Source organism: Saccopteryx bilineata, chromosome 4 (genome assembly GCF_036850765.1).
Source record: "Saccopteryx bilineata isolate mSacBil1 chromosome 4, mSacBil1_pri_phased_curated, whole genome shotgun sequence".
Classification (NCBI taxonomy): domain Eukaryota; kingdom Metazoa; phylum Chordata; class Mammalia; order Chiroptera; family Emballonuridae; genus Saccopteryx; species Saccopteryx bilineata.
In genome coordinates, this window is record NC_089493.1 from 175,653,338 (window position 1) to 175,872,613 (window position 219,276).

The 219,276-nt window shown below is 49.6% G+C and overlaps 5 protein-coding genes across 11 annotated transcripts; 2 read left to right on the forward strand and 3 right to left on the reverse strand.

Annotated features, from left to right (window-relative positions):
• The first annotated feature begins 13,660 nt into the window (after nt 1-13,660).
• SMIM3 (small integral membrane protein 3) lies at nt 13,661-34,094 on the forward strand. 2 transcript variants are annotated; one of them, XM_066273026.1, is made up of 3 exons: nt 13,661-14,156; nt 22,483-22,611; nt 32,749-34,094. In XM_066273026.1, the coding sequence occupies exon 3, from the start codon at nt 32,760-32,762 to the stop codon at nt 32,940-32,942; it is 183 nt and encodes a 60-aa protein (XP_066129123.1). In that variant the 5' UTR covers nt 13,661-14,156; nt 22,483-22,611; nt 32,749-32,759; the 3' UTR covers nt 32,943-34,094. The 2 variants fall into 2 exon arrangements, with proteins under 2 accessions (XP_066129123.1, XP_066129122.1); XM_066273025.1 differs by lacking the exon at nt 22,483-22,611 and having other exon boundaries at nt 13,676-14,156.
• Nucleotides 34,095-44,205: 10,111 nt separating this feature from the next.
• On the reverse strand, nt 44,206-76,244 carry ZNF300 (zinc finger protein 300). Its single transcript, XM_066273027.1, is given in 9 exon segments — nt 44,206-45,233; nt 45,236-46,765; nt 47,908-48,003; nt 48,245-48,371; nt 57,380-57,423; nt 58,010-58,112; nt 58,830-59,142; nt 73,860-73,967; nt 76,204-76,244. Coding segments are annotated over 9 exon segments (2,382 nt in total). The 5' UTR covers nt 76,239-76,244; the 3' UTR covers nt 44,206-45,207.
• Nucleotides 76,245-81,341: 5,097 nt separating this feature from the next.
• Nucleotides 81,342-89,400, forward strand: GPX3 (glutathione peroxidase 3). The gene is made up of 5 exons (XM_066273034.1): nt 81,342-81,506; nt 85,988-86,141; nt 87,332-87,449; nt 87,877-87,976; nt 88,333-89,400. The coding sequence occupies exons 1-5, from the start codon at nt 81,420-81,422 to the stop codon at nt 88,552-88,554; spliced, it is 681 nt and encodes a 226-aa protein (XP_066129131.1). The 5' UTR covers nt 81,342-81,419; the 3' UTR covers nt 88,555-89,400.
• A 511-nt stretch (nt 89,401-89,911) lies between these two features.
• TNIP1 (TNFAIP3 interacting protein 1) lies at nt 89,912-143,388 on the reverse strand. Of its 5 annotated transcripts, none has more exons than XM_066273029.1 (18): nt 143,197-143,388; nt 121,660-121,831; nt 120,349-120,483; nt 119,137-119,222; nt 117,657-117,740; nt 115,039-115,230; nt 111,091-111,185; nt 109,391-109,511; nt 103,433-103,522; nt 101,300-101,365; nt 101,021-101,152; nt 99,064-99,192; nt 95,192-95,323; nt 94,086-94,211; nt 93,471-93,536; nt 92,964-93,155; nt 91,276-91,366; nt 89,912-90,673 (listed from the first exon to the last, which is right to left on the reverse strand). In XM_066273029.1, the coding sequence occupies exons 2-18, from the start codon at nt 121,793-121,795 to the stop codon at nt 90,639-90,641; spliced, it is 1,908 nt and encodes a 635-aa protein (XP_066129126.1). In that variant the 5' UTR covers nt 121,796-121,831; nt 143,197-143,388; the 3' UTR covers nt 89,912-90,638. The 5 variants fall into 5 exon arrangements, with proteins under 5 accessions (XP_066129126.1, XP_066129125.1, XP_066129127.1 ...); XM_066273028.1 differs by lacking the exon at nt 143,197-143,388 and adding an exon at nt 135,914-136,071; XM_066273030.1 differs by lacking the exon at nt 143,197-143,388 and adding an exon at nt 135,914-136,071 and having other exon boundaries at nt 89,912-90,731.
• Nucleotides 143,389-155,099: 11,711 nt separating this feature from the next.
• ANXA6 (annexin A6) lies at nt 155,100-211,342 on the reverse strand. Of its 2 annotated transcripts, XM_066273043.1 has the most exons (26): nt 211,190-211,342; nt 199,271-199,311; nt 194,147-194,237; nt 193,377-193,471; nt 192,690-192,803; nt 190,897-190,987; nt 189,918-189,997; nt 187,394-187,450; nt 186,579-186,672; nt 186,170-186,265; nt 185,001-185,059; nt 184,184-184,306; nt 180,863-180,921; nt 179,539-179,617; nt 177,572-177,653; nt 176,342-176,436; nt 175,621-175,734; nt 173,941-174,031; nt 171,909-171,988; nt 171,281-171,334; nt 165,257-165,274; nt 164,436-164,532; nt 163,152-163,247; nt 160,244-160,302; nt 157,279-157,401; nt 155,100-155,506 (listed from the first exon to the last, which is right to left on the reverse strand). In XM_066273043.1, the coding sequence occupies exons 2-26, from the start codon at nt 199,283-199,285 to the stop codon at nt 155,447-155,449; spliced, it is 2,022 nt and encodes a 673-aa protein (XP_066129140.1). In that variant the 5' UTR covers nt 199,286-199,311; nt 211,190-211,342; the 3' UTR covers nt 155,100-155,446. The 2 variants fall into 2 exon arrangements, with proteins under 2 accessions (XP_066129140.1, XP_066129141.1); XM_066273044.1 differs by lacking the exon at nt 165,257-165,274.
• Between the last annotated feature and the right edge of the window lie 7,934 nt (nt 211,343-219,276).

Below are 219,276 nucleotides of genomic sequence, written 5' to 3' on the forward strand. Positions count from 1 at the left end.
TCATTCATTTACAGGTTTTGAGTACTTAGCATTAGGATTAAGTCTGTATAGTAGACCCCTTAGTTGCAGTTTCACTTTCTGTGCTACAACCATGGTCAGAAAATATCAAATGGAGAATTCTAGAATTAAGCAATTCATAAGTTTTAAATTGTGCGCTCCTCTAAGTAGTGCGATGTAATCTCATTCCATCCCACTCTATCTGCCCAGAAAGTGAATCATCTCTTTGTCCAGCATATTCATGCCAGATGTGCTACCAGCCCATTAATTACTTAGTAGTCGCTTTGACTTGGTTATCATCACAATCATGTATTGCAGTGCTTCTGTTCAAGTCACCCTTATTTTACTTAATAATGGCCCCAAAGTGGAAGAGTTGTGATCTTAGCAGCTTTGATATGCCAAAGAGAAGCCATAAAGTGCTTCCTTTAAGTGAAAAGGTATGTGTGCATAGGAAAAAAAACAGCACTGTATATAGAGAGTTCAATACTATCCACAGTTTCAGGTATCCACTGGGGGCCTTAGAATATATCCCCTCAGGGTAAAGGGGTACTACTGTATAGTGGGTGTTCAATAAGTATTGATTAATGATGGAATGATATTAATGAATGAACAATGTTTAGTAGTTGTCATATTTTTATAATACATAAACTAAGGCTTAGATATTTAAAATGACCACTTAGCCTGACCAGTCGGTGGCGCAGTGGATAGAGAGTCGGACTGGGATGCAGAGGACCCAGGTTCGAGACCCCCGAGGTCGCCACCTTGAGCACAGGCTCATCTGGTTTGAGCAAAATTCCATCAGCTTGAGCCCAAGGTCGCTGGCTCCAGCAAGGGGTTACTCAGTCTGCTGAAGGCCCGTGGTCAAGGCACATATGAGAAAGCAATCAATGAACAACTAAGGTGTTGCAATGCACAATGAAAAACTAATGATTGATGCTTCTCATCTCTCTCCATTACTGTCTGTCTGTCCCTGTCTATCCCTCTCTCTGACTCACTCTCTGTCTCTGTAAAAATAAATAAATAATTAAAAAATAAAAATATCAATAAAATGACCACTTAGAACTGGCCTAGCAGAGATGAGGCCATGTTACTTGCTAGAAGTTCATTGCTTTTCTCACTGTACGAGTGTTGTATCATTACAGCACTGTCTGACATTACAGTTGGTGACTGAGAAAAAAATGGAACTGAATATTAGTTGACATTTACTGAGCACTTATTGACTGCAGGACACTGTGTCAAAACTTTACATATATTGTCTCATTTAATTTTCACAAACTCCCCAAAAGACAATATTATCTTTATCTCTATTTTACAGTGCAGGAAACTGAGGCTCAGAGAATTGCAATGACTTCTCCAAGGTCTCATAAACAATGCAGAATGCTATTCTGTCTGAGTCCACAGTTTGCATGCATTACCCCTATGCATCCTGCCTCCAGCATAATTTCTTACTTTCTTTTTTTCTAGCTTTATTAAGGAAATTAACTTTTTCAAATTGACAATTAAAATTTATTTAAGGTGTATACCTTGATGCTTTGATATACATTGTGAAATAATCTGTATTATCAAGCCAATTAACATTTCCATCACCTTACATAGTTACTTTTTTCTCTTCTGGTGAGAATACTAAAGATCTCTCCACTGAGCAAATTTCAAATATATAATACGTACTGTTCACTGTAGTCATACTGTTGTACATTAGGTCTCTAGAACTTATCTTGCATAACTGAAACTTTATACCCTTTGGCCAACATCTCTCCATTTCCTCTCTCCCCCAGGCCTTGACAACCATTGTATCTTCTGCTTCCATGAGTCTGGCTATTTTAAATTTCATACACAAGTGAACTTGTGCAGTATCTGTCTTTCTGGATCTGGTGTATTTCACTTAGAGTAATGTCCTTCAGGTTCATCCACGTTGTTGTAAATGGCAGGATTTCCTTCTTCTTTTTTTTTTTGATGTTGTAGCATATATCAGTAATTTATTTTTTTTCTAATGTCCATTGATTTGAAAGTGAGAGAGAAGAAGGGAGGGAGTAGGGGGAGAGAGGGAGGGGGGAGATAAGATAAAGAAGCATCAACTCCTTGTTTCACTTAGTTGTATACTCATTGATTGCTTCCTAAACATGCTCTGACTGGCATACTGGGTCGATGCTTTGTCTACTGTAGGGGTCGGGAACCTTTGGCTCGCAAGCCACATGTGACTCTTTGATGGCTGCATCTGGCTCACAGACAGATGTTTTTTTGTTTTTGTTTTTTTTAATGGGGTGACATCAATAAATCAGGGTACATACATTCAAAGAAAACATTTCCAGGTTATCTTGTCATTTAGTTCTGTTGCATACCCATCACCCGAAGAGAGATCGTCCTCCGCCACCCTCCATCCAGTTCTCTCTGTACCCCTTCCCCTCCCCCTCTCCCTCCTTCCCTCCCCCCACCCCAACCCCCGTAACCACCACACTCCCATCCATGCCTCTTAGTCTCGCTTCTCTGTCCCACCAATGTATGGAATCCTGCAGTTCCTGTTTTTTCTGATTCGCCATTTCACCCCACACAATGCTACCAAGACTCCACCATTCTGCTGCAAGTGATCCGATGTCATCATTTCTCCTAGCTGAATAGTATACCATGGGGTATATGTGCCCCATCTTCTTCATCCAGTCCTCTATTATTTTTTTTTACAGTGATTAAAAGCCTTTAAGCAAACTCTTGGCCAATACAGCCAGAATCCCTAAAAGAGTAGTGTCCTTAACATGTTCACCAAGTCCAAGTTGGCCCCATCACCATGCCAAATCCCTGAAAAATGCAACCCAACCACAGTTCAGTCTGTTAGGAGCTGTCACAGGGAGCAGGAGTCCAGGAAATTTCCCCACAGGAAAAGTCCGCATGGCACTGGAATTGTCACCATTCTATACTTTGCAGCTCATGTCCAAATCCCAATGACCGCTGCTTCTAGCTGGTAATGATTCATCTTTTTTTTTTTTTTAAGCTGAATGAGATTCTGTTGCTCCAGGACCAGCAGTCACCAATAGCAAAACCCTAACATGTAGGTAGCAACTGGCATGGGTCCTGGGCAGGAGCAACACACAGGCACTGGCATGAAAGACAGGCACTGGAGCAGAGGGAGGAAGAGGGAATGCAGGAGGACACCTGACTTGGTTTCCAAGGAGCACCGTGCCAGCCTGCATCAGGCCTTATAAAAACAGACAGCAGCCATGGGTTTGTTGATGCCTGCCATAGCATCTTGATGTTGTAAACTGGATGACTGAGAATCGCCATGTACTAGAAAGATCTTAGTTCAACCCCTGTATTTTTCAGATGGAGAAAATGAAAATGAGGTCCCAAGAGTCAGAGGAACATGCCCACAGGTTTTCTCATTCCTGATACCATATTCTGTTCTCTAATTTCTTTTTTTTTTTCCCATCATTATCTGTATGAGATAATGATTTTTTTTTTTTTTTTTTTTTTTTTTTACAGAGACAGAGAGAGAGTCAGAGTGAGGGATAGACAGGGACAGACAGACAGGAACGGAGAGATGAGAAGCATCAATCATTAGTTTTTCGTTGCGCATTGCGTCACCTTAGTTGTTCATTGATTGCTTTCTCATATGTGTCTTGACCGTGGGCCTTTAGCAGACCGAGTAACCCCTTGCTTGAGCCAGTGACCTTGGGTCCAAGCTCGTGAAATTTTTTGCTCAAACCAGATGAGCCCACGCTCAAGCTGGCGACTCGGGTCTCAAACCTGGGTCCTCCACATCCCAGTCCAATGCTCTATCCACTGCGCCACCGCCTGGTCAGGCTGTTCTCTAATTTCTTAAATGCAGTCCCTGCCCACCACATCAGTCAATTCATATCCACAGCCAAGTGAGAAACATGTTGCTCGCTTACCAATACTTAAAAAGAAAAGAGAGCAAATGCAAGGGAAAGTGAGACAATATTGGATAGTCTATTTAATTTACCCTGGAAGTTTTCTAGAATTGTGCAATCCACACCCTGGCTGGTTGGTTCAGTGGTAGAACGTCAGCCTGGTGTGTGGAAGTCCCGGGTTAAATTCCAGGTCAGGGCACACAGGAGAAATGACCATCTGCTTCTCCACCCCTCCCCCTTTCTCTTCCTGCAACCATGGCTCAAACAGTTCGATCAAGCTGGCCCCGGGCGCTGAGGATGGCTCCATGGCCTCACCTCCGGCACTAAAATAGCTTGGTTACCAAGCAACGGAGCAATGCCCCAGATGGACAAAGCAACACTTCATAGAGTGCTTGCCAGGTGGATCCTGGTTGGGGCGCAGGCAGGAGTCTGTCTCTCTGTCTCCCTACCTCCCACTTAATAAAAATAAATAAATAAATAAGAATTGGGCCATCCCCATTTTAGGCACATGAGTTTCACATCTCTGGAATGCTCTCCCTATGGCTTCAATTAGAATTTCTCACGCATACCTCAAGCCTAACCAAAGCTTTTCCTCTCCTTGCTCCCTCCTCTGTACTTAGTAGACTAACCAGAAGCTAATGTCAATTCTGCGGCCCATGAAACACTTCCTCTGTGCTCTTCTGAGTATGTAGAGACATGAGCTGGGCATCCCATTTTGGCTGGCAAATGCACAGGGTGACCTTGGATTAACCACTGCAGCTGTTACCCAATGGCTGCTAGTGCTTAAGGAAGACCTCTGGCCCCAGAAGTGCTAACTCATAAGAGACAGCTCATGGCCACACAATATTCCACTCATCTTGTCCTCCCACATGTTTGCCCATTCATCCCTGAGAATTCACAGCTGACTCAAGGACTATAGCTCTTAGTGAAATAAGGGTAAAATCATGAAACAGTAGAGCCAGAAATAACCTTAGAGATTAACCAGCCCACTCCCTTTATTTTAAAGATGGAGAACTGATGCCCAGGAAAGGGAAGGACCTTGTCCAAGGCCACAGAGGAAGTGAAAGGTGAAGCTAGGGTTTGAACCCAGATCTTTGTTTCAAGTTTATTGCCTTCGCTAACATGGCTGGATCTCCATCTCAATACAATTTACCACGCAACCCCAAGCCCTGCTTCTAGGAGACCACCCATGTGATGCTTGCTGAACTGAATACAAGAGAACTGAAGACTGAATTCCTGCCTAGCTCAGTGCCTGCCACAGAGCAGGCACTTGGTAAGTCTCTGTCAAACAGATGACTGACATCTTCAATGATCTGAAACTTGCTAGCAGATGGAAGATGGTAACTAATTGTTTTTTCTTTCTGATTTTGAAGCAGTGCCTTCTTTTAGAAGGTAAAAGAAGAAGCAAGGGAAAGGAAGCAGATCACAATTTTATAAAGGGTGATCAGGGTAGGCCTTGTGAGAAAGTAAGATCTGAAAGATCTGAAGGAGGTGGGGCGTGGGAATAGTAGATATCTGAGGGAACAGCCCTTCAGACAGAGACTGAGAAAGTCGCTAAGGCCTCACTGAGGAACAGTTGGAGGCAGTGGGGTGATGAAAGAGCAAGAAACAGGGAGAGGGACAGGAGATGAAATCCCAGAGATGAAGGGGTGGGGTGAGGGGTACAGCTCATGTAAGACCTTTGAGGGCATTGTAAGGATGTTGGAGTTGCTCTGAAGGAGTGAGAGCCATTGAAGGATTTCAGGCAGAGCAGTGGCATGATCTAACCTACAGTTAACAAGGTCACTCTGGACCCTTTTGAGAATAGACTGTAGAGACAGACAAGAACAGAAGCAGGGGCCCAGTTTGGAGATTATGGCAGGGATCCAGGCATAAGGCGACAGCGCCATGAACCAGGGCTTCGGACTGTATTTTGAGGGTAGAGCCTGATGCCCGACTCTGGGAAGTCATGTGTATAATAAGACTGACCAAACAAAGGGTGGTTTGGAGTCACGCACTAGGGAGGCCCTGGTTGGGCCAGGGGATATCCATTTCATGGTTTGGCCAAGTTTCAGCCACTGGGAATTTATTTCCTCAGATACTATCAAGACTGTTTGTTTCTTCTTCTGGAAGTCAAAATAAAAACATCATGGAAAGAAGGAGATGAAGCTAACTTGTTGAGTCTTCAGCTTACTTTGTTCCAAATCACAGAGCATTCTGATTACCACACAGGAAAGCGCATTTCACAAGAGGCTAAGAGAAGGAGCCGGTCCAGTTGCTAAACACATGAGAGGGGAAAATTGATGTGAGCTCAGCCCATTTGGAATGGTGCCAAGGGCTCTTACAAACAAGCTTTACCCCTTGCTGTGAAGGCAAAAACGAGTTAATAAAAGTTAATATGGTCATAAAACATCATAAGTTGCCATGTAAGTATTTGTTAAGCCACAGAGTTTAGTCCAATCTCCTCATTTACAAGTGGGAAAACAGGTTCAGAGAGGAAGTGCTTCGTCTGATGTTACACTGGGTCTCCAGCTTACTTAATGAATACTAAATTGGTTTCTTTTATGATGTTTGGATGATTGGGATTTCCTGTCTTGCCCACACTGCCATCTTGAGTGCCTCTTACAAATTCATTTCTGGGAAGCTCTTTTAGACTTTGAGCTGTCGGTGCCTCATCTGAGAATCTTTCTGCCCTCATGGGGAAGTTTGATGGCATGTTTTGTTACTTCTGAGCACCTGCAGAAGCCAGCCTCCAGTTTGGCCCTCAGTGGCATTCATGTCCTTGTGTATTCCCCTTCCACATTCTACCAGGGTTGCGAACAGTAGCATACAACAGAAGTGGCAGTATGGCACTTCTGAGATTATGAAAATCTGTGGTTTCCATGTTGAGTGCTTTCGAGATTGCTTGTGCGGGAAAAGCACGCTGCCGGTTTGCAAGCAGTGCTGTGGCCACGTGGCAGGGAACTAAAGCCAACAGCCAGTGAGGACTGAAGTCTGCCAACAATTAGTACACGAGCTTAGAAGTGGGTTGTCCAGCTCCAATCGAGTATTGAGAAGACTACAGACCCAGCCGACGGCCTGACTGCAATCTCAGGAGAGCCCCTGAGCCAGAACCACCTAGCTGAGCCGCTCCCGGGCCCCCAGAAACTGTGAGATGATCAATGTTTGTTTTAAGATGTTAAATTTAGAGAGACTTTGTTACACAGCAATAGATAACTGATAGACCCACCTTCACTTGCCAGTTAGCCTTTGTTGCAGTGAGCCCTTGTCTCTCTGTCTCTGCTCCCCCCACCTTTCTCGTCATCACCTAGTGTGTGCCCCCATATCCTCATCACCAACTATCTGAAGAAGCCAAATCCAAATGTTGGGCAGATAAAATATATTACGCTCACTTTGTTAAAGATGGCACTGCCCACGTGGAAGCCCGTCGCCCAAGTGATAATATTAGTTGCCCTTCTTGCTTGGGATGGGCATGATTATGTTAATATGTGTTGGGGGAGGGCTTTCGCACCAAAAGGTTTTAAAAAGGAGAGAGATCATGTTGTTCCAGGGAAGAGTGATTACGTTCTAGGAGGAGCCCATGTTGAGGAGAGCAGCAAAAGGCCATGTGGAGGAGGCCTGGAGAAGCAGCCAAGATGGTGGAGTGCTGAAAGAGAAACCAGTTTATGCAGAGTTTGTGCAGAGAGAAGGAGATGGGAACAGAGGTGAATGAGACTGGTGAGGTTAGAAACCTTTGATTCTAGGAAACTCAGATAAGTCAGTGGCTTTGGGAGCCCTGAATGGAAAGGGAAGTGTTTTCCCACTGTGTGTATTTCTTGCCCACTGGGTACAAGCTAGGATTAAAGCTAATGGCCCACCAGTTCTTGGTCCATTGTTTCATTACCATCTGTACAAATCCAATACGAACCTGCATGGGCCAGGCGGCTGTGATGGTGGCCATGGATACTGGCTTTACACCAGGACTCCTCAAACCTGCGGAATCACTGGTAATACCAACAGGAGCAGACAGAGGGTGGGCTTAAATCAGAAGCTGAGAAAGGGTTTTTTGTTTGTTTGTTTCGTTTTGTTTTGTTTAGGTGAGAGAAAGAGAAATAGTGAGGCAGACTCCAGCATGTGCCCTGACCTGGATTCACCCAGCAATGCCCTCTGAGGCCAATGCTTGAATCAAACCAAGCTAACCTCAGTGCCTGTGGTTGATGCACTCCAACACAGCTATCCTCAGCACCTGGGGCCGTGGGGCCACACTATCAAACCAACTGAGCCACTGGAAGCAGGAGGGGAAGAGGGAGAGAAGGCGTAGAAGGTGGAGGGAGATAGGGAGCGGGGTAGAAGCAGATGGTCGCTTCTCCTGTGTGCCCTGACTGGGAATTGAACCCAGGATGTCCATACACAGGGCCGACACTCTATCCTCTGAGCCACCAGCCAGGCTAATAAAGGTTTAGATAAAGGGATTACAGTATTTGCAAAATTGCAAGGGGGGTGGAAGGTAGTTGCAAGGACTACTGCAAGGCTAGTGAAGGTGGGGTACTGTTCATGGCCCAAAAGGGGAAAGGGAGGGAGCATTTCCTGGAGCCAGGAGACAGAGCTGTGTGAAGAGGGCTGCCTGACAGGAGCTGGACCTGTGGGCCCAGGACAGAGCCAGACATTGGGGCGGGGGGTAGAAAGTGACATACCTCAGCTCTTGCTGGTACTTCCCTCTTAGCTGAACCCAACAGGAAGCCAGACATCAAGAAACCTATTTTAGTTTGGGTTCCCTCAAAAGCAGACTATGGGATCAGGGTTTAAGTGAAAATTTATTTGAGAGGTTCAGGGCGCACAATAGAGGAGTGAGAATGTGATACAGGGAAGAGAAGGCAGCCAATAAGATTGTGTTATTAAGCCAGCTGTAATAGGGGTTTATTCCCACAGAGAAACTCTGGAAAACAATGTAAACATGCCCCAGAATTATTCCACCAAAGGGGGAGGGAGTGAGGGCATCGAAGCCCCTAAAGTCTGGTTGAGGGCTCTCCTGGGATCTGATTATTTGGGGGTAGTTTTGGGTTGCCAGGCTGGCAGACTGGCTTTCTTGTGGGTCTGGGGACAGCCCTCAGACACAAAGATGCAGATACTGGCATTTGGAAGTAGGTGAGGTCCAAGAAATTTGGGCAGGGCAATGCCAATGCCTGCTACAGGGCTTGATGTGGGCTGGATGTGGCATCACCCCGTGCACAAGGCTGGATGGAGAAGTGTGTGGGGGGTGAACCTGGAGGGACAAATCAAACTGACACGTGTATTTAAAATAAATAATATTTACCGACACTCTAAAATTCAATATCACTGTTTAGGTGTGAAAATGGTTTTTCCTTTTGATTCTCACAATGATTGTCCTCTACCGTCTATCATAGTCGTGCATCTCGTGGTCTGCTGTGCTTCTGTATTTTCACTGTGCACTAGGTAGGGCAGGAATCACCCCATCCCACAGAGTACAAGAGAGGCACAGAGGGGTCTTGTTCCAGTGAGTCAGTTGGGTGTAGAACATTTAGAATCAGTTCTGCCTCTTACTGGCTAGCTAATCTTGGACAAGTTAACTGATCTTCCTTGGGTCTCTGTTCTCCTGTGTAAAAAAGAACATTTTCACTGTAGAATTGTTGCAAGGACTAAACAGTATGCTGAATATAAAAACACTTGCTACATGGTAAGTGCTCAAGAAATGTTCTTAAAGTAGACAATCATTTTTGGAAAAAAAATAGTAATAATAAAGCCAAAGGCTTTGATTATACTATATTTTTTCTTGAGACCACAGTTTACTTCAAAAATTCAACTGAGGATATCTGCCAGTAATAAGCATTCTTTTCTCTCCCAGCTCCATGACTGTGTAGTAATTGAACACTTTGGAATTAAGCCATGAGAATGGACTCAAATAATTACAACCACACTAACAAGACCACATGACTACCGCTCCACTTCAAAGCTACAAAATGCAAACCTCCCATTTCCTTTTCTCTCTTCCTGTCTGCTCAGTTTGTTTCATCTCAAATTCCACATGTTTGGGAAATTCTGTCATTTTACCTCCTTGCCTAATCATGAGCTTAATGAGGTCTTTTAGCTATAATTTTAAAAGTTGTAATTAAAATTAAAATTCCTGCATTACTTTTCAGGCTAAAGGTGTATTTTTTTTTTTTTTTTTTTTTTTTTTTTTGTATTTTTCTGAAGTTGGAAACAGGGAGGCAATCAGACAGGCTCCCGCACGTGCCCAATTGGGATCCACCCGGCATGCCCACCAGGGGGCGATGCTCTGCCCATCTGGGGCACCGCTCTGTTGCAACCAGAGCCATTCTAGTGCCTGAGGCAGAGGCCACAGAGCCATCCTCAGTGCCCAGGCAAACTTTGCTCCAATGGAGTCTTGGCTGCAGGAGGGGAAGAGAAAGACAGAGAGGAAGGAGAGGGGGAAGGGTGAAGAAGCAGATGGGCGCTTCTCCTGTGTACCCTGGCCGGGAATCAAACCCGGGACTCCTGCACGCCAGGCCGACTCCCTACCACTGAGCCAACCGGCCAGGGCCTAAAGGTCTATTTCTTTTGAGAGTTAGCAAGCAAGTGGGGCTTCCCCAAAGACTAAGAAGGCATTTTGCCCAAGGATCTGTTAAGCAAAAAGAACCTTGCGAAGTTTTCCAGGGGGAAAGAAGAAGAAAGGGAGAGAGAAAAGGGGAATCGCAGGAGTCCTGGTGCCCAGTGCCTGACTTCCTGAGGAGAACTGAGCTGTTTAGAGGTCTGGGCGGACAGATGGAGGTGATATATCAGCCAGCACATGTCATTCAGTGGAACAAGATGGATCACCGCACACAGATACGCATTTAACTCAAAACTAATAATCTTAAGAGCCTTGCGCCTTAACTTTGAAAGCATTTTGGAAGCACAAGGGACTTCAGAAAACATGTAATTCAACTCCCTACTTTCACTTTTGGGGGTCAAAGAGAAGAGAAGGTCACAAGGCAAACTAGTGACAGGGCCAGGATGAGAAGCCTCCGTTTAAAGCTGGTTAGTGCCAGGTTAGGGCCCTTTGCATTGTCCCATGGTGCACTCACTTCCCTCTGTCTCCGCAGACCCCCCCCCTTTCCAATAGGATCCTCTGCTTGTATTCCTCCTGGGTTAGGGATCTCATGATATCCAAGAAAGCCTATTCTCTTCCATTTTGGGGCGGTTCTATTAAAAATTTTCTAGAGTCAGCTAAGATCTGCCTCTTCTCAACTGACATGCTCAGGTTCTAGGTCTGCTTTCAACTAGCCTCCCTCTGCCCCAGGCATACCTCAGAGGTCTGCTTAGAGTCCCCACAGCTACCATGAGTCCTCCCACCTCTAGAGCAAACAGCTTGGTTTCCTGCAATTCTGTTTTTTTCAGTCTGTTTTAGAAACTGAGGAGATTTTTATCATCTAGTTAAGGTTTCCTTCAGACTATGGTGGGCAGGAGGGAACACAAATGTGACGATTAAGTTTACGTGTCAACACAGCACACAGATACTTGGTCTAACACATCTTGGTGTTGCTGTGAAGGTGTTTTTTAGGTAAGATTGACATGTCAGTAAGTAGACTTTGAGCAAAGCAGATTGTTCTCCATGTCAGTGGGCCTCATCCAATCAGTTGAAGGCCTTAAAAGACTGACCAACTACCTCTGAGGAAGAGGGAATTCTGCCAGCAGATGGCCTTTGGACTCAAGTTGCAACATCAACTCTTTCCAGGTCTTCTGCCTGCTGGCCTATTTTGCAGGTTTTAGAGCTGTCAGCCTCCGCAATCATGCGAACCAATTCCTTAAAATTAATCACTCTTAACTCCTTCCTTCTTTTCCTTCCTTCCTTCCTTCCTTCCTTCCTTCCTTCCTTCCTTCCTTCAGGCAGAGAGACAGACTCCCACATGCACCCCAACTGGGATTCACCCGGCAAGTCCTCTACCAGGGACGATGCTCTGCTTATCCAAGGCTGCTCCATTGCTAGGCCGCTGAGCTATTTTAGTGTCTGAGGGGAGGCCATGGAGGCATCTTTAGTGCCCAGGGCCAGCTTACTCTAAACATTCAAGCCATGGCTGCAGGACGGGAAGAGAGAGAGAAAGAAGAGGAAGGGGAAAGGGTAGAGAAGCAGATGGTCACTTCTCCTGTGTGCCCTGACTGGGAACTGAACTTGGGACTTCCACACGCCAGGCCGACGCTCTACTGCTAAGCCAACTGGCCAGGGCCTCAATTTCTCTTTACACACACACACACACACACACACACACACACACACACACAGTTAGTTCTGTTTCTTTGGAGAACCATGACTAATACAATACATTTTCAAGCATACAACTGTCTTTAGGTATAACTCAAGAACTAGAAAGAAAAGCCTTGATTGACCTCTCCCTCTGAGCATTCAGTCATTCAACAAATGGAGTATTCATTCTGCACTGGGTGCTGGTAATAGAAAGGAAAATATTGCAACTAGAGTTCTGAACTTAAGGCCTGATAAGATCAGACCCTGCCCAAAATTATTAGTGAGGCGTGGCATGGAAGTTAGGCTATGTAATCAAACAGTCTTATTCTGGCTTTGACAAATACCAACCAGTGAAGTGACCTTGGGAAGTCACTGAACCTTCCTGAGCCTTAGTTTAGTTTTTCCACCTATAAAAGGAGATGTTTGGATTAGATGATCTTCAGTTTTCCCTTTTATTTTGGACATGCTCAAGGCCTGAGCTCCTGTTTTTCAGAAGAATAGGACTGAAGAACCCTGGGCTACTGAATTAAAATGTGTGGGTGTCAAGATAGGCCCTGCAGTCCTGGTCACTGGGTGGATCACAGAGATGGGCAGGAGATCACAGAGTTGGCTTTGTCCTATTTGGAAGCTGGGTGGGGACTGGTAGGGTAAACTAATGGGCCGTTGATCACCTTGGATTGGGCTATTTCACGTTATCAGAAAATAAACAGGATGCTCAGAGCCGTGTTATAGTAGATAACCAACCGGCTTCTCGCTGGTCCTCTAAGTCAGCGATTTTTAACCTGTGTGCTGCAACAATTTTTAAAACATGCAATACCTGACTGTAGTCATCAGGGGCAGTGACCTCTATTTCCTTAGATTGTCAAATTAAAAAAAAAAAAATGACAACAGCCAGCACAACAATAGCTGTGTGAATGAATCAAAGTTATGTTTTGGTCAGGTTGGAAAAAAAAAAAAATCTATATATTTTTGGTATGCTGCAGAACTTTGGTTATTAGTTTATATGTGCAGTGAGATGAAAAAGGTTGAAAAATCACTGCTCTAAGTCAATCCCCCAAAACAGGGCTGGGAGGCCCTGGCCGGTTGGCTCAGTGGTAGAGCGTCGGCCTGGCGTCCAGGAGTCCCAGGTTCGATTCCCGGCCAGGGCACACAGGAGAGGCGCCCATCTGCCTCTCCACCCCTTCCCCTCTCCTTCCTCTCTGTCTCTCTCTTCCCCTCCCGCAGCCGAGGCTCCATTGGAGCAAAGATGGCCCGGGCGCTGGGGATGGCTCCTTGGCCTCTGCCCCAGGCGCTAGAGTGGCTCTGGTCGCGACAGAGCGAAGCCCCGGATGGGCAGAGCATCGCCCCCTGGTGGGCGTGCCGGGTGGATCCCAGTTGGGCGCATGTGGGAGTCTGTCTGACTGCCTCCCCGTTTCCAACTTCAGAAAAATACAAAAAGAAGAAGAAGAAGAAAAAAAAACAGGGCTAGGAGACAGGTGTTAATATCCTCACTTTACAGAGAATGAAAGTGTTAAGGATCCTACACGCAGTACATTGCAAAGCAGGAGCTCAGAGTCCGGTTCACCCATCTAAACTCACTGGTTACACTTTCCCCTGTGTAGACTACAGCTGGAACGGCTCCGGGAGGACACATTTTAGGCCAGCCCTCTCGCTTACAATACAGAGAACAGAACCCCACGGTGGGCTGACTGTTTGGGGCCTTCCCGCGAGTACGTGACAAGGCTGCAAGAACCGAGACTCCGTGGATTTTCCTCTCCATTGCTGGGTCACTTCCCACCCCGCAGCCTGCGGGAAGCTGGGGGAGGAGCTGAGCGGGTGGCGGGGCCCGGGTTTTCCGGGGGCGGTCCCTGGCCACCGCGAATTCCTGAGCCACCGGATCAGAGCGCCCGGTGCCCACCCGCGCGTCCCAGCCGCTGCCGCACGCTCCCGCCTCCCGGGCTCGGTGGACCAAGCTCATTCTGGACGGAAGATTCCAGGGCTGGGGGCCACTTCCCGCCCCAGGAATCCAGAGAAGCGATCGAACCGTCCCTGTCCCAGGAACTTTCTGCAGATCCGTTTGTGGCAGGGCCGTGTGTTTTAAAAGCAGCTCTGCGGGAACCGGGGTGAGTGGGGCCACTGGTTGTCCTATGTGCGGTTCGGGTCTTCATACTGCCCCCTATCCTAGTGTCCTCCCAACTCTTCTTTTTGATTCCCATTTCTCCCTCATCCTCCCTCTCGCCCCCCCACCCCAACACTTTTGCATTCCCTTTTTTCCGTGCTCTCAGCCCTTAAGCGCCAGCTGCCTTCTACATGTGCTGTTGGGCGTCAGGGGAGGCGGGAACCCCAGGGTTGAGCCCCAACCCCACAGGAGACACTCTTCTGTCCTCTGGTCTTTCCTGATTGTCTCCAAACCCAATGTAGAAGACGCCAGCAGTTTGGAGTCAGGGGTCGTGGGCTGCAACCCCGTTCTGTCACTGACACACCTCCCTGTCTCTGAGCCTTGTTTCTCCGTCGGTGAAATGGAGAAAATAGCCTTTGCATACAGACATCAGACGGAAAGGGGATGTGCAAAGTGCTTCAGAGAGAAGCCTTCCTTTCAGGCTCTCTCATCTCCTCCCCTGCCTCTTCACTGAGGACTTTGTTCCAGTTGCCGATTCTCCTGCATGCGCGTCCCTTCCACAAATTCCTTGAGGGAAGGTACTGTCCCTGTAGGCTCATCTCCGAGGCATCCTCAGCACTGGGCACAGGGCCTGGCAAATAGGCGCCCCATACTGTTTACTGAGCAAAAGAATGAGAGACGGGAACCTCACAAACTGTACCACTGTCAGAGGTTTTTATCTTGATTGAGTGGCCAGGCTGGGCCCTTATTCCTGCAGCTCCGCTTGTTTCTTCCTGACAGCACTAGTGCTGCTGGCCCCTGGGCCTCGCACATCCTCCTTTGTCTATAGGTTCCTCAAAGCTCTAGGACGGAGCAGTGAAAGTTGTTGTCGTTCAAGTATTAAAGGTTCCTTGCACACCTGCTGTATGCAGTGTTACCACTACAGTGTGTAAGTGGTCAGGAAGGGTTGTGAATGACGGAATGGGGCTGGGGGAACGGGTGGAGGTGGAAAAAACAGTTCTCCGAAAGTCAGGAGACACTCTGAGTTACCTTCATGGGGCATTTCCACTGTCTGGACCTGGCCTTCCCATCTGTAAAATGAGGAAGTGAGGGCTACACAGGTAGGCGTCTGTGGCTGAGCACGGTGTGCTCTTTGGGTTAAGCAGGCCACTCAGCCATCCTCTGAGCACAGTCGAGACAGCTCAACTGAGCTCAGGACGTCATGTACATCTGTAGTAACAACTTAAAAACCCCCAGGAGAAGTGCCTGTCTGTTCCCGCAGGGACCTCCCGTTTCTGACTCTCCCAGGATGATGAATCATGCTGTGGAGGTTACAAGTCATGCTCCATCAAGTCTTCCAAACGCTGACCTCTCGGCATCAGGACTGGCTCCGTTGCATAAAAGGTCTGGGAACTCCTCCTTTTCTGACCCAGCCTGAGAGTCACTAAGCTGCGTCAAGATGTTTGAGACATAAAACAAATTAGAAACTCTGGTGGGGTCTCTGATGTGGTCGGGTTGCTGAGCCAAGGGGTGACAGACCCAGGGGTAAAGAGGTGGTCGCAGCCTCAGGTGTTTCCCCAGCCGTATTCTGATCCTTCTTTTTAAAATGTGCTTCTGTTTCTTCTTCGTGGACTAAACATACAAAGGAGATGTCTCCAAGGAAAGAGGATCTTTATCTGAGCTGATTTTATACTGTCACTATTGACTGTGGTATCAAAGATAGACACACGTACTCATACGCACAGTTTATAGGAGTAAATGTTGGTATTTGCCACACACTGCAGACCTCTGCCCTGATTGGCTAGGTAAAATGAACAACATAAGCCTAACCCTACTTGACAGATAGTGAGAGCTATGAGCCAGACATTATCCTAAGCATTTTATATGTATTGACTCATTTAGTCTACCTCAGTCTTATGAGGTAGGGACCATCAACATCCATTTTATAGATGAGGAAACTGAGGTCCAGAGAGAAAGTGACCCACTCATGGTGACTCGGGAAATAAGTGGCAGAGCTGTACTTTGAGCCCAAGCAGTGTGGCTGCAGGGCCTCTGTTCTGAATGGCACTGGGAGTGAGAGGCTCTGGGCTCATATCGTGCCTCTGTCACTTACTTGCAGGGTGACCTAGGGGGGGTTAAATGAGAATTTGACAGCCACTGGACTAGTGAATTACTAGGGACCCTATAACCCTTCCAACTCTCTGGGAAAATAGACACTGAACATCAAGTAAGAATGATGTGTTTCCTGGAATTAGGTAGCCAGGAAGGGGAACAGGTCAGAGTTATAAACGTCTGACACATTAGATAATAGCAAACCAGATTCAGTACAAAACCATGTACTTTCAATTGCTTAGATATGTATAGATATAACCTCCTTATTTTATTGATTTGGACTTTGATGGGCTGATTGGGCATGTGACTTGCTAGTGACCCACTACATAGGGTCAGGGGAAATGAAATGGGAGAGAAAGAAGAAAAGAGAGAGAAAACCGTGTTTTTCAATGAATGATGACACATTCATTGACACACGTGTCCCTACTCCCTGATCCTGTGCTCCAGGCAGATGTCAATAATCAGGATCTTGCACATGACCTCCACAAGGCTCTGCTCTGGAGGACCTCTGCCAGTTGACTGTGAAGCTTTTATCTTGCTCTCCCAGACTTCCCACTCCATTTCCTTGGGGTCTGGTCAAGAAAGTCCCAAATGACAAAACCAGGAGATTGTCCTCCTGAGTGCTCTGGTGGCATCTTAGGAAACACCTTGGGGCTTTTTAAAGATTAATCTTCTCTCCCCCCACCCCCTTATTCCTTTCTATTTTTTTCTTTAATCGTTTTCATTCGAAGACTGCTCTGGACCTGGGGCAGGATTCTAGGGTAGCTGGGATCTCAGGACAGCAGAGCAATCTTTGAGAGCTGGCCAGACCCTTAAAGATGACTTTGTCTGTCCTTTCCAATGGACCGGCCAGAAACGGAGGCCCAGTTTGAAAGAAGGAATTATTAAGGATCACACAGTGTATTGGTTCTCTAATGCTGCCTCAAATTACCACAAATTTAATGGCTAAAAAAATAAAATGTATTAATATACATATTACAGTCCTATAGGTCAGAAGTCTCCCTAGAACAAAATCAGTGTATCATTAGGCCATGTTTCTTTCTGGAGACTGAGGGAGAATTCGTTCCCTACTTATCTGAGTTGTTGGCAGAAGTCAGTCCCTGTGTTGTAGGACCAAGGTCACTGTTTTCTTGCTGGCTGTAATCTGAGGGCCGTTCTAGAGGCTACTTCATTCCTTGGCTCGTAGCTGCCTTCTAGCATCTTCCAAGCAAACAACGGAGAGTCATGTCCTTCTCATGGTGAATCTAATGGACTCGTGATTAGATTGGGCCCACCTAAATAACCCAGGATCACCTTTCCATTGCAAAGTCCTTAACTTGAATCACATCTGCAAAATCCCTTCCCTCTGTCCTCATGACCCCACCCTCTGAGTCACATTTCCTTTTTCATATTCAAGGTTCTGCAGACCAGGACAGGGACACCCTCGTGGGGCCATTATTCTGCCTTCCACACACGGCGAGGCAGAGGATTAGCCACTCTGGGGCCCTTGGCAGCTGTCACTGAGCCCCCCTGACAGCCCACCTCAGGGACAGTCTCCTTTTTCAGGTCAGCATGCAGCAGGCACTGAGTCACTGGCAAACACAGTGATAGATGGTCGAGGTTTAAACAGGATGCTGTGGATTTGGCTTGGGTTTCTACTCTGCTGGCTCCCTGTCGGTCTCTAGGACTCTGTGATTGGCTGGAGCTGATGGTACGTGCAGTCTTGAACAGCTCTGGCTGCTTTCTGATCCCTTTGAAATATCTTGGTGTTTTTCCATTTTCCAGCCACAGAAGAGCAGATAGAAACTCAGAGAACAAGTCTTTAGACTGTTAAGACCTTTTGAGGGAAAAATAAAAAAGAATTTTGGAGGAGACAGAAGTCAATTTGTATAAAATGAGAACAAAGCAATCCTCAGGGATGTCAGGTCATCGGAAAAATGCCGAAATGCCTCCAATTTGATTCATTTCACATTTTTGATAGATGTGTGTCCTGCTCATTCCTTCCTCTGGCCCCCTCCCTTTTTTTTGTATTTTTCTGAGGTGATAAGTGGGGAGACAGAGAGACAGACTCCCACATGTGCCCAACCAGAATCCACTCGGCATGCCCACCAGGAGGCGATGCTCTGCCCATCTGGGCCGTTGCTTCGTTTCAACAGGAGCCATTCTAGCACCTGAGGCAGAGGCCATGAAGTCGTCCTCAGCGCCCAGGCCAACTTTGCTCCAATGGAGCCTTGGCTGTGGGAGAGGAAGAGAGAGACAGAGAGGGGGAAGGGTGGAGAAGCAGATGGGCACCTCTCTTACATGCCCTGACTGGAAATCAAACCCAGGACTTCCATATGCTGGGCCAATGTTCTACCACTGAGCCAACCGGCCAGGACCCCTCTGGCCCCTTTTGATGGAACAAGTGTCCCTGGTGAAATGGACTCTGTGCTGGGTTGGTAAATGCTTGAGGCTAACTCTTACATAATGAGTGGGAGGGGAACTATTTCTAAGAGTAAATGTGAGTTGGGATGGCCTTTTCACACTGAACTTGGCATGGGAAATCCCCTTCCCTTTTATCAGCCTCCCTGTCCTTTTTTAAATACAGAGGAAAAAAGGGTCATATCTTGGGCGGCTAATCCCACACCTCTACACCCACCTCAGTGCCCAGCTCCTGAGCACAAGGGTTCAAAACTCAAACTGAGCTCACCAGCCCAAGCTAATCAGCAAGAGCGGGTCCTAGAGGCTGTTATTCTGAAAGCCCAGGCCTCTTCTGCCTGGTACATACAGGGTGGGCTGGGAGAGAAAGAGGCCCCCCTAATCCTTCCTGGATATACAGAGAGCTTCAGAAAATAATCAGGTCGGAGGATGGCATTTTATTTTCGAGATATGGTTCTGATTTTAGGGTCGTTGGACTTTTCTGCAGGGGTGAGGAGCCTTTCTGGACCTCCACCACTTAGTTCTAGGAGTTGAGCTCAAATCTGAAGTTCCCCAGTCTGTCCCTCTTCATTTCCTGACGGGCCTCACTATGTTTACTGTGTGGCAGGGCCTGGGTCGGGTGCTGAGGGTACAGCAGTGAGCAGGAGCCGAGGCTTCTGCTGCCCTCGGCCTTGCCTCGGAGCGGGCAAAGATGGTCAAGACCGACAAACAGGCAAACAAACGAGCTAATTTTAGATTGTGAGAAGTGTATGAAGAAAATAAAACAAGGTCTGAGATAGAGAATGGCTGGTGGATGAGGGTGGGTCTGGAAAGATCTTTTCAAAGAGGTGACATTTAAGTCGAGATCGTTGACATGGAGACACTGAATCTTGTAAAGGCAGATGTAGGAGGAAGAGCGTGCTAAGAAGAGGGAACAGCAAGAACAAAGTTGTCAAAGTGGGACCAACCTTTGGCACACAGGTCATTAGATTCCCCAGGCTACTGGTGGCCAGTGGGGCCCCTTTCTGGCACTTGAGTTGTGTTCTCTGTCTGGTCTAAACGCTCCATTCTTCTCTGACTGTCTCACCAGCTCCTGAGGGTAGAGCTTTACAGGGGTCCTATAAGCTGTGAGATGCTGGTACACTGCCACGTCTACTGCCCTGGGGAGCATCAGCCTCACTGTTCGCACTCTGCAAGCTGCTTGAAGAGGTGCCCCAGCATCACTGACCCAGCGCTGATTTTAGCTTCTGACTCGCTGGCCCCCATGTCTGTTGGGATGAAGCAGCAGCAGCACCGTCTGTGAGCTCTGGCGGGTGACACCTGCAGGAGGCCACCTGCCTCTATCTGCCCTCTCCCACTTTGGGATAATCAAGCTTGCCTGCCAGCAGGAAGTCATTTCTTTTATTGCCATCTTCCTCAGCAAACTCCTCAGTGATAAAACCAGTTGGGTAAACCACTGGCAAGCTCTCAAAAGGGACCTGTTAGCAACAGTTCAGATGTGGAGTGTGTACGTTTCTGGTGGAAGGTCAAAGCTGGGTCAGACTATCAAAAAGCCCATTTGCTTATGAAACTATCGATGTGGTTTCCTAGTTCAGCATCAGAGCAGTCACAGCACCCAGGAGCGGGGCCCCTCACTCTTTGAATTTAAGAGCTATGCTGTGTTCACTAGCTCAGTTGAACATATATTAGCCCTTACTGTGTTCCAGATAACATCATGAGTGTTTTATGTGCATTAGCTCTTTCAACTTCCCTGGCATCCCGATGAAGTAGTTACTATCATTAGTTATTATTATTCCCCTTTTATTTTACAAATGACACTGAAGCTTAACGAGGTAAGCCTCTTGCTAAAGCCACAGGGACTACATATGCTCCAACACACCATGTAGCTCATCACCTTGGGGCTTGGTTGATGTCATCTATTCTGCTTAGCCTGCCTTTCCCCTTATTTCTCCCTTTTGAACTCCTACTTACCTTCAAAGCCCATATCCAAAGGCCTCCTTCTTTGTAAGGCCTTCTATGATATTTTACTTAGACAAAAACAAAGGAATGAGGATTAACATTTTTTTGAGCATCTATTATGTTCCAGGACTGTATATAATTTCACCTCACTTTATTCTCACAATAGGATGGTACGATGTAGTACTTCTTTTTTTTTTTTTACAGAGACAGAGAGAGAGTCAGAGAGAGGGATAGACAGGGACAGACAGACAGGAACGGAGAGATGAGAAGCATCAATCATTAGTTTCTCGTTACGCATTGCGACACCTTAGTTGTTCATTGATTGCTTTCTCATATGTGCCCTGACCGCGGGCCTACAGCAGACCGAGTAACCCCTTGCTCACGCCAGCAACCTTGGGTCCAAGCTGGTGAGCTTTGCTCAAACCAAATGAGCCTGCGCTCAAGCTGGTGACCTCGGGGTCTCGAACCTGGGTCCTCAGCATCCCAGTCCGACGCTCTATCCTCTGTGCCACCGCCTGGTCAGGCACGATGTAGTACTTCTAATGCCCCTATTTTATAGATCAGAAGATTGAGGTTTGGAGATTTGAAATAACTCGTCCAAAGTCACACCTTCAATAAGGGTGGAAAGCAGGTTCAAAATAAGATCCTCTTAATTCCGGAGTCCACGCTCTTTCTACTTCATTTCTCTCCTCCATTAGCATGTGGTTTGTACCTTCGGGGTAGCGCCTCTTTGCCTTGTATTGCAATTAGCAAGTGTGATTAGTGTCTTTTTTTTCTCCATAAGAGAGTGAACTTCTTAAGTACAAACAGTTTTATTTATCTCAGTCTCTCCACCACTCCTTGATGCCCAGTGTTAATCACAGTGCCATAAATGTTGATTGAATTATACAGAATTGCTACTCTACCAGTTTCGTATGTAGCCTGGAGGGCAAGGTCACGTAAATCAAGCATGCTGCTGGTCGATTTTTAAAAAATCACTAATATAGATTAATCATCTATCACCCTTGTTGATAAAGACGTGGTCCAAGTTAGGGATACTAACAAACTAGCTAAAGGAGGGGAGAATATTTGTGTAGGTCAGTGAGTCCCCACATAAGGCCAGAAATTATTAATCACAGAATAAACATCCGTAGAGCGTTCACTACGTGTCAGAACACTACTAAGTCCTATGCGTGACTTTCCCAAGGAATTCATTCTCCAAACCCTAGGAGGCAGAAACTGTTATTTTCCCACTTTTGTTTTTGTTGATAGCTGAGGAAGTGAATGCAATAGGAAGTTTAAGTAAGTTGTTCAAGGTTGGTCAGCTAGAAAGTGGTGGAACCAGATTGAAATCCTAACCACCTGGCCTCTGAGCTTGGGCTTTTAACACTGCTCTGTAGGGTGAGTGTGAAGGAAAGACTTCCCTGCCATTTCCAGGGTTCCCTCTGCCCAGAAGGGCATTCATCCTTTTCCAGAATATAGAAGCTTGGGGATTTCTGGATTTAAGAATTGTTTGTTCAGTGTCTACAAGTAGAATTCCAGTGTTTCCCCTCCCTTCTCTGATGTTCTTACCCAGGGTGAGGAATAAATAAATGAGGCTTAGCCAATCCCTTCTTCACCAGATTTAATTGCATTTGGGCCTTAAGTCAAAGGGGTAGAATGCAAAGGGTGGGACCGATTCCGACAGGACATTTGTTCTTACATTTGTGTGTAAGTGTGTATATGAGTATGATTTCCTGGAAAACCATTGCACCTGCTTCACCTCTGGTGAAGTTGCTTAGGGCTCTGGGCCTCAAGTCTTGCGTAAACTTTTACAAGTAAAAAGGTATAATCAAGAGGCCTGGCTGGCTCTCATTGTTTACACAGTTTATTCCCTACCAGCGCTTTCTCCAACCTGATCCCGACTCTCTTCTTCCACCTCCCAGCTCACACAGGATAGTAATGGAATTGAAAAGAGCATTGCACATCTGGAGGCCTGAGTTCTCCCTCTGTCCTGCCATTAACTGGCTCTGTGACCTTGGGCAAGTCATTGCCTTCAATCCGTGAAACAGCAGGTAGGTTATGTGGTCTAAATTATGTGAATTTCTAGAATACCGTTAGTTTGTAGACGTTGCATTGGCACAGAACAAACCCAGTACTGGGATATTAGTGTTTTATTGTTGCCTTTACAAATGACCACAGGTTAGTGGCTTGAAACATATATTCATGATCTCATAGTTTCCATTGTTTCTATTAGTACATTTTCCAGTTCTAGAATTTCTATTTGGTTCTTTAAAAAGATCTGTTGTGTTCTTTCTTGTAGTTTCCAGTTCTCTTTCAAAATCCTCATTCTTGGGTTATTTTTCTCCTTGAACATAATTACTAGGCAAGGTTATTAAAGTTAGATGATTCCCATCTCTGGAGCTCTGTAGATCTTTTTCTAGTGTCTGTTGTTTCTGATGGTTCTGTTTTTGTCATCTTGCCTTTTTTCATTCCTGCTTATTTTTGGTTACGTATTAAACATTATACTTGAATAAAAAAATCGGAAGCCTGTTGTTATGTTTGTTATCTCCTTTAGATAGGATGGATAAAAAGGTTCACTTCTGACCTGTGGTGGCGCAGTGGATAAAGCGTCGACCTGGAAATGCTGAGGTCGCTGGTTCGAAACCCTGGGCTTGCCTGGTCAAGGCACATATGGGAGTTGATGCTTCCTGCTCCTCCCCCCATCTCTCTCTCTCTCTCTTTCTCTCTCCTTTCTAAAATGAATAAATAAAATAAAATAAAATAAAAAGGTTCACTTCTGCCAGACACCTAGAGATCACACCACCTTCATTCAATTTCAAGGACTGTGGTGATTCAAAGCTTCTTGTAGTCTTTGGGATTGGTATACTTCTAGTTCATTCTTAGTACTAAAAGTGCTCATTGTCATCAGCCCGACGTGTGGATGACCCAGGTTCAATTCCCAGTCAGGGCACACAGGAGAAGCACCCCATCTACTTCTCCACTCCTCCTCCTCTCGCTTCTCTCTCTCTCTCTCCTCTTCGTCCCTCCCTCCATCCCTCCCTCCTCCGCTCCTGCAGCCATGGCTCAACAGGAACAAGTTGGACCTGGGTACTGAAGATGGCTCCATGTCCTCCTCCTCAGGTGCTGACTTCGGTTGCTGAGCAACAGAGCAACACCCCAGATGGGCAGAGCATCACCCCCTAGTGGGCTTGCTGGGTGGATCCCGGCTGGGGCACATGCGGGAGTCTGTCTCTCTGCCTCCCCTCTTCTCACTGAAAAAAAAAAGTACTCATTGAAGTCCAACCTCAAAACGCAAGGGTTTTATTCTCCTGTCTCAGCAGGCTTGCATTTTGCGTCTGTCAGAAACACTGGTTCGTCTTCATCCTCCACTGGTGGCCACACTGCTTCAAATGCCAGGCTCATCGACCTGGATTTCTGTCTTCCCCCAGGTCTTAACCTGGTAATTCTTCATTACTTTGTTATTTCTTAATGCCTTCAAGCATTTTATTTATTTATTTTTGTCCAATTTTTCTAGTTGTCCCCAGTTCTTACTGGTGAAAATGGTCCAGTTTGGCATTACTGGGAATAAAAGTCCTAATCTTTGTAGACTGCATATCTCTTCTTAATTCTCTATTAACTATAATAGAATGGCTGTTGGCCAAAAGCAATAAGAGTCTTTCCTGTACTTAGAAGAGAGCTGGGGATCTGCCATGTTCCCTTCCCACACTCCTGGGTCTGTGTGGATGCTTTGGAGGGAGGTAGTGTTGGTAGTGGTGAAGACGGGGTCAGCAGATCTGAGTTTGAATCCCATTTACTTAACTTCGTGATCACTGGCTAGTTAACCTCTCGGCTTGAGTTTCCATTTCTGTAAAATAATATACCCCTGTATTAATAATAAATACAGAAATAATTATTCTGTAAAATAATATAATAATAACAGGATTATTGTGAAGGTTAAATAAGTTAATGTATGGACAAGGCCTAGCACAGTACTTAGCACTTGGTATTTGTTATAGAAATGCTGGCTTCAGTCCTTAGCCCCAAGCGCTGAGGATGGCTTGGTTGGTCTAAATGTTGGCCCCAGGCGCTGAGGATAGCTCGATTGATTCAAGCATCGGCCTTAGAGGGGGTTGCTGGGTGGATCCTAGTCGGGGTGCATGCGAGAGTCTGTCTCACTATCTCCCCTCCTCTCACTTAAAAGAAAAAAAAGAAAGAAAAAGGTGCTGGCTTGTGTGATTCTATGTTTGAGGTAATAAGGGCGAGGGGTACTTGTCCTCTCTGTGCTTCTTGGAAGTAAAAGCTGTCTCCTGAGTCAATGATGGTAACTCCTAAAAGAGTATCTGGTATATAGCAAGTACTTTGCAAAGGATTGAATGAATGAATGAACAAATATCCTGGACAGAGTTACTTGGTCTGATAGTGCCCAACCAAAAATGACATTGCTTTGTCAGAGAGGTAATAGTTCCTGCTGGGGAATTAGCCTCATAATTATAAGGTGGGTAGTAGATAGCACAGATTAATTATTTTGAATTCAGTTATTCTAAAATTCAGACTTGCAGGAAATTTTAACTTACAAAATTTATATCTCTTTTGTTAGAACTAGAAAATTTGCCATGTGATGGAATTGGCTGGAACTTTTTTTTTTTTTTTTTTGGCTAAAGGACTTGTATGTAGGTGCTTAGAAAAATGGTCTCAGAATAAAATCTGATGTTCCCCCAAGCAGGCAGCAGGGCACCCACCTCCCTTTCCTTTCTAGATTGGACCAAATATAGTACTTGACAGATGGGATGAATTTTCCACCTTTGGAGAAGGTGCAATGTTTTCTTTCTTTGGAGGAACTACAGTTTTCTATCTTGACACTTAGTCTTGTTAATGGACACAAAAAATAGTAATTTGAGGATTAGGAACTTTTCCATTGCATTGTCTATATTGCTTAAACTCAGGGCTGGTGGCGCAGGGCCTTGCTGGTGCCTGTGGTTGACAATGCTAGTGGCTTCCTTGCTTGTCAGCTCAGTGTGGTGTTACCACATTTTTTTTGACAAACTTATACTGAACATATGTCAAAGTTTATTATTCATTCATGAGATCCATAGATAAAGTATGCCACTTTAAAATGACAGGAGTTTAGGCATGACTGCTGTTTTACCTCCCACAGTCATAAAAACATCCTATTTTTATCAGTCACAAGGTTGAATTTGCAACATGAATGGTTTGGGCCAGATTCTGATAGGACCCATGAATCAGAAATAACAAGGAATGTATCTGCAAAGCAAACATAAGCAGATCGATTTTTTGGTCATTAATTAAATGTGCCAAGAAGCAGAGCTTTATGCATTCATAAGGAGCCAGTGCGCCGGATGCCAAACAGAGGTCAAACAGGAGTCAGCTAGCAGCCGCTTAGAGTCCTGCTTTTTCTCAAGTGCATTTTCCCAGCGTGCCATTCAAGATGCTGAACATATGGTTTGCGGAGCTCTTATTTTGGGGACAAAAATTTTTTTCCCCACAGTGTGGGGAGATGGGAGTGACTGGAATCCCTAGTACCTGGGAGGGAACAGCCCACTAGAGAACACACGCTCGGGGATTGAGCAGGTTGAAATAGAGACAGAGCATCCACGCAGATGGTCAGCCTTAGGGCGCTGAAACCTAGGGGTCAGAGCTGTGCTGTGCCAGGTGAGCAGGCTGTGCGAAGCAGACACAACTAAATAACTGGGAAAAGTTATCTTCTCTGAAGTTTTAACTTATAAGAAAAAATGACATTAATTTCATCGTAATGTACATTTTTGTGTTGTGGTTTTAGCATTATTTTTAGTTTGAATTATATATGTGAACGGGTTGAGCACCGAATCTCTAGTGCTTAGGGCTGGCCTCTAAGGATATTTACCCAGCCCTGTTGACTGAGTAGGACCCCAAGCCGCCCCCCCGGCCCCTCCCTGGCATTCTAGAATAGCTGCACTTTTATCTTGTGTGTGTGTGTGTGTGTGATTGCAGTTTTAAACAATTTTATGTGCAAGGTAGTAATATTAATATAGTCAAGAAAACATTTACAAAGTTTCACTTATTCATCTGCTTGTTCTGTTGTTTTCTTTTAGATTGGGGTAGTTACTTGATCAGATTTATGTCTTTGAATGATTATTCTTGGAAGGATGGGGTCGAAGGTGAGGGAAAACCTCTGGACCTCAGTTTTGCCATCTGTGAAATCAGGCTGGTTCTAGCTTCAGTGTTCTATGATCCTTGCTTGTGGACGAGCCCTGTCGCCCGAGTTCCTGTAAGTGACAGGGTTTGCTTATGAAAATCAGCCAGGGAGATTATGTGTTCCTGGCATTTGGAGTCACAGACACTCATGTTAATGGGCTTACCGGAAAGGGCTTTTGTAGGGTTCTGCTGGCCCAGAGTGAGCGAGCTATTGATGTAATCAGGAGACCACAAAGAACAAATTCTCCCTCCCCCATACCTCCTGAGTAGTGTGCGTGAGTGAGTCTCCTGTGACTCACGCTTCTGTGCCTTAGACCTGGAAGAAAGTGACCGCGTTTCAAGGCTGGGGCAGGGCCAGCCCCTGCCTCTCCCTCCTCGGCAGGCCCCAGCCTGATACTCGTGCGGCCTCAGGGAGCCTTGCCAGAGTCTTCTCCTTCATCCAAGACTTACCCAGATCTGACCAGACTGGCAACGGAGCACCCAAGACTAGAACGAATTGTAGAGGCTTAGAGATCGTTGAGTCCAGGGGTTCCCAAACCTGGTCACACATTCAGATCACCTGGAAATTAAACTCTCCTGAGTTTAATTCAGTAAGTTTGGAATAGAACCCAGGATCCTGTTTTTTATACTGTCCGAAGGTGGTTCTCAGCACGCTATAAGCACTTGGTGACCACTGATTTAGTCTCACACTTGAATTGTATTTGACTTAAAATTATATATGTATGTATTTACTCTTTGTTTTTTTGCAAGGGAGAGAGATGAGAAGCATCAAATCTTTGTTGCAGCACCTTAGTTGTTCATTGATTGCTTTCTCATATGTGCTTTGATGGGGAGGGGGGTTACAGCAGAGCAAGTGTCTCCTTGCTCAAGCCAGTGACCTTGGGCTCACGCCAGCGACCATGGGGTCATGTCTATGATCCCATGCTCAAGCCTGCAACTTTGTGTTCAAGCTGGTGAGCCTGCGCTCAAGCTGGATGAGCCTGCGCTCAAGCCAGTGACCTCAGTGTTTCAAACCTGGGTCCTCTACGTCCCAGGCTGATGCCCTATCCACTGTGCCACCGCCTGATCAGGCTGTATTTACTCTTTTTTTTTTCTATTTTTCAGAAATGAGAAGGGGGGGCAGGCAGACAGACTCCCGCATGCACCTCACCAGGATCCACCCAGCATGCCCACCAGGGGGCGATGGTCAGCCCCTCTGGGGCGTTGCTCCACTGCTCCTTTCTAGTGCCTGAGGCAGAGGCCATGGAGCTGTCCTCAATGCCAGGCCAACTTTGCTCCAGTGGAGCCTTGGCTGCGGGAGGGGAAGAGAGACAGAGAGAGGAAGGAGAGGAGGAAGGGTAGAGAAGGAGATGGGCACTTCTCCTATGTGCCCTGGTCGGCAATCGAACCCGGGACTTCCATACTCTAGGCCGACACTCTACTGCTGAGCCAACTGGCCAGGGCCTGTATTTACTCTTTTTAATACAGTGAATTATAAATAACCTCCCACAATTCCATTGCTCCCTCAATCCAGTTGACATTTTAAAAAGTAAAAAAGACATACAGATGGCCAGCAGGTACATGAAAAGGTGCTCCACATCACTAATCATCAGGGAGATGCAAGTCAAAACCAAATGAGAAATCACCTCACACCTGTCATCATGGCTGTTACCAAAAAGAAATGACAAGTGTTGGAGAGGATGTGGAGAAAAGGGAACTCTCGTGCACTGTTGGGAACGAAAACTGGTGCACCACAGTAGAAAACAGTATGGAGGTTCCTCAAATATTAAAAATGGAACTTCTGTGTATTACCCAGAAACTCCACATCTAGGTATTTATTCAAAGAAAATGAAAACACTGATTTGAAAAGATATCCACACTCCCGCGTTCACTGCAGCATTATTTACAATAGCCGAGATAGGGCAACAACCCAAGTGTCCATCAGTGGATGAATGGATAGAGAAAATATGGTATATAGATAGTGGAATATTATTCAACCATAAGAAAATAACAAAATCTTGCCATTTGTGACAACATGGATGGAATTTAGGGCATTATGCTAAGTGAAATTAGACAGAGAAAGAGAAATATTATATAATCTCACCTCTATGTGGAATATAAAGTAAAAGAAAACAAAAAACTAAACTCATAAATACAGAGAACAGATTGGTGGTTGTCAGAGGCAGGGGGGTTGATGAAATGGGTGAAGGGATCAGAAGGTATAAACTTCCAGTTAAAAACTAAATAGGCCCTGGCCAGTTGGCTCAGTGGTAGAGCGTCGGCCTGGCGTGCAGGAGTCCTGGGTTCAATTCCCAGCCAGGGCACACAGGAGAAGCACCCATCTGCTTCTCCACCCCTCCCCCTCTCCTTCCTCTCTGTCTCTCTCTTCCTCTCCCGCAGCCTGGGCTCCACTGGAGCAAAGTTTGCCCGGGCGCTGAGGATGGCTCTGTGGCCTCTGCCTTGGGTGCTAGAATGGCTCTGATTGCGGCAGAGAGACGCCCCAGATGGGCAGAGCATCGCCCCCTGGTGGGCATGCCGGGTGGATCCCGGTTGGGCGCATGCGGGAGTCTCTCTGTCTGCCTCCCGGTTTCCAGCTTCGGAAAAATACAAAAACAACAACAACAACAAACAAACAAAAAAAAAACCTAAATAAATCCTGGGGGCGTCATGTACAGCATGAGTTAATAATACTGTATCGTATCAATATATTCACAAGTTGCTAAGAGAGTAAGTAGATCTTAAAAAGTTCTCATCACAAAACAAAAAATGTTTAACTATGCATGGTGATATTAACTAGACTTACTGTAGTGATCAGTTAGCAATATACACAAATATCAAATCTACACTGCACACCTGAAACAGAATGTTAAATATGTCAAGTATACCTCAATTTAAAAAAATGGAGAAAAGCCTGACCTGTGGTGGCGCAGTGGATAAAGCATCAACCTGGAATGCTGAGGTTGCCGGTTCTAAACCCTGGGCTTGCCTGGTCAAGGCACATGTGGGAGTTGAAGCTTCCTGTTCCTCCCCCCTTCTTTCTCTCTCTCTCTCTCTCTCTCTCTCTCCTCTAAAATGAATAAATAAAAATAATTTTAAAAAATTAAAATTAAAAAATGGAGAAAAGAGAGAAAAAAAGAAAATGGGGTTGTTTCTTTGATAAGATCAAATTCTTAGGTCCCAGAGAGTCCTCATCTGTGCTGCTTCCAGTGACTAGAAAACCTATGCTCATCCCTGTGAATATTATAAGCATTTAGCAGGTGTTCTATAATTACCAATGAAAATAACAATAGCAGTACATTTTCATATGTGTACAGTAACTTAGAAAAAGTAATACGTGTTCATCTTTAGAAAATTCACACTCTAAAGACACAAAGAATGAAAAGCAAAAACTTCCACTCCTAGTCTAACACTCCAAAGGTAATGACTGTTAACACTGTCTTTGGACTCCGCTCATAAAAGACTTTTCATTTTTATACCCTCACCTATCTATCTGCTTAGTTCTACAGAATCTAAACCAAAGGAATTATCCTGCGCTTAATGATTTTTCCATTTAAAATACTTTGGAGGCCACTACAGATCATCATTCTTTTTATTGGCTATTAAATAAGTTAATATTTGTTGCCTGACCTGTGGTAGCACAGTGGATAAAGCGTCAACCTGGAACGCTGAGGTCACCAGTTCAAAACCCTGGGTTTGTCTGGTCAAGGTACATATAACAGCTGATGCTTCCTGATCCTTCCCCTGCCCTTCTCTCTCTCCCCCCACCTCTCTAAAATGAATAGCAGTGGCGCAGTGGATAGAGTGTTGAACTGGGATGCCGAGGACCCAGGTTCGAGACCCCGAGGTCACCAGCTTGAGCGCGGGCTCATCTGGTTTGAGCAAAGCTCACCAGCTTGGACCCAAGGTCGCTGGCTCGAGCAAGGGGTTACTCAGTCTGCTGAAGGCCTGCAGTCAAGGCACATGTGAGAAAGCAATCAATGAACAACTAAGGTGTCAAAACGAAAAACTGATGATTGATGCTTCTTTCTCATCTCTCTCCCTTCCTGTCTGTCTGTCCCTATCTATCCCTCTCTCTGACTCTCTCTCTGTCTCTGTAAAAAAAATATATATATATATATATACACATACATATATATTTGTAATACACTAGAACAATACTTGTATGTAACAAGTACTACATATTTGTTAATTGAATGAATGAAAATTGCTGTGTGGTATTCCATTATATGGATATACTCTATTTTACTATTTATGGACACTTCTGTTATGTCGGTTGCTAGTAACAAATGATGTAGAAGTGAACATCCTTGTGTATACATTTTGGGGACTCTACTTTTGTAATCAGTACCAAAGTATGGTAATCATTCCCTTACTTAGAGGGGCAACAGTGGGCATGGAGCCAGAGGGATTAGAAAGGAAAAGTTACTGGTTAGGTAAAAGCAGAAAATAGGACTTTTAGGAATTTTGCCTGGGACCTAGAATCACAGGACTAAAGATCTTATATCTAGAAGGAACTTTAGGAGGTAACATCTGTGCTCCCCAGTGTACACTGAGCCCTGGGGAGCCACAGTGAACTCACTGCAAAAATGTGTGTATGGGGGCTGCAAGGACTTTAACATTTTTGATAAGAATAGTGATATTTGACATCTCTTAGACACTGTGTAAACTAATGGCTCAAGATAGTTTACAGTTTACCATTAATCTTATGACATTCTTTTTGATAATATTATAATTTGTGGAGCTGAGTTTTTGGCGGTTGCCATGATATAGCAAGTACTATGCACCAATGAGCGTGGAATAGGAAGTGAGCGTGACGTTGTCCAATCTGACTCCAGAGTTTCGAAAGTTGTGCAATGCCCAACCACTGCACGCATCCCATTAGTCGGTAACAGGTTAAGAATGGAAAACATACTTTCTCTTACAATTTGTGTCTATTCTGTTTTCCAACAGCTACTAATTCGTTAGAATATAAACACTTATTAAAGTTCTTCGAACCTAACTACATCATAAATGGAACTGCTACGTATTTCTTTTGGCCTGGAGTGCTATCGTGAAATTAGTAAGACCCTAAAAGTGCTGTGACTTAAAGTTTGGGAACAACTGATAGATGTACTTTATCCATCAGAACTCTTTTAGCTGTGAGAGAAAGAAGCCAAACTGACTCTGCTTAAACAAAACCAGAACTTACTGGCTTCCAACTGGGCTGTCCTGGTGTGCAGATGGTGTCAGACTGGGCTGGGTTCAAGAAGTAACAAGGCTCCAACTCTCTTCCCACCTCTAGGACAGGCTCTCCACATATGAGGAGACAGCCCCATACCGGTCCTTTTAGACTCATGCATCCCAGCAGAGTCATCTTTCCCAATAGCTTGTGTATTGAAGCCCTGGGAGGACTCTGTAGACCTCACCTGGGTGGCTTGCCTGTCTCCGAATTGAGGCCACGGAGATTTGTTACGGCCAAATCTAAGTCACGTATCCTACCTGGGCTCAGGCAAGTGCCCTAACTGAGACATGGAGTGTGTAGGTTTTTCCCAGGAAAGAAATGCATTCCATTACCAGGAGAATGGGAGAAGGGGTCTAGGACCAAGAGCAATGACACTCCCATTTTATAGGAGAGAGAATAGGCTGATAACATGGTGGTTTAATAGTAAAACCTGGATGCTCTGGAGTTCCACCCATCGGGCTGCACTTCCTTGGGCACATTAACTACATCTACATCTTTTACGGCTTTAAAGTCCTCATCTCTAAAATGGGAATAATTGAGGATAAAGGCCAAGAAATTAAAAAGCCCCAATAGTAGTCCCCATCTCTTAGGGTTGGTGGTTGGAGTGAGGACTAAAAGGGTGAGTACATGTAAGTGCCTACCAACACACCTGGCACGTAGGAAGCCCTCTGTAAATGAGGCTGTTATTATTGATCAAGCAACTGTAAAGATCACACCGCTGGAAAGTGACCAAGCTTCTGACTCCTGCTCTGGGGAGGCAGGGAGAGGCCGGGGAGAGGGTACAAAACAGTGATCTCCTCTTTCCTGTCTGTTACAGACTGAAACACCATGGACGCAGTCAGCCAGGTTCCCATGGGGGTCGTGCTCCCCAAGCACATCCTGGATATCTGGGTCATTGTCCTCATCATCCTGGCCACCATTGTCATCATGACCTCCTTGTTGCTGTGTCCGGCCACTGCGGTCATCATCTATCGCATGCGAACTCATCCTGTCCTCAATGGGGCTGTCTGAGAACCTCGCAAGACGGGCAGGGGAGGGAGGAGGGCAGCGTCCCCTCCCCCAGACTCTTCCCCTTTCTCAGAAAAGCAGCGAGACAGACTTTGAAATGTAGACTCCGGAGCTTGACATGCGAGAGGAGGCCTGAGTTCTGCTTCTGCCAGGGGCCAACTCTGTGAGTCCATCAGGGGACCTACTCCTATGACTTCCAGCTTCCTCATCTTTCAGATGCGGATTGTGATCCCTGCCCTTCCTACCTCACAGGGTTGCGAGAACCAATGACCTGGTGGAGGTCAAAGCTGTTTGTGAGCAGTAAAGCCCCCACGGGCATGCAGGTGTTACTGCTGAATGCTGAGACGCTCTGAAGAACCAGAGGACCTTATTGCTGATGATGGCCTTCAGCGTGGCGAGGGAGACACTGGGGACAGAGCAGCCTGTGTCAGTGCCCCGCAGGTCAAGCCAAGCAAGGGCACCCTGTCCTCAATCCAAGGGACCAGCCGCACATGGGCTCAGTTGTTTTCCTTGGGGGCCACTCCTTCAAATTTTCCAGTTTAAGAGGGAATTGATCATGGAAGGGGGAGGGTGATGGATGGAACTCTCCAGAACCTTCTTTGTGCCAGACTCTGCCCCTAGGCAATCTGGAAGGGGGCTCTGCCATTTCTTGGCAGTGCCAAGGGAGCCGGGGCAACTCTTTCTTTCTGCCCCGGAATCTCATAGCTTAGACACTGGCGATGTTAGAAAGTGCAGGTGGCTGATTCCCCAGCCAGCCCTCACCCCCTGTGCTCCACACACCAGCGGAGCTCTGACCTCCGCCCAGCTCCTGCTATAATTAGCTCCGTGGTCTAACGTGCACTCCCTTCACTCCCTCCCACCAGCACGGCAACCAATCCAAGGTACGGACTCATATTTTAAGAGATGTTCCCAGGACTTTTGAAACCAACTCCAAACAGTGATGGTTATTTTAGATGCTGTGATTTCTATTTATGTGGAGAGATTTCTGGACCACTCAAGCTCTTTGACTCAAATCAAGAGCATACTGGGATTTATGAAATGATGTAAAAAGATAGCACAGATATCAGGATATTATTGTGTGAAAATGATGCTTTTACTTTTATCTGATCTCATTGATATACACAACCAATTTCCAATAAAGTGCTAGAGCCAGCATGTCCGAGTCTTTTTTCAAAGAGCATATGTTAAACTCAGGAACCCACGTCAAAGGACTCTACTGAATTTACGGGTCCGGATTAATTTATGGGAGACACAGTTTGAATGTAGGAACCGAAAGGGAAAGGAAAGAATCAAATCGGCTTTGGCAGGTGGGTGAATAGTTGTGCAATTCACACGAACAGAATGCCGGGGAAAAAAGCAGATTTGGGAAGTAAAATAGGAATTTAGCATTGGACACAGTGAGGTTGAGGCGCTTGAGATATTCAGGTGGACTCTTTCAGGATGCAGTTGGAAAGCTGTGTCTGTTTTATAGGGGAGATCTTACAGCTGGAGTGACATTTTTTGAGGGGTCCTCTGTATACAGTAGATACAGCACAAAAGTGGACAGGATCACCCAGGCAGAGTGTAAGACCAAGAGAAGTGAGGTGCTAAATGCAGAACCTGGAGAACGCTAAATAGAAGCGGGAGGGGAACAGAGAGAAAAAACAGAGCTGGAGATTGAGAGGGTCACGTGGTAAGAGGTGATATGAGAGGGATGCAATCATACTCTGAGAGTTCAGGAACAAGTGGGAGCTCAGGAAGTGGACACAATGGGAACAGACATCTCTTCCCAGGAATAGTTACGGTAGTATAGAGGTGGGAGTTAGAAGAGGGTAGCGGGAAAAGTGATCAGGGTGAACACGACATGTATGAGGCTGCTGCTGGCCTACAGCATACTAGCTTACAGCAAACCTTTTGCTACACATAGAGAGTACACTCTAAAGCAGGGGTCCCCAAACTACGGCCTGAGGGCCGCATGCGGCCCCCTGAGGCCATTTATCCGGCCCACCGCACTTCCGGAAGGGGTACCTCTTTCATTGGTGGTCAGTGAGAGGAGCATAGTTCCCATTGAAATACTGGTCAGTTTGTTGATTTAAATTTACTTGTTCTTCATTTTAAATATTGTATGTGTTTCCGTTTTGTTATTTTACTTTTTTTTTTTAAAGAGTTTTTTTTTTAATTTTTTTTTTAATTCATTTTAGAGAGGAGAGGGAGAGACAGAGAGGAGAGACAGAGAGAGAGAAGTGGGGGAGGAGCAGGAAGCATCAACTCCCATATGTGCCTTGATCAGGCAAGCCCAGGGTTTCGAACCAGCGACCTCAGCATTTCCAGGTCGACGCTTTATCCACTGCGCCACCACAGGTCAGGCTTTTTTTTTTTTTTAATTTTTTTTTTGTTGTTGTTATTTTACTTTAAAATAAGATATGTGCAGTGTGCATAGGGATTTGTTCATAGTTTTTTTTATAGTCCAGCCCTCCAACAGTCTGAGGGACAGTGAACTGGCCCCCTGTGTAAAAAGTTTGGGGACCCCTGCTCTAAAGGACCCAGCCTCTCATGCCCCCATGGACACACCAGTTAACAACACGCAGACCAATTCCATTTTGGAGAACCCCTAAGATCAATCTTGAGGCTCCTGTAGCCAGTGTGAGCACAAACCCCGTGGTGCTGGAGCTGGTCGGAACATCTGGGGCACCCTCTTCCCATAACCCCCCCCCCCAGGACAGCAGCACATGATCAAATGGAAACCCTCAGCTCCCAGGTTCTCTCTGGGGAGGACAGGAGAGGATCAGACTGTACACCCACCATTCTGACTTTTTCAGGGACCTCCCTGCGGGACTAGTTTCTCTCTTGCTTGAATCTAAATACTGACAAGAAAGGACCCCAGGTGGGAGCCACTGAGAACTAAAGCAACAGTTTGAACTAATACACACTCACTTTCTGGCTAACAATACATTTAGGTCTTACAGGTACTTTAATTTTGTTTCATTAAAGTAAGTTCTGAAGGCACTAAATCTTTGATGGTTTTTTAGAAGCCAGCGTGTTTGTACTAGGGAAATGGGCATTCACATAGCCCAGTGTCTGGCTAATGGGACAGTACAGCTAAAGAACTCCATTGTGTTACCATTCTTTGCACAGTTTAATCTTGATTTTTTTCATAGAATAACACAATAGAAAAGAAAACACTAGAACCAGTCATGGAGACCAGCCAGTTTAGACCTTGAGCCACATTGCTGGTGATACCCAGCAGAGGCACCTGTCCAGGACACACAGAAGACATGACAGTCTCTGGGAGATCAACTAATCTTACTATGTGGGTTTTGAAAAAATAGAATACTTGCATGTAGTTGCTACAATGTGCATTTTTTGAGGCAATTGTGAAACTGGTCTTTGGTTGTTGGTATCCTCTGTTGTTAAATGCAAAAGGAGATTAATGAATATTTTAAAATTACCTATTCAGAGCGTCTACTTTGAATTAAGATTTTTTTATGCCACTGCAAAAAAAGAAAAGAAAAAACAGTAAGTTCTGAGGGGAGAGCAGACATCCTCTATGTGGCACCAGAGAGCAGGGCTGACTAGGGTTACAGAGGGTACACGTCACTTAAAGAACCTTAAAGTACACCGTTCCCCAACATCTCCATGGGCAGCTTCGGTAGGAGGTGTCTTAATGTGCTGGGGCCAACCATAGTGCGTGATGCTCTAAAGGAGATCCCTGCAAGCTAGGCAGGGAAAGGACGTGAGGATCAGAGCTAGGTAAGTTCTGAGCCCCTTACAACTCTCAGTTGTTTTTTTTTTTAATTTTTAAAATATTTTATTTATTGATTTTTAGAGAGAGGAGAGACAGAGAGAGAGAGAAGGGGGAGGAGCAGGAAGCATCAACTCCCATATGTGCCTTGACCAGGCAAGCCCAGGGTTTCGAACCGGCAACCTCAGTGTTCCAGGTCAATGCTTTATCCCACTGCGCCACCACAGGTCAGGCCGCGACTCTCAGTTTTGATCCCAGGACTCTCATGATACACACCTTGATTTACTAAGTTGTAAACCTCTGGAGTGATAAACCTGGAACAAACGATAAAATGCTCCATTTGAAAAAATGAGCCACACTGCCATCTGGTGATCATAATTATTCTTTTCTTTTCTATCCATTGGTTTTTGACTGTTGGGAGAAAACTCATTAATATCCATCAATAATTAAGATATAAAAGTTTCCTGAATTTGTTGACATTTTTTCCCTCCAGTGAATTTTCTTTGTTGTTTCCCCTCCTGAAAAAGACCTACTTTGTTTCTACTTTTTATTTCTATAAGTAACAAAAATTTGCATCTACATCCCCTTACATTTGTCTGATAATTTCTTTGTAATCATTTCCTAAGAAAGGCTCAAAGATTAATGTTTCATTTTGAAGCTTTTGATACAATTGTCCATCCAGAGAATAGAAAACCATGGTGCACTCCCCACCTTGTTTTATAAGGGCAGCCAAACGGTGATGCCCAAACCTGATAAGGACATTGCAGGAAATGAAAAATTATAGGATACCATGTTAGCAAGCTGAATCAGTTTTTCTCTCCCTATCCATCTATCTATTTCATAGTACACTACAACTGTACTGAGTTTATTTTCATAATGCAAGACTGATTAACATGACAAATAAACTGCTGACAACCAGTACACTATAAGACACAAAGGGAGAAAAGCATATGACAGTCTCAATGGGCGCAAAAAGTGCATTTGAGAAGGGCTTGAACCCAATAAACGCAAGTAAGAAAACTGGGAAATGAGACAAAAGTGGAAGAAAAGGTAGGAAAAAAAGGTAGGTATCAATGAGTGGGTGAACATGGTGAGAAACTGGGACTCTCAACAATTGTGAGAAAAATGCCTTAGAATCATGCTAGCAGATGACAAAGGTGCTGGGCTTTTTTGTTTTTTGTTTGTTTGTTTGTTTGTTTGTTTTCCCCACTGATTGTCATTCCCTGCACTTCCTGGTGCTCCTCCTAGCAGCTGAGCAAGCTCCCCTGGCACTTGAGAAAGTTCTCGGGCTGACAAGAGAAAGCCAGGCTTTTGATGTGGACAGCTGCCAGGAAAAATAACTCTTGTGATGACTGCTGACCAGGCGGGCCGACCCATGGACAGCGCATGCTTACAGAATCCAAGAGGAGAATTTAAGAGATGAGAAACAGTCATGCACAAAATGTGTGGCAACATTTCAAGAGCTGATTTTTCTTTGTCAAAAATAAATGCAAGTATTCATCTAAACGACCAGAGAACACTGATGCAGAAGGCGGTGGGGGTGGCAGATGCAGCTTCTCCTTGTCAGTCAGGGTAGCTATGGAAACGTACTAGCTTTAGAAATTAGCTGTACTGTTTAATAATAGGTAAGACTAAGATGAAACATATTACACAAACATTGCTATTCAGTACTAGAAAAGAGATAAGTGTTTGTTTCCTGTGATTTTTAAAAATGAATTCTCATAGCAACTTATTAGATAATAAAAGGTGAAAGACTTATTCGATCTGAAGAGAAACTAAAGTAATGATATAAATAGTTATAATAATTGCTATCATCATCCCATTTTACAATGAAGAAAACGAAGCTTATAAACATGCCTAGGGTCACAGCGCATAGGTAGTAAACTAGGAAATGCTCCCGTGCAGCCTGACTCACTGCCAAAGCTTTTCCTCCAAGTCACCAAATTATTCCACCAGGTCCCAACATTGGACAAACTCAAATGATAGTCATCACATTGCCCCAAGCCACTTAATTTTAGATTTTCCTTACACCTGGATGAAGAAAACAACCACAGAAATTCAGCCCACAGTTCAAATAATACTCAAAATGATTCACATATTATTTCTATCAACTACGGAAAATATAGACATCAATTACAGTAAGTGCAATGTCTGTCATTACATACTAAATAGCTCAAAAGAGCCAGATAGCTAGTTCATGCTGACCTTAAAGCACCTTACCATTTTTCTGTCTTTTTTTCTGATATTTAAATTCTTCTCTATTGTAGTCCCTGTGTACATTAGAGGGCATGGGCTCATCCTAATCTGATCACTCCACACATGCCTATATGTGACTTTTTTTTTTTTAAGTGAGAGGAGAGGGGATAGAGAGACAGACTCCAGCATGAGCCTGACTGGGATCCACATGGCAACCCCCGTCTGGGGCAGATGCTCAAATCAGCCAAGCTATCCTCAGTGCCTGGGGCTGATGCTCAAACTAATTGAGCCACTGGCTGGGGGAGGGGGGGGTGATGAGAGAGAGAAGGAGGAGAGGGAAGCGGGGGTAGAAGCAGATGGTCACTTCTTATGTGTGCCCTGACCGGGGACTGAACCCGGGACGTCTGCATGCTGGGCCAATGATCTATCCACTGAGCAAACTGGCCACAGCCCACATGCCTACACATTTTTTAAATCAACCATTACATAAAAGAATTCAAACCATTTCAATGATCTTAATATAATTTATTTACTGTGTCACTGCATAATATTATAATAAAAGTAGCTCTCAAGTATTAAGGGAATACTGCAACTTTCCTGTGCTTCCAGTCAATATACTGTTAACAATTATTATATCTACCCTTTAAACATCAGACTCTGCTAAGAAAACTAAGCTTAAGAAGGAATATTGTGAATTTTGACTTTCATATCACATCTCACTCAGCAAAGATACGCTAGCAGCTCTAGTCCAAGTAGGAGCTTTAAAGAGTACAATTCAATTTGGTATTGAGGAGGACCTAAAAAGTATTGTGCAGGAACTCAAAATCATTTTCCTTGCTTTAAAAATTCAACAATATATAAGAAACACAGCTTTGAAAACATTTTCAAAGCAATGAGATGGAATAATATGGAAACTAACTTGCCCACAGAGATACTTCCTTCTTCTGGTGTTGGAAGTTGGGGACCAAACAGAGCACAGACTGACTATTTTAGTTCGCATACCAAGACTGACAATGCAACAGAGAACAGGCAGTTTCCATCTGCTTTGCTGATCTCAGAATGTGGCTTTCAATTCTGTCCTTAGGGATCTCTGCAGCTTGCTGCAGGCTCTGGGTACCACCCTGCAGCCTTCCACAGCAGATGGGCCACTCTGGCATCTCTGTTCCTGATGCAGATGTACAGGGAATTTCCTAATCCTGTGAACTGAGAAGGGAACAAGGAGCTCAATCAAGAAATCAACATGTGCTTTGGTTGGTCCGAGGGTGTCAGCCTTAGGTGCTAATAATAGCTCAATTTATTCCAGCACCAGCCCCAGACTGGAGTGGCCAGGTGGATCCTGGTTGAGGTGCATGCAGGACAATGTCTCACTATCTCTCCTCCTCTCACTTAAAGAAAAAAGGAAATCAACATGTAATAATTGCCTTGATACTAAGTTTTAGTGTATTTAACCAAATTGTATCACTGTCCATTTCTCATGTAACTTAGAGGGGGAAAAAATCATTCCCTGAACAATATTGTGAGAATAACTATCTTAAGAGAACAAAGGTAGTAGAGAAAGGTAAGAACAAGAAATCTTGAAGGAAGGGAATATTAACAATTAAGGAAAGAAGGTAATAATGAAGCCAAGTGTTAAGATTTGCAGTAATCTCAGAGGTTTGTTGAGGGCACAGTTCTGATGGAGTCATTACACTGCCACAAATGTGGGATCATTAAGGCAGATTTGTAGGAATCACACGCCATATCTAACACCAAACTTTACCATGATTAATGAAAGATATAAATAGCAAGCACAGAAACAGCAATATCCACCTCTGACATGGCCCCAAATCATCAGATGTGCTTCTCAGAAAAGTCAGTTTTCCACCCTGGAATGTATTTTGGTTTTAGATGAAGAAATGACCGGCGTACAGTGTGTATAACACGTGATTTAGGAGTTAGTCTTCCCAGTCTTGACCACCAGCCCAGCCTTTCCATAGAGCTTCGGAGTCACAGCCAAACACCTGCAATCGGCCATCTCCAGCTGGTGTCCAGCTCTGCCGCGAGCTGCCCTTTTACCGTCAGCTGTGACTCCCTTCAGATGCAAGAGAACGTCTTTTTTGTTTACTGTGAAGACCTTCTTTCCCTCCTGGGACAACCAGTGGAGTGTTAAAACAGTACTCAGGCCATTTCACGGAGGGGACAATGTACAATACCTGTCTTTGAGGTAAAAGGCAAGCAGAGCCCAGAGGTTAAGACTTAGCAGAAACTCTAGCAGATGGGACCAGGGTGCTTGGAGAGGAGCCAGACCCTGGTCCTGCAAAGTCTTTAGTGCTTTCTGAGACTCATCTGGAAAACACGTCATATTTGGAAGGGCCCAGAGCCATATGAGCCACATCTGAGAGGTTTTCTCGTCTGCATTTGAGATTTCTTAGATGCCAGCTTCTCTAATCTGATACCCAATGTTGAAATGCCCTCTACAGGATCTGGACTGCTAAATCTAGTCTTGAAAACAGTACTCCAACCCAGGCAGTCTGATCTGATGTTGGACACTTTTAACTATGAGAAAGGACTGTGTGTTTTGGGGTTTTTTTTTTGCATTTTTCTGAAGCTGGAAACAGAGAGAGACAGTCAGACAGACTCCCGCATGCGCCCGACCGGGATCCACCCGGCACGCCCACCAGGGGGCGACGCTCTGCCCATCCTGGGCGTCGCCATGTTGCGACCAGAGCCACTCTAGCACCTGAGGCAGAGGCCACAGAGCCATCCCCAGCGCCCGGGCCATCTTTGCTCCAATGGAGCCTTGGCTGAGGGAGGGGAAGAGAGAGACAGAGAGGAAGGCGCAGCGGAGGGGTGGAGAAGCAAATGGGCGCTTCTCCTGTGTGCCCTGGCCGGGAATCGAACCCTGGTCCTCCGCACACTAGGCCGACGCTCTACCGCTGAGCCAACTGGCCAGGGCAGGACTGTGTTTTTAACCATGACATCTCCCCATGATGGCCATGTGCTGAGTTTATACACATCAGAAGCAGTTCAACATGGTTGTGTACACATGAACCGTTAGTTAGTAGCTGCCAAAATACAAAATGTGCACACCTCTTGGCCAGGAGTGTCCCTTCTAGGAACGTTTTCTACAGCAATATGAACAAAAATGTACAAAATAAAGGCGTATGAGGTTGCCCACTACTACAATTCTTTTTTTCATTTGCTCATGAGGGTCACAAATGCTAAATCATGGATCGCACGCACAAGGTGGACTGGTAAGTACCAAGAAAAAGCAATTGTGGAATATTAAAATGATCTGGCTGTTATCCTCTCTGGATTAATCTCCCTAGGCACTAGGCCAGGTCCACCATATCACGAACTGACGTCTCCTGAGGGAAGAAATCTTCATCTTAGTGCTTACCTGCTCCTGCTGGGTGCTGCACTTGGCAGTTGACAGTCATATCTAATGCTCTTAACAATTTTATGATGAAAACATCGTCATCTCAGTTTTACAGATGAAGCCGATGGGAGGCTCAGAGGACTGAAGTGACCTATACACGTCCTCAGAGCTAGGATTTTGCAAGCTGTCTGATACATAACTTGTGTTCTTTGCCAGATATTGGAAATGACTTCTTTTAATTACTAATATGCAAAAGTGGGTATTCTTTTTCTTTTAAATAAAAAGAACATATTTAAGACTTATAGAAAAGTTGCAAATACAATTGTGTCCTGATAGCCCTCACCCAGCTGCCCCTCACATTAACATCTTATATAAACATAGTATACTCACGAAAACCAGGAAACTAACATTGGTATGATATTACTACTAATAAAAAACATGTGAGTTTCTTTAGTTTTCCGCCATTTTAAAAAAGTTTTTACAAGCCCTTTTTCTGTTCCAGGATCTTATCCAGGATCTCAGACTGCATTTGGTTATTTCTTCTACAAAGAGGTCCTGTACTTCATGGTTAGATTTTAGGTGTTTTATATTTTTTATGCTAATGTAAAGGGTATCTTTACATTTTCACGGTTGCTGGTTTGCTGAATTAGTTTAGTATTAAAATGGTATAAATCAACTAAACTTTTATTTCTAGTACGTAATCAATGTTTATTTTCCTTACACACAATTGTACCATCTGCAAATAATGTCTATTTTACTGTTTCCCTCCCAATCCTTGTGCCTATTATTTCTCTTTTTCCCCCCACTGCACTGGGTAGCTCCTCCAGCAAAACGCTGAAGAGCAGAGTGTTAAACTAGTAGATGCTTGGCCCTGGCCGGTTGGCTCAGTGGTAGAGCGTCGGCCTGGCGTGCAGAAGTCCCGGGTTCGATTCCCGACCAGGGCACACAGGAGAGGCACCCATCTGCTTCTCCGCCCCTCCCCCTCTCCTTCCTCTCTGTCTCTCTCTTCCCCTCCCGCAGCCGAGGCTCCACTGGAGCAAAGATGGCCCGGGCGCTGGCTCCTCGGCCTCTGCCCCAGGCGCTAGAGTGGCTCTGGTCGCAACAGAACGATGCCCCGGAGGGACAGAGCATTGCCCCCTGGTGGGCGTGCCAGGTGGATCCCAGTCGGGCGCATGCGGGAGTCTGTCCGTCTCTCTCCGTTTCCGGCTTCAGAAAAATACAGGAAAAAAACAACAACAACTAGTAGATGCTTGTTCTGAAGCAGGATTTCGATAGAAGCCTATCATCATATCAACAAGGTTGCCTGGGGGTTGACAGGGAAGAGATCAAATGGGAGGCCTGGCAGGTGGGAATGACGAATATTATTCTACGTAAGTTCCTCTTTGTTAACTTTGTGTGTTCCCAGTATGATCCCTCGTCCTTCTCACGCGTTTATAAGGGTCAGTTGGGACATCTCCCATGAGGAACCCTCTGAGTAGCTCACACCATGAAGTGTACCCCTATGCCTTCTTTCCCAGGTCTGAATGGTGAGTTGTACCTGGTGTTAGTGTTCTTGGCTCACTGCTCAAAATGAGACCAGGAATCCACCCACACAGGTTCCCACATCCCCGCCAGGTGCATACTCTCCCCTGCAGAGGTTCTCACCTAGAGGGGCCCCGTCTTTCCACAACACAGTTCAGCCATGCAAGAAGGGGACCAGGTGAGCAGGAACATGAAGGAATCAAGTGGGAACTAGTGAAGTATCCATGCAGACACCCTCATCCTTGCCAGGTATGCCCTCCTGCAGTCCCCTCCAGCACGGACAAACAGATAAAACCACAGGAAGGAGGGTGGGATGTATTTTAGAGACAGAAAATTCTCAGATCTATAGCAGGCATGATTTCCCACTGCAGTTCTCTGTAAGTGCCCTTGGTTCGCAGGGAAAACAGTAGAGGCTGCAGAGCAGGGGTCAGAAGGGAACTGAAGAGACGGTACATATGGTCTTTATCTGCAATCACCACTGTTTATATAAGTGTATGTAAACCATAATAAAAGTATAATAAAAAGTCATTCTAACATACCAATAATCTAAGCCACCAGGACCAAAGACAGTAAAATGAACCAGTCATAGGAACGAGATATCAAAAGTGAGAGTAACTGGTGTGCAAAGTAAGTTCAGATGTGTCTTTTAAACATCAGTCTTAGCATCCCACTGCAGCAGGATAAAGACAAGAAAGAACTAATATCAACTAAAAAGGTGCTCTGTGTTGCACTTTTATTTACCAATAAGAAAAAATATCCAGATGGAGGAAGCAGGCGTGCCTGAAGTCACACGATCTGTGAATAGTTGAGTCAGGATTTAAACCCAAGACCCATCTGGTTGTGTACCACTCTTTCCACCATTCCAAATTCCTAGCAAGGGAGAGTAAAGGGGAGACCTGGTCAAAGAGCATCGATTTCAAGGTCCAGGATACTTCCCAAGATACAGGTCAACTTACTATATGCTTGAAATGGAAAAACACATAAACATCACCTTTATTGAATTTGATTGACCTATCTTTCCATCTTTGTACAAGAATTTTACATGTATCTTTAGGGATCATGCTAAGCCCCTCCTTATAATGCAACTCCTAGTTGTTGTTGTTGTTGTTTAACTCAAGCTTTCTCCGTGTCTTTTATAGGGTATGGCTCTGTGGCCAATATTATGATAAGCTAGTATTAGCAAGTTCACAATGTCTGGCCGTTGTTATGTGGCAGGTACAATAAGGAATATATAACTTGACAAGGGTCTGTATATGTAACTTGTTTTACTGGCCATTCAGCTCATAAGTTTAAACACTTAACATGGCATGTTAATTTTCCATCATCTTTGCTGAAAAAAATTAGGTATCATCCCACTACAGACATGAATTCTCCTGTAAAATTGGATGTACAATGTCTTCGACAAACTTATCAAATTACTCAGGGTTCTAGTACTATTAAGGCTTGAGCTAATACCAAAGGCTTTTCTATGCTCAGTTCATTATGGTTTTACCACTGAATGAATTCTCTGGTGCACCGTGAGTTGTGACTTCTGGATGAAGGCTTTTCCACACGTAGCACACCGATAGGGTCTTTCTCCAGTATGAATTCTCTGATGTAAAACAAGGTCTGACTTCTGAGAAAAGGCCTTTCCACATTCCGCACATATGTAAGGTTTCTCTCCTGTGTGGATTCGCTGATGTCCCGGGAGGTGGGACTTCTGAGAGAAGGCTTTCCCACACTCAGTACATATATAAGGCTTTTCTCCTGTGTGAATTCTCTGATGTCCAATGAGATGTGATTTCTGACAGAAGGCCTTTCCACATTCACTGCATTTATAGGGTTTCTCCCCAGTATGTGTCCTCTGGTGTATGATGAGCTGTGACTTCCGGGAGAAGGTCTTCCCACATTCAGCACACTCATAAGGTTTCTCCCCAGTGTGAACTAACTGATGTGTGATCAATTCTGTCTTCCTGCTGAAGGCTTCCACACACTGAGCACATTTGTAGGGTTTCTCTCCAGTGTGAATTCTTTTATGTATAATGAGGTGGGACTTCTCACAAAATGCTTTCCCACATTCAGAACACTCATATGGCTTCTCTCCAGTATGTGTTCTATGATGTATAATCAGTTGTGACTTCTGGGAGAAGGCCTTCCCACACTCTCTACATTTATAAGGTTTCTCTCCAGTGTGAATTCTCTGATGTATAATGAGGGGGGATTTCTGGGAGAAGGCTTTCCCACAGTCCCTACATTCATAAGGTTTTTCCCCAGTGTGAACTCTCTGATGTATGATGAGTGATGATTTTTGAGAGAAGGCTTTCCCACACTCAGAACATTCATAAGGCTTCTCCCCAGTATGAGTTCTCTGATGTACAATGAGATGAAACTTCTCACTGAAGGTTTTCCCACACGCACCGCAATCATAAGGCTTCTTTCCGGTATGACTTCGTTGATGAACAATAAGCTGTAACTTCTTAGCAAAGCCTTTCCCACATGTAATACATACACAGGTTTTCTCTTTAGTTTCAACAGTCTTATAATGAAAACGGGCTTGTTTAGTGCTGAAAATGCATCCACATGGATTATCATCACAGGGTATTACTCCGTTGTGAATTTTCTCAAGGTTAGAACTGGACACATCATGGCTAGATGATTTTCCATATCCAAAACTCTCATCAGGGTTTTTTCTTGAACTAGTCTTATTACAACTAGGTAGGCCAATATTAGATTTCAAGTACTTTTTAAATGCATCATAGCTATGGGGTCTTTGTCTTGAAGTATCTGGCTCTATGAACTCTCGAAACACTCTCCCCAATGCACTGTATTTCTGGCCTGAATCCACAGTCACTGTTTCATTATGGATAACTGCTACTTGATTGAAAAGTCTATTTTGGTTTTCTGGGCATCTCTGCAGTTGGCCATCACCTTGACATACTTTTAAAATGGAATATAATGAACCATCCTTTGTGACTCCTTTCAGTGTCTTATTATGGAAGGAAAAAGACCCCAAAATACATGATTGAGGGTTGTCAAGGTTACTCTTCCTGTCTAAAGAAAAAAAAAGAAAGATAAAACAATCATAAAGAACAGTTAACAGAACACAAAGGGGGGAAACAAATGATGCAACATAGCTGATGAACTCAAAAACAGGGATGAAGCCAGGCCATTCTGTAACACAGTAGAGCATATAGTATGATCAGATGAACGGATAGACAAGGATGTCAAATAGAAATATTCATGGAAAAGCTAGACTTGAAGGAGACAGAAAAGAGTCTGGACTATTATTACTCTAATATTGGATTACTACAATATTATAGAATCTTCCCACTCCCCCTGCTTTCTGAATGGGAACACTTTTCACCTTTTCCATCTGTTTATTTTATAAGCCATTTGTTATATAGTATATACTTTACTACTATTATCCTGCCACCACTATCCAGAGAAACAAGGTCTCTCTGGCACTCAAAACACTTCCACTCTTCTCAGGCTATATGCCTAATTAACAACTAACACAAACAACAGAAAAACCCAAGATCCAGTTATAGATTCAGTGTCAGATTCACACCAAGAATTCACGCTTGCATTCCATTATTTTTCATAAAGCTTTCCCACATTCAGTACACTTATCTTCCATACGGATCAGATAAAACTGGCCCGGTTCACCCAGAAGAGCCATATTTCCCTACCTCATATACTCCCCTCCCACCACCACACTCCGACAGCTGGCCTTCATCCCCCTGCTTGGCACCATCATTACTTAACACCTTTCAAAAGCAGAGACTGCTGCACACTCTGAAAAGTGCCCTCTCAAATTTGGTTGCACTTCTTTAGATTCTAATTTCTATTAACTTTTAAAAACAGTAATTGTATTGGACATTTAATTTTGTACAGCCATGCACCTGGAAGTCAGACCTCCTAAAGTACAACCTCTGTGCCTTCCATTGCCTAGTAAGACTTTTCATAGAAGACATTTACATATACCTATATGAAAGAGTGAAGATCAGTAAGAAATAGCTCCCACTGTAAAGACTCAGTTATTTTAACTGATTACTAGTTGAATGCCTACTAACTTCTCAGCACAGGAGCAAATAAGAGATTTTAATAAGGATAGAAACGTAAGCCTCAAGTGCCAATCAATTCAACAAAGCAGATATTTCACTTCCCTTGTCTCCCATTTGCCAGATGTTTACCTGGATAAATCCAATTTGCTATGTCTCCCTCCATGATCCATGGATCCTCTCCTTGTTCCAACCTGGAGATGACATCTGGTTTGGAAACTGGATGCCCTATTGAATGGAAATCACAGAGGAGGTGGGATGCACTGCACTGAAGGAAAAAAGAAGGAGCAGTTTAAGTTTATAACGACGCAGTCCAGTTGGTCCTCGGCAGGGGAATGACGAGAACCATTTGGGAAGGTATGAAGATCGTAAAAGTCATGATATATTTCAGGAGCCACCTAACCACAGCAACTGACAAGGAAAGGCATTTGACCATACCAGTCTGAGTTATGCGGAAAGCCATCCTTACCCATTGAGACGAGGTGACTGTAGTTCTCCAGCATCACGTCCCTGTACAGGGTCCTCTGAGCAGGGTCCAGTTGCTGCCACTCTTCCTGAGTGAAATCCACAGCCACATCCTTGAATGATACTAACCCCTGGAACAGTATATTCCTGTTCAATCTGAGGTGGTCATTCTCATTTCTACTATAGCATGCAATACTATACCTACCCCTAGTTTTGTATCATATTTGGGAGAAACGATGTAAAATCCTGTCATTAGCAGAGGAGGCAGACAGATCAGGAAAACAGAGGAGGTAAATCATAAAATACCTACCTACTACAAATGGTGATTTAATGAATGATAAGGACAGTATTCAAATAACTGGGAGAAAAATGGATAATTCAATGAATACTACTGAAAAAACTAGAGAGGCAACAGGAAAAGAGGAGTGTTGAATCTGTATGTTATGGGCTAAATTGCATCCCCTGAAAACTCCTGTGTTGAAATCCTAACCCTCAGTGACTCAGAATATCACCATATTTGGAAACAGTTCATTGCAGATTTAACTAATTATATGAGGTCATTATGGTGGACTCTAATTCAATATGGCGGATGCCTCTATCAATAAGAAATTTGGATAGACAGATAGACATAGAGAGAAGATGACATGAAGAGACTTGGGAAGAAGATGGTCACCTATAATCTAAGGAGAGAGCCCTAGAACGGATCCTTCCCTCACCTCACAGCCCTTTGGAGGAACCAAACCTACCCACACCTTGAGTTTTGACTTCCGGCTTCCAGAGCTATGAGATAATAAACGTCTGTTGCTTAATCCACCCAGTTTGTGGGACTTTGTTATGGCAGCCTTGGCAAACAAATACACTGTATCTTATGTCTTAGAAAACAGAAGAAATACATTCTAGATGGAGCAAAATTTAAACTGTCAAAAATACCCAAGACCATAAAAGTAAGAAAACAAGACACGAGGGAATTTTTATTATAATTATAAAGGAGAGAGGCCTTTTTAAATATAATCTTAGCTTTTCTGAACTCGTAACAATTCTACTATATATACTTAATAGCTACTAATATAATGAAATAGATCAATTGGAATAGCAATACTGAGGCCCTGGCCGGTTGGCTCAGTGGTAGAGCGTCGACCTGGCATGCAGGAGTCTCAAGTTCGATTCCTGGACAGGGCACACAGGAGAAGCGCCCATCTACTTCTCCATCCCTCCCCCTCTCCTTCCTCTCTATCTCTCTCTTCCCCTCCTGCAGCCAAGGCTCCATGGGAGCAAAGTTGGCCCGGGCGCCGAGGATGGCTCTATGGCCTCTGTCTCAGGCGCTAGAATGGCTCTGGATACAACAGAGCAACGCCCCAGATGAGCAGAGCATCGCCCCCTGGTGGGCATGCCGGGTGGATCCCGGTCGGGGCATGTGGGAGTCTGTCTGACTGCCTCCCTGTTTCCAACTTCAGAAAAATACAAAAAAAAAAAAAAAAAGGGATAGCGATACTGAAGAACAAACTTAAGAAATGTGCAAGAAATATTCATGAAAAAACCCTACAACAAACTATTGACGTGGCATGAAAATAAAGAAGTTGGGTAAGTGTAGAGCCAAAAGATATTTCTGGAGGTAAAATTGACTATTTTAATTATAACATCATTTTGTGCACAATAGTTGCCATCTAATAGAAGCTGAACGATTGGTATAATTTTAAACTATTTTTCAGGTTTTTTCCTAAATATTCCATTGTTATTAAATATTGCTTTCAGAATAAAAATAAATTAAACATTGTTTCAAATATCAACAGTTCCAACAAAATATAAGGGGAAAAAACCCAATAACTAAACAACTAACCAAATATATAATCAAGTATCAACAGTCCCCTCCTTTAAAAGCCTCTTTTGGACTCTTCCTTGAGTATACAAATAGTCTTATCTCAACCTACGGTTTCTCTATCCCACACCAAGTCCCATAGTCAAACCATCAAGCTGCCAAGCATTTAGTTTATCTTCATAACAACCCTTAACTTTCCCATTTTACAGTTGAGAAAACTGAAGATTACAGTGCTTACCTACTTTAGAAGTTACATACTGAATATATAATATATATCAGGGGTCGGGAAACTTTTTGGCTGAGCAAGCCATGAATGCCACATATTTTAAAATGTAATTTGGTGAGAGCCATACAACGACTCGTGTACGTTATGCATTATCCAATAAAAAATTGGTGTTGTCACGAAGGACAGCTGTGATTGGCTCCAGCCACCGGCAACCATGAACACGAGTGGTAGGAAATGAATGGACTGTAATACATGAGCATGTTTTATATATTTAAGTTTTTTTTTACAGGGACAGAGAGAGTCAGATAGAGGGATAGATAGGGACAGACAGACAGGAACGGAGAGAGATGAGAAGCATCAATCATCAGTTTTTCGTTGCAACACCATAGTTGTTCATTGATTGCTTTCTCATATGTGCCATGAAGTGAGCTTTTTTTTTTTCTTTTTTTTTTTTGCTCAAGCCAGATGAGCCTGCGTTCAAGCTGGCAACCCCGGGTCTCGAACCTGGTCCTTCCGCATCCCAGTCTGATACTCTATCCACTGTGCCACTGCCTGGTCAGGCTATATTTTTAATGTTATTATTTTTTTATTAAAGATTTGTCTGCGAGCCAGGAGCAGCCATCAAAAGAGCCACATCTGGCTCGCGAGCCACAGGTTCCCGATCCCTGATATATATATTTGATTAAATGAGACTTAAGCCTGACCTGTGGTGGCGCAGTGGATAAAGTGTCGACCTGAAAATGCTGAGGTCGCTGGTTCGAAACCCTGGGCTTGCCTGGTCAAGGCACATATGGGAGTTGATGCTTCCAGCTCCTCCCCCCGTCTCTTTCTCCTTTCTCTCTCTCTCTTTCTGTCTCTCTCCTCTCTAAAATGAATAAATAAATAAAAAATTAGACTTAAAAGCAAATGTCCTGATTCAATAGCTCGGGTTCTTGACCACTGAGCCTCCTTAATATTGTAAACAAGATCCTTTATATTTTATGTTGTTAGCACCATCCTTAGACTTCCCATGCAACAGCTTCCAGTTTAGTTTTCCTCAACTTCTCGGCCTTCCTAAAATCACTCTGCTCTTCTTACTGTTGCAAATGCTGTTTTCCCTCCTCACCCTACTTCCCTCATGATCTGAAGGTCAATAACCTTTTTTTTAAATTTTAATGTTTATTTTGATTTTAGGAAGGGGAAGGGAGAAAGCAGGAAAGAGATAGGAATATCTGTTCCTGTATGTGCCCTGACCACGAACCAAACCGCAACCTCTGTGCTTTGGGACAATGCTCTAACTAACGGAGCTATCCAGCCAGGGCAAATATCATATTCCCCCATGTATAAGATGCACCCTTTCCCAAAAAATTTGGGGTCTAAAAACTGGGTGCGTCTTATACAGTGATTATGGCATTTCAAATGCCATAGACAGAACTAAGGACGAGGCAATATATGAAGACAGTGATTCGTCATCAGACACAGATGAGGACAAGCTAATGGATGGGAGTTTTGACAGTGATGAGTTGTACACATTTTTTTTTTCTTGTATTTTTCTGACGCTGGAAACGGGGAGAGACAGTCAGACAGACTCCCGCATGCGCCCGACCGGGATCCACCCGGCACGCCCACCAGGGGCTACGCTCTGCCCACCAGGGGGCGATGTTCTGCCCCTCCGGGGCGTCACTCTGCCGCCTGGGGCAGAGGCCAAGGAGCCATCCCCAGCGCCCGGGCCATCTTTGCTCCAATGGAGCCTTGGCTGCGGGAGGGGAAGAGAGAGACAGAGAGGAAGGGGGGGGGGTGGAGAAGCAAATGGGCGCTTCTCCTATGTGCCCTGGCCAGGAATCGAACCTGGGTCCCCCGCACGCCAGGCCGACGCTCTACCACTGAGCCAACCGGCCAGGGCCTGTACAAATTTTATGATGAATAAAACTTGAGTTCAATAACTTTATGTAATACATTTTTCCCCCCAAATTTCGGGCCCCAAAATTAAGGTGTGTCTTATGCATGGGAGCATCTTACACATGGGGAAATATGGTAATCTTTTAATCCTATTCCCAACTTCTTGTTTATAACTTCCTTATAAAGCTAGTTGCTTTCCCTTCTCTGCTGTAACAGTTCCTTGCTCGCATGGGTATATGTCAGTGTTGGTTTCCACATAATTTACCCCATTTTTCTCCCTCATTCCTCCCAGGAAAGAACCATGCTTAAATGTTCTTGAGACATTCCACATTAGCCAGTGCAAATTAAATACACTGGGTACTCAAGAAATGTTTGCTACAAAGGAATGAGTGAAGATTATAGGAAACAAAATAAAGTTCATGTCAAGTTAAAAATATTTTTGTGTGCATTAGTCGATTATATTCTTTTGATCTGAAGAATGGTAAGATGAAAAAGATGGTAAATATGGAATGCAGAGAAATCTATTCTGATAGAAAAATCAATACATAATCTTAACATTCTGATTTTGTTTTATTAATGATATCAGAATGTTTCAATTAACTAAAAATCTTGTCACTTTTGAGAAAATAATCATGCATAATCAGTGGGAAATTGTACTATGGTCATCCATAAATAATTTTTACAGCTTGGATATGAAATGGAAGAATGAAAGAATGGAAAAGATGGGGGAGATGGAAGCAAAATGTTAAAATAACCAAGTTCAAAAAATTATTTTCAATAATATACATTTATATTAACATATCCAAAACATGATTTTAACATGTAGTAAATCTTTATACTTACAGCACATTTCAATTCAGACTAGCCAATTTCAAGTGCTCAATGCCACATGTGGCTAATGGCTCTGTATTGGACACACAGCTCTAAAGTTACTGACATTCAAGAGAAAAAAAAACCCTATCTTTCCACAAGAGAACTCAGTTGTTAACTCTACTACAAAATATACATAAGGATGCCTAACACGAAAGCTGATTTCAAGATCTGACAATAATAATGATGATATAACAACCGCTGACACTTAAATATAGAACCATCCCCAGTTACAGTTCTTCTAAGCATAGTTTGTTTTTTTAACTCACTTAACTCTCACAACACTATGAAGATTATAATCTCCATTTTACAGGTGAGGAAACAATCCGTGTCAACCAGTCCAAAAGAAACATTATGCATCTGCTAAAATAATAAAGGAGAATTCTATGTACTGGCATGGGAAGTTATTCAAAATGCACACAAAACTTTTTATATTGGATAGTGAAATCAGAAATCAAGTTGCAGAACAGAATGTTTACTGTAACATTATTTTTCCAAAAGAAAAGCACAAGAAAATAAGGGACATTTACACACACTTGTACTTTCACAGTTACACACTTACAGTTATACTCATATTGTAAAAGGTGTGAAAGGCTAAAAAGAAATGATTAACACTGATAATCTCAGGAGGAGGGTAGCTTAAAGGTTAAAGGTCTCTCAGCTTTTAATTTTTACCTTTTTATATTAAAGCTAAAATACTTTATACCATGTTTATAGCAAATTTGACAAGGAGAAAAATATAATACAGACTGTTAAAAATGGATGAGCAGATAAGGAGCTGCCTTTGAATTGGACAGTGATCCTACAAACTCACAAAACCACAGGAAAGGATATAAAGCCATGAGGGGCCAAAGTTTTTTGTTTTGTTTTTTTTTTACAGAGACAGAGAGAGAGTCAGAGAGAGGAATAGATAGGGACAGACAGACAGGAACAGAGAGAGATGAAAAGCATCAATCATCAGTTTTTCTTTGCAACACCTTAGTTGTTCATTGATTGCTCTCTCATATGTGCCCTGACTGCAGGCCTTCAGCAGACAGAGTAACCCCTTGCTTGAGCCAGTGACCTTGGGCTCAAGCTGGTGAGCTTCTTGCGCAAGCCAGATGAGCGCGCTGCATCCCAGTCCGACGCTCTATCCACTGCGCCACCACCTGGTCAGGCTATTTTTGACAGATAATTATAATTGAAGAACTGCCTTTTGAGAGAAGTATATTTTTTGGAAGACCATTCAAAAATGTATCCATCCTGCATTATCTAAAATTTACCAATGGATGAAGCTAGACAACAGGAAGCCGCTGCAGTCAGCCTGATCCTCTAAAGCAGAGGTCAACCAACGTTTCAGTGAAGTACGTCTTTTCAGCACTGCAGGCCATTTGGTGTCTATAGTACTTACCCAACCCTGCCACTGTAGCAGGAAAACAGACCTAGACAATATGTAAACAAAACGCAAGACTCACGCCTGTGCTGCCAATAACACTTTGCTTATAAAAAGTTCCATGTGGGGCCCTGGCCTGTTGGCTCAGTGGTAGAGCGTCAGCCTGGCGTGCAGAAGTCCCGGGTTCGATTCCCGGCCAGGGCACACAGGAGAGGCACCCATCTGCTTCTCCACCCCTCCCCCTCTCCTTCCTCTCTGTCTCTCCCTTCCCCTCCCGCAGCCAAGGCTCCATTGAAGTAAAAGATGGCCCGGGCGCTGGGGATGGCTTCTTGGCCTGCCTCTGCCCCAGGCGCTAGAGTGGCTCTGGTCACGACAGAGCGACGCCCCAGATGGGCATGCCGGGTGGATCCTGGTCGGGTGCATGAGGGAGTCTGTCTGACTGCCTCCCCGTTTCCAGCTTCAGAAAAATACAAAAAAAAAAAAAAAAGTTCCAGGTGTCCCACAGGCAATAATTTGATGACTCTAGCTCAGAAAGATAAAGTTCAAGAGTTTGGCTCTGACACTGATACTTTCCCTCTAGGAGAGATCATTTTATGACACAGCTAAAGAAATCTACTACTGCATTTAGCACAGGAGTGTTGGTGAGAACACTGTATCCCATCATCTAGACAAAGACCTAAAAAGGAAGTTCTAGTCTTACATGGCAAGAAATCACTCTTCTGCCCGACCAGCGGTGGTGCAGTGGATAGAGTGTCGGATTGGAATTCGGGCTCATTTGGTTTGAGCAAAGCTCACCAGCTTGGACCCAAGGTCGCTGGCTCGAGCAAGGGGTTACTCGGTCTGCTGAAGGCCCACGGTCAAGGCATATATAAGAAAGCAATCAATGGACCCTGGCCGGTTGGCTCAGCAGTAGAGCGTCGGCCTGGCATGCAGGGGACCCGGGTTCGATTCCCGGCCAGGGCACATGGAGAAGCCACCCCCCCTCCTTCCTCTCTGTCTCTCTCTTCCCCTCCTGCAGCCGAGGTTCCATTGGAGCAAAGATGGCCCGGGAAGATGGCCCGGGCGCTGGGGATGGCTCCTTGGCCTCTGCCCCAGGCACTAGAGTGGCTCTGGTCGCGGCAGAGCGATGCCCCGGAGGGGCAGAGCATCGCCCCCTGGTGGGCGTGCCAGGTGGATCCCAGTTGGGCGCATGCGGGAGTCTGTCTGACTGTCTCTCCCCATTTCCAGCTTCAGAAAAATACAAAAAAAAAAAAAGAAAGAAAAGAAAGCAATCAATGAACAACTAAGGTGTCACAACAAAAAACTGATGATTGATGCTTCTCATCTCTCTCCGTTCCTGTCTGTCTGTCCCTATCTATCCCTCTTTCTGACTCTCTGTAAAAAAAAAAAAAAAAAATCACTCTTCCATGGAAAATTTATCTGCTCTCTTTAGAGGATTGCAAATATGAAACTCATGGTGTCTGTAAGAAAGATCTGAAAAAATGGTACATCTTTTTTCTGCGAGAGAGAGAGACCGGATGAGGGACAGACAGATAGGGAGAGAGATGAGAAGCAACAATTCTTCATTGCAGCACCTTAGTTGTTCATTGATTGCTTTCTCATATGTGCCTTGACAGGGTGGGGGGGCTACAATAAACCGAGTAACCCCTTGCACAAGCCAGTGACCTTGGGCTCAAGCCAGCAACCCTGGGCTTCAAGCCAGCAACCATGAGGTCATGTCTATAAGCTCATGCTCAAGCCAGCGACCCCACGCTTAAACTGGTGAGCCCACACTCAGGCCGTATGAGCCTGCACTCAAGCTGGCAACTTCAGGTTTCAAACCTGGGTCCTCTGCATCTCAAGCCAACTATCCACTCTGCCACAGCCTGGTCAGGTGATACATCAGTTTGTTTGTTTGTTTGTTTGTTTGTTTGTTTGTTTTTACAGAGACAGAGTCAGAGAGAGGGACAGACAGACAGGAACGGAGAGAGATGAGAAGCATCAATCATCAGTTTTTTGTTGCGACACCTTAGTTGTTCATCGACTGCCCTCCCACATGTGCCTTGACCGTGGGCCTTCAGCAGACTGAGTAACCCCTTGCTCGAGCCAGCGACCTTGGGTCCAAGCTGGTGAGCTCTGCTCAAACCAGATTTGCCCGCGCTCAAGCTGGCAACCTCAGGGCCTCGAACCTGGATCCTCCACATCCCAGTCCGATGCTCTATCCACTGCACCACCACCTGGCCGATACATCAGTTTTTTTGTTTTGTTTTGTTTTTTTACAGGGACAGAAAGAGAGTCAGAGAGAGGGATAGACAGGGACAGACAGACAGGAATAAAGAGATGAGAGGTATCAATCATCAGTTTTTTGTGGCAACACCTTAGTTGTTCATTCATTGCTTTCTCATATGTGCCTTGACCACGGGGCTTCAGTAGACTGAGTAACCCCTTGCTTGAGCCAGCGACCTTGGGTCCAAGCTGGTGAGCTTTTTGCTCAAGCCAGATGAGCCTGAGCTCAAGCTGGTGACCTAAGGGTCTCGAACCTCGGTCCTCCACATCCCAGTCCAACACTCTATCCACTGTGCCACCACCTGGTCAAGTCCAATACATCAGTTTTTAAAAATGGTTTCAGGCCAGGTCATCTAGATATGACCTAGCAACTCATTCTAGGTCTTGATCTGTATTTTGGCCACTCTTGCCCTACTCCATATTATAGCTCTTTTTACTTTTCCATTGGATTGTATGAAAAACCAAGGAGAAAATTTTATTTATTTATTTAAAGATTTTATTTATTGATTTTAAGAGAGGGGAGAGAGAGAAGGGGGGGTGGGAAGCATCAACTCATAAACTCATAGTTGCTTCCAATATGTGCTTTGACCAGGCAAGCCCAGGGTTTTGAACTGGTGATCTCAGCATTCCAGGTCGACACTCTATCCACTGCATCACCATAGGTCAGGCCCAAGGAGAAAATTTTTAAAAATTAAAAATAAAAGCAACTCACCTGGGACTTCATCATCTTTTGCTCTCTTCTAAAAGAATAGAAGTCTGAAAAAAGCAAAACTGGTGATCAGAAGGACATTGTCACAGACCAGACCCAGACTGAAGCTTCCGTGTTCACCAGTCTGGAAACACCAATCGCCAGATATCCGGTGGATAACAGGCCACCCTGTGAGAGAAGGTAATTGGTCCTTACAGGATGGTCAGCAAGCACCATATGAAGGAAGTCCTCTTGTGACTAAACTATGATCATGGAGAACTTAAGACAGGTTTTTTGATTGTATACATATGAAGATGTTACATGTTGATTTTCTAACAACTTACTTTTCCCTCTACGAACTGGCAATGACATTTGTAAAATGTTTTCATAAGGCAATAAAAATGGATAGATCTCTGTAAAGACTTAACTGTAAATAGAGGTCCCTGGCAGTAAGAACAACAATGACCGAATGGAAAGTTCAGGATTGTATTCCTCTATTCCTCAGAAGGGACCAGCAGCTGGATTCCAATACTCGATTCTATTTTCCCTCAACTCAGCAAAGTCTCCTGCCAATCAATATTCTTGGACCTAAATGTTAATTTTAAGATGTTTTCTGTTTAAATTTTTATTGCCTCGAGGCAGGAAGGTACATACCCAGTAAATTTTTCTTGGTCCCAGGAGGAGTCATACAGATAGGACAGAGTTGGTTCAGAAGAAGTAAGTGCTCCCATGACAGGGAAACTGTATCAAAACAGATCTGGAAGGAAACAATCAAGAGAAATAATCTTACCAACCTCTGGGCACCCAGCAGGTGCTCAATAAAAGTTTCTTGAATAGAATACAAAATGATTTCAATAAGCTTAGGAAGAAGTAGAGCTAAAGGCACACTTTTCATAGTAATCTTATCCTTGTTTGGTCTTATTTTAAAATGGTCATTTCTGTGGGGAGCGCCAGATTAAGGGTGCAATGATGAATTAAGATGGGGTCTGACCTTTAAGAACTCAACAGTTGCCTATGACCTGTGAAAGTTCTCACGCATGTAAAACCTTTCCCGCTAAATTGGGGCTGACCACCACGATATTTTTACACCATTACTACCCCGTCCAAACCGCTGAATCCTTGGGCCTAGAATCACACCCATCACATCACTGACCACCGACCACTTGGATGCTCTATCATTAAGTCCACTGCCCCCTCACCTATCACTGCTGCCCCAGAGTCCCCTAAATCACCGACCCAGACACCCCCACCAGTGTTCCCTTATAGATCATTTCTGATCCCACAGACAACCAACACGTCAGTCCCCAATTACCAACCGCACAGCTCACACCATCCCTGACTCCCCATTAACCCAACACCAATCCACATTCCCTCTCCACCGTGACTTCTTAAACCTCCAATCACTGACCCTCACGGACTGCTCCCTTCCCATGGCCAATCCAAGACATTCATCACACCGCACGCACGTACCTGCCTTCTGATCTCTGGCTCGGTGATCAGGTCCCAAAACTCCGGTCATGGCTTGACCCAGGACGGCTGTCACATCCATAGTGATGAGCTCTTTCGCTTCCTGTATGGATGAGCAGAGTGTGGGGCTTCCGAGCCTGTGCTCATCCGTACGGGGCAGTTTTGCCCACTTTGCATCCTCAGCGGCTTTGTTCGGGAGGCAATGTGGCCGCCCCCGCACTGTGTGTGAAGGAGAGCCGCCACGCTGAGGGTGGCCAGTGCCGTACACACGTGCACGCGCAGGAATGCCTTTCACACGGAGCCGGGTTGGGCTGCGCCACCTGCAGAGAGCGGGGGGGGGGAGGTCACGAAAAGGAGGATTATACAAACCAGTAAGGTGCAAGTTTGCACAGAGATTTTACAGGCGCATTGAGGAATAAGTTTGAGTGTTACGTCCTCTATTAGAAGATTACATTTGGTGAGAGAGGGAGGAAGAATTTGAAATAGTAAAATATTCTCATTGAAATTACACAGGTTTGTAAATGGTACAGCCCTAGACTGGGGAGATTCTACTTGCTGAGAGGGGTGAGAAGGTGAAATGGTTCAGTCTCCTCGGGGGAGATGCCACTGTGACAAAGAGGGGTCAAAGTGATGGAAGAGTTCACGGGGATGGGGTGGGGTGTGGGCATGAGGGGGAGAACGGAGAAAGGGGATACACGCTAATAACGAACTTGATGCTTTAAAACGATTATAAGGAATTCTGTAGGGAAATTTACGACTACAGTAGTAAGTTGCAGAGGCTGATGAAGGAAAAGAGAAAACAGAGACAAGTTAGAAGAGACAGGCACAGAAAAAGGGATGAAAAATGGCCAATCAGATTAGGAGAAAGCAGGGATAATGCGGGCAAATGAGAGGCAGAGAGATGGGAGACGGAAGGACAGAAATGGGAGACATAGGAACAGAAGTAGGAAGCTAAGGAGACCCAGACAGAGAGAGGGAGATCGAGACAGGGAAAGGGGAGAGTGAAAAATAGGAGAAAAAAAAGAGGAAGAGAATGATGACAAAGTTGGATTTAAGAAAAAGAATCACTTCATTTAAAAAATGAATCAATAAAACATCACTGATATCATGACCTTTAGATCTTACATCAAGCTTTTATACCTTTTAAGAAATGCATGTTAAACAAAAGTTTCATGTGCATCAATAGATACAATTTTGTATCACCAGTTTTCACAGGAGGCATACTTTGGGGCTTATGTAATTAAATGAACAGCAGTTTTATATTTAGCTGTTTTTATTTCTCACGTCAAACACAAATCTGGGCTTAGATAAGGAGAGATTGTATTCAGAAAGGGTATTATAATAGGGAGGACACTCCAATCTCAAAAATCTGTAAGCATCTCAAGATTAAACAGAAAAGAGCTTTTCTTTTATTTGGGGGCTAAAAAGGGTTAGCAGGAACTTTTAAAGAGGTGGGGGTATGCAAGTGGTAAAACCAGGACACTTCAACAAGAAATGTTTCTGAAGTCCTCAGATTCTGAGAATAAGCTGTTAGGGAGGCTGCTGCTTTAATGTGTTTTAGCCTGGGACAATCCAAACATTACGGGCTCGTGGGGAGGAGAGAGGCCTGACTAATGTTTGGTCAAGACAAAGAAGAGGGTAAGAAATGGGCAGATTAGGATCTTAGAAATCGCAGCACTATGGAAACAGAATCATAGAATTTTGGCTCTGGATGGCACCAGAAAGCTCACATAATATAACAGATTAATGATAAAAAAAAAATCCTGGCAACAAAGGGTCAGATGCAGAACAGAACTTCTGATTGGCCTGGCCAAGAACATTGGAGACAGCTCCCACTGGTCCACTTCTGAGATGCTCCCAGAACTCCAGCCTGGATCCTTTATCCTCCATGGCTTGCTATTCCCACTTTTCCCGCCCAGGACTCTGCAAGGAACAGTGCCAAGGAGCAGAAAAATACTATTGGGGTTGCCTCTCACTGAGGTCCTGTATCTTGGGTTGACTCTAACGTTAGTTTACTATGCATGTGCACACACAGTGCTGGAGCATAAGATATTTTAAAAATATATGATCAGAGTACTCCCTGATTCAGATTGGCCTGTCACAGCAGGTAACTAATGGGTTTCTTATTTTACTGATAGGTTCCCCACAGGAAGAGGAGCTAAAGTTTTCTAACAGCTCATTGTCAAAAACTGAGCTATACAGCCTGGCCTGTGGAGGCGCAGTGGATAAACCTTCGGCCTGGAATGCCAAGGTTGCCGGTTCAAAACCCTGGGCTGCCCTGGTCAAGGCACATACAACAAGCAAGCAATGAACTACTAACATGAAGCAACTATGAGTTCATACTTCCCATTCCATTCTCCTCTTTCTCTCCTGTCTCTGTAAAATCAATAATAAAAGTAAACTTAAAAAAAGAAAAAAATAGCCCTGGCTGGTTGGCTCAGCGGTAGAGCGTCGGCCTAGCGTGCGGAGGACCCGGGTTCGATTCCCGGCCAGGGCACACAGGAGAAGCGCCCATTTGCTTCTCCACCCCTCCGCCGCGCTTTCCTCTCTGTCTCTCTCTTCCCCTCCCGCAGCCAAGGCTCCATTGGAGCAAAGATGGCCCGGGCGCTGGGGATGGCTCTGTGGCCTCTGCCTCAGGCACTAGAGTGGCTCTGGTCGCCAACATGGCGACGCCCCGGAGGGGCAGAGCATCGCCCCCTGGTGGGCAGAGCGTCGCCCCATGGTGGGCGTGCCGGGTGGATCCCGGTCGGGCGCATGCGGGAGTCTGTCTGACTGTCTCTCCCTGTTTCCAGCTTCAGAAAAATGAAAAAGAAAAAAAAAAAAAAAAAAAAAAAGAAAGAAAAAAATACAAACTGAGCCATACAACTATAAAGAAGAAAGTTAAAAGGAACTGAACTTCACCTCCCAACAATAAACACTGCTAACATTAGCTATTGACAGAAACAGAGCATTGTTTATACTGCATGTTTATAACCAGGGTTTTGCTTAGCAGTACACCATAGACATCTATTTCATTATATTCAATGGCTTGATAATATTCCCTTGTGTGGGTGTACCATCATATATTTAGCTCAGTTCTTATCTGGAAACCTGGTTTGTTTTCAATTGTTCAGTAAGGAAAGCAATGCTGAGATAAACCTGTGGTTCTTATATCATTTATACCGATTGATTTTAATATGTAATTTGAATTTTATCCACAAGGGGGAAGCAGGCTACTGTGAGAAGACAAACTAAGATTTAAAAAAAGAAAAAGAAAAAAAAGAAAACCAGAAAGTTCTTGGGCATCCATAAGCTCACCCCAATCTTGTGAGGCGGGTATTATTATTTTCTCCTTTTTATAGATGAGGAAACTGGGTATGGGGAGACTAAGTGAGGTGTGCGGATTGTTACCAGACAGTGAGCACCAAGGTGGAATTCAATGCCACCATCTGACCCCACACAGCTGGCTCTCCCTTTCCGATGACACTTCCTGACTGACAGCAGGCAGACCTTCTCCCTACATTCAGTTTGGTTCCAGGAATTGTGCCAGGACACCGTTCAGAAATATGTAAAAGGATCCCTGCTCCTCGGAAGGTCATTATCAAGTGTGAGGGCAGACACATAACTGAATAACTAAATGCCCACCAGAATCCAGAGAGACTAGGAAGGCAGGAAAGTCACAGGAAACAGTGAGCCTGGGCACAGCTTTATAAAAGGGGCAGCTTTATAATAATCAGAGTTGAGGTTTATTCAGCATTTTCTCTGCGAGAGGCAGAATTTCATTTAGAGTTCCCCACAGACCCGGAAGGTATTATGTCCTTCTTACAGAGAAGGACACTGCCACCCACATCCTTAGTGTTTGTTTGGTAGGACCTAGCAGGGTTGGTAGACCTTCAATGGGCAGAGCTCGGAGAAAGACTCTCAGAAGAGGAAATGCATAAACAAAATCTGGGAGGCAAGAAATACGGGGAATACAAGAGGATCAGTGTGTTTGAAGTATGAGGGAGAAAGAAGTTGAAGGGATTAAAAACAAGAGGAAGAAAACTGAGCCAGATTAGAGAAGTCTGTGAACAGCAAGCCAAGGAGATCCTACTGTATTTTATATCCAGGCGGGGAACCAACCACGAAAATGACATCACCTGTACTTAACGAAGATTACTTTGGTGCCTTGCATAAGAGAACAAGGAGACTAGTTAGGGGGTTGTTAAAAATAATCCTGGCTAAAGATAAGAAGGAATGAGAACCCAAAACCATTACTGAGATAAAATCCTCAAGATTTGACATCTCATTATATATCTGCGGGGAGAGAGGACTATGGTTAAGGTTTCCATGTTTGGGCACCTGGGAGAATTTGAGTGGGTACGCCAAATGAGGGGTGTGGGAGGGGAGAGATAAGGTCACTTTTGTTATACAAGATTGTGGAACCCGAGGGACCTCTGGGTGGGGTTGTTCCGTGGGGAGTTAGAAGCAGGAAGCTGGTGATTTAGATGTGTTACCTAAGACAGAAGAAACGACCCTGGGAGCCAGCCAGGGAGCATCTACACTAGAGATACAGCGGGGGGTGGTCATACCCTGGTGGCTGTTGAGAAGAGACTGCTCCAATACCTGACTGCTGTCTGACCTGTGAGCTGGACCTGGGTCAGAATGGAGATCGGTTACTGCAAACCCCCCTTGGAGACTGATGGTAATCGATTCCCGTTCTGACACAGACCAGAGCTCCTCCCCTGCCTCCTGGTACATGCTGGTTCCTGGAACAGGTCATTGTCCTGACCTGGTCAAGCACATAAAGTAACTTCTCATACCTGGTAGCATTCACGTGCTAGCACCCGTGAACATCCCCCTTTTATTCCCTATGTGATTCTTTGGCACTTGCCAAGTGGCGCCGCCGCTGAGACTTGCTTCCTATGTAAGTTTCCCTTTAATAAATTGTTAATGACCAGGCCTGACCTGTGGTGGAGCAATGGATAAAATGTGAACCTGGAAATGCTGAGGTCGCCGGTTTGAAAGCATGGGCTTGCCTGGTCAAGGCACATGTGGGAGTTGATGCTTCCGGCTCCTCCCCCCTTCTCTCTCTCTCTCTCTGTCTCTCTCTCCTCTCTCTCGCTCCTCTCTAAAAATGAATAAAAAAAATTTTTTTTAACTAAAAAAAATTGTTAATGACCAGACTGAAGTGGCCAGCCTTTTGTCTTTCCCTGCCCTCTGCTTGCAGAGGTAGATTTCCAGACCCAGGACCTTTTTCTGGGTCTGGAAGCACTTAAAACAATCTATAATTCCACTGCCAGATTTCTGTCCTAGAGAAACGAAATCACACATGTCCAAGAAGGTGTATGAAGGCTACTCACGGCAGCACTGTCTGCAGCTGTGGAACGCTGGGCGAGGGGGGGAGTAAATAAACATGAAACACCCACATTGTATCACGGTTAAAAATTAAGTAGATTAAAAATACTAACCTGGACAGATCTCTAAAACATACAGTAGCGAGAAAGCAAGCTGCAGCACAATAATGTGTAATACCAGTTATGACAGAAGTAAAAAAAAATGCTGCCACTTGGACATTTTAATTGGCCTATGTGTGCATACAGAAAGTTCTGGAAGACTAAGCATACTGTTAATTACACTAGCGAGGAGTTGTGACAAAAATGGGGAGCTAAAGGGGTGAAATGAGGTTTTAGCCTCTGTTGTCAAGTTTTCATTTTGTAAGAAGAACATAATCATATATTACTCATGTGGATTAAAATCATGTGGATTAAAATTCACAAACTATTAAAAAATATATAGACTTTTTAATAGATTCAGTGGGAAGCAGAGAGAATGGAAGAGATAGGGACATATTCTGAGACGCTGGGTAGGGCACTATTATTGGGAAAACTTTTATTGGGAGAAGCTTCTGGAAGTGCAACTTGGCGGGGGTGGCCACCGCACACACCAGCCCTGCAGAGGCAGCCAGCTGGATAAGCCTTGTGAGCTCAGTTTGTTTTTAAAACCTTTCCATTATAGCCACAAATGCTTGTGTCCTTGAAAGGTTACCATGCTCAGTTACTTGCCTTGGAATAGGACTGTGTTTGCTCTGTCCTTAATCCAAGTTGTCAATATCCCGGGACTTTTCATCCAATCCTTGTGTCTGGCCATACCCTCTCTTTCCCAGCAATTCCAGTGGTGGTCCTTGGTGTTCTCATTCCAGTCCTTCAAGCTGCCTATGAAATCCACTTCCTCCCATTCCAGCCCCAGCAAATCACTGCATAGCTTGTTTCCCATTCAGAAATATTCCCAGTCCAGGTCACTTGTAAGAGGACTGCTGTTGGAGGACTTCTATGGACTTTCTCAAGGGACACCTAGAGCCTGACCTGTGGTGGCGCAGTGGATAAAGTATCGACCTAGAACGCTGAGGTCGCTTGTTCAAAACCCTGGGCTTGCTTGGTCAAGGCACATATGGGAGTTGATACTTCCTGCTCCTCCCTCCACCCTCTCTTTCTTTCTCTCTCTCCTCTCTAAAATGAATACAATCTTTAAAATAAATAAATAAATCAGGCCCTGGTCGGCTGGCTCAGTGGTAGAGCGTCGGCCTGGTGTGCAGGAGTCCCGGGTTCGATATCCGGCCAGGGCACACAGGAGAAGCGCCCATCAGCATCTCCACCCCTCCCCCTCTCCTTCCTCTCTGTCTCTCTCTTCCCTTCCCGCAGCCAAGGCTCCATTGGAGAAAGGTTGGCCCGGGCGCTGAGGATGGCTCTGTGGCCTCTGCCTCAGGCGCTAGAATGGCTCTGGTTGCAACAGAGCAACACCCCAGATGGGCAGAGCATCGCCCCCTGGTGGGCATGCCGGGTGGATCCCGGTCAGGCGCATGCAGGAGTCTGTCTGACTGCCTCCCCGTTTCCAACTTCAGAAAAAAAGAAAAGAAAAAAAAAAAAGAAATAGGACCAGAGAACAACTTCTAAAGTGCTCAGAGGGGTCGGTTTGCCCAGTGCCTTTATAGCCATGATTTCACTACAGTGTTCTAGTGGTGGGGGCATTAGGGAAAATAGTGAGATGAGTCAAGCTTTAATTCCCTTAAAGGGGCAATCATTGGGTCAGAGGCTTTTAGGGCCCACTGACCTACTATGTGGCCTTGTGCAAGTTGGTGAGGGGTGGACATCGATGGGAGTATGCTCTCTGTGGCCCCATTTGGCCCAGCTCTTAAAAGGATCATCAAGTTCCTGGCAGCCGCTCCTCCCACCTCCCAGTCTGGAAAGGCTTGGCCAGGCAGGCACCTCCTGCTCTCCCTGCCTGCCCATCCCGGGAGATAAAGCTAAGTCCCAGAGGAGCCAGTTTCCTGGGGTTAATAACCAGGCTGTTTATATCCATGAGTAGTCACGGGTTAGAAACAGACAGGCTGGAGGTCACTCTCCTTGTGAATGTTGAGGTTGCTTATAAACATGTGCGGAGTGAGCCTTCTGGGGTGCAAGGACCACTCTGGGCCCATCGCCCTTGTCAGGCACAGCACCAAGGCCCCCACACTTTACCTCCTTCTCCTCCTCCCCACCCCCCATGGCTCTCTTCCTCTTTCCTCTGCCACTCGCCTCCCATCTTCTCTAATGGAAAGGGGGTCCATTTTCACAGTGACTCACCCATAATTTTGGGCAGGTAAGTCATCCCTCTGAGTCTCAGTTTCCTCCCTTGTAAAAAAAAAAGGGGGTACCAATGGGACCATCCTCGCAGGATGTATGGGAAGGTGTCTAGCACTGGGTCTGGCACACGCACTGGGTATTTAGAACACGTCTGTCTTTCCCGTTCCCTGCTGCACTCCACCCCGCCTCCCTGATCCTTGCCCCTGCCCTTTTCCCTTCCTGTCTTCTTGTGCCAGCCCTGTCCCCACTGACTGTGCTTATGTGCCCTGGGTGGGTGAGAGAGGAAGCCAGACTAAGCTCCAAAGAGGGCTGAGCACGGTGGGGTCAGCCAGGCCAGACCAGCCTTGGCACTGACCCACAAGGCCACACCCTAGACCTCTCTGCTTTTAATAAACAGCCCGTAGGATTTGGGAGTGGAGGGAAGATATAGAATGAGAGAGACCAGGATATTTTAACCTTTGTCTTATTTTTGCCTTCAGTGTGACTCTTCCAGTGGCTTAATGGTCAGAGATCATTGGAGAAATTGCTGTGTGACTTTGGGCAAGTCCCTTCACTCTCTGGGCTTCAGTGAAGTGTGAAGGGAAGAGTGCAGGCCCTGGAGTCAGATTGTCTGGACTGGAATTTCACCTCCACCACTTACTAGCTTAGGTTAGAAACCTCCCTATGCCCCAGTTTTCTCAATTTTAAAATGGAATTTATATTATACATACTTTATAGAGTTGTTAATGGGATTAACCAGGCTGTTTAAAACATATTAGGGCCCTGGCCAGTTAGCTCAGTGGTAGAGTGTCAGCTCGATGTGTGGAAGTCCCAGGTTCAATTCCTGGTCAGGGCACACAGGAGAAATGCCCATCTGCTTCTCCACCCCTCCCCCTCTCCTTCCTCTCTGTCTCTCTCTTCCCCTCCCGCAGCCAAGGCTCCATTGGAGCAAAGTTGGCCCAGGCACTGAGGACGGCTCCATGGCCTCTGCCTCAGGTGCTAGAATGGCTCCAATTGCAATGGAGAAATGCCCCAGAAGGGCAGAGCATCGCCCCCTAGTGGGCATGCTGGGTGGATCCCAGTCAGGTGCATGCAAGAGTCTGTCTGCCTCCCTTCTTCTCACTTTAGAAAAATAAAACAACAACAACAAAAACATATTAGAACAGCCTAACTTGAGGTAGTGCAGTAGATACAGCGTCGACCTGGAATGCTGAGATCACTGTTTTGAAACCCTGGGCTTGCCCAGTCAAGGAACATACAGGAAGCAACTACTACAAGGTGATGTTTCCTGCTCCACCCCCTCTTCTCTCTCTCTCTCCTCTTTCTAAAAATTAATAAATAAAATCTAAGAAACCTACACACTTGGAACAGAGCCTACCCATAGTAGGCACTCTGCTCATCTTTGCTATTATATGTGACTGGTAGGTTGGATAGAGGTCTGTGCACGCGGGAGAGCAGGGTACTTGCTCACTCAGGGTATTCTGAAGTCCTGAAATCTCACATCCCTCCTCTTTGATGCCCTCTGGATAAGAACAGCTCAGAATTTTGTACACAAAGTACCTGACTAGGAAACCTAACCAAAGACTTCCAAAACCAGACGGAGCCCTCGCAGGTCCTGTGACCCATGGTTCAGAAAGGGCAGGGAGGACCAGAGCGACCACAAAGACAAAGCTGTGATGAGTTGTAGAATTGCAAGTGGTGACACGCTCAGCAAGGAGGGGCTAGCAGGGCAATGGGATGGTAGGATGCCCAGGCTCTGTCCTTCTAGGATGCTAAGTTTAGGCACCCACTCCTAGGCTAAGATACTTGATGCCATCATTGACATCTTTAATAATAATAACCATGTAGGGAGGAAGGAATATATCCCAAGTACTGCACCAACTGTTTTGTTTGTTTGTTTGTTTTAACAAGAGAGAGAGAGACAGAGAGAGGGACAGACAGACAGGAAGGGAGAGAGATGAGAAGCACCTTAGTCATTCATTGATTGCTTTCTCATATGTGCCTTGACCAGAGGGGCTACAGCCAAGCCAGTGACCCCTCACTCAAGCCAGCAATCTTGGGCTCAAGCCAGCAACCATGGGGTCATGTCTATGATCCCACACTCAAGCCGGTGACCCTGCGCTCAAGCCAGTGATTTCAGGGTTTCAACCTGGGTCCTTTGTGTCCCAGGCTGACACTCTATCCATTGTGCCACTGCCTGGTCAGGCTGCACCAAAGTGTTTTTATACGCACGATCTCAGTCCATACAAAATCCCCTTTTTACTGATGCGGAAAGATGACTTGCCCAATGTGAAACAAAAAGAGACGGAACTGAGATTCAAACCCAGGTTTTTCAATGCCAAAGCCAGAGTTCTCATGTGACATGCTTGGGAGGCCGGAGACCACAACCTAGAGAAATAAGGACCTTCCATTTTTGTCTGACTGAGCTGGCCAAGCAGGTAACACCAGTGGATGAGCCTGGGCTCCAGGTCATCCTTCCAGCCCTGTTCATCCTGACCCACGGGCTGTGATGAGAGACTAGCCCCTGTGTGGGGGAGGAAGTCCTCTCCACCAGGGGCCCTTCCTTGATGCTATCTGTCCCCACTGTCAGGAGGAGAAGCAGTGGCTATTTTTTGCCAGAGGCAAGAAAGGTGCTTAGAGTTTGGGGTGAAGCTTATGGGCCTGACTTGCCCAAGCTCCAGCCAGGGCATTGATTGACTTGGATGGGAGGTTTGGGAACAAATGAAAAGTGGGAGGAGATGCAAGAAAGAGGGCAGCCCCAAAAAGAACTTCTTCCTCTCAAAAAAGAAAAGCAAAGTTTATAGTGGAAGTGAATGTCATTTTAATGTAGTGTAGGAAACATCTGATTCATACCATCCAGTCTGCTTTCCCACACGTGCGGGAGCCCATCTGTTACGTTCACAGCAATATGCTCAGTGCCCACCCAGGACCTGACTATAGACAGTGCTCAATAAAACATATGGGAAAATGAATGAAAATATGGATGGAGAGAACGAAACCTGGGTCAGAAAACCTGCATTTTAGTGTTTAGCTCCATGGCCCACTATGCCCTTTGGGCAAGTCACTCTGACTCCATTAGCCTCAATGTCTGTAAAATAGATACCACGGTAGTTCTGACTTCAAGAGCTTTAAAATGGTAGTGTTCAGGGTGGGTGCCTGTGGCTTAAACACCGAATGTCAAGCTGACAGTGTATCCCTCCAGAGTACAACAGACTGCCGGTTTAGCAAGCTATTCAAAGAGCCTTGCCACACCGGGACCAGGGGAAGGCAGGCAGTGTGGCTCTAGACATGGCCATTAAACGTGAAGAAGCCCATAAAGCTGCTTGGAGAAACACACTGTCCAGGAGTTTGCAGTAAAGCAGGCATGAGAAAGAGACTCCTTTCCCCCTAGGGGTTCTCTGACCTTGACCATGCACGGGATCAGTCAGCATTACCTAGAGCAGAGATAAACTTAAGTGTGAAGAGGTTATAAGGTCACCCAGCCCACATACCTCCCCTACATTTACAGAGAAGAAGACAATAGCCCCGCGAGGAGTTTAGGGCTGAGTGACCAGGACCAGGTATCTGGTCTCAGCTCAGTGCTGCTCTCACTGCACTGAGAGGGACCAAGAGGGAAGGTATCCAAGGGCGGCTTGTGACGTTGAGCAAATCCTCTCTCTGCTCTTCAGTTATCATTTGGAGCATGAGGGTAATAGTGCCTACCCCTCAGAGCGGATGCTCAGGGACCCGCTGGGTAATGGATGTGGAGGGAGGTGGCATACTGCGTGAAGTGATCTACAAACAGGAAACCTAGCACGGTGGTCACAGGTGAGGACTCGGGAGTCGGACCTGGTTCAAGCCCTTTTCACTTATCCTGGGGTGTGTGATTCAGACCATTCATGTAAACTCTCTATGTCTCAGTTTCCTCACCTGTAAAACAGGTGTGGTGGGAATCAAAATAAGATCGTGCCAGTAAAGTGTTTAGCACAGTCCCTGGCACATACTAAGCATGCAACATAATGTTATTTATTACTAGTTGGACTGGATGGATTTTCTCATTTAATCCTCACAATAATCTTATAAGGTAGAATTATTGTTAGTCTCATCTTGCAGATGACACAACTAGAGAGAAGAATTGCTTGCCCGAGATCAATAGCTCATTAAAACTTAACAAAGAGCCTGACCAGGCAGTGGCACAGTGGATAGAGCATCGGGCTGGGATGCAGAGGACCCAGGTTCGAGAGCCCAAGGTCGCCAGCTTGAGCGAGGGGTTACTCGGTCTGCTGAAGGCCCCCAGTCAAGGCACATATGAGAGAGCAATCAATGAACAACTAAGGTGTCGCAACGAAAAACTGATGATTGATGCTTCTCATCTCTCTCCATTCCTGTCTGTCTGTCCCTATCTATCCCTCTCCCTGAAATAAATAAATAAATGGAATGAATGAATAAATAAATAAATAATAAAAATAAATAAAAAATAAAAAAAAATAAAACTTAACAAAGACAAAACTAGATCCCAAATGCACAGTGGTTTTCAAACTTTTTGAAGTCGGGGCACATTTAAAATTTTACAAATTTTTACAATATAGGCACACTATATACAAATTTCTGAGAAATATGTTATAATTAAGTTAAATTTTTGTGTTTTTTTGGCATTTTTCTGAAGCTGGAAACGGGGAGGCAGACAGACTCCCGCATGTGCCTGACCAGATCCACCTGGCATGCCCACCAGGGGGCGATGCTCTGCCCACCAGGGGGCGTCGCTCTGTTGCGACCAGAGCCATTCTAGCACCTGAGGCAGAGGCCATAGAGCCGTCCTCAGTGCCCGGGCCAACCTTGCTCCAATGGAGCCTTGGCTGTGGGAGGGGAAGAGAGAGACAGAGTGGAAGGAGAGGGGAAGGGGTGGAGAAGCAGATGGGTGCCTCTCCTGTGTGCCCTGGTCGGGAATTGAACCTGGGACTCCTGCACGCCAGGCCAATGCTCTACCACTGAGCCAACTGGCCAGGGCCTAAGTTAAATATTAAAGAAAAAAGTCTAAGTGTGCTTTTATGGTAATTAAATGAAATCAATATGACAAAATTAAATTTATTCTGATATTAAAAAACATTTTTGTGTTACAGTTTTTGAGTTATGCTTTTTAGAATTCGTAAAAAAAGGGGGTTAAAAAATTAAAAAAAACAGGCCTGACCTGTGGTGGTGCAGTGGGATAAAGCGTCGACCTGGAACACTGAGGTCACCGGTTCGAAACCCCGGGCTTGCCTGGTCAAGGCACATATGGGAGTTGATGCTTCCAGCTCCTCCCCCCTTCTCTCTCTCTGTCTCTCCTCTCTCTCTCTCTCTTGCCCTCTCTCTCTCCTCTCTAAAAATGAATAAATAAATAAAAATTAAAAAAATAAAATAAAATTAAAAAACAACAAAAATGTTATCTTTTTATATATAGATACATTTTTTTTTTTTTTTTTACAGAGACAGAGAGAGAATCAGCTAGGAACAGACAGACAGGAACGGAGAGAGATGAGGAGATGAGAAGCATCAATTATCAGTTTTTCATTGCGACACCTTAGTTGTTTATTGATTGCTTTCTCATATGTGCCTTGACTGTGGGCCTTCAGCAGACCAAGTAACCCCTTGCTTGAGCCAGCGACCTTGGGTCCAAGCTGGTGAGCTTTGCTCAAACCAGATGAGCCCGTGCTCAAGCTGGCGACCTCGGGGTCTCGAACTTGGGTCCTCTGCATCCCAGTCCGATGCTCTATCCACTGCGCCACCGCCTGGTCAAGATATGATACATTCTTAGTAAGATTTAGTAAATTCGGCAAGTCCCGGAGCGAATGTGTTAAGTTTTTTCATTCTTGTGTTTATGAGAAACGTGAGCCTGATGTGTCCTAGTGATTTCTTCAATGTTTGGGCATATATTTGAAAGGCAAACTCTCATTTCCTTGTCAATACATTGAAGAATTCCTCTCTTTTTACTCTTAATTGTGTTGAGTGCAGAAAACCCTCACCATACATATTATCTTAACTTTACACCAAACAAAGGATAGAAGAAACTTGCCTCCAGTCTTTCCAGGGAACATGGTGGGTAGTGTAAACAATCCAGCACCACAGCTTAACAGCTTTTTGCAACCTAATCAGGCAACTGAGGTGGGGTGTTGGGCAGACTGTCAGCTTACAGCCAATTCCCCATACCTCTGTCCCCCAAAAATCTAACCTCCAAAAACCCTGTTGGATTTTTGGTCCCCACGAGGCACATATTTCTCTGGAATATCATAGGGCACACCTGGAAATCTTCTAGGGCGCACCAGTGCACCCTGGGGCACACTTTGAGAATCACTGCGCTAGATGGTTAAAGACAGAGTCACAAGTAGGACAGGCAGCTTGGGGAATGTCTGCCAGGGGAGTCCAAGGACCACATTTTGCGCAGACAAGGAACTAGGTCATGTCTAAGGACCCTTGTGGCCTGATAGTCTCTATCAGGTTGAGAGATCAAAGCCTGAGATGTACAAGAACTGATTCTGACCCATGCGCTAAACGAGTTTGGAGTTCAGCATGAGGGCCGGATTATTTATTTCCCATAGACCACAAACCCTTTAAGAAAAAGGAACTTTACATCCAGAGTTCTGGCAGCCTTCAGTTTCAGGGTCAGCTTACCCAGACCCTCCTCCCTAGCTCATTTCTTAGCCTCACCTGCACCTCATTCCCTAAAGACATAAAAGTTCCTGAGCCATACACCTCCTCTAGGGAGGGTGGGAGGCAGAGGCTTGTCCCTGAATAAAGGCAAAGGATAAATGAGGAATAAAACACACTCTCAAATCTATCTATGTGCTCCTACTTCCTTCTTCTCATTTATTCATTCTTTTTTATTTTTATTTTTTCATTTATTCATTCTGAAACAACTATTTATTGACTACTCTACATGCCTGGTACTCTGCTAGGGGCTGGAGTTACAACGGAAAATAAAACAGACATGGTCTTGGACCTCATGTGGCTTACACTATAGTTGGGAGAAGAATGGAATAGACCATAAATATGTAGGTAAATAAATAAATAAGATTATTTAAAGTCGCAAAAAAGTAATAAAAGAATAACAAAACAAACAATAACCAAACAAAGTGATAGGGGTCTTCTTCCGTCTACTCTCCCCACGATGAAGTCCAAGGCCATCAGAGCCCATTTCCATCTGCCCTTGTTTACTGCTCCAACCTTACCTCTTGTCACTTTTTATGTTCAGCCACAAACAATATGGAAGATCGAAGCTGGTGAGGGGCCAACCAGCCTTTGATCGTGTGGTCCCTTCCATCCCTCAACACTTTCCCTTTTTCCCTACCACTTTCATGCCTCTCGCCCAGCTGACTCCCTGGCCTCCTTCCCAGTTTACTAGGTTCTTTCACCTGGAAGCTGGCCCTGCTACCATTGATCGGGGCCGTTGTCCCTCTGTGCTGTCCCTTTCCCCACGAGAGCACCCATCACCGTGTGCAGCCCGCTTACTGTCATCAACTCACCAGGCAGTGAGTTCCTCAATGTCAGGAATCACGCCTTGTTTATTCTGAATAGTGGAATCCTCAGCAGTTGGCACAATGCCTAGCACACAGTAGGCAGTTAATAAACACCTGTTGAATTAAATAACAGTAAATTTAAGAGCTCAGTAATGTGAGGAAAGGGTATTGACAAGATATGGTTTTGGGGACAAAGAATGAATTGGAAGGAAAAAACCAATTCTTCAGTCTTCGCGGGAGTTCACATTCCAGCGCCTTTAAGCCCCCCCCCACCAGAGCCTCCTAATGGCGTATTGAGTGGGCAGGGCAGAAATTAGTATTATTATTATTATTTTTTTTTTTTTTCTGAAGCTGGAAACGGGGAGAGACAGTCAGACAGATTCCCGCATGCGCCCGACCGGGATCCACCCGGTACGCCCACCAGGGGAAGACGCTCTGCCCACCCGGGGAGTCGCTCTGTTGCGACCAGAGCCACTCTAGCGCCTGAGGCAGAGGCCAAGGAGCCATCCCCAGCGCCCAGGCCATCTTTGCTCCAATGAAGCGTCAGCTGCGGGAGGGGAAGAGAGAGACAGAGAGGAAGGAGAGGGGAAGGGGTGGAGAAGCAGATGGGCGCTTCTCCTGTGTGCCCTGGCTAGGAATCAAACCCGGGACTTCTGCACACCAGGCCGATGCTCTACCACTGAGCCAACCGGCCAGGGCCAGAAATTATTTTTTTTTTATCTTTTTTTTTTCTTTTTTTCTTTATTCATTTTTAGAGAGGAGAGAGAGATGGAGAGAGAGAGAGAGAAACAGAGAGAGAGAAGGGGGGAGGAGCTGGAAGCATTAACTCCCATATGTGCCTTGACCAGGCAAGCCCAGAGTTTCGAACCGGCGACCTCAGCATTTCCAGGTCGACGCATTATCCACTGCGCCACCACAGGTCAGGCTAGGGCAGAAATTATTGACCCCATTTAACAGCTGGGAAGGCCATCCCCTGCACCCTCTGGCTGGGAGACGTTGTCTGGCCCAACCTCTTCATCTTTATTTATTTATTTATTTATTTATTTATTTATTTATTTATTTTATTCATTTCAGAGAAGAGAGAGAGAGAGAGAAGGTGGGAAGGAGCAGGAAGCATCAACTCCCGTATGTGCCTTGACCAGGCAAGCCAGGGTTTCAAACCGGCGACCTCAGCATTCTAGGTCCAGGCTTTATCCACTGCACCACCACAGGTCAGGCGCAATCTCTTCATCTTGAGGGGGATGTGCCTGGGGTGGTAATATGCAGACTCTGAACTAAATGTCCTTGCTCATTTAAAATCAAAATAACCATCTGAAGGTGATATAACCACAGAGGAGGAGACAACGTGATTTCCTGTGGTCCTCTCTCACCCTGTAACCCAACCCCCAACTGGGCCAACGCTCAAGGGCACCACCCCATTCATCCTTGGGAACAACCTCCTGGGCTAGTGCATGAGAAACTATATAATCATAGACTCATGAGCATGGGCAAAATCTCAGAATTCTAATTTCTTCATTTCAGAGTTGGGGGCGAGAGGAGGGGAGTCCAAGGCTCAGAGAGAAGGGACTACTCTAAGGCACATACTGAGATAGAATCAGGACTTCAAACTCTCAGTCCAAAACTCTCTCAAGTGTACCTCCCCAGTTCCCCTATCACAAACCTTCGGAGTTGGGAGGGGGTAAGAATGATGGGAACCTGACTGGGCCATCTGTTAGCAGTGGTCCTGCAGGGAGAAGAGAGGCAGGAGGGCTAGGTTCCCACCCCGTCTGGTTGGCCCACTCTAGAGTTTCTTGGTTCCCTCTAGATCTCATTGGTTTTGTGCATTGTTAGTTAACCCACAAGAAGTAGGAAGTGGGTTGTTCACTGTTTAGGGACTGTTTGTAAAGGTTGTTATAGATACAGTACTCCAGCACTGTTGTCCCCCAGCTAACAATAACCTAGAGAGGATGGAGGCTGGGTGGAGTAAGCCTAGCAGAGGCATAGGTAGACTTCCTACCGAGAAATGGGAAAAAGGGTACACGTTGTGAGTTCTACCAACATATAAGAACATCAAGACAAGGGAAGGGACATTTTGACTAAAAGTTTGGAACTGTACCCAGCCATATCTGACTCTTATAGACACCTGTATTTGCTGTGGGACCCTAGACAAATCACTCAGCCTCTCTGAGCTTCAGCCTCTCAGATAAGAGGGTTGAATGAGATAGTTTCTAGGGACTTCTCCCCTTTTTAGAACTCTCCCTCCAACAAAGCAGACTGTGGAGGCAGTGGAAGTCATTAACTCCATTTTAGGATGTGCCAAGGCCTGTTGAAATTAAACCAGGGTACTGAAGGAAAAAGTAACAAAGCAAACCGGAGACTGTTATCCTTAGAAAGATCTGCTTGCATGGTTGGTCCTTGACTGGCATTCGGGAACTTTAATTTCAGGAGAATTTCTGTTGTTCCCAGAACTGATAAAGGTGACTCACTGTGCTTCAACTGTTTGTACAGACAATGCGGTTTGTGCTGAACACCTGGTTTCCTCCTGGCAGCCTGGAATTGCATGCTAGGCAGAGGATGTCCATGCGGCCAGCCTCCCGCAGAAGCCCTGGGCCTTGATCACGTCTCTAATGAGCTTCCTGATAGACAGCAGTTTGCATATGTCATCATAGCTTGTTGCTAGAGGAATTCAGTTCTTCTCGTGGGACCCAACTGGGAGAGGACTCTTGGAAGCTTGTTCCTGGTTTCCTCCAGACTCTGTCCCATGCACCTTTTCCATTTGCTGATTCTGCTTTGTCTTCGTTCACTTATAAATCATCACATGTGTATAACCACATGCTGAGCTCTGTGAGGCCTCCTAGTGAATCATTGAACCTGGAGGACCTCAGACAGGAGACAAACCTAGATTTCACGGAGACCATAATCCTATATCAATCCAATCTCTTACGAATATATAGCTTAAACCAGCACCGTCCAACAGAAATATAACATCAGTTGTATATTTAGTTTCTAGCAGTCATATTTCAAAATTTTTTAAAAAGTGAAATTAGTTTTAAGAAAAATATTTTCTTTAACCCAATATGTAAAAACATTAACATTTCAATGTGTAATGATATAAAGATTTATTGAAATATTTTTGCATTCTTTGGTTTTATACAGTCTTCCAAAACCAGTGTGTGTTTTACATTGACAGAACATCTCTGTTTGGACTGGCCACATCTATCTGTGGCTGTTATGTTGACAGCATAGGCTTAGCAATTAATGGCAAGGGCTCTGGAGATAGGACATCCGGGCCAGAATTCTGGTTCTGCCACCTATCAACTGCATGGCCTTAAGCAAATTTACTTAACTTCTTTATGCATTCGTTGCCTTGCTTGCAAAATGGGGATACAAATGTTGGCTACTTTGTGAGGTCGCAGAGATTACTCAAAAAGTGTGCGGATCCACAGCAGGACCTGGTAGATACAGGATGTGGGGTGAATACTGGCTGTTACGCTTATTATCCAACCCCCCATTCCATAGATGAGGAAATGGAGGCTCAGAGTTCGGAAGGCACGCGTTGCAAATGCAAAGGCTCTACTAGCCACCTCTCCTCTGGATGGGCTTCCTGATTCCTGGCTCGGAGACTGGATCTGCCACTTACTCAGAAAGTCAGCACTGGCCCTACCTGGGTTCCGCAATCCCATTTTGATTGCAAAACAGGGCAACTATGTGAATTTGGCACCAAATGATGGGGCCGGGCCTCCCAGCTGCTGCCTCCATTTGGACCCACTAGCTGGCTGGCTGGCCCCGTCACTGAGTACAGCCCTTGCTCAGCAAGGGTAGGCCTGCCTTACATGGTCTTGGCTTTTACAGCCTTTATTGTTTATTAACTTGTGTTCTATCTTCCTCAAAGACACAGAGCACATCTTTTTTTTTTTTTTTAAACCTCAATCCAAGTCATCTGCACTTCCCATTCACCCACCAACAAATATTCTGGGTAGGTGGCGAGTTCCATGCACTGTCTCAGAAAAAGAGGGTCCAGAGGTACTGGGTGCCTTTCTCAGGTAGGAAGCAAAACAGGCTTATAATTTGTCTAAAGCATCTGTCTCCACCCTTTCTTTCCCAAACCCCAATGCAAATCATCTACCCTCCTCTGATAAGCTCACTCAGCATAACTTACATGGCTCAAGTCTGAGTAACAGTCAGAATCAGTTCAGTTCTGTGGGCTCACATTTAGCATGTGCTGGCCTAAAGCTCTGCTTATTCTTTATGCCAAATAGTGTTTTTATTTATTTAAGAGATTTTTATTGAGCATATACTATGTATGAAGTCCCATGCAAAATGTTGGGAATAGCCTGGCCTGGTCATGGCACAGTGGATAAAGCATCGACCTGGAATGCTGAGGTTGCTGATTCAAAACCCTGGGCTTGCCTAGTCAAGACACATATGGGAGTTGATGCTTCCTGCTCCTCCCCTCTTCTCTCTCTCTCTCTCTCTCTTTCCCCCTAAAAATGAATAAAAATAAAATCTTCAAAGTGCTAGGAATAAAGCTTTTGTGGACCTTATGAGTTAGTATAGAAAACAAACTACCCTGACCTGTGGTGGCGCAATGGATAAAGCATTGACCAGGTCGCTGGTTCAAACCCTGGGCTTGCCTAGTCAAGACACATATGGGAGTTGATGCTTTCTGCTCCTCCCCTGTTCTATCTCTCTCTCTCTTTCTCCTCTCTCTAAATATAAGTTTTTTTTTAAATCTAAAAAAAAAGAAGAAGAAGAAAACAGACAAAAAATGATGATAGAGTAGTACCACAAAGCATTGATACAGAAAGCGTCAGATGCTCTGGAAACTATAAGGAGGACTGAACTGTAACAAGGGACATTATAAGGGGGGCTGAACAAAACTCTTTTTCTTAAGAAGTGACCCTGGAGACCAAAAATAGGAGAGAACCAGTTAAAAAGGGACCACGGAGTGCTCCAGGCGCAGGAACGGCCCACAGGAAAACATGGAGGTCAGAGAGAAGAGTCTGTTGGGAGCACTGACTAAAGGCCAGCACGCCTGGGCTAGAGAGAATAAGAGAGTGGCAAAAGAAGAGGTGACTGGACTTTGAGAACATTGTCTGAAGCGCTAAGGAATCTGGACTTTAACCCAAGGGCAAGAGGAAACAGCTTGGTGGAGAATAAACTCTTTCAAAACATAGGGTTCCTGGAAACATCCAATGGACTGTTTTCCTTTGGACTGCATGCTGTTGGCGCTGAGGCTCAGCCCTCCTCTGAGCGCAGTCTGCAGCCTGAAGACCTCCTGGATGCCAGGCCAGGCCCCCCCTCCACCCCACTGTCTCTGAAGTTGGGACTCCTGAGTCTGGGGCAGCACAGCCCTGTCCTTAGACCCCTGGAACTGTAGGGCCACAGAGAACACCACTGAGAGATGATCAAAGACCCTTGTTTAACAGATGGACCAAGTGAGGCCCACAGAAGGAAAGTAACTCATCTGTGGCCCCACAGCAGGCCTCAGGCTTCTGAGGCCTCCTCCTTTGCCCCAAAGAAACCGAGCTGCAGGACTGGGACTAGGGTGAGGTAAAGTCAGGCACATCGAATGCAAAACTTAGGGAGGTGCTCACGCTCAGGTGCCAGCTCTGCCCTTGCATGGCCCTAGGTGCCCACTTACCCCATCCTAGTCCTCGCTCTATTGGACACATCTTGAGGGGAGAGATTATAGCTTCCAAAAACCTCTTTGACATCCCTCATGGTGTTCACATGATACTAGGCACACATTTGAGGGTCACTAGATGCCAACCAACGCTAATATATAATGGATTTCTGACAAACTGAGGCATACAGCTGTTTGTATCATTGGGTATATATGACCATCAAAAGACAACAGAACAGCCTGACCTGTGGTGGCACAGTGGAAAGAGTGTCGACCTGGAATGCTGAGGTTGCCAGTTTGAAACCCCAGGCTTGCCTGTTCAAGGCACATACGAGAAGCAACTGCTACAAGTTGATGCTTCCCAATCCTTACCCTCCTCTCTCCCTCCTCTCTCTAAAATCAATCAATCAATCAATAAAAAATATATTAAAAAAAAAAAAGACAACAAAGTAAAGAGAGCCCGAGACTGAAATCCAGAGACCCAGATTCTGGTCTCTTCTCTGCCTCCTATTTGCTGTGGGAACTTGGCTAAATTGTTTCCCGTCTCCAGGCTCCAGTGAAATGAGGTGGTTGAATAAATCACATTTATTGGGCACATACTCTGTGTCAACCGCTGTTCAAATGTTTCTTTTCTTTGAAGTTTAACTCATTTAAATTCTTCCTGGCAGGCAAGGTTCCCGTCACTCCACAGGCTGTGGTTTGAGGTAAGGAAGGTTTCATGGAGATTGTGGGATTTGAGATGCACCTACCAAATTCCTACGGAAACACAATACCTTAAGTCATAATAAAACCATGGTCTCTCGAGGCACTCACTTCCCCATCAGAAGACAGGGAACCAATCGCCTGCCTCAGAATCACCTTTGGAGCATGTCCGAGGGCAGGTTCTCAGCCTCTGCCCTGAGATCCTAATGCAGTGATTCTGAAGCGGGCCTGGGAATCTGTATTACAAGCTTCCCAGGTTGTAAGACAGATTTGGGGAGCACTGATCTCAATGCATTCCCCTGTTTGTAGACAGAATCATACCTAGACAGCCCAGGCCCAGAGCTGCCCGACCGGATCATCAGTATCTCCAAGCAGAGAAGTGAATTCACTGATTGAGCAAGACAGCAAATATTAAGCACCTGTTGTGTTTTCTAGGCCTGGTGCCAGGTGGTGATTATGGTCCTTACTCTCGAGGGACTCCTGACGTCTATCACTTAATTTAGAAGAAAGTCATTTAGCCAGAACCAGTAGGGCCTTAGAGATCATCAACCAATCCCATTACACAGTCTGGGAAACCGAGGCCCAAAGATGGGAAGCAACTTGTTCAAGGCTACACAAGGGGCAAATGTATTCCCTGCTCCCAAAGCAGCTGAGGTATCCCAATGTTCTACCCAGGAGGGGGCTGCATTCGAACTCCTAGGACAGGGCACCCACAGCTGGTTTCTTAAACATTAAACCTACACAAAGTAAATGTTCCTTGGAAGTCTAACTTCAGATTTTGCTGACATTTTAAATCCTCAACATCCCTGCGACAGGAATGGAGGCAGAAGGGACGCGGGAACAGCCTGGGGTGTTTTAAAGCCTAGGAGTGGAAAATGCTCCCGAGGATGGAACCTTCCATCAGTTCTCCCAAAGCCCTTTTCCTGGCTGAGCTGGAGGGCATTGTGCCTGCTTCCTCCTGCGCTTTAGAGTCCAAAGAGGAGGAGGCCGCCTCGCACGGGGACCTGGCTCCCACCTCTCTGCCCAGACTTGCTACGTCACTGTGGCCCGGGGCCTGGGGAGGGGGAGAAGCCGGGGCAAATTGTGCCCGCCCCTGAAATGCCAGCCGCCCTGCGATTGGCTACAAGGACTCCGGAACGGTCGCGGATTGGTCATTGTTGAGGGCTTGAAAGGTGGCTGAGAGCGCCGGACACCTCAGACGGACGGTGGCCCGGGATCAGACAGCGTCTCCGGCGAGCCCGAGACGCGCCGAGCCCGCCATGGCCCGGCTGCTCACGGCGTCCTGCCTTTTCTCCCTGCTCCTGGCCGGCTTCGTCCCGCCGAGCCAGGGGCAGGAGAATTTGAAGGTGAGTGAGCCTCTGGGGTGGGGGGCCGGGGGACACGCACAGCTCCCAGGTATCCATCTCTCGGGGGCGAGGCACCCCTCTTCCTGGGCTCCCCTCCAGAAGGACGACATCTGATTGAGAGGGACGCCCTTAACTCCCGTTGCCTCCCTGTACTGCTCTGGGACTCCCACACCCAGACAGCTGGGCTCTCAGTTCCATCAGTTGGAGGCTGAGGTGCCCCGGGTGGGCAAAGTGAATAGGGAAGGAAAGTCCCTCTTCTCCCCCATGGCCACGTAGGGTCGCCTTGCTACATCCGTGCCACCTGGGGCCGGAGCTACTCCCCTCCCGTCGAGCCTGAAGGGGGTGCGGTCACAGAACAAGGCCTAGAGACTTGGCATCTGGTGGGCTGCGAAGGTCCCCAGGGAGCCCGACAGGCCAGGAGGAAGGGAGGGAGAACTGCAGCTGGGTGGTCCCGTTCTAAAGAATTGCCTTGGGGACTCATCTAGCCCAAGAATAAATGCAAGTAGAAAGGCACTTGGATTTGGGGCATTGGTAGAAGAGGCAGAGATCTGTGACAGGGAGAGCTCTGGACTGGCAGAACACAACACCCAGGACCCTGACTAGATCCCTGCTCCTTTCTGGCCCTGCCTCTCCACCTACCGGGGGTGGGGGGTGGGGGTGGGAGGGTGTAGTAAATGAAGCTGATGATGTCAGAAGGGACGCTTGAAGAAGCTGCAAATCCACAGGTTGTTCTCTGAAGGGTCTCCTGCTCTAGGCCAGCCTCCCAACCCCCACCCACTGCCCATAGTAGCCTGAGCACACTCCAACTCAATAGGAGAGGTAGAATTCTCCTGAGCCTCAGTCTGTCCCCAGCAGGCTGTATGACCCTTGGCTAAAGTGGGGGTACTGAGGCCATGATGACTTCACATGCCTATCTCCTTGAACTGTATATGCCAAGGTGGGCCCTGTAGACTTCTCTTCCCCTGGGTAGGGAGGCGGAAGCCAGGCACAGGGATAGAGCCAAAGAGAAAGAGTTGTGTCTCCAACCTCACACACACACACACACACACACACACACACTTGTTTGTAAGCTCAAAAGAAGCTTTGAGCCTCTGTGTTTCTAAAATCTTCTGGGTCTTTCTTCTAAGAGCTTAAGAGTCTATGATTTCTGTTTACAAAATTCTATCCACTATTCAGGAAGCCCATTCAAGCACAGGGTTCCTTCTGTCCGTTTCTATCCCATCCTGTCCTCAGCCTAAATCCCATTCAGTGTGTCCCTCCTGGAGTCAGCCTAGAGACTCGATGGGTATCAAGCCACTTACCCCAAGCCTTCTCCTTTGTATCCAGACCTGATCATAGTCCCTAACTCAAAATGTATTATCCAGGATAGGGATGGGACTGACTTTGAAATTAGGGTGTTGAGTGGATGTGGGGGCAGACCATGTGCAGGCCAACACCCTGGAGTCGGCCCTATGCCCTCAGTTTGGGGAAAGCCAGAGAACGGATGATTGTGCCCTGATTCAGGAAGGCTGAAGGTGACAACATGGACCCTGTGAATAAAACATCACAGCTGAGTGTTCTCTGCAGCACTCCAGGGAAGAATAAATGGATTCAGAGAGAACGGGATGGGTATGCTCTAGAAAAATCTTAGGGTGAGGTATGATCATATCAGATGCTACCAGCTAGGACTTGCTGGCTAATGACAGTTTGGGCATGTTCATCTGTCCTCCCAGGTCCTTAGATAGTTGAGATGTCATAACCCTGGTTCTAGGACTCAACCACTTGCCTTGTCCCCATTCCAAGGTCAGGAGATGTGGCAGGGGTCATGCGGAGAATGGGATAGACCAAAGGTCACAGTCCCAGAAGGATGTTTGCTTCCTCCCAGTTCAAGGGGACTGGCTAGAGAGCAAAGGGAACCCTCCTGTCCTTGCTCTACAAAAGGACTGCACAGAAGCTGGACAGAGGAACAATTGCTGACGTACACAAGGTCCTAGTAACCACTGGTTTCTAGGTGACTACACCAGGCAGAGGGAATCATGGGACCACAGATTCCGGCAGAGCTGAAGGGCCCCTAAGACAGCACTGAATCTGACCTCATGTCACAGTGGAGGAGCAGAGAAAGGAGTGGTTACAGAGTCAGAGGCAAGGCCAGGCCCAGAGCTCAGGTCTCCTGCTCCCCGTCCAGTTCTCTCACAGCATCTCATGGATGGGAGTGGTAGGACAGGAGAGGAGGAAGACAGAAGACAGCAGCCCCAGGCAGCAGAGTCCTGGCTGAGTCCCTACCATCCTCCCACTCTCGAGCCTTCAGAACTCCCCTATCTTGCCCATCTGTGGTACTTTCTCTCCCTGTCACCTGTCTTCTCTGGCCTTCCCTGTTTAAGGTGCAGTACTCTGGAGTTCCATGGGCCTGGAGGAGGAGAGGGGGCTCATGTAAGAACTGGGCTGCAGTGCCCAGTGGTAAGTGCAAGCCACAGCCTCCTGACTCTGGGCCACCCTCTGACCCCCAGTGGTCGGAACCTGCAGCACTGGCCTCACTGGCCCTAGCAGAAAACACGGACGCTCTGTCACTGGTCCCCCCTGGAGATGCCCGCCTTCTTCACACTGGCAGGGGAACATCAGAGGCGTCTTCACAGTAATGTGGAAACAGGGCTCTTTTCCCTAGCTGCAGGCAGAATAATCACTGTCCCTGGATGTGGGGATTTCCTTCCCAGAGGCTTTCAGGACTGACCTGCCATCAGATTCTCACAGCCATTCTGGGAGGCTCAGAGTGAAAGCGACTTGCCCAGGGCTACACAGCCCGCAAAGACCAACACCCCACCCCCACTCTGACACCATGCCCAGAGGTTGATCCTCCGGCTGTTTACAAGCTGTCATTATTTGGACAACCTCTTGGCTTTTTCTCCTCTCCATTTCCCAGAGTTTGTTTTCAGATCAGGGCGGAGTGGAGGAGGTGGAGAAGCGTGCAGGGCGGCCTTGCCTGCTGCTGCTAGACCTCTGTACCAGCTGGGCTGTGTTTATTGTGCCCTTAGCTGTTTGCATTTTGAAGTGGAACTGATCCCAGCTGGGGCCAAGGAGACACAGGGACCAGAGGCTTGCTGAGCTTAGGTCTAAGGCCTGCCTTTAGCACCCACCAAGTCATGGGGCATGGGATATTAGACTCACGCAAAGCGGGGAATTTGCACCAAAGCCGAGAGCTTGCATCTGTCAGGGAGTGGAGGGACCCAGTCTCACCTGGCTTAGCAGGGCTGTGGGTGTCTTCCAGACAGACGTGGCTTTTCTCCGCCCTCCTGGAGCCATGCCCTGACAACCCAGATGGCTCCCTTCACCTAGTGGGGCCGAGCAGCAGCAAGTCGGGACTGATGGGAAGAGAGGGCGTGCATTTGCTTCTCCAGCCCCAGTCACCTGTCCCCGACTCTCCTGGTCTATAACGCTAGTTTGTCTATTCGCCTCTCCCAGGTAGTCAGGGCCAGAAAGCACCATAGAGATTACCCGATACAATAGTGGCAAGCTCTTTTCTTTCCCATCACATCATGGGCAGCCCACCTGCTGATTGTGTTGCTGATGCCCTCACATCCTTTCAAGAGTAGACACAGATTTTTGTAATTGGGGTCAGAGATGAGGGAGGGGCCAAGTAGAGTCCAGGGCGATCTCCTGCTTGCTAGCAGTATTCCCACTGATACAACAGTCAAGCCAGCAGGGCTGAGAACAGCTGATCCAGTTCAAGGTTCTCATTTAAATTATAAAAAGGAAACTGAGGCCCAGAGAAGAGAAAGGGCCAGTCCAGCACCACACGGGGAGTTAGCGGCAGCGCTGGATATGGAATCCAGGTCCCCCGACTTGTAGTCCATTATACCCTGTCCCGGTGGTTGAACTGTGGAGCAGAGGTTGGGCAGAGAGGGAGTCACACGGGCCATCATCACAACTGTTCACTTACAGGGAACAGCTAATACATGCGAGGCGCTGCTGCTTTACCCACATCTTCCTGGCAGGCCTTTCCCCATTCCTGGCTCTTACGCCTACGTTTCTACGTTATGACAACAGCCTCAGCCTTCCAGTCCTCCAGGTTTCGACCCTCTGAATCCCTACCCTCCATCCGCCGCTTCCTGCTTCTGCTCAGTCCTTCCTTTGCAATGGTCTAGCTCAGGCCCTCAGCACCCCTTGCCCAGACCATTGCAACAGCCACCCAACCAGTCTCCATCAGCCCATCCAGGGACGCAGCCAGCGGTGTCAGGGCAGTCTCCCCCACGGCCCGGTAAATATTTATAAACCAACATATGCTGTGAGGTAATGACTCCAGTAAGGAAGTATCCAGGTTTCCATAGCACTTACCAGCATATTAGGTGCTTTCATAATTGTTATCCTGCACAAGGAATTAGGAGGCCTCGGTTCTAGTCCAGTTCCAAAGCTTGGAGTGTTCATGGGACCGTCCGTGATCTTGAACATGGAGATGTCCAAGTTCCCTTCCAGCTCTAACCACTCCTGGTGCTGGTCTTCCGTTCCAGACGGAATGCCATGCTGACGTGAGCGGCAGCATCTTCGAGTACGGAGCCCTCACCATCAACGGGGAGGAGTACATCCCCTTCAAGCAGTTTGCTGGCAAATACGTCCTCTTTGTCAACGTGGCCAGCTTCTGAGGCCTGACGGGCCAGTATGTTGGTAAGAGCCCACCCACCCCTCCTCCCCTGCTTTATTTGGGGCTGTTTCTACCAGTTGGGAATATTTCAATCGCAGGTGATTTCCTGGTACGAGGGGGAAAGGGTGACAGTGATCAGAAGATTCCGAACCATGTATCCCAATTCTGTGTTCTGTGGTTTTGTGAAGATGATTATCTAAGCCTGATATCTGATGGCCTCAAACATGTTCTAGAAGACTGTGTTACCCTCCTTCATCCCCGGGCACCTCCACTGCCCTGAAACAGGAGTGGAGGAGATTGGGTTTGTGCCCAGTGTGTCCTCCCTGGAGTATGAAATGGTAGCTGTCCTGCTGAGAATTTCTCCTCTGCCCTCAGCCCCACTGCCCTCAGCACTGCTCTCGGCCCTGCCTGGAAAGCAGGCGAAGGGCTCAGGGCTCTGTCGCCCAGGTTCTGTGATCTCTAGTATCCCCCCTCCTTTCTTTTTGGTTAGGGCAGAGGAAAGAGGGACCATGCAGGCCAGACAGCCGACAGCACCCGCGGGAAAATGCACTGGGGCTCAGAACCGCTGGGAGGGGCTGGAAGGATGCAAGGGCAGTCTGAATGTTCTGCCTGGCCACTATAAGCAAAGTCCTGCAAGTGGGGTGACAGGGGGCTGGGTAGCTCAGGGGGCAGGGGTGCTCTGTCTAGAATGCTTCTGTCAGGCCCTTGGAATAGAGTAGTGTGTTCGTGTGTGAATTGGGTAGGGTACCGGCCTTGTATGGGAGGCCAGGGGCACTGAGGAGCCGGGCCACAGCCTCTCTTGGATCTCAGAATTCCCAGAGTATAAGTGGGTTGTGAGGGCCCCACCCCACCCCAAGGAAGTCTTCTGCCTTCTCCCAGGAATGGTCAATTCTTGCTCCAGGAAACTCAATCCTGAGTCCTAAAGGAGCCTGGCCCAGGTGGTGGACCTGGGCAGCGGGTGGGTGACTACTAATTTGAAGAAGGGTATTACTTTCTGCCCCCCACCCCAAACCTCCAGCCCATCCAGCTTAGAGTCAGGAGGATGGGACTTGAATCTTGGCACTGACACATCTGCTGAGTGATCTTGGGCAAGTCCCCACAGAAAGGCCTCAGTGACTTCAGCTGAACAATGGGCCAGCAGGTGGTGTCAGGGTGAGGCTGGGCTCCTCACCAGGGGACCCCGGTCTCTGCTCTCTCTCTCTCTGTGGCCCAGAACTGAATGCACTACAGGAAGAGCTTGAACCATTCGGCCTGGTCATTCTGGGCTTCCCCTGCAACCAATTCGGAAAACAGGAGCCAGGAGAGAACTCGGAGATCCTTCCTATCCTCAAGTGAGTGTCAGCGTCCAGAGACGGCTTCTCCAGTCCAGCCAGCCCTGTGTCCCAGCCCAGGCGTCTTCTGCATTGGCCGCTACTCACGATGGAATAAACTCCTCTCCCTTCCCAGGAGCCCCATTTAGTAGAATGCAGGGAAGTGGGGACAGGAGAGGGACACGGGCTGGGAGGACTGGCTGGGAATGATGGGGTGGGAGGGTGCACACGAAGGGGGCAGGGGTTACTGAGAAGGTACCGACCTGGAAAAGAAGGTTGCAGCCCCACATTATGCATATGCCCATTCAGTAGTTGTTGGCTCCCACTGCCCACTAGGGAATAAAATCCAGATTCCCAACAGCGCCTGCCCTGTTCTGCCCCTTCCTCTCATTTCTGAGTCCTGTGCCCACCCATCTCCTTGAGACTCACCTAAGAACATTCCTTGTAGGCATGTCCGACCAGGTGGGGGCTACATCCCCAATTTCCAACTCTTTGAGAAAGGAGACGTGAACGGGGAGAAAGAGCAGAAGGTCTACACGTTCCTGAAGGTGAGTGTGCAGCCGGCTCTGCAGGAGCTGCTCCACCAGCCGCCGCCGTTTGGGCAGCCCATGCAGACAGGGCCCTGCCCCCTGCCCACTCTCGGGGAATCTCTCGGCATCTATCATCCCAGTTAGGGGCTCTGCACATCCTAGGATCTCATTAGCCCATTTTACAAAGGCCCAGGCAGGGCCCCAGGAGGGACAAGTTAAGGTTCTCACATCTGCTAGAGCTAAAGATGGCTGTGGGATCCAGTCTTTGACCTCCCAAACTGGTGCTTTTTTTCTCGGCAGCAGGCTGTTCTCCTCCCTGGGGAGGAGGGTGGGAGGGCCCTGCTTGGGACTAACAGTACTCATCCCTGTTCCAGAACTCCTGTCCTCCCACCACGGAGCTCCTGGGCTCACCTCACCGCCTCTTCTGGGAACCTATGAAGGTCCACGACATCCGCTGGAACTTTGAGAAGTTCCTAGTGGGGCCAGACGGTAAACCCATCATGCGCTGGCACCACCGGACCACGGTCAGCAACGTCAAGATGGACATCCTGGCCTACATGAGGCGGCAGGCAGCCCTGGGGGTCAGCAGGAAGTAACTGAGGCCTGCCCCACCCTATGTCCACCACGCAGGGCTGGGGAGGGACTCTGTTCAGGAAGGAATCCATCTCTCCAGCCATACCACACTCCCACCATAGATCTTTTCCTATAGGACCAGGCCCTAGCCTGACACAAAAGTGTGCAAACAGTTATATGTCTGTACTGCTGTGCATGCGGGTGTCTGCCCACATGCCTACAGGTGTGTGACCACGTGTGTGAATGCGCCTGAGTGCATAGCCACGTGTCTACCCGCATGAATACCCAGGAAGGTGTGCCATGTCTGCCCACAGCTTTATGCTGAGGGCATTGCTAGAGAACACCCCTTTCTCTCCGGGTCTCTGATCCAGCGAAAACAATTCACTTTCAGCTAAGCCCAAAGGAAAAGCCAGCTCTAGATCCAATGTTTCTGCTCCACCTGGACCTCGGCTCGGGGGCCAGCATCTCCCACTGCCTCCAAATGCCACCACTGAAGTGTCCAGGGGGTTCTAGGTCTACCCCACTGCCCAGTCTCCCTCGTCTCCACTGGATACTCTCCTTCCTGAAGGGCCCTCCCCAGCCCCCTCCCTTCCCCACCCACAGTGCTCTCTGAGCAGCCAAGGCAGATATGAGAGCAAGGGCCACATTCCCGTGCCAGGAGTGACGTCTTCATGAAGGAGGGGTCCAAAGCCCTCATGGGCGGACCTCCCCTGAGCCTGTCTGAAGGGCCAGCCCTTAGTGCATTCAGGCTGAGACCCGCAGACAGGGATGCCACCTCTGCTACTTCGGAGGATGTGCCCTCACCCCTCACACTGACCCCCTGGCATCAGACTCACCCCTGTCCGCCCAGTAAAGGCCTTTCTGCAGCAGCTGAGTCTACTGTGGTGCTTCCTCGACGGGGCCGCCGCAGCCGGGATAAGGGTGGAGGTGGGAGGAAGAGACAAGGGCGTGCTCCAGACCCTTGCCATGTGGTTTCTACCTGGGCCCACTCTGCTGCTCTCACTCAGCATTTGGAATCTATAAAAGATCTCATTTCCTCCCACAACTCTCCCAAGGCGGCTAGGGTTAAGATAAAGTGTTCTATTTGTCAGGTGAGGAAACTGAGGCTCACAGAAGGCCCAGGCCTTGCCCAGGGTCTCCTGATGAATGAGGTAAAAAAATGGAACTTAGACCCGGGTCCCCCGACTCCCACCCAGCCCAGGCTCCTTCCACTGCCCTTGGATGCCCCTCTTCCACGGAGACTGAGCAGGACCCCAGAGGGTATCAACCAAGAGTCATGGTGATGCTCTCGGGAGACTGGAGAGAACTGGGCACAGAGGGCAGGGACCAGCACTCTGATTGACTGGGAGGGGAACATTAGCCAGTACACAAAAACACCAGTTACAGAATCTTCCACTTGGATTTATGTCCAAGATTCGTGCAAAGAGCTGCCCAGGGACAGACAGCCAACCCACTCCAGGCCTCCAGCACCGCGAGCCTCCAGTGGCAGGGCCCAAGGCCTGGCGGCTGCAGCCTGGGGCCCCTCTGGATGTTGCTGGTGTGGCCTTTGTCCCAGGCCGCAGCAGTACCAGCAAGGCTGCCATGGGCGGAGCGGAGGGCTCGCGGCAGAACATCCTGTCGTTCTCTGCTCCCAGAGGCAAACCTACTCTTCCCGCAGCTCCTCGGGGAGGAGAAGGGATGGGCGTGATCTAGGTCCTGATACTACATAGCTTGAAGCAAAAATTAAACACATATGAGTTGAACATGGGGCTGGAACCACTTCTGGGAAAGTTTTGAAAGAAAGGGTCTCAGCAGTACCCCACTCTTGAGATTGACGCCCCCTAGCGGAATCCACAAAGGATGGCAGGTCCTCTCTCCACTCCATGGCAGCGTAGTGAGCTTTCCCCGGCTGTGCCAAAGGAGGGGCCCAGGTGGAAGCCTTCTGGATAGACCCGCCCCAGTCTGTAAACAGTTCGGGTTGGGGCCGGGGCACAAGCTGGTGGCCCATCTCAGCTTCCTGTCCGGCTGAGACTCTGTCCACACAGAGCACATGGCCTCTCGTTTTTCGGTGATCTGAGGTCAGCTAGCTCTGCCAGACGAAGGTGGAGCCAAGTGACGTGCTGTGGTCTCACTGAGGCCCCTTGCGGTCAGTTTTTGTGGAGTCTAAATAAAAAAAATGTTGCGGACTTAAAGATGAGGTGGTACAGTAGGTTTCAAAGTCCTGTGGAAACCAACACGGTGACGGTGAAGAGAACAGCTAGTTACTGGGTGTTAAGAGCGCCAGGCCCTGGGCTAAGTACCTTAGGTACGTTCCTCCTCGGTCCCATCAGTTCAGCCCCATGAAGCAGGCAGATTACTACCCCTTTACAGAGGAGGGAGCTGGGGCACAGAGGTTTTCAAAATCCTGCCCACAGACCCAGATCCGGGAAGTTCTGGAGCCTCGTCCCGCTCCACATCCGAGCAGTGGGGCAGTGCGGAGGAGGGGGCAGCCCTGCCTATTTGGCCACCGTCTGCCACTCACCAGATCAGCCTCCGAGGACTCCACAGAACCTCCAGGACTCCGTGGGGAACATGAGAAAATGACTGGGCAGCCCAACCCCCCTCCCAACCACTAAGTCCTCCAGCTGTACTGCCCCCCAGGTTGCCTGCAGTGGCTGTTACACAAAACTCCTGCGAAGGGGCCTGCTACCACCTGCCAGAGCCCACTCCCTCTCTGCACAGCTGGGACCCTTGCAGGACTCCTCTGTGCTGGGGATCACGCTCACCTGGTTCGGCAGGCCTAGCCACAGGAGAGTCCGCCACTTGGAAGGTCTGACTGCGTACCCCTCCGCAGGGCGGCCGCCAGTTGTATTCCGGCTGAAACAAACTGGTGCTTAGTAATCAATAACCACACTTGAAAATTACAATAGCATCTGCCACACCAAAACAGTACTAAATACATATTAATCAAGCGTACAGTTATTCCCTGGTATCCTTGGAAAATTGCTACCCCCCCAACACACATACAAGGATACCAAAATCCAGACACTCAAGTCGCTTAGATGAAATGTTTCTGTAGTATTTACATATAACCTATGCACATCCTTTTGTATACTTTAAATCACCTCTGAATTACTTATAATACATAATACTATGTAAGTGCTGTGTAAATTGTTGTCATATTGTATTGTTTAGGGAATAATGACAAGAAAAACATTCTGAGCATGCTCAGTCAGACACATCACTGTAGGCCTAACTATGTAGTATGTGTTAGCAGTAATGTAACATTTTCCCCCCCAATATTTTCAATCCTTGGTTCATTAAATCCACAGATGTGGAGCCAGCAGATGTGGAGATATGACTGTAATTGCATCCTTACAATAGTCCCGGGTGCCATCCTCATTTTACAGGTAAGGAAACTGAGGTCCAGAGGAGTTAAGTAACCTTTTAAAGGTCATCCATCTAGGAAGCGGCCAATCTTCTATTAGAATCCAGGTCGCTAGAATCCCAGAGTCGATCTCTTAAGCCCCACACTGTACCCCGGTGTTTAAAGGTGTGTGTAAGGCAGGGGTCCCCAAACTTTTTACACAGGGGGCCAGTTCACTGTCCCTCAGACCGTTGGAGGGCCGGACTATAAAAAAAACTATGAACAAATCCCTATGCACACTGCACATATCTTATTTTAAAGTAAAAAAATAAAATGGGAACAAATACAATATTTAAAATAAAGAACAAGTAAATTTAAATCAACAAACTGACCAATATTTCAGTGGGAACTATGCTCCTCTCACTGACCACCAATGAAAGAGGTGCCCCTTCCAGAAGTACGGCGGGGGCCGGATAAATGGCTTCAGGGGGCCGCATGTGGCCCGCGGGCCGTAGTTTGGGGACCCCTGGTGTAAGGAATGGTCACCAGGAGAGGAGGCTGCTGTCACTGTCCAGGTGAGAGTGGGGAGGCCTGAGGGAGCTGTAATTGAGGGACTAGAGAGGATGAGACAGGTGACAGCCGCTCTTTGGTAAAACAATGATAAGCGAAGAAAAGAAAGGAAAGCAAAAAATTAAGAGAGAGAGAGAGAAGAGAAAAAAAAAGGAGACTGAAAAAAGACAAGAGAAGGAAGAGACAAAGGAGAGAGGATGCATGGTGTGGATCTGTGGGGCCCGACTGCAGGGAGCCACACAGAAAAGTCAGACCCAGACTCTGCTACCTGGTGTCATTGGTGGGAGGGAGGGAGCCCTCCCACTGCCCCGCCCCTTTTCTGTCCTGCACCAGTGACCCCAGCATCTCTGGAGAGCGCTGCCCTGGGGACAGCAGTCCAGAGCCAGGCCCTGGACGGCTGTCCGAACACCACAGCACTGTGACGAAGGAGCCATGGGTGGAGCTTCCGACACCTTCCCTTGCCCTTGCCCTTGCCCTCCGGAAAGTGTCTGAGGTGGCCGGTGTGTGTGCTGGAGTGAGGGAGGGATACCGACTCACCAGATGGAAGAGGCGCGAGTTGGGGAGTGGGGACTGGTGCTCCATGGCCATGGGGGGCGGGGGGTAGCGGATCTGGGACCAGTCCTCAAAGCCGTGGTGTGGCAGCATGGCTGGCATGGGCGGGTAGGCATAGGGGTAGGCCCCACAGAGGTGCTCCGGGTGGGGCTCCACGTGGTAGCGCTCTGCCGAGGCCTGCAAGAAAGGCTGGTGTCTGGCTCTGGCCTGCGACAGGCTGCACAGGCCGTCCCCAGTGATGGCCATCTCAGCCCTCAGCCTCCAGAATTTAGTTCTCTGAAGGCTGGCACATGGGCATGGAATATCAACCATGACGGCAGGTCACGCGACCTGCGCACTTTCTCCGTACCAAGTGCTATTCTGAGTGCTCCGCCTGCACCACCTCGTTAGCTGGCTGGGCACCTGAGCACACAGTGCCTCTCCCATCAGACTGCAGCTCCCTGGACATGGGCAGGCGAGCTCAGTGCTGCTGCCTCCCCCAAGACCCCTCACCTTTGCTTTCCTCTTCTGCTGTTTGAGGGCTTCTCTGGCCTTCTCTTCATCTTTGAATGCTTTGAGCTAAGAGAAGGAAGGAGGGAGAGAAGATTGTTGGCCCAGGCGCCTCCTGACCAAGCTGGACCCAGGGCTTCGGCAGCCCCAGGGTTGACCGGCTGATGCATGGGACCACTGGTCTGGGCTGTCCTGCCTGGCCCCGCCCAGGGGAAGGGCCCTGTGGGGCAGAGCATGGCCCAGGCTGGTGGGAGGCTACAGGTAAGGCCTGCTCATTGTGGGAGGTCTGACACCGGTTGGGGTTCCATTGAGCTCACTGCTCTGTGCTTCCATATCAACATTTGTAGTTGCATCTGCATGAGAGCGGGGGCTCAGGGCCAACCCCTCAAAGTTCTCTCTGAAGGCATCATAACTGTGTAAAGTCTGAGCCATGGGTCAGAACATGTGTGTGTGTGTGTGGGGGGGTGGTCTTGCTGAGGGACACAGACACTTGGCAGCGAGCTGGAAGGAGAAGCACTGAGTGTCCTGACAGCCAGTCTCACCAGGGACCCTCCGCCCGTGCCCCCAGCCCCACGAGGACAGGCCGGTGGCCCCTTCCTTGGGCCAGCTCTTCTCTACCTGGGCGTTCGACAGGGTGACCTGGGCCTGCAGTTTCTCCACCTGCTTCTTCAGCTCTTCCTTCTCCTCGTTCATGCGCTCTCGATCGCTGCGCTCCCTCTGGAAGTCCTCCTCAAAGATCTTCACCTGGAGGGGCGGGCGGGGAGGGGAGGAGAGTGGCGGGGGCGTGGTGAGGAGGTGGGACCCAGGGCCTGTGCTGGGATCCCAGACGTCAGAGCTGGTGTCACCCCCATCTCGACAGCCCCCATGGGGAGAGGTATGGGTACACCTCCATCCCCACCCCCAACTTCAAACAGAGTCGTTCTGATACCCTAGTTTATATTTTGGGCTTTTAAGAAAAAAGAGGTGGCCAGCCATCAGCCAGTCCAATCCTTTCAGTCTGCTTTGGCGCGAGGCGGAGGCCAGGGGACCAGAGTGCAGGCGGGAGGCCCTCCGAAAGCAGGAGGCCAGCAGAACTCTCCCAGAGCTCCGGGTGCCCAGCGGGGAAGGGCTGGGCCGGGCTCCTCCTCTACACCTGCAGACTACTCCTCACTGCCTGTCAGTATGATGCTCACTGGTTCGACACGACTTAGGAGCACCCAGAGCACGGCGTCAATTAGAAACACAGAGGACAGCTATGACCTTTTCCATCTCCTTTCAAACCTCTGTGTCCCTCGAGGAGAAAGTCTCCGTTTTATGCTAATGTGTTTTTCATGTCTTTCTAGCGTGTGTTCATTTGCCTTAAATGAAAGGGAAGAGAACTCAAATTCAGACTTCAGACAAGAGTAGCTGGCTCAGGTTTAATAACACTACTTTGCTCTTACTGTATTTCTTGCTTACAGTTATTTATTTACAGCAAATAACAAACAGTTTTCTGTTTATAGTAGTGACATCAACCTCCTTTTTATTCACATTTGTTGAAAGTAATTTATTTAAAATTTATTCTTAAAATACTAGGTAAATAATGGCACAGTGGGCATGGAGAAGGCCAAACGAAGGAGGTGGCAGAGAAAGGGCCTGGTTCGGGACACACTGCTGGAAAGGATAAACCTACGACCAGATGGAGGTCTCGGCCAATGGCCCGAGAGTGGACTGCGAGTTACAGCTGCCTGGCCCCTCGCGCTCACCTGCTGCTTCAGTAGTTCGTTCTGCGTGACCAGCTCTTGTTTTCTGAGGAGGCTCCCAGCTCCTTCTGAGGTCCTAAAGGCTGCTGGTGGAGAAGATGGGGTGGCCTGGATGTTCAGTGCTTCCTCTAGGGCCTGAGAGCAGGAAGAGAGGGGATGGCCCATCAGCAGAAGTCCTGAACGTCAGGCCCCATTGGCAGGGTCAACCTCAGGGACCCCAGTCCTGATGATAATGATAATAATCACCACCACCACCAGTATTGTTTAATAAATGCTGCCTTGCCTGACCAGACAGTGGCGCAGTGGATAGAGCATCAGACTGGGAAGCAGTGGACCCAGTTCAAAACCCTGAGTTCGCCAGCTTGAGCATGGGACAATAGACACAACCCCATGGTCGTTGGCTTGAGCCCAAAGGTCACTGTCTTGAAGTCCAAGGTCGCTGGCTTGAGCAAGGGGTCACTCTGCTGTAATCCCCCAGTCAAGGCACATATGAGAAAGCAATCAATGAACTAAGATGCCGCAATGAAGAAGTGATGCTTCTCATCTCTCTACCTTCCAGCCTGTCTGTCCCTGTCTGTCCCTCCCTCCCTTTCTCTCTCTCACTAAAAATAAAATAAAATAAAATAAAATAAAATAAATGCTGCCCTATTTATTAACACTATCACACATTATTTTACTGAGTCCTCTCCACGGTCTTAGGAAGAAAAGACTATCATCCTCATTTTACAGATGTGAAAACTGAGGTTCAAAGACCTGAGTGATTTGTCCAAAGTCACACTGCTACTGATGGCAAAGTGGGGTCTTCACAGAAGGGAGAATTTCCCTTCCCCTGAGTAGGTGTGGCTCAATCCCAGCACCCAGACCTAGAAGGGACATTAAGTCCTTTGGGAGAATCTTCAGTCTCCTCGACAACTGCCCTGCCCTGAGATTCTTCAGCTTCTACAACCTGTTCCCACCAAGCCAACCCTTTCATCCTCAACTCTTCTGGAGTTAGATTAGTCTGGATTTTAATTTCAGTTTGCTCACATCTTTTTTTTTTCTTTAGGTGAGAGGAGGGGAGATAGTGAGGCAGATTCCCACATGTGCCTTGACTGGGATCCACCTGGTAACCCCATCTGGGGCCAATGCTAGAGTACCAAGTTATTTTTAGTGCCTGAGGCTGATATGCTCCAATGGAGCTATCCTCAGTGCCCAGGGCCACACGTGAACCAGTTGAGCCACTGACTGTGGGAGGGGAAGAGGAAGAAGCAGATGGTTGCTTCTCCTGTGTGTCCTAACCAGGAATCGAACCCAGGATGTCCATATGCCAGGCTGACACTCTGTCTACTGAGCCACTGGCCAGCCTACCTTGCTCACATCTTAAAAGGTTTCCACTAACTGGTTTTTCTCCTTCCATTCTATTAACATGTAACTCAAGAACTTTGGAACACCTCTCAAATCTGGCCACCCTCCATGCCACCCGAATTCCAGCCCCCTGGACAGCAGGGCCTCTGCTCACCATGTGTCAGCACTGCCCACAATGCCTCCCTGGACGGCATGGAAATAAAGGGAACCTTCCTCCACTTGGGCCTGGACCCCACTTGGTCTCTTGACTCCCCCAGAAACACAGGGAAACAGCTGAGCCAAGAGCCCATTCAGGATGCTGCGAGGGGAGGTGACAGCTCCCTTCACCCTCCTACTCCATCTGCGCCATTTTTTTGGTGAGAAGACTGAGGTCTAGGGACAGGGAGAGCCTTGCATTAGTCACCCACACCCGTGTTCTGTCCCCAGCTATGCCAAAGCAACCCGGTGGGCAAGGATTCTGCCTCGGCATCTCTATAACTGGCACCGTCCGTGTACAACATTCTGCCTGGAGTTAGACCCCGAATCACTCAGCTTGGGCCAAATCATTCTTTCCTGTGAGAACAAGTCCCAAGGACCCTAGACTCAGCATGATCAATGCTCTTCACAACACCAAAGCCAGACGGAAGGGAAAGGCTGGCCCACAGACTCAACAACTCCTCCAGGCCTCCAGCGAATGCTTCCTCTCAAGCTCCCTCCTGTCAGCGCGTTCCTCTGACCCCCGCACTGGGAGGTGGGCAGGAACAGTGGGAGTCCAAACATGGGGGCCCAGAGCGGGTACAGACTGGGCCCAGGCTGCTGCCCCTCGCCTTGGCTCAGAGGAGAGGGTTTATTCAGCCCACCTGGGTGCCCTGTCTCCTTGGATCCCACTTCACAAGGACAGGAACCCTTGCGCCTGTGCTCATCCACTCCTGTCAGCAAGTATTTCCTGAACACGTGTCTGGTGCCAGGCACTGTGGCAGGCACCGGGTGTACTTGCCCTAGTGAAGACGCACACCTCCCACCACCGCATGAGAAGACAGAATGTTAAATAAGTAATCACAAGAAAATGCGAGAAGGGATGTGAAAGAAGTCGCTGGTATCCTAGGTGCACAGACCAAGGTGACCTGAAGGAGACTCAGAGAAGGCCTCACTGAACCTGAACCATGAGCAGGCTGGCAGTGCATGAGGATAGCACACCAAGGGCATGGAGGGGGTGAGCGGGGCACGGAGGGGGGGCGAGCGGGGCACGGAGGGGGTGGAGCGGGGCACGGAGGGGGGGCGAGCGGGGCACGGAGGGGGGGCGAGCGGGGCACGGAGGGGGGGAGCGGGGCACGGAGGGGGGCGAGTGGGGCACGGAGAGGGGCGAGTGGGGCACGGAGGGGGGGCGAGCGGGGCACGGAGGGGGTGGAGCGGGGCACGGAGGGGGGGCGAGCGGGGCACGGAGGGGGCGGAGCGGGGCACGGAGGGGGGGAGCGGGGCACGGAGGGGGGGGGGCGGAGCGGGGCACGGAGAGGGGAAGCGGGGCACGGAGAGGGGAAGCGGGGCACGGAGGGGGGGGCGGAGCGGGGCACGGAGAGGGGAAGCGGGGCACAGAGGGGGGGCGGAGCGGGGCACGGAGGGGGGGAGCGGGGCACAGAGGGGGGGCAAGCAGGGCACGGAGAGGGGGGTGGAGCGGGGCACGGAGGGGGGGAGCGGGGCACGGAGGGAGGATGAGCGGGGCACGGAGGGGGGGCGAGCGGGGCACGGAGGGGGGACGAGCGGGGCACGGAGGGGGGGAGCGCGGCACGGAGGGGGGGCGAGCGGGGCACGGAGGGAGGACGAGCGGGGCACGGAGGGGGGGCGAGCGGGGCACGGAGGGAGGACGAGCGGGGCACGGAGGGGGGGCGAGCGGGGCACGGAGGGGGGGCGAGCGGGGCACGGAGGGAGGGCGAGCGGGGCACGGAGGGAGGGCGAGCGGGGCACGGAGGGGGGGCGAGCGGGGCACGGAGGGAGGGCGAGCGGGGCACGGAGGGGGGACGAGCGGGGCACGGAGGGGGGACGAGCGGGGCACGGAGGGGGGACGAGCGGGGCACGGAGGGGGGGAGCGGGGCACGGAGGGAGGATGAGCGGGGCACGGAGGGGGGGAGCGGGGCACGGAGGGGGGGCGAGCGGGGCACGGAGGGGGGGCGAGCGGGGCACGGAGGGCGAGCGGGGCACGGAGGGGGGGCGAGCGGGGCACGGAGGGAGGATGAGCGGGGCACGGAGGGGGGGAGCGGGGCACGGAGGGGGGGCGAGCGGGGCACGGAGGGGGGGCGAGCGGGGCACGGAGGGGGGGAGCGGGGCACGGAGAGGGGCGAGCACAGGCTCACTCCAGGGCTGGCCACTCAGTCTGTGGGGAGGGTAAGGCAGAGGCAGCAGAAACTCGTGGCTGCACCGAGGCCCTCAGCACCAGCGCCCTGACCCAGACTCGCCCCTCCTGAGCTGAGGATCGGGGGCGCTGGTGATGGGGCGGGTGTTGCGGCTGGGCTCAGGGAAGCTCTGCCAGCCCCAGGGACCAGGGCCAAGGTGCCCACCTTGTTGAGCCGCTGGATCTCCTTCTCCTGGTAGTCTCGCTGCCGGGTCAGCGGGGTCAGCTGATCCTGCAGGTACTTGACCTTCTGGTGCAGCTCCTTGGCCTCTGCTGACAGCTGCTCCTTGTCAGTCTGTAGGGAGCACAGGGCTGGTGAGCAGGGGCCCTCTCCGGCAGGCAGGGACTCCCTGCACTGCCACCCCACCCTCACCCATAATGCACCACACAAGGCACCTGGGGTCAGAGCAGTAGTGCCCATATGGTTCTGTCCTCAAACAGGCACTTTGGGTGAGTAAAAGGCCCTGGGTTCTGACACCAGCTCCTGCACCAGCCAGCTGAGACCTGGGGCAGTGTCACAGCCAGGGACTGCTGGGGGAGCCCCGGTCAGAACTTGCAGGAGCTGTCCTGGACTCCCGCTCAAGAGGCTCCAGGATGAGCATGGCTTCTATCGCCACATGTCCTTTTTCACAGAGCTGCACTTTGTCTTGAAACAGTCACCTCCTCATGCTGAGAGGGAGGAGCTGTCAGATCCAGGGACCTGTCTACCTACTGATGTGAGCCAGCCAGGGGAAGGGGCCAAAGAGCCAGGGCTGACAGTCACAAGATGTGACTGCGCTCACGAGACAAGATAGGCCGTGTCCTCCCTAATACTCATCTTCAAGGGAAGAGGCGATTACTGAGGCTGGCTGACAGCTCAAATAAGGCCCTTGGGTGTCACATGGTGATGGGAGGTAACTCTGAACTACAGACTGTATGGAAATGTCTTTTTTTTTTTTTTTGTATTTTTCCGAAGTTGGAAATGGGGAGGCAGTCAGACAGACTCCCGTATGCGCCCGACCAGGATCCACCCGGCATGCCCACCAGGGGGTGATGCTCTGCCCATCCAGGGCATTGCTCTGCCACAATCAGAGCCATTCTAGTGCCTGAGGCAGAGGCCACAGAGCCATCCTCAGTGCCCGGGCAAACTTTGCTCCAGTGGAGCCTCGGCTGCGGGAGGGGAAGAGAGAGACAGAAAGGAGAGGAGAGGGGGAGGGGTGGAGAAGCAGATGGGCGCTTCTCCTGTGTGCTCTAGGCCGGGAATCGAACCCGGGACTCCTGCACGCCAGGCCAATGCTCTACCACTGAGCCAACCGGCCAGGGCCGGAAATGTCCATTTTTAAGCTAAACAATACAGCCTGGGCCAAGTTCCCATGAAAGGGAGGACACTGCGACATAAAATCTCCCATGAGTCTGGGGTCAGATGGCCTTCCCTCTCTAAGCTGTAACAGGATCCTGCAGGACCTCAGCTGGGATCAGTCATGTGCATGACAAATCAGACGCTTCTTTGAGGGATGTCTTCCTGGCCCCCCAGACTGAATCTGGTTCCTCTTTCTGCCCTCTCCCTGATCCCTGTAACTTCTCCTGTGTCGGACTTAACGCCCTTCTGCTTGTTTGCTTCCATCATTAGCTGTTTGCCATCTGTTCACCCTCGAAGGTGGGACCGGACTATTCACCACTGGGCCCAGTACAGTGCCACGTGTGTGCTCTGTTGAACAAGGACTAGATAAATGAATACAGAGGCTTCATCTAATGTTCTAGCCCTTCCCCCACAAAGAGCCAGCACCACTCTCAACATTCCACAGCACCCCACCCAAATCAAGTGCACCAGAGCCGGCCCGTTTCTCTTTTACACCGTGCCTCCTGGTCCATAAGAGTTTAACTGAACAAAAAGTTCTTCTGTTTGAAAATAAGACAATATAAAAAGCAACAGCTAGTCCAATCTTCTCAATTTTTAGATGAGAAACTGGAGCCTGGGGAAGGCAAGTGCTTTTGCCTATGGCCACATAGCTCGTGAGCATCAGAGCCCGAGCTGGGGCCCCAGGTCTCTGGACTCCGCGGCTTGTTTACGCCACTGACCTCTGGTTACTGGGGAGGGAGCAGCCTCCCGGAGCTGACCCCGCGGGGCCCGCAGCCACACTTGCCTCCTCCATTTCGATCTTGGACTTGGCCAGGAGGAGCTTGCGGTCAAAGTCCCGCTGCTTCTGGTCGCGCTCAGCTTCCAGGTCCGTCAGCTGCTTCTGCAGGTCCGCCTGCTTCTGGCGCAGCTCAGTGATCTGGGTTCAGAGGCAGAGAGAGCGGGGCGTGTGAGGGTGACCGTCCGAGGGTCCAGGCTGCTGAGAAGGAAGCAGCAAGCAGGACAGTTGGGGATGCGCAGCTGAGAACCTGGGCTCTGCCTTGACTTCCCATAATTCCCACGCTACCTTCTGCTCGTACTGCTGCTTCATGGACCGGAAATGCTGGTCCCATTGCTTGTTCACTTCAAGCAGCTGTGGGGAGACACGGGGGTTAGCAGGGGACAAGCAGAGAAGGGCCACACAGAGACAACACACACACACACACACACACACACGAACGCTGGCTGCAGACACTGCCCCAGTCCCTCACTCCTCAACAGCCCAGTGCTCCTCCAAGAGCTTCGCCTCCATCAATGCCACCTTGCATCCCTGCCAGGACAGCGAGACTAACACCAACACACAGAAACCGTATACAAGCTTGGTGACGAGTTATCTAACACACGCCCGCTTAGAGGGCAGCTTGGGACTATGTATAAAAACTTGTTCTCATTCTTTCTAAACCAATAATTGCACTCTGAAAAAAGTAACCACAAGAAGCAACTGCACATAAAAATACGTGTGCATCACTGATCATCTCAACAAGTTTGTAATCTAAAAGGATCTAGAGGCCCACCTATGCCTAAGTGATGGGTTAAGGAAATTATAATGAGAAAATGGAGCACTGTAAGCCTATTCACAAAGCCTATTACATTGCCTCCATTCTCAGATGACACTGCTTACTTGCCATACTCTCAATATAACAATTCCTCAGGATATAAGTCAACCCTAGCCTGACCAGGCGGTGGCACAGTGGATAGAGCGTCGGACTGGGATGTGGAGAACCCAGGTTCAAGACCCCGAGGCCGCCAGCTTGAGTGCAGGCTCATCTGGTTTGAGCAAAGCTCACCAGCTTGAGTCCAAGGTCACTGGCTCGAGCAAGGGGTCACTTGGTCTGCTGTAGCCCCCCAGTCAAGGCACATATGAGAAATCAATGAACAACTAAGGAGCCGCAACGAAGAATTGATGTTTGTCATCTCTCTCCCTTCCTGTCTGTCCCTCTCTCTGACTCTCTCTCTCTGTCTCTGCCACAAAAAAAAGTCAACCCTCTGTCTCTGCCACAAAAAAAGAAAGGCAGCCCAATTGGGAAAGGGCAGCCCAATTTCAGAAAAAGAATAAAAAGTACTCCAAATTAAAGGAATATAGTATATTCATATATGTACATAAATAAATACCCTCAAAGATATAGTTTATTTAAAAATTTTTTAATTTATTTATTCATTTTAGAGAGGAGAGGGAGAGAGAGAGAGAGAGAGAAAGAGAGAGGAGAGACAGAGAGAGAAGGGGGGAGGAGCTAGAAGCATCAACTCCCATATGTGCCTTGACCAGGCAAGCCCAGGGTTTCGAACCGGCGACCTCAGCATTTCCAAGTTGACGCTTTATTCACTGCGCCACCACAGGTCAGGCAATATAGTTTATTTTAAAGGGGAAAAAAAAGGACTAAAGAAACTTGCAATGCAGTATGTATTAAATTTTCTATTTTAAAAAACAGATGTGTAATGAATTGTTATTAACTGTGGTCATTTGTAGAGGTGAGATTCCCAACCTTTTTATAATGGACATTATATTACCTTTATAATCAGAAAAAAAAATACCTACAGCAATGCAAACAGAAAACTAAAATTAATATGCACGTGAGCAAAAGACTAAAGGAGCCTGATTCCAAATGTGCTGGCGGACCAGGGAGGCAGAAGGGCCCAGGGACCCGGAGAAGGACCTGAACTCTGTGGAGGGGTTGCTAAGAGAACAAGGAGGACAGGGCTCCACCTGGGAATACGGGCCTGGGAGGGGGAGAGGGAGGGGGAGGAGGAGCACGCAGCAGACACTGGGGAATAACCTCAACTTCTGGAGACTCTCAGCTGCTTAGAAGGAGGCATGGGGTCTCTCCTTCTGATAGTTCCTCCCTAAACCAGCTGCGTGGTGACAGCTGAATCCCAGGCTCCCAGTTCATGAGGCTGAAACTCACCTACCCTACCGTGACCTCTTTCCACCATCCAGGGTTTAGCCTTCCTAAACTATCCCTCCCCTGCCAACAGTTTTAGGATGTGCCCCAAATGCCACGTCCTCAGAGTGACCCTGTGGGCAAGGGGGCTGACTTAGAGGCAAGAGTCTAGGACAAGGCAGCAGGTCTCTCCCATGGCACTCACCATGGTGACTCAGGACTAGCCAGAGCCAGGGGACCGAGGAGGACCTTTGTCCTGCAGGTCCCAGGAGGCCGCCTACCTCTGTGCGCTGCTGCTCCAGCATCTTCACCTTCTTCTCAGCTGCACCCAAAGCTCCCACCTCTGGGATCTTCCCTGCTGTCACACTAGCCTGGGGACAAACACAGAGGGGCCTCAGCAAACCCTCAGAGGCCCCCCACCCAGCCATCTGTCTCCCACCTCTCCACCCTCCCACCCACCAGGACACTGCTACACATCCCAGCCGTGACTAAGCGCCCTTCGGGATGGCCACTGAGATCACTATTCCCCACCCTGACCCACAGTGGCTCCTAGGTCCTCCTCCCTTGACCCTTCCCCCTTCTCCCCTCCCACAGCCACTTCTTTCCCTGCTCAGGCTCTAACTCTAAGGTACAGCCAACTGCTCTCCCCTCCCCACCCCCACATCAGCCAAAAATCCTCTGGCAAGAAGGCAAGAGTTATATATTTTTAAATGTTTTATAAAATTACTGCTTTTAAATGTTTTTAGAAAGATACAAAAATAAAGATATGTATGTACAATTAGTTTCCTAGCTCTGTCCTCCAAGAGCCTAAAGCAGTGACACTCCAGTAGCAATGAGCACACCTAGGGCTCAGATCTTGGCTTCTAAATACCGTTCTCCAACAAAAAAGGCAGGGCTGCTTGGACAAGTGGTTAACTCCTGGGCTGGGGCAGGGGATGGGTTTGGAGCATCTTACATTGCCAGAAAATAAGGAAGTGCTAAATAATGACGACAATGATGATGATGATGATGATGATGATAGTAAGTAATAATAATAATGATAATGGCATAAGCGACAACTTGAATGAGCTTCCTATAGCCAAGCTAGGACAATGTGAACAAGAAAATAAATTGTATAGTATTGGATAATAATCCAATGAATATTCTTTTTTTTTTTTTTTTCATTTTTTCTGAAGCTGGAAACAGGGAGAGACAGTCAGACAGACTCCCGCATGCGCCCGACCGGGATCTACCCGGCACACCCACCAGGGGCGACGCTCTGCCCACCAAGGGGTGATGCTCTGCCCATCCTGGGCGTCGCCATGTTGCGACCAGAGCCACTCTAGCGCCTGAGGCAGAGGCCACAGAGCCATCTCCAGCGCCCGGGCCATCTTTGCTCCAATGGAGCCTTGGCTGCGGGAGGGGAAGAGAGAGACAGAGAGGAAAGCGCGGCGGAGGGGTGGAGAAGCAAATGGGCGCTTCTCCTGTGTGCCCTGGCCAGGAATCGAACCCGGGTCCTCCGCACGCTAGGCCGACGCTCTACCGCTGAGCCAACCGGCCAGGGCCACAATGAATATTCTTGAGTCCACATGGTCAGAAACAGCTGAATAATTAAATAAATTGGAGAAGGGGACAACTCTTCCTTACAGAATTCCAATTAGTGACTGTAGAAGGGATGAGGGAAACACAAAATTGTCATTATAACACTAGTAGTTATCATAACTGCTGCAGTGAGATTCACCAGTGGAGACCAAAATCAGCGAGCAGACGTGTAAGGAGAAACGGGATATTAGCACAGCCTCTGTTTCTCCTCAAAAATAAGTACTGATTCATTACGAAGAGAAAATTTGCCACTTCATATGGAGAAACCTGACAGATACCCTTAGCCACATGACCAAGGTTGACAGTAATGACACACTGACATCATATACCTTTGACACGATGTGCTAAGAAGGGCAAGATGTCACTAGTGCGGTGTTCTTGCCCAAATCCATAACCTCAACCCCAGCATGAGAAAAACTCCAATAAACCCAAACTGAGGAACATTCCACAAAATAACTGGCCAGTAAAACCCCAAAGTGTCAAGCTCATGAAAGACAAGGAGCCACTGGGATTGGTCACAGCTAGGAGGAGACTCAGGGGCCATGACAACTAACTCCAGTGTGGGATCTGGGACTGATCCTGGGACAGAAGAACGTGAGGGAAAGGCTGGTGAAATCTGAAGTCTGCAGTTTAGTGAAGAGCACTGTGCCCACGCTCGTTTGCTAGTTTTGATCACTGAACCACAGTTGCGTAGGACTTGAAGGATTGGGCTGAACCCCGAGAGCAGAACTTGGGAGGCTCAAGGGCCCCCTGCAGGCTAAGATCTGTAAGCACACCACAAAACCAGGGAGTCAAGGGACCAGCATTCCTCTGAGAAAGATGAAAGATGGGCGGGACCCTAGTAGCCTGCAGCTTCTTGGAGGGGTGCCAGGCTTAGCATTACTGGGGGAAGAGGAAAAAGGGGTGCCAGGCTCCCAGAGGGAACACTCTTAACCTCCAGAGAAGAGAGCAGTCCGACTACCTGGCGGATGGCACCAAACCTGCCATAAGAAGCAACAGCTAATGTTCACTGTTGACCACGTGCCAAGCACGAAACATACTCTGTAGCCTCACACCACTGACTCCTCCAGCTTCCCTCTCAGTTGGTGTTTATATCTCCATTATACAGAGGAGAAAACTGAGGCCACAGAGTGCATGTAACCTGCCCAAGGTGACAGCAGCGCTCAACCCAGAGGGGACTCCGGAGCCCTGGCGTCTCTGCTGCACGGAAGGCCTGCCTCCCACAGGACCTTCCTCTGGACAGGCGGTAAGAACACCTGGCCTTCCGGGGAGTCGAGTGAGATGAGCCGATATTAAAGGACTCTGGAAAGGTGAAGAGGCCTGCCCACAGAATCCTGAGAACTCAGAGATCAGGAGAGTTCCCAAGTCACTTCCACAAGAGGACGGACGAGGAAGGCTCCGACAGGAGGGGTAAATGGAAGCGGAGAGGGCCCACGGGCTCAGCCTGGCTCCCTGCCCCGCCCAGGTCTGCCTGAAGCCAGTGGTGCAGGAATCTTGACAAGTGAAGCCACCTGAGCTCTGCAAGGTCCCCCCTTCCAGCCTCCTGGCATGGCTGGATCACTGAGTCATGGCCCTGGCCCCTTCTACCTCACACAGAGAGAAGAGGTGCAAATAGGACAATGGATTTTTGAGTCTTGAGTAAAGCCTTCAGTAAGAAGTAATTAAGTTATTAGGATAATTACTACTATTACACAGGTGTGGGGCCTGTTAAAGACACTGAGTCCTGCTGTGCGGCCACTTAACCCCATTAAAGGAGAAAATACGTTAGCAAAAAGCTGAGAGTCAAGCGCAGCAGCTAGAGGAAAGGCCTGGGCCAGCAGGGAGGGAGGAGAGCCAGCTCCTGCTCTGGACAGGACAGAGGGCCAGGGCCAGAGCGGCAGTGGGAAGGGAACTGTGGGCCGGCAGGGAGGGAGGAGAGCCAGCTCCTGCTCTGGACAGGACAGAGGGCCAGGGCCAGAGCGGCAGTGGGAAGGGAACTGTGGGCCGGCAGGGAGGGAGGAGAGCCAGCTCCTGCTCTGGACAGGATGGAGGGCCAGGGCCAGAGCGCAGTGGGAAGGGAACTGTGGGCCGGCAGGGAGGGAGGAGAGCCAGCTCCTGCTCTGGACAGGATGGAGGGCCAGGGCCAGAGCGCAGTGGGAAGGGAACTGTGGGCCGGCAGGGAGGGAGGAGAGCCAGCTCCTGCTCTGGACAGGACGGAGAGCCAGGGCCAGAGCGGCAGTGGGAAGGGAACTGTGGGCGGGCAGGGAGGGAGGAGAGCCAGCTCCTGCTCTGGACAGGACGGAGGGCCAGGGCCAGAGCGGCAGTGGGAAGGGAACTGTGGGCGGGCAGGGAGGGAGGAGAGCCAGCTCCTGCTCTGGACAGGACGGAGGGCCAGGGCCAGAGCGGCAGTGGGAAGGGAACTGTGGGCCGGCAGGGAGGGAGGAGAGCCAGCTCCTGCTCTGGACAGGATGGAGGGCCAGGGCCAGAGCGCAGTGGGAAGGGAACTGTGGGCCGGCAGGGAGGGAGGAGAGCCAGCTCCTGCTCTGGACAGGATGGAGGGCCAGGGCCAGAGCGCAGTGGGAAGGGAACTGTGGGCCGGCAGGGAGGGAGGAGAGCCAGCTCCTGCTCTGGACAGGACGGAGAGCCAGGGCCAGAGCGGCAGTGGGAAGGGAACTGTGGGCCGGCAGGGAGGGAGGAGAGCCAGCTCCTGCTCTGGACAGGACGGAGGGCCAGGGCCAGAGCGGCAGTGGGAAGGGAACTGTGGGCGGGCAGGGAGGGAGGAGAGCCAGCTCCTGCTCTGGACAGGACGGAGGGCCAGGGCCAGAGCGGCAGTGGGAAGGGAACTGTGGGCCGGCAGGGAGGGAGGAGAGCCAGCTCCTGCTCTGGACAGGATGGAGGGCCAGGGCCAGAGCGCAGTGGGAAGGGAACTGTGGGCCGGCAGGGAGGGAGGAGAGCCAGCTCCTGCTCTGGACAGGACGGCCGGCCAGGGCCAGAGCGCAGTGGTAAGGGAACTGTGGGCCGGCAGGGAGGGAGGAGAGCCAGCTCCTGCTCTGGACAGGACAGAGGGCCAGGGCCAGAGCGGCAGTGGGAAGGGAACTGTGGGCCGGCAGGGAGGGAGGAGAGCCAGCTCCTGCTCTGGACAGGATGGAGGGCCAGGGCCAGAGCGCAGTGGGAAGGGAACTGTGGGCCGGCAGGGAGGGAGGAGAGCCAGCTCCTGCTCTGGACAGGATGGAGGGCCAGGGCCAGAGCGCAGTGGGAAGGGAACTGTGGGCCGGCAGGGAGGGAGGAGAGCCAGCTCCTGCTCTGGACAGGACGGCCGGCCAGGGCCAGAGCGCAGTGGTAAGGGAACTGTGGGCCGGCAGGGAGGGAGGAGAGCCAGCTCCTGCTCTGGACAGGACAGAGGGCCAGGGCCAGAGCGGCAGTGGGAAGGGAACTGTGGGCCGGCAGGGAGGGAGGAGAGCCAGCTCCTGCTCTGGACAGGACGGAGGGCCAGGGCCAGAGCGCAGTGGGAAGGGAACTGTGGGCCGGCAGGGAGGGAGAAGAGCCAGCTCCTGCTCTGGACAGGACGGAGAGCCAGGGCCAGAGCGGCAGTGGGAAGGGAACTGTGGGCCGGCAGGGAGGGAGGAGAGCCAGCTCCTGCTCTGGACAGGACGGAGGGCCAGGGCCAGAGCGGCAGTGGGAAGGGAACTGTGGGCGGGCAGGGAGGGAGGAGAGCCAGCTCCTGCTCTGGACAGGACGGAGGGCCAGGGCCAGAGCGGCAGTGGGAAGGGAACTGTGGGCCGGCAGGGAGGGAGGAGAGCCAGCTCCTGCTCTGGACAGGACGGCCGGCCAGGGCCAGAGCGCAGTGGTAAGGGAACTGTGGGCCGGCAGGGAGGGAGGAGAGCCAGCTCCTGCTCTGGACAGGACGGAGGGCCAGGGCCAGAGCGGCAGTGGGAAGGGAACTGTGGGCCGGCAGGGAGGGAGGAGAGCCAGCTCCTGCTCTGGACAGGACGGCCGGCCAGGGCCAGAGCGGCAGTGGGAAGGGAACTGTGGGCGGGCCTGGCGCCACTGCCAGGCCGTGCCCTCCTCTCTCCATGGCAGAGGCCCCAGGGTGCAACCACAGAAGCCTAGCAGAGCCCCCTGAGAGCTTGCAGGGGGCTAATGCCCTCATTCTGCCAGGAATAGCTGTGATGTTAAAGTGACATTTGAGAGCCACCCAGTAAGATAGACGCTGACGACCTGGGATGTGTTAAGGGAATGTGTTCACAGTGAGCCATGGGCTCGAGGCCAGCTTCTCTGAGCAATGGCGGGAGGAACTGGAGCTACGCAGCCCGGAGAAGAGAGGGCTTGTGGGGGCCACAGAGCCATAGTCATGCCAGCAGCCTGAGGGCACATCGCAGGGAATGGGTGCTCCGTGTGGCTCAAGGCAGAATAAGGGTTGGGGGTGGAAGGTCCAGGGAGGAGGACTGTCAGATCGAGCTAAGGAAAAGCCATCTAACAACCAGAACCTCCAAGCAGTGAACTGGCTGCAGCCAGAGCAGCGAGCTAACTGCCAGTGGAGTTGGCAACGCAGGCCGGGCGCCAGCCATAGGGGCTGCTGCGGAAGGCGTTTCTGACCACATACCTGCAGCTGTCCGGCCGGCCCCTTCTTCCCTGCGCCACCCATAGGGGCTGCTGAGAAGGCGTTTCTGACCACATACCTGCAGCTGTCCGGCCAGCCCCTTCTTCCCTGCGCCTTCCATCTTTGGAGAGCCTGGCCGCCCGCAGACACCGTCTTTGCTACAGCTCATCAACATTTTCTTGAGCTCCATGTTTTCTTCCCTGGGTCGGAGGCAAACACAGAGGTCACACTGCTGGCGGTGGGTTAGGGAGGCTGGGGGCCTCGGACCTACTTCTCATCTGAGCTGCAGCTGAGTCCTGGGGTGTAAGGCAAGGCCCTGCAACCTGTCCTCAGATGGAACCAAAAAGGACACCTGTCAGCCACTTGTGGCAATCTGTGGGTTTCCCAAGAAGTCACCCATCATCAACCACAGGGTTCCCCAACTGTGGGACGCCTGTAAACACAAGATCTTCAGGATGCGTTCAAACCAGCACTAAACAACCCTGGATCATGCTCAGGGAGAAAGGTGCATCTGTTCCAATTCTCCTCAAACTTCCCGCGTAGAGCACAGGAAAAGTCTCAGCTGATGTTACTAGGTCTTGAGCACGTTTCTAGTACCAGCCAGTCTCCCTTGTTAGAAGACAGAGAGCAGCACTGGGCTCAGCCTTCAGCGGGCAATGGTACTGCCAGAATTTATGAGCCTCCTCCGACTTTCACTGCATTTATTGTTGGAGTTATCTTCAGTAGAGATAATGCTGTCTTCCATTTACTCTAGTGAAAGCTTTCTTAATAATAATTTTAAGTTGAAACATAATTAAAGTGAATTCTTAAGTAAATAATAAGGTGGCTGATAGAGGAAATAAAAGAGATGATGCAGATTTAGGTGTGACTGAAATATGGGAACTATTTCTTTATTGCCAGCTGGGTCTCCACATACTAATAGGAAAATAGAGAAGTAGAGTGGCTTTCCCGAGGTCACACAGCGGGGACTAGTGCTCTTGCCTTCTAGTCATGAGTCTTTCCTCCAGCCTGGGTTTTTGGATACAAGGATGGAGTCATTATTGCTATAAAACTCCAAGTGCTTGGAAGTAAATCCACATGTGCAGATTCAAAGTGGCACAGCGTCTCAGCAGTTACACATTATTCTGTCTGGACCTCACATGCCTCTCTCGGGGACTCGGTCTCCCTCTGCACAATGAGGTAAAGGCTTAGCCCTCAGGATCTCAAAGGGCCCTTTGAGTTCTGACAGTCAAGATCAGTGTTTCTCAAATGTGATCCTGGGCCAACCTACATCACAATCACAGAGACCTTTGGAAAATGCAGATGCTTCAGGCCCATGCACTCAGAATCCTGGCAGAGGAGGGAAGGATGGGAACATAAACTTGTGAGCCTTGCCTGGCCCTCTGTGATCCTGATACCCGACTAAGTCAGAGACCCAGTAGACCAGATGACAGCGCCCTGACTGTTCTCAGGAAAACAGAGCAGAACAGAATGATGACCAGCAGGGGGCAGCAAAGTACAGAGAACCCCCTCCCACACTCAGCCAGCAGCTGGCAACAGGCTAAGCTGAAAGGCAAGTTCCCCAGGAAGAAGTGCCATTTCTATAAACCTTCTGAAGTTCTCAAGGCACTTAATAAACAGACACTCCCCAAGGTGCCCAAGGAGAAGAATCAAGAGACACCTAAAGCAGGGCTCTGGGCACAGGCCTCAGAGCCCTCAGCCCAGAAATCAGTGCCATGTACCACCTCCTCCTCCTGGCCATCCCACTCCTCACCCCTGCTCTGAGGAGCCTGGGCTTACCGCAGCCTCTCGGCAGCCTGATCCCGCTGTTCCAGGCCCTTGTCCAATTTGGCCTTCAGGGTCTCATTCTCCTTCCGAAGCTGCTCACACAGGGTCTGCAGGGCAGTGGGAAGGTGAGGGTGAGGGCAAGGGAAGGGAAGGCATGCATCCCTAATGCAGGGTGATACTCGAGGACAGGACAGGGGCCACAGACATACCAGTCCCTACACATCCCCTTTGCATGGCCTGACCCAACCCCTCTCAGGACAGCCGAGGGCCAAGCCACTAGGCCCATCCAGGTTCCTTTACGCATCTTCAAAAAGCAGCCATGAAGATGCTCAACCAAGAGTCCATCAAAAGGCCTTCTGGTTCTGCAAGGCAGACAGCACCTTTCCTCCTCCTTCACTGCTGTTCCTACATCCTAGAACACTCTAGAACACTGCCCCACAGGCCTTCCCTGACTGATTTCTATTCCTGCTTCAAGTCCTAAACATTACCTCCTCGGGGAAGTCCTCCCTGACTTCAGGTCAGTGAGTTAGTTAGTCACCTCTATTACCCTCCCTCACAGTGTCCTGCTCTCAGTACTTGTAACAATTAGAGCTAAAGAACCACTTCTGTGTCCTTATTTTCTTAATAGCCAATTCCCACCCCCTCCACTGGTCTGTGAACAACCAGAAGGCTGGGACCCCTCCCCATTTTCTTGCCCACTGCCAGATCCACAGCCCCAGCTCAGGGCCTCGCACAGGCTGACACTGAACTCTGTTGAAGGAACACACGCCCAGATGGCTGACTGGCCACATGAATGAATGAATGAATGAATGAATGAATGAATGAAGATCTGAGACCGAGGAGCCCCATAAGTGTGGCCGCTTTGGAAAGTGGGCAAGGCTTCCAGTGTGGTCAACTGGCAAGTGGGAAGACAGGGTACTGGGTCGACCTCACCAATTCCTCAGGTGTGGCTCAGGCTTCCTTCGCCTCTGAGACACATCGCCTCCTCTACAAAATGTGGGCAACTGGTCCTTCTCTGCCTCTGCTGTAGGTTTGCTCTGAGGACAAACCAGACCGTGAAAGGGCAAGCACTTGACAATATCTGAGGTCTCCTGTTCTAGCACTGCAAGGGGGGTGAAGGAAGACAGCCAGCCAGACTCAGGGCCTTGTGGACGGGGAGGCGAGGGGGGTGCCATACAGGGTGCAGCGCCGTGTTGGTACTAAGTGCTCAACCTTTCAAACACTACTCAGTGAGCACCTGACCACGCTGGTCCATGGCTGGGCACTCTTCCACCACCGCCCCATCGCAGCCTCAAAGCTACGTACTTCATCTCTAACCAGGTGAATTCATTTGCATGAGGTTGCACAGCTGTTAAGAACCATCAGGGAGATTAACCTCCATCTGGCTGGCCCTGGTCTGATCCGGTCTCTTGCCTCCCTCAAACGTGAGGAAAGAGGAGGTAATGGCTGTGAGTCGGGCTGGGGGCTGAGACTGGATTCACCAGCTCCCTTCTAGTTCCGTTTCCACGGGGCTGGCTGGCTGTCAGTTCTGGCCAACAAAACTTGAGTGGAAGTGATAAATTTCCCTCCTGGGCTGGCTCATGTGTGATTCTCTGATGTCTTGTCCCCTGTGGCTGTGGCTGCCTCATATTACAAAGGGCACAACGAGATAAAGAGGTCACTAAGTAACTGCAGCAGAAACAAGTCCCTGTCACATGGCACCGGAAAACTGTTATGTTCTGATGGATTTCAGAGTTGTTCGCTTTGCTAGAGAGACTTGGGAAGGCATCAAAGCCTGAAATTGGGGTGGGGGTTGGGGGGTCAGATGTGAGGGATTCGAGGTGGAGAGAAAACTACTTAATTGGTTCCAAAGCCTAGCCGAGGACTTGAGCCATACTCGGACTTGAAAATGTTTGTCAAGTGAGCCAAGAAATCAATGAATGAATGAATGAAGATGAACCGGATTAATGTGCCTCTACCTATAGGCGGGGCAAATACCCAGGATGCCAGGGCCCTGGGTGGGGCTCGAGGGAACAGAACGTCCTGCTCCTGGCCACAAAGGGAAGGCCAGTACGTGGCCTCACGTGCTATCCACTCATCTAGGTTAGAGGGCTGTTCCCTCCAAGCTTCTGGGGGAATGCCGAGCACAAAGCAGCCAAGGGAGAGAGCCTGTCACAAGGGTCATCGTGTTCCATCGACAGGGCTAACAGAGCTCACCTGTGAGTTTGTTAGCTCACTCACTCACTCATTCACTCATTTGTTCCCCAAGTGTGGCAGGCACTGGGATACAGTGATAAATACGACAGACACAGTATCTTCCCCTCTTGTGAAGCTTATACTCTAGCAGGAAATGCAAGGAAAAAAAATGCAAAATAAACCACCAATAAAATACAATTATTACAAACTTTGTTACAAGCTAAGAAGGGAAAAACAGGGGCCTGATATAAAAAATAACAGAGGTTGACAGGAACGCCTTTTACAGGGCCCAGTATCAATCTCCATTTCAAAGCCAAGAAGTTGATGCTGAAAATGATCTCACCCACGCTATGCACCAGGTTCACCTCCCAGAGCTCAGCCTGGACACCTCTAAGCCTTGCTGACCTCTGAGACTCTCTCCCTCAGCCTGGCTCTCGGGCTCCAATCACTCCTCCAGCCTTGCCCCACCATGCGCCCCTCACTCGAGGTGGAATGGGGGCCCCGCGCTCTCCCTGGAGTTCTCTGCTCCCTACATCTCTCCTCACACCATGTCTCCAGCCTAGACACCCCTCCCACTCTTGTCAACCTAGGCCTTTCTTGAGGTCACACACAGTGGACTCCTCTCCTATCAACTGGACACCTGAATGTTTGCTGACATGAATGAGACCATAGACCACTAACTGATGTAGGAGGTTCTAGGAGGGAAGAAGGAGATTTAAAGTTATAGCTGTCACTAAGGTCAGGAGCAGGGCCTCCAGGATCCTGTTTCACCAGCTGTAAACCCTTCCCTACCCCTGGCCAAGATCCCCTGCCCAGGACAGATGTCTGGTCATCATCAAATTCTAATAGTGACCACTTTTTAAGCACTCTAGACTATACTACGTACTTTATATAAACACTCACAGCAGTCCCATGAGGCAGGTGTTCCCAGCACCACGTGACCGCTAAGGGATGGTGAGGGACAGTAAGGGACAGTGAGGATGAGTGACTTGTCCAAGGTCATTCAGTAATAGTGTCACTATTGGCACCAAGGATCATCTGACTTCAAGGTTTGGATTGGCCTAGGAAGCAAATCTGACTTCATTCCCAAGGCACAGGAGGGTTATGAAAGGAAGCCTCCTCCCCTGGGGAGGCCAGCTGGATGGTGGCTAAGAGCATGGACTTTAGAATATGACAGACTGAGGCTCAAATCCCAAGTGCACCATCAATCAGCTGGGGAATCTTAGACAAAAAATAATAATAATAAATCACCTCTCAAGGGCTCTGACCTCACCTGTGAAGTCAGGATAATGATGGTGCTCCTGCCTCTGTTCCCTCCCTTTCCCCACCTGTCTGTGAAGAATGAGGCAGGGCTGTAGCCAACCTGCCCACATCCATGACCCGAGGGTACCCCAACCATGAAATTTGCATTGCCAACCCCGTATTTCCCAATTTCCTCCCTCTTCCTCGTCCCTTCCCACAACTTCCTTACCCTGCACACCACCCCAAATAAGAAGCCCAGCCCTGGCTGAGGAGCTCAGTTGGTTAGAGCGTCGTCCCGATACACCAAGGTGATGGGTTCAATCCCCAGTCAGGGCACATACAAGAAGCAACCAATGAATGCATAAATAAGTGAAGTAACAAACTGATGTTTCTCTCTCTCCCTTCCTCATTCTCTAAAATTAAAAAAATAAAAAGTCCAAAGTCAGATGTCAACATCATTCTCAGAAGTCCCCAGGGTACCCGGATTCCCAGGAAGGCCTGGAGGAGGTCCGTCTCAGGCGACCCTCCCCTGGCCCTCCTCACCTGCAGGATGGAGGTGCGCTGCTCATTCTTGTGCACCTTGGAGGCCAGCCGGTTGAACTCCAGGGCCATGCGGCCCAGGTGGGTGAAGAGCTGGCTGTGGTCCGGCTCCTCGGCGCACACGCTCAGGGTGGTCTCCAGGCGCTGCAGGTGCAGCATCAGGTTGCCGTCCTCGTGGGGCAGGGGGCCCAGCTCCTGGCAAGGAGACGGCGACCATTCTCTACCACGACTGAGCAGGCGCCACCAGCCATTCTCCCTCTGCTTCCCCATTCCTCATGACTCAGTTTCCCCTTCTGATCCCGGTTCAGCCCAGGGAAATTCTCCAGTTACACAGGTTCCCTGTTTGGGGCTGACTCACAGGGCAGGACCTAGGACTCCCAGGCCACCAGCTGGCCTGCCAGCAGTGGAGGCACCTTCCTCCCACACTCGGGGCCTCACTGGGTGCCTGAGGGTGGATCACTCATCCGCGGGGCCTCCAAACCCTCAGCCACCAAATGTACACACATTTCAAAGCCCTCCCCTCCCTCTGTCTCACAGGGTTCTCGCGAGGGTCACCTGACAAGGGGCAGCAGCGAGCCCAGGGAAGGGGTCTTGCTCTGCATCCAGGACTGCGGCTTTGGCTCAGGCAGTTCTGACCAGGGAGCCACGCAGAGACCAGGGCTGCCTGGCTTTTACGTCTATACATGTGTCGCTTGGGGAATGGCCCAAATACTCATCAGCTTCTCAGAGGACCCACGACTCAAAACAGGTTAAGAATCCTAGCTCTAGATATTTCAAAGATTCCCAATCTAGTACAGTACATAAGAAAGGAAGCACACCCTGGGCAAGATAGTCCAATTTCAATAATCAGTCGATCTCTCTCCATCTCTCCGATGCCTAGAACAGTGGTCGGCAAACTCATTAGTCAACAGAGCCACAAATATCAACAGTACAATGACTGAAATTTCTTTTGAGAGCCAAATTTTTAAACTTAAACTATATAGGTAGGTACAATGTTATTAACTTAATTAGGGTACTCCTAAGCTGGCCTTTGAGCCGCACTCAAGGGGCCAAAGAGCTGCATGTGGCTCGTGAGCCGCAGTTTGCCGACCACTGGAGATCATTCCTTCCAGACAGTGCCCCAGTTATGCCAACACCATGCCTCAGAACCCACAGTGGCAGTTCACAGCTAACCACCTCAAGCCCAGCTCCCCTGCTGAGTGTCTGAGACCCCACCGTCCCCTCGTCCCCTCGGGCTCCATTCCCACACTGTCCCCTCCTCTCGTCCTTCCCGGCCCCGCCCATGTTTCAACTCCTCTAGCAGGCCTCCCCTAAACATCTATGGAAGTTTCAGGACGTCAGAGCTATGGGGAGCCTCAGGGTTCTGGCTGGGAAAGCAGGGTATGGGGAGAAGGAACTTGCCCCAGAGTCACCCAGTGGGTCAGTGGCAGAGCCAGGACTGGAACTTAGGTTTCCTGATGAGCACTGAAGTGCGTATGTAGTATTGTTAGCACCTTATTCTAATAAGCTAACACTGCATCTTCGATTCTGCATTCACGCCCCACTGCCTCGTGTCACAAAGGCTTTCAGGTGGAGAATGCTGCTCTACTCAAGGCCCATGAGATGCTTCATCCTCTGATCTCTGACTAGCCTACGAGCTCCCAGAGGGCAGGGAGGCTGTCTTGTTCTTTCTTTTTTTTTTTTTTTTTTTTTTTTTTGTATCTTTCTGAAGCTGGAAACGGGGAGAGACAGTCAGACAGACTCCCGCATGCGCCCGACCGGGATCCACCCGCCACACCCACCAGAGGCGACGCTCTGCCCACCAGGGGGCGTCGCTCTGCCGCGACCAGAGCCACTCTAGTGCCTGGGGCAGAGGCCAAGGAGCCATCCCCAGCGCCCGGGCCATCTTTGCTCCAATGGAGCCTTGGCTGCGGGAGGGGAAGAGAGAGACAGAGAGGAAGGAGGGGGGGGTGGAGAAGCAAATGGGCGCTTCTCCTATGTGCCCTGGCTGGGAATCAAACCCGGGTCCCCCGCATGCCAGGCCAACGCTCTACCGCTGAGCCAACTGGCCAGGGCCTATCTTGTTCTTGCTCAGCACAGACTAGGCACATGGTGGGGCAAAGGAGGAATTACTAATAATAAGATGAAGTTAAGTTACTGGTCCAAGGTCATAGAGCAAATACTTTCTGAGCAGGGGGTTCTTGTGCTGCCTCTGCCAGCTTTTCAGAGCCCTGAGGGACGAAGCAGGACAAAGGGGACAGAGGTTCCCTGGAGATGAACACAGGACCTTTCTAATACTCAGCCTGCACAAAAGGGCAGATCACCAGCCAGAAGCTGCTCTGGCCACCGCCCCTTTCCCTTCCACCCGGTGGTAGAAGCCCACCGGCCGCACTCGGTGGAGACCAGCAGGGCTGCCGGGTGCCCAGGCTTTCACAATGATCGGGTGCCTGTGTGACCCAAGCAGGGGAAGTCACCAGCAAGGGATTTGCATGTGTGAGCGAGAAGTATCCCCTGCTCCAGCCCTCCCTGCGTCCCCGAGTGACTCTAGGGTGCCCGAGGGACCTGAGCGGGTTCTGAGCCTGCCACCCAGGGCCAGGTGACTGAAATAGAGAGGATGTGCCCAGAGAATGCCACCCACTCACCATCGTGTTTTTGGTGCGGTCACTGGTCTCTGGTGGAGAATTCTGTTCCTCAGCGGGGACCACTTCAAATTCGGAGGAGGAGCCCTGTGTGGAAAGGGAGGTAGGGGCTGCCTGAGAGAAAAGCACCTCGCGCCTCCCATGGGAACCCACAGCTGTGAGCGGCAGGGACGGGCAGAGAAGGGAAGGATAAAGTCTCTGCACACGCCGTCTGTCCGGGCAGCTCCTCCGCGTGAGATATGAAGAGGGATTTCCAACAAGCCTGCCCCCCCATAACCCACTCACTGGGTGATCTGAGGTTACATCCCCTCTGTGACTAGTTTCCTCATCTGTGAAACAGAGAGGCTGGACTGGCTGATCTTGAACTACTAGAACTTTAGGGTTGTTGTTTTTTTTAATTTGCATTTTTAAAAATCTTTTCACAGTGAAATGGTTATATCCCCTTTGAACAGATGAGGAAACTGAGGGTACTTCATTAGTTAATGCAAAGTAGGGACTGAGCCTAAGGCCTGCAAAACTAGTGTTCCTGCAGAGCTGTCTCCCAGGTGCAGGTGTCCGGCCTGGTCGCCTGGAACACACAGATATTGGTCAGTGTGGTCACCTACAAGGTGGTCCTCTGCCGGCCTTGCCACACCGACTCCAGAGAGCCCAGATCTGGGATAAATCCCAAGGGTGCGTCAACAAATTCGAATTTTTTTCAGGATCCACCCAAATCCAAGGTGGTTGAGGATTCAGTCTTTTCCTCATCTCGCAGCCACCCCAAGTAGAATGCACTACTGGTTGTGCAAGCGACAGAGGAGCCGATGCAACCCCTCTGAGCTAGCCACTGGCTCTGGGAAAGCTACTCAACCTGGTCTACAAAGACAAGCTCAACCTCCCTCGGAGAGGGCGATGGACGGGAATGAATGGGAGGACCTCTGCTTGGCTTCTGCTGAGGAGGCCAGCTCTGAATCTTGGCCCTGCCCTAAAAAGTCTCCCTTTCACCTCTACACCTCTACTCCCACCCCTGCCCCCTGCCCCCTGCCCCCTGCTATCTACGTGATGTTACAAAATGCTCTTCTCGCTCTGGATGTTATCTGTAGGGTAAAGATGCCGAATGAGTCCCCTTTGGTCCTAGGCTACCAAGCGAAACTTCTCAAAGCAAATTCACAGACCGTTTCCGAGCCCTCTGAGAATGTGAGTTCCACGACACATCCATCCACTTTCCTAGCACTGCGCACAGTCAACACATGCATGCTTCATGTTATACACAGGAGGAACTCCTCATGCATACCAGGGCCTTCCTAGTTTTACCTGTAACCTTCATTTAAAAATGGGAAAACTGAGACCCCAGAGAAATCGAGAAGGCTCACCCAGCATCACTCAGCAAGTCAGAACCTGGGCTGGCTTCTAGACCCCGACCCTCTCTCTTCCGGACCCTGTATCTGCCAAAGGGACCTTGAAGTCCAGGCAACTTTCAGCCAGGACTCCAGATGCAACTTACGCTGGATGGAGGCTTCTGGGCCGGCTCTGGCTTGTCCCTGGGGAGCGCAGGGTCGGTAGGGGGTGCTGGGGCATTCGTATTCTTTCCTAGAGAATTGAGACAATGTGGATGAGCAGCAGGGAAAGGGGAAACGGCCTGATATGGCCCCCTCGAGGACAGCCTGGGGCAGAAGAGTTCTGAGTCTCCTCCATGAGTCTGGGAAAATGGGAAGTAATCCCACTAAGGTCATGGGAAACCACTGGTCTTGGAATGGCGGGGGCAGACTCAGGCAGAGAGACCATCTTCCCTGGACTTGCTGGCCACTGCTCCTTGCTACCCTGGACTGGCCTCTGTGCGCCGACACGGATGACAATTTACAATGAACAAAGTCTTTTTATATTTATCACGCTAGCTCAGTATTCCCATTTTAAAGGTTGGGAAACTAAGGTATAGAAAAGTCACCAAGAGACCCTGGAAACACCCAGTGACCTTGGAAACACCCACTGAATGCAGCACAGTGACTCTAAGATCATCACTTTCCTACATTTGTCCATCAGCCAATGTAACCACTGGCCAAATGGACAGCTGGCACACTGGCCTGGGCTGAGGCTGCAGCTGGGTTGGCGGCAGGAGCGTGGGGACCTTTCACCCCGGCCCCGGACCTGGCCCTGGACTCGGAGACGTGCCGAAGGAATGCACAGTGACCACACGCAGTACTTTAACCCTAGTCACAGTCAACACTTTCCTTTAATAGGAAACATATGTAACCTTACATCTGAAATACACTGCAGTAGGCTAATAAGCAAGTCCAGATTCTTCCATGGGCCTCAGCTTCCCCAGCTATAAAATGGAAGGAGGGGGGCCAACCACAGAGCTTTTGACTCATATGCCAACTCTGAGTCACTTGTAGTAGATGTCTGGAGTCCCCTGCCTGGCACACAATAGCTGCTTATTAAATATCTGCTGAATAAATACGCTGATAGAGGTCTTGGGTGTGTGCATTGCTGTGATCCGTAGCTAACATCTGCCAGGGCCTTGGCAGTGCTAAGACCAGATATTTTGGGTCCAAATTATTTTGAAGTCCCATCCAAAACAGGCCTGGGAGGGTGGCCTGGGGCCTCAGGGTAAATGAGGAGGACGTGGACATCTACGCAAGAAGGGAGTCCACTACTGAGGTTTTAGGAAGTTAGGAGTACAAAGGAAGGCCGAGGACAACCCGGGGGCCCCCTGGACCTGTGAACTCAGGCAGGTGGTCGAAGGAGGCCAAGGAGGGGGACGGTGGTGGGAGCAGCTCGCTGTCCTTGACCAGCTCCTCTGCCTTCTGCCGCAGCCTGGATGCTTCCATCTGAGACTCTTCCAAAAGCTCGCCTGGAACGAATGGGGAAAGGAGGAGCAAAATGAACTACTGGGCTCTGAGCGTGGGTTCCCTCCACCCTGTGCCCCGGGCCTACTTCAGCCTGGCTTGTGACTCTCCAGGCCCTGCACGTTACTCCCACCATTGCCTCATGGGCTGAGAGGGACACACATCCTTCCAGCCCTCAACCAGAGACAGGCGGCTAAGGAAGAGGGCCCGCAGTCGGGGAGGAAGGAGTGAAGGGGAGTCTAGAACAGTGTCCTGGCCCCAGCACCCTCTCCTGTCCCGTTCCCGCCACAGCAGGCTGGGACTTCACAGAAAGCCAGGGCTCTTTTCAAACCACCATCATGGCACGCAGGGGGACACCCACAGCCTGCATCCACAGCCAGGGGCAGTCAGGGGCTGAGGCCCTTGGTAACACCAACCCCTCTCCCCGCCTTAGTTCTCCAGTGGAGAAGGGGCAGCTCCGCCCTCAGTCCCCAGCCTGCCCACCCAAGCAGCGGTTTACGAAGCAAGGAGAAAGCCCTGGAAAACTGGGGAACTGAGCTCGTGCCCCAGAGCCTAAGACCAGAGAAGGTGGCAGCAGGGCAGAGGAAAGGTTTGAGGAGTGTGGAGGAAAGAGACCCCTCTGCATGGGAAATCAATGAATGTCTCACAGAGAGGAGACGGCGCCTCAGCTGGGCGCCTCAGCTGGGCGCTGATGGGTGGGGACGACTCAGTCATGCAGAGGTAGATGGGGCTGCTCTCGGCAGTGGGGACAGCTTGAGCAAAAGCCAGGAAAAGACAACTCAAGGGACCTACTCCGCCTGCTTGGCTCCCTATTCCAACACTTGGGGACCGTACCATGGTTGCCCTGGTGACGTCAGCCCTCCTACTCTGGTGCTACTGGGAGACAAGGCCACTCTTTCCACATCCACAAAATGGGCCTTTGAGCTCCCTCTCCCTGACCCCACACCTCTTTATCAGTCCCTCAAGGTATTCTGAATTATGTCATCATGGTTTTGGGGTGCTGGGGACTCAGGACTGGGAATGCTGCCACCACGCTATAGAAATGTATAAAGACCTAACTGGGAGGCGGGAGGCAGCACAGGGCCAGGGAGGACAGAGGGTGACGTGGATGGAGGCAGACGCCAGCTGGCACTACAGGCTACAGGGGGAGGCTTGCGGGGAGAGTGCGGGGTCTGCTTTACCTAACATCTTTATCCCTTGCATTTTTTCCTTTAGTCGGGAATTCTCCTCCACTAGGCGCTCAAAAGCTGCGGACGCCTCTCCGGGAGGCACGCCGCCCCCAGGGTCGTAGATCCGGTATGGTCCTCTCCCTTCCATGAGGGTGGCTCAGTCCCTGCCGTGGTACCCGCCTGGCTGTAAGGACAACAGCAGGAATTCAGGGGGCCAGCCAGGCCATTGAGCTGCCCCAGAAGGCAGTCCCCATAACCCAGAAACAGTACTTTAGGGTGGTCTGGCCACAGTAGAGCAGAGCAAGGCAGTCACCTCCTTTGATCTGGATGCTCTGCCTCTATTAATACAACCTAAGACTGGCATCATTTCTTTCTGTAGCCTCACTGCACTGCTAGTTCATTTGGAACAGCAATCGACAATGAGGTGCAATGTGGATGGAGTATAAAAATGCACTGGACTTGGACTCAAAAAATTTGAGCTCATGTCCTATTGACGGGGTCCAGAAGGACCCCGATCACAATATCCCCAGTGCCCAACACAGTACTAGCTATGAAAGGAATGCCCAATAAACACTTACAAAATAAATAAATGGTCTAACCATTTAACTCACTGTGAAATCATGGGCATTCCCTTCCCCTCTCTGAGGAGGGGAAATGAAAGTCTTACACTAAATCAGTGATCTTCAAAGTGAAATGCTTATACCCAAGGGATAAGCAAGTCAATCCAATCCACAGTTCCATTTATATGTATGTCATCTTTTTAAAAAAGAAAGAAGGAAAAACCCTGACTAATACTTAACATACTAATTGACACTGTCACCCTCTTCCTTCAGTCTCATATCACATATGGTCTGTCCCTTCCAGTTCTAATGAACAGATGAATTTCCCACCAAACCACCATCTACTTGTGCAACAAGTGTTTTGCATCAATCTGTTCAATTTCATCTACTTTCTTTCATTTGAAACCACTCTGCGAAGTGACTTCAGAAATCTGGTTCTGTGACTTAATGGAGAAATTTCTTTCTTGCATTCATTCATTCATTCATTCAGTAATTATTTATTGAGCACCTACTCTGTGCTAGGTACTAGTATGGGTGCTGGGAAATTGATCAGCCAATAAAGCAGACAAAAATCCTTCACGCAGCTTATATTCTAGTGGTAGATATGATAGATAGATAGATAGATAGATAGATAGATAGATAGATAGATTATCTGGGGTGATGGAAATGTCTATGGACAAAAATTAAACAGAGAAGAATGAGGAAGGGACTTTAACTGTAAATGGAAGTGTCAGGAGGGACCCCATAGAGGAGTTATTTTAGGAGACCTGAAGAAGGTAAGGGAACTAGCCATGCAGACATCGGAGGAAGAATATTCCAGGCAGACAGAATAATAGGTGCAAAAGCTCTGACTCAGCCTCCAATCCTACAAAGAGCTTCCCAGACACAAGAGTCCCAAAGGCCTCCTCCAGGACTTCAGAAGGGGTTGGGGCCCCGAACTCTCCCTCCCAAGCTCACCACCCCCAGGGCAAAAACTGTTTGGGTCAGGAATCCCCAAAGGCCCTTTGAGCACCCACACACTGCCCCCGACAGAAAAGAGCGAAGAACGAATAATAACAGCCCCCACCCGTGACTCATCTGCTCACCAGGCACTACACGACAGGCAGCAGGTGCACCCGCTCAGGTAAGCTGCACAGCAGCGCTAGAATCCGTACTAAATTATCCTCATTTTACAAGGGATCCCCAGTGAGGTTAAGTAACTCAGCCAGAATGACATGGCCAGTAAGTGACAGCAAGATGCAAGTCCAGGCCCTGGCTGGGTTGCTCAGTTGGTTAGAGCGTTGTCCAGACATGCCGAGGTTGTGGGTTCCATCCCTGGTCCGGGCTCTTAAGTTGTTTCCCCTGGGCTGTTCCCCCTGCCTTGAAGCACAAGAAACCACAAGGATTCTTCTGAGAGGGTCCACAGTACCATGGTCCAGAAAGAAGAGTCAAGTTCTGGTGAGCGGGACCCCTCCCCCAAAGACAGACAAAAAAGATGAATCCACACTTCAAGAGGCACCCACGCCCTGCCCTGCGGGGCCCCACAGAGGCAAGGACAGCTGCCTCCCGCCCCACACAAAAGTCATCACTCAGCTTGGGGTGGGGACGGACTTGTTTTTAACTTGAAAGGTCAATGCTACACAGTAGAGCAAGGAAGCCCTGAAATGTTCGCTGAGTTAAGAGGCAGTGTGGGTAAAGCACTCAGCACAAGGACAGGCAGAGAGCAAGGTACTCAAAACTGCTGGCAGCTGTGTATGGGGGTGGGAGTGGGGGGATCCTTCCTCGATGTTCCCCTTCCTTCTCACGTGCCGCTCCAGCGAAACACTTACTGACCAGTATGGAATGTGTCTGACTGCTGTAGGCATCTGTGCCTTTGCCTGAGAACTTCCTGCTTTGCACAGGTCTGGCACTTGGAAGGTGAGCCATGATTGACAGCTGAGCGGAGTTCATAAAGGGAAGACTGAGAGCTGGAAGGGGCTGTAGTCCCCTCTGACGATGAGCCGCAGCAGGAGTCACGGAACTGTCCGATGACATTACGTGATAATTTGGATATGCTTTTTGCTTCACATCTGGCTTGCCCAACAGATTAGAAGGTCCACGAGAGCAGTAGCCAAGACCATCTGTCTACCAGGATATCTTCAGGGCGGTCCAGAACACAGCCGCAATGAATCTCTAATCAGAGCAGAAGACAGGACCGGAGGAGCGCTTGGTCCTGCCCCTGCCTCCTGACAGTCCGTGTGTAAACCTGACCATGAGCCTGACCGTGACCTACTGACAGAGGCTCCTGGACAACCACACACTCCTGGCATCAGGGTTGGCACTGCCACACTCCATCAGAGATGCCCAGATGGAAGGCCAGGCGACACAGCAAGATGCAGGGCACAGAAACTGAAACCCCATCTCCACATCCTCCAAACCACACCACGCTCAGGCTCTCTCTCAGCACCGGGGAGCCGACAGGGAAAGGGGGCCAGGAGAAGCCAAAGAGGGAGCAGACAGCGTTCTTCTCCCAACTCCAGCCTCAGCAGGGAGAACAGGCTGCCAGGCAGAGGGCCGATGGATGGAAGAAAGACAAAAGAGCCTGCTGTGAGAAAACCCTCCCTGGAGGTCAGAGGAGCCCCCCAAGGGACGGCCTGGATTTCTGGAGGAAAGAAAGACAAAGAGAGAAATGGGGAATTTCCACGTCCTGCTGACCTCATGCCCAGATGGTGGTCAGCAGTTCCAGGATGACTGCCGGACAGACAGGAACTCTCCTCCTGGTCAGTGTGGTTTGTGTAACCTCTCCTGGAGAGGAATCATTCCCAGGATGACAAAGCTGCACAGGAATCTCCAAGGGCAATGGGCGGACGCCATCACCAGGCGTCCAGGGGCCCTCTGGATGAGGGAACGCATGATTCTCCCGCCCCGCAGGCTGGCAGCATGCTGGGTCAGAGACTCAGCCCTCGCCTGGGGCCGTGCGGGAGGCTCAGGCCTCCGACTCCCTCGTGATATGAAGGCCACTAGTCAGGGCCCGAGTACGAAGACCAAAACATCAGACTGGAACCAGAGGCCCCTGCTCTCTTTCCAGTCTGCCCAAACCCCGCTCTCCATTCTTGCCCCAGCCCTGGGACCCCGCTGTCAAGCAGAGGCACCCGCCCCATGTTCTTGAGGAGTCTGGCCCTGACTCCATATCCACATGGGCCTGGTTCCAGCAGCTACAGATCAACAGGCGACCCTCCAGTAATGAGACACCAACCCACCTTCCCAAAACAGAAACGGCCAGTGGCGAAGAGGCAGCCAGCTCAGACCACCTTCCAAAATAAGACATCAGCTGGGGGCAGGGGTGGGGGGTGTTCCCACAGCCCACCCCGAGGGGCGCGAGGGTACCTCTGGAAGCAGAAAGACCCAGTCTGGGGGCAGACAGGGGCCCAGACAGACAGCCCAGGCAGTGTGGAGATGGAGGTGACGCTGTGGGAACTGAAGGAGCCACCAGCCCAATTGAGGATGAGGAGGCAGCAGTGTGACAGGGTGACGGGGGAGCGTGGGCCCAAATCGCAGTCTCCAACCAAGAAGAGGGTTGAAAACGGTGAGATTCAGAGTTAAATTTACATCCCAGCTTCTGCCCTGAGATGCTTCAGCCCACCTGAGGCTGTCATGTGCTGTCACCAGAAGGAGGGCTCCCGGGTCCCCCAAATGATTGAAATTTATATAACCAGTAACATTTGCAAGATACCTACTAGTTTCTCAAGCATTGTTTTTCCAACTGATTATCCTACAGCCTTGGGAGGAAGGCAGGACTGATATCTGCTTGACAGATGAGGAAACTGAGGCCCACTTGGGAACTTAATCGTCCGATCCAATGTTGCTGGGCACTGGCTGCATCCCTGCAGCACCGGGGAAGTGAAGCTCTCCCTGTCCCAGAGGGAAAAGTCCAGGGACATCTCTGGTATTGCAAGTTGGGAGGTCACAGCGCCAACAGTCAACTTCCCAGACAGAGGCAGGGGCTTCCAGGGATGCTGATGGGTGGGGGTGACAGAGAGGTGAAGGAAAGGGGTCTCCAGGAAGAAAAGCAGAAGACAGAAAGTCAGAGGGTCCTAGAGTCTACTCCGCTACTCACAGGCATGAGCGAGCCCCTCCGCTCTCCGCAGGTTGGTTCCCTCCTATGCACAGGGAGGGGCCTGAGCTACACAGAGGCTGAGGGAAGGCGTAAAGCCTAAGGACAGACAGACGGAGACCCAAGCCCTGTGAGCCAGCAGCAAGTCACGGAAAGAGAGGGACCCCAGCACACCGGAGATAACAGGGCCTTGGGGTCAGGAAGGAAAGGGTCCCAACAGGGCAGGGCCCAGGCTGGAGCGGGGGAGGCATGCAGGGTACAAGACTGAAGGGGGCGCTCAAGGGTGAGCATGTGGCCCTGAGCGAGAGTCCTCCTCACGTGGGGCCCCCCTGCGCTTGCCTCACCCCGTCCCAGCTCTGTCTACCCCTGCAGGCTGTGTGATAAGGACCAGTCCCTCCCCTTTTCTGAGCGTCAGTTGCCTCATCTACAAAATAGGAATAATAATAGAATCTACCTGGTATCAGATTAAAGAAATGAAACGAAACAATATGTATACTGTTGGAAGGGAGTTCTTACTTCAGACTTCCTTATTATTTGGTTTATTTAACAAGAAACATATTCATCTTATAATAAAGTTTCCAAAATAATAATCATGTATGCATAGTACTTAGCTAAGTCCCTGGCACATAGTGGGTTCTTAGTGAAAGGAGGAGGCAGCCCCATAACCTTGCTGATTTACAGGCCAAGTCCCCCCCACCCCGTGTATTCCTTCTTTTAACAAGGTTTAGGTTCCTCTGTAAACTCAGTAAGCCAGGTCATGGCATCCACTCAACATCTGGCAACTGCAAATAGCCGTGAGGCAGAGACACTGGTACAAGCACCGTACCAGTGAAGACGGAGGTACAAGAATCCCATGGACCATGATGCCACACTTATGCAAGACTGAGACTCATCTGAGCCTCATTTCCCTCAATTATACATGGGAATATCCTTCAAACCCCCCACCCCAAGGGATGAGAGGAAGTGAGCCATCATGAAAACACCTTGCAAACTAAAGCAAAATCTGTCTCCACCCACTTTCCGAGCAGGGAAACTGTGGTCCCAGGCCCATCCACTAAAGAGCAGGCTGTGCCCTCTTGATGACTGTCAGCAAAGACACAGTGCCCACTTTAGACGGAGTGTACTTGGGAAGCCACACCCTAGCATCCCCGCCAGTGAGGAGCTAGGGACTGAGTCAGTCTCTGCAACTCATTCAGCAGTCAAGAGGCTGTAGGTGGCAGGTAGACAGTGAGGACCTGGGGCTCGGAAATCCCGGGATCTGGTCAAGGTGCACCAGGGCAAACATCCTCCCCTCACTGGGCCTCCCTTTCCTAAGAGGAGGGTTTGCAACACTAGCAATAATACAACATAGTGGGGAGACCAGACGATCGTTAAGGCCCCTTCTAGTCCAACGTTCCAGAACTTGCAATTTATTATCACCCTTTCTATAACCTTACTTTAGGGCTCTCTGCAGCTCCAATTCCTCCTAACACCCAAGTAGATTTCCCTGACCCAGGAGCCCTCCTACATGCGCTACCAGGGGTGCTGTCACCTCCCCCAGAGCGGTCAGAAACTCCCAGGCAGTGTCTGTACCGTTCACTGGGTCCTTCCCTCCTCCTGTGTCCTTCTTCCTCCCCTTCCCTCCCCTGACTCACCCACAGAAGGAACCCCACAGCCTGCACCCAGCCAGCAACACCGAGGTTCCACACCACCAGCCTGGGACAGGGGGGTGGGCCAGGGCCGTCAGCCAGCAGGAATCCTGCAGAAGACGACCAAGGAGCACCTACCTCAAGCTGGGGTTGCCGAGTGCTCCCATATGCCAGACCTTGGGCTCCATCAGGATGCTCATTGCCTCATTTTCCTCTCACCACCCAGAGATAAAAATCAGTATCCCTATTTTCCAGCAAGTATCCTCTCAGCTAGACGGCATTATCTCTAGTTTTCAGATCAGAAAGCAGACTCAGAGAGGTTAAGTCACTTGGCTAAGGACACACAGCTGCTGATTAGTGGCAGAACAAAGAGTCCAGTCTCAATCTGTCAGACTCCAATACAGATGCCTTTTCCACTAGCCTGCAGTGTCTGAGAGGCAACGGACTGAAGCTCAGGGAGGAAACCAGCCCCGCTATCGGCTACCTGGCACATACCCCCAAGTTCCCAGCCCCAGCCTCTATGTGTCTCTAACCCTGTGTGTAACCAGTCCCCTGCTGCCCTCATCACCATCACCAGGGCTTACAATCTCAGGCTGGGAGGAACTCAGGGGAAATTCAGCCCTGTGCTTATCCAGTCCCTAGGGAAGCCAAGGGACTGCAGCTGATTACCTTTAGTGACCCAGACTTCCTCCCCAAGGAGCCTCCCCTGGGCAGCTCTGCCTCCCGGTCCCTTGGAGTAAGGAACAAGATGCCTCCCTTCTCCATTTCAGCCCTGAAGCGATCTGGACCCGCAGCAGCGTTCCCTTGAAGCTGACCAGCCCTTGTTCTCTTCAGCGTTTCTCATAGGAATGGCTTTCAGACCCCTCCCCATCCACCACGCTCAACCCTCCACCTCCTCCGCCCTCTCTGTAGCTGGTCCTGAAACTGAACACACATTCCAGGTGTGGCCTGTTGGATCAAACAGAGACGCTCTCACCTCCACCCTTTCATATATTATGTTTCTACTGGTCCCGCCTAGTATACATTTGTTTTTCTTGTAGCTGGGTTGCCTGCAGTAAAGCGTGCCCTTTCTCAATGATGTCAGGCTTATACGCCTGATTGGCTATGAACAAAGTTCTCTTGTAGAAAAGTATGCTTGAGGAGGTTTCAATTATCTAACGGGTCAGACCGATTGAGAAATCCTCTATCAAAGAATCTAGAAATCTTTGCATCACTGTACACAGGGGCTGGACAAAGATGTGCACTGACTGTCACATGCTCTGTGATAGCACAAATGTCCTCAATGTCCATCAAGAGGGGCCTGGTTTAATAAACTAGAGTGCACTTATTCGATGGAAAATTATACAGCCATAAAAAAGAATGAGCATATTGCTTTGCAATGACACAGAACGATGCCCATAAACTATTGTTAAGGAAAAAAAGCAAAATATGGATTTATATGTATAATGGGAATTTAAAAACACACACACACATAGTGTGTGTGCATAAAATCTCAAATGTGCATAGAAAAAGGTCTGGAAAGATACACACCAAACTGCTACTAGACAGCTCTAGAGGAAAACTAGGACGGGGGACTAAAATAATATGAAACTTCTATATTATCTATAATGTTTTTAGTGCTTTACAAGGGAAATTCAGCCCTGTTCAAGTTTTAAAAATTAATTTTAAAACACAGCGGGGACAGGGCAGGAGAGAGAAGACAACTCAGTTTTTACTTTTTATCTTTTGTATTGAATTTTTTCCCCTCCAATGAGCACATGTTATTTTTTAAAGAAAACTTTAAATATATAGATATTTTTAATTTAAGTGTCTTGACAAGGTGAGGACAATAGAGAAGGCCTACTGTTCTGGTGCCGAATGAGGCTGCAGGGCTGTGGGCGGGCGGGAGCCTCCTCCCTGTGTGTCTGCGTCATACGGCAGACAAGGCCGGAGGGATGTGATCACAAAGAGGAGGAAAGTGGCCTGACCTGTGGTGGCGCAGTGGGTAAACCGTCGGCCTGGAACGCTGAGGCTGCCGGTTCTAGATCCCAGCTTCCTTGGTCAAGGCACATATGAGAGTTGATGCTTCCTACTCCTTCCCCCTTCTACTCTCTGTCTGTCCCTCTCTCTTTTTTCTCTCTCTTCTCTAAAATAAATAAATAAAATCTTAAAAAAAAAAAAAAGGAGGAAAGTCCAGGGGCAAGTTTTCGAGTCCAGTGTTTCAGTGGATGGAGAGCTGGTAACCACAGAGGCGGGTTTCAACCTGGAACCTGCCCGAGGACCTGGCTTCAGGAAGGTCAGGGCTGGCCTCGGGGTGGCAAAGCTGGGAAGAGAAGCCCCAGACCTCGGGTCACCGGCCTCCGCTGGAAACAGGTGTGAGCACCCCGCCCACTGCCCGAGCGCCCTCACACCTGGCCTGACACCTGTGTTGCTGGAGAGGAAGCTGGGTCGGGACCGGGGCAGAGCTTGGCTCAAGGCCAGAGTTCCCACGGGACAAAGAGAAACCCGCATCGGTCCCCACCCTGTGCTCCCCGTGGCCAACAGCCCCCTAAGGAGGGCTAAGAAGGCAGCCCAAGCAACCCCAGGCCACTTTCCTTCTCCCCCATTCATGCCTCCTCCTAGCTCCCAGGACCCACGGTGCACACACTCCATGACCTCCCTCCCAGCAGCTGGGAGCTCACCCAGTCCAGAAGGGCCTCCACTATCATATCAGCTACAGGGACAAAGGGCACTGAGCCCAAACTTGAGAGGAAAGGGATGAGGATCTCAACTGTCCTTCTGGCTCCAGGCGCCAATACACCAAAGCTGGTTTATCCAAGGAAGTGTGTGTCCAACCCTGTAACTGCCCCCTCTAAAAGGAAAGATGACAACTTTTGAGGATTCCTTTATACCAAATATGACGGAAAGAGGCTTTAATGGGTTCAAATCCTGGCTCTGCTCCCTCACCAGGTGACCCTGAGTGGCCTTGCTTTCCTTGTTTTTTCCTATGGAAATGCTGAGAGAACCAACCAGAAACCATGTGGCCGTCTGTAGATTTTAAAGTACTATCCCAACAGAAGCCTTAATGGCTAGGAAGGGGACAGCTGCACGGAGGTAAGACCATTCAGATAAAAGTCAACTGTCATATTTTAACAGCAAAAGCTGGAAACTACCTAATGAAAAAGAAAATGAGTAAGTATACTGGGGCAATTTCATACCAGGGAAGACTACACAGTCATAAAAAATGAATGAACCTTTAGGGACCTAGAGCTTGAGATACCAACATGGATGAATCTCACAAATATATTAAGCAAAACAAGTAAGTTTCAGAAGAATATAGTTGGTATGACTTTTAAGTAACATTTTAAAACATACAAAACAATATTACATATTGCTTAGGAAGGTATATATTTACAATAAAACTATGGAGAAATGAAAAACACAAGAGAATGAACTCTAAATTCAGGGAAGGGGATGATCAGGGAGAAATCTCAGGTGCACAGAAATGTGTCCTAGTGGGTGCCCAGGTATACGCTTATTACCCTCTCTGTCTGAAAGATTCCTTCATATTTTCCGAAAGTCAATGTTGCCATCTCCAGACCCTATTCTCAGGGGCTGGGGGTGAGGTTAGCACTTGTGGAGGCAGAAGTGGGGGCATGGAGGGGCCCAGGATCTTCAACCTCTGAGACAGCTGGCCATGATGGAGGCAGAGGACAACGGCCAGCAGAGCGAGTGCTCACCAGTGTGGGTGGAGACCAAACCAGAGGCCCCTGACTCATGGGACACCCCCTACCGACGCCCGCCCTAAAAATACCAGCTCTGGCTTCTGAGTATGACTCCTTGGTGATATGACTTCCACAGTATCCTCTCCTCTGCCTTCCCCCCACACACATCCCTCTGCCTGGGCCACCGGGTTTGTCCGCTCGTAGGTGCTCAAGGACACAGGGAACAGCCTCGAGGTGAGGTCCTCAGGAGAAAAGAGTCCCACAGGAGGGCAGCCCTCAGACAGAGAGCCAGCTGCCCTTGGGCCAGTCATTCATTCCTGTCGGAAGACTGACTGTCCGGGCCAGTCATGGGGAAAAACGTCAAGAACTTCCTGCAACTGGCATGGTGGCTGCCAAGGTCTGTTTCTAGGGTGCAATTCCCCTAAGGACCTGACACCTTCGTGCACAGAGGGCCAGGGAAAGGAGCAGCACAGTGTGGCCTCTAGAAGCAGAGAGGGTGGGCCCAGAGAGGCCGGCTCCACAGGGGAAGCTCAGAAGCTGCTGGAGGCTCCATCGCTGAGCTACATACGGAGTTTTCAGAGCTGGAAGAGGACACCCTGAGACACCCGCCAGTGCAATCCCTCTATTCTGCAGCTGCGACACCAAAGCCAGCAAAGCAAAGACCTGCCCAAGGCTGCATGGGATGGTGGTGATGCAGAGGGGAGGCCCACCGGGCCTGCTGGGGGCCAGTTGGGTCCTCTCTGCCGCTCCACACTACTACCGTGCCTCTTCCCTTTCCCCCTGCCCTGACGTGGCCAGGTGAGCAATGAGGGAACACAGAAGAGGCAACAAAGGAAGAACCTGCACCAAGCCCCCTCCACCTCCCATAAAAGCAAGCTACCTGTAACAACGTTGGGAGAAGCTGCCTGCCAGGCAGAGCGCCCCTGACCCTGAGGGTGGGGGATACGTGGAGGCTGGATGACCACCTGCTAGGGCTCTGGGTGCTGTTGAGGGAACTTGGGCCAGATGTCCTCTGCACCCCTTGCACAGATAAGCTTCTGCTATTCTAACCAGGGACGGAAAGATGTCTGACACAAGGCAAAGGACAACCCAGCCAGAGGACACAGCATGGTCCACAGGTGGCAGGGGGTCAAAGGCAAGTTTTCCTGAAGCACAGGAAAATGGACCATCCTCGTCTTCTATCAAAATCTCGTCAGTCTCCTTATGATCATCACCGCTAACCAGGTCGGCAGTGGGCATTCCCTGATGGCTTTATCATCTCAGCGCTGAGTGCTTGACATGAACTCTTATTGTCCGCACCACTCTAGAAAGTAGCACTGACATCTCCGAATCTTACAGACGAGGAAGCTCCCACCCAGGTGCATTTGCTCCATGCCAGGGGTTCTTGAAGAGCTGCCCAAACCAAAAGCAGTGTCACCAGCACCCACTGGACCAGACATCATGGGCCACTGCCCAGGGACCTAAAAAGCCGCCTGGGTGATTCTGACACTTGCTTAAGTTTGCCAACCAAAGGCTCTGATCACTTCCCAATGCTGCCCGCAGGGAAAAACCAACCCGGCTCTGCCTGGTAGTCAGGACTCTAGGGATTTTCCTAGCCTAGCTGGTCAGCTCCCCCAAACCCGCTACCTTACCCCAAATCTGCTACCAAGTTCCAGAAGGGGTCCAGGCCCAGCTCTGTACCTCATCATCTTTCTAGAGCCTGGCCTTGGAGCCACCTCCCTCCAGAAGCTCCCTGCCCAGCTGTGGCCCCACACTGCTCCACACTCCATTCAGACGTACTGCTGGGCATCTGCTGGCAGGCAATGGCTTCCAGACAGAGCTCAGAGCACATGACAAGCGAGGAACTCCAGGGCAGAGTCAGTTCCTATGCTCCTGAGCCTCAGGCCACTTTCACTGCAGGGGGGTGCCAGGGCCATCAGAAAATGATTGCTGATTATTAGAAGGGGGGAAAATGCCTCAAGAAGCAGGTTCTGGTTCTCATCCTGACTGCACTACCTCTCGGGACAGGCGCCTTCCCATCTCTAGGCCTCGGTTTCCTCACCTGGGAAATGCACCATTATTCTAATTTCTTCGATTCTTCTCACCCATTGAGCAAAGTCAGCAGAGCTTTACCCTAGACACTCGTATCAGGGATGCACAGGTACCCCTAAAGAGATCCCTGCTCTCGCCCTTCTAGTCTAGGAAAAGAGAAAGAAAATAAACAAGTAAAACACTGAAATGACTATGTGCCAGACACTAAGTTCTATACATATATTCTCATTCACAAATAAATAAGATTATTTCACAGCATGACAAATGTATGAAAAAAATATATAATAGTTTTATGACAGAAAGTGAAAAAGGGGGCTACTTTGCATAGAAAGGTCAGGGAAGGCCCCTCCAAGGAGGTGACATTTGAGCTGAGACTTGACAGATAAGGAAGAATCAGCCATGGGAAGAGCTGGGGAAAAGTATTCCAGGAAGAAGGAACAGTACACACCTAGGCCTCAAGGAAAGAACAAGCTTGGCAGCGAAGAAAAGTAGGCGCCATGGCTAAGTGGCAGTGAGCGCAGAAGTAAGACAGTACCCAGTGGTACCCAGAAACGGAGGCAGGCAGACAACCTCCTACAATTCTAAGGTGATCAAATCAGGTCGGCCCGACCCAACCCAGGACATCCGGGCCCAAGTCACAAGCAGCATGGGGGGTAAGGGTATGAGTCAGACCCCACGGCTTCCTGGGGCCCCAAAGGATCTGGTGTGGGCATAGATAGAGACAGGCACCAACCCTAAGCACGAGTGCCACGCCATACCCACGGGTGGGGGAAAACAGGGTCACCTAATATGTAGAACACAGGCACTAACGGCTGCAGCTTCCAGAGAGCCATGATCAAGTGCTTCCATGAAATGCCAGTCCCTGATCACATTATTTTCCCAGGACACAGGTAGGGCAGGAGCCTTGGTCAGTGGAAAGGGAACAGGATCCAGGGTTCAAAACTTACTAGTTTGGGGGAAAGTCTTAACCTTTTTGAGACTCAGTTCCTTATCTAAAAATTGAGGCTACTAAAAGTGATGCTCTCCTAGGGTTGTTGAGAAGAATGAGATACTAAACATAAAGCACCATGGCTGGGAGATAACAAGTACTCACAAATGTAAGCTGTTATTATTACCACTTCTGGTTTGTCACTGCCTTAGTTCCCTCTTCAGTAATAGGGATATTAATACGATATCACAGGATTGCTATGAGTTTGCACTGATAAATATTCCAGCTTACTAATGCAAGATCCATTGTCAGGAATAAAAAAAAAAATTGGGAGTCCCCTTTCCTGACCTCTCATCAGATGCCAAATTCCCCTCTAGCATACCCCATTCTCTGGAAAGTGAGTAAGTGCTGCTTAAATTCTATTTTGACTGTGCTGTGAAATAAAAATGATGTGTTAGGAATCCACAGATTCCCCTGCACTGTCATTCTGCAAGGGGGTGGGAATGGATGTTGCTGATTCTTCTGCTTCAGACACAGAAGCCCCGCCCCCCCAGCCAAAACAGTCTTTCCCCCAGTCACACAACGTTCCCATCCACTCCCATACACACAATTAATGAATGTATGCCATCGCTTCCATGCACCCGAATGTTCTACAGTTGAAAAGTCACCCATATGTAGAAACTCACAACAGCTACCCTGCACATAAACACAAATGTCTCCAACACTTGTGCAAATATGTTCAACACAAACAACAGAGCTGGGAACCTGGAGCTAAATGCCAGCTTTGAAATCCTGACTTGGCAACTCCCTAAGCTGTAAGACCCCAGTTACCAAGTGCCTCGGTTGGAAACAAAATGGGGATGATAATACTCATTTTGAAGACATATGTGACAATTAAATTAGTTTAATGGATTTTGTAAAGGGTTTTAAGTGCTTGGAAAGCGCCCAACGATAGTTATTATTTTCCTCTTCATTACCTGTGTACACTGCTTCCAAAACTGGTCACCAACATTGTAAACAGACTTATGCCCGCACACTCCCTCCATAAGGCTGGTGGTACCCACCGCCTGCAAGCCCTGCATTCACCTGCACATTGTTTCTAGACAGGCTCGCTACACAGTGCGCACGCGCACCCACCACCCCGGCCGGGGGCAGGGATTCCCCACGCAGCTGGACCCCCGGCCAACCCGGGAGGCACCCCGCACCCGGGGACCTCGAGTTCCAGATCCCAGGAGCCGAGGAGCCCAGGCCACCTGGTCGGGCCTGACCTCCGACTCTGAGCGGTCACTGCCTGAGGCTCTGAACGGCCCGGTCCCAGACACCCTTCCTCCGGCTCCAACCTCGCTCAGGCCGGGCAGGCTTACCTGAGGACGAGGGCCTTGCGGGGACAGCGCCCCACTCTCCGCGTCCAGCCCCGGGGCCAGGGACAGGGTAGCGACCCAGGCCAGCCTCTGGGTCCCCTGCACTCTACCAGCTCCCGGGAAGGGGCTGGCACAAGGAAGCGCCAGGAGCCGAACTACCCCACCCCTGGGAAAGTCCCCAGAGATTGACAGGCCGGTGATCCAATCGCGCGCGTTCTCCGGCGGGGGGTGGAGCCCAGAGAGGTAAACAGCCCCTGGAGCTAGCCGAGGGGCCGCGTGTTGCGTCCCGCAGGCTGGCCACTTCCTCGGGTCTGGGCAGCTCCTGACGGCACTTTCCGCCCCGGAAGCCTCGGGGTCTGGAATGAGGCTGCGGCCACCTTGAAAGACCAAACTTTAGAGCGGATACAGCCACAGAGACCACCCCACAACTTCCTTGTGCCGAGGGGCACCGAGCCATTGCGGGAGGAAACTTGCCAAAAGGCACGTAGGCATTTGGAGCTCAGCCAGACTTACAGCTCTGAACCCGAGTACGGCCTAAGGCGCTGCGGGACTTCTGAACAGAGCTCCTAGAAATTCCGAGCTGAAAGGACCCTTCAGGAATCTTACTGTTACCGCTAACATTTACTACACCAGACTTTGTAAGCACTTTGCATGCATTACTTTAATTTGCAAACTCTAGTGAGGTGGGTTTTGTTCCCCTCTCCCTTTTTTAAACCATAAATATACAAAGCTCAGAGAGGTTAGATGACTTCGGCAAGTGGCTGAACCAAGATTCAAACCCAGGTGGACAAAGCCAGAGCCGGCCTCCTGCCCTGCCTACCTAGTATACCTTAGGTGGGCCAGACTATCCAAACAGGCTGTGGGTTTTCCAGATCCATAAAGAGCAGTAACTTGGTTTAAGGTTGGAAACAATTCTCTCTCTCTCTCTCTCTCTCTCTCTCTCTCTGTCTGTCTGTCTCCTTTAAGATTTTATTTGGCCTGACCTGTGGTGACGCAATGGAAAAAGCGTCGACTTGGAACACTGAGGTCCCTGGTTCAAAACCCTGGGCTTGGTCAGTCAAGGCACATATGGGAGTTGATGCTTCCTGCTCCTCCCCCTTCTCTTTCCCTTCTCTGTCTCTCCTTTCTTTTTTTTTTTTTTTTTTTTTTTTTTTTTTTTTTTTTTCCATTTTTCTGAAGCTGGAAACAGGGAGAGACAGTCAGACAGACTCCCGCATGCGCCCGACCGGGATCCACCCGGCACGCCCACCAGGGGCGACGCTCTGCCCACCAGGGGGCGATGCTCTGCCCATCCTGGGCGTCGCCATGTTGCGACCAGAGCCACTCTAGCGCCTGGGGCAGAGGCCACAGAGCCATCCCCAGCGCCCGGGCCATCTTTGCTCCAATGGAGCCTTGGCTGCGGGAGGGGAAGAGAGAGACAGAGAGGAAAGCGCGGCGGAGGGGTGGAGAAGCAAATGGGTGCTTCTCCTGTGTGCCCTGGCCGGGAATCGAACCCGGGTCCTCCGCACGCTAGGCCGACGCTCTACCGCTGAGCCAACCGGCCAGGGCCTGTCTCTCCTTTCTAAAATGAATAAATAAAAAGCTTTAAAAAATAAACAGCTACCATCACAAGACAGTAGGAATTTAAAAACAAAACAAAAAAACCTGACCTGTGGTGGCACAGTGGAAAAAGCATCAACCTGAGATGCTGAGTTCGCTGGTTCAAAACCCTGGACTTGCCTGGTCAAGGTTAATGCTTCCTGCTCTTCTCCTCTTCTCTCTCCCTTCTCCCTCTCACTCTTTCTTCTCTAAAATGAATAAATAAAATCTTTAAAAAAAATAAATATTAACCCTTTGAGTAGTAACGAACGTTCATGTACATTCCCGTGCCTCCTGACCATCCAGAGTACGATCGATTTATTTTAAAAATGTGTAAGGCAACATTAAAAAAAGACAAATGTATGTTCTTGTTTCCATAAATTGGTTATCAAACAAACAGGATTTTAAGTTAATAAAACTGGAACTGGAACTAATTTCAGTTTTTTTTTAAAAACTCACTCCAGGGGGTCAGTAAATATGAAAAAAACTTACTACTCAAAGAGTTAAAAAAAAAGATTTTCAGAGAGAGGAGAGAGAGAGAGAAAGGTGATTGTAGGGGGCGAAAAGGAGCAGAAGAATAAATTAATAATAATTGCTTCTTGTATGTGCCTAAACCCAGCAAGGCCGGGGTTTCCAATGGTGGATCCCAGCATTCCAGCTTGAGGCTCTATCCACTACACCACCACAGACCAGGCACTTTTTTTAAGATCATCGTTTTATTTTAAAGTGGTAAGTTTTCATTTTAGAAAGGGTTTGAGGAGCTATTTCACACAGGCCCTCATTTTACAAATGGAGACATCTGTCCATCAAAAACACACACACACACACACACACACACACACACACACACACCACCTCTACCCAAGTACATGTCTAATCCAAGCACGCTCCTTTTAGGCTTTGTGACATCCTGGGATGCCTTCAATTACTTCAAAGATGTTCTCAAATTCCCAAAACAATATTAATTCTAGTTCATTTTCATTATGAAAACAAGTAAACATACACCCAGGTTTTGAAGAAAGGGAGGGACCGAGTGATGCAGACACCAAAGCACCAGCTGTCACCACGGGGGAGGGTAAAGGGAGATTAGAATCTACTGGCAGCCCTCAGGCATCACCTCTACCCATTGGGCCCCCCAAACCGGTTTTCTTCCTGTTCTCCATCTATACATCCCAAACTGCTTCTTCCTAGAATATTCCTAGAATACTCTCTTCCTAATCCCAAGCCAAGTCTGACTCCTCATGAACACTACAGTTTATTTTATTTGCATTTGGTTTCCAAACTATTTCAGCTGTTTTTATAAATATCTGACTAACCTTAGAGAGTTAGGAAGCACTCTCACTCCCTAAAATGCCAGATGATCCCTAGGTAGGTTTTTTGGACAATGCTCTAGTATTGTCCATACAGTTACCTTTTTGCCTGATTTCCCACGTTTGGATTTTTTTTTTTAACAGAGTTGTAACTGTTACAACCCTTGAGAATTTTTTTTTTAATTTATTCATTTTAGAGAGGAGAGAGAAAGGAAGAGAGAGAGAGAGGAGAGAGAGACAGAGAGAGAGAAGGGGGGAGGAGCTGGAAGCATCAACTCCCATATGTGCCTTGACCAGGCAAGCCCAGGGTTTCGAACCGGCGACCTCAGCATTTCCAGGTCGACGCTTTATCCACTGAGCCACCACAGGTCAGGCCCGATAATTTTTCTTAACAATTACAGTGTGTGAGAAAACTCATTTCTTCAAAATCATGAGCACATCCACCCGTTCCATCTTTTTAAATCTTTGTTTGACTTCAGAACACCCTACCATGTTAGAGGCCATAGAGACCATTGATCACAATCCCATTTGACAGGTCAGTAAACAGAGGCCTCCATGTAGTAAAGAACTTGTTCAAGGCCACAAGTGTTAAGTGATACAACTGAGGACCTAGGCTCCAGGCCTATGTACACTTTTCCACTGCACCATGTTGTCTTTACAAGGTCATGATTTTTCTTGCTGTCTTACAGAGACTCAGCATTCATTATGAACATAGGCTATGAATTTAACTAACAGGGTTCTACTCAACCACTTACTACCTGGGTGGCCTCTCTAAGTCTCCGTTCCTATCTGAACATGGAGATAATAATTGTACTTACTCCTCAGGTGATCACGAGGATAAAGGAGATAATACAAGTAAAGCCCAAAACTTGGCACACAGAGGCATTTGAGAAATTACAATGGTATGGAGACACGGATTGTGTGCATTGGGTAGGATGTCACCATTTACACCCAGGAACACAGCCTTCCCAAGTTCCATCCCACCATCCTCATCCACTACGGGACCATAGACTGGGGGCCTGGCAGGATGGGACACAGGTCCCCTAGCCCGTCACCCCCTGCTCCTCCTGGAAGGAGATTTCTAAGCCAGGAAGCTGGGCCTGACACTGGGCGCCTAGTGACTCAGTCACCTGGGAACCTCTTGCTCTTCCAGAGTGACAACAAGCACTTGTGCAAAGCCCCACCTGGGAGGACAATCAAAAGGCCTGGGTTGTGTTGTGTTTTGTTTTAAAGCACAGTTTTTCCATCTCCCTTCTGCCACTCCCTCTGCCACCTCCCCCAAGGCCGCTCCAAAGTCACACCTAAATCCACATTTGCAGGAAATAAAAAACACTCCCCAAACGCACCTATCACTGATTGAGCTCTAAACCAAGTGCCTAAAGAGGAGTGGAGGCTGCATATTGAACACATTAAAAGGTAACATTTGTGCCTGACCTGTGGTGGTGCAGTGGATAAAGCATCGACCTGGAACACTGAGGTCGCTGGTTCAAAACCCTGGGCTTGCTTGGTCAAGGCACATATGGGAGTTGATGCTTCCTGCTCCTCCCTTCTCTTTCTCTCTCTCTCTCTCCTCTCTAAAATGAATAAATAAATAAAGTCTTTTTTTAAAGAAGGTAACATTTGTGAAGGATTTGCTGTATGCTAGGCCTATATGTTTTCATAGCATGTCTCCCAATCACCCTCTGCAGTCAGGACAATTACCATCCCTGTTTCTCAGATGAAACTGGGCTTTGGAGCTGTTAGATGACCTGGACAAGGTCATCTACAGTAACCATGTAACTGGAGCAGGAAGATCCAAACTCTTAACACTCTTCAGCACTGTCTTATGGGGTCTTTGCCAGCTAGCAAGACATAGAACTCAAAATGCCATTCCTTGTAGAAGGTTGTTAGAAAGCCTCAAACCCAGCCTTGGTCTTATAAGGATGAAGCCACAGGGGCCCAGAGGGGCAGGAATGTACCGGAGGTCTTACAGCAAGTTTGTGATTAGTACTTGTGACTAGAATCCAAGTCTTCTGTTTCCAGATCAGCGCTATTTTCACATGCCCCACTGCTGGGAAATGGAGCTTCCAAAGTAAACGAGCAGATATGTGATTCCATTATGTGAATTAGTGAGGCAGGGCCTTGGCTAGGGGGTCAGTGACACTCAAGCAGCTAAGGAATCAAGAAAAGAGAAATTCTGGGTCTAGGTCCCTGCCTTAGATCCAGTCTCCTGTCTCCATAGCCCGAGGTTCCATTGGGAATGTAAAACCCTACCGTGGATTCTAGGTGCTTTTTAGTGTTGGGTGTGTGCATATGGGAGAGATTTCAGTGATAGTTAAACGAGAAATGCATGTCAAGCACATGATGGTGACTGACGTTGTACTAGATAATCGTGTTTGTGCTTTTTGGTAAGAATTAATTAAACGAGCAGACTCTACAGTCCCTGCTTATCACCCTCAGCCCGAGAAGACATTTTGAATTCTCTCTACCTACCTCCCAAATAACTGAATGAGGGCATAGATACAACAGCGGTAAAATAGACATGACTTTAACATTTATTCAGCATCCTAGGGTGAATTAAAACTTATATCCACAATTGCCCTTCCTCCAAGAGGTAGGTCTTGGGAGGGTTACTAGGGTGTGGGCTCTGGAGTCAGACAGACCTGGGCCTAGATCGCAGCACTGCCACAGTGATTCCCCTCATGATCGGTCCCCGCCTGTTTCCTCATCCCTAACATGAAGGTTAGAAACATGCCCAGTGTGTGGGGTGGAGCAAGGGAAATGCCACAGGGCCTGGCATCAGTGAAAAGCAGGAACAATAATTATGCCCACCATTCCCACAGGGTGGGCAGGGACAGCTTGTCTCCTCTTTCCTGTGAGGCCCCCACAGCCTAGAGCCGTGGAGGAACCCACCCCAGACCTCACAAAGTATGTTCTCAGAATCGCCCTGCCTACAAGGCATTCCTCCTGACCTTTTCTCCAGGGTCTCTCCTGTTTTCCTCTTTCTCCGTCCCAACTATTTCCCCCGAGTCCCTGGGCCTGCCTGTTGCTCTGGGGGTCCCTAGGGCGCCACTGGAGGAAAGGAAAGGGCAAGGTGACACTGGGGGACATTCCCGGACTACTGCGTGGCCTCACCAGGCCCCCTCCCGCAGTTCCCAGGAGCCCCAGGGCTCCCCTGTTCCAGCTCCTCTCCTGGCTCCCCTGGCTCCAGGTCAGGGTGTCCAGCAGATCTGGGTGTATATCCAAGCCTGTCCCTTGTCATTTTCCTGGAAGTGGGATGAGGTCAGCCTGGCCCAGCCCAGCTGAAGGAGGCAGACCCATGGGAGCCAGAGCATCTCCTAATCCTGGGAAGCCCTGACAGGCCCCAGAGCGATCCTCCTTCAGCCTTGCCCCACGTCCTCTCACACTCTCTCTTCCCGGGCCCCTCCTGCTTCTCCCAGAAGCCAGTGTCACAGTGACTTGGCCTCCAGTCCTTGCCACTCCTAGTCAGGGACTTCCCTGGGCTGGGCCTTGACCAGCTTTGGAAAATCTGGACTGTTTCTGATCAAAGAGGAGGCTGCCTCACCGCCTCTGTTGGCCCTTCACCCACTCCTAGGGCCTCGGGCTTGCTGTTAAAGGTTCAGCCACAGAAAGATCCAGCTGCCCCAGGAGTAATGCCAATGGGGGAGCACCCCAGAGAGCCACTGCTCTGGTGTTAGAGGGTCCCAGCCTTCCATTGGGTCCCCAAGGCAGGGGTGGACGCCCACCTGGTCGCCTCCTGTCTAGCTTTAGATCACTGAAGTTCCCAATACACCCACACACATCTCCTCACACGCAGACACACTCACATAAGACCCAGATGCCACACACTCACACACACACCTACACACTCCCCCTCACACACAGTCACACACCTAATGACCCAGGCACCCACACACACACAGACACAAACACAGAAACATGCTTGCACAACTTGCACTCACACAGACATACACTCAGACACCTCCATAGGTCTGACACACACTCACAGACACATGTACCCTCACACACAAACATCCGTGTTCACACTTATGAACCTACTCTTTTGTGTTGGGGAAAGAATAAGACGAAAATAGACCTTTCTTTCTTCTCTTCCCTTTGGACAAACTAGTAACAACTAGAGAAGAAAGACTGGCCGAGAAGGCCGGGCGAGACGAGGGGGTCAGGAAGAGGAAATAAAAGGAGGGAGAGAAGGAAGAAGAGACGGTCAGGGAGGTAGGAAGGCAGAGCCCCAGCCCTGAGTGGGAGCAGAGGGAGCTGGGCAGGGAGCAGCCCACCCAGCTGGCAGGAAAGCTGGCATGGCTCTTCGCCCAGAGGTGGAAGGGCTGGGCCCCCAGCACTCCTGTGCAGTGAGCCTTTCCCTGTCCCGCCTAGCTGACCGCCCCAGGCTTGGTCACTCACCTGGAGAAGGGCAGGAGAGGACAGCGCTGTGTGCAGAGGGGCGCCGGCCCTGTGGAGGCTCCTTCGCTCGCTGTGCTTCTGCAGGAAGGAGGGCTGGGCTGGGCTGACTTTTAGGCAGGAGGGGAATTCCCCGAGATGGAGGAGCCAGCAGCCACACAAGGCTCAGCTGAGGCCCCTTCCCACCCCCCGGCAGAGCATAGGGCCCTTTGTCAGTCCCCACCTGTCACTTCCCACACTGGCTGTTGCTGGCTGTGAATTCCAGGGAGAGGAGAAGGCTCTGGGGAAGAGCTGGAAGCCTGCTGTTTCTGTAGCTGGTCTGAGAACTGGCACAGGGCAGGGGCCACCGGGCCTGCTCACCCGACCCCACCCAACCCCACCCGACCCCCGGTTCTCCCAAGGACTCTGTTTCCTCCTTTGCCTAAGGTGGGGGATTACAGTGCGTAGGACCCTGAGGAAATCACCAATGCCCAGCCCACATCCTCCCACCCCCAGTCCTATCCCATCTGTTTCCACTTAGTATCTGTGGATTCTTCACAGAGAAGGAAAAGCTTACTTCTTCCCTTCCTGCCAGATCACATTCAGATGGTGAGCAGGGCCTGCCTTAAAGACCTATCCACCAAAGAGCAGCCCGCTCTGTATAAACCAGCTGGTGCTCCGAAGCCTCGCTTCCCCCTCCTGAGCCTCAGTGATCCCCTGCTGTAAAATGGGGCTAATAGGTCCTGCTTTGCCTCCCTCCTACAATGGTAATTAAAATAAAATGATGGTTTGCAGACACCCTTTGTAAACTATTGACTACTTTACAAGCATAAGGTCTCAGTTCACTATCCACTGACTCCTGGGGAGGTCATGGGAGAGGGCCACCTGGATGAGCTGGCCTTCCTATGGTTCCAGAGTGTCTTTATTCCTACAGTGTCCTTAGACCACTCACAGTCTTAAAGATCACTGAGGATGAATGAATGGACAATCAGGCCTGTTTCCTGTCTACTCAGAACTTACAGATTTGGGGGCTGCCCTGTCCAGTACATAGCTATTAGCCTCACGTGGCTATTTAAATACAAATTAGTTAAAATTAAATCAGTAATCCAATTCCTCAGTAGCACTAGCCACATTTCAAGTGTTCAATAACCACACGTGGCTACCACATTAGGCTGCATGTATACAGAACATTTCCATCGTTGCAGTGAGTTCTATTGGATAGCAGTGCTCTGGGGGTTGTAGGCAAATTAATACGTAATTACAATAAAGTGTGAAAGAGATGTGTTCTGGCAGGAGAAATACAGGGAGCTACACAAGGCTGGACAAGGGAGCATCTGGCCAGGCTTTGGGTGTCTGGGAAGTCCTCCTGGAGGAAGTGACACCTTAGCTGAGACCTGAAAGTCGCCAAGCAAGAAGAGTGTTCTCAGCAAAGGGAATGGACTGTGTAAAGAGAAGAGGATGTTCAGTGAACTGAAAATTGTTTACTCTGAGTGAAGCATGGAGTTTGAAGCAGGCAAGGGGGAAGTAACAAAGGTAGGACCTGGAGGAATAGGCAGGCCAGGTCACAAGGGGCCATATTCAGCCCTGAGTAGGGGGTGGGGTGTTGGAAGTGGAGGATAGGACGTGAGGGAGGGGGAGAGTTCACTGTCTAGGGGTCTCCAAACTTTTTACACAGGGGGCCAGTTCACTGTCCCTCAGACCATTGGAGGGCTGCCAAATACAGTGTTCCTCTCACTGACCACCAATGAAAGAGGTGCCCCTTCCAGAAGTGCAGTGGGGGCTGGATAAATGGCCTCATGGGGACGCTACCGCTTCTGTGCCCTTCAGACTGGGATTCCACGGGGAAAGCTAGAAACACCTACTGGCCCAATGGCCTCACTTTACAGATGAGGAAGTGAAGATCAGACAAGGGAAGTGACAGTCCAAGTGAGTAAGTGGAGGGGCTTCCTGACTCCTAGTCCAGTGCTCTGTCCCACACCACACTTGGGCCCTGGGTGGCAGTTGCCACTTCTTAAATCTTCAATAGCCATATGTGGCAAGTGGTTACCATACCAGCCTGTAGTGGCATTTTCATCATCTCAAAAAGTTCTTCGACCAGGCATAGAGGATGACACGCTTCTCTCCACAGAGAGCCTTTTCTCCGCTAGGAGTAAAATGCCCCTTCCTACAACAACGCTGCCAGGTGTTCCCCGCTCTGCCCTCTGAAACCAGACCGAAGAGCCCCCTTACAGCTCAGAGGCAGGCACTTGGGCTGGTGGCAAGACTCAGCATCAGGAAGTGAGATCTCATCCTTGGGTCCCTTAAAGAAACCTGGTAATCCAGGATCAGCGTCCTGGGTCAGCCAGAGCCCTCCATGAAAAAGGAATGTCCCTTCCTCGAGGAAAGGGAGTTTTAGATTCATCAGGAGGATGTGTCATTCAGCACTCTTTCTGGATTGAGATACTCCCTCCAAACGCGATGTTTTCTCTCCAGCCTCCACAATGATCATAGGCCCTTGGGGAGTTCACAAAGCGCAGCTTAGACCGGTTCCTGCTCATGGGGTCTTAAATGGCAGGGGGACCTTGACGGACTAAGGATGCTGAGGAAGCTGGACCCGCAGGAGCTGGATTCTGCAGTTAGGATGCCTGGCTTGCGCATGCTAGGGGAAGGTGAGCACCGGATTTCTTTCCCTGGCGAAATGCAGAGGCCCGTTAGCTTCTCGCACCTTCTCTTTCCACCTTCCTTCTCCCAGCCGTGACTTCCCTGAAATTGCCTTTCCTCTTCCGGCGGTGGGGTAGACATCAAGAAAGAAGAGGCCCTTGGACTGGCAGAAGAGCTGAGTCTGAGTCCTGGTTCTGCTGTGTGGCCCCGGGCAAGTCCTTTCCCCTCTTTGGTCCTCAGCCTCCCCTTCTATAATGTAAAGGAATCAGATGAGGTCATCACTAAGGGACCCTCCGTTTTGGCATCGTAAAGAAGTCCAAACATTCAGGGAAGGCCCAGATGGTCAGGAAATAACAGCACTAACAGCTGATCGTTAAGGTCAATGTGTACCAGGCACGGTGCCAAGTGCTCTTAAATGAATTGTTGCACGCATTTCTCCTCAGAACTCTATGAGGTCGGTACTGCTATTTTACAGACGAGGGAACTGAGGCTCATAGTGGTTTAAGTCAACAGCGAATAGCGGCGTAGCTAGAGTTCCAATTCAGGTAATAATATCTCCAGAGCTCACCTGGAGGACATGATCCTCTCTGCTGGACCTCAAAAGATAGGTGGAATTTGGGTCTACGTGGGGAGACTCTCACAGGCCCACTCCTTTGCTACTTAGGCACCCAGCCCCATCTCCTCCCACTCTCTCCCACCCTGACGTCTCTGGTCGTCCTGTTGATGTGTGGGAACAGCACTGGGCTAGTCTCATAGGAGTCAATCCATCAATATTTAGTGAATGAATGGATTTGACCCCGTGAGTTTCCTGATTCATCAAAGACGGGGACTCCTCATGCCATTAGGACCTAGCTCAGGAATCTGGGCAGATATCTGGGTCCCACTATAGACCTAAGAAATCAGACTCGCTTTGGCAGGGCGGGGAGGGCTGGAGGCAGCAAGTTTAATAACCTCCCAGAGGCGATCTTAGTACTTAGTAGAGTTTGAGAAACCCAAGAAGGGTTTTCCAACTTCAGAGTGAGAATCCTCTGCTCACAGACAGACAGCCAATGAGAACTCATTGTCAAGAACCATCAGGAGATACCGAGTATACTAGTACTTCTCTGGGTCCCGCAAGCATCCTATCCATGACTTTTGCAAAGACGCTTTTGAGTCTCCAAGTATCCACTAGGTGCCAGGCCCACTGCTATTCCTGAACTCACAATGTGACCTCAGCAGTAGTTTCCTCTCTCTGTTCTTCACTTTCTCATCTGTGAAAGGGGGTCAATTCCCTTTGCCCATCTATAACCCCTGTGGGAGGGAGATAGGGAGAGAAGGGGGGAAGAGAGGGGTGGAGAAGCAGATGGTCATTTCTCCTGTGTGCCGAGAAGGAGTACCATTAGCATAATTTCATAAAGACATAGATCAATGACATAGGTCAGGGGTTCGTCCATCAGAATCATCTGCTCCATGTGGTCTTGGGGGGGTCCTTAGATCAGTACTTCTCAGTCTTGGCTGCATATTAGAATCACCTGATAAAAATACCAGGTCCCACCCCAGACTAATTACAGCAGAAGCTCAGAGGGTATGGCCTGGGGTCGCTATTTTAAAAGCTCCCCAGGTGGCCTGACCTGTGGTGGCGCAGTGGATGGGGCGTCAACCTGGAAACGCTGAGGTTGCCGGTTCGAAACCCTGGGCTTGCCTGGTCAAGGCACATATGGGAGTTGATGCTTTCTGCTCCTCCCCCCTTCTCTCTCTCTCTCCCCTCTCTATAATGAATAAATAAAATCTTAAAAAAAAATAAAAAAAAAATTAAAAGCTCCCCAGGTGATGCAAAGTTGTGGTTACTGCTCTCGAAGCTGCCATCTTAACAATTGGTTCTGATGCCAGCAGTCCAAGGGCCACCCTGTTCCTTGGGGCTTTGTGGTCTCGCCCCACCTGTTCCCCTCTGGGTACACAGGACAGGTGCTTTCTCTGTACCAGGGCCAGAGACTGTGAGGACAACAGATTTTAGAATCTGGAGAGAAGAGAGCTCTAGCTCACTTTCTGTGGCTCACAGAACGTTGTCCACGATGGGTGCGAAGAGAAAACTTAAAATCCAAACCAGGTCACTGTGAGGAGAGCAGGTACATGTAACTCTGTCAGTATCTGCAAAATGGAATTTGGGGGTGCATTTTGCAAAGTTGCTCATTCCCCAGAAACAAACACAGCGCAGTATGTTGCAAGATTTTTGTCAAAGGAAGATGATCCAAGGACAAATGTTGCAAGACTGTGCTGCCAAAGGAAGTGGCTTCTTAGCCCATCAGATCTGGAACGAAGCTTAGAAGTTATCTTAACCCACCCCCTGGCTGGCCAGAAGAGGAAACAGGTCCAGGCCCAGGGCGGCGTGTGCCCAGGGTCAGGCAGGGAGTTGTTGACAAGCTAGCACCACCATCCAGGCTCCCCGACCACCTCCTGCCTGCTGTCCTTCCCTCTGTTCCTCAAGTCTCGACTGCCTCTGTTTTTCTCCAGGTCCCCAGCCCACCCCCTACAGTCACGCTCTTACTAGACAGCACCCAAAGTCAAAGGACGGGACTAACTCTGTGAGCCTGGATGTACACCTGTCAGATGACAGAGGCCAGAGCCACGGGGAGGCTGGGGCACGCTAGAGAGGAAGGAGCAGTGTCTGATGATGTGGCCTGACCTCAGAAAGGAAGCCTGGTCACCCGCGGGAATTTCCCCAGGGGTGAGGTCTCATGTCTATGCAAATATCATACTCCAATTAACCTGGACCCCAGAATGGGAGAGGGGGCAAGGGGACAGTGGGCCCTGGGAGAGACAGGGAGACAGGGAAGGCGAGGAGTAGGGTCTGACCCTCCCAGGGTACTTGCATTGCACCTGGCTCACTTTTTGTAATCTCCTTTTGTCCCTGTGACATCCTCCTAAGTAGGAAAGTTGGCAGCTGGAGGCTAGCGAGGGGAGGGTACATTCGCCCAAGAAAATACAGTACATTCCAACCCCAAATGGAGATCAGGCCTCAGGAGGCGGAAATGATGATGTTGGTGGACCGGGCGTTGCTGCCGCCGCCGCTGACAAGGGTGAGAGTAACGAGGCCTGAGTCCGAGAAGTCTAACGAAGTTTCATTTTAGGTTTCCATCTCACTCACTGGGGAGGTAATGACCTGACTCCCTTTGGGCAAATCCCAGCACTCGGAGTGCTAGGGGGTGCGGCAGCTGACGCCGTCAACCCTTTCACCACCATCTTCCAGAATATTCCTAGGAAAGCGAACAGAATGGGAATGCTGTTTGGAGGATAATCTCTCTCTCCTTCCTCTACGTGTCACTCACTTTGAGTCTCCCTACCCCCAAAAGCCTTCCCCAGGGCTCTTGATCCTGTCCAAGACTGATCCTCTTACTGCCTGGTTCTCCAGGGAGCTGGTCTTGTCTCCCTAGAGCAGGGCGGCAAGTAGGACCAGGGCTCCTCGAGTCTGGTTGTCCCCCTCCTGTGGAAGAACACACATGAGAACAGATGGGTCATTGATTTCCGGGGCTGTGTGCCCAGAAGAAGGTGCGTGTGAAAAGCAAGTTTGGGTACCTGTGTGAAGTGTTTCCGGTGTGGTCAATATACATAGGCGGACCACCAGAGTCTGTGTGCTACCAGCAGTGTGGTTGTGGACCCACGCCGTTTCTCCCTATCGGCCACCGATGTGCGTGTCTGATTCTGGGTAGACACAGCGTGCGCCCCTGTGGGTATGCCTGGCAGTGATCTGGAATCCAATGCGTCTGATAAGTGGTATTTATAGGCTCTGAGTGGAGAGCAGGTGAGTGGGAACGTGGGAATGGAAATTGCTGGCCCAGCACAGGCTTAGGATCTCTGTGTCCATCCCTCACCCGCCCTGTTCAACTACCAGGCCCCCGCGTTCCTGCCCCTGGCAGTCTCCATCCAGGTCAAGGCCACCGCCATGGCCGTCTCATAAGGTAGCCACTAGGAGGTTCTGACGACAGCTGGCAGAGGGTGGTAGCTAGAGGAAGGGGAGGGACCATCCCAGAGAAGGAAATGTATGTTCTGGAAACTGTGACAACAGCTGGGCCTGGGGGAGGGGCTGTTCCTAGATGGCTCTGATTTAGGACTTCCTCAGTCCCTACTTAGCAGAGAGGGCAGTGGGATGGCTTGCGCCCGGGGCCTTGGGCCTCACATCCTGCCGTGAAAGCACTTCCTGCCTCTGGGTTCCCAGGCAATGGATCCTGGCTTCACCCCGGCCTCCCTGTCTCATTCCCCATAGCAGGTATGTTTCTTGCTCCTCCATGTCTTTCTTTCCTTTTCTCCATCTGTGCCTCCTCCACTCTGGCTCAGATCCTCCTCCTTCCACGTTCCGGGAATAACTGCTGGCCTGTCCAGTGGCCTCCCCGCCCCTAGGCCCGGCTCCTTCTCCACAGAGGCTTCCTTCTAAAGGACATCTCTAGTCACACTACTCTCATCCCTAGCATATTCAGGGGCTGGCCAAAGGCTGGAGGGGACGTCCACACTCTAGCCTAGACTCTCAGTGACCTTGCAAAGATGGTGGTGCTCTCACACTGGGTGTGGGACCCAGGGCCCAAGGAGCACTTCCGATTTTCTCTACTGCCCACCTCCGTGCCCTTGCCCAAGCTGCTGCCTCGGCCTGGAACTCTCTCTCACCTTTAATATCCTTCATTGTTGAAAGCACATCTAGCCTGACTGGTGGTGGCGCAGTGGATAGAACGTCACGGGGGACACTGAGGTCCCGGGTTTGAAACTCTGAGGTCGCCAGCTTGAGCACGAGATCGCTGCCTCGAGCATGAGATCATTGACATGATCCCATGGTCACTAGCTTGAGCCAAAGGATGCTGGCTTAAGCAAGAGGTCAATGGCTTGGCTGGAGTCCCCCACTCAAGGCACATATGAGAAGCAATCAATGAACAACTAAAGTGCCGCAACTACGAGTTGATGCTCCTCATCTCTCTCCCTTCCTGTCTCTCTCTCTTGCTAAAAAAAAAAAAAAAAAAAAAAGCACATCTACCCATCTTTCGAGGCGCCTGGCACATGCCCCTTTTCCAAGGAGCTGTTCTCAGGCTCTCTGCGGTTAAACTGTAGCCTCTGCACTTGTTACCACTTGCTACTGTGTACTTGGTTGAATTTTTCTAGTGACCTTCTCCCCCCACTCAGCTTCCCGAGGGTTAGTGGCACAGTGGGGGGACTCAGCAGGCTCCCCCTCTTCCTCCTCCATGAAATGGAATCTAGACTATTTATAACAACCAAGAGCTGGTATCTGCTGAGTCCTGTCTTGAAGCGTGGTGAGACCACACATGCATGGCCTTACTAAATCTTCTCGACACTGTGAGAGAAGAAGCCTTTGTCATTCCCATTTTACAGATGAGGAAATCAAGGCATAGAAAGGTCAAGTGACTTGTCTACGTCTAAGTGGCTGACTGGGATTTGAGGCCGGCCTGCCTGCCTCTGGAGATCTAACCACTGAGTAGAGGGCTCAGTTACACAAGAAGTTCCCACTTACCCAACTCCAACCGTAAAGTGGGGGGAAGTCTGCCTTGGAAAACCCAAGTTCGGAGGGGAGTGGAGAGGCCTGTTTGAGCACCAATTTACCGCTTCTGGGTTCTGAAATTTGGGTTGGGCAACTTGACACTTGTCCCTCCCGCTGTCTGGCTTCCGCATCAGGAGGAAGAGGACATGTGAGCAGAGAGAGCACAGTAGGCATCAGGAGACCCCGGTGCTAGCTCCAGATTTACCCTTTGCTAAACCGTGGTCACAGTCCTGCTCTTTGGCCTTCAATTTCCAAACCTATAAACTAGAGGGCTGCTTTGGATGAGCTCAGTCAACCCATGGTGCCTGGATCTTCAGGCGACTTGTTGCCCCACTCGGACTGTCAGTGTCCTCATTAGAGGACGTGACCAGCCCCACGCTACTGCAGAGGAACAGATGGTATGGAAAGCCTCTCCCACGGGTTCCTCTGCCAGCAACGCTGGGCACAGTGACTATTAGGGGTTTTTAAACAGCCAGCAGTTCCCACACTGCTCTCCAGTGGCAGGAAATGCGACAGTGGCAATTCCCAAACAGCTGCTCTATGCTCCGGTTTAAAGGGCAATCCCCTCCCAATTAGCCACTTCCTTCAGACATTTCCTGGTGGTCCCAACGACCAAGGTGGGCACATCCCAGTCCAAGCTTCCGAAAGGGTTTGCCTGGAAGGGAAAACGCCTAGCAGGACGCAGGAGGGGAGCAGTGAGGAGCTAGAGAGAGGATGGCTCTGGTTTGAATAAAGAAAAGTGGGAGAAGGTTCAGGATGTTCAGAAAAACACCGAACCTGGGCCGGGACTGCGGGGTTCCAGTTCTCTCTGCCGCTACACTGCTGTCACCCTGGGCCTGTTGCTTCCTCTCTGTGGAAGTGACAGTTTTCTTTCTGTAACTGAGAGAGGGAGGTGAGAATTTCTGAGGGCCCCTTCCTCACTTAGCACACTCACAACCACCGTCCCCTGCTCCCACTTTGAGACAGCTGCGGTTTGGGCTTCTGCTTTCTCTTTCCTTTTAGTTTTAATTTAGTCTCCACTTCTCTCCTTGAACTTTGCCCACAGACGCAATCTCCATACGTTATCAGTTGATACAGGTGTTTTGCAGGGAGCTGGGCGGGACACTCGAATGGAAACTCTTAAGGATGAGAACCATGGCGGTCCAACTTTTTTACATCTTTAGCATTGGGCACATAGTATGACTCAATAAGTATAAGCTGCATCAATCAATGAATGAGTGAATAAAAGAGGTCCCTGGGATTCAAGAAAGTGGCAACTTCCTCCTCTACCACAGCTCCAAGAAAATAAAAATGTGGTTTATTCTGCAGGAACCTGGTCTTAGTGGGATTGTTGCAACAGACTCCCCTCTGGGTACCCTCCTTTCATGTTTTTCTCTTTTTAAAAAAAATCTATTGATTGGTTTTATTTATTTATTTATTTTGTGGCAGAGAGAGAGAGTCAGAGAGAGGGACAGATAGGGACAGACAGGAAGGGAGAGAGATGAGAAACATCAATTCTTCATTGTGGTTCCTTAGTTGTTCATTGATTGATTTCTCATAAGTGCCTTGACGGGAGGGGGAGGGGGTGGCTACAGCAGACCGAGTGACCCCTTGCTCAAGCCAGAGATCTTGGGCTCAAGCTGGTGAGCCTTGCTCAAACCGGATGAGCCCGCGCTCAAGCTGGAGACCTCGGGGTCTCGAACCTGGGTCCTCCACATTGCAGTCTGACGCTCTATCCACTGTGCCACCGCCTGGTCATGCTATTGATTGGTTTTAGAAAGAGGAAGGGAGAAAGGAGGAAAGAGAAACATTGACCTGTTGTTCCACTTATCCATGCACTCATTGGTTGACTCTTGTATGTGTCCTTACGGGGATCAAATCCACAACCATGGAATATCTGAATGACGCTCTAACCAACTGAGCTACCCAGCCAGGGCCATGTTTTTCTTAAATGCATGGCTAAATGCACATCTTCCCTACCCAAAAAACGCTTCCCCTGGGTTCTAAGACAAAATCTATACATACAAGGTCCTGCATGATTGGATGTGAACTATCTCTAATCCGGTCTACTGTACTCCACAGACCTCGGGGGGTCCCTCCGACTCCTGACCCATCCCTCCGAATGAGAATTAGGTGAAAAATGCATGTTGGGAGATTAGAGTATCCTGTTCAGCACAAGCGGTCAGTGAGAGCTATCAATTCCTGATTTCCAGGAATTCTGGAATTCCTAGTTTCTCCACTGTGTCCCCCTTGGGCTCACAGGGCCCCCCAACTTCTCTTCTCCCAGGTCCCATTGCTCTTTCCTTTCCACTCACAGCAGATTTCCCCCTCAGGACATATTTTTAAGGACATTTTCTATTGTCTTTGGATGCCTGTGATTGGTCTGCAGCTGTTTGGAGAACAAAGCTCAGAAAACACCTTGGGGTCCACCCCTCAGCTCCGACAGGGGCTGGTGCAGGGCAGGTGCGGGCAGCAGGTGACTCCAAGCCAGGTAGGACCCTGCTCCACACTTCCACATATCATCTCTCTCACCCCACAAAGGCTACGAGATAGGCAGAATGGGGGGGGGGCGACGACCCTGCTTTACAGATAAGGATACTGAGGCTCAGAGATGACAGTTAATGGCAAAGGTCTGACTGCACAGCCCTTACCCACTTTGTTCATTTATCTTCTGGTAACAGTTAAAAGTAAGTTGGACAAATACCCCCAAAAAAGCTCAGCTGACTCTCATGGGGTTTGGGCTCGTCTGGTGGGAGGCAGGAAGTGGAGAAGACACAACGTAAATTGTCTTGCTTTCAGACTCACTTTGTCAGAGATGAAGAGAGGGCTCTTCAAAACAGTTGGGCCCAACCCCTCATTGTACAAGCGAAGAAACTGAGGTCTAGTGAGGGCACTGGCTAGTGCAAGGTCACACACTGAGGAAGGAACAAGACCAGACCCAGCAAGTCTCCTAACTACCCACAGTCCCTAAACATCTACTACAATATATACACAGTGAACTTCCAGGAGAGGTCAGGATGGCCAGGACAGGGAGCAGAGCCCTCCAGCCAGCGGGTGCCATCACACCATGGGTTACTGGACAACTTTAAAGCCAACTCTCGGAGTAGAAGCCGAGCTGGGAGAAGGGAGACAGAGAAACTGCAGTGGATTCTACCGCGTATCAGTGATCTTCACAAAGTGGGACACTTTCCACGGGCCTCCCCAGATCACGATCACATCTGGTGCCCTTGAAAAGTTCAAAAGAGGAAGTTCGGGTTTGGCTCTAATGGATGAAGAGCACACAGACAAGCAAGCAGCCAGAGGAGAGGGGCCCAAGCCCCAGGGCTCTCCTCTGGGATCCACAGGAAGGAGTCAAGAAGGTGGAACTCACTCCTGGGCAGGCGCCAGTGAGGACAACCTAGCCTGCAGGTTCCAGATGTTTATGTGTGTCTTTTTATTGAAAGAGAGGCATGTAAAAAGAATGATTTGGAGGTACATCCTAAAATGTCAATGTCAGAGGAAAAAGCCAAGATCTTTTTGCCCAACTCTCTCCTTTTGTAGGTGAGAAAACAGAGACTCGGTAAGGGAGAGACTGGCCCAAGGTCAGGAAGCAAGTAGGTGGCCAACGCAAATTTGAACCCAGGTGTCCAGACTCCTGGATGTAGCAGTCACCTGGATGGAGGTGGGAGGTGAAATGGTGGCAGGCTGGTCAGTTGGCTGGTAGACATTTATTCCTCCCTCCTCTCCCCCCTCCCGAGAACACTCCGTGGGCACCTGCCACCGCACCCACCATTCAAAGCACACACATTACACATTACATAGACAGAAGCTCAGTATGTTTTTGGATTTGACAAAGCCCAAATCAGGGGAGGGGCTGTGGCAGGGACAGAAGGGTGGAGGAGAAGATGGAGAGGAGATGGACGGAATCTACTGCTACAGTTCTTCAGCCGCTCAGATGTGAGGAGTGACCACGCTGAGCCTTCAGTGGCCTCTGAGTGGGAGCCTTTCCTAAACCCCAGTTGAAGACAAGAGCCCACCCCGTCCCCCTCCCCCCACCCCTGCCCTTTCCTTAGTCTCTGAAGCTGGAACAGTCAGGCTTGGTCACGGTGGCTGGTGCTGACGACCATTTCTCGGCTGAGGTGCCCGCCAGAGCCGGTAGCCCTAGTCCTCGCCACCACAGATAGCCAGCAAGGCCTTCAGGAAGTCTCCGGATGTGTCGCCCTGGCAGAGGCAGAGGGAGAGGGAGTAAGTGAAAACAATCTGGTGCCCTCAATGCCCCTCCTCCCAGCTGTCCATTTTCCAGGACTTGTCTGGAAACAAACATGTGTATGTATGTGACATCCCTTTTCCACACAAAAATGGATGTGCAACTGTCACTTTTCTGGACCATGATTTTTTGAATTAAGAGAAGATCCCAAATCAGCCCATGGAGCCTCCTTGTGCTTTTTCATGGCGGTATCATATTCTATCACAGGGACACACCACCATTTATTTAACCAGTCTTGCAGGGAGGGCTTCCACTCTTGCTACTATAAACAATGCTGGTACAAATATTCTTCGACATGCCTTTGGAAATATGTATGGCTATGTCTATAGGATAAATTCCTACACACAGAAATACTGAGTCCAGCCTGACCAGGCAGTGGTGCAGTGAATAGAGTGTACGCCTGGGACACTGAGGACCTAGGTTCAAAACCCCAAGGTCGCCAACTTGAACACAGGATCACAGACATGGCCCCAAGGTTGCTGGCTTGAGCAAGGGGTCACTCACTCTGCTGGAGCCCCCTGGTCAAGGCACATATGAGAAAGCAATCAATGAACAACTGAGGTGCCACAACTATGAGTTGATGCTTCTCATCTCTCTCCCTCTCTGTCTCTCTCTAGCTAAAACACAAAACAAAACAAAACAAAACAATAACAACAACAAAAACCAGAGTCCAAAGTGTACAAGATTTAAATTTTGAAATCTCCAACCCCCCTTTTAAAGACATACCACCTAGTTCCTTGGGGAAGTATACATATGAAAACTTCCCTTGAGATTTCCCCACAGTCTTGTCAACCAAGTACAGTATCAAACTTTAAGATCTTGGCCAATCTCAAAGACAAGAAAATGGACTAAAAGTCAGATACAACGGGATCATACATTAATCCCATTTATATGAAATACCCAGAAAAAGCAAATCTGCAGGCACAGAAAGTCACGTGATGGTTGCCTAGTGCTGGGTGTAGAAACAGGTAACAGGTACTAGGATTGTAGTGGGGTGGTGGAAACATTTTAAACTGGATTGTGGCAATGGTTGCACAACCTCATTACATTTATTAACATTTTAAAAATTATACCTGGTTTTTTTTTTTTTTAATTTTATTTATTTTTTACAGAGACAGTGAGTCAGAGAGAGGGATAGACAGGGACAGACAGACAGGAACAGAGAGAGATAAGAAGCATCAATCATTAGTTTTTCATTGTGCATTGCAACACCTTAGTTGTTCATTGATTGCTTCCTCATACGTGCCTTGACTGTGGGCCTTCAGCAGACTGAGTAACCCCTTGCTGGAGCCAGCGACCTTGGGTTCAAGCTGGTGGGCTCTTGCTCAAACCAGATGAGCCCGCACTCAAGCTGGCAACCTCAGGGTCTTGAACCTGGGTCCTCTGCATCCCAGTCCAACACTCTATCGACTGCGCCACCGCCTGGTCAGGCTATACCTGTTTTAAACAGGTGAATTTTATAGTATGTAAATTATACTTCAATGAAAATTTTTGAAAAGCAAAAAGAAAGGGCCCTTGTTTTATTTGGAAATCTTTAATTATAAACCTTTGCTCCATCTGGAATTTATTTTGGTATAAATAACAAGGCAGGTCTTTAGCAACATCCTGGCTATCCTGAGAAGTAACTCACTTAGAAAAAGTCCGCAGGAATAAAAAGGACTTGGATCACATGTTTGCAGATCTGACACTCACCCCTCCCACACTGGCCTCTGGCCCCGCCCCTCACCTCAATGGCTTGGTGGAGAGACTTGTCATATTTCTCAATAAACTCCCGCCGGATGTTGAGCAGGTCGATCTCACTTCGGGAGACCATGATCCTGGTGAGGGTCTTCTCATCCGTGCCCGCACCCTGGTGCAGCCGGGCATGAGGAGGACAAAGGTCAGGAGAAGAAACACGGCCGAGTCAGGCAAGGACTGGTGGGTATTCATCAGCCTGTCTCCCTTTCCCCTCCAAAGCCAGGGTGGGACATTCTACCTCTGTCTGCCACAAACAGTCCTGACCCAAACTCCCCCAGGGCCTAGGACTGGCCAGGCAGGCAAAAACGGCTTGTATGAATTGAAGAATATGTCCCCTCACCCCAAAACTCATGTCCAACTGGAATCTCATAATGTGACCTAATTTGAAAATAGGGTCTTCGCATATGTAATTACTTGAGGTCATACTGAATGAGGGTTGGCCCTATATCCAAAGACTGGAATCCTAATAAGAAGAGGACACATGGATACGTACACAGGGAAGGCAGAGACTAGAGGGCTGGCATCTGCAAGCTGAAAGATACCAGAGGCTAGGGAGGGAGATGAGGACTTCCTCCCTCGGAACCTCCAGAAGGAACCAATCCTGCCAACACCCGTGCTTTGTACTTTCAGCCTCTAACCCAGTGGTGGTCAACCTGGTCCCTACCGCCCACTAGGGGGCGTTCCAGCTTTCATGGTAGGCGGTAGCAGAGCAACCAAAGTATATATAAAAAGACAGACTTAACTATAGTAAGTTGTTTTATAAAGATTTATTTTGCCAAGCTTAGCAAAAATCCAACATAAAGTACTTGGTAAGTAATTATTATTATATGCTTTAACTTGCTATAACTATGCTTTATAAATTTTATAAAGTAAAGTTACTTCCCTACTTTATAAATCACCATTACTGTGGAACCATTGGGTGGTTAGAAAATTTTACTAATAACAGAGATACAACAGTGGGTGGTAGGTATAAAAAGGTTGACTATCCCTGGTCTAGAACCACAAGAGGATCAATTCTGTGGTCACTTGGTACAGCAGCCTTGGAAAACATTCAGGGCACAAGGGGCAGGACAGGAAGGGGATGTGTGGGCAGCCAGGGCCCACCTCTGTCCCCAGGGAGCCCAGATCACCAGCTTAGGAGTCAAGGGCCGGCACACGGTGAGTGCTCAATAGTCATCATGGTTGGGGACTGCAGGCTGAGAGGGTGGCCAGCAAGGCCTGGTTTCCAGGAAGCCAGGGCCAGTCCCAGAGTTGAGAGCACTTGCTACCCTTTGTAATCATCTGTCATAGGAGGCACTCTGTCATCTGCCAGAATGTGAGCTCTAAGAGGGCAGAGACTGTGTCCCTCGCACTCAGCCCCGTGTCCCCAGAGCAAGTTTCTCAACCTTGGCCTTTGAGGCTGGCTCATTCTTTGCTGAGGGGACCTTCCCTGTGTGTTGTAGGCTGTTAGCAAGATCCCTGCCCTCTACCCACCAGGGACAAAGCAGCTGTCACTCCCTAAGCCAGTGGTTCTCAAAGTGTGTGCCAGGGTGCACTGGTGCGCCCTAGAAGATTTCCAAGTGCACCCTATGGTATTCCAGAGAAATATGTGCCTGTTGGGGACCAAAAAACCAACAGGGTTTTTGGAGTTTAGATTTTTGGGGGACAGTGGTGTGGGGAATTGGCTGTAAGCTGAGTCTGCCCAACCCCCCACCTCACTTGCCTGATTAGGTTGCAAAAGGCTGTTAAGCTGTGGTGCTGGATTGTTTACACTACCCCCATGTTCCCCAGAAAGACTGGAGGCAAGTTTCTTCTATCCTTTGTTTGGTGTAAAGTTAAGATGATATGTATGGCGGGGGTTTTCTGCACTCAACACAATTAAGAGTAAAAAGAGGAATTCTTCAATGTATTGATGAGGAAATGAGAGTTTGCCTTTCAAATATATACCCAAAGATTGAAGAAATCGCTAGGACACACCAGGCTCATGTTTCTCATAAACATAAGAATGAAAAAACTTAACACATTTGTGCTGGAACCTGCTGAATTTACTAAATCTTACTAAGAATGTATATATATAAAAAGATAACTTTTGTTTGTTTTTTAATTTTTTTTTTTTTTTGTATTTTTCTGAAGCTGGAAATGGGAAGAGACAGACAGACTCCCGCATGCGCCCGACCGGGATCCACCGGCACGTCCACCAGGGGGCGACGCTCTGCCCACCAGGGGGCAATGCTCTGCCCACCAGGGGGCGATGCTCTGTCGCGACCAGAGCCACTCTAGCGCCTGGGGCAGAGGCCAAGGAGCCATCCCCAGTGCCCGGGCCATCTTTGCTCCAATGGAGCCTTGGCTGCGGGAGGGGAAGAGAGAGACAGATAGGAAGGGGGGGGGTGGAGAAGCAGATGGGCACTTCTCCTGTGTGCCCTGGCCGGGAATCAAACCCGGGACTTCTGCACGCCAGGCCAACGCTCTACCACTGAGCCAACCGGCCAGGGCCTGTTTTTTTAATTTTTTAACCCTGTTTTTTATGAATTCTAAAAAGCACAACTGAAAAAACGTTAACATAATAATGTTTTTTAATGTCAGAATAAATTTAATTTTGTTATATTTATTTTGTTTAATTACCATAAAAGCACGCTTGGACTTTATATTTTTTCTTTAATATTTGACTTAATTATTATATTTCTCAGAAACTTGTATATAGTGCGCCTATAATTATTTGTAGTATTTTAAATGCGCCCCGACTTCAAAAAGTTTGAGAACCACTGCCCTAAGCTGTGATGGCCAAAATGTGTCAGCACATTGCCATATGTTCCCCAGGCGGCAAAGTCACCCCATCCCTGGCTGAGAACTACCATCTCAGAGCCAGACACAGGGCAGATGCTGACAAATATCCAATGGGGGACACAGCTGTCTCCTGACCTGGGTGATGGCGGAAGTGTTGGAAGGGTAAGGAACACACGAGCAAGCTTTCTTACCTTCATGGACTTGTAAAGCTTGTCGGCAAAGAAGAGAGGCTTGTTCTTGACACTTTGAACTGGCGGAGAGAGGAGCAGGGGGCTAGGTCAGGGGAGTTGCACCCACACTCTGGGTGGGGCTTTCTTTTCCCACCTCCTCTCCACCCGACCAGGGCCTGCAGGTCATGGCCGACCCCAGGGTCATACTCAGGGCCTGACACTCTCACTCCCCGCTTCCTGATGCCACCTACTCCGGCTTGTCCCTAGGTCTGGCTGTCACTGGGCTGCAACTCACTTCCTGCTGGAGCTGGAAGGTGCCTGGAGCTAACCAAAGGTGAGTAGAGGACCCAAAGGGAAGAAACCCTCACGGCCCAAAGCACAGAGCCTCAAACTCCTAAGTGCATCAGAGTCCCCGGAGAACTTGTTTAGAACTCGGGGGTTAGGCTCCACCCTGGGGACACGGCTTTGGGAATATCTCGAGTAGCAGAGAATAGTTCCTGGGTAGGGGCTTCAGCATCACCTGGTAGAAATGCAAATTCTTACGCCCCATCCCAGGTATGCTGATGCTCCAACGCTGACGGTGGGTGACCAACTTGTCCCACTTTGCCCAGGACAGTGCTGGTGTCAGCACAAATCAGGATGGTTGGAAGCCTCTGATGCCCAAACACCCCCATCCCAGATAATGTCCATCTGGCTGTGCTAACAGCCCTTTCTCAAGGCCTGGGGGGTGCTAGGCCTCAGCAGCTGATGGATTTCAACATCCCAGAGCCCACATAGGGGTGTCTCAGCTCTAGAAGGAGGAATCAGACACTAGTCTCAGCGCCAAAATGACTCTGGATAAAGGTATTTCTCTAAGGAGGGCGGGGGGCAAGAGGCTGGAGCTGTGCACCCCAAAGACACAGTCACACAGGGACAGTCATGCACCCTCCCCTGCGACAGGCTCAGGAACCACGGGAAAGGTCACAACATGCACCAACCTTCTGAGCTCCTTATGTAGTTCCCTACCCCCTTCCAAACAAACCCAAGCTCCCACCACCTTTGCTATCTCATCTCCTTAGCTCCCCTGTTCTCCGAACATACTGTGAATTTCTCTGTGCTTCTGTCCTCCTGGTATGGAGGAGTTTCTCCCATCCGCCCTGCACTACTTTACCTCCCCAAATCCCACCCCACCCTGCAAGGCTGTACTTGACATGCATGTCCCCAGTTGTGCCGCCTCTTCCCAGAAGCTGGCCCTGACTCCAGGCCCAGGACTCAGTCGATCTGGTGCAGGAGCAGAGGGCAAACACTCATCCTCTGCAACCAACCCTGAGACCGGAAGCCTGCTCACCTGCCTCCGTGGACCCTGGGGCCTGCCACAAACGTATTGATGCGGAGTGGTGTGTGTGTGTCTGTGTGCGCGCACGAGCATGCTGGACTGTTCCAGGTGGAGGGAGAGAGGAAAGAGGAAGAAGAAACACGAGGACGGCAGGATCTGAAAGTGCGTCCAAAGACCAGTCACTCTGGTGACCATGAGCATGAGCTTTGGCTCGAGCAGACTCTGGTTTGAGTCCTGCCTCCACCACTGAAATGTAACCCCTCTGAACCTAAGGGTCCCACTTTGTAAAATAAGCTGATAAACGCACCTCGGGAGGATTCAACAAAAGCTACGTGCAACTAACTTCACACAGGGCTTAGCAGGAAGTAGTAAAAGCTAACATTTATCCAGGGCATTCCGTGAGCCAGGAGGCAGTGTTCTCGGCCACTTATAACTGACTCATTTCAATTTTACGTACACCACCTCATGGGCTGGGGACTATTATTCTCTCCATTTTACAGAGGGGAAAACTGAGGCAAAGGGTTTTTGTGACTTACCCAAAAACATACAGCTCATAAATGGCCAAGCAGGGATTCAACCTAGATCCACTCTGCTATACTGCTCCCTAGGTCTTGCCCAGGTGCTCAAGGCCTCCTGGACGCTAAGTAACAACAATAATAACAATAATACCTCTGTTTCATCTAGTCCAAAACATTTTAACATCTCTGAAATCAATATAGATCTTATAATTAATGGCAACTAAGTGAAACTTTCTACTGATGCCTCCAGTCCAGGCAAGATAAAAAAAATTAAAAAAAAAAGAAAAGAACATCAGTGCAATGCATTTTATAGTCATAAAATAAGATACTACTCTTCATGAACGCTAAGAAACAGAAGGTCAGCCTTTGCTCGTGTCTACTCTTCCATTTTTACACATGGAGAAATTGAGATCCAGAAATCAGGGACTGAGTAGAACAGGTGAAGGGGTTAAGAAGCACAAAGAAGCAGTCACAAGATAGTCACGGGGATGTCAATTACAGCACAGGGAATATAGTCAATAATGCGGTAATAACTATGTACGGTGTCAAGTGGGTACTAGAAATATCACGGGGAACACTTTGTAAAGTTTACTATTGTCTAATCACTAAGCTGTACACCTAAAACCAATACATAATGATATTGAAAGTAAACTATAATTGAAAAATTAAAATAAAAAAAAAACCCCACTCAAAACATGCAATAAGAGAGTAACCAAAGAGATCCAGGTGCTGAGAGGAGGAAGAGGTGTGTGTGTAGTATGAGCATGAGAGAGAGAGAGAGAATGTGTGTGTGTGTACACATCCTAGTCCTGCGGGCACTGCACCCCCTACCCAGCCCTGCTACAGCCCCCTGGTATCTTCCCCAGGGACAGCTGTTTCCTCCTCCTGCCCCACAGCCTGGAATACGTCCTCACGTTACCCCACCAATCACACGTTGGCAGGACTCCTGGAGCCAGGAAGTGGTGCTGTTGATTTTCCAGTGCTAGTAGCTCAGGAAGCTGCCACAGCCATTTGCTCAGGGAATCTGGCCATGTTCCCAAGGCCCCAGGTCCTTGCCCTTGCCCTCTAGCCCCTCCCCTTGGTCCCCGCCAGTTACCAATGGCCACAAACGCGTCCTTGACATCCCCAGACATCTCCTTCTTGATGACGTGCTCCACGTCATAGTTGGTCATCTTGATGAATTCCTGGAAGACTGGCCCCCAGAGAAGCCCCAGAGGTGTGGGTGAGCTTCAGTTCGGAGGGAGGGGGCTGATCACCCCTTCCCCACCCACCCAGCTCCACCCACAGGCTGTGTCTGGGAAAGTGCAAAGGGGCAGCAGCTATGGCTGTGCCCAGGTCTAAGTGTTCTGGGTACAATCGTGGGAGGCCCACGACCAAGTTCTGACCTCAGGCTGCCTTGGGCTCAGAGTCAAGTCTATGTCAAGTCAGACATGCCTCAGAGCCTTGGACAAGTTCTAGGAATTCAGGCGAGGCAGTAGATGAGCGTGGGTCCCAGTTGTGGCCGGGTACTACTGAATGACCTTGGAGGACTGCCTCCCCATTTCCGGGCCTCCCCTTCCTGCTGGGTCAAATTGGGATGGATAGAGATTATTCTAAGTAATCATAATGCGAACACTGAGGGAGTTACTATGAGCCAGGCATTGTGCTAGCTAAGTGCTTTTTGTGAATTATATTTTTATATCCTCACAACTGTCACATGTGGTAGAACTAAAATTCCAGTTTATAGCTAAGGGAATTAATACGGATATGCATTAACTTGCCCAAGACTCCAGGGCTGGTAAGTAGGAGGTTCGAATCAAGACAGGCCAGACCCTGGGTTTGTTCTTTTAGCCTATATGCTAAAGCTCTTTAAGTATTTTACTAAGAAGTGCCAGGCAAATGCATGCTAAAGTGTAAAGGTCTTAGTGGAAAGGACACTTTGTGATCACTTAAGGTCAGGGCCACCACATACTGGCATGCCCAATGCATGTGGCAGCCTGGCTCAAAGATGACTATGTGGTCCTGTGGCACCACCATCCCTCAGTGCCTTGCTCCTAGCAGACATCGCCAACGGATCTTGACAAAGAACCTCTGAATCCTTCTCAGCACAGAACTGCAGGCAGCCACTGCCACTCCCTCGGGTTGGCTGGCCTTGGAGGCAAAAGCCACCTGCTTTCCCTTATCCCAGGCACCCCGCCTGCTTCCCCAAGGAGGTGAAGGCACAATGACAGCAGGACTAGACACCGGGGCTCCCAAGTTCCCACCAGCCCCTCCACTCCATCGCTGGGGTAAGGGGTGGGTCAGTGGGCAACTGGCCCCTCCTGCCACATACAGCCGACAGATTCTCCACAGACGTGAGGGTCTCCCTGCGGAAGCGGACGGGGCGGGAGTGAGACCTCACCTCTCCGGAGGTGCGGATAGCTCCGTGTACACAGGATCATCATGAAACGCGTCTCCAGGGACGTTTTGTCTCCACTGCTGGACGTGTCTGCTATTTCCTGCAGAGCCCAGGTAGGGGCACAGATTTGGGAGGGAAGACACAGGCAGCCTGGTTATTATTCACGTCCCCGCCTCTGCCTAGGCTGAGGGCCGTGAGAAGTTGGGCTATCCCAGCCACCCGAGGACACTAACAAAGGCTCCCTTTTCCTTCCTCAGCCTCCTCAACCCCCTCCAGTTCCTAGGATCCCTGGGGACTGACACAGAGGGGCTGAGCCTCAGGGCCACCAGGGGACTGCGACCCAGGGGAGGGGCCAACAGGCACCAGGCATGGGGATACCGGGACGCATGTCTGTGCACGTGGGCAAGGAAAAATGACCTTGTCATTTCCCCGTGTCAGAAACGTCACACAGATTTTAACACACCACACACGTGTCCACAATGATCTAGCCAGCTACAAGTTCTAGCGACATTGATGGTAAATTTCCCTTTAAAATAACTAGAATTTCAGTTTTTTAAAAGGAAAGAGTCCATTTAAAGAAAAGTATTCACATCGCAGCTCATGGTACATAGCACACATCATGAGGGAACCAAGTGGCTGAAGCTTGGAAACGTTTGCCTGGCCCGATTTTACTCAGCGGGGTTCTCAGAGGAGAGAGAGAAGCTGTGGGGTGAACCCCTAAGTCCCTGCCTCACTCTGCCCCACTCAGCCCCGCCCAGAGACACAGCCAGAACCAGACGTCACTCAGAGAGGGCTCGAAGCCTCGGGATGACCATGACACTCACCAAGATCTCAGCGGCCACCTGAGAGCAGGGGGGAGAGAGGGGGAGAGAGAGGGGGAGGCAAAAGTCAGAGGAGGCCCGAGACGGTGGCTCTGGGGGCCCTGGGGTCAGGGGGCGGGGTCTGGCTCAGAGTGGCAAAGGTCCCGAGAGGCCCCAAGGGGACTCGGGACCACACAGGGAGCAGGGAGGTGACAACACACCTTTCCCTGATCTTTGGACTTGAGCCCAGAATGGGGCTAGGCCTGGGAACTTACTATAAAAACATACACCCACGGGGTGAGGGGAGGAGACCGGACAGGCACTTGCCTGTCATCACCCTGGTCAACCGGGTGTGTTCCAGACCTAGTGTGTTCGCCTCCAAAGCCACTCAGAAGTCAGAATGTGAGAAGCGCCCAGTTCCCTACACCCATCACCACATTCAGAGTTGGAGAGTCCTCAGGAGACTTGTCACTTAACTCCCTCAAGTGACAGGACAGACAGGAGAGCTGAGGCCTGGAGGGGAGGGACTTACAAGGGGGCACAGAGCCAATCAGGTGGGAAAATGCCAGCTGTTCCTTTTACAAGGGTCAGGTTTCGCTGCTGCCTTATGCTGAGCACAAAGCTCTGTTGTTAGGACACGATTTTGTTAGGTGTACACTGTGACTTGGAGTGCCTGGGAATGAGATACAGCCAGCCCTATGTACCCCAGACTGAGTTTTGCCTTTGTCCCCAAATCTCTGCGGATCACTTTTAATCTACTGGATAGACCAGAACCACACTCTTCACAAACTTCCCAATAGCTTTATGCTTGAGAAAACTTCATTTTATAAGTTGGCAATGCCTATCAACATTTAGAATGCACATGCCATTTGATAAAGCAATTGTGTAGCTAGAGATTGGCCTTCCAGATGGACTGGCAAAGTCTCCCAAGATGTAAGGCAAGGGTGTTCAGGCAGCAGTCTTTGTAATAGAGAACAACTGGAAACCATTAGTAGATAACTTGTTAAACAAGCTAAGTATGTATGGTTCATCCAATGCTAAAAATGAAACTCATGTAACTATTAAAAAGAGCAGAGTGGTCTGATAAGGAAAGGGTTTCCATTTAAATTAAGCAAAATGTAGAGTACAGCATAACAGTGTATAACTGTGTATAACAGTCTTCCTTTCATCTAGACAGGAAGCTCCTACAACCTCCTGGGAAGTCATGCTAGAGGGACCATCAGATACTGTTGACAGTGGTTACTTTGAGGAGGATTGTGGGGGGAAGGCTTCTGCATTTTATTTTTCCTGAAATGTTACATTCATATTTTCTCAACATGCAAACGTTTTTATTTTACTGTCAAATTGAAGTTATCAGGGATACTAGGATTATAGGATGCTTCTGTTTTTTACTTATACTTTTCTATGTTTAAAACAACCTAGGTGAACCTTGAGGACATCATGCTAAGTGACACAAGCCAGTTACAAAAGGACAAATATTAAATAATGACGATTATATGAGGAATGTAGAATGGCTGACTTCACAGAAACAGGAAGTACAGTGGTGGCTGCCAGGGGCAGGGGAGAGGGAAATGGGCAGTTATTATTTAATGGGCAGAGAGGTTCAGTTTTATAAGATGAAAAGGGTTCAGTGAATAGATGGTGATGACGACTGCATGACAATGTGAATGTACTTAATGTCACTGAACTATACACTTAAAAATGGTTAAGCCTGGCCCTGGCCAGTTGACTCAGTGGTAAAGCATCGGCCCAGCGTGTGGAAGACCTGGGTTTGATTCCTGGTCAGGGCACACAGGAGAAGCGCCCATCTGCTTCTCCATCCTTCCCCTTCTCCTTCCTCTCTCTCTCTTTCCCTTCTGCAGCCAAGGTTCCATTGGGGCAAAGTTGGCCCGGGCGCTGAGGACAGCTCCATGGCCTCTGCCTCAGGTGCTAGAATGGCTCCAGCAGCAATGGAGCAATGCCCCAGATGGGCAGAGAATCACCCCCTGGTGGGCATGCTGGGTGGATTCCAGTCTAGTGCATGTGGGAGTATGTCTGTCTCCCCACTTCTAACTTTGGGGGAAAAAAAAGGTTAAGCCTGTCTAGGTGGTGATACAGTGGATAGAGCATCGGCCTGGGATGCCGAGGACCCAGGTTCAAAACCCTGAGGTCGCTGGCTTGACCATGGGATCATAGACATAACCCCATCATCGCTGGCTAGAGCAAAGAGGCCCTGGCTTGGCTAGAGCCCCTCAGTCGAGGCATGTATGAGAAAGCAAGCAATGAACAACTAAGGTACTGCAACAAAAAACTGATACTTCTCATCTCTTTCTCTTCCTGTATGTCTGTCCCTTTCTCTTTGTATTGCTAAAAAAAAAAAAAAAAAGATTAAAATGGTAAATTTTATGTTATGTTACATATATTTTTATTATGTGCTATACATATGTTTTCCCACAATTTTAAAAACATGTTATGCTAAAATGCCTAGAATTTTTTTTAAATGAGGGAGATATTTAAAAACTTTTTAAAGATTTAAGGTGCCATTCTTCATTTACTTGGTCAGAGAACCCAAAGCGTATGTTTTTTTTAAAGCATCTTTCAGACAATAATATTTGTCATATGGAAAATGCAGCAGGTTACTAATAATTTTCCAGATAGTCAACACAAAAGCTTCTCCTTATTGGCCCTGATACTTCATGCAAAAATTAATCTGGGCTGTTCCTCCACAAGTTACAGTCATCCACTCCTAGATATGTACCCCAAGAAACAAAAGCACACGCACAAAAACTTATGTGCAAATGTTTATAGCGAGCAATATTATCTGTAAAAGCCCCACACTGGAAACACCCAAATGCCTGTTAGCTGATGAAAGGGTTTTCAAAGTGATCTAGTCACACAGTGAAATATTATGTGACAGTGAAAAGGAATGAAGTAACACATACAGTATAATATGGATGAACTTTGAAAATATTATACTAAGTGAAAGAAACCAGTCACCAAAGGCCATATATAACATGATTGCATTGATATGAAATGCCCGGCATCGGCAAAGCTAGAGACAGAAAGTAGAAGAGCGTTTGCGTCGGGCTGGGTGGGGGTGGGGAGGAAATGAGGAGTAACTGTAATATGTACAGGGTTTCTCCTTGGGATGATGAAATGTTCTAGAGTTGATTGTGGTGACGGTTGCGCAAGGCTTTGAAGACACGAAAAACCACTGAAGTGTACATTTTAAACGGGTCAATGTACGGCCTATGAATTGTTTCGATAAAACTGTTATGTTAAAAAATAATAATTTTTAATATCTAAAACTGGCCACAATTCTTCATCTCACTCTGGGTCTGTAACTAGATTATCTCCGTTACTTATTGCTCAAACCGGACCACTGAGAGGGAAAGGGAAGTGATTAGCAATCACTGTGGGGCAAGAGGTGAACACGGAACATATGTCACCTTGTTCATAACAGACCAGGACTTCCACAAGCTGAGAATGTTCTAGATGTCAGGGTGAGTGTGGACAGGAGGTCGTGCGAAACAAGGAAATGCTGCCAAGTACTGATGTGCATTAGCCAGAATGTTTGGGGGGGACTTGGCTCTGAATGTCAAATGCCTTCAATTTTTGGATACCGTTTCTGCCAGTATTCCCATTTCACCTCTAGAAATCGATTATAAGGGGAAAAAATCACGTATGTGGTAAAAAAAATTAGTTACTAGGAAGACGGCTGGTTAAATAAAACTTGGTACATTATTTTTTTTTTTTTTTTTTTCTTTTCTGAAGCTGGAAACGGGGAGAGACAGTCAGACAGACTCCTGCATGCGCCCGACCGGGATCCACCCGGCACGCCCACCAGGGGCGACGCTCTGCCCACCAGGGGGCGATGCTCTGCCCATCCTGGGCGTCGCCATATTGCAACCAGAGCCACTCTAGCGCCTGAGGCAGAGGCCACAGAGCCATCCCCAGCGCCCGGGCCATCTCTGCTCCAATGGAGCCTTGGCTGCGGGAGGGGAAGAGAGAGACAGAGAGGAAAGCGCGGCGGAGGGGTGGAGAAGCAAATGGGCGCTTCTCCTGTGTGCCCTGGCCGGGAATCGAACCCGGGTCCTCCGCACGCTAGGCCGACGCTCTACCGCTGAGCCAACCGGCCAGGGCTACTTGGTACATTCTTAAACGGAATAGTATAGAGCCATTAAATGATGTTGGTTTTTAAAAATAATATGCAGCGGTTTTAACAGAATATTAATTTTTAAATATTACTGATCAGGAATGCACACAAATATGACTACTAGGATAATATATTCCAAAATGTTAACAATGGTTATTACTAATAAGTTCTGGATTTTTGTTGTTGTTGCTTGCCTCTATTTTCTAAAGTTTCTGCAAAAGAATACATATTGCTGTTCTAATTATAAGAAGACGAGCCCACACTAAGATCAGGGTCCAGCGTCTGTGACTCTGAAAAGGCAGCTGAGTTGGGCAGGGCTCTGGCTCCTTTGGTGGTTTCCACCCAGGTTCTCTCTCACACCTCTTCTGCAGAGGTTGCCAGTGAGGCTCACCACTGCCCCCTGCTGGTAGCAACTGAAGCACAGCCTCAGAGGTAGACCAGGCAGGCGCCAGGTAGCAGCATTGGGGTAGACAATGGATTTAGGGTGAGCTCTATGGAGTAAGCCAGGTTCAAAGACCCTCAACAGCACAACGGGGCCACTCTGTTGAGTGAGTGAATAAGACTTAGCCTCGGACAGGTTCTCAGGCTAGCCTCCCCAAACATACCCATAATGCAGCTAGGACACCCTGCACCTCCTGACAGCTGAGCTCCAAACCAGGGGCCAGACAACTGGACAACTGGTCTGGAAGCTACAGGGAAATAACTATATTGGTCCTAGAAGGTATTAGATGGTATTAAGTGTAAATTTTGTAGTCAGGCGGGCCTGAGATCAAACTATACTATGGGTACTTAGAAATTGTACTCTTGGATATGTAAAGAGCTTCCTTTTCCTCCAGTAAAAAAAAAAAAAGTTAAGTCTTAGCATCAAGCTCAGTAAGCACTCTAATAGTTTTATAATTGTCAGGTTGCAGCTGAGGATGCTTCCAGCTCTGATGCTGCTGTTAACACTCCACCTCTGCTGATGGAACAAGGAGCAAGGCTGGTGCCCTGGCTCTTAATCCATTAGAGGTCCTTTCAACACACTAACGATAAAAGGGGGCTGGATCCAGACTGTGGTATTTAGGCCCAACCCCCGGACCTAAAGTTTTGGGGGGCAGAGAATGGGTCTGGTAGTAGAGACGGAGACCTGGACCTGGGCCCAGCCAGAAGGTGCTGGGCGCAAGGTGTAAATAAGTCGGGACAGTGCAAGTGGCTTCAGCAGGGACTGCCGAGACAAGAGGACACTTAGGGACAAAGAATTTGGGGTCGACCAGCCTCCGTGAGGAGCCATCTCCAGACCTCATGCTCCCCAGCCTCAAGAGCAAAGCAGAAGCAGAGAAGCCAAGAGACCCTAGAGAGCCTCCTGCCCCTTATTCATTCATCAACAAATATATATTGAGTTCTGATCATGTGCCACTTCGGACACATCAGTGAGCAAAACGAAGATCCCAGTTTATCCCCTGATAAACTCTCTTCCTAGGTTCTCCCAGGATATAACCTTCAACCTTGGTGCCATTTCCCAGCAAACTCCCAGACTTGCTCCCTGTGAGTTAATTTCACCTGGGCTACTGATTTGCTGTGTGACTTTCAGGAGTCATCCACCCTCTCTGGGCCTCTGTTGTTTTTTTTTACTGTAACATGAGGAGTTTGACCTGGATGGTTCAAACTCGTGAGTTTGCTCTGAAGGTCTGGGGCACTAAATCTAACTCTTCACACAGGAATACCAGTAAGACCAGCACCACACTCGTGAACATCACTCTGAAAGCTCTGAGAACCTTCAAAGTCTCATTTCTAAGGGTGGAGAGGTGCAAGGGGCCCAGAGTCTAGGTGTCTGCCCATCCAACCAGCCATGCCTCTGCCAGAAGCCTTCCCCATTCCCAGAAAGCCAGGGCCTGGCATGGACTGATGTCAGCTGGGGATACCGGGCATCTCACCTGGGCATCTTCCCGGGCCTTGTCCCGATCTTCTCCTCCCTCCTCACGGTTCCCCTGCAGCAAGACCAGCGAGAAAAATCAGTCCCCAAATATCCACCCTCTTTGTCCCTCAGCAGCCACAAGACCTTGCTCCCCTCCTCTGCCGCCCTGAACCCTTTCCCAGCTAGAACATGGGGACGGGAATCCTGCCTTCATGCTTTGTGAGCATTAAATGTGAACACTGGGAAGGCACTTGGCCCAAGGCCTGACTCAGACACAGTGAGCTTGCATCAGGGCCTGGCACCTAGGCTGTGAGAATTCAAGAGATGGTGATGGCAGCTCTCAGGTAACAACACAGTGAAAGGTCACTCACATGGCTTTGCCCTGGGAGCTGGGTGCCCAAAAAGCCAGGCTTAGGGCCATCAGGAGAGACCACCCAGAGGCCGCACCAAACCAGCTTTGAAAAGCGAACAATGGAGAAGGCACTGCATGAGGCAGTTGTCTCAGTGATGGGACTGAGTTGGTAAGTAGGGAGGACACCTTGTCTTGATCAGGATTGGGCTCCTGTCCCCTGCACCCGGACAGCAATCCTGTCCTCCTCCCATGGCCCCAGAGGACCCAGCAGGCCTGGGGCTACGAATTCACCCACCGTAGCCAGAGAGATGAGGATCCTTTTGAAGTGGCCGGATGTGTCTGAGCTTAGAGCATCCTCCAGGGACTTGTGATAGTCTGAGACGGAGAAAAGGGGTGTGGGCAGCTGCTGGCCAGGAGGATGGGCGGGGGACCCAGGGGCTCAGACACGAGCCGCAGCAGTGTGGGTGGGGGTAGGTGGGGATGCGGGAGTTTGTGGTTGGTTCTTGGGGACATTCAGCCATCTGCTGCCTCACTTCTCTGACATCGATATGTCCATCGGTCCTTCACCTCCCTCTGCTCCTGTCCTGGGTGAAGTCTCACTTCTCCCATGCAACAGCCTCCCTGTCTTCATTCCCTCTTCCACCTTCCCTCCTGCCTGACACCGATGTGTCCATCGGTCCTTCACCCCCCTCTGCCCCTGTCCTGGGTGAGGTCTCACTTCTCTGACACCGATGTGTCCATCGGTCCTTCACCCCCCTCTGCCCCTGTCCTGGGTGAGGTCTCACTTCTCTGACACCGATGTCTCCATCGGTCCTTCACCCCCCTCTGCCCCTGTCCTGGGTGAGGTCTCACTTCTCTGACACCGATGTGTCCATCGGTCCTTCCCCTCCCTCTGCCCCTGTCCTGGGTGAGGTCTCACTTCTCTGACACCGATGTGTCCATCGGTCCTTCACCTCCCTCTGCTCCTGTCCTGGGTGAGGTCTCACTTCTCTGACACCGATGTCTCCATCGGTCCTTCACCTCCCTCTGCCCCTGTCCTGGGTGAGGTCTCACTTCTCTGACACCGATGTCTCCATCGGTCCTTCACCTCCCTCTGCCCCTGTCCTGGGTGAAGTCTCACTTCTCTGACACCGATGTGTCCATCGGTCCTTCACCTCCCTCTGCCCCTGTCCTGGGTGAGGTCTCACTTCTCTGACACCGATGTGTCCATCGGTCCTTCACCTCCCTCTGCCCCTGTCCTGGGTGAGGTCTCACTTCTCTGACACCGATGTGTCCATCGGTCCTTCACCCTCCTCTGCCCCTGTCCTGGGTGAGGTCTCACTTCTCTGACACCGATGTGTCCATCGGTCCTTCACCCCCCTCTGCCCCTGTCCTGGGTGAGGTCTCACTTCTCTGACACCGATGTGTCCATCGGTCCTTCACCCCCCTCTGCCCCTGTCCTGGGTGAGGTCTCACTTCTCTGACACCGATGTGTCCATCGGTCCTTCACCTCCCTCTGCCCCTGTCCTGGGTGAGGTCTCACTTCTCTGACACCGATGTGTCCATCGGTCCTTCACCTCCCTCTGCCCCTGTCCTGGGTGAGGTCTCACTTCTCTGACACCGATGTGTCCATCGGTCCTTCACCTCCCTCTGCCCCTGTCCTGGGTGAGGTCTCACTTCTCTGACACCGATGTGTCCATCGGTCCTTCACCTCCCTCTGCCCCTGTCCTGGGTGAGGCCTCACTTCTCCATGCAACGGCCTCCCTGTCTTCATTCCCTCTTCTACCTTCCCTCCTGCCGGACAGCTGCTGGACACACAAGCAGCTCTCACCATGTCACTCCCCTGCTCACAAAGTCTACCATCTCAAAGCTGCTTACAAGAGAAAGAGTTTAAACACTTTCAACTGGTATTCAAGGTTCTTCGGAATAATATGGGGCCACTGGTGAAAAAAATTAATAAGAATTTCAAATGGCGATGAGATGACATGCAACCGAGCATGGGCCTTCTGAACACGGGGCCCTGAGGGGCTATACAGGCTCCCAGCCATGGAGCCCCCCACGGAGAGGACTCCAGAGGCCTGGGCGCTCTCTCCCCTCGCTCCCGGACAAACGCTCTTCTATCCCCAGGCCTTGGTCTGGCTGGGACTCTCTCTGGAGCACCTCTTCCCCAGACACAGGGCTGAGATCATGCACGGCACTTTTCAAAGCCTGGTAGGGTAGCCTGGGAGAAGGCAGACGGGCAGAGCTGGGGGCGAGGAGGGCAGCCGGGGGGGCGAGGAGGGCAGCTGGGGGACCGAGCTGTTTGCCCACCTGCCTCCCAGTGCTGGGCCCAGGCCTTCCCGACTCACCTTCCTTGTAGGCCTCGTTGATGGCCCGGATTTCAGCGTTGGTCCGAGTGGCTAGGATTTCGATGAGAGCCTTTTCATCCGTGCCGGCTCCCTAGAGTGAAGGCAAAGGGCGCCTGGACCACAGCCCTAGCCCGCAGGCTCCCAGAGACCACCCAGGAGGTGAACCCTCAGTCACCAAGCCCTCCTGGATTTGCTCCTCATGCCCAGACGCGGCCCCAGGCCACAGACCTTGGCCAGTCAGGGCCCAACATGCCAGCCTGTCAAGATTTCCAGAACCTCCCACAAAAACTGCTTCAGACCAAAACTGAAAATGAACACATGGTACATGGGTATGTGTATACAAATACATATACACGTACATATTGGAATATAAATATTTATATATAAGTACATAAAAAGGACAGAGGACATGCGTCACAGTATTAGCGACTGTGGTCTCTGGGTAGGTGAGGGGTCACAGATGGTTTCTATTTTCTTCTCTTTTGCCTGTGTATATTTTCTTTTCTTTTTTTTTTTTTTTGTATTTTTCTGAAGTTGGAAACGGGGAAGCAATCAGACAGATTTCTGCATGCGCCCGACCAGGATCCACCCGGCATGCCCACCAGAGGGCGATGCTCTGCCCATCTGGGGCGTCGCTCTGTTGCAACCAGAGCCATTCTAGCACCTGAGGCAGAGGCCACAGAGCATCCTCAGCACTCGGGCAAACTTTGCTCCAATGGAGCCTTGGCTGCGGGAGGGGAAGAGAGAGACAGAGAGGAAGGAGAGGGGGAGGGGTGGAGAAGCAGATCGGCGCCTCTCCTGTGTGCACTGGCCGGGAATCGAACCCGGGACTCCTGCACGCCAGGCCGATCCTCTACCACTGAGCAAACCGGCCAGGGCCTTGCCTGTGTATATTTTCTTATGTTTTCATGGTGAACACACATGATTACATCAGAAGAAAAAGGTTTGGTGTTTGAAGGAAAAAGATACGCTCTGTGTGTTTATACTTGGATGTGGCGAGTGTGACGCAAGGACTGACCCATCAGGTCTTCTGGACTGAGGCAGCTCGGGGAACCTGACACTCAAAGGCCCCTACTTTGAGGGCGGCAGATGAGACTGATTCGCAAATTGATTGGTGGAATCAAGAATCTGTTAACCACCTGTCATGAGCCAGTCACTGTGTAGGCCACTGGGGCTCTGACTACAGGACCAGGGAAGTCCTATTCTCTGTCCTGGAAGGTCACCCCGCAGTGGTCAGCCGGTCCCTGGGTTCTCCGCCCTGCAGAGGCTGGGGCTGACTGAGGTCTAAGTCGGCATGTGGGGAGGACAGCTCGATCCTCAGGGTGTTCTGAGACCCAGGGTCCAGCACTGTCCCTCCTCCTAATACTGTGTTGGTAAGTCACTCACTTCCTTGTCTACTAATTGTAAAAGGGCAATAATCTCAACTTGCTTTGCCCAGGGAATATCTGTTCTCCTCTAAGTTGTTCAGAGGTCAAAGCCCTAGTGACTCTGAGGCAGAAGTTAGGAAAATTCCTTGGCAAGTGACAGGAGGGAAACTGAGACAAAGTATTTAAACAAGGCTGAGCAATTAGCAGCCTGCTAATAAATCGTGAGACCTCATCTTCCCTCGGCTTTGAGGAGCACTTGGGGCCCCCCAGCATCTGCATGGACTGAACCCCATTCCTGGTGCCCACACCATACCTCCATGGCCTTCTTTAACTGCTTGGCATCGTAATGGTCCGGTGTCATCATCAGCCCCAGAATCAGCCTTGCCAGATCTCCAGAGAGCTCAGACTTGAGGTCAGCCATCAAGTCCTGCAAAGGGCAGAGCCAAGGTCACGCCAACACCATCACTTGCCCACACATGACCCAGGTCAGGGAGGATAAATGGAGTGAGCAACTAGAAGCTCCGGGTGGATGCAAGGGACCATGGGAGCCAGTGCCTGTCTTTGCTGACACTGGGTTTACTGTTGAGAGGAAGCCAAAGAGGGCAGGAAAGAAACAAGCAGGAGGAAAACCTGCCCTCCTTGTAGGCTGCGGACAGGGAAGGAAAGGGGGCAGGGCTATTTCAGTGCTGGGGGAGCCTCGCCAGCCAAACAGGTGCCACTCAGCCTCTCGGGGCCTTGAAGCCTCTCCATGCAGAGGGAGCTGGGATGCCCAAAGCACTGCATGAAAACAACCCGCATCCCTGATCCCGCCCCAGGCCGGGCCTCCAGCCACTCGGAGCCGTTCACACGTGCTGCTCATCACAAGGAACTGGGGCAATGCAGAGAAAGTGTCCGCAGGCAGCCCATGCCCAATGATCCAATGATGGAGATGCTCCCAGAACGCGTGGCCGCATGGGGTCCTACTGGCTGTGGCAGGCCACGCTCCTTTAGGGGAGCGGGGATGCAGGGTCCAGGGTGCAGGCTGCGTCCCTTACCCGGCCAAAGTGAGACTTGAAGGTCTGCCGGATCTGCTGCCGCTGGTCGTTGCTGCGGTTCGTGATGATGTCGATGATGGTGTCCTCGTCAGTTCCTGAGTCACCAGAGCCACATGGCTCAGAGGCAGGCCTGTGGCCCAGTTTCCCTCAAGACTCCACTGACGGGCCCCGTCAGTCCTCAACAGGGTGGAAGGCTGGCTAGGCAGCCATGTGCTCCAGAGCTCTGGCAGGAGCCCGGCCTCTGGCCCAAGCCACTAACTTCCCCTGGATGTGTCCCCGCATTGCCTTCCGTGTGTCACCGGGGCAGCGGGCTCTGGGGTGAGAGTCAGGGGTGCTGAGTCCTAGTCCTCGCTCTGGCAATGGCTGAGAGCATCCCATCCCCTTTCTGGGACTCAATTTCCATACCTTTAATATGATCAGAGTCCCATTGGGGACCCTATGTCCTTTCTCTTCAGTTCCCTGAAAGATGGACCCCAAGTCCCTCTAACCACAGCAGGTTGACTCCGAAAGACATCAGGGTTCCACTTCCTGCCTCTCAGAGTAACGCTGTGACCCTCAGACCTGGCACGGGACTCTACCTCTCAAAAGCATCTTCACGTCTGTCACCTTAGGGTCCTAGATATGCTCAGCAGATACTATCATTCCCAAGGGACACATGAAACGAGGCACAGGGCGGTGCTCTGCGTCAGAGGGGTGGAGAGAGGGCAGTGGGAGCCCAACCCTAGATGCTCTGTCACCTGTCGCCTTTCTGAGGACAGGCCCTCCATCCACCCACAAGGCAGTTCTCCCCCCCTGGACAAACGGAGACCTAGAATGGGGTGGCCACCACGGGGTGTTCCCATCTGAAAACTGGCACTCTTGGATTACATGGCCCACCTCTCTTATTTTATACATGGGGAACTGAGACTCAGACAGGTGAAATGTTTGCCCAAAGGCACACAGTGAGTCGGCGGCAGGGCAAGACCCCCAGCCTCCTGACTCAATCCTCTCTTCTGCACTAGCATATTACTCCTGAGGGGCTGGGGACACCTTGGTCTCTGGGAAGGGACTGTGCCACGTCCCTCACAAACCCTCTCCCTCCCCCCCTCCCTACATTCAGGGAGCCAGGAGCCTACTGGGGGGGGGGGGTAGAGACTCAGGGAACCTAGTTTGATTGGAGTCCCCTGCTCTTGCCCCTGTCCAACCCGCTGCCAAACCCCAGAGGCCGCCCCTGCCCCTCGGTCCCCTTACCAAGTCCCTTCATTGCTTTCCTCAACGCTTTGGCATCTGCGTCAGGGTTGAAGTCGTTGGCTGGCCGCACAGTTCCGTTCAGCTGCAAGAAGCAGAGGCAGACTCAGCGGGTGTGTGCAGGCCCCCCGGGGGGCCGGGCCAGGAGAGGAGCATGCGAGGGAGGGGAGTCTGTCCCCATGAGCCCAAACCAAGCAGCCTGGGGGGGAGAGGCGGGGTGAAGGCATAGCAGACAGGCCCTTGCCCTCGAGCTGAGAGAGGGAGAGAGAGACCCAGGGCAACTGCTGGGCGAGGGGAAAGTGGCTAGGCTCCTGCCCCAGAGTCCGCCCTGTCCTAGCTCCAGCGGGGCCTCCCCAGTCCCTCCGATTCGTGTCCTATTCGTGTCCAGTCCCCAAGGCCATCCCATCTCTTAAAGAGCCACTCTCCCTAAAAGGGCAACAGCAATGTTCTGGGATACCAGAACAGAGTCTCCAAATTTTATTTTATTTTTTAAAAATATTTTATTTATTCATTTTAGAGAGAGAGCAGAGAGAAAAGTGGGGGAGGAGCAGGAAGCATCAACTCCCATATGTGCCTTGACCAGGGAGGCCCAGGGTTTCGAACCAGTGACCTCAGTGTTCCAGGTCGACGCCTTATCCCCTGCGTCACGATAGGCCAGGCAAGAGTCTCCAAATTTTAGTCACTCCGGAACGACCTTCACTATGTTTTCCATATTTGTATGCACCTTATGCTATTTCTTAATATTCTTACTTAATTCAACCAACCTCCCTCTTTTTGGCCTTATTTAAATGCATCCATTTTGAAATACTTTTAAAAATTCTTCAAGGGCAAGGCTTTTATCCATCTTGTTCTTTGACTTATCCTTCAACAGTACCTGACAGAGTAAGCGCTCAAAAAAATATTCGTTTAAGGAATGAATGAATGAAATAATTTTAGATCACTATCATAAATAGGAAGTTGGCATCATGTTCCATAAACAGAAAAGAATAACCCATGAAAATGAATATAGTGATACAAACAAAAAACCAGGTGGTCAGATACGCGATAGCGACATCCAAGCTAGATGCCGTTCTTGCCCAGAGCAAAACCTCTGCACTGCCCCTGGCTCTCTCACTCTCCTCTCTCTGTGGAAAAGGACAATCAGCAAGTGGGGCAGAGATGTGGCACCAAACCTAGACACTCTCTGACATAGCAGGAAGACTGAAGAAATTGAAAAGGAGCAGCCTCCTCACCATGTGAGGTTCAGCGTTATTTAATGACACGGAAGTGCTCCTTCCCCAAACTAAATTCATGTCATATAGCGTAGGATCCTGTGTAATGACTGTTCTTGCCTTGTAATTTGGGAAATGCTGCCCTAGAACATCAGAGCTCAAGAGCCCTTCAAGGGCACTGAGACCGCCACGTCTAACACCCTCCTTTTAAGGATGGAGACAGGGACTCAGAGAGAAGTGGGGACCTGCCTAAGGAGGGACACCAAGCGAGTAGCCAAGGTTCCAAATGCTTCTGTGTGGACCAAGTGCCAGCCATCCCTGACACGCTGTGCTCCACGCACGTCTGTGAGACCTTTCATTCTCAGCCTTTGTGGAGTCTGAGTCTGAGTCTGATCAGGACAACCCTGAATCCACCAGCGCACCCTGGGTGCCCATCTGTTCTTAGCTTTCATGCCTCCAAGCCCAACTGTTGGACCCAGGATGGGACAGGCCCCTCTGTGGAACCAGCCAGGTTAGTAGTTAGTGGGTTAGAACACATCCCAGTGGGTTAGAAGTAAATTCAGGAAGCAGATGCTCCACCAGGGTGCCCACCCCCAATTCATCAGTCCAAGGAGAAAAGGAAGCTTCAGATGTAAGAAACAATGTCTCAGGTTGGCCACCAGGGGGCAGCTGGGTGCTAACCAGGGCAGCAGAAAGGTGCGCGGAGAAGAGTGGAAGCTCGTGGTCAAGAGGTCAAGCAGGAGGTGGGGAGGGTCTAACCTCTACTCGGGCCACTGCACTAAGCTCCCACATCTGATAGGCCACCTGCGCTGCCTCCGGGAAGAACTGGCCAGCAGCACTGGAATGGAGGGGGTTGGGGGGAGGACAGGAGGGAATGTCATCGTAGGCAACACTCCACACATACAACACACAGCACACACCTGTCACGCACACACACACACACTTTAAGCAACCCCATCTACTTTCCCTCCAGCCTAAGCCTCACCCATTCACCAGAGCCCTCCCTGCACTTCTGAGCCCTGCAATGCTGGCTCTGCCCTACAGTTTTCCTGGCCCTGGCTCCCAAGCAGGACAGCATCTCTCCAATCCTTCCACCTCCCTTTCTTCCTTGTAATCTGAGTGATTCCTACTCAAGTCTCCTGTCTCAAACAAGTCCATGACCAGCCACCGCCACATCATCTCTACAGCTCCTCCTGCAAAGCACCTGAGCGTATCTGGTCTCAGTAAGTGTCTGCTGAACTGAGTCAGCCCCTGGGCACTTACCAAATGGGTAACAGGTTTCTCACAGCCCTCATTTAACCAGATTCTCAGAAGCCCCAGAAGGCCTACAGTTCCCTTCCTCACACACAAGTCTGGTCAGCTGTGCTCCAATTTCATCTCTTCAATGGCTCCCACTACCAGGGAGAGACCCCCAGGCCCTGCTCCCTTCTTGGCCTCATCTTTGCTCCCAGCGCTCTACAAAAGTGCAACCTCAGTTATAAAAAAGAACCAGGCTGTGCCCTCCAGTCTCAGGGCCTTTCCTCCATCCCAAACTCTCCCCCAGACCCTGTCTTCAGCGCCCCCTCCCCTCCTTCCTCCTTTGATCTCAGCTTCCTTATGGTCAGGCGCCTTCCCGTTGTTTGCACCTGGACGTGCTGTCATGGGCTCATGCCCCTTTCCCATCGCAGGACTGCCCCGTACACACCCTGGTCTGTACGCCTGTCTAGGAAGGCGTCCCCAGGGGCTTCCCCCGAGGTGCTGTACAAATATGCTGAATAAATGAGCAGGGAGAGCAGGCAGCTGTATCTTTGCCATTTAACGGATGATGAAACTGAGAAGCAGCTATGAGGTAGCAGAGCCTGGCCCCTCAGATTCTGCTTCCTCGTCCACACCCCCAGACTGACTTTCCAAGTTCACAAGAGCAGACACCTCCATGTGCAAGAGACCACATTCATGTCCATACACATAGGCGCTCAGACTTTCACGTGCGTGGCCCTCCTGACTCTGAGGAATCCACAGGCTCATCCAATGCATCCGTTAGGATGAGGGCCAGGGCAGTCCTGATCTGCCAACCCCCATGGCCACTCCCTCGGGGCCGACTTACTCATCGTCTCCCCCACACAGTTTCAGCAGAGCCTTCTTGTATTCGCCAGAGGTGTCATTCTGGGGAGAGGGAAAGAAAGGTTACCTCTCACCCAACCCTGAGGTCCTCTCAGACAAGGGGAAAGTTCTAGAGTGCCCCAAATAGAAGAACCATTTATTCATAGCAGCCCTGACCTTCCTCCTGTCTGGAGGTGGCCAAGACCACCAAACAGTGGTGTGCTGATAAGTATTTAACAACTGGATCTCTAGGAAAAAAAAAAAGAAAGAAAGCCCTGATTTGTAGCATTTTGCCAATTACTGTGGTGTAAATACTTCCAATGGACAATTCCAAGCTACTGATTATGATTTCATAGAATGTGAAATTAGGGAGATGCTCACTGCTCTGCTGAGCCAGTGAGCCGACCACTGCCACCGATAATCCCAGTCCCACCCTCCCAAGTGAAAATGGTCCATGTAAATAGGGCTTCAGGAACAAAAACATTGGGAAAGGCAAAAAATAAAACCCGCCACAAATGTACAGTTGATAGATGTGGCATATTCTGTATCACTCTTAGAGCTTTATAACAGATTTACTATATTAAAAAGCTGTGAGAAGTTCTGAGATAAAGAAACTGGCTTCTCCATGCTTATTCTAGTTTTTTCCCAAACATTTTCCCATGGGAACTTTTTGCACATAATGACTATAAAATTCTTCAGAGATACACATTGAGGAACATAATGTGAACTCAGAAAGCTTTATCCAACACACTCCAAAAAAGGAGAAAAAACCCAACGTACATTAGTCTCTTGACCAAGTCTCATGCCCTGGGGATGGGGTCTTCATCCTGGACTCAGTGTGCACGCCCTTCAGGACCCAGCCCTGCCTTCCTCTAAACAGGGGCCTCACGCCCCTCACCTCTCACAAGCCCCGACAGACGCTTGCTTCTCTGTTCAACAGTCTTAATGTTGACCGCTCACGAGTTAACTCGTGTTTGCACTTGCATTAGCTATTTCAGTTTTTGAAACTCGGGGTAATATAGAACTGTTGTATTTGTGACTCTTCGCCCTGAGAGTCGAAGTTCGAAAAATAGCACACCGTTCTATATTCTCATGTGGACTCCTTTTCTTCCCACTCCTCCAGGCGTGAGACCGCAAAATCAAAGGTACGGTAAACAAAAACAATCACAGTGTCCAGCCGTCTAAACTTGGACTATCTTCTAACCCAGTCATGGCCAACATACGGCCTGCGTAATGAGTTTATGCGGCCCGCGATTAAATTTTTAATACTCTCTGCTACTTTAAAATCTCAGCTACTCAGAAGTGGAAGCGTCTTTGATTATTGGAAAGTGAGATATCTAAGAAGATAGTGATGCGTGGAAAAGAATTGTGTGACTAATCTAGGGTTAACTTCCAATAATTGGTGGAATGGACTTGAGATACTTCTTTATTTTTTAAAAAAATTCCATTATAAAAATTTACAACTTTTGTACTCGTCTGTACTCAATGTGAACTGTTTGTCGTTTAGCGGCGATGTGAAACCCACATTCTTTTAGGCGGACTTTGCCAGTGCGCACCCAAGGTCAAACAATTTGTTATTTTTGTGGTCAAGTGTGCTCAATTAGGCCCTGGCCGGTTAGCTCAGTGGTAGAGCGTCAGCCTGGCGTGCGGGAGTTCCGGGTTTGATTCCCGGCCAGAGCACACAAGAGAAATGCCCATCTGCTTCTCCATCCCTCCCTCTCTCCTTCTGCTGTCTCTCTCTTCCCCTCCCACAGCCAAGGTTCCATTGGAGCAAAGTTTGCCCGGGTGCTGAGGATGGCTCTGTGGCCTCTGCCTCAGGCGCCAGAATGGCTCTGATTGTGGCAGAGCGACGCCCCAGATGGGCAGAGCATCGCCCCCTGGTGGGCATGCTGGGTGGATCCCAGTCGGGCACATGCGGGAGTCTGTCTGACTGCCTCCCGTTTCCAACTTCAGAAAAATACAAAAAAAATAAAAATAAAAATAAAAGTGTGCTCAATCAAGTGGCATTGTAGCATATACAACAGCTGCAGTTGATAACTGAAAACGTGTTCAGGCTGTTTATAAAATGAAATAATTGTTTTATTTGCGACATAACCCCTTCAAGCTCATTCTATTAATTAAATATTGTTTTGATTGATTGTGATACAGTTTGGATATTTATACGGTATGTGATTATATATATATATATATATATATATATATTTTTTGGTATTTTTCTGAAGCTGGAAACAGGGAGAGACAGTCAGACAGACTCCCGCATGCGCCCGACCGGGATCCACCCGGCACGCCCACCAGGGGCGACGCTCTGCCCACCAGGGGGCGATGCTCTGCCCCTCCGGGGCGTCACTCTGCCGTGACCAGAGCCACTCTAGCGCCTGGGGCAGAGGCCAAGGAGCCATCCCCAGCGCCCGGGCCATCTTTGCTCCAATGGAGCCTTGGCTGCGGGAGGGGAAGAGAGAGACAGAGAGGAAGGGGGAGGGGTGGAGAAGCAGATGGGCGCTTCTCCTATGTGTCCTGGCCGGGAATCGAACCCGGGTCCCCCGCACGCCAGGCCGACGCTCTACCGCTGAGCCAACCGGCCAGGGCCTGATTATATTTTTATTAAAATATAGTTTTAGGAAAATAATCTTGTATATTAAAATTTTTTTCACTCACATTTATTCATAAACAAATTACATAATAAAATTGTTTACTTAAATGAATCGTTCTTGCATTTAACATTTCTTAATTTTAATATTTCGTCTGGTCCATGAAATAAGTTTTCTTTCTAATCTGGCCCAGGGGCAAAAACTGTTGGCCATGCCTGTTCTAACGGCTCACAGTTTGAACATACATATCAAGGATATTGTAAAATCTTTCTTCATTGTGTTCAATCCAACTAGAACGTGTAGTGTGTGTTTCAAAAGGAAAGAGCAGCGAAACCAGGTATCTTTGCAAAACATGTTGCATACCATTACACGTAGGTGATTGTTATACAGTATACCACACCAAAAAAAATTACTAAAATATACAATATGTATAAAATATAGTATGTAGCAGATATGTACAAAGTTTCATTTAAACTCATTATGTATAAAGTATATTGAAGTTTATTTAGATTATTTCACTTTCATACTCAATTACGAAAAAATAGCCAGTGACATGAGATAACTTCTGCGTTAAATTGCCGGTCAACAATGTGTTAAATTCCTTGAATGCGCTGCAAGGCAGGGGCTCCCAGAATTCCCTGGGAACTCCAGTGGTCTAGGACAGTCATTCATTTCCAAACCCTCAGGTTCAGCAGAAAGCCTTCTGCCCCTCCGCGGACCCCATCAACTCCACTCACCTTGATCATGCTGTAAAGGGACTTCTCATACTTGGTCCGGAATATCTCCCGAATGTCAAGCATGTCCAGCTCACTACGGGAGACCATGATGCGGATCAGGGTGTTGTCCCGAGTCCCCAGGCCCTGGAAAACAAGTGGGTTTAGGCGGCGGGAAACTGAGGGGAGGCGAGAGTACTGATAGCCCCCAGCTTAGTTAAAAATAACAATTATCCCAATAAAACATGACGATCAGGAACAAAAGACGCAGAACATGGCCATTCCCCCCATGTCTCCTGCTTTTACCTCCATCCGCCCCCTGACAGCATTCCCATCCTTGACTTTCCTTATAATTTTACCTAACTTTGTAACTCTAGGCAACCTATTGTTTAGGTTGCACATTTTGGATCGCCATTAGGCGACCCCTGCGTTTTGGTCATTCGACGCCCGCCAGGGTCGTGACCCACAGGTTGAGAACCGCTGCTCTAAACAGACAACGCTGAAGTACTTTCTATGTAAACATTCTCATTAATTCAAATTTTTTTAAAAGTGTGGCCTTCCAACCCATCTGTCTGGCTGGCTGGGGTGCAGGCCGTCACTGTGCCTGCTGACCAGTCACAAGGTCAGGGCAGGGGCCGGGTGGAAAGGTGTGTGATCGGGCAGCACCCCAGGCTCTGAAGCTCACCTGGGAAAGTGCCCGCACTCGGCCCTGTGGCTCGGCCTTGAAGGCTCCCTTGGGCCAGTGGACCGTAAGGACTTGCCCAAGCGTCCCAACAGTCCTGGCGGGGTGGGCAGAGACTACCCCTCCCCCAGCCTCATTCACATCAAACACATCACGCACCTTCATGGCCTTGAAGAGCCTTTCAGCAAAATACTCAGAGGTGCTCCGGACACACTTCACTGAGGAGAAGGAAGAGGGAGTTATTCTGCTGGCCTCAGAGGGACGAGGGGGTGACCCTTCTCCATTTCCATTCTGGGGGGGGGGGCACCAAATTCAAACCCAGGAAGAACCCTGGCTCCTGACAGAGCGTGCCAGGCCTGCCTGCTTTTATGGCAAACCCCAGATAAAGAAATCAGGAAATGGGCCTGTGGTGATGTGGGTCATACATTACAAAGACCCCCTTCTGTCTCGAGTCTCTAGTCCTTTGGGGTTCCCAGGGAACAGGTGGGTAGCAGCATCTGGCTGGAGCTGGGAAAACTGTTTCTTTAGATTCAGCTAAAGGCAGAAAGACGCTGACCACCAGAGCCTGTGGGCGGAGCTGCAAGAACGTGACAACTGGAAATAGGGCTGGCAAGCGACAGCTGCGGGTCGGAAGATGCAGCCTCGGTCGCAGCCCTCTCCCAAGAAACACACCACCTACAACCCAGGTGCGGACGGCATGGCAAGGGCCTCTGGGTCAGGCATCTGCCTTCCTGCCCCCATTTATCAGATGAAGAAACTGAGGCCCAGCAAGGATAAGAGACTTGCTCTAAGTTGACAGCACATTTGGGAGAAGCCCTAGGCTTGAACCTTGACTCTACCATTGACTAGTCACCGCCTGTCATCCGTCAGCACCCAGAGTACCCCCAAGTCATCATAAAATGACCTCTTGGCAAGTGACGCGGCCTCAGTGAGACGTGGCTTTCCTATCCGTGATATGGAGATAATGACGGTGCCCACTCCTGGGTTTGCTTTAAAGGTAAAAGCCTCAGCCCAGCGCCTGGCTCAGTGCATGCCCCACAAAACCCGCTGTCCTGGCCATTACTTCCCGAGTGCTGGCTAGTGCTCTTCCCTCATCCTGCCACACGCACTGAGGAATGGGCAGGAGGATGGCAGTGCCCGAGGCTCGACTGCCTGCCTCCCTGGCCTCAGCCATGCGCTCTGGCCAAACCCTTGGAACTCACTGACTGTCTGCTTCTCACCTTTCCATCTCCACACCACAGAATTCCCCTTTTCATTCTCAGCCGCCCCTCGTTCCTGGGCCAGAACCCCACTCCCCCAGAGCCCCAGAATGCAACCTCAGGACATACCCACAGCCAGCATCAGCTTCTCGAAGTCTCCGGAGAGCTCTCCTCGGATGCTGGCTTCGATGGGCTTCCCCGTGGTCTTCAGATACTCATCAAACACTGAGTGAGACAGAGAATCAGGGATGTTAAGAATGTCCTCATGGCACTGAGACTAAACAGGGGCGTCAGGAGGAGGGCACAGTGGCCAGGATGGGAGTGCCAACACGAAGGCAGGGCTAGTACTTTGGGAGGCAGCAGAGGTTGTGCCCATCACCAGCTGAAGGACCATCCAGACCACTGTCTAATAAAACCAGGACTAGTGTTTGGGTTGCTGATGAAGTAGCTACCATGCTCTATTAGCAGGAAAGGACAACAGAACAGAATTCTTGGGCACAACCCCAAGGGGGCAGCTGTAATCTTTCCTGGAGCTTACCCAACCGAAGGTGCTGCTTGCTGCGGTTTCCCAAAATGTAAATAAACTGGGCCTCATCTGTTCCCCATTTCAGTTCCCCTGCCTCGTACAGGTCCTGCAGGGGAAGAGGGTGGGCTTGATGAAAGAGGAAACCTCAGCAGACAGGATGCACTGGCCAAGCCACTCAGAACTGATAGTGAATCCCTGAATGTACCAGTAACTGGTAGCCTCAGGACCTTTGCATATACCACATACCTTTTGCCCCCTTTTTTCTGGGAAAACTCTTACTTTGATCTACTATGTATTACAATGATTTCTTTGTATGCCTGCCTCTCCACTATGACATGGACTCCTCCAGGACAGGGAATGTGTTTTAGTATTCTGTACACTTGCCCCTGCAGTGTTACTGGCACACAGTGGAGTTCAAAACACCTGGAATGTACAGTATATATCCAGGGAGGTGTTGTTCATGTGATCAATATAAGCCTGTCTTGCCCAGTACTGTCTCTGTTCATTAGCAATTCATTCCCCAGTGCTGGTTAGAGTGGCGGACATGCAGTAGGTGTTCAACAAATATCAATTAACTAAATAACTGAAGAATGATGAAAACTCCCAAAATACATCTTACCAATTTTATATCTGTTGTATATATCTGTTATATACCTTTGAAGAAAAATAAAAGAAACCCTTTCTTTAAGAAAGCACAATGTAAAGGATGACTGTGACTCAGTCATTATTGGTATTTAATGCAAATGACTTTGCCTCCAGGGCTCCCCTGGGTCCCCAAACTTCCCCCTCCCTCAGGGCTCCCTGGCTGTGTCTCGGGGAGTGTTTACCTGGACATCCTGCTGCACCAAGTCCTCGCTCACTACATCATCCTCCTCCCTGGTTCCCTGGGCAGAGAGACAAGGGACATGTGGTTCAAATACCAGAGCCGGGGAGGCCTGGATGCCAGTGGCGGCGACAGGGAACACTGGGAAAACCGTGGTGGCCCTTCAGTGTCCGGGAGCAGTGACTCATAGCAGATGCAGAATCAAGACCGCAACATCTATTTTGTGGGGAATCACAGTCCTTCCCACTGGCTTTTCCATTCATCCTTGGAGCTGGGACCAATGTCTTTCCAGGTGTCCCCATCCCAGAACATCTCTGAGGACAGGGTCCCTGCCACAAGTACTGCTATGGCCCATAATGCCACCAACAATATCACAAAAGCATACACGTGTGCAGTCTAGTATGGGCTCCCATATCTTAATCCCAATAATTCACCAATTATGATCTGAGAACAGAACCTCAGATCTAAGCTCCCAAGCTATGAAGGCACAAAATGCAATTGGTATTCATTACTCCTCCCAGGCCCTCTGCCCCATCTGATAGAGGAGGACACTTGCAGGGGACAAAGGACAGCCCTACTATGCTGATCGGTTATGTGGGCAGAGGTCAAGCCTGTGCTTATTTCCTCTTCCACCGGCTTGTGCATTTCAGAACCTCAACCCTACTGTTCTCTCTGGACTAAGCTGCAGGCTTATACTAGAGTTTGTGCCCTGTCACCACCCAGATGGCATCAGTTGTTGAGAAAGCAACATCCTGGACTCTTAAGAGACATGACCTCTCTAGAACATGCCGTTTGAAAATGGGGGCAAAGGTTACCCTTTCCCATTCCTGAAGTTTCTTTTAATCACCAGATGTTTTTTTTTTTTTAAATATAGGGTGTAGATGGGCATGAAAGTGACAAGAAAAGAACAGAAAATGGGAGGAGGGAGGGACAGAAACAAAGAAGTGACTGAATTTTTTTTTTTTTTGTGGCAGAGACAGAGAGAGTCAGAGGAGGGACAGATAGGGACAGACAGACAGGAACGGAGAGAGATGAGAAACATCAATTCTTCGTTGCGGCTCCTTAGTTGTTCATCGACTAATTTCTCATATGTGCCCTGACCGGGGGGCTACAGCAGAGTGAGTGACCCCTTGCTCAAGCCAGCGACTTTGGGCTCAAGCTGGTGAACCTTGCTCAAACCAGATGAGCCTGCGCCAAAGCTGGTGACCTCGGGGTCTCGAACCTGGGTCCTTCGTGTCCCAGTTTAACACCCTATCCACTGTGCCGCCTGGTCAGGCGAGGTAACTGACTTTTTATACAAAGCTTTCTCAGGTGTGGTCCCTGGAGCTGGGTCTCAATGCCTGCTGCTCCCACAGACCCCGCGGTCACAGAAACGGCCACGCGGCCGGACAAGTGAAAGATGCAACAGGTGAGACGTGTTCTCTAGACCCCTGTGGTCGTGCAAAATGCAAGTCTACTGTTGCCAAAATTTCCAATTACTGTATTTAAAAAATCCAGAAATCTGGTTTTCTAACAAAATCTTGTCAATGTTAGCAATGAACTAAAAATGTTTTTTAAGAAACCCATTATGGCCCTGGCCGGTTGGCTCAGTGGTAGAGCGTCGGCCTGGCGTGCGGGGGACCTGGGTTCGATTCCCGGCCAGGGCACATGGGAGAAGTGCCCATTTGCTTCTCCACCCCCCCTCCTTCCTCTCTGTCTCTCTCTTACCCTTCCGCAGCCAAGGCTCCATTGGAGCAAAGATGGCCCAGGTGCTGGGGATGGCTCCTTGGCCTCTGTCCCAGGCGCTAGAGTGGCTCTGGTTGAGGCACAGCAACGCCCCGGAGGGGCAGAGCATCGCCCCCTGGTGGGCAGAGCGTCACCCCTGGTGGGTGTGCCGGGTGGATCCCGGTTGGGCGCATGCGGGAGTCTGACTGTCTCTCCACGTTTCCAGCTTCAGAAAAAAAATACAAAAAAACAAAAACAAACAACAAAAAAAAAAAATACAAAAAAAAAAAAAAAAGAAACCTATTGTGTGCGAAAAAAAAGAAAAGTCCTAACTTAGCCAGCTGAATGCAGCCCTGGAGCCCAGTCTGCAGCCTCTGTGTGGTCTCTCTTCTGTGCTGCTTTGGGGGGGGGGGGCAGCAGCGCAGGCAGCCCCAGGAATGCCACAGCCCCGGCTGGGGAAGCAGTGGCCGGAGGGTGGCCGAGAAGAGAGCGGGCGCATGTGGAGAGAGGAAGGTCACAAGAGAGGCAACCCCTGGGAACAAGACAGAGGGTGCAAGCAAAGGGAAATGTGGGTCCCCTGTCTGCAAACCAGGGTGACAGAACAGACACCTGGACTCTCAAATTCTACACCAGGTAAGCCAGAGGGAGCCCATCTCGAGTTCAAGGATTAAATGGGCAGAGGGCGAGGGAGTGCTCAGTATATGAGGACTTCCACCCCAGGAGCCGCCTCACAGGCTACCCTGTCCATGAAGGCAGGGAGGTGCCCACAGCCCTCTGCCTGTACTCTGGTGGGGAGCTCAGGGCAGGACCCCAGGTGGACCAACCTGGAGCAGGACCACGAGCATCTTCTGGAAGTGGCCGGAGGTGTCGCCAATGATGTCGGCCTCCAGGTCTCGCTCGTAGGCTGCAAGGTTGGAACACAAGCTCTAGTCCCATCTCCAGGAGACCCCGGGGATCCAGGAGAAAGGTCCCTGATGCCCCCAAATGACCAGATATTGATTATAAATCCCAAACCCAATTTCCACGACAACCAGGGCAAGAGCCAGGGTGTATTTTCACAGTGCCTTGTACTGACCCACGACACCCTACGATGGAATCGATTTCTCTCCCAACCTGTGCCATCCTCCTCCGGGCAGCAGCATCACTCGCTGGACAGCAGCTCCGCCTCTGACTACTCCCCTGCTTCTGCTCGCACTCCCTCTCCACCCCTCAGCAACAAGGGTGACCGACTGAAAGCCCAAATCTGATCATGGCTCCCCTGCTTCCCACTGGACTTGGAATAAAACATCTCTTTCTGTTGGCCCGTGAGGGCCTGTGCCCTGCCCTCCACTGCTCCAGCCTCACACTGGCCCAGGTCATTTCTGCTCCAGGGCCTTTGGACTTGCTGTCCTCTCTGCCTACCAGGATCTTCTCCTCACTCTTTACACTACTGGCTCCTTCTCATTTCCTCCCAGGACAGGCCTTCCCTGACCACCTGTCTGAGGTAGGTCTCCCACAATTAAAGTTTGAGTCTTATCTCGTTTGCTTCCTTTATAACATAACCACATGTCTTCTCGTGTTTACCTGACCATTGTCTATATTCCCATTATCTCATGAGTCTACAAGCTCTCGGAGGCAGAGACTACATATCCCGAGAACCTAGCATACTGTCCAGCACAGAACAGGACTTACTGGACGAACAGATGAACAGATCAAAGGGAAGGAGGAAAGAAGGTGGATAAATAGGTTCTTGGGGTCTCCACTGCTGCAATCACCCCCATTTCATAACTAAAAATCCTGAATGGCCCCTCCCACCCATCTCACCATCTTTGTATGCTGCCACCAGCTGGTGGATCTGCTCATTGGTCCGGGAAGCCAAGATCTCAATGAGGCACTTCTCATCGGTGCCAATGCCCTGAGAGAAGAGAAGGGACAAGTGAGTCAAGGGCTGGGATGGGAGGCAACCCAGCCATGGGCTGGGATTCTGGACTGGCCAGAGCTATGATACTTCCCAGCATTTAGGATTCTCCTTCCACAGCTCATAAGCTACAATTAGGAAATACTGCCTCGAGAATCAAAAGACAGGGGTTCTAGTCCCATCTCTGCCTGTAGCTTGCTTTGTGACCTCTCATTAAGAAAGTCTGTCTTGGCCCTGGACAGCTTGCTCAGTGGTAGAAAGCGTCAGCCTGGCATGCGGGAGCCCCAGGTTCGATTCCTGGCCAGGGCACACAGGAGAAGCGCCCATCTGCTCCTCCACCCTTCCCCCTCTCCTTCCTCTCTGTCTCTCTCTTCCCCTCCCGCAGCCAAGGCTCCATTGGAGCAAAGTTGGCCCGGGCGCTGAGGATGGCTCTATGGCCTCTGCCTCAGGCGCTAGAATGGCTCTGGTTAAAACAGAGCAACACCCCAGATGGGCAGAGCATTGCCTCCTGGTGGGCATGCCGGGTGGATCCCGGTCAGGCGCATGCAGGAGTCTGTCTGACTGCTTCCCTGTTTCCAACTTCAGAAAAATACAAAAAAAAAAAAAAAAAAGTCTGTCTTGCCTGATCAGGCGGTGGTACAGTGGACAGAGAGTTGGAGTGGGATGCAGAGGACCCAGGTTCGAGACCCCGAGGTCACCAGCTTGAGCGCGGGCTCACCTGGTTTGAACAAGGCTCACCAGCTTGAGCCCATGGTCGCTGGCTTGAGCAAGGGGTTACTTGGTCTGCTGTAGCCCCTGGTCAAGGCGCATATGAGAAAGCAATCAATGAACAACTAAGGTGCCACACTGAAGAATTGATGTTTCTCATCTCTCTCCCTTCCTGTCTGTCTGTCCCTATCTGTCCCTTTATCTCTCTCTGTCTCTATCACCAAAAAAAAAGAAAAAAAAAGAAAGTTTGTCTTTCTGGGCCTCAGTTTTCTCATCTGTCTGGTGAAAAGGCTACTGGTTGTTGTATAATCTCACAGGGAGAGTGAGAAAGTAATGATTCTCACAGTGCTAAGTTGATCAGTTTATGAAATGAATTTGTGTTTACTAGTTCATCAGAAGCAAAGACCATAGCCCTTCATCAATTGCAAAGTGCTAGGTACCCCGAAGGGCTTTAGATCTCACCTGCTTCCTAAGGGCGCCCTGGACCTCACCCAGACTGGGCTGCTCCTCATACCCTGAACAGCCTCCACAACCTCTCCTGCCGTCTTTTCTCCGGACCTTCCCACTCCTATCAATCAAATCCTCTCCAGGCTTTTGGGTCTAACTTGGCCTTTTCTTCTCAGATGACACCCCGAGCCTAGGGCCTGCCCTCCCGACCTCCTTTAGTCACCGCCGGCCTTTGGGTGTCGGTCACCGTTTGCCTCCATGTCCCTATATCCCGCTCCTCAGGACCGGAAGCTGCTGGGGTAGGGTCAGAGCCAAGGGCCCCTGGTCACGGAGTCTGCCTCACACTGACCTCTGTCCCATATCTGTCTGCCTGGAGGAGACCGTGGCACCCTTCTGGGATAGGGCTTGGGCAAGCTGCCCCTTGAAGCAGGGCACATCCACTGGGCGGGCGCAGGGCCCACGGAACCCCCGCTGCAGAGGGCAGTCGCCCCCTGCACCACGCCCACACCGCCAACTCGCACACGGGCTCGGGCTCGCTTCTTACCGAGAGGGCGTCTTTAATTTCTTTGGCATCACAATAGGCAAGTGGCCTCATCAGACCCACAATCAGTCGCTCAAACTTCCCCGTCAGCTCATACTTCAAGTCCGCAATGAGGTCCTGATGGGGGGAGGGGGTGGGGGGAGGAGACGAAGGAGGAAGGGGAAGCGCAGTCATAGTAAGTATTACAGCTAATGAGCGCGTACTCCACACAGGCACTGGGTTCAGTACTCTCATTTAATCGTCACTCTGGGAGGTATGTGCCATCACCACCCTGAAGAAGCAGGCTCAGAGACGTCAGGTAACCTGCCCAAAGTCACGCAGCCAGCAAACGGCGGGGCAGGGTCAAGTCCACAGCGTCCTGCCTCTTCCCCACCATGACTTGTTTACTTGTTTATTGGTCTCTCTCCCCCATCTGTGAGTCCAAGGGGCTGACACCTCCCTCACAGGTCTTATTCACCTACACAGCCCAAACACCTGGCACAGTGCCAGAACACAGCAGGTGCTCTAGGCAATTTGTGGCTGAATGATCCTTGACTGAAGAGAAGAAACAAGCAGAGAAGAGGAGGCCAAAAGAGCCAGCACAGAGGCTGACCTGGAGCAAAAAACTCAGGAAAGACCCTGAAGCTACTCAAATACTCAGGGCAGACACATCTCCCAGCCCACCTGCTACCCTCCGGTTGCCATGGTTACCTTGCCATAGAGGGACTTGTAGCTCTGGCAAATCTCCTGCCTCTGCTTGTTGCTCCGGGAAGTGATCAGCTCCAGTATGGACTCCTTGTCACTGCCTAGAAGAGAGGAGGACAACCGTCACCTTACCTCAACCTGCCTCCAGGAAGCCCACCAGGGCTGCTCTGTGCAGTCCTCAGCCTTAGCCTTCTCTCACGAGGTAGTGGCATCACAGAGGGAGATCTATGGGGACCTGTCAAGCCCCCACTAAGAAGGATCATAGCACACACCGTATGTTAGCTCAGAGGGCCCGTGATTCAGCCAACCCCTCATCACACAAAGAAGGAAACTGAGGCCCAGGGGGAACGAGGACTCACCCAAGGTCTCATAAGGAGCCTGGCTTAGAAAACCCGGGACAGAGTTCTTCCAACAAAGAAGAGTAAGAAGCAAATTCAGGGTAGTGGCTACCCCAAGAGGAAAGACGAGCGGTGTGAGCAGCAGGAGGACCCGCCTGGTGGGGGCGCGGGTCCAAGTGCTATTTCTCAAGCTGGGCAGCAAGTATGTGGGTGAAGCTTCTATTATTCTTCAGACCACTTTGTTGGTCTGGAATATTTCATTATAAAATTGTGAACAGTAATAAAAACAGGAGACGGAAGAATGAGTGAGTATGTCTTCCCATCTCACCCCCACCCCCAACACGGCTCTGGGATGTACCCAGATGTGAGGATGTCCCCAAGCCCCAGTGAAGCCCGTCTCCTTTCCTGTGGCCACACTCCCAATGACCGGGCACCCACCGAAGCCCTTCATGGCGGTATACAGCGCCTCGGCATCCTGGCTGGGGTCGAAGTCCGGGAAGTCGTGAATGGAGCCGCGGTACTTGGCACCCTGTGGAGAGAACAGCAGAGGGTGAGCTGCTGACCCTGGCCCTGAACAGGACTCCCCACCCACCCTCAAGTCACACTCCCAACCCTGGCTGCAGGAGGAGTCCAGGCTGAGCCCCGCTGCCCTAAAATTGAGCATTGATCACAGAAAGCCTGGGAGAGTATGGGGAGGCCTCCTTGGGTACCTCCTATCACCACCTCCCCAAAGATGCTGCCACTTTCCCTCAGGAAGGTAGTTCAGCCGCGCCCACAGCCCTGCACCACCCTCCTAGGACCCAAGAGAGTTAAAAAGCCAGGCTGAGGACAGGGAACAATCCCTACATGAGTAACACAAGCCCTCATATTTTCATGTCACTTTATGATATACAAAGCCCTTTCCCCTCCATTGTATTTTAGCAACTGGGAGTGGCCCTTAAGACAATCTCTATCACAGAAGCAGAGAAACTGAACCCAGAGCCGGGAAGCCTCTTGCCAGGGTCCCTGGAACCCAGCTCTCCAGCCCGCGCCTCTCTGCTCTCCAGATCTAGAAACCCGGCAGCTGCCAGCTTCTGGGGGCAGAGGGTCTCGGCCCAGGGAGCCCAGAGCCACCCTCAGTCTCAATGCCAAGACATGGCACCGCCCCCAGGGACCAATAAACTGAGCTACAAACTGGTATCTGAGGACAAGCTGGCTGGGTCCTCGGGGCGGAGGGGAGCAGAGGCAGAGCCACAGGATCAGGATCTTAGACATCGAACCTGAATGCACAATAGGCTGGTTCACAGAGAAGTCAGATGTGGGTCAGCTACATGGCCGACAGGCAAGGGGACCAGAGAGTAGGATGCTGGGGCCCCAGGCACCAAGCACACAGCTCGGGGACAGGGTACATAGCCTGGGCCAGGTCCGATGTCACAGGCTATAGATTCAGGGAGAAAGAAGACCCAACCCTATCTTTCATGATTTCCTGACCCGGTGGAGAACAGAGACAAGCATACACAAGCATAAATCTTGTGGTCAATACCCTAAGACAGACGCAGAGTAATGTGGTGAAACGGCAGAGGTCGGTCGAGTCCAGCTGGGGGAGGGAACCAGGAAAGGCTTTGTGGAAGGGGTGGGGTGGCCCACACAAACTGTGCCTTAAAGGAGGAAGAAGTGGACAGGCCAGAATGAGCCTCCGATCCCCTCCCGCGTCTCCCAGGCCCTGCACTGCAGACCGGGCCAGGCATTTGAACGCTCTTTGGTTTATGTCTGTAGCTGCTGGCTTCTGGAAGGTATGCACGCGTGGGCGTAGGGTTGCTATTTAAAGTTCTGACAGGGCAGGTGACCAGAAAAGGGACACGGTCCTCTTCCTGCCATCAGCGAACCCCTTGCAACCTGATCACAGCCCTGGGCAGAGAAGAGTAACACATGCCAAATACCCAGACCAGAGAACAGACACTCCCTCTAGAAAGCTCTGTGAGTGTCTGTCCTGCTCGCTGATGTATTCCCAGCACCGAGCAAAGGGCCTGGCTCAACGAGGCACTCACTAAATACTGTGTCCTAGATGAATGGGTGCATGAATGCATGATGACTGAATTTGTTCTGAGCAGACCAAAGACTTCCTGGAGGTGACATCTAAGCTGCATCCTATGGAATGAGAAACAGCTGGCCTCAAAGTGGGAGCTGGGGGGTGGGTGGGTGGGCAAGATGTCATACAGAGAGGACAGCATGGCAAGGACCTGGAGGCAAGAGCAAGCAACATTCAGGGAAGCAAGCCCAGACGCCTCAGTGCTCAGTGCGGATTCCCAAAGTCGCCAAGATCATGAGATTGGAAATTGCCCGGAGGGAGCGAGGAGCAGAGAAGATAGAAGCACGTCCCCAGGATGAAGGGCAGAGGTCTCAGCAACGGCAGCAGGCTGACACCCCTCTCCTGTTGCTGCGCCCCCACCCCTACCCCGCCACACACTCTGCGGTGGTGGAGGCAGCGTTGGGGGAAGGGGCTGCGGCTCCAAGATGAGGCAGTGTCACCCAGGGGGAGGAGCAGCCTAATGACTGACACAGTCTTGATCAACACGTCCCCTGAGAGACAGGCTCAGCGAGCAGCAGGGCCAGCCTTCCGCATGGGGCTTTGCACAAGGATATCAAATCTTCTGGGGGATTACTGGGCAGGTTAGTTACCCCAGGACCCTGCAGGATGACAGCCACCAGAAGAGGGGGGCTCAGGGAGCCCTAGCACGGGTCACATTTAAAGACACAAAGATAGTCCTTCAAGTCATCCAGGCCCAAGTGTGCCACCATTGGTCATTCTCACACCAACTTGGTGAATTCTGCATCTCCAAGTGTTACCTGTGTCCCCCCTTCTCTGGCCAACAGGTTCCTGGCCTCAGGTGCCCAAGATCGAGGGGAGCGGAAAGCAGCGGCCAGGGGACTTTCCACCCTGAAATATTCAGCAGGTCCCGGTGCCAGCTGGTGAGGAGCCTGAACCCTGGGGCTCTGAGGTCTTGGACCCCATCCAGGCTGCTGTTAGAGCAGGAGTGCCTAGGCCTCCCGGGGGCAGAAGCGGCCTCACCCAGCGAAGGCTGCCGTCTGGGACTCCCACCGGAGAGCTGCCCTGATCAGACCCGGCCCAGGCCTCATCTCTGCACCCCCTGGAGTTCCAGGCACCAGCACCTGCCCCTCCCTCTTGCCTTGTCCTCATAATGTTCTTATGCCCATCATCACGTTCACATCCAGACAGCTTGTGCAACTGAGGCCACGGAGCCATGCCTCTGGGACCTTTCTATGACCCCACACTATCTTCCCGTCTCTGTGCCTCCCATTCCCCTCTTCTGCAGGGAAGAGGGAGGACAGCTATCACAGTAGAAGTGGGGGGGGGGATCTGGACCAGAGAAGAGTGAGAGGCTTGTTCTGTGTGCGTAAGGGGTCACACCAGAAGCAGAACCAAGGCGCTAGTAATTGGGAGCAGTAGGCACAAACTTGGAAGACCTGTCACACTTCTCTGGTATTGTCTTCTGCAACTTCCCCGCCTCCCTAAACCTTTGCACTCCAAGAATGCTAAGTTACAGTTACTGCATTCGCACGCTTCTGGCCTTCTGCTCCAGCATCCCCTCTGCCTAACACATCAGCCTCTTGCTCCTTGCGCGTAGCTCCTCCGGGCAGCTGTCCCCGTTCTTTCCACCTGTGTGCCCCCAGAGCTCTTTACTGCCCCACCAGAGCATCAACACCGTGCATGGGGGATTCCAACTCAGCCCATAGGCCCAGGGACCCCTAAGGCTCTGCCACCCTGGGATTCTTGCTCGCCAGAGGATCTACTGGCCTCTGACTCATGGCAACAAGAAACTCCAGGTCAACCAGAAAGGCAGCATGGTCTGGGAGCTCTGGACCAGGAATCCAAGGAGCTGAGCCCTAGGTCCTGGCCCCTCTGGTCTCCCAGGGCCTGATACGTCTACATCAGTACCCTAGGACCTGGCAATTTGAATGCCCCTCAGGAAGTACTCAAGGATGACTACATGTGGGAGATGAGGAAGTCCTTGCCTTGGAACTTTGCCCATAATCTCTACTATTCTCTCTTCTTGTCAAAGAGACCACCTGGGCAAAGCATACTCCTCAGAAGCTGACAGGGAGGCCACAGCTAGGACTCTTTTGACTGTACCAATCCTATATCATGTGATACACTGTGCTCTTCAAAAACTGAATAGATATCCTAAGGCTCTTGTTCATTGGGTGGACAATGAAGACAGGGATGAAGTTTAGTTTTCAATGAGCTCAGCCACCTTGCAATGGAAACTGAGGCCCAGAGAGGGTAAAGAATTCATCCGAGATCACACAGCTTCTGTATTATGTCCGTGCCCAGCTCTGTGATTGAAGTGAGGGACAAAGGGCCAAGTCAGGTGTTCCTTAGTTTTATTCTCCCCTTTTGATCCCATTGTTGTAGTGACTATGTCTCTTTCTCTAAAGTCAGCAAATGGGGATTTCTCTTGGGCAAACCCTGGCACAGAATGACAAGGACAGCCTGACCAGGCGGTGGCGCAGTGGACAGAGCTTCAGACTAGGACGCAGAGGACCCAGATCCGAGACCCCGACGTCACCAGCTTGAGCACGGGATCACTGGTTTGAGCAAGGCTCACCAGCTTGGACCCAAGGTCGCTGGCTTGAGCAAGGGGTCACTCACTCTGCTGTAGCCCCCTGGTCAAGGCACATATGAGAAAGCAATCAATGAACAACTAAAGTGCTGCAACAAAAAATTGATGCTTCTCATCTCTCTCCCTATCTGTCCCTATCTTTCCCTCTCTCTGATTCTCTTTCTGTCTCTTTCAAAAAAAAAAAAAAAAGAACAACAAGGACCAAGCTCTATCCTGGCCACACACAGAATTAAAAGTTCCGAGACACCTCAAATTCTCCTACCTAGCAGAGTGGCCACCAGCATGAAAGACTGGGGTCTCCTAAGCCAGGGGAACTTAATTCCTAATGCAGGTGGCAGGGAACACTTTCGCCTGCAGAGAAGACCCCCCAATGCTTCTGCCTGTCAAATATTCATTTCGCTTCCTGGGGGAACCACTCTTGGGCCATGAAGATCAGTTGGGACCAACTCCACTGCCTGGATCCAAGCTACCCAGACCCAGCCAATGAGAACCAAACCTCAGACTTTTCCTGGAGTCCTGGGGATAAATTACGTTGTTTCCTCTAGGCTTTCCAGGGAGCAGAATGAGAGCCTGGAGCTGCTGGTGACGAGTGTGCCAAAGCAGAGAGGCACCTGCCCAAGAATGAAGCCACCCAGAGGAATCCCAGTTCAGAGGCAGAATCCTGACGTTATCATTTGGGCCCCTGGATCCAGCCCGACCTGAAGGCCTGGGCTTCTTAGTCATGTGCACCAATACACATCCTTTCTGCTTAGCATGTTGTACGCTGCCACGGGGCACTTGCCTGAAAGAGCTGTGATTTGCAAGAGGAGCTAGCAAAGCCTGAGAACCTGTCCTGCTCCTTTCCGGCTGAAGGTACTGGGGATCTCTGCACCACGCCTGTGGCTCTAGGAGCCCAGGCCCGGAAGGCAGAGCACAGCCCTCAGCAGGGGAGACTGCTTACCTGTGGTTTGGCCATGGTGTCAGGTTCTGCAGCAGAAAACACTGTGGAGAAGAAAGAGACCCCGTGAGACTCCTTGTACTTCTCTCCCCTCTGTCATTTCCCCCAAATTCGCTCACCCTTCCCTCCTTCCAAGGGAGTCTGCTCCCCCTGCTCCAGCTCTTCAGGTTAAATGACAACCTGAGGCCAGATGGGTTTTCCAGAGGACAATGGACAGACCAGCCGGTATCCAGACACTCCCACCAGGATGGGATAAGGGACTCGGAACCCAGCAGGGGAGAGGTCGCCACCACTGACCACGCGATTCCTCCAGGCCGCGCAGGGCACTTTCCCAGATATTTCACAGCAATTCTTCCCGGCATCCAATCCCCCCCCACACTTTTTTTTTCTTTTACAGGGACAGAGAAAGAGTCAGAGAGGGATAGACAGGGACAGACAGACAAGAATACAGAGAGATGAGAAGCATCAATCATCAATTTTTCATTGTGACACCTTAGTTGTTCTTTGATTGCTTTCTCATATGTGCCTTGACCGCGGGCCTTCAGCAGACCAAGTGACCCCTTGCTGGAGCCAGTGAACTTGGGTCCAAGCTGGTGAGCTTTTTGCTCAAGCCAGATGAGCCAGCGCTCAAGCCGGTGACCTTGGGGTCTCGAACCTGGGTCCTTCCGCATCCCAGTCCGACGCTCTATCCACTGTGCCACCGCCTGGTCAGGCCCGATCCCCTTTCTTATAGAGGAGAAAACTGGGGATGGGTGGAGGGGTCAGGGAAGTTAAAAAATAATTTGGCTAAGGTCACACTGCTTAAAACTGAATTGTACAAAGTCCAGATGCCAGAGCTGCACCGTCTACACCGTGCACGCTCTCTTTCCTAGTCACCAAGACCGGTTCTAGAAACCAGGGCTTAGCGGTCCGCACCCGAGCAGACTCGGGGGGCCCCGGGTCACCTGCTACAAATACCTGGAGAGCTGTGGTTCCTGGGTAAGTCAATAAAGACTTCCTTAGCATCTACGCTGACAAGGCACTGCTCTAGGCACTGAGGATACAGCAGTAAATACAAGAGTTTAAAACCCTGCTTTTCTACAGCTTATTCTGTACGGGAGAAGAATACAAATGCATACGATAAAAACTATGGAGAGCCTGACCTGTGGTGGTGCAGTGGATAAAGCATCGACCTGGAAATGCTGAGGTCGCCGGTTCGAAACCCTGGGCTTGCCTGGTCAAGGCACATATGGGAGTTGATGCTTCCAGCTCCTCCCCCCTTCTCTCTCTCTCTCTCTCTCTCCTCTCTAAAAATGAATAAATAAAAAAATAAAAAAAATAAAAAAATAAAAAAACTATGGAGAAATGATAAAGCTTGGCCAGGAGACAATGACAGTGTCACGGGGCTCTCATGGACCATGTGGATACCTGGGTGCAGTGTGGTCATGGAGCTCAGTGTGACTGACATACAGCAGGGAGTGGGGGCAGGGACACTCGGAGGATGTGGGGTCAGGGGACCAGTGCCTGAGGCCACTGTAAAGACTGTGCAATTTTCTCTGATGAAACAGAAAGTCACAGGGGGGGTAATGACTGAGGGGTATGACTGAACAAACAGGGCACACGATGTCATTAAAGGAGATGCCAGGACACAGGTTCTACACTAAAGGAACAAGAAACCATGAGGATGAGACATAGCTTTGGTCAAGAGCAGAGATCTGTTCTCAGCAAATGGTGGCATTCAGTGTACAAGATAATAGTCGGTAATACTGTGGTAACTAGGTACGGTGCCAGGTGGGTGCTGGAAATCCTGGGGGACCACTCTGTAAAGTATATGATCGTCTAACCGCTGTGCTGTACACCGGAAACCAATATAAAAGAATATCGAACGCAAACTATAATTGAAAAACAAAACAAAACCAAAAACACCCCAAGTGTCTCACCTAAAAAGAGATGAAAAAGGGGATGTAGCTGGTTTGGAAACAGGAAGAAACAGGGAGAGGCCGGGCTAACGAGCACCTCCAGCAGGACGGCAAAGATGGAAGTGAAGCCATCGTCTCAGAATAAGAGGAGAAAGGACAGTTCTTTCCACTTTATGGAAACGAGGTCCTTTTAAATTGTCTATGGAGTGCTTTTTGCAAGTAGAACTAACAATGCTATCAGACACTCCGTAAGACCCAGCAGGAGCCGAGCTCGGAGAGGGTGGACACCAAAGACAGTTCAGCTCAGTGCTTCCTAGTTCTGCACACCAGCTCCCCTCCCCCCCCCACAGAAAAATCCCACAATCCTGCCCTAACTGTGGGGTCCCTGGAGACAGCGTGATGCACTGGGGGAACACAGGTTTTAGAGTTAGACAGACAGACCTGGATTCAAGACCATTTTGTCACTTATTAGCTGTGTGACCTTGGGCATGCTACTCATCTCCGAGTTCAAGGTTTTCTCAAACACAAAACTGGGGCTTGCCCTTTCCTGCTCTGTAGGGCTGTCAGAGGATCAGACATAACTTTGGTCAAGAGCAGCATACACGAGGCCAGAGAGAGATCTGTTCTGTCTGTCAGTGAACAGTGGCATTCACTATACTAGTGGGAAGTTCTGAGGACAGGCTTTGTTGTGTCCCCACGGGTCCCCACTGCCTGATTATGAGTCCCCCAAACTGCAGTCAGCAGACAGACACAAGATGGGGCTGGGAGTGAAGAGCAAAGGACAGAGATCTGTCTGCAAACACCCTGCTGTTTCCCTGACAACCAGGGGCCCCTCATGCAAATGTGCAGCTTTCACCAGGAAATGGAAACTCCCCTCCAACCCCCATGCAGAGGAGGGGCACCCAAATCTACCCCAGTCTGGCCAGGAATCAGCCTCGGGTTTCCCAGGGCCCGGGGGCAAAGCGGGTGAAGGACCCTAAGACCTACAGAGAAACAGGGAGTACGAGGCCCAGGAAGTCAGGTGAGGCAAGGAGGGAGGGCTGAGGCCTGTCACCTGCACCTCCAGCCTCAAAGCATTTTCTTTTGGCCCTGCTGATGGAAACTTCAGCTGCTGGCTGCAGCCCAGGCCCATCTGGACCGGAGCCCCTTTCCAAGGAGGGCCAGCTCGGAGGAGGGGCCTCTAAGCCTTTGGGAAAATACTCTCGGCTCCAAGAGCTGTTTACCTGTGCATCTTGTGAGTGTACATCTTGTGTGTGCATGGAAAGCTAGCTTCTTCCAGAACTAGGTGCTCAGATTGCTGTCCCAGGAGGCAAGTCTCCATCAGCCCCTCCTCTGAGGGCTCAGGGACACACTGGAGTTAGTCACAGAGGCGCCGACAACCCTGGTTTACCTAGCTTTACCAGGGGCTCTGACTCTTTCCAGAACAGCCCAGACCGTACTTCCCAATTGGCTGAATAAATGTTTTAGAGCCAGTATTTCAGAAACCCAGAGGGCCCTTAACCATCCACTGCTCTGTGGCCCTCATTTTACAGATGGCGTAAAGGCATCTCAGGGTGGGTGGGTGACCTGCCAAGACGCAGACAACAGCCAACATCTCTGCCTCCCAGCCCTTAGTCATAACAAGCACCCACGTAGCCCTGGGCTCTGGCTGCAATGTGACATTAGGAAGAGGCCACAGGGGAAAACTGGGTTCTTGTTTTCAATCTGTCTGTTACCTCAGACAAGCCAATATACCTCTCTGGACCTCAGTTTCTTCATCTGTAAAAACGGGGATATTATCACTCCCTCTTTGGGAAACTCCAGGGTGGATGTGAGAGGCTTTTATAGCTTTCAAACAGGAATCTTCAGAGCAAAACCTCAGAATATCAGTTCTATGAGGGCTCTCCCCCGGGCCACAGGAATCCTCTCTAGCGACTCCCCTCCCCATAATATGCACGTTTCATCATGATTGAAACAGCTTCTTAAAACTGGCAGGTATAGCCACTCTAGACCTGAGCCTCTCTCCTCCTAGGAACCCCAAATCTCTTCTGATCTGTCTGTCCATGAGGGCTCAGCACGGTTGATCATTCCAGAAATCCATTCAAGGGTGGACAAGCCTGGTGGCTTTCTGCAGCTGTGGCCACCCCCTGCCTTAGTCCTTTAGCCCACAAGCAATCCTGTTTCGCTTCCTCTTGGGGGGTGCAGGACGGACTCTAAGGGTATGCTCTGCTGTGGAGAACAGAGCAGAGCTGCCAGGGCCTGCAGCTCACTGCTGCCCAGCTGGAGAGCTGGGGAAACTGACGGCTGGACAGGGGAAGGTCATGTCTAAGTCATGCAAGAGGCACAGGCTTTGATGTCAGATAAGGCTGTGAGTCATAGCTCTGCTCCCCCACCAATTTGTGATTTACCAAGTTACCTAAACTGAATCTCAATTTGCACATCTGCAAAATGCATTTAAAGAGTAACCTCTAAGTACTGAGAAATAAATGAAACAGTGAACGGACAACTCTCAGCAGTGCCAGGAACATAGCAAAAACTAAATAAATGGCAGCTTTTTCTTCCCTTTCTTTCTTTCTTTTTTTTATTTTTTTTTATTTTTTTATTCATTTTAGAGAGGAGAGAGAAAGGGAGAGACAGAGACAGAGAGGGAGAGAGAGAGGAGAGAGAGACAGAGAGAGAAGGTAGGGAGGAGCTGGAAGCATCAACTCCCATATGTGCCTTGACCAGGCAAGCCCAGGGTTTTGAACCGGCGACCTCAGCATTTCCAGGTCAACGCTTTATCCACTGCGCCACCACAGGTCAGGCTCTTTCTTTTTTTTTTTTAAGTGAGAGGAGGGGAGATAGTAAGGCAGACAGACTCCCACATGTGCCCTGACTGGGACCCACCTGGCAACCTTGTCTAGGGCCGATGCTTGAGTACCAAGCTATTTTTAGCACCTGAGGCTGATACACTCCAATGGAGCTATCCTCAGCACTCTGGGTCACATTCAAACCAACTGAGCCACTGGCTGTGGGAGCTGAGGTGGGAGGGAAGGGGTGGGGGAGAAGCAGATAGTTGCTTCTCCTATGTGCCCTGACTGGGAATTGAACCCAGGACATCCATATACCAAGCCAACATTCCATCCACTGAGCCATGGACCAGAGCCAATGGCAGCTTTTTCTGTAACAAGCCCAAACATTTACAAGGAAGGCAGTATGGTGTCCTAAGAAAGAATGCAGGTTTTGCAGTTGTGGTGTGAGGTCAAATCCTGACACTGCAAATTCCTAGTTCATGACCTTGGGTGAAATTACTTCATTTCTCTGGCTTCTTCCTCTGTGAAGTGACAATCTCATAAGGGTTTTGTAAAAATTCAATGAAGTGAGGCAGGAAAAAGGCTTAGCATGAACAGGTTCAGAGTAAAAGTTTATTTTAGTTAAGTGGTGGCTTGTCATCATGGTCATCATTATCAGAGCAGTGGCCCATGTTTCATGTCTGTTACATATATAAAGATATATATTAGGGCTTCCGGCTGACAGATGTTCATAATCAAGAGTGTGGATTCTCCTCACCAGAAGGTGGCACAATGCACAGAGCATTGGACTGGGATGCAGAGGGCCCAGGTTCAAAACCCCGAAGTTGCTGGCTTGAGCGCAGGCTCACCAGCCTGAGTGTGGGATCATAGACATAACTCCACAGTCGCTGGCTTGAAGCCCAAGGTTACTGACTTGAGCAAGTGGTCACTCGGTCTGCTGTAGCCCGTGGTCAAGGCACATATGAGGAAGCAATCAATGAACAACTAAGGTGCTGCAACCAAGAATTGATGCTCCTCATCTTTCTCCCTTCTTGTCTGCCCCTATCTGTCCCTCTCTCTTTCTTTCTCTCAGTCTCTGTCACCAAAATAAATAAATAAATAAATAAATAAATAAATAAATAAATAAATAAATAAAAGTGTGGACTCCATGCAATGAAGCAGAGGAGGAGAGAAGGGCGAAGTCAGGCAGTGTGAGAAAAAGCATTTCTGTCCTCAAATGGTGGCTTGTCGGTTTTGGAGGATTAGAGGAACTTTTAGAGAAGGAGGGCATATTGAGTAAAAAGGAGGTGAAACCAGGTGTGTGAGGAGGACAATTTGAACAAAATCAAGAAATAACCTGGAAGAGCATGCAAAAAAAAAATATGATCCCAATTCCTAAGCCCCAGGAGTGTCCAAGGGACTCTCACTTGAGCTGCGTCACGGTTCTCAATGCAGCCCCCAACCATAACATCCAAGGTCCTTGATATCTGTCCTGACTTATCTGCCCTCTTCTCCCTCCTCTCCCCTCCCCCCGAACCAGGAATCACTTGGACCAGCACTTTCTTTTCTTTTTTTTTTTAATTTACTTTTTAGATTTTTATTCATTTTTATTAGAGAGGAGAGAGAGAGAGAGGGAGAGATAGAGAGAGAACAGGGGGAGGAGCAGGAAGCATCAACTCCCATATGTGCCTTGACCAGGCAAGCCCAGGGTTTTGAACTGGCGACCTCAGTATTCCAGGTCGACGCTTTATCCACTGCGCCACCACAGGTCAGGCCAGACCAGCACTTTCTATCCAGCCTTCTAGCATCAACACCAATCCCTTTTAAGTCTGGCTTCATTCATACCCACTGGGGAGTTTCTCAAACTAACCAGAGCACACAAAAGGTCAACCCCCAAGAGATTCTGATGCAACGGTTCTGCGGTGAGGCTTGGGCTTTGGTAATTATTTTAAACTTTCCTAAATGATTCTGCCAACTCTTCTAAACAAAGAAGCCAGGAGGGATTTTGCCAGCCTTTGAACCCCCACAACACTCTGAAACCACCTACACTTGGCTGGCTTGGGTCAACCATCGTGGATTTATTCTTCTTCTATGAGATAGAAACTGCTGCCCGACCAGGCGGTGGCGCAGTAGATAAGAGTGTCGGACTGGGATGCAGAGGACCCAGGTTCAAGACCCCGAGGTCGCCAACTTGAGCGTGGGCTCATCTGGTTTGAGCAAAAGCTCACCAGCTTGAACCCAAGGTCACTGACTCGAGCAAGGGTTACTCAGTCTGCTGAAGGCCCATGGTCAAGGCACATATGAGAAAGCAATCAATGAACTAAGGTGTTGCAACGCACAATGAAAAACTAATGATTGATGCTTCTCATCTCTCTCTGTTCCTGTCTATCCCTCTCTCTTACTCTCTCTGTCTCTGTAAAAAACAACAACAAAAAAAACCCTGCTTACCCTCCAAGGTATTGTGGAGGAATCAAATTCTCCAGGTGGTCTGATTTTAGCCTTTGTTTTTGAGCTATTTTACAGTTCAGTAATTTGTAAATACGAATTTGTAAATACGTAAGTGATGGTATTGCAAAATAGTTCTTATAGTCATGCTTATCCTGTCCTATCCAGTAAAGGTCCAATTGATTTTTGCCCTCCTCTGGTGGGAAACCCAGTTTGCCTCCATTTGAACATTCCTTTCCACATAAAGGTGCCTATTGATCTCTTTGGAGCCGGTTACATCTGCCTGGTCCAGTCATTATTTGATGGGTACATAAGAACAAAAACAGTGATTTTTATATCTGCGTGAGTCATGATTCTCCTTTTACTAGGATTTCTTAATTCTTCTGGCTGGTTTAATAATCAAATCAACATGAGACTGCTTAACAAGGACAAATAACCAAATTCATTGCAAATGTACCAATGGAGGTTCCATAGGAATATGGGACTCAAGCACAAATCGCCAGTTGGGGCTTAGAAATCGTCTTGAGTTAAGTGAGAAAGAAGGGTAGTGGCTGGGACTTCAAGGAGAAGGCAGGCAATTCACAGGTAGAGGAAAGGAGCGAACACCTAGGCCACCTGAAAACAAGGAGACAGACTGCCAGCTTTCTCTCTGTCCACCACACTGTTTACATTATGCTAAGGCTGAGTTTGCCTAGGCTAGGTAATATGCTAAGGAGATCTCCCTTCCTGGGGCAAGTTTTCTTTTTTTTATTTCTTTTTTTTTTTAGAGAGGAGAAGGAGAGAGAGAGAGGAGAGACAGAGAGAGAGAAGGGGGGGAGGAGCTGGAAGCATCAACTCCCATATGTGCCTTGACCAGGCAAGCCCAGGGTTTTGAACCGGCGACCTCAGCATTTCCAGGTCGAGGCTTTATCCACTGCGCCACCACAGGTCAGGCACCTGGGGCAAGTTTTCTACCTGAATTCTTTAAAGCAAGTAAGGGGGAGGCGAAAGGCTCTTCTTCAGTCTTCAGTTTCTAAAAAATAACCAGCTTAAAATAATCTATATGCTCTCCCAAAAAGGCATATTTGGGGGTGGCAAAACTCTGTGTCCCTTCAAGAGAATGAAAGGAACCATCCAGCCTAGTGGTTTTTACTCCTCATTATATAGCCAAGCGAGGAAATAACCTGAGTGGTTACGTAACTTCCCAACTCAAAAAACTTAGTAATTAGGCAGGGGCTTATTTTTCAAAAAGTATTGAGCACCTCTTGCATGCCCATTGATAGGAATTAGGGATAGAATAAAAAATGAGACATATGCGTCTCCCTCTCCAACCATGGAGCTGGCAATTTTGTTAAGTAATGTGCATTTTTTCGATCTTATACACCCCTAGTTAACAAAAGAAAATAATTGTGCATTTGTCATAATAGACAGAAATATTAAGCATGAGTTCAAAAGCACATATAAAAGAAGTATAAAAGGTTCTTCCTATACCTTTCTGATTAAAGGAAGTCATCTTTAGTGCCTCCCAGGGTACATGCACTTCATTTCAGAGGCTGCTGGCCTATGAAACCTAGATCCCTCCCTTTCCTCCTTCCTGATGGCTCCTCCCCCAGCCCAGAGGATGACACCCAGGACCAGCCCCACAGCCCTGCAGGAGCCTCCCGGGTAAAGCACTCCTGGCCCTGTGCATGGGCACATCCCCCAGCTCATGCACTTAGGTTTCTTAGACAGCAGTATCTTTCCCTCTCCTGACCCAGAATCATTGATCCCAGGGCTGGACAAGGCCCCAGGAGATCACTGGGCTGCCCCAGGTTCAAACTGGATGGCCCCCAGTTTGAATCCCAGCTCAGTCAGTTTTGCATGAGGCAGCAAAGTGTAATATCTCACAGTACAGAGGCTAGAGGTCTCAAAGTACAGAGGCTGGAGCCTGATGGCCTGCCACTGAATGTGACCTGCTTTACAGGGCCTGTGGGCAAGCACTTAACCTCATACATAAAATCGGAGATAAAACCAGTGCCTACCACACAGGAGTTGTGGAAAGAATTAAAACATGGTTCGTGCTTAGAAGGAGCCTTGACACATGTTAGGTATCATCTCTTCCCTCAACTTTCAAAGGCAAAAAAAATAGGCATGCTAACAGCATCTCACACATCAAGAGCCCAGCCAGGGCCTGGCAAGTTGGAAGGGTTCAATAAGTAATAGAAATTCCTATTTTGCCTGACCTGTGGTGGCACAGTGGATAAAGCATCGACCTGGAAATACTGAGGTCGCCGGTTCGAAACCTTGGGCTTGCCTGGTCAAGGCACATATGGGAGTTGATGCTTCCAGCTCCTCCCCCCTTCTCTCTCTCTGTCTCTCTCTCCTCTCTCTCCCTCTTTCTCTCCTCTCTAAAAATGAATAAAAAAAAAAAATTCCTACCGTACTTAAGGAACACCAGGTCACTGTCTTACAGATGAAGCACGTGCTTTCTAAAGCACCATCCTCTTCTGAGATTCTGACAGTCGCACGTGTTTCTCTGTGCATCTCACTCTACAGTTTACAAGGCACTTTCACATCTGCCATTTTATAATCTCATGAGAGTGGAGAGCAAACTCATCCTTATTTTACAGATGGGGGAGGGTCTGAGGCAAAAAGAACCCAAGGACAGTCATTCCTCCTCAGCCAGTCTCTGGGGGGACGGGGGTTCTCAACCCCAAGACGAAAGCTATTGGAATGTGGTTGAAAGTAAGCCAAGAAGTTCATAAGCATAATGGCAACCCTGGTATAGGCACAGACTTCCTCTCCTGGAGGTGAGGGAGACATTCATACTCAGAAATCAGGGTGAAGACCACATCCTGTGCTTTGTCCCCACCCAGGAAGTACCTTGGAGAGACTGGGTGGGGTGAGGCTGGTGACACCTGTGGACCTCCCCTGAAAATCCTAGAATGACACAGCAAGAGGTGCCATGCAGCTTCAATCCATTTTACCCAGCCAGGTGCCCTGGGCATACCTCTTATCCCTCTGAAAAGGAAGGAATAAGGCCCCGGTGGCAGAAGGTGTGCCCAGGGCTCCCTCTGGATGCCGCAGTGCAGAGGTCCCAGACCCTGGCAGCTACCCACCCCTGCAGAGCTCCCCCACCCTGCCCCAGGAATCAGCCCCAGGGGCAGGTCCCTGACTTCCCAGATCAGCCCCCACCTCTGCACACTTGCAAACACGTTCTGCCCCAGCAACAGCTGCAGCCCTTACTGGGAAACCACAACTATTTTCTGTAACCCAGCAGCCCGCCTTGGGAACGGGTGGAAGGCAAAGAAAAGAAAGATGGGTGAGTGACTGTCACAGCTGCAGAGGGGGAACAGAGGCCCCTGCCTCCCTCCCCAGCCCCACCCAATCCCAGAATTCTAAATCTTAGAAGAGTTGAATCCCAGAATACCAGCGCTGGAAGTGGCAGCCAGTTCAGCGGACTCTGCTACACATGGGTAACTGAGGCTGAGACAGGGAGGGGGCTTGCCCACGGACCCCCAGCACCCGCAACTATAACCCAGCTTTCCACTGACCCCGAGGCCAGTGCCCTCTGCATGGGGCAGGGCCCCTGGGAGCTGAAGCGGGCCGGGTCATTCACCCCAAAGAGGAAGGACTAAGAGGTCAGGATATCCCTTGTGGGTCAATGGGGCCAGCAACCAAAGGTGTGCTTTGGACAGGGGAGGAAGGGGAAGTGAGGGAAAGGGCGGACTTGGTGGAAATCTGAGTCCTTTCACAAACCGGGGATCCATATGTCCAAATTTGGAATAGTCCTGGAACACCCTGCAGGGTTTAGAGAAAAGGAGGGGGAAGGAGGAAGCAAAGGCTGCATACCCCCTCCCAGGCGACCACCCTCTACCCCTTCCCCTTGCAGGGCCACAAGGGTGGACTAGGCTTCACACGCCTCTAATCAAGAGTTCACAAGCTTGTCATTATTCTTTGCAGCTGACAAACAATCAGTTTTCACTGCCATGGTTTCCTCTGAGAGGGGCTGGGTCTATCAATTGTGGACTTGGAGGTGGAAACTGAGGCTGAGAGGGAAAGCTACCAATTCAAGGTACCACTTCAAGTTGTTGGTGGGCTGGGATTCGAGTCAAGGAATTTCATTCCCCTGCTGGTGTTCTGGGGGTTATCCGAAGCCGTCAAGTTTTGGGAAGGCCTAAACTGGGCTTGGGGAGAGCAGAGAGAAGAGTGGAGCCTTTGCCTTCCTCCCGGAGCGCAGCTGGGAGCCTCCTTTAGAGGCAAGCGGGCTCCACGGGGCTTCAAGGGTCCGCACACTCCTCCCCCCAACAACAAACTCAAACCACTTCATAAGCGCGTGGAGGATCTGACTCTTCCTGTCCACTGTCTTCGACTCCAGCCACACCCTTCCGACGGGTCGGGTCCTTAGGTCCCCGTTAAGCTGCCCCCATCCCCAGGTCTTCAAAGTCTCTCCTTTCCCCCTGCATTCCCAAAGTAGGGCAAGCAGCTGCGGCAGCCGCAGTCTGGGAGCCCCCAGCCCCTGGACCACACCCTCCGCAGAGCCGGCTCTCCCCTTCCCTTCCGTCCCCTCCCCTCCTCGCCCCTCCCCCAGCCAGGGCGCCGTCCGCCTCCGCTTCTCCGCCTGCCTCCCCGGATTTGCTCCACTGCGCTCCGGACACACCCAGCCTGCGACCCTCTCGGGTTACCGCGCGCTTGGCTTCCAGTTCCCTGCGGCCCTCACCCCTCCCGGGCGCCCCTTCCCCATATCCGGGTGGGAGACAAGGGTCCGGGATGACTGGGCTTTTATTGATCGCCCCGCGACCTTGCAGCCCCCAGCTGGGGGGGGAGGGGGTTCCCTAGAGCGATCCCGTCTCCGGCCTCAACCCACTCACCGCGCAGTGGAGGTCTCTTGTTGCGGACCGGGGGACAGGCAGACGGACTGGCGGACGCGAAGCTTGCTGGGTGGAAGCCCGTTAGCGGAGTAGCCGCAGCCGCAACGCAGGGGCGGGCCGTTAGGACAGCCGTCGGCTCCCAGGATGGACACGTGGCACGCAGGAGCCAATCGGGCTCGCCTCACCTCCCCTCCTCCAATTCCACCCCCTTCCCTTGCTCCTTGAATCTTAGAATGTCACCAGCCCGCATCGTCCCGGCTTTGAGAACCTCCGTCCCAGCCCACACCCGAGCTCAGACTAGGGACTTGAGACGTAGAGAGGGGAGGAGGATTTGGCTAGGGTTACACGATCATATAGGGATAGAAGTCAGACTCCCGACTCCCAGTTCTGGACACTTTTCCCCCAAATTCCTACTACTTGCCAAAGCTTTGTTGAGAAACAGAACATTGAGGCTTGACAAAATCGAGGTCAAGCACTTCGTCCGCTAGATCAGATTCCATTCCTCAATAGCCCATCAGCTCCGTGACATTACTTATTCACTTTCCAGGAGAAAAGAGCTCGGAGAAGCCCAGTTCTTTGGCCAATGTCACACAGCTAGTAAGTTGTGGAGTCAGGATTGGAACCTGACCCAGGCGACTCCAGAGGGGTGGTTAGGGGTGCTTATATATGCTCGGGTCTGGGTAATGCATTGTCCAGAGGAAAGGGTGACAAAAAGACCAACAGTTTTATAATCCAGGGCTGTGGGGGAAACAATAGATATTTTTTTGAAATGATAAACTCTGGGAATCCAGAGGAACTGAAAATGATTGTCCCCAGGGGGATTTGTAAAGACTTCCTGGAGGAGGTGATCTTTCAGTGAAGGTCAGTGATACTTCCCATCCCCTCACCCCTTAGAAACTCTGCTTCGGTGAGAAGAGAGAAAGATAGCAATTCTGGGCTGTCACTGAGCTGCAGAGTCTCCCTTGAGCAGAACATTTAACTGCTCTGATGATCAATTTGCTCATTGGAAAGATAAGGATAACCAAAGTTTCTGCAAGGATTGTCCTCCATTTGTCACTATTTCAGAGACCTCTAAGCCTCCTACAAGGAGACCCGTCGTAAAGTCCTTTCATCTCTTCATTTCCCAACAAACACCGAACATCTGTTGCACAGGCCAGGCACCGAGCTGGGAGATGGAAGTAAGCAAAGGGAAAGCAGGCTCTGCCCTCGTGGAACTTCTGCTCTCATGGAAGACAGATGGTTAGGTTGTGCTACAATAAAGTTTAGCCAGTTGTCATCTGGAGACCATAAAGTGCTGTGATGGTCCTGTAACACATGGACCCAGCCAACTAGGCTTCCAAATGAGAGTGATTTTACATTGGGACCAGAAAGATGACTGGAATCTAATAAGAGACTAAGAAGAAATTAAAATAATTACCTGGCCCTGGCTGGTTGGCTCAGCGGTAGAGTGTCAGCCCAGCGTGTGGAAGTCCTGGGTTCAATTTCTGGCCTGGGTACACAGGAGAAGCGCCCATTTGCTTCTCTACCCTTCCCCCTCTCCTTTCTCTCTCTCTCTTCCCCCCCCCCCCCCGCAGCCAAGGCTCCATTGGAGCAAAGTTGGCTGGGCGCTGAGGACGGCTCCATGGCTTCCACTTCAGGCGCTGGAATGGCTCTGGTTGCAAAGAAGCAGTGCCCCAGATGGGCAGAGCATCTCCCCATAGTGGGCATACCAGGTGAATCCCAGTCAGGTGCATGCAGGAGTCTGTCTGTCTACCTGCCTCCCCCCTTCCCTGCTTCTCACTTCAGAAAAATACAAAATAATAATGATAACAATAATAATAATTACCTTAAGATCAGGAGGGATCAAATCGTGAGGATGAGGTCGGGGGCTTGTGGGTCCTCCTGAGACTTTGCCTTTTACTTTGAGATATTTGGGGAGCTGTTGCAGAGTATTGAACAGAGGACGGACATAACATTTTTGCATCTTTGGGGGGGTAAAGTTCACATAACGTAAGCATTTTACAGCAAACAATCTGGTAGCATTTAGTACATTCATACTGTTGTGCAACCATCACTTCTATCTAGCTACACAACGTTTTCATCATCCTAAAAGAAAGCCCCATTTCCTGTAAGCAGTCACCCCCATTGTTCCCTTCCCTCAGCCCCTGGCAACCACCAATCTGCTTTCTGTCTCTGTTCTGAATATATCATATAAATGCAATTGAAGCATATGTGAACCTTTCTGACTGGCTTCTTTCACTTAGCGTAAGCGTATTAGTCAGGGTTCTCCAGAGAAACAGACCAATAGGATATTATAGAAATATATATAGATATATGAGGAGATTTATAATAGGAACCGGCTCACACAGTTATGGAGGCCAAGAAAGTGCCACAACTGCCATCTGCCCACTAAAGAACCAGGAAAGTTGGCCCTGGCCGGTTGGCTCAGTGGTGAGCGTCGGCCTGGCGTGCGGAAGTCCCGGGTTTGATTCCCGGCCAGGGCACACAGGAGAGGCGCCCATCTGCTTCTCCACCCCTCCCCCTCTCCTTCCTCTCTGTCTCTCTCTTCCCCTCCCGCGGCCGAGGCTCCATTGGAGCAAAAGATGGCTGGGTGCTGGGGATGGCTCCTTGGCCTCTGCCTCAGGCGCCAGAGTGGCTCTGGTCGGGACAGAGCAACGCCCCGGATGGGCAGAGCATCGCCCCCTGGTGGGCGTGCCGGGTGGATCCCAGTTGGGCGCATGTGGGAGTCTGTCTGACTGCCTCCCTGTTTCCAGCTTCAGAAAAATAAAAAAAATTTAAAAATTAAAAATAAATTAAAAAAAAAAGAACCAGGAAAGTCGATGATGTAATTCAGTTGGAGTCTGAAGGCCTGAGAATCTGGAGCTCTGAGGTCTGACAGCAGGAAAAGATGGACATCTGAGTTCAGAAAGAGAAAGAGAAAGAGAAAGAGAGAGAGAGAGAGAGAAAACATGTCCTTACTTGGCCTTTTGCTCCATTCAGGCCCTCAGTGTATTAGGTGATGAGGACTGGTGCCTTGACTCAGTCTATTGAATCAAATACTAATCTCTTAGCTAATCAAATGCTAACCCTCACAGTCACACCCAGAAATAATGTTTTACTGACTATCTGAGGATCCTTTAGTCCCATCAAGTTGACATATAAAATTAAGCATCATGCACTGGCCGGTTGGCTCAGTGGTAGAGCGTCGGCCTGGCGTGCAGGAGTCCCGGATTTGATTCCCGGCCAGGGCACACAGGAGAAGCGCCCATCTGCTTCTTCACTCCTCCCCCTCTCCTTCCTCTCTGATTCTCTCGTCCCCTCCCACAGCCAAGGCTCCATTGGAGCAAAGTTGGCCCGAGCGCTGAGGATGGCTCCTTGGCCTCTGCCCCTGGCGCTAGAGTGGCTCTGGTCGCAACAGAGCAATGCCCCGGATAAACAGAGCATCGTCCCCTGGTGGGCGTGCTGGGTGGATCCCAGTCAGACGCATACAGGAGTCTGTCTGACTGCCTCTCCGTTTCCAACTTTAGAAAAATACAAAAAAAAAAAAAAATTAACCATCACACCTGACCTGTGGTGCTAAGAATGCTGAATACCACTGAGGGCAAGAGTAAAAGCAGATCCCTTAGGAGACTTTTGTGGTAACCAAGGCAACAGATAGATACCTAGCTCAGCCAGAGTGTGAGATGGAGGTGGTGAGAAATGGTTGGAGACTGAATATAGTTGAAAGTGGAGTCAACATGATTTCCTGAAGGATTGGGTATGAGGTGAGAAAAAAAAGAGAGGAGTCAAGAATGCCTTCAGGGATCTTGGCCTGAGTCATTAGAATGACCGAGTTACCGTGAACTGAGATGAGCAAAATCGCAGGAGGAGCAATTTGGGGGGCGGAGTGAGAAAAAGATCAGGAGCGTAATTTTGGACCAGTTTGTTTAAGGCAGGGGCAGTCAACCTTTTTATACCTACTGCCCACTTTTTTTTTTTTAAATAAAGATTTATTCTGCCAAACTTAGCGAAAATCCAACATAAAGTACCTGGTAAGTAATTATTACCTACTGCTCACTTTTGTATCTCTGTCAGTAGTAAAATTTTCTAACCGCCCACCGGTTCCACAATAATGGTGATTTATAAAAGTAGGGAAGTAACTTTACTTTATGAAGTTTATAAAGCAGAGTTATAGCAAGTTAAAGCATATAATAATAATTACTTACCAAGTACTTTATTTCAGAATTTTGCTGTTTGGCAGAATAAATCTTTATAAAACAACTTACTATAGTTAAATCTATCTTTTTATTTATACTTTGGTTGCTCCGCTACCGCCCACCATGAAAGCTGGAATGCCCACTAGTGGGCAGTAGGGACCAGGTTGACTACCATTGGTTTAAGGCAGGGGTCCCTAAACTTCTTACACAGGGGGTCAGTTCACTGTCCCTCAGACCATTGGAGGGCCAGACTATAAAAAAAACTATGAACAAATCCCTATGCACACTGCACATCTTATTTTAAAGTAAAAAAAACAAAATGGGAACAAATGCAATATTTAAAATAAAGAACAAGTAAATTTAAATCAACAAACTGACCTGTATTTCAATGGAAACTATGGGCCTGCTTTTGGCTAATGAGATGGTCAATGTCTGGTTCCATATTTGTCACCGCTAGCCGTAACAAGTGATATGACGCGCTTCCGAAGCCATGACGTGTGCTTCCGGCATCACCGGAAGTAGTACTGTACGTGAGCCACGCTGTGCTTTGCGGGGCTGCCACATACAGTACTCCAGTGCATCCGCATCCTATGCTCCTCTCACTGACCACCAATGAAAGAGGTGCCCCTTCCGGAAGTGTGGCAGGGGCCGGATAAATGGCCTCAGGGGGCTGCATGCGGCCCGCAGGCTGTAGTTTGGGGCCCCCTGGTTTAAGGTTTCTATCACGCCTCTCAGAGGTGACATCACACACACAGGTGGATAGACAACTCTGGAGTTTGGAAAAGAGGTCAGGGCGGGAGATGTGAATTCGGAAGTCATGGGCATATACATACTGCTCAGGGCCTAAGAAAGAGATGAGGCCATGAAAGGAGAAGACATGCTACATTGAGCCAGGGAGAAGAAAAGGACCCAACAAAGGTGACTGGGGAAGAGCTCGCTGTGACGTGGAAGGAAACCCAGGAAAGTGTGCTGTCTTAGAAATGATGCAAGCCCTGGCTGGATAGCTTGGTTGGTTAGAGCATTGTCATGATATGTGAAGGTTGTGGGTTCAATCCTTAGTCAAGGCACATATAAGAACCGAACAAGCCTGACCAGGCGATGACGCAGTGGATAGAACTTTGGACTGGGATGCAGAGGACCCAGGTTTGAGACCCCGAGGTCGCCAGCTTGAGCGCGGGCTCATCTGACTTGAGCAAAAAGCTCACCAGCTTGGACCCAAGATTGCTGACTCGAGCAAGGGGTTACTCAGTCTGCTGAAGGCCCGCGGTCAAGGCACATATGAGAAAACAATCAATGAACAACTAAGGTCTCGCAACAAAAAAAACTGATGATTGATGCTTCTCATCTCTCTCCATTCCTGTCTGTCTGTCCCTGTCTATCCTTCTCTCTGACTCTCTCTCTCTGTTCCTATAAAAAAAAACCCCGAACGATTTTCTGTCTCCCTCTTTCCCTTCCTCTCTCTCTAAAAGTAATGAAAGTTTTTTAAAAGAACTTTGTTCTGTATATATACATAAAAAGAAAAATAGTAATGTGGAAAATGCTTGAAGGAGGAGGGAGTGATCAGTCGTGCCAAATGCTGTTCTTTGGTCCAGTAAGACAAGACCCAAGAATCCCTCACAAATTTAGCAACATGAAGGTCAATGTTTCTTTTTTTTCTTTCTTTTTGTATTTTTCTGAAGCTGGAAACAGGGAGGCAGTCAGACAGACTCCCGTATGTGTCCGACCGGGATCCACCCAGCACACCCACCAGGGGGCGATGCTCTTGCCCATCCGGGGCATCGCTCTGTCGAGACCAGAGCCACTCTAGCGCCTGGGGCAGAGGCCAAGGAGCCATCCCCAGCACCCGGGACATCTTTTGCTCCAATGGAGCCTCGGCTGTGGGAGGGGAAGAGAGAGACAGAGAGGAAGGAGAGGAGGAGGGGTGGAGAAGCAGATGGGCGCTTCTCCTGTGTGCCCTGGCCGGGAATCGAACCTGGGTCTCCTGCATGCCAGGCCGACGCTCTACCACTGAGCTAACCGGCCAGGGCCAGGTCAATGTTTCTTGTGCTCTGAAGAGCAGATGCTGTGGAGTTTGGGGGATGAGAGCCAGATAGGAATGGGCTTAGGATAAAAGTTCTAAGTACTTATTCCAGGAGTTTTTCTGCCAAGGCCAGAAAGCAATGGTGTGGTGTCTGTCTGCCAGAGCAGTTATGGCCTTTGCCCAAAGACAACCCGCATGTCTGAGACAGGACTGGAAGCTGGTCCCCTTGACTGCAGAACCCAGAGCCTTGCTCCCGAGCTGCAGGAAAAGACTAATGACTGCTCATTCTCTTTGAGTTGGTCATCTCATTTCTGGGAACCAGCCTAAGGAAATAGTTTGAAACACAGAGAAAGCTCTGAGGCCCAACACTATACTCTTTTTTTTTTTTTTTTTGTGGCAGAGACAGAGAGAGTTAGAGAGAGGGACAGACAGACAGGAAGGGAAAGAGATGAGAAACAGCAATTCTTCGTTGCAGCTCCTTAGTTGTTCATTGATTGATTTCTCATATGTGCCTTGACCTGGGGGCTACAGCAGACTTAGTGACACCTTGCTCGAGCCAGGGACCTTGGGCTCAAGCCGGTGAGCCTTGCTCAAACCAGATGACTTTGCGCTCAAGCTGGCGACCTCGGGGTCTCAAACCTGGGTCCTCCACATCCCAGTCCCAAGCTCTATCCACTGCGCCACCACCTGGTCAAGCAACACTGTACTTTTTAACCACAAAAAAGAAAAATCTAAACATCCAGCACCTATGAAATAGTAAGTAAGGCCCTGGCCGGTTGGCTCAGCGGTAGAGCGTCGGCCTGGCGTGCGGGGGACCCGGGTTCCATTCCCGGCCAGGGCACATAGGAGAAGCGTCCATTTGCTTCTCCACCCCCCTCCCTCTCCTTCCTCTCTGTCTCTCTCTTCCCCTCCCGCAGCCAAGGCTCCATTGGAGCAAAGATGGCCCGGGCGCTGGGGATGGCTCTTTGGCCTCTGCCCCAGGCACTAGAGTGGCTCTGGTTGCGGCAGAGCGACGCCCCGGAGGGGCAGAGCATCGCCCCCTGGTGGGCGTGCCGGGTGGATCCCGGTCGGGCGCATGCAGGAGTCTGTCTGACTGTCTCTCCCTGTTTCCAGCTTCAGAAAAAAAAAAAAGAAAGAAATAGTAAGTAAGCCTAGGTTATGTGGATTCACCAGCTGGTGGAAGAAGGCAAGCGTGGGATAGAAACACGCTCAGATGTTTGGCCCTGTCCCAATACCCTTCCTCCAAGGAGCAACCTTTTCAAAAGTGTTTGTAAGAGAGACACGGTGACCCAGCTTAGGGTATCCCAAGGTTCTCTTTACCAAGCCACAGTCGCAGAGCTCCAGGGAAAAGCAACCTGGTCTCATCTCTCCAGGCAGAGGAGAACAGAAGCTCCATATCCACACATGCTGCAGATGGCTTTTCCGATCTTCCTGAATCATTACCAGCTAGAAGCAGCGGTCATTGGGACTTGGACATGAGCTGCAAAGTATAGAATTGTGACAACAATTCCAGTGCCATGCAGACTTTTCCTGGATGTGGACTTTTCCTGGACTCCTGCTCCTTGTGATAGCTCCTAACAGACTGAACTGGGGTTGGGTTGCATTTTTCAGGGATTTGGCGTGGTGTTGGGGCCAACTTGGACTTGGTGAACATGTTAAGGACACTACTCTTTTATGGATTCTTGCTGTATTGGCCAAGAGTTTGCTTAAAGGCTTTAATCACTGTAAAAAAAAAAAAATAGAAGACTGGATAAAGAAGATGTGGCACATATACACCATGGTATACTATTCAGCCATAAGAAATGATGACATCGGATCACTTACAACAAAATGGTGGGATCTTGATAACATTATACGGAGTGAAATAAGTAAATTAGAAAAAAAACAAGAAC

Coding starts and splice junctions, on each gene's coding strand:
- ANXA6 (XM_066273043.1), bottom strand. Junction 186,266..186,578: donor CAAGCAGCACCTTCGGTTGG/GTAAGCTCCAGG, acceptor TGTCTCACTCAG/TGTTTGATGAGTATCTGAAG. Junction 180,922..184,183: donor CCCTTTACAGCATGATCAAG/GTGAGTGGAGTT, acceptor CCCTCTCCCCAG/AATGACACCTCTGGCGAATA.
- SMIM3 (XM_066273026.1), top strand. CDS start 32,760: ATGGACGCAGTCAGCCAGGTTCCCATGGGGGTCGTGCTCCCCAAGCAC.
- TNIP1 (XM_066273029.1), bottom strand. CDS start 121,795: ATGGAAGGGAGAGGACCATACCGGATCTACGACCCTGGGGGCGGCGTG. Junction 111,186..115,038: donor AGCGCACCTCCATCCTGCAG/GTGAGGAGGGCC, acceptor ACTGCCCTGCAG/ACCCTGTGTGAGCAGCTTCG. Junction 91,367..92,963: donor ACTCGCGCCTCTTCCATCTG/GTGAGTCGGTAT, acceptor AGTTTGTTTCAG/CCGGAATACAACTGGCGGCC.